This window comes from Leuresthes tenuis, unplaced genomic scaffold (assembly GCF_036924035.1).
Source record: "Leuresthes tenuis unplaced genomic scaffold, fLeuTen1.0.hap1 SCAF_16, whole genome shotgun sequence".
In the NCBI taxonomy this organism is placed as follows: Eukaryota; Metazoa; Chordata; class Actinopteri; order Atheriniformes; family Atherinopsidae; genus Leuresthes; species Leuresthes tenuis.
Window position 1 is genome coordinate 15,268,136 of NW_027325370.1, and position 288,358 is coordinate 15,556,493.

The following is a 288,358-nucleotide window of genomic DNA, read 5'->3' on the forward strand; positions in this document are numbered from 1 at the left end:
AACAATAAAATGAGCTTCATACTGTAAATCATGCTGTCGTGGGTGTACCCTGTTACTCCTCCAGCGGCTGCTGGGATAGTCTAGAAAATGGATGGATGGATAGATTGATGACACTTAGAATAAGGTAAAAAAAAAAGTTTGAATGATCGTACATATTTAGATTCCTCTAAGACAGAATATACAGCCCAGTCACATTTGTTTGCTGTGTTACTGTTGCCTTTTTCTGTTTTTAGTTTATGAGACTTATTCTGAAAGTTTACCCTGGAAGCCTATGCGCATTTCGTCCTGCTGTATAATCTTGCACTGAGCGAGAGGGAAGAGCATTTGCGTCCAAACTTTGCGCACACGGTGTGAAGTTTTGCCTTCAGTTTTAGTTTAACCCACAGGGTGTACAGTTGCCGACGGACTGATCATGCTCAGGCTGGAATGAAGATAAGTGGATAATGGAAAATTATGGATGTGAATCGTAAATTATGCGTCTGCCAATGATTTAAAGACAGGGAGTGCGCTCCTTCGGGCTGTGGTGAATATATTCTTGACTCTACGCAATAAATTTTGTGATATATTTTACTCCAGAGGAACTTGTTCACAACCATTGTGATGGATGTAATCATGCTGACATGGGTGATTATGTGTTTGTTCCTGCGGCCATTGGACACACAGAACCCCGCACCTGAAGGAGGTAAGTGTCAAGAATCCAGTGGAAACAAATTTCTGGTCTTTTATAATTTGAATGATATAGAAACGTGCTATTAGTGAATGTTTAGGCTTTCAGTTGGATAACAATAGTATAATAAGCAGTAATTGTAATTTCCCCCCAGTTAGTTAAGATAAAGTGAGTTTAAAGGCATTAATGCTACATAGTGAGATGCAATTAGTTTGATATTAAAAAGTACTAATATTGCTTCATTAGGGAGAAAGACTATCTGAACTCAGGGTGGATCAGGGTGGGGTTGATTTTAAACCAGTGGAATGGCATGACTCCAGGAAAGAAATAGTCAGTTGAAGAAATCCCACAGCATTAGGCTGTGAGTCTCAAAATGGGGGGGGGGGGGGGGGGGGGGGGGGGGGGCATTCAGGGACCAGCCAGGCATACAGGGGATGGCTTCAGGTGCTTCCCATATAACACAAAAAAAGCTTAAATTCCTAGGTTATTATCAGCTGAGGAAACCTCATGGCTTTACAGTGGTGGTTTCTAAGGGGAGGACAGAGCAGCCTCCAAATCTTCTAGAAAAAAATTGATTAATGAAAGTCATTTTATGAGTGATGAGTGCAGAAATGAAAATATTGATTTATTGTCATCTACATTTTCACTACTGCAATATTTAAAATCCCATAAAGCAGGAAGTTCTTGAAATATGATAATATCTCATGTCGAGTAGACTAACACTGAAACACTCCCCAGTGAGTTTTTAGGCTGTTTTAATGCCTCTTTACTGTTGTTATCAGTGCCCACATATTGGTAGTTTTTTATACGGAACAAATCGTTGGAAATGCAATCAGCTGTTATGGCAGTGCTTTTATGCCCTGTGGTGGAACTCATGACCATGAGAGGCTAAACTTAGTGGTAATGATACTAGAGGGTTTCTTAATGGAGCTGGATCGTTATAACTGTGATCATCGTGAGTCGGATACTTTGCCACTTCCATTATTAGGGACGTAATGAGACAACTTTGCTTACAGTAAATACACTTAATACGAAAATTTGCTTCACCGACACCTCCAAAAAAAATGATCATGATGGACTTATGCTTGACGATTAGAAGTTCAAATCTAATAATGTGGTGAAAAAAGCATTTTACTATCTTACTGGAGGCTTGTTTGTTTGATGGTCTCATGTTTGTTGTGTTAATAAGTGCAAACACTTCAAATTCCTCTTATTTTCTGCAGCTCATATGTTTTGTTTTCATTATTTCTTTAGATCCAGTCTAAGGAAAAAATCCATATCCAACTCCAATCCTGGGTTTAATGTGTTTTTGTCAGTGCTAGACTCCCAATCCTAAGTTTTGCAAGTTGCAAGGCGTGCTCTGCTCCCTTAAGAGGCCATGTGAGCTTTTTCCACTATTACATCGCTCAGACACTAATAGTACATCAGTAAATCTGTGAGATAACAGTATAGGCTTCATCGATCACAGACAGTAAAGAGGCTATCTCCAGACATCTATGTTAGGTTTGTAGATAAATACATACCTGCACAAAGGTAGAGGTGGGGGTTGTGATACTAAACAGCCACCTCATTTCAAAGTCCAAACAACAGAGATGTTGATAATTCTTTAAATGGATGGAGAGAAAGGGAATAAGAATGGACATTGGCTTGTGTGTGTAAATGTTTGATTTATGTGTGTATGGCATGCTGCTTTCTCAGCTTTCTCAGCTTTCAAGAGGCATCCGAAGAAAATGAGAGTTTTGCAGGCTGTCAAGGTCTTTGTGTGTGTGTGTATTTGCGGTATTATGAAGTCAGAGTAATGTAGTGGCAACCCAGAGTAATTTGCAATTAATAAGTTAATTTTGGACAAGTTAATTTTCTCATTTTCCTGAAGTCTTGATCAGAGAAGTGAGTGTGAAGATTTTGTCTCTGATGTTGCTGCTTCTTATGCCCTGTTCCAGCTCTGTAAATGGCCATTCAGCATTCCTCCTTGTCTCTCATATGGAACAACCAGTATCCCCCCCCTCAACTCATTCCTATCCTTTTAACGCCTTTTGATTTTCCTTGTACAACCTCCTTTTTCATTCTTCCAGTACAACCCAACAACTGCTGTTTTCTTTCCCTCTTGTCTTTCACTGCTGCCATTTACTTTTACACTCTGCTCTAGTTATGAAAATGGAAAATTGAGGTGGAAAAAAAAGATCTGCCCTCTGGCTCAGTGTCTGTATGCCTTTTATCCATCATCACCTCTGAAGTTATTTTCTTACCAGTTTCCCCTGCTTGTTGTGATTTCTGCTTATCTGCACTGTAATTGCCTGAATTAGCTTATGAGTTTCAGCTGCTTTCACGCTGACAGTACTCTCCATAAGTTGCAATTTTTTGTGTTCTGTTTTTTTCCAAGAAAGTGAATTGTGAAAGGGAGGGTGGTGTGTGCAACAGAGACCTGAGAAGAGACGTGTGGAAAATGTGGAAAAAATTGTGAATGTGAAAAGAAATTATAGAGGAAGTTGTGTGAAGTTCTCTCACCAGCACCAAAAGCCAACACATACCATATCTGCAGACTTGATATAGTTTACTAATGTCTGTTTTAACCTTTATTTTTCCTCCACAGTGCTGAACTGCTGCGAGGGTGACGTCCTCTTCTTAGTGGATTCTTCAGGGAGTGTGTCCACCTACGAACACTCCCGCATTCTCTCCTTTCTGTCTGAACTCCTCCTCCCCTTTTCACTTGGAGAGGATCAGGTGAGGGTAGGACTCCTGCAGGTGGGCACCAAACCGCGCCTTGAGTTCGGCTTTGACAAACATAAAACTCAAAGTGGCCTCCAGAGGGATTTGAAAAACACTCAACCTATAAGAGGGGACACCAACACAGTAGAGGCGCTGAAAATGGCAAAGGACTGGGTTTTAAGACCCGGAGGTACGGGTGGGGCCCGGGCGGGGCTTCCGAGAGTGCTGGTGTGGTTGACTGATGGGATAAACCCTGGGGATGTGATTAAACCAATGGCTGATCTACGGGATGAGGGCGTGGCAGTGCTGGTGGTCTCCACCGGGCACAGCAACTATCTGGTGTTGAGACAGGTGGTGACCGAACCTGTAGACGACCACTTGCATTTTGTGGACATTGATGACATGAGCATCATCGCAAATGACCTGCGGAATGCCATCATTGGTAAGTAGGAAATGGGCATAGACGGTTTATACATAACTTTACAAAGTTGGCCTATTAGCAAACTCAGTGAGTTAATGTCAACAGAGAGGCTAAAGTTCAGCATTTTGGCTGTTGCTACCTCAGATTTTTTTAACCAACCATGGATCTGACTGAGAACCACGTTGAAACTATGTATAGCTACAAGATAGCCCTGCCATACTGCATGTTTTGCTTTTTTTCATCTAGTGTTTGTCTGAACGTATCAACAGTAGCAAGAAACCGCAAGATCAGCAGAACAAAAGAATAGAATGAGGTAGCAACTCTTACCAGATACACACTTAACGTGTGGCTACGTTTGCTCGTCATCCCGTCTGCTTATGTCCTGATGATTTCATAAGGGGGCTGGGGAAAAAATATATGTATGTACATGTATATATTTTATTTATAACCTTATTCTGCAGCTTTTCTTAACCATCCAGAACTTTCATTTTCTTTTTGTGCATCTTTTATCTCGTTGTTTTGGTTTTACTGCCAAAATGTTGCTTATTTGGCTTTGGTGCACTGTTGTCAGCTCCGTCAGTGTCAAGGGGAACAAGCAATGTGGTTAAAGAAAAAGAAAAAAAGTCCTGCACCTTTCTCCATGAAACCACAAGTCACTTCTCTAAATTAAACTTTATAATATGCTTGATGTCATTGTTGACATAATTCCAGCTCCTACCGTGTTTTACATTGTTTCTGGATTGCTAAAATAAGTCTTACTATATCAAATCAAATATTTGGCTAAACCCAACACAGTGTAAGCATAAAATTATCTTACCAAGGTTCAGGCTCAATACTTTGACAAAAAAATGACTAAATTATTATCAATATATTATTATATTATTATTATCAATAAATATTGTCAATATTTTGAGCAGGTCTGCTCTAATAGCGCAACTCAATTGTGATAATCCCCATTGTATTAGCTTGGTGACAGAAATATGCTTGACAAATATTTGAAGAAATTGGCATGTGTACTGTTCACTTACCTTTGAGAAACACCCTTTATTCAAACAGCTGAACTGATACGAGTGACCTGGCAGTAAGGCACAGATGTATTGCATGTCTCTGTGCTTCTCCCCAATTCCACACATGCTCCTGAAGAGAGTGAGTGGCATCCAAATAAGATGCCAGTACACTAAAAGTGTCTTGAGTGCATGTGTAAGAGTCACTGTAATGAGATATCCTGATCTATAATTGGATTAATGATTCAACATCCCTTTCTGAATCTTCCAACACTATGCCAGATATGACACATGTATATATTTATAAATATAGACCAAGGAGAATGCCCATTTCTTAGAATGGATTAGGTAACTCCCATAATCCTCACAAGAGACACTTAAGCATTTCTTCGGTACATATTACATCTGTAAGGCATGATGCATAGTATAAATAAGGCTTGTGAACAACCAGGACAAAATGAATCAGTCCGTCCATAGTGCCCAAAGATCTTTTCACAGGTATCAATATCCCTATGGTATTAGCTATTTTGTTGCAGGGCCTCAGTGGGTTGGCTATTTCAAGCATTATGAATACATTTAGACAGCCAAGTCTGGCTGACTACATGGGTGGCTGTCTGAAGACAAGACAAATTTAGCCCTCTGTATTGCTGTCTTATATGTCCCAATTACAGCATTTCTTATTATATATATATATATATATATATATATATATATATTCTATATACAGTATATATTACAGTCTTTTTGTAAAATGTTCACTTGTTCCTTTATGAGACAGATATTTTGTGTACACACACTAACGTCAGTTTTCTTCATCCTGTCTCCAACAGAGATTATCAGGGCTGAGCGCATTAACGTCCGAGACATTTCTACAAACTCAGCCACTCTCCAGTGGCGACCCGTACTGTCCGGTTTGCAGGGCTACTATGATATCCGCTTCGGTCAGGTTCCGTCTGAAGGGGCGGGAGGTGGCGGTGGAGGAGGAAGCGGGACCAGTCCGAGCACTGGTGGAAGTTCATACCAGAGACTCACTGAGTCTGCGGACTCTAGCAGTACCAGGCTGACAGACTTGAAGCCTGACACCACCTATACCGCCACACTGACTCCAGAGTCCAACGAACAAAGATTTAACATGCTCTCTGTCACCTTCACAACAAAGCCAGGTTGGGGCTGTTTCCTTCTTATTGATCCTATTAGTGAAACACATCATTGTAAACTTACCAGAAAAAAACATGATTTCATGGCTTGGGAAATAAGTAAATCTTTTTTTTTTTTTATCTTGCCTCTAAATTTTAAGATTTTGCTGCTTTTATTTGTTCTGAATAGTGGGACAAAGATTTGTATTGTATTCTTCGAACTCTTTATGGTGATAATACAATGTGAGTATATGACAATGCTCCAACATTTCCCCCTAAATATCCCAAATTATTTAATATTTATCACAGTAAAACAGAAAAAGCTTTTTTGGAAACTGTTTTCTCTGTTCTTTGTTTTTTTTATAGTTGGGGCAATAAGGAAATTTCAGACCCACAAAATGGAGTGTGACTGTTTTTCTTATTTCCTATTTACTTTTCTTGTTTCTCACACACACAGAGGTGCTGAGCCCATCTATGGTATCAGTCTCTGAGTCTGGGCAAACCAGTGTTCAGGTGAGTTGGGGTCCTCTTCAACCAGATAAGGTCACAAGTTACATCATTGAGTACTCTGCCCTGCCCAGGGGCCATCTCCACACAGTCACAGTGGGCCGGACTCATAACTCCACTCTACTCAGAGACCTCCTGCCAGACACCACATACCTGGTCACAGTTACTGCTCGGTATGCCTCAGGAAAGGAGAAAGCTATGTCTGTCAAAGCGTGCACTCAAGAAGGTGAGTTATATAAAAAAGAAGCAGTCAAGTATGGTGATCGAGATTCTAGTTGCTGTGCACTAATCATAATATAGCACAGCTTTTTCTTTTTTCTGAGTACTAAATGTGAGATAATTAGCTGCAACTTCACCCAGGCCTAAAAACTCCAGGGCATTTCTGAGCTGTCAGTGGACTGGAGCCAATCAAAGAGTCACAGTACAGCCTTTTCATTCAAGCCCTCTTTTCTGTTCTCTTTTCCTTTTGATCTACATCCTAATTAACATTTCTGGTGTTTCTATATTCAGTGACTCCAGCTTTGTCAGACCTCCAGCTGACCACAGTGGGAAGTGATTCAGTGGAGGTCAACTGGAAGGGCAGCGTGGATGGGTTGAGGGGGTACTGGGTCACCTGGGAGGCACAGCAAAGCTCTGACCCTGGCCAGCGCTCCTCCCTCTACTTGCCACCTGAAACTCTGTCAACACGACTCTCACACCTCCCACCTTCTGCTCGAGTGTGTGTGTCCCCCATTTATCGGACGGCACGAGGAGACGGCCTGTGTTGCACGGCACAGTTTCACTCAGGTTAGTGCAGACAGTGTAGACTCACTTTGAACCGTTCATTTGGTCAGTATGTTATGTGAAGAAATAGAAGTTTTGAAACAACTATTATAATCTGTCCAAAATTATGATCAAATTCATTTGCGTTTATTAAAGCAATTTATTAGATAGTCCTTATGTACTTCTTGTTTAATTTTTATCATACAATTATCTTTTTTTTATTGTTTAGGGTTGTTTGTTTTTTTTAACCTGCATCTATGTCAAAATTAATTTCCCAATTAATGTGAATAAACCACAAATCTCATTGTGAACATTTCTTTTTGTAACTTCTAATAGTAATTGCCCTTAAAATGGCAACTTGCAAATGGAACTTAAATCACCTATGAGGTATTGAAGGAAGAAATCCCAGATAGTTGTCTTGAAATCCATCCAAATAAAATCTATCTTCATGTCTCAATACCAGCCCAATTATGTGGAAAAATGTTTTTTTAGTAATTTGAACAAACACTTAATCGAAAAGCTCCGAACTGATATCAGTTGTTTCTCTACCACGTGTTGTTTTAAAACCTTTTATGTTTTGCAGAAAAATAACTTGCCTTTTTTCACTAAGATTCAAAAGTCAGTGTCTCAGCTGTTGCTTTTTTCCCTCCTCTCTTTAGATGCACAACGGTATGGTTATCAATCGTAGCACCCCGAACTGCAGATGCACCTTACCAAACATGGAGGGAGGATAATGAGAATGCTGACTTCCTTCTGTAATTCTTTCGCGTTCCTCCCCCCTCCGTGGACATGATCCAGGAGAGATGTGTGGTTTGGCTCAGTGAGCTCTCATGTGGAAGTCATAGACACTTAAGAATAGTGTGGATCATTATTGCCACATGTTGACTGCTACAAACTGCAGCGCAGAGGATTACCTGCTTTACTATGTTTACCGCTTCGAGAGGTTTCAACCTGTACTTCATGTAAGATACTTTGTTTTAAAGATGCAAGCTTAAGATTACGACATTTCTTAGATCTGTTTTGCTGACTTGAAGCAGGGCATGCTGGGAATGTTAACATTTTATGTGGGTTGTTTTGGGGAAACGCTTTGCACCATATGTGCGCCATGTGCCCAAGGCAACATTTTTGTCAAACCCTGCTAACACACAGAGAAAATATGATATTTACAGTGAATACTTCTAACTTGTTCTAAAGACGTCTGTCTCACTGCATGCTTCGCAAAATACTTTGTATACTTAATTGTGCATACTGAAGTGTGCAAAATAAGTTCTTCAGGATTACTTTGAAGGTTTTAGACTGACCCATAACCATAGATGCTGTATATGATACAGATGTGTGTAATTGAGAGTGACCTTGTACTGATATCCGGACGTGAATCCAGCAGTCATATTTATTTACCAAGAATCATGTAAGTATGGAACGTAATAGCTTTCAGCACTTCCAGACATGCAGTTCACATTATAAGTCTGTTACCGTTTTAAAGCCCATCTTCACTGCCCCCTACTGTAATGATCCGTACTGCCTTGTTGATCCTGTACTACATATTGTGCAAAAGTATTGTTTTGTCTTTCTTGACTACTATTAAAATCTAAGACAAGCTTTCAATAAAGTCCTTGAATACATTTTTTTGTATATATTGTTATTAATTATAGTAGAATGTAGGGGAATAAGTGACTTCAATAAAGCTCAAATACGCTATGTATATGTTTTTAAAAGGGCACTCCTTGGATTTTACACATTAATGTAATGCTGAAGAGTTCCATTCAGCTTGTAAAAACTAGCTGGCAAGCAAAAGCTTTTGAATTAAACCTGGCTGATCTTATTTGCTTAGTGGAGGTATACAATCCATTTTCAAGGTTGAAATCCAAAAAAATTTTATTGTGTGCATCACAGCCATTATTGCGTTGAAGGATGTTTTTTTTCATTAAATACCACACGTTTCTATTCCATCTCATTTTATAAATGCTGGGAGACAGCATTTAGGATCACTCTTGGGTTTTTATCTTGTTTCATAATGGTATGAATAATTCTCCAGGGGCAGTCTTTACAAAGTTGTTGATGTGGTTGGCCAAGTTTTAGATCTACAATACATCTGAAGGATTGATTGAAATATTACCAAAGTCGGTTTTCCCACTTCAGTGTTTTCATTGTCCCACTTCCTGTTTTACCATCAAAACCATTTGAGTGCTATAAACAATCTTTTCTTGTCTCTTAGAGTAGCACAGTTGTTTATCCAGGCCAAAACTATGTTTTTTCTCTGTACGCTGTATGTATTTTAGAGACTATATAGTGATAAAGGGATAAAGGGAGAGCAGAATGATGGAAACTTGACAGTTTTATATGAAGCTAATGTTCAACACCCACATAGAAGCATTTTTTGAGAGGGTGGATTGCCACACATGTAGAGCTAGAATGTTCATTAGACTTTAATTATAGCATATTTTGTACACAGATGAACTTATTAAATGAATGATTTATGAGACAGGCTGCCAGGGGGCTTGAGATGCAGCTTTTCTGTTGCAAGGTTTTCCCCTGCAGTTCAATGAAAGCATCAACGGGTCGTCTGATAATTTTGTTGTTGTTGGTTTGTCAGATCTACTGCAGCTGTTTCATGTTCTTATTTTATATACAAAAAAACCCCAAAACACCTCAACTGAGTGTGTGCTTTTGGATTAAATGTTGTATAACTGTATAACTTAAATATATAAAACTGTGAATCAACAATGTTTAAATATGAATAAACTATAACCAATTTTTAGCAATTCTTATCGCTAAGCTCTATATTTTAAAGTGGCATTTTGTAAAAATATGTGGTATTTGCTATTTGACTCAGCATTTACAGATTTTGAATTCACAGATGCCTCAGACTATGTTTATGTTTATGTTTATGCATTTGGCAGACGCTTTAATCCAAAGCGACTTACACTGGTAGGCGTGTAGAGTAAAGTAGTATAGTAGCAGTAGACAAATCTTGCGCAGGAATAGATACTTTTTTCCTTTTTTATAGAGCAGATGATTTAAGATAATGTAAGCTGGTTCTGATTATGTTTCAACAAAGTGACTCACACTGAGAGAATAGCACTTTGGATCAGCAAAGATAGAAAGATACAATACTGTTGATGTATTTGACTGATATGCCCCACATTTTCGTTCCTGTTTAGACTTTTTTCATGCTAATTTCAATTTTAGAAGCATTTTTGTCATTTTGAATACCTCTGGTTAAACTTTTTTGTCTCATCTTTCCCCCCCTTAGGTCCACCTTCAGATGTACCGACTGTACCAAACGTTAGGGGGCGCCAACCTCCGGATCCTGTTTCCCGTTAGCCCGTCAAGCGACAATATCCAAGCCCTGACATTGCGACGATGGAGGCTGTTATGGTTTAGACTAGTCTTTACAGGAAGCAGAAACTGAGAGTTTGGGAGCTCTGTTATGACAACGTATGCAGTTTGTGCAGGTAAGGAATTAAATAGCTCTACTGGCTGGCTAAGACACGTTAGCGCCTTTGCAAAGTTGGCCTGTTAGCCAGTTCAGCGAGCTAATGTCAACGAAAAGGCTAAATGATCGAACATTAGCTAAGCTAGCTAGTAACGTCAGATCAACTACAACGTAGTCGAAAATAACTCATAAGTGGTCATATAGCATTGTGTTTTTTTTCTTATATTAACAGCAGTCTTTTGTTTTATTTAGCAAGACGGATTTGTAACACTAAAGCAAGCCAGCAGCTAACTTCAGCTAATGTCATCAAAAAGATGAGGAAGATGTTTTGATACTAATGCTAGCTAACGCTAGCAGGCTATTTAAGTCAAGATCCGTTTCCTGGTTGTGACTCCTTTGCTTGTTACCGATCCAAGGCGTGGATAAAACGTTAATCATTGCTTCAGTTCGCTTAAGAAAAAAAAAACAAAAGACAAAACACAGTTGGTATTTTACATATGCTGTGTTGTTTTAACTGGAGAAAGGGGAATGAAACGCAAGAAGCAACATAAACATCTGGGTTGTTTAATGTCAGCTAACCACAGTCGACTCTTTTACTAAACTGTCTTTATTTAGCTTTGCATGCAGGTTGCATATGACAGTTGGTTTACAGTTACAAAATTAATCTTTTCTATTGTATTTTTTCATGCGTTTGGATCTTGCATTCTGTTTGTATCAAGAGTCTAGCCTCGCGAGATTATGAAAATACACTAGTTAAACTGGTGGAAGTTGAACAGTTTTTCTCTGTTAGCGGGGTAACACTAGTTTTGGCACAAGTATAAACTTTCAAGTATTAAATTGAATAAATTGCTACGTTAAGTTGACTGCTGGATTTGTGTTTCTGCAGGTGGAGGTAGGTGGTGCGAGTAGAAAGCATTATACATCAACAGCATGTACTCCGAGTGGCGCTCGCTGCAGTTGGTGGTGCAGAGTGACCAGGGCCACCTCAGTGTTCTGCACACCTATCCCACAAGTGTGGGCACAGAGGTGGCAAATGCTGTGGTTAAACCTCTGGGCACAGCTGTAAGCCCCGTCGCCACAGAGAACATCCTTAAAACAGACAAAGAGGTGAGAACGTGGTCTACACTATTGATTAGATTTTCAATGATTATATAATTTGAAATCGTCACTGCCAAGCAGCAACTTCATCACCAAGATTTAGGAAAGGCTACATTCTACATTCTGGTAGCTTGTTCTTTTCTTCTGTATATATTGTACACTTGAGTGATGTTTCAGCAAGACTGTTAGACATTTCCTGGGCAAATGCCATCACTATGTTGGCGTCCTTGCCTCTTTTGTTGTCGTACTAAATCTTCAGACTACTGTGAGTTTGCTTTTTCTCTGAAACAGGAATTCCAAAAGGACCTTTTTGTAATTTAGATTCATTCATCATGCCATTTGCACCAACCAGCTTCGATTTCTTATGTTTAAATCACGGCACAATGCTACCACAACTAGTATGTGTACAGACATACACTTCACATGGAGTTTTTTTTCTAATGCTAGGTCAATAAAAGTTCCATTAGGCCAAATCCCTTGGGCTGTCCTATATCTTTGACTTTTTGACTATTGCTAGTCTACCATGTAAAAGCTTGAATGCTTGAGGCTAAGTGCCACAGAGATAGCTTGTTCTTTCTCTGCTATAGTAAGTGAGTAAGTGCGAAACAGTAGCAGATGACCCCTTTGCTTATTTTATATCTCAAACTACTTGACAAGCACAACACATGCTATGTATCAAGATATATGCAATATTGCTATCTTTTATGGTGATGTCCTGACGCAATCTGAAGGATCTTGACAAGCTAATTCAAACCAATTTTTGATGGTTTGCTATTAAAAGACAGATAACTTTTTTTGTGAACTTTTTAAAACATTTTTTATCCCAACATCTTTTCTGTTGTGTTTTTGTGTGTATGCAAACTGCGCAAGAATGAGCTGTCAAAATATTTCCCCTTCACAGTGGAAAAAAAGCCAAAATGAAACTAGAACATCAGTCAACACACAGTGAGGAAGCAGCTTCAATTAATGATGTGACAGCCTGTTAGGAAGGGATGTGAGAGGAACTCGCACGCCATACATCCACGCCAATGTCTTTATGAATGTTTTGCAAAATACTGGATAGGATTAAGTTGTTGCAGTTACTGAATATATCAAGATCGGGATCAGGATTATGGGCAAGAAAACATCCCATGACTTTACTGTCATGTTTTATGGTGCTGCAGTGGTGTTTACATATAACACAGAGAGAAGGATAATCTGTTTGGTTTTTTTTTATTCGTCACCTACCTTTTAACTTTCAGTCTGTTTTAGATTGAACAAGAGATGACGAAACATGTGACAGTTCAGCCGTTTGTGTTTTATTGCTGTCATCTTCTTAACCTAAATCTTTGTCTTTCATTTTTATGAGACAGTTTTATAAGAAGTGTGGAAGTCCTCATGATGACTCATTTGAGATAGTTCTTTCTGCCGGAAAAATACAGTGTTATATTGAAAAGTTGTTTATTTTAATGTGGGGTGTGTGTGTGTGGGACCATCCCACATCAGTATGCTGCAAACCCACTGCTCATATCACCTGCTCCCCAGGTGAAGTGGACCATGGAGGTACTGTGTTATGGCCTGACCCTGCCTCTAGAAGGGGACACTGTCAAACTGTGCGTGGATGTATATACAGACTGGATGATGGCCCTGGTGTCGCCAAGAGACTCCATGCCACAGCCTGTGGTGAGGGAGCCCAATATGTACGTTCAGACCATTCTCAAACATCTGTACAACGTCTTTGTACCAAGGTATGTGAAAGAAGTTCTCAAATAAGCCTTAATCTTCCCAGTTTTTTACATTTCTGATTTTTTTTGATGCCCTTTAACGTACTTAAATCTTTGACCGTCAATGCTACTTAGAACGACTGCTGTTTGCGTTTGCAGTTTTCTTTTGCAAAGTAAGTTTTTTGCCAATTAAATGGGCCGACTTTATGCAACCAGCCATATCTGCAGTGCAGGCAGCCTTGTGACTGTGGTGGAGTAATGCTTTTAATAATCTGTGTACATTTACTTTTTAAAGAATTAATTAGTGCAGCGCAGAGCGTATGTAAGATTCATCGATTGAAGCACGCAGAGACGTTACAGACATAAAAGTGATGTATGTTTAGCTAAGTTAATGAGCTTTCTGTCTCATTAGTTATTATTATGCTAATGTGTTTTATCAGATTAAGACCAAATAGTGGCCATTGGCTGTGTCACGCATTAAATAATTGGCCATTAAAAAAGCTTAAATTGGCTTTTTTGAGCTAGCTTAAAGTACATTTTTCAACTGCGTCTGCTGTCTCTTTTGTCTTCTTCTTCTTCTCCTTCTTCTTCTTCTCTTTGTGGCTTTTCTTCTCCTCTAATTTCAACTGTGTGTACCTGTAGGCCTGAACAGCATAGTCTGAACCACATCAGGCTTTGCCAGCAGGTACTGACTGCTGTCCAGAAGTTGGCACGAGAGTCCGTTTCCATGGTGAGAGAAACCTGGGAGGTGCTGCTGCTTTTCCTGCTCCGCATCAATGACACATTGCTTGCACCGCCCACAGTTGGAGGTAAACCCACCCCGAATCATTTACTCAGCTACCAGCGGGCTATCGGTTGTGATGGTTAACAATGATCTCGTTTTGCTTTTTGTTGCAGTGGGTGTAGCAGAAAAATTAGCAGAGAAATTGATGTCTGTGCTGTTCGAAGTGTGGCTGCTGGCGTGTGCCCGCTGCTTTCCCACGCCGCCATATTGGAAGACAGCACGGGAAATGCTGGCTAACTGGAGACATCACCCTCCTGTTGTAGAGCAGTGGAGCAGAGTGGCTTGTGCCCTTACTTCCAGGTAAGAGTAGATTCACTTTCATGTTGTTTTAGATTTAGGGCTAAAAATGATCTCATAGAAGTCATGACAAAAAGATACCTCTTTTTTTTAAATGTCCGTATTATTTACTAGCTGTAATAATCTGTGTATTCTTGTCTCCAACTACAACACAGACTTTTGCGGTTTACCCACGGTCCATCCTTCCCACCTTTTAAAGTTCCTGATGATGATGCCAATTTAATTCCTTTAGAGATGGACAATGACTGCGTGGCACAGACATGGTATCGCTTTCTTCACATGATCAGGTATGTAATACCTCAATGTAAACACATTTATCTCAGCATCTTTGTATGTTTTAAGCAGAAGTTGGAAGTTTTCTATTTGCTCTTGTACCTTACCATTAATTTACATAAAAGTTTGATCAGTTTTATCGTCTTTTATAACCTTCTTGTACATGTTTATTCTTCCATTCACTTATTTCTTTCTTCTTTCATTTTAAGTTGAATCTGCAAGCTTTTTATGTACTTCGTTGCCTTTCTTTTTTTCTCCAGCAACCCAGTGGATCTGAGCAACCCAGTGGTTGTGAGCACCACTCCAAAGTTTCAGGAGCAGTTTCTCAACTCGAGCGGGATCCCTCACGAAGTGGTATTACATCCGTGTTTGAAACAGCTTCCCCAGATCTTCTTCAGGGCAATGAGAGGCGTTAGCTGCCTCGTGGATGCCTTTTTGGGTAAGAAGATGCCGAGTTAAACTGAAAAGCTCAGTTGTGTGACATCGAAGACTTTGGTTTAAGAGTAAATAAACTTTACTGTAAGTGTCGAAATGAAATGAAATGATAAAACAAGGCATTGAGGTTTTGCACCATACAAAAGAAGTGTCCATTTGACAAGAGTAAAAGCAGACTGAGTGGTTGTTTTGATCTGAAGCAAACTTTAAATTTGTTGATTGAAGGTGATATAAGATTAGAAAAAGGAAAACAGATTGTTATTCGTAGAGGAAAGAGTTAACTGCAAAACACTGAATCATATTACCGTTTAACAGCAAATCAGATCGTGACCTTTTTTAGGAAGTCTTTCTTTCCCGCTTTACAGTTGTTGTTCTGGCTCGACCTCTAAATAATGGAGATGGAGGCTCTTAATGAGTATACCTTTTTAAATATTTGAATAGAAACATGTTGGTATTTATTTTTCTCTTTACACTGTAGGTGTCTCTGTTGAAAAGAAAGATGTACGGGAGAGGGTGTTCACTTTTTGTCCAGTGCTGCTCTCTCATGGTACAGACGTCAGCTGATACATCATATGTTGAGATACTTTGGGCATATGGTTTGTTTTATGTGGTGATGATATTAAAGGTCCAGTGTGTAGGATGTAGTGACAGTTGTAAACAAGTGAATATCCCCATCTACGGTACTCCCAAACTACGGTGGTAGTAGCTACTGTAGTACCAAGGAGGGCCTTCTGAAGTGTTTGTGAATAAGACTTGCTCTTTTTAAGGTAAAGAAAACGCAATCTAATTTTCACACAAAATTCTACTTTGATCAAAACCTAGCTTTGAATTTTACATTGCATTTCTGCAATTAGCTTCCTCTAAATGTTACACACTGGAACTTTATGAACTGTGGGTAGTCTTGCATTTGCAAAATGAAATATCCCACATACTTGACTAAACTGCAAGATCATCAACGAGGGGACTCCTGCAGGCATAAAGAGTCAATCAAGATTGATGCACATCAATTATTGTGTGATTCGTACCTAACAATTGCCTTGCATGTCTATGAATGAAAACTGTCTTTGATTAACTCACAGTCTCTGACGCCAAATCATTTTCTTTTGTCTTCGTGTCATTTACTGAGACTAATTAAACCCAACGTCACTTCTTTGAGGGGGGCAAAAAAAAAAAAAAAAAAGCTAAAACTGCCCCGCTTACTTTACCTTCTTGTTAACAGGTATATCACGTCCCAGGGCCGACAGTGCCCCGCCCACCCCAGTAAACAGAATGAGCATGTCCCCGCCCCCCTCCATTGCCAACACTACGCCCCCTCACAGCCGCAAGCAGCGGCACGCAGGGGTCACCAAAACTACAAGCAAGAGTTCAACTGTAAGTCCAAGTGTTACAGAGACATTACATTTAATTGGTGTATGGATGGGAAATAAAAGCAAGTTTGGAAGTCCTTATTAGATGTGGGTCTATAAACTCAACTGAGCTTTTGTGAACTGTTGTTGACTGTTTTTTTTATTAATTTACATAGTAAATAGTACAGTGCACTTGTTAGAAAAAGGGGGTCTCAGCTCTTAATCTTGATTTAACGTGACGAAAAGAAATCATCTTTTCGTCACTTTTGCTCATGATCTGTCAGTTAAACTAATAAATCTCAACCGAAACCCCCCCCCCCACCCCCCCCCCCCCCCCCCACCCTACAGGGCAGTGGCAGTCAACCAACCAAAGCATCCCAGCAGCAACAGCAGCAGCAGCAAACATCGTCCTCCCCGACTCTGCTTTCTAGCCCCAACCAGAGTGGTTGGGAGTCTCGGCCACTGCCAGCCCCAGCGCGGCCAAAGGTCAACAGCATCCTCAACCTGTTTGGCCAGTGGCTTTTCGATGCTGCTCTGGTGCACTGTAAGCTGCACAGTGGCCTCAGCCGAGACCCCAGCATGACCGGTAAGAGTTGGCAGTGATGGTGAATAGATTTTCTGTTAATGCATGGGCAAGTGGGTGTTTTGTTGCCGTTCATTACTATGTGTTTCTCGTGGACTTGTGTGTTTTTAGTGTTGTTCTTTTTTTTTTTTTAAATTAATTTCTTTTTTTTTTTATTTTAGCCGTATGTCGTTGGGAAATCGTTTCCCTTTTTCACCATTTCCTCTGGAACTTTGTTGTGCCTTTCTGTGTGTGGAGGGCTTGGTTAGAAGTGGCCTTGAAATGAGATTTCCATCTGATTTTTAAACCATCTACATCTGCCAACTATCTAAACCTGGATAAATTTGTAAACAGGCTAAAACTGTTTAACATTAACATTTTATTGGTGAACCACCACTTGGGGACTCTGTGACAGCATATACAGAATTTTATATTTGAAAAGGAATTCGGCTCAATACTGGCTCTTCATTTATATTTCTCTTTTTGGTGTAGTGTCCTGCACGTGTCTACCATGTCTGATTGAATGTCAAAGAGTTGTAATGGGTCAAACGTCATGTATTGAGGAGAACAAAAGCACAATTCATGTCTGATATGAATTGAACCCAAAATATTGGATCTGCTTTGATTTTTGTCTCTCTCCACTATTTCTGTTATCTTGCAGCCTCTTTTATCCAAATTCTCCTTTCTTATAAATCTTGTAAGTAGGAACGGCAGCTTTTTTTTCCTCACTTGATTTGCGTTTCTTGACAAATCTTCCTGCTTTTCAGTTGAATTCCTCATGATCATTGCCATTATCACCATCGTTTTATGTCCCCACTCCTCATATATAAAAGTTCTCCAGCGTTCCTTTCAGCGTTTCTCCAAAGGTGATGAAATGGAGTTCACCAACTGACCATTTGTCTCAACCATAATGTTGCCAGTTTGTGACAATGCCACCCCATTTTAAGTTGTTTTCCTTTGAGTCATGCTAATCCTTACTATTGCGTTTCAGACCCCTTCAAGTTCAGCATTAATTTTATTTATCTATTTTTTTTTTTTCCTTTTGTAATTTATTTATGTGTTGTCAGTTTACTTGAGTTGTGATTTTATTAGTTTGGTGCCTCAATGCATGAAGTGAATGATCTGTACCTTGAGTGACAGTGATATAATTGCAACATTGAGGAAGCTGACACAGGGACTTTGCTTTGTGGATTTGCTACAGTGAATGACACATTTTAGCACTAGCACACTACACTTTGGGATGCGATAGGTGGAACTTGTATGTCAAACTCTTTGTGTCAGAGTTTCCTTTACTGAATGCTTTTAAAGGATGTGAGTGTGTGTTTGCAGTCATTGAAGTCTCTCTTGTAATAGTGATTAAATGTCTGCTTTTTGTTGCTTTTATATATTAAATTTTTCCTGTTTTACCTTTAATTGTGCACATTGTAGATATGTCTACATTTGCCCGTTTCTCATACATGCATGCATGCATTTGACCCCAATGCAATTCAGGGTCCTTTCATTCTCTGTCTCTTCCTGCTCCCTTACAGCAATAGCCACTCAGGTTGGTTTGGAGCTGAGAAGAAAGGGTTCCCAAATGTCCACTGACTCCATGGTGCCCAATCCATTATTTGATATTAATGAGTTCCCAGAGAGCTATGAGGCAGGACGAGCTGAGGCCTGTGGGACTCTGTGTCGCATCTTCTGTAGCAAGAAAACTGGAGAGGAGATTCTACCCGTTTACCTGTCCAGGTGATGTTTTTTTTCTTTCTTTAATGATGCAAAGTTCTAATTCAGTTACATGAGAAACTACTCATGTAACTGTAACATCATGTATCATCTATCCTACGTGAAACTGCACGTAGGATAGATGATAATGTACCGTTCCTCATCTCTGCCGGCAGGTTCTACATGGTCCTGATTCAGGGACTCCAGATATCGGATTTCATCTGCAGACCAGTTCTGGCTTCTATCATTCTCAACTCTTCCTCTCTCTTCTGTACTGACTTGAAGGGCATCAATGTTGTCGTGCCCTATTTCATAGCTGCTCTGGAGACTATCGTGCCAGACAGGTTAGACGGATTATGAAAGATTTCCTTCTTCCACTTGCTTAATAAGATTTGCGTCATTGTGTCGTGTGCTGATTTAAGTAGAAAAAACAACTCTGAAATCCATTTTAGTCTAATATCTGCTCCAATTCTTAGGGAGCTGTCCAAATTCAAGATGTACGTAAATCCCACCGACCTGAGGAGAGCTTCCATCAACATTCTTCTTGCCATGCTGCCGCTGCCACATCACTTTGGCAACATCAAATCGGAGGTAACTGCTTTAGTGTCTCGTACTTCTTTTGCGGTTTTGCGGACATTGGGCTGTCCTTTCCCATTTGGCTTAAAATATACCCACACTTATGCCATTTTTCTGCATAATCCATAACGTTAATGTTGCTATATCAAAACTGACATTGATGCATGAGCATTTTCTCCGGAACGACCTTTCAATACATGTTGAAGACGCACATTCATTCTGAAATTTTAAGTCAACACTAAAAACTCACCTTTATTTGCCACATTACAGTATATATGATATGATTAATAATGTTTAGAATAGATTTTTGTTTCTTCATATAGCGCACTGGGACAATGCCACATTGTGTTTCTGCATTTTACATAAAAATGGAAGCCTGTTGGACTGGTGTTGGTCAAATATTAAAGGATGTATATAGTATTTGGAGATGGATAGGTGGTGAGAGCAAGCAATATCAGAGGAATGAACAGGAGAAATGACGGGATGGAGTGTGCCATTTCTGACTTTTCTTCCAGCTGTTGTGATTGTAAAAAAAAAAAAAAAAAGAGTTATTTTCATCTTAAATATTTTTGTGAGTAGATTATCTTATAGTTTTGAGAGGTGTACTTCCAAACTTGACTAATTTTGTGTGCTTTAGGTGCTTTTGGAGGGGAAGTTCAACGAAGAGGATGGGTGGCCCCACGACCAGCCTGTGTCATTCTTATCCTTGAGGCTTCGTCTTGTCAATGTCCTCATAGGAGCACTACAGACTGAGACCGACCCCACCAACACTCAGCTCATCCTGGGTACAGACTGACATCTTCACACACTCTTTATCTGCTTATTTTTGCCTGCCACTAGAAAGCAATTACACACATTGTGCAGTATACTGTTTTATTTATTTCTTTATTATTTTCCTCTTTCAGGTGCAATGCTGAATATTGTTCAAGACTCAGCCTTGTTAGAGTCCATAGGGGCACAAACTGAAACAGTAAGTCTCAGATCACCTGTTTATCTACAAAAAAAATGAAGATTTCTTATTGTTTGAACTGGCCTGGACATCAGGAGTGCTAATCTTCTTGTGGATGCAGGGCAGTATAGATGGGAGCCACATGGCACTGAGGAGTCAGAGTCACAGTCGTACCAACAGTGGCATCAGCTTCACCAGTGGAGGCAGCACAGAGGCCACCAGTCCAGACTCTGAGCGTCCTGCACAGGCTTTGCTCCGAGACTATGGTAAGGCATACAGCTGCTCAACTGATGCTTATATCCCTGCCTTTGCGGAATTAACACAACAATGCAGCTTTGGTCAGATGATGCTTAACAGGATTGTTAACTGCCTGCTTGCGAATTTGCACAAAGCATGAAGCTTAATAAATGAACTTGTTTGTTCTTTATAGCTAACGTGGTTAAAGTGGTTTGCAGAGTTAAGAAGCGCTGGGTAAAATGTCTTTGTAGGTGATTTGTTTGTTTGCTGTGATGCTGTTATTTGGATTCCCCAAACTTTCTCTTCATAAAAAAATTACTTCAGAGACGTAGTCTTTTGAGTGAAGTTTGTGACACTGTGATTAAATAGGCCTTTTGTACCTTTTTTGAGTCTCTTATTGGCAACTATGTCCACACCAGGAAACTAGTTAGGTGAGCTCGGAAGGCTCATGTGAAACCAAACTGTGTAACTATTACATTGTTGATCCTTGTTCAGCATCAGTTTTAGTGCACATTACCTTTTTTTTTTTAAATAGTTTCTTGCCATCTATACAGTTGATCAAACAGAGTAGTTGATAGGTGAATCGTGAGCGCTCACTTCTATCATATCACTCTGTCGTCTATACCTCTTTAAGCCAGGGCCACAATATGCTATTTATAGGAAATTCAACAGCATGATTAGTGTTAAGTAATTCTAAATCTACCTGGGTTTTTTATAAGTAAGTCCAATGGATTGATTTAGGAGCACTTCATCATACAGTATGTATGTGTACTTATGTATGTATATATATATATTTATTTTTTAGTCAGTATTATGTTGTTGACATCGCTCAGTCTTTTTTCTGAGTTCATTTCATATCTTTAATTCTTAAATTTACACATACTCTACTCAGTATTGTGTGCAGTGCTATCTTTAATCTTTCCTAATGCATGTTGTCCGTGTCTAGAATTATTTACTAACTGGGAATCCAGTTCCTTGCACAACTTTGCGGCTTTGTTGCTTTAATCCTGCATTGCTCTGTTCTTTGCGGTGTTTGGTATTTCGGGGTGTTATATGGTTTAGCTCTTCCAGATACTGCGGCAGGCCTGCTGGTGCGCAGCATCCACCTGGTCACACAAAGGCTCAACTCCCAGTGGAGGCAAGACATGAGCATTTCACTCGCTGCCCTGGAGCTGTTAGCCGGGCTTGCCAAGGTAAACATTATAGAAACGAAAGTGTCGCAATCTGCAGTCATAACATACTGGCTTTTGCCACTTTAATCAATGCAGCACAGGGACGCTGTAAATGAACCAAAGAAATTCAATAAACCAGGTTTACTTAAAGTCTAGGCTTATTCCTATTGGACCTTTATCCTGTAAACAGCTTCTTATGACATGTTATCTTATGACACTGTTAACTGTTAGTCCTAATCTAACAATGCACCCACCTAAATCAGACAGTGTTTTATGTAATTTCCTTAAAAAGTCTAGGTTCATTATGAGGACGTTGCCAGCAAGTGAGAGCTGTTATCGAGTCTCATAACACAAGAAAAGGGGACATTTCTTGAGAGATTGCACTTTCTCTTCCTCTTAAAGACTGTCCAGTCTATTTTGAATAACCCACCTCCACTAGAGACAGAATTTTCTGCATAATATATTAGTAAAACAGACATGACATAAAACAATTTAACATAAAAAGTCAAATACGATATATTATGTCCTTTTTTAGTAAATTGGCACCATTTCCAGAGGTGTTATTGAAATATTTACCGGATAAACAGTTGAAATGAACCTGCGTGTCTTTTTGTATGTTTTCTCAGGTAAAGGTGGGAGTGGATTCTGCAGACCGTAAGCGAGCCGTCAGCTCTATATGTGGATACATTGTGTACCAGTGTAGCCGTCCAGCTCCTCTACAGTCCAGGGACCTCCACTCTATGATTGTAGCTGCCTTTCAGTTTCTGTGTGTGTGGCTCACAGAGCACCCTGATATGCTGGACGAGAAGGCAAGTTTGGAGACTCGGATATGTTTTTTTTAATTCAGAAGATTAGTGCTTTGTTTGATTTATAATTTTTTCTTGTTTTGGACTAGGATTGTTTGGTAGAAGTGCTGGAGATAGTGGAACTTGGAATCTCTGGCAGCAAATCCCGTCATGAACATGAAGTTCGTCATAAAGGGGAGAAGGAGCACAATCCAGCCTCAATGAGGGTGAAAGACGCTGCTGAGGCGACTTTGTCCTGGTGAGCCTCTACATGGAATATCACCATTTGGAAAAGCCTTCTTGGCATTAAATCTTAGCTGTTTAAATGCTGTATCCCTGTTTCTTCTGGTCCTCTTAGGACATAAAATGTGTTGCACTCATTGACCCACAGTCTTCTATTCTCACCGTGCTCCTCAGTATCATGCAGGTGTTGGGGGCCTTCCCTTCTCCTAGTGGGCCTGCCTCCACCTGCAGCCTGCTGAATGAAGACACCCTGATTCGCTATGCCAGACTCAGTGCTACAGGAGCCAGTCATTTCCGCTATTTTGTGCTTGACAACTCTGTCATCCTTGCAATGCTGGAGCAACCTCTTGGCAACGAGCAGAGTGAGTGGCCTACTATCTGCCCATGGACCTAATATTGTTTAGTGTATTTGGAATATAAGTTTTATGGTTCACCTTTATGTACTAGTAGAAACCGTATCGCCTACCAAATATGTAATCTTAATCTTGGTAAATGAGGAGCATATCTGTTCTCACAGATCCCAGTCCATCGGTGACAGTTTTGATTCGAGGGACAGCTGGAAGACATGCCTGGACCATGCAGCTCTTCCATCAACCAAGAGGCGCTCGGGCCAATCAGAGGGTGAGTTCAGTCGAGATGGCTGCATAATAGCTCTTATAAATATTGTCATGTGACACGTACAGCTATGACTGTGTAAAACTTCTCTTCCCATATCCTCTCCTCTGATATCACAACCTTGTCTGCTCCTCTCCTCCGTCAACAGATGTTCGTTCCAGAGGGTCGTCCCACACCCAACAATGACGTGGGCATCAAATACAACGTCAAGCAAAGACCCTTCCCCGAGGAAGTGGATAAGATCCCACTTGTTAAAGCTGATGTCAGTATTCCTGACCTGGATGACATTGTCAGTAGAGAGGTGAGAAAATAGCTGTCTGATGAACCAAGTGACTTTATTACTAAATACACTAACTTCATTTTTAACAGTACCAGGAGTACCAGGGCTGTTTGATGTTATGGCTGAAATAGAGCCTTTGTTGATCATATTTGTTATTGTACAAACTCAGGTGTGTTGTATGGGCTGGCAGGATGATTCAAGAGCTACAAGCTCACTGATGAGTAAATACCCCCACGTGAGTTTTTTTTTTTTTTTTTTTTACACAGAGAGATGAAATTTCACTCGGGTTTTTCTTGCCAAAAAAAAAAAAGGGTCCAATCATCTGGTTTGGTGATGATCACTTTGTGTGCTTTCTCAATCCAGTGCATTGCTCTTGTTGTAATTGTTTCTTTTATTTCCTAACTACCACCACTAACGTCAGTTATGAAAACCACCAGAGAAATCATTTTAAAACGGTTAAAGCTAAAAAAAATCAAAACAGGATTTATTCAAGGGCAGTTGCACTGGATTGGATTGGATTGTGCAGGTTTAGGTTTGTAAGTTTTCTACTCGACTTTTGAAGCATTGACGATACCAATGGTAAGTTTTCATGTGAACTTTGAGAGGTGGGATCTGTCTGGGCAGAGGGACTTTTCCCTGTGGGGGTAATGCTGAATTTGATGCAGACCGCTATTCATTAAACACGCCATCCTTGTTTTAAAAATCCTGTTGTCTCCTCTTTTGCAGCTTGAAATACAGCATGACAAGCTTCGTGTTCTGATAACCAAGCAGATAGAGTATGAGAATGCTTTGGAGCGACACAGCGACGAAATCTGGAAGTCCAAGCTTTACCCGGACCCACAGACAGATTGCAAACCCCCTCCGCCCTCGCAGGAGTTCCAGACGGCACGTCTCTTCCTCTCCCACTTTGGTTTTCTGTCTCTGGAGGCACTTAAGGTTGGTTATTAAAAAAAAAAATATATATTTTTTTGTGTATATTGCCTTATTAGAGTATCTCTTTGAGATTTTAAGTGCCTCCTCATGACTTTCAGTCAAGTTTAATGATTAGATTTGGCTCGCGATGCTATTTAATTTCTATGAAATGAAGACAAATGAATAACAGCACAACTTCAGAAAAGGTTTTGTTGCATTCACTGCGATGAAGATGATTTAAGTTGTACACGTATGTATTCATGATCGATAGGAACCTAACAACAGTCGTCTACCTCCTCATCTGATTGGCTTGGACTCGTCCTTGCCAGGATTCTTTGATGACATCAGCTACCTTGACCTGCTTCCCTGTCGTCCCTTTGACACGGTCTTCATTTTCTATGTGAGGGCTGGACAGAAAAGCAGCTCTGAGGTGAGGGAAAACATGCTGACTGCTTAGATCTAATTCAGATATAGGATGAGGAAAATTCGTTGCAATATTCAAGCATCTCACTACTATAATAGTGAGTCTGTGTGTGAGTGTGCTCTGGGCTTTTCTTTATGACCTGCTATCTGATGCACTTCAGCCTCGGTGGGTTGTCAGTGAACATGTCATCAGGGAGATTGACATTTGGTTACAAGACTTGCTTGAATGATGACTTTGTACTTCTTTTACTATATTTGTATAACCCTCCCCCTTTTTTTAAATTTTTTTTTTTTATTTGATCCATCAGATCTTGAGAAATGTTGAATCATCAGCTAGCGTCCAGCCCCACTTTTTGGAGTTCTTGCTGTCCTTGGGCTGGCCTGTGGACGTGGGACGACACCCAGGTTGGACAGGACACCTCGATACAAGCTGGTCCCTGAATTCCTGCTCTGACAACAATGATGTACAACAAGGTAAGCTACTAAGTCAACCATTGCATTAGATGTAGGGATAATTTGGGTGAATCTCCATTAAAGCAACCGTTGCTTATCTGCCTGCCGGAAATTAGTAGTGCTGTAACTACTCCTGAATTTTTTTTCCCCCTTATTCAGAGGAACTCGCTACTCCTGACGACACAGGAGGTTCAGTTTTCAATGGAGAGAAGAAAGTCTTATACTATGCCGATGCTCTGACTGAGATTGCCTTTGTTGTTCCATCTTTGACTGAAAATTCTGGTCTGTAATCACTAGTTTGAACATGAATTCAAGGATATCGGAGGCTCAGTGTGGCATGATGAATTGACAGATTGAAATTTGTTTTGCAGAGGAGTCATCGGTGCACAGTGACTCCACAGTGGAGGCCGACACCAACGCAGACCTCATGCCTGGCATACTCAAACAACCCAACCTTACACTGGAACTGTTCCCTAGCCATTCTGAGAACATGGAGTCTGCCAAAAAGGTGTTTATGTGAACTGTATGCTGGCAGCACTGATTCTGATGTCTGTTTTGCTTGTAGTGTTGACTTAAACTCGTCCTGTTTTAGCAGCTGTGTCCTTTGGTGAAGACAAAGAGGTCATCGACTGGGAAGTCTTACCCCCAACTGGGCCCTGAGACAAAGGTGTTTGTGGTCTGGGTGGAACGCTTTGACGATATCGGTAAGCTCAAAACTCTTTAAAATTAAAGGTTGTGCCACTATCAGTTGCAAGTGGTGGGGAAAGTTATATTGAACCCCTGCATGGATTACTATCAGACAGTAAATTTAGTTTCAAATACCTTATTTGTTTTATAAACCTCCAGAAGAAGAAGTTGCTTAAAGAAGGTGTTTCTCAAGTACACAATTTGGTTAAGTGCAGTGCCTGTATGTTATTGTTTTTGTGTTTCTAGAGAACTTCCCGTTGTCTGATCTCTTGGCGGAAACCAGCACAGGCTTGGAGGCTAGCATGAGCAACAGCACTTCCTGCAGGTATTCACAAGTTAACACTCAAAGCACTTTGTCACCAGCATGAAGAACTTGTGGTTTTGTGTCTTGGGTTTTGGTCAGGTGCAAAGAGGAAGAAAGAAAAGAGAAAAAAAAAAAAAAAACCTGCTAAACTAAATGTGCCACAATGTGCAGCGCAAACAGGAAGTTTACATGCAGGGTGTGCAAAGCCTGCCAGAAAAAGGGAAGTGTGACAGAGTTGACAATTGTTCTGAGAGTGCAAATGATGTGTTGTTTTAGTCTTTAGTCTTTTTAATGTTCTGTCCGAAAATACTTTGGTCAAAAGCACTCAGCTGAGACGACTGCACACAATGCTGTGGGCCTTTTTTTAAGTCTTTTTTTTATCCAATAATACTCAGACAGGAAAAGACATATTGTATCTACCTATGGCGTTGTTTCATATTTAATTTAAAACATCTTGACACTTGCACCCCAGCTTATTGAATTACTGACGATTATCCCTACGTTTGTTATTTGGAAAATGTGTGTGTTCAGAAAATGACACAAAACTAAGCATTGAAGGTTAAAAACGTCACTAATGTCGCTCCTGGTCTAAAAGAGAAAAGCACGCATATGTTGCATTGTGTCTTAATGACTTAACGGTGCCATAAATGCATTTCTACATGTTTTCCTTGTTTTTTTTTATGCGTCATCACAGTAATTACTCAGCTCTGAGTCACGTGGGTTTGAATCGTGGTGTTGCTTCGTCTCTATTATCGTGTCAGTTTACATTTTATGCTTCCTCTGTTTGTCAAGAGCATTAAATGTTATTTTGTGTTTTAATATTTGATAGCATCAACAGAGCGGCTGTTGTTTGTCTATGTGCAGGGTTCAGTATCGTTAAGGTTTAATGGTTCTTCTTCTATTTATATATCTAAATGTGCATCTTTCAGTTATCATGACGTTTACACCTGAAGATAATTACTGTAGCAGAAATGATCGTGGAGGTAGTTTTGAGTTCACAACCCCAACACAGTCATACTGCAATGATTATTGAGTATCTTCACCAAAACCTTTACTTCGATGGAGTCATTATCCTGTAAAATTGACCCCAAAGCCATGGACTTCTTCAGCATTAAGTTGCACGTGGCAAATCACTTACAGGTGTCTTCTCTGCCCTTTTCTAATTCCTGCTGCAGGTCAGGGTTACTAGAAAAGGACATTCCTCTGATCTTCATCCATCCTCTGAAGACGGGACTGTTCAGGATCCGGTTACATGGAGCTGTGGGCAAATTTGGCATGGTGATTCCCCTTGTGGATGGCATGGTGGTCAGCCGCAGAGCCTTAGGTAACAGCTCACATTGAGTCATTTAACTTGTTTATCTTTCTATTTCTCTGGTGCATCAAAGAGAAAAATCTATTCACTAACTTTTGCATGCAAGCAAACTTCTGGGTGGATGATGAAAAAATTCGACCATTTTCTTTCTAACAACGCATAAAAGTACAAGGGTAGATTCAAAGCCAAAATAAGTGAAGTGAAACACTGTGAACATACTTATCTGTTGCTATGCATTCATCTTGAACGAGAGTCATCGGTTTTCTTTTTTTAAACTCATTGCATTTGAATGACGGTCAGCTTATGTCTTTGTGTTCACCTCCCAGGGTTCCTTGTGCGTCAAACTGTCATCAGCTTGTGCCGACGGAAGCGCCTGGAAAGTGACTTGTACAACCCTCCTCATGTGAGGCGGAAACAGAAAATAACCGAGGTCGTCCAGCGTTACCGCAACAAGCAACTGGAGCCTGAGTTTTACACCTCGCTCTTCCGTGAGGTGGGGGAGGGAAAGCCTCACCTCTAACCCCCCCCCTGTCCTGTCCTAACACTGGCTCACAAGCGCACACACACACACACTCTTATTCTCCACCTGTATACCATTTACAACTGTGCTTGCACACTCATACACACACTCACACACACAGAATCTTTATATTTATACTGTACTATTTTGTTATTTATATGAATACATTATATCAACACTGTTTGCCTTTGACTCTGAGATCGAAGTGTCAAAAACCATGCCAAGGTGGGGGAGAAAAAAAAAACCAACTGCATTTCTGTGTTGCAGCTGCTCACTGGAGATCTGAATGGCTGAAGTTCAACAGTGACTGTCTCTACTTGTTTAGGTTCATGCTTTGTGGACAAAAGAGTTCCTGCTTGTCTTTAAATGCAATACATTAGTAACACTGTTGGCCTTTCTGAACTTGTAAAAAGTTTGTTCTTTTAACCGTGTGATTTGACTGAATTTTCACGAGGTTTGGTAATACAGTTGTCTCCAAAATCCAGATCTGCAAATCTGTTTTTTTTTTGTTTTTTTTGCCTCAATCAAACAAATTTACGTTCGGATTTTTGCCAAGGATATGAACACATACGCATCATGATAGTATTTTTTTTTTGCAATAGAACTTGCTTGAAAAAAAATAAATTCACCCATGAATAATGCAATTTGCAACAAATCGTCATCCACATCGAGACACCTGCTCATGCCTGCTGTAGTCTTCCTAGTGCGAACGCATATTCGGCCATCGCAGCAGTCGTCTGAGCACACAGATATCTCAGATAAGTTATAGGACTCCTGTGTGGTTTCACTGAATGCGGGTGTTATTTTTGACACCTGTGCTCTGTGCCAGGCCATCATATCGCACAACCGCCACCACGCTGTGTGTGGGTCTGTTTCTGTGTGTGTGTGTGTGTGTGTGTGTGTGTGTGTGTACATAGCTTTTCCTTTGCTCGTTCAGGCAGTCGTTCAACACTACAAGGATTCTAGGAGTCCTAAAAACTCTGCATGTGGCATTTAAAAACTGGATTTTCTAACTTTAAACAATGTCCCGTTTGTATTCAGAATCTCTCGGAAAACTTTAGAGTGGGTTTACCCAACTCAATGCTCGAGTTTACTGATGGTGAGAGCAGTTACAGAGCTCCCGGAGTTTGCACTTAATGTTTGCTGGGCTAATTTAAGATGACTACAGACAGATTTTAGGTTTGAAGTCTGTGCCACTACCAAACAGAACCGGAACCATAGCACAGTTTAAAGTGTCTTGTTCTTCAAAGCTAAATCTATATGATAAAGTCACAGGCCAGAATATTGTAGCTAACGGCATTATATAACTCATTTTGGCTGATCAAAGCTGTAAGTTTTTTTTTTTTTTTTTAAAAACCTAGATAAAGAATATTTAACTTGTTTGGAGTACAGGAATTTGCAGTTTATGCATCTTTCTTTTTGACTTCCAACATCATTTCACTATTGTTCGTTCACTGTACTTTGGTTTTGATTCAAGCCCTCTCACTGTCTGCCTGTAACAATGTGAATTTATTTATCACAGATATGGAACAGGGCAAACACTTCGTAGTTTCTTTCATATATTGGAAAGTCTTAATGCACTGAGCACATTTTATGTTTGGTTTTTTTTTTTTAATTTTCTTTGGTTACCCTACATTACTTTTTTTGTATTTTTGTGCATTGTGGAAGAAAAACCCTGCTGAAGGAAGAGTTTTATCTTGTGATACATGAATGAAGAAGAGGCGTCGTGGAGTTTTTAACCTATCATGTCTACTTGTGACTCACTTTTTATGACAGTGCTGTATGCACATGCCTTTTTGGAAGGACAGTACATTAAATATGTTTCAAAGAAACTGAATACAATCAGTCACACATTGTATCCTGTTACTCTTCTAATGTTTGATCGTATTTAAGGACTTGCCATGTACAGAAGTGGATGATATGTAAATATATGATAGTGTAAGACATTTACAAGCTGTTTGTTGCATTCCTCATTTGAGACGACAGAAAAAATATGTATGTATGCAATTGTGTGTTGGAGGAACACAATGGGTATTGAATGTAACATTTATCAATTAAAACTATTATTGACATTTTAATTTTTCCTATTTCTAATACTTGACTATTTCCACACAGGATGAAGGGAGGTTCTAATGTCCAGGTCTCATCTCTCCATAAGCAACTTAATTTAGGACTCAGTTGCTGCAATTAGTTTGAGCCATAAATGGTTTCGTATTAAAGTTCTATCATTTTTTTCACAAAGATTTGCACTGTCTACAGTATGAATATAGCCTGTTGTTTAGAAAGCAGTTTGGCTGAATCTCACCGGCGTGAAAAGAACTGCTTTTACAAGAAAACCATGTCCAAATCTGTCTTCAAACTGCATCAGACCATTTCTGATCGCATGATGCTGACAAAGACCAAGCGACAATTTTTTTTAGGGTTTACTGGAAAGATGATCTGGTATCGGAGGCTGTGGAAGGAAGGCGAGATGTTTAAGGTGCGCGACTGAGACAAAAATAACTCCTTGTTAAGAAATATGGGCGCACAACCTTTTTGAGGATTGTCACTCAGCTGTTTTTCATTTTGTTGAAACAAAAAAAAGCTAAGCAAGTAAAATAACTGATTATGGAAGGATCTTGTAATTTGCATTACAAGTCAAAAATATATCCATATTAGCCTCCAGTTAAAAGAGCGCTTTGGCAAACCTTAACTGAGCTCTCAGTTGAAAGATTGTAATTTAACTCCTGAGTCTAGAAAAAGATTTTGGTTTCCGGTCAGCTGTTTTTAAACAATTTGGAGCAAGTACAAAGCAAAATGGGAAAGTTGGAAAAGGAAAACGCACAGGTCAACCGAGGAAGATGTGAAAGAATTAGGAGAGAAAACTCAAAGCAATATTCCTGACGATAGATAACGTGCAGCTAAAGAGATGGAAAAACAAATGGGCAGAAACGGGAGTCGATGTCTGCTACTTCACTGGAAGAAACCGGCTGAAGGACATGGGATTTACAGCCAGAAAAGCCGAGCATAAACCAACACTGACACCTAAACAGAAGAACACAAGGTTGCAGCGGACTGAAGAGAAAGAGTCAAGAACTGCGGATGAGAGGACGACCGTGATATTCAGTGATGAATCATCCGTCTACATTGGACATGGAGATGATGCTGGAACTAGTGTTTGGTTCAGGTTCAATTAAACATAAAGATGAAAAAAAAAAAATCCATCAACATTGATGAGAGGATGTCAGATGAAGGACCAGAGGAGATTGGAGTCATTACATCTACAGTATATGTACATATGTTTCTAATTCTTTCAGTTGAAAAGAGGTTTGGTGATGCTGAGGTCATTTTTAAGGACAATAAAACATCTTGCCACAAAATCCAGAGGATTTAAACTTTTGTTAAGGAAAGACATATCAACTAATTGACTGAAAGACCAGCAAAGAGTTTAGATTCAAATCTGAATGAAAGATTATGGTGGAAAGTGAGATAAATGATCTATGACAAGACTCCGTCCTGCAAAACAGATCCGTCAACTGAAGACAAAAAAGTTGGAAACCCATTTCATAAGAAATATAGTTTTTCAACAGTGAAGTCCATGGCACAAAGCATTCAAGCTGTTATAAAAGCTAGATGATCTGCAGCATGGTAGCATTTTTATTCTTTTGTTCATAATTCCATATTTTTTTAATCATGATGGAGCGATGAAACATTCCCACTGATTAAAGCGATTTTCTTTGAGGTATGTTGTACAAAGCCAAACTACTTAGCTGTAAATTATTCATTTGTTCTAATTCTAATATCTCTCAAGTGTGATGATTCCATAATTTTGCTAAGGGTTGTGGGTATCACTGCCAGTTTAAACTACAAAGTAAGACGGTTTCTTGGCCTAACTTGCACTTTTGTCAGTACCCGACAGAGGGCGCTTTCCTCAAATATTTGCTATGTTTTGAGGGAACCTGATGTGGATGGAAGGGGCCTGAATTAAACACAATTATATATTTTAAACATTTGACAACTCTCGAAATCTGCGGTGCATTATTATTTTTTCACAATAAAAAAAACTCACACAAAAAGACATATTTGTGACAAATTACGTGTAGTTTTGTCTTACCTTGTTAGCATATATGTAATTCGACTAAAAAAGGGAAATTGCTAACGTTTGAAATGCTGTCTAACTACCACCTTGTTTTTTTTGTTTGTTTGTTTAGGAGTAGTCTAAAGGATGTTTGTTCAATTATAAGTTATTTCCTTTATTTCAATCTTCCTAAAAGTAACTCAAATGTATCTTGACGGGGTGCTTTTTGTCAAAACAATTCTCAGTTCAGCATCAAATTCTGTTGCTTTCTTTTTCTATTACATGTCCAAACACTTTTATGCACACAGTAGCTCGTGTCTGTTCGCTGATTTGGCCCCATGGTGAGCTGATTCCATTTATTTAGGACTGTTATGGTCGCACATCTTTCTAGCTGGATTGCAGCTACTCAACAGTGTAAATTTACTTTACATTGTGTGACTCCTGTAAAACACTCCGTTTATAAATGCAAGCGAAGATGTGGGGTGCAGTTGTTTGCTTGTGTTCGGAGCAGAAGTGAGCTGGTTCCTCCTCCTCCTCCTCTGCCATCTCTCCTCTCTGCAGCCTTGCTCGCTCTCAGCTGGTGCAGACCACACCACCGGGGCTCTCCTGCTTGTTCTTTGGTACTTTTGGTGAACTTTGTCTCCAGTGCGAGTGGTGCGTCGCGCATCCCTAGTTGGCAAGGTTTAAGAAAACTCGCGTCCGGAAGATGGACTGAATTGACCGCCCAGCAAAGAGAGTGGATACTCAGGGAAAAATAAGCGTGTTTCTTGAGAGTGCGACCTTTCTGCGGGTAGAGTTACCATCATGGAAGAGGACGACGGGCATCCGGAGAACGGTATCCACGCCGCGAAAGACTCGGACCGACAGCAGCGGCTCAGGCTTTGCGTTTTAAATGAAATACTCAACACCGAAAGGGATTATGTCCGGACTTTGCTTTTCCTGCAGTCGGTAAGTTTGACAACACCGCTCACGTTGGTCGCTGGTGCGCTCTCTCTCCTACACGGACATAACATTTCACCAAATTGCACACAGTTTGGTTTGTGTATCTTAAACGCTGTCTTTTGACATGACATAAACTGATCAGATGAAGTGGCTGCAAGTAAAAATAGAAACAATATTTTTTACTTGATGTTGCGGGTCAGTGGGATATGATGACAAAACCGCGAGCGATATGTTTTGGATTTGGCATGACTTTGCGTCCACGCGGACAGCTTCAGTAGTTTGGATTTTAACTTGAAACCGCGAGTTTTTGACACACATCGCAGCTTCTGTCTGGCTTCTTCACCCAGACTGACTGACACCTCTGCTTTGGGAAGCATAGCCATGCCTTTGTCTAACTTAATGGATCTAAGACTGAGGTTATCAGACATTCAGGTCATTTCAGAAACCTTTAACTTGGTACGTTTGTTGAGTCGTGCATGGGGTGTATCACATGGCCATGAATGCGGGGTTGGGGGGGCGGGGGGGGGGGGGGGGGGGGGGGTAATTCACACCTCCCTTTTGTGTGTTAAAGCCCAGGCTTTTAAATGCTCCAAGGTGACATCAGTTCACACAGTCTTTGCAGATAAATAGATATTCATGAGCATTCAACTGCACCCCGCCTTCCAGACAGAGATAAGAAACCGTCAGTTTGCTATTCATTCTTGTTTGAGCTGCCTGGCGAATGAACGTCCCGGTAATTTTACAGGCGCCTATCAGCCATCAAACTGCCAGCATAAGTGGCCTCCCACCTGCAGGTGCCTATTCAATTTGTCACTTTCTCCTGTCATTTTTTTTTGTTGCGCTTCCCCCTCCCCTCGCCCTGCCTTGTCATCTCTGGTACTTGTTCAGTGCAGGTGGCTCCTGCCTCCAACTGTGACCAAAATCTGTGTGTGGTCATCTCCAACCTCACCCACTGAATATGACAGCATAACACAAGCTCTTTTTTTCTAATACAGCATTGATTGCTGATGGGAAATTCCCTCCTTTGTTGCCCTCTGCACAAAAAGGTCATAGGTCAGCTGCAAAACCTCACCCTCAAGCATAGGGATTTAGGCTATTCTGTTACTGCTTTGGCAGCTTGCTGAGCTGAAGACAAACAGTGAATGTTATCATTCTTACCTGCGATAAGAGGCTGTTTCTTATTAACATTCTGATGATTCTTCGCACTTTCCTGTTTTCAACCTCTGACAAATATTTGTTTAACATAGTGTTGGTTCCCCCTTTCCTCTGTGCTGTCACATGTGAAGGAACTTCCCCAAATTTTGTGGAAAAAAAAAAAGATATACTTCTGAACAGACAGCTCACTGTTGCATAGTGTCACGCGTGAGTGATGCATGACATTCTTGACATTATACCCACATAGTGTAACTTCAGTACGATCCAGTGGATTTAGATTTTACAGTTGTGGAATTAAATCGTCTTTAGCCTTTGGATAGCAAGCCCCATGGCGCTGCTTCCTTTCTCGGTTACACAAGAGTCAGTCAAGGCTTATCTTCTGTTGCAAGACAGACCAGGCAGCAAAGGGACATGCTTTGACCTCCTCCCCCCCCCAAAAAAAATCCTGTTCTGGCATAATGTTGAAGGCCAAAAGATTTATCGGTGAAGTCTGGGTGGTTTTTCTTGTGAACATCAGAAATCTGTCAGTGCTGGTGTCCTAAACTCTGCTCCTCTCTAACATCACATTAACTGGTGTCTTTTGATTTAAGCTTTCCAGTTTGAATAGATGAACAAGTATTATGGTCAAGCTTAAGGGATATTCTGTTATCCCCCAAATAGTTGCATTGAATGCTATTTATGTCAAATGTGTTGTCCATATTCTTCCCAGTCATTATAAGTCAACAGATTTTTTTTGTCTGCTGGATAGAAAGAACATGTCGGTTATTCACCACTCACTGCATGCTGTAAAAACTGACCGGTTGAACAGGTGTCTCTGTATGTTGGAATGCGTATGATAAGCCTTATTTGTAGCCATCTTTATGTTTTGGTAAATACATGACTGTTTCGAGAAGCTGCTCTCTGCTAATGTGATGTTGTCCATGAATAGTCCACCTGGGGAGTGTTTTGGCATTGGGGTTTACACTGGTAAGTAGTACATGGACAGTCAAAGCAAAACTAGAAAGAAAAAAAAAACATCAGTCCCTACCACCAATGCTGCCAATCCTTTGCAAATCCCCCCCCTTATGTTCTCTGTCTAGGGTCCAGCTGAGCCTGCTCCCTTTCCCTCTGTGGGAGCCAGGGCTTTGTCACCATGCAGCTTACTGTGGTGTTGATAAGGGAAGTCTGGCTGTGGGAGCTCACAGCATATGGTTTCAGTAAAGATAAAGTATGGTTCAGGATGGGGGTGAACGAGGTGGGGATGCGTAGTTCCACACAGTGACGGGGGATGAAAAGCGAGTAACTCGCGAAAGCACCGAATCGTCACCATCAGTCAGACAACACCCCCCACTTCTCTGAATGAGTAAAAAGGCCCACTTAAAATGTCTGCTAAATTTCTGCTTTTTCAGTCTCTTTTGGATGCACACTGGGGCAGGAGTAGAAAGAATGTGGGAACCAGACAGAGGTTTATACCCAAGTCATGAAAAGTGAACTGACAGGGACTGCAGTGGAAAAGCTTTCGAGTCTACTGATACCATTTCCCTCTCCTTTATGTTGAATGCCAGTGCAGTCTGTAAAATCTGATCATGTGGAACTAACACAATGAGGTGACCAAGAGATTTTCTGCTGTCAGCTTCCACTGCAACCACTCTGAAGTAATCTGAGCATGGCGTCCTGGTTATGTGTAACTTTCTACCTCCACTTAGACATGTTTTGCAAATGAATGTTTTTCTTGCAGAGCTCCATAACTATGTAGCCACCTGATGGTTTTCTTAGATCTCAATGTATTTTCATTATACCCATGTCACAACTTGAACAGTAGCTTGATGTCGACTGCCCTATTCCTCTCGGTTGCCTCATCACTGGTTTGCTTTCCACCTCCCTTTGTGATTCTCCACAACCTCCTGAACTTATACCCCTGCGCAGCAATACCGCGCAATCAGAACGATAGCAATGATACACAAAAGAGATGGTTATCCGGCTTTGGCATCTCAGCTGTTCTACATGTCTCTCATCCCCTGGCAATTACCAGCGCCAACAAGCTCATCCAGAGAGCTAGAGGAACGCATGTAGGGATGGTGGGAGGACAAGAGGTGAGAAGGGGGTTGGGAGTGTGAAAAGAGGGACGAAAGGATTAATTTTGCTCAGTGTTATTGCAAATCTCTACATCTATTCACTCTTTGGAGTGAAAGTTGTTTCATTTAAACAAGCTGAGATTTTGATGATAACTGCGCTCTTTGTTGTGACACGCTCCCCCGTTTGTGTCTGAATTGATCTCTTCTTAGTTCCATAGATTTGTGGGGATTTTCTCAAAAGGCAGTTTGTTGATTTAATCCTCGGAGCTGGATTTTCCCTGACAGTGTCCACCAGGATGTAGGCTATATATACTGGGAATATGGTCAGCGGTGTCATACCTGGTAGGCTTGAGGGATTTTCCTCCAAAACCATAAAAAAGGGGTTGTTAGCCACCTTGAAATCTTCTGGATTTTTTTTGACCACAGTGACCCATGTGTCAGTGAATCTTATCCCGCAAAGACAACAGTGGAAACGTGTGGCCAATAAATCAGTCAGCTTTTGACCTTCCCTCTTAATTCTAAGACGGGAAAGACAGAAAAGAGTTGATTGACCAGGAAGGTCTCGTCATTGCTGTGGTATAATAGGAAACATCTGGAAATCCTGCCTCCTGTGACCTCTGCTTTGGGCCACACGCAAGTGAGATTACTGTTCTAATACTGATTTATGTGAATAAATTCAATGAAGACATATATGCTAAATCTTCTTTCTCTTGTCTGCCTTTTGATGACTTTTTTTTTTATATATTTACTTGCCGTTAAGTAAGACAATACTAGCTAAGCAAACAGGATGACATGTGTACAGGTGTGCATACAAACACACAACCCGTTATCTGACTGATGCCAAGGAAGACATGCAGGAAGTCAACACTGAGCTTCCTCTACGAGCTTGAGCTTGCGTCTTGTGCCTCTTTCCTTTCTTATTCTTTTTTCTCTTCTACCTCTCCTGCCCTCCCCACTCTGTGGGAAAGACCAGCATCAAATTTCTCTTGACTGGGCAGTATAAATAGCTTAAGATTCTGACTCTCATCTTTGCCACAACGCTGGTGGTTTCAGCTCACTGCAGCCCCAACCGCGCTGAAGTCATGCAAACAGAGACGCATATAGCAAGAGTGAGGTGAGGGACACATCCTGTGAAGTTTTAACAGCAGGTAGAACAGTTTTTGTGGGAGACTGCTGCGGCTTTGTGAGGCGTTTTATTATTATTGGGCTTTAAACTCGGCTCACTCAGACTTGGGATAGGGGACACAGAATCTGATCATGTATCATTTAACTTGCGGCCTAAACTTTTAAATGACTGAAAGACATTTGAATTCACTAAAAGAAGGGAACTGAACAGTTTGGTTGCAAATCCTACCTTCCCATAACTCTGGACAGTTGGTACCTTGCAGTGAAGGCACTGGGCCAGTATAAGTCATTACAGTGCAGTGGGGGTAATTGTCAGTTTCCAACTTAATCTTTGTGCTTTTTATAGTCATGTGTGTTGATAAGCCATTTCTTTAAGGGATAAGACTGCTGTAGGAATTTTAAGAATTCAAGTTAACAAGTCTGAACCACTGTAACACCCAAAGGCATGATGTAAAAAAGAAAAGGAGGGGGGGCTTCACCCTCCCTCATCAAAAGGCGTTTGCAGATTCTTACAGTCATGAATTAGCATCGAAGAAATGGAATCTTACATGAGCAGCTACTGGTGAGAGTGCCTATTTTTCAGTCGCAATGAATCATGCGGTTTGAAGAAGTGACTCTGGGATATCTGAGCTGCGCAAATGTAAGAAAGAAATAAAGCAGATCAGTCCGTATCGAGCATCGGATAATATAAAATCAAGAACCCAGATTCAGATGTACTGTTTGGGGCACTATGCTGAATTTGATTGGAGCACGCAAGAAAATGTGTGTGTGAAAAACTCTGGGAAGTGTTTTTCAGCAGGCTGATATATGATACAGTGGTTGACCTGGCCTGAATTGTAAAAGCAAGGCAACATGAGATCTCAGATGTCCCCTTGGAGATCATGGCCTGGACAAAGTTGGGACAAGTACTTTCGTCTTACAAACAGGCTGCAGTTGCAGCTCAGCGTGGTGAATGGATGGATATATACAGAATGACTTGGCACAGACTCTCTTAAGAGAACTTTGGATTTGGTTTATGAACTGAGGCAGCCGGCTTACAATGTTTGTTTGCTTTCTCAAATACAACCAGATGTGTGTGTTGTCTTTCAAAGCTGAAAGGCCATTTGCCCAACAGAAAGATGCTGGACTACTGAACAACCATAGAGCAGCTTTATGCTCTTATTGTTATGTACCGAGCTACAGAAATAGTTCTATACATGTCTGATGACAAAGCTGAAATGGATTTGAAAATGTGTCTCGTACTTTATATTCTAGCATCTCTGTTTCCTCTGAAAGACTGGGCACAGTGTGTCTTAAGAGGCTTTGGATGCCACCCTGATCTTGGTCAGAGCAGCTACTGCACCAGGCTTGTGCTATATCATAAAAGAAAAATCCTGCACGTCTTGCATGGGATATAAATAGTTGTGCACGATGAGGTATAGATATTTTTCCTTTGTTTTCCTCTCCATACACACTCAAAAATACCTCAAAGATTACTTAAAAAAAAACAAATATTTAATCTTTCATGTGCTAGATCCAGAAATCCCTTGCACTAACAGTCAAGTGGTTAACCTCTTGGGCGTTGTTGCTAAAGAGCCTATATTTTGCCATTGTGTTGGCATTTTTACTTACTAACACGGCATTATTAACTGATTGAGTCATATAAGCTTGAGCTGTTACTGCAAGGATTTTGTTCTCACATGCTGATAAGAAACCCTGTAAGAGATTGTTCTACATTTTGATGTGTCAAACCTCCACAGCTGCAAGACTGTTCACCAGATAGATGGCTCACTGAAAAAACTAGAAGTGAATGGAGCCTTGTTTATATGCTGCTGTTAACACAACTGTTGTGCTTTTGTCATGTGAATGCATCTGATTCACAATAAGTCCCCCGCTCTTTTATCTCTCTGCTGTCCATTTTGCTTGGAGAGAGTTTGATTATTTGTGAGTCAAAGCTATTTTGGAAACATCATGTCTTCAAGTGGAAACTAAAACCACTGCTGGTTGCAATAGAGGCTGCCACAATGCGAGGCTGAGATCGAATTTAGGTCAGTTGCACAAGTGTTTTCAGGGCTATAAAGATTTTTTTTTTCCACACGGCTTTAACCAGGTGTCCATTAAATACTGTTCTCTGTCATACTGGTAAATACTGTTTAGACCAAACCAATGGATGATCTCTATTATCCTCCCACCTGGTTTGCCAAATGACCATCATTGTGAAGTGTTAGGCACTAATTTGTTTCTTTGCCACCATTTCATCTCCTCCGTATCTGTGCAGACTGTTTATGTCTGCCTAGCTGAATGTCAAGTGTGGCATTCTTGGTAAAGTTATATAGATTAAAGCAAAATCTGAAAAGTTTTCTTGGTATTGTTGGTATCTAAAAATGATTGTAGATGTGCTACCTCTGGTCCTGTGTCTCTTTGAGGCTTACAAAACTCTGATGGCTCACTCAGCACACCATATTCACCACACTGTGGTGCAGTCTGTGATCACTACGTCTGTCGTCTCCAAAATACGTGCGTCCAAACGTCCAGATGGCCTCTGCAATCTGGTCCATAATGTTATCTGCAGATCACCACATGTCACCTGTCAACAGGGAAGCCATGTAGAAAAAGGAGTTGCAGGCAAACCTTCGTTGAATGCTCCCCATGAAGACAATATGTCCTTACAGAAGTGATGAATATAAATAGCTTTTAATAGATTTACAGGCTGTAGCAGATTTGCAAGTCGTAATTGCTGGCATTTAAAAATACATATCTTAAAATAAAGGCTTCCGTTTGTTGTTTTATATTTGTAATGAGCACTGCAGAATTTACAAGTGATTCTGTAATTGTGTGGCAGAACTTGCCAAACATCCCGACAACGTGAGAATAAAAAATTATTCCGTAAAATTACGAATTTATCATGTTTTAGTGCCAACTTGGTGACAAAACCAGACAATCCGAGAAACCGTAACTAAACTGTGGCCATAGTAACACCTTTTGGAAGTAGAATTTTGATGGCCAAACAAGACTCTGTATCAAATTCAGATTTTTGTCAGTGATAATTTGTAGTTCCCATATTCCTAATGTCTGCCATCTATTCATTAATGCAGCAGAGCTGATGTGGGCTTGGTAAGTAGGCAGCCTCAGACAGGAAGTCTGGTCCAGTGCTGTCTGTCCATCCTCTGTCGTCTCTTCCCCCTGTCGTGTTTAGTTTCCGCCCATGTGAGCAACTCAAAGAGCCCTGAAGTTTAAAGTCCTTCAAAGCGGAAGTGAGTGTGATGAGAAGAGAAAAAAAAAAGACTGGCCAAGGCTCAAAGAAGACTTTGTGTTTTGGTGATTGGCTCTGCCAAAAAGAGTTTCTCTTGGAAGACAGCAAGAGACTGGCTGGTGGGTGAAAGGGGAGCTGAGGGAGGTTTTGGGGAGAGATGTGAATTACAGCTTTAGAGAGAAAGAAGTCTGCTAAAGTTTGCTGGGGTCCCTTATTGTGGCAATGCCATGGGCCTTTCTCTGGCACTGCTGCACTCAGGCTACACGGAAGGGATTTCTTCATTTATTTCTTCAATTTCATGCCATGTCGACCCCTTAATGGCCCCACTCCCTCTCCAAAAACTACCCTGTCTCCTTTTGTGGCTGGTCACCCCAATCCTCTCTCTTGAAAGTGAGACGCTTAATGGGTCATTGTTCTTAGTATGTTGTTGTTTTCTTTTGGTTGAGGAGGGGTAGAGAGTTTAAGGCTGGTGACCTGAGAACTTGCATAGAAAAGTCCTGGATCTGTGGATCTGGGATTCTGTTTGAGGTTTGTTTCAGTAGGTGTGGGAACCGCAGCAAATTGAAAAGGGGCTCTCAGGGTCTGCTGGAAAAACCTTGACAAGTGTTAGAGCTTGCTCTTGATATACAGGGTCTCTTGTGAGATATCTGAATTGAGTGAGATGGGCCAGCATTGTTGCTGAATGCTGATGTAGCCTTGGGGCAAAAAGAAAAGACTGGCTAGAGTTTGTTCCCATTAACACGGTCTTTGCTGTCATTGTGGAGAGGCTACTAGAATTAGATTAATCTGTTTGTAAAGAAGACCAATAAAGTTTGATATGTATGCTATTAATCTCTGTCCTGTTGGTCAATAAGATCTTTAGAAACAAATATTTGAAATGTAGTGTATACATGTACTTAGGATGTGATCAATTCTGGTGAACCCTAATTATCCATTCAACTTGTTTTATAATTCATGCAGCTGATACAGACTTAGAGAATTGTGACACTTTACCTTTCTGTACACCAGTCACTTTTTCAGTGTAAAGCAGTCCACGACAGAACAGCCACACCTTCAGAAATGTCATTCAAGTTGTGATCTTGTTCTCACAGGCATTCATTTTCCCATTAATCCACGTTCAATACCAGTAACCTTTGTTTAAGGTTAGCTTTGAAACTAAAGGCATCCTCTGCTACCGACCCCGAATGGCCCCTAAAAGATTCCCTACAAGCAGTGTGACACCAGCTCCAACAGCTTCAACCCTCAATGCATCCGAGTGGCACCCATGCTGCAGCTTGACCTAGTTTGACAATTATGCCTTTCCTTACTTCTCTCTAGTTATTTCTCATTGGTTTCTGCCATTGTAATTATAACTGTGCAGAGTTTCTTGCATTATGGAATCATTAGTGATGATTAAGATGAATGCTCAACGCCTAGCTTGTTTGAAGGTCAAATTAATTCACTTCTAAAGTGGACTGTATTTGTATGTAGCCCAGAGTGTAGGATTTGATTTGAAAGGGTGAAATTAATCTTGGGTCATGTAAGTTTGATTGGCTGCCTGTAGAAACTCTGTATAGATGCAGACAAGGCAGACGTGAAGGCAGCAGGCCTCCTTCTCCCTATCCAGTGGAGCGAATACTGAGCTCACACCAGCATATGGTCCATCTGTATCTTCACACCTTACTGTCTGGCTCCTCTTCGCTCTGATAAACCTCAGCATTTAGCAAATCCCCCTGCCCACGTTGACACATTCGCTGTTGGGCATATGAGATGATGCCCGAGGCCCCATTTGAGATGACTAGTTATTGTTCAACATTCATTCCACTGTGTTGGATGAGAATTGGGATATTTGCACTAGTATGGTGACAATTTCATGTGTGAATACAACTGTCACTTTGCATTTTTGTCTGTTCCTTTCAGTCTATTACCTTCCACTTGCCATGTTAGTGCCTTGGGTCACATTTAACAGCATAGTGCCACAACAGTGCAGCTGTTGTGCTGCAAAGTAAAAGTTAAAGCTACATTGTGATTTATCTCTTGACAGAGTTTGGTTCCATGATAGTACACACTGTCAAACTTTACTGCGAACACGGCTGAGTTAGTGGCCAGTCAAACATGTCATATACTTCCTTTTTACAAAAGCCACCCATCCTGTCCAGAAATGACATCTGCTGCTTTTGTGTTGAGAGGCACTGCTTCATTCTGTTGACTGTTTGTTTTCCTTCCCTGCTGAGTTGAACCACTGCCTATCTTCATGAAAAGAAACTAAATTCTTGTCATTGATTTGGGTGTCTAAAAAAAAAAAAGCATTGGCTTTTGTTCCGTGTGATTGCACTGTTTTTACTTCCTGTTTGCAAGCCACGCTAACAGAGGCAGGTGTGCGTGCGCACTTCTGCTGTTGCAGCACTGGACTTTTTGACATGTCCTCAGCTATTCTTGCACACAAATTGTTGCATTTAAGAGAACTTTAAGTGGCATGTTTTCCTGCTTTTTACGTAGTTGGGTGACAGTGACGGCTGCTTGTGCATGCAGTGTGGATAGAATCTGTGAATACACTGTGCAACATGCAGCCAAGACAAAACTGCATGCTATCTGTGCAGTTTCTTTAATAAAGCTCTCCATTGGTGCCTTGGTTGTCCTTGCTTCTTGCATGACACTGTGACCAGTCATGCTAGACTGTCTAAATGCAGATGCATCTTCAAGTAAATTTTACAGCACATACATAAACCACATCAGTGAGTTGCATTGTGTTTGCAATCATTTGCCCTGTAAAATGTCCTGGTGGAAGTGCCACTGTCCTACTTTTATGTGAACTGTTGAGTGATTTTCTAAACTGCACTCTATTTTGGCTGGACATTTCACACCTTGTAAACTAAACTACTGAACAACTTTTCTTGGGTCAAGGAAAATCTCCTATTGATTCAAGTGTGAAAACACCCTTTTTCAACAGTTTAGAAGTAAAGAGGAAGGGTTTTGGGGGTTATGAAAAGGCTAACAAAAAGCTAGCGTGCGACAGGGCCAACAGCCTTGTTTCTGGGAACTTATGTAGAACTGCCTCCTGCGGTTTATGCAAGATAAGTCAATCTACCAATTTAAGACCATGGTCTTGAAGTTTGTATTTTTTATAATGACTAATTAATTTAAACATGTTCTTGACTGTGTGAATCATGAAATCTAGATATAAATGTCATGCCTGTTACACTGTGGCACTATTACCATGACTGTCAGATCCTTATACAATATCAAACCTGGTCATCTTAGTTATGGTTGACATTTTGCTAATACCTGTTATTTGCTGCTGGATTTAATGTCTCTGTAGTTACCTGCTTTGTCGACATGTATGCGTTTGGAGTGTACTGGCTTACTAGAGCCAATAAGGTGACCGCCATGTTTAAAAATGATTAATTAACAGGAACAACTTGAAGGAGAAACTGAAACATGCTGCAGTGTTTGCTCAACTGATGGCCAGTCATATGAGAAAAACAATTTGCATAGTTCAAAATCATATGACTTCACCCATTGACTGTTTCAGGAATAATCTCATGAAACAACTGGAATGTAGAGCATAACATTTATTTTTTATATTTTTATGGTCACGTTAAGCCAGAGGATGAGGATGTTGGATTTTCCTGGGTTTACCATACTAAATAATCAATGTTGTAATTGTGTTTTTGTATTGTAGTTGGCAGCTGTTTTGTGGTCTAACAATGAGCTTCATGGTTTTGTTACTTGTCTTCGATGGGATTGCATCATGAGCAGTTTCCCCTGCCTGCCATCCTTATGTCAAGAGACCATTATGTGCAATATCTTTGTTGTACTTCACGCTGCAGCTGAGCCCTATCTGAGCCTGTCTAACTCATTATTATGTGTTCTTGGGTATCAAAAAATGCATTTGTGTCCCATCTGACCAACTATTATTATCACATTGATTGATGTCATTACTATTTTTAGGTACTGGAGGATAACGAGGCATCTCACAGTTGCATTGTGTGCAACAGAAAATGAAAGGCTATGATATACAGGAGTGTTCCCAAAAATGTTTGAACGCAGATTAAAATGTAAATGAAAACAAAACAGTTATTATCATTTAGACCCAATATTTGATTAAACAGAAAACACCGACAAAATACCGTATTAGATGTTAGAAACTGATGCGAGTAGTATGTTTAAAAAACACAGGGATGGGGCACCATAAGGCTGACAGAGCTTTGAAATGTAATTAACTCTGAAAAGTCTTTGATAGATAAAAAGGTGAATAGTTAATCACTGCGTCAAAGTCTGCACAGGCAAATTGTTTAACAGTTTGATAATAGCTCATAGAATAATTAAAAGTGTCCAGAAAATATTCTCTGCGTTAGGAACTAGGCCCAAAACCAACACGCAGTGGCAAAAGATCTGCTTTAAAACAAACACTACTTTGCAGTTGGAATCTCTATACTGGTGCAGGAACACAGAAAACAAGGAAAACAAGAGATCAAGAGAACAAATCAGCTTGAGAGACTGCTTAAATTACTAAAGTTGGATGAAAAACTCTCCAAAGCTTTATTACTACCTTGAAATAGTGGTGAACCATCACTCTTATGGCAGCAATGTGGTCAGAAGGAAATCTTGAATGATTGTCATAGGAGATCACTTGAAATCAAATCTAAGACAACCAACAGTCGAACTCATGACAATGTTTGATAGTGAGGGTAGGAGCATTTGCACACCTGCCATGTCAAGTATCAGGACTAAGCATCTGTGTAGCTTTAAGAAAACCATTTATCGTTAAGACCAATTTAAAATTAAAAGAAAAAAGAAAAGAAAAAAAGACTAGTTTGTGTGGAAGCATAAAGACTAAATTCTAGAAAAATGGAAAAATGTCATGTGGTCTGCGGAGTCCAGATTTACCCTGTTCTAGAGTGATGGGCACATCAGGGTAAAAAGAGCAGCAGTCGCTGATGGAATGGGGATATTCCAAGATGACACAAAATGGGAGAGAGTGGATATGGGAGCATGAGACATAATTTTCACATGTGGAATGGTCACTGAAGGATCCAGACCTTAACCCGATTGGGGAATCTTTGGACTTTGCTGGCAAAGACTTTGCGCAGTGGTCTGACTCCCCCGCCATCAACACAACATCTTCCAATAAAAACAGCTCTGAATGGAAACGAATGTGGTGGCACTGCATGTGTCACCATGCGCTAAGTGTCCTAAGTTTATTGTCAGCACATGCAGAGGCATGTGTGTGTGGCAGCATCCATGTCTCGTTTTGTTTCATGGTACGGTTAGTTTAGACATCTGTAAAAGCACCATCATTAACCAACTATAGAGACAGGCTTTGAGGCGACATGGGCTGCCATCTGTGCAGTTTTTTCTTTTCCAATGCAGGCCTTGCTTATTTCAGCAAGAGGATGCCAAGCCATGTACTCCAGGTTTTGCAACAGCATGGCTCTGCTGTGAGAGAGGCCACAGCTGGGCTTTACCCAGGTCTTTGATCCATCATTCAAAGAAAGAGTTTGCTTTAGGTAGTGGGCTTTCAAAACACAAGTATCTTTGATATCCTGTGTCTGATTCAGGTGTCGGACAACAAGAAGACAGATGTTTCCATTTGAATTAACGCAGACATAGTTCATTCGAAATGCTCTTCAGCAGTGTCTGATGCTCCTCTAAATGCGATTAAACACACTTGCTCGCTGATGACAATGTGCTGATATAAGACAAGGGGCAAAGAAGGTCATCTGAGATGGACATATGAAAGTAAACAAGGACCTTGGGCTGCATCCATCTGCCTCTCTGCATCTTGATAATGAAGTAATAATTTTAAAAAGTGCACACAGTGGGTAGAGTTACAGTGTTTTTCATGAATTATGACCGTCATGATTATTTTTTTCCTAAACCATGGCTTAGTTGCATCCCTGGAAAGGATGGGTCTTGTGTGTTTCCAAAATAATCTCAGTTCCTCTCTATACACTTGGTGTATGATTTACATTAAAGATGCAGTCATGTCTGCTTCTTTTGTTAGCAGTACAGGGAGAAGTATTGTTTCTGTTTTAGTTGTGCTTCTTGTTCACATTGCCAGTTTTAACTGGCACTGAGTTACATCTACATTCAAAGTATTAACAACCAGTTATATTCCAAGTTTCAGATTTAGGTTGGACGAAACAAATCAGGTTTCATTGTCTGTCACTTCTGCAAAAATGACTGACTTGCCTGGTATCGTGACAGGGAAGCGGGTTTCTCCGCTGGTCATTACTATAAAAGACTTAAGAAATGACTGAATATGAAAATCAGTTCTGACAGCAGTTTGCTCCGTTATGATATGTTACTTTTTCGGCACAGTGAACTGATATCCATCAGATGCCAACATCTTTCCAGTTATGCCCGCAGTACTTGATTTATTCTTTTAGAGCAGTTCACTGTTGTTGATTCTGACCACTCTTAAAGTATTGCAGTCCAGTCTGTATAGATTTAGAGTTTGAGTAAACATGGACAAGCATGGCGTGCATGCCCAGTTTATGCTCTGTACTGTCCTCTTCTCTTGCTGACTCCAGTGAGACCAGTGTATCAGTCATGATGACGAACAGAGAAAGCCTCCAATTTTCTTTCCAAATAAACCTGTGCTTTGTGATGGAACAATGAAGACAGTCATCACAACCCTGGGTGAGACCTGGACTGAAAGGATCTCTTTGTTTGTCTTTCCCACCATCCTCCCTGCTGATGCTGCTGTCAACACATCTGTGTGGCACATTTGCTTGAATCCTGTCTTAATGTTAGCTAAGATATCAATAAGAACTGTCACTGGAGTTACTTTTCTTTAAACATTTCGCTTTTGGCCTTCGTCGTCTTCATCCTCAGCCTCTTTTGCTCTCCTCCACAGCCAACCCACCCCACACTCTATGTTCTTGACTGAAGGCAACTAAGGAAAAGCCTCTTCCTGCCCCTTCCCGTTTCCTCTGCCGGAGAGCAATCTCTCACATGACTTACTCCACTCCAATGTGGATACGATACAAACTGCCATATGGGAGATTTAATTAGTATATGCCATAAGCACAACCAGCTCCCTTTCAAAACCAGTCAGAAACACGATAACTACTGCTTTCGTTTTAATACTGCTCTTAATTAGCAAGGTCGCAGCTTACTGCAAAGAGCCGTTGCTATTTATTTTGGAACTAGTGTAAAAGCTTGTAAAAAAAAAAAAAAAGAAAAAAGAATAAATTGAGACAGCCCTGCCTTAAACTACCCAGTCTTTAGAGGAAATGATAAAGTCGCTTCCTGACTGCCTGGTTAGCTGGGTTCTATCTTTAGAGCAAATGTGTGATTACAAGTGTCAGTCCTTTATTATAGACCAGTGACTTACTGTAAGTAAATCAACATGCTCGTGTTATGTGCGACTCCATAAAGCATGCACTGAGTTTCTTTAAATAACTCGAATTCACCCAGATTACCGGAAAATAAAAAGCATAAAAACTTTGGCAGGTACAATGAACAGTATTGATTACCTTGTCACAGTGCAATGTTCTTTAGGAAACCAGAACTCCTCACATGGTTCAATCTGATTGCAATCCTTTGAGTCTCAATTAGATTCAGGACAATTCTTGATTTAGTATAGATGAGTAATAAATTCAGAAATTCACTGTAAAAGCAGAAGTAAGCTTAAAGTACAAATTAAAGTGCACATATGTTTTTTGAGTTTTAATATTACGAAAGATTATGTGAACTAATACCTCTTTTAAGTATAAGAGCTACTGCACTGTTTAGTAACCTGCTGCTTAGTGTTATTAAATTTTTTTTTTAAAGAATGAACTGCAATGATGCCATTCTGTAGGACTTAACATTTATTTAGCAAGCAATACATATTACATTAATCCTATACAGATATATCTCCTCTGGAACATTGAAGAATACAAAGTGCGCCCAAACATTTGTGTTCAATGAAGACAGAACTGGTTGTAATTTTCATGGCTCTATCTACACTGATTAAACTGTCGACCATGAGAGCTGACTTTAGCAGGGTCTAACTTGCATGCCACAACCACACAGTGTAAATTCACACAGAAGCTGAAATGGCCCATGGGGAAGCTTTACCAAACGAAGGAAAATAAATTCTTCTCTGACACAGATCACAAATTAAACATTGTTGAAGAACAGTCATTGCAGCACCACTCCCTAAATCCCTGTGTGTCCTGCTACACTGAAAAAAAAGTGCAGGAATGGCTTAATGAACAACACAAAGTCACAAAAGCATTGTTATGGCTGCCAAACACAGAAGATCCAAATCCAAGCATCTGTGGAATGTACTGGAAAAAGCATGGTCCACATAGCCCCCCCACCCTCCAATGGAGCCAAACGATCTATTGCCAATGTCTTGGTGCCACAAGACACCACCATTAGATCCCATGTCCATTCCCTGATGGGTCTGAGCTGTTTTGGCACCACAAAGGTATTAAGTATTAAGCGGATGGTTTTAATGTTGTATTTTCCGCCTTAACACTGGTGACATCAAGCCACGCAGGCAGTTTGGAGTACTCTGTTCAACTGCTCTCGTGAAGGCTTTTGGGTAGAATTAGACTTTGGTTTTCTTCAAAGTCAAATATTGTTTGTGCCTGATATTGAACGTTAATGCTTCTCAGTCCTTGACTAAATAAAATAAAAAAAAGGATCCAAAATGTCTTAGTATTTGTCAAGTATATGTCAAGTCAAATTCTCAGGTATTTTCACTTCCTCATTGCTTTGAGCATACATTTCCTGCTCTAAATGGTGAAACTTAACTTTAGGATGTATTTTTGTGCCATGGACCCTAACTTCCATGCCACGTAGGTAAAAGATGCCTTTAGTCTCTTGTTTCTCTTGATCAGAAGGGCCTCTCTTACATGTCACACCCCCTTTCTTAATTTGTCCATACTTCATCTCTTATATCCACTATGCTTTTTGGCAAATATCTAAAAAGATAGCCATGAAAAACACGTCCATGTCTCAACATATGACAGGCGAACAGCAGAAATCCTCAGTAATTTGAAGATTTTCACAATCATTGTACATCCTTCATTGAACCTAGTGCTTATGGCTTTGTAACATTTGCACATGGCAAACTATCGTTTTACAGGCTTGAGGTGCTGAATGCTGGCAGACACAACAGAAGCCTGCAAGATGAAGGAGGTGTTAAGAGTATGAGTATTCATGGGTTTGTTTTGGAACACATTTCTCCTTTCTTTTCAAGACAGTATTGACATCTGGAGATGAGGCAGACAGTCAGACTGAAGCAGGTTAAGCCTGTCAGAACCCGATAGACAGAGGAATGGGGAAGATTCAATAAAAGAAACTGTTTGCAGATTCACTTCCTCACACTTCACCATTCTTTTTTTTTCCCCCAAGTCAGGATTCTGATTGGCAGCTATGAATGCACACAGACAAAACTGCTCGCATAAGCAAAGCTCAACTTGATGTGAGCCTATTATGTCCGTCTTTGGTGAAGTGGTGTGTGTAGACGCAGTGACAATGAAGTGGTGATTTCGGCGGATGTCTTACGGCTGACTGCTTGGATGATTTGGCTTCCTCTTTAAAAAGATCCATACAGTGAGCTTCAAGTGTCACAAGTTAATGTAAAAATCATTTTGTCATTTTGTCATATAGTGAAAAGCTCTGGCACCTAAGGGAGAGTAAACAACCGTGACACGTCTTTTTTGCTTCATGAAAGCCAATTATCCATGACATACATACGCGTGTCTGTTGCTAGAAGGTTTTTGGGTTTATACACATAAATGTGACATAATCTGTATGTATAGTATCAGTTTCCTCAAAACAAAGAACACATCCATGCTACATTTGAAATAATCAGTCGACAGAACCTGGACATCCACTTTCAGACAACTCATGTATGCACAGGAGATGTTCCACAATTTACTAAACCTGTCTCGCAATTTGTATTATGTGTGTGTTTTTTATATATACACACACACACACATTGTATTATGTATACACACATATTCTCATCGATCTAAATGTGTCAATCTCTTGCCTCATCAACAGTGAAACACAAATTCTGTCATTTTTCAATCTGTTTCTGTTTCCTCCGCAGGGATTTTTGCACAGAATCAGACAAACTGCAGATGACCAACAGTGTCTCTCACCTGAACATGTCAAGGTAGGGCTTACCTAAAAGACCAAGCCAGCAAGTTAATGTATCGGAAAACTCTGGAGACGCTCCGATATATAATATGTAATCCATAATGTTCTTTTCCTACAACCCTTTTCATTCTCTTCGTCCTTCCTCTCTATCTCTTCCTTCCTTTGAATCCCCTCCCTTTACATCATTCTTTTTTTATATAGATCCTGTTTTCAAATATTGAGGACATCCTGGAGTTGCACAAAGAGATGTTGTCTGCTGTGGAGGCCAGTTTGCAGCCCGATCCCCAGCCTCATCATGAACTGGGACACGTGTTCCTCCAGTTTGTAAGAGCATTACACGCACAAAAACACATAAAACAACAAGCTGTCACGCGCATTCACAAGCATGCATGTGGCAGCACTCGCATGTGTGAATGCCACTTCCATGCAGAAATACACACCAACTCTTTTCACGGGTAACGGTAACCACAGATGCAGGGAAAGCGTGTAAAGCCTGCTGTGAAAATACTCCTTAATTCTCCCTTTCTCACATGAAACACCCCTCCCATCTCCTGGACGCCCCATTCACCCACACAGCCTCACGAACCACCTCCGTTACTTTTCCTCCTTTTCAGAGCAGACCTGCATCCTGTCATACGAAAGGCTGCCACTTTGCTCCATTTTTCTTCATCAGTCTCTGCTACCATCTCCCCTTTTTTTGCCACTCCATCACTCCATAAAGAGATATCTCTCCATTCTGCAAGTCTAACACACACTACCCCACCCCACTCACCCAGCTCCCCTCAGTTTGAACTCGTATGGCCCCAGGGAACAAACAAAGAAGGGTCTGTGTCCGGGGAGGAAGAGATGGTGTGTCACTCAGCGAGGGGACAATGTTTCTGCTGGTAGCACTCAATCTCAAGCTCCTTCTCTTTCTTTCTGTTTGTCCCGATCTGATAATCTATCTTCAGTTTACTTTCACTAAGGCACAAAAATACATCAGCTTGGTATTCCACTACCAATGTGCCTCACCAACCTACAGGACAGTGTTGTAGGAGCACAGCCATAAGCAAAGTGGAATAGTTTCTTAGAGGTGGGACAACATCTCTTTTTTGCCTCTGATTTACTGTTTTATGAAACACACCAAACCTTGTTGTGATGTTATAACACAGTCGTTAACAATCTTTCTGCTACCTGCTCGTAGTAAGTAATCCCCTCTGCAGAATTGCCTCATCAAAATGTGCCTCCACACATGTACGAGCTGTCATGGTGCAAGGCCAAGTGTCAGGACAGAGAATTGATTAGAGCAGCTCAACGTGTTTTTTCCATCACTCTGTGCTCAGACTGGGAAATAAAGTGGGAAGAGTGACAGGGAGAGTTGCAGGTGCCTGGATCTCCAACTGAACCAGTTTATTATTGTTGATCTTTAAATAATTGTGAAAGAAGAAATTAGTAATAATGCCACTGTAACACTAATATAGTTGTAACCTGTAAAATACCCTTTAAATTGAATTAAATTTACCCTTTAAATCTTTTTCACATTTTGGCACTGACATTATTATTTTTTTTACTCAAGAACAAACTGATTTATTTTTGGTGGCCTCACATTCTTCTCATGAGTAAATTTTGGTGGGAAAAGATCACTCAGCCTTCATAAAAGGCTTGTTTTTGCTTTTTGGCTGTAACTCAAGAATTTAAACCTATAAATGTTACACAAACAACTACTTGTGGTAATAATGTGATAACGTGATGACATTTTGTATCCAAATCCTTTAGTCAAATTAACACAGAGAGACACTCCGTTCAAGTGGATAATTTTATGGATGTGGGTGTAGTGACCTGCTCGACACCACTCTGCCCCTCTCTTCCTCAGGGTCTGCCTCTTTTGAGATCTGTAGTACTCACTAACCCTTGGAGCATGTTATTATGATACGAGAGATCATGCGCCTGAAAGCTCAGACCGCAGACATAATGGAGGGAAAAATACTTGACAGTCAGTTTTATTCTTAAATACTTACATTTGTTGGACTGGTAGAGCATTATTTGGTCATTCAGTATCTAACTCATTATGATGTTTAATGTTAACTACAAAACAGAGAGCATGAGCCGAAGAGTTTCAACTTCCCACTTCAGAGAAAAAGCAAACGCAGAATCATCAGAAGCTGAAGCTAGGCAGAGATAAAGAGCTGGACAGGACTTATACCGGTAGTTTAGTTTTATACGGTATGTTTATCAGTATATTATTGCCAAATCCAGCCTTGGTGAAGGAAAAATGAAAAATTGTTGTCCTTCATCAAAGCCTGATACATCTTGTTTCCTTGTGCTGTAGACCTAAATGTATATACACACACACACACACACACACACACTGCAGTTTATTTTACGTTGTTGAATTTAGGGATGGGAATTGTTAAGAAGTTAGCAATTCCGGTTCCATAATCGATATCGCTTATCGATTCGGTTCCTTATCGGTTCTCTAATCGAATCTCATCCAGTTATATAAAGTACAAATGGCTTTGGTTGCAGTAATTTCAAGTATGCACCAACATTTTGGCAAAAGTGACCCCCCCCCCCCCCCCCAACAATCGGTTCTCGATTCCCATATCTAGTTGAATTGGTCCTTGTATCTTTTTCATTTCTATTTTTTTGTTTGCACTCATTAATATATTTATAGATTTGATGTCTTTGTGTCTCATAAAATGTGCCCGTGTGTTTTTGTTTTCTTTCAATGAGGTATTGCGCTTCCCACACAGCACCTTTGTTCCTGTGTATCCATTACACTTCCCTCACAAACACATGACCTTTGTCTCCTTCAGCGCTGACACTTCTCAGCCAATCAGTTGGCCCCGTCTGGCGCCCTCCAGCCATGGCCCTTGACCTCAACCAGAGGTCAACACCATGACTGGGATTTGATTAACCTTCCGCATTGTTCCGTAAGACTGTCTGCCAGTCAGAGTTAGGGAAGAAAACAGGGAAGATTCATTGCTATTCAAAGTCAGATGTTTCCAAGGTGGTTTTAGAAGCTGAACATGTCAATAGTAATATTTTTTTATTTTCATTTGTTTAATTTAGAGGGAAAATAAAACTGAACTTTTGTATGTCATCTTAATCATGATACGGAACATTGCTCCTTCTGTTGTTGATGTGACAAAATAGGTTTTTCCACTTTTAACCAAATAATATGTCTCTTGGCAAAAAAGCTGAATGGGCCTCTTTCCTTCTAAATGTGCATATACTGATAGTTGAAGGCCTGGTTTTAAAGCTTGAGATGCACTCAAAATTACATTAATCTGCAAAGGTGAAGAAGTGACTCAATATCAAGGAACATCAAAATTAAATGTATTTTAGTATATGAATATACAGCCACTGTGCCAGAGGCAACACTCAAGTAATTATGCATTTTCTGAAATCTCTGAGCCACACCCATTATGCTTTGACTTGATGTGATTCTTGGTTTGTGATACCATCCAAGTCTTAGGAACAACATTCCAATGTTGTAGAATTCAAATAAAGAGTTATGTTTATCAAAGGAACAAGCAAAGTCTTTGAGCTATTCTGGGCACAACTGATGTCTTTCAGAGCAGTCCAGATGTTTAGAATGAATTCTGCAGAAATGAAAGCATCCCTTTTTGGCCATAGTTAGACTTGCAAGCTACCTTAAAGGTGTCCAAATGACTATGTAGCTGTTGTCACCCATGGAAAGGAAATACCTTGGCGCATGGGCTTTATAAGTAAACATAGTTGCAAACAGGCTTGTCGTTTTTTGTGAGCAGAGGGGTCCAGTTGCAGATGGTGATTAAGAGGTGAAATGGTTAGCCACTAAACATATCCAGGAAGATTATAAGTTCAAAGTAATACACAGTGCCTACATTTAGATGTCCAATAACACTCCTGTTAGAGTCAGTTAGCTTTTGTATGTTTTACAATAACATTGAACAGTTTAGTTCAGGTACAAGGAACCTCAAAAGGTTTTGTGGAATACTGTGACATGTTTCCAAGCATCAGTATCCCAGATGGTAGTGTTCTGTTTATTGCTAGTTTTTCCTACTGGTGCATGTCTGTTTTGCTAAATAACTGGGGAAAGCAGACAGGCAGAACACGTGTTATGTTTACCTTAGTGGTGTAATGAATAGCAGCTTATTGGAGAGAATGTTTAAATGTCATCAGTCTGGCTAGAGCATATCTTTAAAAGGACTAGGTTGGTGTTTTTTTTGTTTTTTTTTAATGTTTTACACCCTCCAAATTATGAAGTTTATTTCCAACACCGTCATCATAAAGCTTTCCATGAAGTTTAGGAGTATCTTTTAGTAAAAGAAAACACAGACTTGCTTCACAATGCAAAATTTGCATGGGATGCCATGTACTTTTGGAACATTTTGCACACTGCTGCAGACAAACACTCAGCACTACATCTGTTGTTGTCTTTATTATCATCTTACTAACGCCTGTGTAGAAAGTCTTAATGAATAGTATCAAAATTGCCTGGCTTAGAATAGATAAGCAGAGCACCAGTTTACTGTTCGATCTATATAACCAGATCTTTTCTTGCTTTGCTCTTGCTCTTACACTTTTACATACATGTGGACAAAAAAAGCAAACTGACCCCCCTCGCTGTGTATTGTATTCATCTAACTCGAGTGTACTGGGGTTTCACACCATATGCCAGGCCAGCTGCTGATCCCAGAGGTAGTTGGGTCTGGAATCCCCTGCCAAATCGTGGTTTGGGGTGTATTTCTGTTCCTGCCTGTGTGGTAAACACTGCCCACAAGTACAGAAGATTTTCAGCTCCTTTCTGTCAAGGTAGTGGGATTAAGTGGAGGTGTTAAAAAAAACATGTTAACTTTGTTTGACTTCTATCATCACTACTGGGACTCCCTGTTAAACAGAACGCGCACTAAGCAGGGACACACTGATTGAAGTCAAGGCTGTTTGTGTGTATGCATCGGTATTTTGCACGTCTGTGCTCATCCAGGATGCTGAAACAGCAACCATTTAAAGATGTTTCACTTTATAGAACCCACAAAAGTATTAACTTGAATGAAATTTGTCCATCCAGGGTCAAAACCTTGAGGAAGTAACCTTTCAGTTGAGGTTGAAAGCAGTGGCCAAGCACCTGCAGTTTCAGATTTCACTTTTTGGGCTGTTTCAAATTACAGTTACAGTGTCTAAACTTCAAGAAAAGACTCCACCACGCACATGGTTTCACATCTCAGTAGCTCCCCATCATTAAGAAAACACAATAGGTTTCAGTAAAATGCAGGATGTACAGTCAGCTTCAGCTGTGATAGTGTGTGTACATTATCGTCTACAACATGTTACATTAATATGCATTTCAAGCTTCACAGGCTCAGGTGTATTTCATATTATAATGCGACCTAAATACCTGCTTCACAAAAGCTGTGCTTTTATGTGATGCTGTCACCTGAGGGGGAAAAAAAGAGGAAGTGCTGTATTTTGTTTTTTATTAATTTCCATTATGACGTAGACGACTTTGAAAAAAGAGAAGTGTGACAAAGGATGTTCATGAATGTTAGTGCGTCGTGTCTTAAAAAGTTGAAGCACTATTTCTTCACTATTCATTGCTAACGTTACATTCTTGCATGGTTAGATGCTGGAAGGGCAGCCAAAACCTGTGCTGACTTAAAAGCACTACAACTTGTGAAAACTAGCATACACAGAAGTAAACCAGTCCTCAGAGAGTCTATTTGAGTTAAACTTTTAAAAAGCATCTATGCTTAACAAATGCTCAAGTAACCACATTTAGGGTCAGTTCTTACTGATTAATGTCATTAGGGATGCACCAATACCGATACTGGTATCAGTACCGATACCAGTGTGACAGGAGCTTAATTTTCTTGCAATGTGTTTGTGAAAGTTAAAATGTTAAAACAATATGTTGCACTAAGAGTAGTTTTATATTACTAAAATGCACAAAGTGCAGTTGTATTTTGGTTGAATATGCCTTACGAAAATAAAATGTGTTTAATTGCAAGAACTGTAATGGCCTTGATTAGTACTCATATCGATACTCAGTATCGGTAAGTAATTTTACTTGTACTTGGTTTAAAAAAAATGTGGTGTCAGTGCATCCCTAAATGTCATCATTCATTATTTAGACAATCTGTGACATGTTGAATATTATTTCACATCTGCATTTCTCAAATGTGGTCACAACATTCTCATGTAAATGTAATATTGGTCTTTTACTCTATGAAGTGGATATTTTTAATGATATAATTTGTATTTTTCAAATGAGATATACTACTTATCTATAATGGCTAAAATTATGATTACACAGTAAATCAAGTATAAGACTAAGTGATGATTATAGTAACAATATATGAATTATTAGTTGAAAATAGGCCCATGTTTAAATGCTAATAAGAGAAGTATGATTTACCTAATTCATCTTGAATGCAGTATCACAAATCATTAAACAGTGTGGGGCACTAAAGTATTGTACTAAAACTAATATTTTACAAGTGCTGTGTGTGTTAAAACATTCCACGACCAAACAAGCCTACAGTGGCTAAGTATTAGATTTCTGGAGAACTATAAAAGATCAGATGATTGCTCCAAGCTCATTGAAAGGTGAAGTGGTGACTTGCTTCATGCTTGTTAAAAACAGGTGTGTTCAGCTCGCCCAAGGAAGACCACATGTGCTTGTGACATGGTCATGTCCATGAAGCATCTCTCTTTTCTATATGTGCACGTAATTTGCTCATTATTGTGTGTCACTCTTCAATAGGTTAGATCAGAGATGATAGTTATCTAAGTCACAAATACACAGCATTAGTTCCAATATCTGCACCACTTTTATTGTGATGGTACAAATGAACGAGTTCAGTTTTGAAATGGGGGAACATTTTTCCAAGTCCCTCTTCTGCATTGTCAAAATGCCTGCCATTAAGTGTCTAAGTTGATTTCTTGTAAACATGCAAGTAAAGTATACCATCAAGTCCCTGGTGTAGAGTCCTGACCTGTACTTTTTCACTTTTTATTTCAGAGGGAGAGTTTCTCAGTATACGGAGAATACTGCAGCAACCATGAGAAGGCTTTGCGGCTTCTCATGGAGCTAAACAAGATCCCCAACATCAGGACCTTCCTGCTGGTAAGACTGCATATCTTCTGTCCTATGGCTTAACCTGCACTTGTTTGACTCTTTGAGTCATCAAATCTGCCTTCTGCATTTGAACTATCTTTGTTCCTCTTCCCACTTTGACTTACTTTTCTTTTATTAATTAAGTACAAAACACCTCATTGTTACCATTTTTGTTCATGTCACATTGGTTGGTATCCTCTGCTCTAGCTGTTGCCAGACTAGTGTTTTGTAATCTGCTTTTTTTTTCCTTTACCCTACATTTATTTCCCCCTGTGATTCTCCACTTGCTTTTTTTCTGGCATCTCTCCATGCCCCTCTCCCTTTCTTCATTTGTATCACCTCTGCTTCCATGTTAACACTTGGATAAGGGGTAGAAACCATAACAAGGTCAGGAGGTTCTTCCTGCCTGGACAGGATGCTACCCCCATCAAGGTCACTTTTGTGTATTGTTACACTTGTAATGTTTCCGCTGCCAGCTGTTTCCGTGTTTTGACACCCAAACCTTTGGGTCCTGGACAATGAAATTAACTTAGAATGGCGACAAGGCCCCTTGTGTGGGGTTCCAACCAATGAAATCATCTGCAGATTCTAGGTCAGCCAGCTGTGGAGAGTTGGCAGCCTTTTTGGGACTGGCAGTCAAATCTGAGGCCCCCTGTTTGTCATTGTCTGGTTTGCTTCCATGGCATTTGATCCACAACCTGGAAACAGAGTTGTTGTGTGCTTTAATGTTTTGCTCTTCCAGATCTAGTCATGTAGAGGGTAATAGGTAGGTCCCATGTAAGACTGTTGCTTACAAAAATGATTTTATGCAACATCTGTTCATGTATCAACGCAATCAGAACTGCTCAATATACTCTCAAGACTGGATAAAGACTTGTGTTCTGTGTTGCAACATCAAGACTAACTGAAATTCAGACAGAAACACAAGGTTCTGTATGTTCATCTGGCAAAGACATAAAGTTTTAGAAAAGCAAAGTATACAGAATGAAGGTGATGACCAAAATGAGTCAACAATACAGCTTTTGTGTGAATTTCTATCCTAATTAAATATCATCATAATAGTTGGACCTCATGATAGAAATATGCTGAAATGATGTGTTAGGTGTATTGTAAGACATGAGAGGAGTGAAGTAAAAGCAAAACGAGGTCAGAGTGATGAGCAGCGAGAGTTCTGGCTTCAGGCGGGCAAATTACAAATAAGCAGAAAATGAGAGAGAAATGAAACTGAAGAAAATTGGGGTAGGAAGTGGGGGTGCAGAAGAAAAATGGTAGAGAAGAGAGATTTACACAGTAGGAATCTGTAGCATTCCAAAGTTAAATTTTTGCCTTTTTCAATAAAAATGCTTCACAACTCTCGCTAGCCTCTTCTGCTCTGTTTAGACTTGAAAGAAACTGCCATATGACTGTAATGCTCTTAAGCTATCTCCATTTTTACTTCCCAGTTGAGAACACACCAGCAGTGTATCTGCATGGTTGCTTTTGATCTTTTATCCCATCCCATGAGCTCATAGTATACCAACAGGCTGCGCTCCAACAAAATACAAGGCGCAGGGAAACCATGACAGTAACTGTACTGCCTCTGGCACTTCTGAAGAAACCCCTCCTTTCAGCTGGTTCTGGGCAGCAGTATCTTAAAGACCAAACCTTCTGAGGACTGAGGATACATTTTAGTGGTTTCTCAGTCATCCTTTTATTTAAAAGTCTGGATATTTTTTTGTGAAATTTTGACAGATGTCCAAAGAAATTCTGAACAACATAAAAAGAATTGTGATAAAATGAATACAAACATAACGTTTTCATTAAACACAATTATCAGCACTGTTTTGATAACTGTTTAAGTAAATCACAAAAAAAGACACTTGTGCATCATTAGAATTGTTCACACAGTGTTTAGATGCGCGTATTACTGCATGAAAAGAGGATAATCATTTTTAGTCTTTTTCACAAATGTCCTTCTCAAATTTTGGGCCACATTTTCTAGATGAAAATAATGATGAATTCACTGTGATGAAAAAATCATCAACCAGTCATTTATATTAAAACACGACCAGTTAGATCAAAGGGTTTGATTATTACATTTGGTTAAAACTGTACTTTCTATTTGACATATGAAACCAAAGTTGAGCCCTTTGAGCTTTGATGATGAAATGAAAATCAAAGGTAACAGAAATCCCTGCATAAAGTAAAACATGGTGAAGGTCATTAAAGGATTAAAAGGAAAAATCATCACGTTTGAGTGGATTGTGTTAGCCAGCATTAGGTTTGACAAGAAGTTTTCATGTGACCAAAATATAAACAGTTGAGTGTGCCAATACATGCCACAGGTAAATGACCTACAGTAAATCCCCAAATCTGTTTGCAACTGTACAGAAAATGTGATTTCCTGTGTTGCAGAGTATTCTTGCAATGACATGTGCATTCGTCAAACTAAAGCTTGCAGAATGTTGTTGAAGCAATTTGACCAAATGCATCTGTGGTGGTTTTGAATTACCAAATCATACATAGAGGTCCAGCAACAATGTGATTATTGAACAAACAAGTTGATGGGAGTAGCGATCGTTCTAATTGCTCTATATACAGTCATGTAATGTGAGGATGTTTGAAGAAGAAACAACCTCCCAAATAAATGATCGTGCATTCTAAAATAATAACAAAAAAAGACATGACAATTCATTTCAAGAGTTCCTCTATTGATTCATGCCCATTCAAAGGCAGTGAAACACATGTTTCACAATCACACGGGCCCTTTCTTCATGCAGGTTTATCAACTTGTTTATAAAAGATAGGATTTGCACTGAGACAGGGATTTTTTGCTGCATCTGGACATACAGTATATAGATTGGCTGCCTCCTTCACATATTGGCACAGAATACAAATAACAACAACAATAGGCAATTAAAGTCTGTTTAATTTTGGAAAAATCAGTACAAATAAAAGAAAACATTGGCAAATGACAGATGCTGTTTAATACATAACCCCTCTACTCTGTAACTACATTAAGAGACACTTTGAAAAGCAAGACCTTATTAAGGAACTCATTTTCAATTAGTCTTAACCTCAGTTCCAGCATTGCACAGATTTGCTTACAGTGGTTACAGTTTTTGTGGAATCACTAGCACCTTTTGTTCATTAATCTTTTCTGTCTACCTCTATTTTAAACATTGTTTAAATACACATTCGTAAACAACATATTTCTCGATAAATTTGTTTGTGATCCTGTTTTTTTCCCCTCTTTCTTCTGAAGCACTGTATGCTACTTGGAGGGAAGAAGAGTACAGATATTCCTCTGGAGGGCTACCTTCTCACTCCCATTCAGAGGATTTGCAAGTACCCTCTGCTGCTAAAGGTAACTTACAGTTTAAGCAATGATGCCAACGGTTTTATCGTCAAGTAGCACTAGCTTTATTGGTCATATCCCAGCCTGCTCTGACAGTTTGAAAACTGAAAAAGCATGTTCGAGTGCAGAGCATAATGGGTCTCTGTTGACACAGATGACTCATTTATAGACTTGATCAGACAAGTACCTTTAGACTAGTATAACGGGCGGTAAGTTTGGGTCTCTGGCAGATAAAAGTCACACACACACCACATAACCGCCCTCTAAGACATTTTCTTCTGCATGCTTTTGAAAATTCTTTAGTTCATAAGTTAAACCTCCTTTTTCCCACAATGTAGGAACTACTTAAAAGGACTCCTAAGAAGCATGCAGATTATCCAGCAGTGGAAGAGGCTCTGCAGGCCATGAAAGCTGTCTGCTCCAACATCAACGAGACCAAGAGGCAGATGGAGAAGCTGGAGGCTCTCGAACAGCTGCAGTCCCACATTGAAGGCTGGGAGGTGAGAGCAACAAGGACAGAGTGAAAGTGATGGAGAAGAATGAGGATTGTAAAATTTGGAGATGGAAAGGAAATCCCTGTGCATTTTGTATTAGTATCCTAAATGCAACACATGCATGGCTTCCAGCAAACTGAGAAAAGAATACTGCAAGAAAACTACATCAAAAAGCACCAGATTTGTTTTAGAAAGACCTCAACTACCGCAATCATCAACTGTCTTAACAGCTAAACTCAACTGCAGTTAAATCATTGCTCTGAGGACAGGGGCCACAGATGGGGCTTGGGAGCCAAGAGAAGGGTCCACTGCATTTTTCACGCCTCCCTCACTCACCACAACAGAGGCCTTGTCTTTATGGGCACCAATGGGACAATCCACCCACACAGCGTGCTGTGGGGATGCCAACAGGCTCACTGCCCAATCAAAAGAGAGCTAAGAAGCAGAGCTCCAGTCTCACATGTCCTAGGAGGGTTATATGGTGGGTCCTTAGGAGGTGATAGAGAGGAAAACTGATGGATAGAAGCACAGAGTGGGCCCCAATGGGACGTCCCAGTATCTGTTTTTCAAAGTAGACTCCTGTCTTTCATCAAAAAAAGTCACAATTTGACTAAAGACTGTCCTCCAAGAAAATAAATTGTTGTTTAATTTGGATAAGGTAAAGAACATAATGAGGTTTATCTGGTCTTGCGTAGAACAAGTCTTTTTCATATGCGTTTTTTTGTATATAGTTTATACTTCAGATAAATTATTAGATGCTTTTTATAAATAATTGAAATTGTACTTTAGAATTAAAAACTTAAAATCTGTCTAATTAAAGTCTCTTTAATTTTGAAACAAAACAATGGATTTAGAGACTCCACTGTAGGATTTTGGAGCACAAAACAATCACTTATTGATTAGATTGAATGCTAGAAATAAATACTAGCTGCAACCGAAGCAGCATGTAGCATCACCTTCATAATGGGTCTGTTGATCTTCTGCCTGAATAGCAGAAACATTCCACATACAATTATTTTAAAGTTAAACTGTATCGTACAATAAATTAAAACATCCCAGGTTTTTTCAGGGAAAATCCTCAAATAGACTGTAAATGTTCAGATTTTACTGCTTTCTCTTCAACAACAAGCCTGGAAAGGCACTTTACTTCAACCCTGCAACCCCCAGCAAACCTTCAACCTAACAGCATTAGTCTCGCTCTTCTTTCCTTTCTCCAGCCACTCTCAAAGGCTAATCACCTCCAGCCCTAATGGAGGAGACCGCCAGTAGTGTCGAATCAGTCCCAGACGCATTACTAGCGCTTGGACACACACACTCCTACTACATATTTGTATACTTCACACCCTTCCATACACATTAGACCATAATGTAGAAGGTGCATGCACACATACTGCTAGATGTGCATGCTTGTGTGCAGGTACAAGCATACCACATGCTTATCGCAACCCACAACACGGCTTAGTGTAGTTGTCATGAGGTAGGATCGATTGTCTGACACTCAAGCCCCTCCCTCAGCTCAGCAAGAATGCACTTTAAGAAACAAAATGCTTAGAGAATGCTGTTTCTCTCCATAAAGGGTTGGGAATATGAGCATTGGTCACAGAAATAGTAATCATAATTTAAGGGTGTGGCTCTTCTTCGTGGTGGTAGAGGCAGGGGGTGGGGGTGCCTCTGATTTTGCTCTTTGATGGACCCATGTCAAAAATAAGACGCATCAAAGCCCAAATCTCATATGTGGGGACGTGGTGGGGGATGATAGATACCCTGCAGGCCACAGAGAGGATGTTGTTGAGTCCACACATGGTTGCATTTAGTTCCGGATGATTTGAAGTGGAATGATCCCTTTAACAATGAGTAATGAGTTGTCTTTTACCTTTATTATCTAATTTATTGGCAGACAGTTTTTTTGGCAGCTTAAATGAGCAGTTTTTATTCCTGCCCTTATTCAGGCTTCATTGAATTAGTTCATATTCCCTTGCTGGTTTAGTTTGATATGTAGGAAGTAGTTTCACCCGTCATTCACAACTTGGCGAGGAACATGTGAGCAAATAATTGCTCAAGCATGTATCTGAAATCGGTTTCTGTTCCTCCGTTAAGACTTGGGGAAAAAAAAAAGAAAGAAAATTAAATTATTTTCCAAACATCTGATGTGGATGTGATGAGTGTAATTTTCCTCAAGATAAAAAGTTAGTTCCAGTCTTTACAGGCTTTGGCACATTCAATGGTTGACGAGAGAAGACTTTCACGTTGAGCTGATCATATCCTGTTGAGATGATAAACATTAGTGTAACATAATATATCTCTCTGAATAAGTACACTGAAGCTGACTAAGCTGTCACAACATTCTTTTTTTTGTAATTTCCCCTAAGAACAAAAGTACAAAGTTTTGGACCAGGTTTCTCTGAGGAGATCAGAGTAAAGAGTAGACATGTGCTATGTCATGATTTCTGTGTATATATAGCTGTTTTTTTTTTTATTTGTAGTGATATATGCATGCATTTATAGCTTGTGTGTGCATGTACATATGGGTCAAAGTAACAGCTGTACTGGGGCTATCCGACCACTGCAGTGGTGATTACTTCTTATCAACCTACAAATTATAAATAAACAGAAAACTCTATTTTGCTGTTTTGCTGCTAATTTGCTGTTGTGCTTTACCACCACATGAAAGCTAAGGTGAAGTGTTATTTGGCAATAGTACAGTGTTTGACTGGCGGGAGGCTAAATGCCCTGACAGTCAAGTTAATAATGTGGTTTTGCTCAGCAAGTTTGGGTGGAGACAGCTTTGTTCAGTCTTTCCTATCATTGACGATGGAATGAAAACAAGTAGCTCTCGATGTTAGAGTTGAATTTTTATATTGTTTGAAGAAGGTTGTGAACTCTTCCAAGTCTTTATACAACAGTGTTTTCTATGCAGCTCTACAATTTGAGTTTCCATGCTCTGCTTAGATAAAATAAACTAACTGTTGCACATGATGGTGAACACTTTGAGTGAAGTGCATGAAAATCAAGTCTTCCATTCCCTTCTTTTCTTTTTTCTTCAGGGAACAAACCTGACAGATATCTGCACAGAGTTGCTGCTTCGTGGAAATCTCCTCAAAATCTCAGCTGGCAATATCCAGGAACGTGTCTTCTTCTTGTTTGACAACCTCTTGGTTTACTGTAAAAGAAAGTCCAGGTGAGAAAATGCGCCATGGATTACTACACAGTCGTGGCCAAAAAGTGTGTCAAAGGAGTGAGAACAAGAAAGCATTCAAACCTGTTTTTATTGCCTGACTAATGGTAGCAGACCAGGCATGGAAACATGCTACAAATGTGTACAAATAGCAAATTATTAGCATGCAAGCAAAATAAAAACACATGCCATAAGTGTTCTGCACCCATACCTGCATCTGTATGAATTAGCATATGTTATGGACACAAGCTGTTTTTTCACCTTGTGCCACTGACATCAGCGGATGTTTTCCCTCCTGTGAGTAACCACAGCGTTGTCTCTTTTCCAAGGGTTTCTGGAAAGAAGTCTACCAAGAGGACCAAGTCCATCAACGGGCCTCACTATGTGTTCAGAGGCCGAATCAACACAGAGGTGATGGAGGTGGAAAATGTGGAAGATGGAACAGGTTCGTGTTTGTTCAGTAGTATTAACTTTCTATATACTGTCTATATACCCATTCATTTCAAATCACCTGGGGCATTTGTTTAACTATTTCTCATGAGGTTCTGGTTATTTCTGTTATTTCCTTTGAACGACTTTGTTATTGGATTTGATATAGAAAAATGACATCATGCAGCAGTTACTACCCTGTTTGCATAGAGTGCTCACTTTTTATTTCACCTCGCACTTCATGAAAACGTGCCATTTTGAGACTGTTGCTTGGATATGAATCAGGTACTTGTCGACAGTTTGGGTGGAGTATTATTCTCACATACCTAGTTTCAAACAGGATGTAGCTTGCAACCTTATGTAGCACCTTTCGATGTCAGCTATTCAGTAATGGGTGGATGTGTTGATACAAATCTGAAGTGAACTAGCAACCTTGAACGAGGAGATAAACTTTTTGGGCTCTGCCTTTGGTTGAGATAATGTGTCAAAGATAAATGGCTCATCTGTGGGCTTGTAGTGATTCGCTTGTCTCTCGCTTCATTTTGTTATTGTGGTTTGCTGTCAGGCTTCACACAGTGCTTGGTGCATGTTGTCCACCGGTGTAGAAACACTTTGTCTTCCTCCATCTCACATTTCCTCTTTTTTTTTTTTTTTTCTTTTCTATTTCTCTTCTCTGTGCCGGCAGAATATTTCTGCAAGCTCACATGACTTGTTTCTGCTCGATGGCTGCTGGTTGTCACATTTAGGCTGCTGAAAGGGAAACCGCAAAGAAAAACATGCCTACTTCACAGAATTTAGGGGCACCGCACAAGAAGATAATGTGAATTCTCAGAGCACAGATTATCTGATTACCAACTGTAAAAGTTGTGAGAAAAACATTTAAAACACGACTGGAAGAATAAGAGGAAAAAATATTATCGATAGTTGAAATTATTTTTAAAAGCTGACCATTTTTTATAGGGAACCTGTTTGATTAAGTCACTTTAAACTGAGTAGAAGTGTGTTCTTCTCCCAACTCCACAGATTCACACTCCTGTATTGCTGCATGACCAGATCTCGGAGTGCACTGACAAATATCTAACAGAATCCAATCTTTCAGTCCTAGTGGCTGACAGGAGACTTAACAGACTGTCACTCCATGTGTTTCAACAAAGTTTCCTGCTCTCTTAGAAAATCAGGAGCTGCTCCCTGTGGGACAGAAAGTATCACATCTATTTATATGACCTTTGAGCACGAGACTAATGCACCCCATTACCAGTATCCATTAATTATTCAGTGGCCACTCACCTGCAACTAAAAGGATGATAGCATTAGAAATGGACACAATGACAGATTTTGTTAAGTCAGTGAAAATATGGTCTTTTACTGCTTTTAAAGTGCATTCTGTTTCTTTTTAATTGGATTTTAAATCAATTATTGAGATATAAATTCTCTTTGGGATCAACATTGATATTAATTAATGACAAGCACGATTTGATTACTCTCATTACTTACCAGTGTTTACATTGTGAATGTATGAGCAGCTTCTGTCCTTTCAAAATGAAAAGGAGAGGACAAAAAAAAGGCCTGAAAAAAAGTATATTGCCTACCTAAAAGTTCTTTCAAATGTAAGTTTGAGAGGTAAGAGCTGGTAAAAAGCCTTTTAGTAGTCTTAAATTCAAAGTTAAGACGGATAACGTGCGAATGATGTGTCAAAATGTTACCCATGTTGACTCCTTTTTTTAAATTTCTTAATTTATTTATTTGCTTTTCAGCGGACTATCACAGCAACAACTACACTGTGACTAATGGCTGGAAGATCCACAACACGGCTAAGAACAAGTGGTTTGTCTGCATGGCCAAAAATGCAGAGGACAAGCAGAAGTGGCTGGATGCCATCTTGAGGGAACGAGAGCAGAGGGAGAGTAAGTAATGCTTTTTAAAGGCTATTTTTAAAGGCACCTTTTTTTTCTTCTTCTTTTTTTGTAATCTTGCTAGGAAAGACATTTCAACATCAAAGAGGCCTTATAAGGAAACCTAAGGGGGCATTCAATTATTTATGTCATATGAGTTTATTATATAAATAATTAGAGGTGCTTCTTGCTTCTCTTAACCCAGTGATTTTTCTTCTTACTTTATTTCTCGTCTGTACTGATTTGAAACATAAATCAGACAAAAATATCAAACATAAATATGCGAATGCAGTAGTCTTCAGGAATAGTTCTCCAGGCTTCTTGAAGGATTTTCCAAGGGTCCTCTTGGGATGTTGGCTGCCTTTTGTTCCATTCTCTGTCAAGATGACCCCACACTGCTTCACTAATGTTGAGGTATGGGCTCTGGGGAGGATTCATCACTCCATAAGACCTGTTACCACTGATTTTCAGTCCAGTTTATGTGTCAGTGAGCATACCTCAGCCTTTTTTTCTCTGTTTCCCTTCCTTAAGAATAGCTCCTTGGCAGTCACTCTTTCATGGAGAACATTTCTGATGAGGTTTTTGTGAACAGTAGATGGATAAACATGAGGTACAGATGCATCTCTCAGACTGTGTCAGTTTTCTTATTTCTTAAGGATATTACTTTTGGATACTGTTCATCTGATATTTTTCTCATATTTTTTTAGGGACCCACTGTGCACCATGCTAAGATGTGTAGTTCTTGCAAGTAAAGAAATGAACAAATTTTGTGTCTTTGCAGCATACTTTTTAAAATAGATTATTTGCTAAATTGTTATGTGTAGACAACAGTTTGTGTTCATCTCTTGAGTTAGGTGGCTTTTTTATGCATGGATTATAGGTTGGTGCTAAGTGGCTTTACAAAAATATGAATAAATAGATTTGTAAAAGAACAGCTAACATCCAAAGAAAAGCATTGAAACGCCTCCAGAAAGCCTGGAAAAAAAGTAAATTTTCTCATCTGAAATTCTAAATATTCAGAATGACATTATTTTATTTCCTTTTAAGCTGCCTTCACAGTCTAACAATACCACAATGTTCTTTTAGTGGAATGCAGACACAATTGTTGCTACACCTGTGCTACTCCGATGTTGTGCTTTACTCCTAACTGATCATTTGTCAATCCAAATAGTGCGTCTGTTATGTTCCTGTGTATGTTGGCGTCAATCTAAACGCACAACAACCGCCTTAGTTGGCACTCTGCAGCATCTGTGCGTGCTTGTTGCCTGGATGCAGTGTTGATGTCCTATAGCCATGTCCTACCTTGAACAAGCCCTTTGTTTTATAAAATACAGACTTGCGTGACGTGTTCTTTTTTTGGTCTCCCTGCTTTACCCATGCTGTAGAGGAAGCTGCAACAGTCCATTTTCCATATTCAAAGAAATCTGTGCAGCAGAGCTGTTTGGTTAATCAATGCCTTTTTTGTGTTCTGACTGTTAAATGTCTCATTCACAAACAACAGAAAGGCTAAAAATCCCATTCAACAAATTCATCAAATGCTTGAAATAGAGAAGCCTTCACTTTTCAAAGAATGTGACGCACCATCACATCAGACACATTCAATTCATCTGGATCTATTTTTATTTTTGTAAAAGTGTTTGTGTTTAGCATAGACCAAAGGACAGGGACACTTTTTTTAGGAAGTCAAGAATTTGCATTTTTACGACTGTGTTTTGTTTAATGTGCACAAAATGATTTGTTTTTACTCTCTAAAGGTCTGTTGTTGATAGTAAATTGAATCCTCGGCCCCACCTCCACTGATGTAAATTGATGTCCTTGTTACTTCTTCAACTCGTGACTTCCATGCCTTTTTCTTCAAAATACGTTCCCACCTGTTCAGCACTTGTTATCTGTCTTTATTATGTTCTGTGCATTAGACAGTGTGAAAGTCTTTGACCAGATTTGTGGTGGTACACAAGAGGCTACTTGATAGCATTGATGGTTAAAACTCAAAACTGGATCCCCTAAGCTAACTGAACATGATTTGGGTGAATGCAACAGGTTCAGCTGTGTCTGCGGTTTTGCTGAGGATAATTGTTAACATAAATATTGCGTATCTGAAATAAGATTTGTTCTTTGGATCTTGTGTAAGTTGGTATTTGCAGCGGAGTTTGATGTGTTCCAATCCCACGATGAAAGGTTTTCACAGTACAGATAAGTACGAAGGAGTGTGCTGCAGCTCGTGGTGTTAAGTTTCAACCCCAGCGGAAATCGACCTGAGGCTAACAGATGCCAGATCAGTCACAGTGCCCAGTTTCCTTACTCTCTCCTCCTCTATTACCCTTTCTACAATATGCCTTACTTTCAGCGTGCCTACCTTTTTCCCAACCTCTTTAACCCCGTCTAGACGACAACGACTTGAGGTTTTCTGCAATAAATCCCACCAATAGTTCTTTTCACTTCAAGCCCTGCATGCATTATTACTTTTAAAGACACGCCTTATTTAGTGTGACCTTTTTCCATGTATTGCTGCAATTCTTCGTTCTTGTTTTTGACATGTGGCTTCCCTCAGTGCTCCCAAAGGACTTGAGTTGTTCAGCAACTGCCAGCTGGAGGTGTTGTGTCTTATCCTTGATTTTAATGGAAGTTTAGGAAAACGCATGGGTCAGAAAATGTGTTATGGTTTTATCTTGTGCCAGTAAGCGCAGGAAGATGAGGGGCAGCTAAAGACAAGCTCTGACAGCTGGACCAGAAGCTGTGGGGGCTCTCCAACTGGACAGACTCCGTCTGTTGTTCAATGACACTCATTGTTTAACTCTACTCCAGCTGCTGCCAAATGTAATATGACCCCACCTCCATCACAGCCTGCCAGTGGAGATCCCCAAAGATTCAATGGGAAAATTGGTTTCAAGACTAAGCTTTGTAACTTCTTGCATTGTTTGTTCCAACTCCATCCCTTCCACTTGGTTAAACTCCCACTCCATCACTCAACTTTCTACCCTGGAATGGTTTAAATGCATAATGAGATTATTAGTTTTCAACAGTGTTGCACAATTGTGAAGATCCATAAGATACAAATAACAACATGCTTAGGCCTTTCTTGTTGCCTTTGCAATATGCTAAAAAACTGATTATCCTTGTATTTTGGTCTTTAAGTTTGGCACGACAATCAGTTTTGAGATTGTGTTCAAACTTTTTAAAAATGTTGACATTTCAGAGAAAATAAAAGTTTGATCAAAAAGAGAATTGGCAATTCAGTCAGTTATGAAAATGATTATTAGCAAATATTTGAAATAAGTTGTAGTCTCAAAGGGACTCAAAATGGCTCTAAGTGGCAGAAACTATGGATTCATCAGTCATTAACAGCCAGCCATCAACACGCATTGGTACAACAGCAACCTGATAACAGCGTGGGTGTGACTGGGCCCTAATAGAGTTCTTAGGATCCTTGTCACCTGATAAAGGTGTCACACATATATAACAAGAGCTTTATAAAGCACATTACAACTCGTAAAACGGAGCACTTTAGTTTTGAGTTTAGAAGCTTGATGTGCCGCTTAGTAGAATTAAGAAGATTAGGGAGTCACAGTGCAATGGAGTTGAGTTGCTTGAGTCAGAAAGTCTCATAGTGCAGTTCAGAAGTCCACAATGAGGTTAAGCAACTCAGTGTACTCAATAAAGAAGTTTTGCTGGGGCAACAAGCTTTACAATGGGCCCTTACATGTTCTGCACTACAGTACAGGAATAATAGTGAACAAATCGACACTTAAACTAGATCAAAATCACCCTGCCCTCCTGAACTTCACTTACTCTCTGGAGTCTAGGGGAGATTAACATCTCGGTTTGTTTCAGAAGCTTGGAGCAGACCCGAGCCTCCATACTCTGTTCCTGACTATAAACTATTTGCATAATACCAGAACATAACCAGGCAGTCCAGGCAAAGGCCCATTTGTCTCTGGTAACACAACCATGACATGCATCTGCTTGTTCGCTTTGATACATTTAGATAGCCTTGAAAAGCAAGATGAAATCTCTTCATCTGCTGTATTTTTCTTGGCTGAACTTTTGTTTACACATTCATTTCCCTCCCCACATTATTTATCAACTTTAGTCCACGCAGAGTCTTACTCTATTGATGGTAACACCAGTAAATGTGACAAATCGTCCTGGTTTGTTTCTCTGTTTTTGCTTTTAGGTCTTAAGCTGGGAATGGAACGAGACGCCTATGTGATGATTGCAGAGAAGGGGGAGAAGCTCTACCACATGATGATGACCAAAAGTAGGCACCTGATTAAGGATAGGCGCAGGAAGCTCAGCATTGTGCCCAAGTGCTTCATGGGAAAGTGAGTTTCTTTTGCCTCTTTAGTGTCTGGTTTCCTCAGGATTCAAGAATGTGACTGCAACGTTATGCTGTTCACATGGGGATCTTTACAAGTTGTTACGTAATGTCAGCAGCTTTTCAAAAGAGCTGGTATCCAGTGTCCCCAAAGGCTTGGCAAAATGCCTGAGCTGTTTCATCCCAACATCCTCTGGTCCCATAATGAGGCCCCCCTCACAGCCTCCACTCATGGGTAATAGAAAGGGCCAAGTTGCTCCCTGCATCCTCGTATCATCTGGCACTGAAACACCAAGAATTTCAATTGCAGTGGACATTTAGCTGAGTGTGTTCAACAGGCTGTTCTCTTTTCTTTCCCCTCAATGTTTCAGAGCAGTGAATAGATGATGTGAGACTTGCTTACGTTTCTCTCAGCTGCTCTACACACACACATCCATGTATGTATGTATGTATGTATGTATGTGTGTATGTGTGAAATTCTTTCTGGGCCCGTCTTGGGGAAACAAAAAATAGAGGCAAGATTATGATAGGGACAGATGACTTGTCTTAAAAGAGAGCCAGGGAGCAACCATTAATGTCTACAACACTGCCAATGTGGCTACTCGCAGATCATTAAATACAACCTCATGAACCAAGTTTTCTTACTAGAATTATATGTACCAGTTGATAGCAGTCGTTAACTCCTCTCTCATCAGCCACCTTGCCAGGACTTACATTTAATGAGATGCTCAGTGTTGTTTTTTTTAGAGATGGGTTCCATTTCGATGGCATCGCATCAAGTCCTTGTCTGGGAGTTTTTCTCAATGTCTGACGTATCTTGCAAGATGGTCTTAATCATGAGAGCTTATAGAGTTACCTTACTGTGCATATATGTGTCATCATTCAGTACTCTTTCTTCTTGTCAGAGCATGTGTTCCTACTATTTGCACAGAGAAGTCATGTTTTATCTTCTCTAAATAGTTGCAGGCTTAAAGTCAGTTTCAGAGAAAGAGCTGGTTCAAATTTCTGACTGCATGAATAATTTTTTTTCTTTTTCACCGAGTTCTTTTTAGTCTCTTATGGCCATCTTTGTCTCATCCATGTTGTTTCTGTCTAGTCTGTCAGGCTCACCTATTCACTCTCTTTCAGCACTCTACCAACTCCTACTTTTCTCCCTTTATCACTCATTCATTTCCTGTCGATGAGTGCACCCTGCATTATCTCTGCATTGGTCTCTCTGATAAAATTAACAACAGGAATAGTTTGAGTGCTCATTGCATTAAACAAAGATGCCGACTGCCGGTTTGATAGCACCCGGTTGTCTTGATAGCCTAATTCCATCAAGTGTCTGCTATCCACATTGGAAACTGGCCAGTGTTAACACACTTTATGTTCTCTTACTGGATTACTTTTTGCTGTGCAGGTGCTTGCCTGTTGTCGTGATGGGGTAATTTGATGTTATAGTATATCATATCCTCGTACTTTTTAGAATTATATGGTCCCTACCTATTCAATTTTAGGAGGTATCCTCAGGCTAACTGTCCATTCATAGGTTTTGTTCCATTAGCTTTAGATTTTCAACCCATTTTTGCCATCTGTGGTGAGAAACATTTTCTGTGGCCTCGGTTTCCTGACAAATATTCATTCTGACAAGGTTTTAGTCTTTTTGGAGTAAGAAGATTGGCCACCAAAAAGTCAACGTACAAAGGTTTTATTCCATGATGCAACACACGAAACAAATTAAGTTTGAAATTTAGGACTTCAATGTTGAGTGATGGTGAAATGGCTGCAGAAAAACCTTACAAAACAAGAAAATTGAAAAATATTTTGTTTTCTCTTCTTGTTTAATTGAGCGAGGCATTCTGACTTTGCTGTTTTTAAATGTAGTTGTCTACCAAAGCCCAAGTCGTAAAAACAGGGAGTCACTTGTAAAAAGAGTGTTTTTTTTCTTTCTATTGTTAGCTAAAATGACACAATAAAAAATATTTTTGAAAAAAAAATCCAAAAAGAGTCCCGTTAACATTGCTGATCTTCAGTTAGTCTCTTTGGGATAAGTACTCATAAGCATCTCAGATCATCTGCTGGTATTACTATAAATCTATTATCATTCTCTTCCAATATTCCCTGAGTCCCGCTCCCATTTCCCTTTCACCTTTCATTATTCCAGCTCATCATATTCAGTTTCATTACAGCTGAGTCCGAAATTAATCTCACTGTTGCATAATATCCACACATATACACACACGCACATCCACACAGTTACACACTGCATCCCCTCGCAATTAGATGTGTCCCCTGTCAATGTCAATTAATCGCCTTTAGCTCTGACATTAGCATGAAGGGAGACAATAAGCAGATAGACTCAAAAATGTTGCTTGTTCAAAGGACTGTCCCCTGTCCACACACTCGCAGGTAGAGGCTGCACCTGGCAGGCCACACTGAAGACTGACATTAATGACAAAATATTATTCCTGCGCTCCAGGCAGACAAAGAGCCCCAATGACAGATGGTTCAAGGTGTCTGCAGTTCTACATGATCATACACACACACACACGCCGACACCTTCACACCAAACACTTTGGGGACATGCTACGTGATCAGAAACATTCATTCATATAACCATTCCATGACTCCCATAAAACAAATTCACACACAAGACATGTTTTCTCACTCACGTGTTCCGAAATGACTCGCATGCTGGCGTATTCTGACTTGGAATTAATTAACACATGCACACACACAAATGTGCGCCAACTCTTTTCAATTCACTGTTCATGAATATCAAGTGAAGTGATTTCACTCTGCAGCGTTGCAGGCGAAGAGGGAAAGAATGTAATTTTCTCCTTCAAACATTTGTTCAGCACTCTCTGGGTGTGAAGACAAGAGAGCAACGCTGAGTAGTTTAAACATGCATGGTTCACGTGTGTGTCCAACCAGATATGGGGGAATTTTGTAGAATTTACATCACATGTATCTGTACCTGTGGTCCAAATAAATCATTAGAATACTGTAATACCTTTCATTCTCAAAGAGTAAACAACCTCTGCATAAATAACCTTGCCACTGTGTCAACATGTTCCATTGCAGTATCCCCAGAGGACACCCAGGCCAGCTCAGCTTCAGAAAGGATATATTTCACTGGTAATATCATGTAGGTCAGCTGTAAACTGTAGGCTCTGCTTTCAAGACCTATGTGTAAACAACATTGCCTCCCTGATTGCCAAAATCATTCGGCTCCATACTAGGTTAAATCCAAGTGGCCACAAGATATAATAACTGGGCCTTGTTACCAAATGAGTGACAAATCAGGATGCTGAAACTGAACCATATTTTTAACTCTGAAGTTATTAGCCAACATTTTTCCAAAGTCTCAACTAGACTCAAATGGGCCTAGGTGCTCTGTACAAGCTCCAAAGTTCCATCTTCTAAAAACAGTAAAAAATATGTATATATCAGTCCTGCCGAATCCCAGTAGAGCTTCTCCTATTGACAGATTTTTCTGTTGCTTTTGTCGAACAGCTAAATGTGTCAGTAATTGCGATTGCTACTCGGCTCTTTAGCACTTCCAGATGTCACTTTACTCTAAGAAAATCTTGATTTTTAGAATCGCAGCATCATCTGACAAAATTCAACATTCTTGTAACTTATAGACAAAGTCTGTACATTGAAATCAACCGTACCTGCATGTACGATGATCTACTACACAGGAACGTAGAAATGGTTGAAGTCTCAAAGGTTTTCTAACACCGTCTGAGGCATTGTGGCGTCTGACATACTTCAGTCAATAGCTCCACTCCTATGCTAGTGTACTGGGACCGCTCAACTCTGCTGTGCCTGTCTCTGTGCTAAATGTAACGCAGTTTAAACAGACATGCATTCGCTGTTTTAGTTGCAAGTTGTCGTTTGAACAAAAATTGCATGCTCCTGTTAGCTCTGCTAACTAGCTATTGTGAGTTAGTATCAATACAAACCACATTTCACAACTATAGCCATATTCAGTGAAGCATTACAGGGCTTTCCAGATGCAAACATAGCCTTAGATTAAAAAGTACCATCCTTGTAGAAGTTTAATCAACACGACGAGTAGTGCTGCCACCTTATGTAAACAACAGACTGGACTTCACGCTGTTTTATTTCTTTAGTTGTGAACTTAGGCACATGCAAGTGCGCTTTGCCAATTTGTCAAACAGGGAATTGGTACTCTACACAGTGCTAAAATCTCTGTCTGGTAAGATGTATAAAAGCTTCTCATGTTACAGGTAACAAGCATTTAAGATATGAAAAGCACTGATGTTAATATCTTCAAATTAAGTTCAGAATCGCCGAAAGGTTTCAAAAATTTCTTTACACTTTGCTTCCCTATTGTGTGTTTTATGTGTGGTTTTGTGTATAGCTCGAGTTATGTGCTGAAGAGAACAAACTGTAAAATGAGAAAACATTTTTTTCAGAAAAAGTCTAGATAACAATCATGATCGCATAGTGGCATCCACATTGTGTAATTTTGTGAACCAGTGAAATTGCATGATATAACATCTTAGCAAATGACTTCACAGCAAAGACTGAGACTGCTTTAAAGTCAAGTAATGAACAAATGATCACTTTAAGAAATCTGACCTCATTTATGTATCTTTGTCATGTTCCCTCAGTGAGTTTGTGTCATGGCTGATAGAAAGTGGAGAGATCAGTAAACCTGATGAAGGGGTCAACCTGGGACAAGCCTTACTAGAAAATGGCATCATTCACCATGGTGAGACAAAACAAAATCTTTATTTCTGTTATTTTGCTCCTCCTTACTCTCTATTACCTTCTCTCTATTTTCTAATAGTTTGTTAAACTGTTATTTTGGCTTGAGTTTTTTTTTGTTTTGTTTACTGCTTTTCTCAGATTTTCATTTTCCTCCTCCAGTCCAGCAGGTTTCATGGTAGAACCTGCTATGATGGTAATGATTGGTAGTGAATATTTCTGAAAATGTGTGTCATCATTTCCCCTTCCCTGATTTTGTCTTCAGGGTGACACTCACAGATTCATGAACCTGAATTATGCATTAAGAAAGGAAAACCAACATACACACTAGTCCAAACGTCTATAAATAATTTAGTAAGTCAGTTGTCCAGTATATTGCTGAAAGGGCATTTGCATGTTGTTAGTGCAAACCACAGTCACAATTTTTTCAAACTCCACTCTCAGGGAACTTTGCTGAAACCAAACATTCATGTTCCTTAATACCTGTGGAAAATCCCCAGAGATCCTCCCTCACAGTTGCCCACAACCACGGAGTGATACAGTGATGAGATTGAGGGCTCTGTGGGATGGCAGTAAAGCTTTATGGGCAAACTGGCAGGTTCAGGCCTTGCAGGCAGAATAGTAGGTGTAGGTGTCACCAGTTACTCACAGGAAGAAATCAGAGTGAGATGGGTAATATGGCAGAGTGGCAGGCTGTAAGTGTCTATCTACCAGTGTTAAGTAATCTGTTGATTATGTGTAATCTGTTGATTTATATGTAATAGCATAAATGAGAGCCAGTCATCCCCATCCATCTCATAATGCAAGTTTTCTTATCAGGTTTAGATGTTTGAGGCACTTCAACACACCTCGTCATACTTGAATGTTTGCTCCAAGAATTATTCTGCTATAATTTTGTATACGTTAAAACCCACAGTTCCCTTTACAAAATATGACTTGATGGTGCATTCCTTTGGATTTACAAAGGCATTTCAAGTCTAGACTAAAACCACTGGCTTGTTTGAGTCTATGCCAGCTTGTTGTGGTGGAACCAAACTGCCGCTGTTTGGCAGATTTCACTCCCAGTCTCTCAGACAGTCATGTACTTCATGTGCATCACTTTCCATTTTTGGTGTTGGGTACATCATGAATAAGAACTTGTTTTAGAAATTTTACATTCATTATTGCAAATTGAGACACTTTAAAGGAGCCGGCCACTGTCTGCTTTGTTTAATATTTGAATGCCTTGGCTTACCTGACAGCCATAAATCTACAATGACAGTTTTCCCTCAAACATTTAGCACTTGTCTATTCTGTTTTATCCAATTACCCTTTGCAGATTAAATAAATAAAAGGTTTGCAATTAAATGCATAAAAAGCCTTAAGCTTGATACTGCAAACAATGTGAAACTCAGATGTTGGAGATAAATGAAAGTCAGCCGGAATGACAGCAACTCCAAAAACAGATTTGCCTGTGTACATTCAGAAATATTATTGGCTGAAAAATATGCCATTTTCCACTGAGTATTGAACTTTATTGATGCATGCAGGGCTTGTCAGTAGTGGAAAAATTAAGTCTCTCAGCTTTTGATGTCGAAATACATCAAAGACAAACTACTAATACAATGATACCAATAGGCACTGGCAAGCATTGTTTCCTACAAATGCCATCAAAATTTCCAGATGAAAACAAATAAAATACATGCCATTCTTAAATTAAAGTACATCATTCTTTAAAGATTAATCATTCTCAGAGGAAAAATGCAACCTAGGCTAAGCCAGTAGAGCCCAAGATGGATACAAACTATAGCTCACTTCGGGTGACATCTTTTTCTTGTGGTGATATTTCAGTGTCAGACAAACACCAGTTCAAGAATGAGCAGGTGCTGTACCGTTTCCGCTTTGATGATGGCACATACAAGGCCCGCAGTGAGATGGAGGACATCATGTCGAAGGTAAATAACTCTGCTTCTTGGTTTCCTCATTCATGTGATGTAAGAAATACCAAAACAAAGAGCACTCTCTGAGCTATGAATGTATATTGATGCTACATTAAATTTGAAGGGACAATGACAGCCACACCAGTTTCAACTGCACGATAGTTAAGGATATTTCTAAAAATTGCTCTCATTTCTGCATATGTGCAGTACATAGAAGATAGTTATTGAGTTAATTGAAGTTGTACTTTTTCATATTGAATCATCCACAGGATGCATTTTTATTTTATTCATTCAATATATGACTTTTATAGGATTTATGTACATAAAGTTTTTGCAAACTGTAAGTCTTTAAAAGCATTGATATCTTGTCATTGAAAAAAAAAAGACTCTCCTAGAAGCTAAAATCAAGAAGAACCTAAAGGTTAAGATAATTTAAGGTTGTCATGTCAGTTTCTCAGATTATGGTTTTGAAATGTCTCTCCTAAAATGATAGCCTCAGGGTTGCTTCTTTCATCAAACACGGGTATAACTTTTTGTTCATGGTTGTACTTGTTTATCCAAGGTGTGTGTGATCTGACTCAGCAGCTGTGTTTTCCTTTCTCTAAGGGCGTGAGGCTGTACTGCCGTCTTCACAGCCTCTACATGCCAGTCATCAAGTAAGTACCTGCCCTCCTCTTTTCTCTCCTTCTCCTTTACTCCCTCTCCCTCATATGCTAATATTCCTACCCTCCAGGTGCATGAATGCATATTCATGAAAGGTTCTCATTTGCTCTGTGTCAATCCTTTCTGTAATGACTGAACAAACTTGTAGCAGTTCCATGAATTACCTTCATTAAACCTCTTTCCTAGCCAGATTTGAGCTGCTGTGTGTTCATGCTTTTAACATTCAGTGCAGGTTTAAGATGCCAGGTTTCCACGACTGGAAGTTTATATGAGAGAGCTCTGAAGGGATTAAGGAGACCCATTTGTGAGCATTCATCATCTAATCTTTATAGTGTTGTGAGTTAGTTGAATATAAATTGCTACATTTATTAAGTGAGAGTGCAAATGATGAAGACAAAAACATAGTTTAATCGTATTAACAGTATTTATTGCTCCTTGTGCACTCTCTGTCTTTCATAAACACTCACTTTCATGCTTACATATGCATTACAGTCACTGAAATATAAACACACACTGGATTAAATGCAGGAATCTGTTAATTTTTCTATTGAAGATTTGCTTGTGATATTAATCATAAATCTTCAAAAGCGCTTGGACTAATGTCTACACCATGGTTATCTTTGCCTAGGAGGAATCTACTGAGTGTTGTATTCTTAAAACTAAGTGCTATGAAATGGAACAGAATAATCTTACTTCACTTTTTCCATCTGAGCATCTAAGAGTCTAAATTTATACAGAGGCACAGGAAATGCACATTGGTTCTGTCTGACAGCACAGACACACATATTTTCTCTCGACTGCAGCACCTCCTGTCCTGTTCCTCCGCCATCATCTCTCTATCTTTCCCTCCATCACTCACCCACTGATTGAAGTGCCCGGGTTGCCATCGGTGCAAACAAAGAGCCTTTGGTCAAATCCTATTAACATACAAAGGCAATCCCTCTGCCTCCCAGCCAGTTATTATGTAATACGGCTTTGCTTTTTTAATTCATAACTAAGCTGGCATTGCAAGTAGCAGCATTTAATTATCGTGTTTAAGTGATAGATATGTTACTTTTCATAAACATAAAGAATCATAAACTCTGCTTCTGTTTTGTAGCCTGACAAAGCCCCTGCTGATTTCTGCTGTTGAAATAACATTACTGATCAGCAGTTGACATTTGGAAGTTGCTCACTTTCTATGTTGTATAAATGTATTGTTTGTAGTATTAGTAAATTCATCTGCAGATATTGCACGTCACTTTTGATCTAAATATGACAGTTTGCAATATAAGCCACCCATATTCAGAGAATATAGCAGAATATACCATTCACTTGATAAACTCTTTTACACGCACAAAGTCCCACAGCCAAACAGCCAAACACACATCCTCTGTAATGTTTCCTGTTTCACATACTTATATGTTCAGCAGGTTGGTACATTGCGGTTGCTGGTACAAGTTCACAAAAGCTCTCGGAATCCGAAACAATGGCTGCAAAAGTGCTCATATGGCTGGCTTTAAAAAGCAGAGCGCCTGAACAGAGTGCCATCAAAGAGACATTCTTTCATGATAATGTCAGGATATCTGGCTGCCAGCTGAAACTCAGAAGAAGCTGAGTGATGCAGCAGGACAATTACTTCCAAACAGGAATGTATTAGTGGCTTTAAACCAAGACAATCTGCCTTTTAGAGTGGCCCAGTCAAACCCTCTGCCGTTAGAGATGTTACTAATACAGAACAGGGTGTACAGTAGAACCACAAATAGATTTAGTTTTGCCAATGCAGAGCTAAGGCGGATATATATTTTTCTGCAGCTTCTGTGCACAATGACACAAAAGACATCAAGTCAAGGTTCATGAGCTTTGGAAGCAGAACAATCCATTAAACTGTTGTGCATATCTAAAACAGTTTCTTAAAAAATGCAAAATGTAGTTTTTGCCTTAATGTGTAGGAAGTGCTCTCCGGGTGCCTTTTGTTCTGTCCGTTTGAGTTGCACCTCTTAAATGTTAGGCCACTGACTAAACTATTTGTCTCTTCAACCTGTATTTTACAGTAAAACCTAATTTTGTTTTTGTGAAACATTTCGTTGCTCCTTTAGGGACAGAGACCATCATCTGAAAACTTTTAAATCTGTCGTGCCCGCTAGCAAACTGGTGGACTGGCTAATGTCTCAGGTAAGCAGCTGTTCAAATCAAGTCTTTAAAAAGACCATAACGGTCATTTAATTGATTTTTTTTTTTTTTTTAATTTTTATTCAGTTACCCAATATAGTTTTATACTTTGTGTCACTATTTTGCTTTTGTTTAAGTGCATGTGTGTTTATGTTTTCGTTGTTCTGTTCTGTTCAGCATATCAATTTAGGGTAATGCACATGAGAAAATTGCAAACCATGGAGTTTTCTACATCATGTTGCAAAAATATTTTGAACAGTCCCCATTGGATGATTTTTAGAAGAGCAAAACTGCAATTTTCAGTTTCTCCAAAAATAACAATGAGGACATTCATTTTGCTTCCGATATAGACCTCTGGAGAGGTGTAGATGGTGTTTTCAAGCTAACGGTAAAGGTAATGGCAGTGCAATGTGTCTCCAAGTAATGAACTATATGTAAAATCAAGACGGGCTGTCTTAATATCAGCTCTGCTCTTTGTGATAATGACATAAAAGGAGACCAGTTTAATTGTAAAGTGGGCTTCAATCTTCTATTTGAATTTACCATTAAAGCAAATAGATCTGAAGATGTTGAACTGGGCTTCTTACCGTCATTGTCTTTATTAGGGATATAGTTATTAACGTGTGTTTGTCAAAGATTATCATCCTAACTCCCGTGGTGCAGCGGTGTACCACGCATGAGAAGGTGTAAACAGGCATTGTGGTTGACCGACTGTGTGCGTCATTGATTTGGTTTCCCAGGGAGACTGCTCGACCCGAGAGGATGCTGTGATGCTGGGTGTGGGGCTCTGTAACAATGGCTTCATGCACCACGGTCAGTTCAATTTTCCCTTACACACTCATGGCCAAGCACGCATACGAAGATGTTATGTATTAATTTTTTAACCATGTGATGATGCTCTTGTTAAGCTCAGCTGCACATTTCTGACATGGCAAACATGTAACATCTTCTGTTGATAGTAATGAATTTTATCTCTTCCCTTTGCTACAATTTTGGCTCACATGTCTTTGTTAGTTTTTGTGAAATTGATTTCAATCCTCATCCCATCTTGCCTGTGCTGCTTGATTAAAGCATCTTTCTCCTTACCATCCGCAATTTGATCTGCTGTAAGCTCGTATGAAATCAAGATTGACCTAACCTCTCATACACTGCCATGACTTTAAAAAGAGGCATCTTAAATTTGCATACCCAGCCTGAATTTTCCAACCTCTCTGACCACATTGTAGTGAAACGGATTTTGCTCAAGCCCAGCATGTTGAATATAAACAGCCTTAGCAGTCTTTCCTAACCAAAGTTTGTTTGGCTTTGCTACATGGACGTCTGGGTCAGTACACTGAACCATGACCAATGGTTAAAGCCTATAATTAAAGCAGCCATCTTCATTGGCCTGGTGTATTGAGTGTAAAGTAGCATTAAAAGGAAGTAGAGTTAGAGTACTGGAGAGGTAACACAATGGCAGTGCTTCCTGATTTTCTAATAGGCATTTAGGCAGATCATTATTACTCGTTCACAAAATAAGCTTATTAAAAAACTGATTTTTTATTTATTTTAAACTTATTTATGTTGGTAACCTCTTTTTCTTTTAGATTTTTCTTTCATTAAAATCTGTTGTATTCTAGCCACAATGGAACCCTATTATAGGTTAATCTGGCACACAGATGATCTTTGACAGGCTGCTCATTGACATTTTGAGGAGTCAGGTTGCAGTGTCATGGTATAAATATATACACGATTAAAAGCTTACGCATCTCTCCTCTAAGTGCATCATCTAGTGTTTTTGCTCTCATATAACACACACAACTACTCCTAGACAATTGTATGGTGACATTTCCTCCACCTTTACCCTTTCTCTCTTCCACTCAAACATACAACTAACTCCTGCTACCATCTGTTGGAAAGTGTGAGCTGTTGTCTCTTTTCTCTGCACCTCTTCAAGGTGTTGACCTCTCTCCTCTCAAGCTGACTGCACTTCTTGCCTAAGCCCAAGTCACTTTCTTAATATCTTAGTCAGCACATCTGCTACTCTCCAGCACTTCCTCTTGAACTCTTTGCCTTTTGGCGTGTTTTCTGTCCTTGTCTACTTTTTTGTCTTTCTCTTTTTGACCATGTTTCATTTGCTTGTCACTGTCATGAATGCCTGTGATACCAGATATAACAATACGGTGACCACATTGGCCGTATTATATGGTAGGGATAATCGGTCCCTAACACATATTCAGATGTCTTAAGGACTTAAGTATTTTGTCATTACTTTTGTAAGATCTTTCGCTTTTGCCGAGACACGCGCCAAACTGCTTCATATTTGATATTTAAAGTTAAATTTAAAAAATAGCCAAGAGAATGATCCTTCTCACTTCCGTATTCACCTTTAGATATTAGATAGTCTGCATTCAAAATGATGATTTAACAGTATCTGTAACTGTGTGTTATTCTGTCATAACAGCTTCCGGTCTAGCACTCCCTCCAGTTTAATAGGTGGTGTTAAGGTATTATATGGCCACAGCCTTCATGACTCAGAGGAAATAACTCACATTAAGGCTTCATTTGTGTTGGCGTGACGCCTGTGTGAGTGGGTGTGGCATGTCCGTGTGTAGTATGATTGTGAAGGCTTTTGTTCATCTTTAGGTGACAGATGATCTCAGAATTTCCGAACAGCTGGGTACCTTTGGCACTTGGTATTGCCTGTACAAGCCCCATTTTACAATTGCGGTGCAAAGTCATACACCTACAGACACATTCAAGATAGTTAGAAATTTTGTATCTCACTGTGTGGATAGGTGGCCACAGGTTACAAATTTAAACTGATATACCCATTTCTGTCCAGCACAGTGACATCTCAGCATGATTTTCTTAGTACACCACAAACATCAATATCTAAAGCTTTGGTGAGGCGATAGTTTTAAACCACTAACTGAACAGAATGGCTTTAGTTATACTTCTGAATTTGCACCTGTTGCAGTTGTGTTTGTTCTTTAACTTGATGACTTATCTTCCATCGTGAGTATGAAATTGCTTTGACACAAGGGTAGATCAGCTTCTTTCTTTAATGTAGTTCTCCAAGGAACGTAACAAGATTAGGCAGAAAAAGAATCTTTCATTCAAACGTTAGATATTATTCCTATTTTTTTAGGGAATGGAGTTGTTTGGATAAATTGGCATGTTTACTAAACAAAATCCCAGTTCAAGTGGTTTTAAACAGTAAGGGAGAAATGCCTTGTGTTTTGGTTCAATCTCTGTGGGTGGCGAAGCAGCGAAAATGTGCTGTCTCCTGTCTGAGGTGCCCCATGTGTTGAAGCGATGCTCGGCCCAGCAGTAGGATTTCCAGATTACCTCAGAGACACACAGCAGGGCTCTTTATTTTGTCCTCCTGAGAGTCTTCCTAACCCAGCCATGCAAATGCTTTATCCCAGATGTGATTTGGCCTCAGATGTTCCTACTAGCATCATCAGTTAATGAGCTAATTAACCATGTTTTTGTGAAGATGTCCGCACATTAAGCTTCTTTTGATTCTACCATCTCTTGTGCCTTTTTAGGGAGCATTTACAACACATCAGTTTTTCCAGCATTCGCACAGCACACTTTGTGACTATTAACACACAAGAAATTATGCAGGATGAAAGCTTCTAATGTGTATTTGTTTGATTTGTATGTGACTTCATCCAAATCTTCAGTCACTGGATAAGATTGAGACTGTGACATACTTTTGTTTACCATTGTTACTTTTTGCTGCTGTTGTGTTCTCACATGTGCTCGTATGTCTCTTTCCCCTTTAGTCTTGGAGAAGAGCGAGTTTAAAGATGATTCTCAGTTCTTCCGTTTCTATGCTGACGAGGAAACTGAGGGAACCAGCACCAAGAGCAAGCAGCTCCAGCGAAATGACTTCAGACTCATAGAAAACATCTTGGCCAAGTCCCTCGTGGTGAGCTGACCCTTCAGGAGACAGGCTTAAACAGGCTGTTTACTGCCCAATTTTACTTCATACACAATTGCTGTGTATAAGTAGGTGTACATGTGAAATTAGAAAGCTGACATTCTTTTGAATTGACTGATTCAAAGCGTTTTGCAATACAGTGGATACAATCAACATCAGAAACAATCAAAACAAAAATCACTGAATTGAGGCGATTCACCTAAAAAGCATTGGTAGTTATATTATATATTTTTTTTCATGTTAGCTTTTTATTGATCCCTCAGTTGAACCTTTAGAAGCTCCAATGACATGTCCATAAGTTTTAATAGCCAAGGATTTTTGGAGAAGGCTTGGGCCTAATTTTGGAAAAAACCTGTGTAAAACATTAATTTTTTGTGCTGATATTAATCAAAGTTCAAATAGGAGAATACATTAAGCTGTGGTCTGATTGTGGTCTAATAGTTCACAACTGCTGTCAACTCTGTCCTAGTCACGCTTCATCCATTTAGGTGAAATTAGCGTTTGATAAAAAAATAAGCACATAGTCCATGTGACTCTAGGACAGCTTACAATTTATTTTTGGCATGCCATAGGTGTTTTAGGCTAAATTTCCTAGAATGGAGAGGGGGTATACATTTCCATATGGTTTTGTGCATAAAGTACACAAATTGACTAATCCTGCTCAGAATAGTAGTCTCATACCAAACTAAACATACCTCCAAGATCTTGTTGTTCTTTGCATTAGACAGCATTACAAACATAGACAGCTTACATACACATTAAACATTGTTTTGGTGGAAAACAATAGGTTAGTGTGGGTTGATGTAAAAACAAAGAACTGCTTTCTCCAAATAAATACAAATTTATCTGGATGTGTTAATCTCTTTGATGCATATACATACACGCATTGCTGTACAAAATGCGATCTGTGTACACAGTAATCACAACTCTCCTCAACCACCACTTTCCTCATGAGAATTGGGGCGATTTAGATGACAATAAATGTATTTGAATTTCCTCTGATCGGTGTGCATCCTATATGAGTCTTTTGCTATAAATCTAATCAGATTATAACCAACTGCACTGGTTGGGATGAAGTCCCTGTTGTGGTTTTGCTGATTTGAGATCAAACTGAGAGTGCCTAGAAAGACTAGTTTCAGTAGAGATAAACACAGAAACAGTTTTTGATTATTTGTGCTTTGCATAACCTTTTGAATTCCTAGCATCCTAGTCCTCTCACCCAATGGTAAACCTAACTAAAACAGAAATGTACTTTTCTTAAACACTATTTCTGTACATTAAAGTTCAACTCACAACAGCACAAAAGGTAATCCACCAGACCACAGATGCATGATGCATCTAACATATATGCAGAAAGGTAGTAGTGTGCATGTCTCATCCTACATCTGAGCTAGATACACAATAGTATTTCTTGCAAAAAGTGTTTCAATATTAGATCATACCACATCAGCTGATTTGTGACTTAAATTTTGAGAATTTATTTTCCCATAAAAAGTCAGCAATATCTCTTATTTCTGCAGTTTTTTTATGTATCTTACTTAATATATGCCATCTAACATTAGGTCAGTGTAGATTGTTTGTCTTAAATCAAGTAGACAGTTTTTTTTTTCTAAAGGCTAAAACATAAATGTGAACTGTTAAGTTCATTATCTTCAGGGAAACCAGGAGGCATCACCAACATCCTTTTTCATGTCAGAGTGGGAAGTAGACACGCTATCTGGCCTTCCACAAGAAGTAGAAAAGGCTTTTCCCTTGATTAGCGGAACTAATCCTCCCTCTTGCCTATTATTGAATAGAAGTGCAGGAACTCTTTATTTACCGCAGTCATCTCCTTTGATATAACAGCAGAGATCCTCATCTTATCAGGACTGTGCAGCAGGAAGATGGCCCCAGAAGCTTAACTAATGGAAGCTTCTAATGGGTTTGGTGATGACAACATTTTGCTAAGCCTTGTCTCACAAGGGAATACAATATGGGGACCAGAGAACATCATCAGATCCAAGACACCTGGCACGGGGTTGAAATAAACTGGGAAGCAAATTATGATAGCGTGTGAACAGTTACGAACACCTCAGCCTTTATAGCAAGAGTATACTATACTGTAAAAACAAGTTACATGTTCCAAGCCTTGCAAAACAGCAGCAAGACCGAAAGAGGTTAATATAATGAATATAATTAATATGAATGTCGCTACATTTATGGTGCTACTCGCTCACTCATGATGCTACACCAGTGAGAGATGTTTAGGTCTGACAATCAGTGGGTGTAATTAGGTGTTTTTTCTCTGTTAGATTCACCCTGAGGAGGAAGGCTATGGCTTTGAGATCGAAGAGAAAAACAAGGCCATTGTGGTGAAATCTGTCACCAGGGGCTCACATGCTGAGGTAATGGTCAACACACATACACAAACACAAATACACACAGTACATGTTCTTCCCGCCACAGGGCGTTAGTTCCAGTAGGTAATGGCTGTCTCCTTTTTTGACGGCTGCTGTCAGTCTGCCTCTATTCCCTTTGGAAGAACCTTGCTCTGATTGGCTGCAGAGCCATTGTCATGTTTACTCATATCACCTCCAGACAAAATGCACAAAGGCATACGCTCTTCCAGAGCCATTTGAATACAGATATTGCTCCTTTTTTCTAAACTAAAATACTTGTTTTTTAGTCTGCAGATGGTATCTGTCAAATCTGTGGTTTCCGTGATATCATTGCCAGATTTGTTTTTCATGTTATCAAAAATATGACGCAAAAGGAGGCAACTATTTTCTTGTTTTTTTCTGTTTCTTCATCCTCATCTTAAATGACTCCTCTCCGTTTAGACTGTTGATGTAGCAACCTTAGACGGTATACTGTTTATGTAATCTTTCTAGCACCTTCTTACTTAAAAACAGGATGATGTCCTAGTTGTTTCTATAATTTTACTTTACTAAAGGTCCAGACATGAAAAACCCTTTTTGCACTCCACTATTTAATTTTACCCAAGTTTCTCTCAGATCCATGTGGCTCAAGTTTCCTCATTGTGTCTGTTATTCTACTTATTGCTGCTGTCCTCAGTAACTTTCTGGATTATCTTTCTAGCTCTCCTATGCCAGCTTCCACCCTATTAAATCCTCACTCCTATCTTTCTTTGTCCTATTTTTTTCTTCACTTCTGTCTTCTCTTCTTACTCTGTTGTTTAGTTCTTCATCCCCCACAATAACAGGATTGCTGGTTGTGACACTGCCCATGTGCCAGTGCAGTGAATGAAGCTCAGCTGATTCCCATGGGGCTCTGAAAAGGGCAAAAAGACATACTCACACACTGAGCTCTTTCACTATATGATACTATTATAGAAAGTCACGTGTAGACCAGCACCCATGCTGTGTAGTCAGACAGAAGCTCATGCATACATACATCTTTCCTCATTCAAATTGCTGTGGCTCCACCCAGTCGTTCATGCTTCCATCCTGGGCCCTTATCCAGAGTCTGAGCCAACTCAGCCAAGGCCACTTCACCGGATCTGTGCCCAGAACACTGGACTCACACAGTGGGCAAACAGAGGCAGCATTATTCTCACAACGTGACTGAAGATGTGAAAGATGACTGCATTTACTGACATGCAACAGTCTATGGTGCTATGTATCTGTCATCTGTGAAGGGACTTTAGAAGCTGATTTATGACTGTGTTCAGCTCAAGATGCTTGACACTTCTTTGAGAGCATATTTGTGCAACTGTAACTATATTTCCTCATACACAGTGTGTGGTCGAATATCAGTGTTTGATGAAGGAAAGGTTCCTAACTGTGGGAAGTGGCCCGGAGGCGGCAGTGGCAGCCATGAGAGCCGGCCAAGTTCTCTAAATCGGAAAGAATAAGGAAAGAGCTTTAATGCTTCCTTTCATATCTTCCTTAAGATTGGAAACTCAGGACAATACTTTTTAAAGGAAGATCATTCCATCCCACAACATTTTCTTGTAACTGCGACATGTATATATGTTTGTGCATATATGTGTATGTATATATATTTATATGTATATAAATTTCTACTTGTGTCATTCCTTAACCACAAGACATTTTACAACAAGTTCAAGAAAAAATATAGATAAAGTACATCTGCATTCTCATTTGCACAACTGTGGCAACTGATAGTAACCCTTAAATCAGGAATTACGTGCAAATCCAGCAGGCATCAGTCAGGTGTAAACATCATGCAGCTCAATCATATCTTGTAACCGATCTTGATATGGATTCCTTCCATAAAAACTCCATTTGTATGCTGGAAAACACATGACAAGACTGAGCAGGCTGTGAAAACTTAAGTGCAGCACATGCTGATTTATCTCCTGTTTTGTTTGTTTCTGCTGTGCTCCTCGGAGGCACAGTATACTAAATGGAGACTTAATTCTGGGTAATCCACTCTAGCCTGGCAAAAACTTGAATCATACTCCATCTGAGCCAAATGGAGCACACAGTTGAGGTCTTACTGTGGTGCAAAGCAGGCGATTTGTGAACTAAGTGTGGTTCACATCTGAAACTTACTGTATGAGTAGCACTTTAAAAGGGAGCCAAAGAAAGCTGCAAGCTATAGATAACAGCTTTCTGTCTCCTGTCTGTCCGTCTGTCCTTCCAGATGGCTGGCCTGCAGGTGGGCAGGAAGATCTTCACCATCAACGAGGACCTGCTGTTCCTCAGGCCGTTCTCAGAGGTTGAAACCATGATTAGCCAGGCCTTCTTCATACGACGCTCTTTGCGGCTGCTGGTTGCCACCAAAGCCAAGGAGTGAGGGAGCATGCAAAATCAATCAAGCACGCACGTACAGTATACACACGTGCTGTTCTGACTTGCCTTTTTTCCAACAGGATTGTGAAGATCCCTGACAACCCAGACAGCCTCTCCTTCAGACTGTGTGGATCTGCGCCTCCTCATGTCCACGCTGTAAAGAAAGGTGAGTGACAGGCGTAACTACATTCTAGAGCCATATCAGTCACTATAATGTTTGATGGTTCTCAGATGTATGGCATTAATTTCCCGATTTCTTCTTCTGATATGAACAGATGGGAAGGTGACAAATGAATAAATAGTTTAAGGATCATACTATAAATAAAACTAAACTCTAACACTCACAGTGGGAAAAATGATAGTATGTTATGTAGTATACTTTGAAATACTATGTTATGTAGTATTTCAAAGTAAAACGATGCATTGTATAGTTGTAATCTAAATGTAATAAACAGTTGAGCACTTACTTTTTTTTACAGCTTCCAGTGAAATAAAGTTGATTCAGTTTTCTTGAATTCAGTTACGAGTAATGTGTGTAAGGTTTTGTCCTTGCAATTGTTGCATCAGTGCCAGTAAATTTGTTAAATGGGTTTTCAGTGTCAGAAACACAATTTGTGAATTTAAGGGAAAGATGAGATAACTCTAGCCTCTAACCACCCCCTTTTCGTTCGCCCCTGTCAGGGTTTTATGGCCACCTGTTGGCCAGACAGCCTGTGTTCAGGGTTGAAACCACTTCTAGAACAAACTTTACTTTAACAGCTTCACACGTCCATCTTTAACACTACTACGCTGTGTACATACACTAGTTGTATGTTCAGAGCTAAAACTGTAACAAGAAACTGAAAAGGCACCAAGACACAAGACTTTTTCTTTTAAACTTCTTATTCTTCCTGCTCTGTTCTGACAGCCTTGTCGCCAGATGTTTGTGCTGCTTAGAAATAGAATAATGAGAGATTTATGACAAGCTGAATGAGGGGTGAATCTCAGTTTGTAAACCAGACAGAAGCAGGAGGACAAACACATTGAGGAGAGCAGTCACTGACTGATGCAATGGAATGTGATCCCTTGGTTTAGCTTTTCATTATGATGGCCTATCCACTTTCTCTCCCTCTTAATTCCCCTTTTCCACTCCTTCTCCCTTTCTTTCTTTCCTTGTGTTCTGGCTCTCTGTATTTGAGTTGCAGCTTTTCCATCTAAATTTGTAGTGCAGTGTCATTTTTTCTCTCTCTTAAATTGGTCTTCCGATGTGCTGTTCAAGCGTTGGTATAGTAGCACCAGAGATAGGTAATTGCTGGCACCCTGGATGGAAGTGATGACACTGGTGGTATTTTTAGATTGAAGAGGAAGATGATGGAGGTGTTGATTGGACTTCCAGTCTGTGAAACCCATTCATACCTCCGGTTACGTCACTCCCCCAAGTCATTCACTGTTTTCCTACAGGAAAAAAATTGCAGTTTTTATGCAGATATGGGAGTTCATTCCAAAAGGTTTTAAAATTTTGTAAAACATTAACTGAATTGGTTTGTTACCAGGGTGTTTGAGAATATGCTTTCCAGGACACAGGAAATCATTTTGTAACAAATGTATGCCATGCTGTGATATTTTGTAATCCTTTTTTCACACGCTACAGGTAGGGAGGCGGCATGGACGGGTCTTCAGCCTGGCCAGGTTATCCTGAAAGTCAATGGCAATAATGTCATACACAGTGACTATCAGGAGGTCTTGGAATACTTCAAAGCCCAGCACACCCACAAGGATCATCCCGAAGCAGTAAGGACATGATAAAACTTATATTTTTTCATCATTACTACTCTATAAACTCATATTTGCCATCATGGTACTCAACTCATGGTGTCCAGAGAAGTTTTACAGTCCTTAGACACATCATTATGGTTCTTAGTGATCAAAGGAGTGTTCAATGCTACAAGAAAGCATTATATCATATCAGTAGTATCTTTGAAAGTTAATTTACCAGATCGTTCAACAATGTAGGATTTCTTGCTAAATTTACATTCAACAAGCTAACAGTTCAAACAACCTCAATGACACAGCTTTAACTGAAGAAGGCAAAAATATTTGTTCTTTGCTTCATTAGTAGGTTGTCTAATGGCTTCCTATATAAATTACCAGCTATCACTTTGTTGCTCAAGGCCATATGCGCTGGCTTTTAAAAATGTTTTCAGCTCAAGATGCAATCTTGCCTGAAGCTTAGGAAAAAAAAAACAAAAAAAAAAAACATGGCCACAAGCAAAAAAATAACAGTTCTTTGCCAAGGATGTGAAATTTATATTCTTTAACACAGAAAATTAGACTTATTTGTTCTCAATACCGCATGGCCAGTGTCAAATCTGAAAACTCTTCTTTGGTTGTTTTGACATTCCTGTAGAAGCACTTCGTGTCTCCAGGCAGTATTTCACAAGGCTGTAGACAGACCACGGTGTCCTCCTCACTGTGCAAAACAGTGCTTTGTTTTATTTGGCCTAGCCTACACTTCTGACAAATCCCCATTGCTCCAGCCTACTGAACAGGCCCTGTCGAGCAGCTCTGTTTTGGCCTGATTTCATGTTTCCTGGTCCATTTAACAGCAGGATAGATTACCAGGATGAGGTTGACGTAATTACCTGTATTGTGAAGTTCTAATATCTGCACTCATTCCTCAGATGCAAACTAAGTTTCTATATGCACAGGGCATCTAGAAATACTTAGGATGCTTTTCTCACATATAACAATTTTCTCATAAATTTTTTCCAGTTAATTTTTATAAATCCTATTCATGCTCTTGCCAGTATTTTGACATAATATTTCATACTAAGATTTAAGATTTTTAGACTTTATAGTCATGTAGATACATGTAAATACACAAAATTACTCCTCCACCTTGCTCAAGGGCGCCTGGGCTGTGGCAAGGAAGTGGACTGCCATCCCTCCAGCTGTCAGTTCACCAGTCTTTGAGCGGTGAGAGTGGGAATCGATCTGCCAACCTTCCAGTTATTCGACAACCCACTCTAACCACTGAGACATGGCCGCCCCTAGACTAGCAGGTCATACTAATTATGACTGCTTTAATCTTTTCCCCCACAGTGTCAATGGGTGTATCGTGCTTTTGAGGATGTTGAGGAGCTACAAAAAGAAAGAGGTGTAGGTGTGAAGGAGGAGGGCGCTTTCAGGCCTTATCCGGTGGAGAACGGCTCTGACCACGAGGAGGAGAATGGCACCAATGGAACAGGTGTTGTATCTGTCTTTTGATAAACTTGAATTCAAGAAAAATAACAGTTGTTGTAGTTCTACTTATGGCTTGGTTTTATTTGTGGACAATCAGCCAGTAAAATATATTAGAACAGCTTTAGTGCTGCTTGAAAGTTTTTGTGTAAACTGTTGCTGCTCTGTGTGTGTTTCCAGATTGATTTCAGACTTGATGGTAATAACAAATATGTCGCTGCCAAAACCATTACACCAAAACAGAGGTTGCTATGGTCATTTGGACTCAAAACTGGGTCACAGTAATTGTGTTCATAAGAGGTGGCTTCAGCAGTAGATAGTTTTCCTATTACTGACAGGGTATGCACACTTGAGAGATGTTCACCACACTGTATGCCGTTACATTACTATAGGGATCTATAATGTCATTGTATTTTGGTCCAAAACAGAGAGGATTGTCATTCATGTACTGTTTTTTTATCTTCATACCTTGTTTTTTTTATATCTATCCAGTAACATTTAGTACATAGAGTGATCTTTGAATGTAAAAACTGAATGTATTTAATGTACAAACATTAATGTATAGAGTTGTGTTTCACAGACCACATGCTTGGCAGACTTTCCCTCTCCGATGAGCTGCCTCTGGTCAGCCTGACAGTCGATAATGTTCACCTGGAGCACGGCGTGGTATATGAATACGTGAGCACTGCTGGCATCAAAAGCCACGTCCTGGAGAAGATAGTGGAGCCCAAAGGCTGTTTCAGTCTCACAGCAAAGGTAGTTATGAGGAGATGAGGTTAAGTTTTATATAACTAAAGATTTTAGGTTTGATGGCAAGCTAACTATGATAAGTTTTAAACAGATGACAAAGTTGAAAGTATGATACTACTGAGAAAATGTACTTCAGCAGTAAGTTATGCTGTCATTAATTTATTTTCACCATAAACTTGCAAAACAGTGTTCTTAGATTTCATGCTCATGCATCACGAAAGATCTGAAAGAAGCAGAGAAATTTTGTGGCCCCAGTTCTGGGTTCAGTTATTAGACAAAAAACACATTTCCTTATGTCGCTGCTGCTAGAAATCCCATTTCTTCACGGAGTGGAATGGACCAAATCAGATTTCTAAACTTTTGTTGTAGGTGATCCATCCTTATCAGTATTTCTTGTCTCTACAGATCTTGGAGGCATTTTCTGGCGATGACAGCGTCTTTGTGCGTAACTGCAGCCAGCTCATCTCCCAGAGCGACCGAGTTGTTTCCATGCCACAGTACGAGTTCAGACAGATCTGTGACACCAAGCTGGAGAGTATAAGACGGCGTATCAGCAGCTATCAGCAGGTGCTACGACTTTATGTAAAAATGAGTGTCCACCATTCTTATAAAACCCGGTATTATTCACTCGTGACAAAACAGCTCCCTGAATTATGTCACTTAACTTGAACTCATCTTTCATAGAGCACCAAAAAATATTTTTCTTCTCTTAATTATTTGTCAATACATTCATTTCCTTTTTAAACTATACATCAATGTATCTTAAAAGCCATTTTTATACACATCTAAAGTGATCTTATTTTGAGAATGACAGACTTTACTCAACCTCAAAATGGACATTTAATCCTGTTTTTTTTTAAATTATTATTTCTCTGAGTGTGTTTCCTGCAGTTTTTTTTTTATGGATGTAAAATGTTTCAACAGTTACAAAAACCATGGCCCACACCAAAAGGAGTTCATTCATTCCATCAGAAATAATTACTAAAAATAATTCAAGAGAAAGGAGCTAAAACAGTGTTTCAGATACAGTGACAAGGTGCTACAGCAAAGTACAGTAAATGGGTTTTTATAACACTGAAAGCATGCTAAACTATGCCATTGCCCTATTCTTCATGGTTTCTCCCATTGTTCTACCCAGTTTTCCCAGGAACTGAGGAACAAGGTGTGGCCCTCCGTCAGGCAGGCTGGTGTTCGCCCCCATCCACTGGGCTCTATGGACTTTGTTCCCACCAACTGCCATGTCAACTTGATGCAGGTCTCCTACCCCAAAAGCACTACCTCTGCTGGCAGGACTTTCAGTATACGTTTTGGTCGCAAAAACTCTCTCTTTGGCCTGGACCCAGACCAAGGTAGGATTAATACACACATATCCAATCTCCGATCCAAGAAGATTTAACAATAAGTACAATCTCATCACAGACACATGTTTGTGATGAGATTTTCAATGCTTAAGCAAAGCTTCACTGATATCTGTCCCCTTCATGGTAATGCAGCTTAACCCACTTAACATTCAGCTCAGTGATCATTTTTACAACTTACCTTCCATGTCCACCTCAATCCTGCAGCAATGTGAAGGGAACTGCAGCCTCCCACAGTATCCATAAGGTCTCAACAAGGATTTCCATATTAAATTAGTTGAGTGGTTTACCATTAAGACTCCATTAGCCTCAGACCATAGTCAAGTTATTGACATTTAGAAATGAATGAATATTGTTAGCAAAGATGCTGCTTCAAGGCAGTGTAAGGAGAAGTGTACTATTGACTTAGTACTGCTGCTGAAGAAGTTAAAGAGGAGAGAGTTTGGGGGTAAACTGGATTGAATTAGAATGTCACGAAAGAGTAAATGCTAGAGGAGCACAACAAAGAAAATGAAAATTCTGTGTAGATGGATCCAAAAATAAATCTGTCTCCACTGATCTATGTAGCCCAACTTTGCTATGTCAAGGCTTGTTATTAATTAAAAATCTTTAGCTGGAACTGCTGAGTTATGTTTACTCACAGCAAAGATAGAAATGCAATACAGCTGTCTAGACACCAGACATTTAGCATTGCTGGCCTTGTTCCAGTATGCCTCGTCTTCATCTTTCCTGTATGCACCAGTTGCAATTCAGACATCTGCCCAGCAGTTGTCCCTATGGGATAGTCTGCTTTCGTGCTTTCAACCAGGCCCTCTAACAGCTCAGCCTGACAACAACAACGGAGAGGACCAGTCCTCACTTTTGCAGTCAGACAAACGTCTTTTTTTATTTTCGATGATAAGAAATATATCTCTCCCACCTTCTACACCCAATGTACATTAAAATGGATGTATTAAATGGGGTTGTTGGGACCCTCTGGACCCTCATCACATGAATTGAATCTGTCTGCAGTTTTAGGATGTGTCAGGTTATTGCGGCTTAGTTTGGCATTGAACCCAAGTAAACAGTTTGTATCCTCTTCATGCTCTGCATATCGATTGCCCACGTGCCCATAAAAAATTTGTTTTCCATTAAGAGCAAATAGAGAACAGACAGTTGTCTTACTTCATAGGTTTTGAACATCTGGGTTAAATATAATTTGTCAGAGAATGAGGTCTTTTTCATTCCAGCGCCGTTAACATGTTGTTATTCTCTCTCCTCTCGGTTTCTCTCCTCTCATGTAGCACAACTGAACCCCATGTCCCACACTCAACATTGTATGACCAGCATGGGAGCTCCATCATGGAGTTGCTCTGGTCTGGAAGGGGATGAGGAAAATGGCAGTGGAGAGGTGACTCCGGATGGATATGATGGCATAATGAATGGCAGAAGGAGCGTCCATGGTGAAGGCGGCCTGAGTTTCCTCCTCAAACAGGAAGACACAGAGACGCAGGATGCCTACATTTGCTTGTACAGCCGCTTGGATGTTGCTGTGAGGGAAATGAGGCAGTATGTTGCTCAAATAGATGTGTAAGTATAACAGCTCGTATAGATTCTGTGCCACTTAGTAGCGTTGACCCTCACTTTCATATGAATATAAATATCCTACCTTTGAATTACATTTCTTTTTGCCTGTCATCTAGCAAGTAAAAATAATTGTGTTTTCTCTCATCCATTCAGAAATATTTTCAGCTCTGACCTCCAAGTCCTATCACCAAATATTGTTATTCCACTTCTGTTGAAATATGAATAGACTTGTTTCTGAGCCTGCACAGTGACATTTAGAAATCTCTGCATAAAAAGCTAGGAGCTGTTATCCCACACCCCCACCCGAGGTTGTTTGTCAGCCTCTTTTTGTCCGTCTACCCTTTGCCTTGTTTAAATCTGAAGATTTACAAAAGGAACATTCTTCAGGCCCAAAATATTTATGGGCCAGGCCCAGTACAGGAACAGGGAGTGAAGCCAGGATAACATCAAGAGAAAGAGACACATATTGTTCGTCTTTGCTGAGGACAGTCTGTTACAGTCTGAATGAATGGATGTGTATGTTTGATTTTGGAGCATATTTTTTTTAGATATATGAATATAAAAGTGTCTCGACAGTAAGAATTTAATGATACATACCATATGCAACAAAAAGAAATACAATGAATTATAAAGAAAATGTTTTCTTTCTCTTTTTAGCCTCCTGTCATCTATCACTGAGCCAACAGAGCTTCAAGGGGAGGGTGGGGAGCCTTTAGTCGACGAGTCAAATCAGCAACCTTCTCTGGCCCCCTGCGAGGATGGCTGTGACCAAGACAAAGTGGAGCAAGGTGGTATTAAAAGAGTCTGCTTTAAGGTGAACGAGGAGGACCAGGAAGACTCTGGTCATGACACGATGAGCTACAGGGACTCCTACAGGTAACTTTTTAATACTTGAATGCATGACTCAGCTCATAAAATTAAATTGAAACTGTAGTTTTACTCGGTATGAAATTACTTATCTAAAATATTGTCTTTCTTTCGTCAGTAAACTATGTTCCACAGCACACACTTGTCTTACACCTGGATTTCTCACTTGGGTCTCTATAAAAGTTAAACGACGTTCAAATTCCCCACTTATGCCTATGCCTAAGCTAAAATCTTGCTCATTACCCCCCCTTGGAGACTAAAATTAATTCCAGATGTTGTCATTTTAACTGAGATCGAGGGCTAAAAATTACTTCAAAATATGTTGGTCAGATCTGGTTATGTCATTTGCTTGTTGTGAGTTAATTCAGACCTTTCAGTGTGTATATGTATGTGCACACAGTTCATTGGGTCGAGCTCTACTCAGCCCCACCTTCCACCACCCACTAAGATGTAGTTATTGGTTGTTGGTGCGGTGGCCTGGTGTGTAATACAGCCAAATGTTTGGGGTGCGGCCTCCTCACCCACTCTGTCATTAAGGCCAGGCCACGCCATGTGAAATGCAACGACCTCATCGTAATAAAATGTAAAGGAAAATGTAAGCTGTTTTATGTGTGGTAATGGCACGCACGCACACATAAGGTGTTTACTAAAGGTTTTGAAGACCAGTGGGGGGAAAAAAAAAAAATCTTCAGTTTAAGGTTGCAGTGGAACAAGATACTCATCCACCCTTTAAAATTCTGGACTTCATGAAATGTGCTACTGTTCAAGAGTTGAGTACACATGGGCTCACTGGCCTGATACAGTCAGACAAACACAATGTTAGAAAAAGGACAGGAAAGACTGGCTTCCTGAAAAACACTTGTACAGAAAGGTGGTAAAAGACAGAGAAGTGCAGTGTTGTGAGGGGAGCTAAAGGATTGTTTGGAGAAAGTAGTGTTTGTGCCAATCTCTGGTATGTTGTGTCTATCTGAAATCACAGGTTCTGATGTTTGCATGCATGTGTGTTTGACTGGCCCTGTTAAGGCCATTTGTCTGCTATCTAGATATATCTATCAATTAGAGTGGATACAGATCCAGTTGAGATAGAGTGGAGTTGATTGAGTGTCAAAATGTACCTCAAGTGAGTCATTGCATGTCTTTACATGTGTAACATGCCAAATAGCCCTGAACCTCTCTTCAGTTTTCACTTGTCTTTTTCTTTCCAATGTGAATTCTACATACAGCTCAAAGATAATGAAAGAAGCATCATCAGAGGAAGCCGTTAATGAGTTGTTCACAGGTTAAATGTATTCTCAGCGTGTATGAATGCATTGTCCTTTCTCCTGTATTTAGAGCTGTGAATAAATCACTCCGCATGTGATTTGATGAAAGTGTGAGCATGACCTGTGTGCGTGTCTGTGTATGTGTTTGGTCTAGGCTCCTGCCAAACCCACTACTACAGGCAGGATAATTATCACAGTGGTGTTCACACTTTTGGCAGCAGTTGTGTGAAGCTAAATTTAGAAATCACCTCTCATGTGTGTAAGTGTGTGACAAAAACACACAGAAGGCTTGCATTTCTCTGAATTCCCCCAAAAATACTCCCTGTGCATAGCCACGTGTCCAGATGGGGAACAATACTGAATACATATAGATGAAAGCAAGAGACACAGTTTTGAGAAAGAGATGGAAAACAAGACCTTGTCTGAGTTTTCTTGTGCATACATACATGTAGTGTATGGTGATAGTTTAAGCCAAGTCATATTAACTCTCCCCCCATAGTTTTATAATCTATGTGGTCTCACCACCCTACCAGCACAAATACACATTCACACACATTTGACAGAATAGCGGGGCAGGAGATATTCAGGCCCGACTCCCTCACTTCGTCACCTAGCCAAGTCTGATAACAGTAAAGGACAATGCCACTGTTGACGTTTTGTAGCTCATAGTCACTTGTTGGTCGTTTGTCATGGTAATTCAGCTTCTGAAACACTCTGAGCTCCTCTGAGGGGATTGTAACTGTGCTCACTTAAAGCTGTGTATAATTTGAGTCACATAAATCCTCCACATGCTCCTGTTAAATCATGTTGAATCATGTAGATGTAGGACTAGAAATGCCAGACTAAGTCGTTTTACAAAACTATCCTAGATGGCAAGAACTGTTTTTGCACACAAGAATGAAAAAATGCACCCGTAAGTGACCCTGAGCACAGACATGTTTATCAAAGTTTATTTTTAAGTCGAGGGCTCTATGTCACTGCTTGAGTATAATGCACACGTGTCATGAGTCAAATACTTATGAATCTAATACCGCCGCATTCACGGAATGATCCTTTGTATATACCAACTGCGGCTGGTATGAGCATCATTTAATTACTTTTGGTCTCACACACTGTAAATCAAAAGAAGCATTTACAATCAGAACGATTATTTGGCCACAAAATTACAAGATGGCGCTTTCCAAATCCTCTATGTGGTTTAAGAACTGAATGAACTCTCTGCTTTTTAATGTATATTAACTCAAAGGGTGCAATGGTGTCTGTGTTTATCTGCAGTGAATGCAACAGCAACAGAGATTCAGTTCTGTCCTACACCAGTGTGCGAAGTAACAGTTCTTACCTGGGGAGTGATGAGATGGGATCAGGTAATAGATGGCTTGTTTTTCCTGTCCATCTGTAAAGATGGGATTATTATAATTCCATGTTAAGATTTTAGTAAATGACAAATCATTTTTGTTTTAGATACAAGTGAAATTTCAGATCTAATTTTGGCGTGATAAGAAAAAAATTGGACATTGTCCAAGTATGTGTCCAGTGCTATTTATTGCCTTGTTTTTATCAATATTAGAGAACCCACACTGATTTTGTGTGACTATTTAATTTTCCTTCTTTCTAATTTGATGCTTTGATTGGAATTTACAGTATGTAGAAAGTGTTTAGTAAGTACACATTATCAGATGAAAATAAACACTGCGGCAGAAAGTGTCTGATCTCTCCTCAACTTTTTGTTTGATGGCTTTTGGCTGCTAGGGGATGAGCTACCATGTGACATGAGGATTTCCTCTGACAAACAGGACAAGCTGCATGGCTGCCTGGAGCACCTTTTCAACCAGGTGAGTTCCAGTGTTCGGTTTGGACTTTTTCTGGCGGTTTGTGTTGTAGAATATGCTCTATAAGTCATCCAAGAGAAGTAAAAGTGAAAAATAGGGAAACAAGAAACACACACTGGAGCAGATCATAGCGATAATAATCAGTCAACATCTGGGCTGAGTTACCTCATGCAGCTCTCTGTCCTTTGCTCATGTTTCATCTTTTATCTCGCATCTTTCAATTGACTTCCTTTATGCTCTCTTTTGACCCTTTTGCTCCAACACACATGCACACAGTGGCTCCTAAGGGTACATAAACTCATTCAAAAACATACATCCATCTTTTTATCTCCTCTTACCAGGCCGTGGTGGCGTCTGACTTTCGAAAAAGTGCACCCAGTTCAGCTACTGTAGTTTTCTCCACATGTAAAGAGCAGCCTGTTGTTGTTTGTTGGGAAGGACCTTTTCTAAAGATTATTGCAGTGTTTCATGACTGTTTGTATGGGAATGATAATGCAGAAATATGTGTAGGGAAAAATATGTAGAGCATAGAACAAATTCTGTTTACTGACAAATTTGTATGCATATGCTTTTAATTCTGCACGCAGGTTGACTCAATCAACAGCCTCCTCAAAGGACCTGTCATGACCAAAGCCTGTGAGGAGACTAAGCACTTCTACCCTGACCACAGCCAGCCAGGTACATATTTGTGTCTCTGCATTTGCTGTTTGAGTGGTGGAAGGGTGTCATTAGGCCTCTGTCAGCCAGCAGGGGTACAAACTGACACATTCCCTGGTTTTATGTGAGCAGAGTTTCGCCAAACTGAAGACTGGACTGCCCGCTGCCGTTATATTATCCACAAGAACATCCAGGAGGACCCTTGGAACCTGCCCAACTCAATCAAAACGCTGGTGGAGAGCTTGCAGAGATTTGTGGACGGTGAGGGGAACACTCATGCACTCACTCCTGCCATATGATCGTATACAGTTACAATCATTCATTCCATCTTGTTTTCCTTCTCCCTCAATAGATGGAAAGAACCAGCTTCTTCTGGCTCTGCTCAAGAGCACAGGTCAGTACTTAATGAGAGTGAAGTTCGCATTCAGAGTGAGGCAGCTGGAGATGATCAAAGTAGACACAATCCAGTTGTAATTTTCCATGAAATTACCAGAAAAGACAGACACTCGCTCAGCAGTCTCAAGCAACAGGGAAAGTTTCATAACTGGGGAATTTTAAGAGAGTACAAAGTTTAGAGCTTTTTGCAATTTAGATGATCCATCAAATTGTATTACAGCCAGTTACATCAGGACATCTGCGGATACTTCAATATCTTTTAAAGCATTAGATTATTTGAATATGAAGTAATATAAATAATTCAATTTAAATAACTATCTCTGTAGTCAAATTTGAAAAGTTATAACTGAGTAGTGTTTTCATGATATCCAGTGAGACCAATTCCTTTGTTTGTCCTGGACTGAGGGTTTGTGTCAAAGCACTTTATGGTCTCATTCTTTGAACCATGCTCAGTGACATATGGCACTGTTTGATGGGTAATATCCTCTCAGGGGATTGCTAATGAAATGAAGTTCATGCATCGAGGCAAGGTCAGGACATGTCTTATGAGAGGGGTTACAGTCCTGCCTGCTAATTTGTCCACATTTTCTACTACACGTTCCTTCCCCTGCACCCTTTTTTCACCTCTGCTCTCACTTCCTTCATCTCACCTTTCCTCCCCATAACCTTCCACCTTTGTGACTCCTGAACTCCCTGCATTACTTTGTGCCATTTCTTGCTCTCTGCTATACAACACCAGACACATCTCTGCAGCTACGCCGGGATGTGATCTTCTGCCAGGCGGCGACGGGTGCTCTGTGCACTCTGACTGAGCAGGTGCTGACCGCCTTGCGGTTGCGGTTCAACAATGCAGGCGAATACCAAGAAGACAGCAAGGAGACCAGCCGGAAATGGCTGGAGCAAATATCTGTCATTGGTGCTTTGCTGCACTTCCAGTCCACACTATCGCCACACATAGTAAGGACAGTTTTTGTATTTTAATTTTGTTAATTGACAGAAGTGGTAATAGGTTTATAGTTTGACATTTTTTTTTAGCTAAGAACCTAGTACAAACGTATATGAAAATGTTGTGTCTGTCTAGTTATATTTACTTCCTGAATCGAATGCTTTGGATCAGTCTGGCTTTCTAGCTATGCAGCTGTATTCAAAACTCTTGCTGTGACTTCTGAGCTTTCTTTCTTTCCTCCGGCAGAAAGAGGAACGGACCATGCTGGAGGACACCAAAGCAGCCCTGTTGGATCTGGACAAAGTCACTGTGTTCTTCAGGCAACTGGAGGATGAGTGTCTAGTTGCAAGTAAGAGGCTCGATCAACAAAGACAGGACTTTTCCCTTTCAAACCACACTGCTGCTAATGAGCAGCTGTATGGTTTGACCATTTCTTAACAACGTTCTGTCAGGATGTATGGAAGCCATTGATGTTGAGAATGCCATTTTTCAGTTAAAGATTTTCTTTTCTTTTCAGCGAAGAGTTTCTGAACAGGGAGCTAAATCAACATTATACAAGCTCCATAAATCATCTTAAACATGAGCAGAGCATATACTCTCTTTATGTCCTAATTGCATTTGTATTGCTGACAACATGATCCCCTCTGATAAGCTTTGACAAGCTTAATTTTAAAATAAGTGCTGCTCTGAGACACATGAAATCCTTGCATATGTGTGGTTAAACCACCCTTAGATACACACAAAAACAGAATACACAGAAAAACTTTAAAACAACTGTAATATTTGTACATCCAAATGCAGTGTGTGCTACAACCGAGAGACATTATTTAGCATTTCTACTCCTTCACCAAACAGCTCAAGGTCGGTACATTTATTTCAGAGTAAGCATTGTATGATGGTGAGCTGCAACGCTTTGAAATGAAGATGCACCCAGCTTATTAAAAGTCGATATTGTGTATGGAAAGTTTAAGACATGGGAGCATTTGTGCCTTTTAATAACTTCAGTATCTGCATTCACTGAAGGTGCCCGGGTTACTGGAAATCTTAAAGCCAGCAGACACAAAAGGTGGCTTCATCCTGAATCACTCCTCTTTTCAGCAGCCTCAACGTGGCCAGCAAAGATTGCAGCTCAAAGGAAAAGCATTACACGCACTTCCTATTTTACCAGGCAAACCTGTGTATGAGGCAGAAATGTGCTGTTCTAGATTTATGCTCAGTTGCAAAAAGTATGTTTTATATGAATGTGGAAAACAGCGCACACACTGATACGTATGGCTGTACCATGCTTGCATTCATTAATAATGACTGGTGATATGCTTTGATGCAAGAATTGTTTTCGACCAAGCTTCTTTGCTGAAATTGCATATCAGCTCAGACTACTGCACTGCAGGTAGGTGGTTTGTGGCCGAATCCACTGGAGAGTATTGATTTGCTAATAGCATCTACAGTAGGCTGGGAGCTGTTGGTATAGACATGTAAGCATCATATAGAGTGAGGCACCTGAGATCAGTTTGAAGCATCCTTTCCAATTCTACTGGATAATGCTTTGATGGGTTTTCTAGGAAACAGGGGTGACCCTAAAGGTCTTTCCCTCTTTTCAATTTTCTGAGAACTCATTTGTAGTCATTAAGCCTGTTTATATGAAATTGGAAAACAATAAATAATTGTGTTAGTTCGACTAAAACCGAACTTTTAAAATGTAAACATGTTAGTCCGATCAAAATCATACAAAATTGAGCTACGAACACATCCAGATAATGCGGTTTGGGATCTAATCCCTCTTCATGTATACATTTAGCTCAACTTAAGTGAGTCTGGGCCCTCTGTACATTGCATCTTTTTGTAAAAACAGTAAAGTGGAAGTGTATATTAATATAGCTGAATTCCCAATCAATCTGCTCACTTTCACCGATTTTTAAGTTTCAGTTTAACCGCTAAACCAGTTAGAAATTTGTAATGAAAATCAGCCTCTTAAGATTATGTGTTATTTTGAGGTCACTTACGACATTTCCAGACTGTTGCTCTGCTCTAAAAATATTGTGTTTTCAAAACTGCAGCGACAGAATCACCATTCAGGTAACTTTAAGACAACATCTGTACAGGGATTTTTGCTAAACTGAAATGTACAATGATCTCCCACAGAGAAATTTAAAAGTGGCAGAATTTCTTGATTATTTTCTCAAACAGTCCACATCACCTGACATTCAACACTTTAAAAATACACTGTATAGCTATAGATAGCTATAAATTTACAGCCAAATATCTCTGTGAGATTTAAAATGGAAATCTAGTCTTTTATTGTCCCTTCCTGGTTCAATAAAGCTTAGATTAAGTAAACAAATTTTCTGCCAGTCTTGAGCTGGCCGATTGTGGTTTTAGAAATTCTTTTAAAAAAAACTTTTGTTGGAAACCATGTGATTTATTTGAACTACATTGGAAGGCACAAACTTTAACCTACATTAAAAGTGCAGAGGACATTTCTGAGGTGGTTTACCTTTCATTCTCGATCTCTTGTTAACTTTCCCGCTGTCGGTGTGTTGCAGACACTCCCGTTTGTTACCAGGTGGAGGGCAGCCGACAGGCCCTGAGGGTCACCCTGTACCTGGATAGCTGTCACTTTAGTGAGCTCCCCAGTCGGCTGCAGAATGGAGGCAGCCTCAAGCTCCACACCGTCCTTTTCACCAGGGGTAAGACTGGGCAGGCTGGGACAGAGGAACAGGAGAATTTAAAGGGGAACAAGTATGCTATAAAAGCACAATGTATAAGTAGTAAGTGGGGCTGGTTGTTGTTTTGTTTACTGTAAAATACCACAGTTTCACCACAAAGGCAGTTTTTTTTTTCAGGGCTTTCACGAGTATTAACACTAAACCTTTTTTGATGGGATAAGCCATACATCAGAAATGCATCCAAAATGCAAAATCACTCATACACTACGCAAAGACAAAAATAATCCTTTGAAAAGACTCAATGTGTCGTGCACACTTTCAGCCTCTCACACATGTACATTTGCTGATAGCTTAATGTACTTTTATTAGGTTAAACTGAAGCCTTTTACTAGCCATTTCCATCTTGGCACTTTTCTTTGCGCCTTTTAGTTTTCCATCAGTCCCTCATTTGCTCTGGTATGAAGGAAAGGCATTATGCCAAATAGCCATTAATTTTCCATACATAAGTGCTAGTTGGAAAACAAATCCAATGAGAGAGCTCATGTTAGTCTCATGTACTTCAGTGTGCCTCATTGCATTTGGGTTGTGTCAGAGATTGGATGAACATCGCCCCCTAGTGGACAATAGACCTGTCTTCAGGAAAGGGGAGGTGTGGGGCATCTTGTGATACTGCATATGTTGAAGTTTATGTGTGTGGCCACAGGTATACGAAAACCACACAGTGCGTCCTCTTACAAAAAAAGAGAAGCCCTTTAGAGTGCGGAAATTTTAGGCTCATTCATACCTTTTATATGGTATTATTTTAAAGTCAAGGGTATGAACTTTAGGGTCAGCTGGTGGCGTCATTCTGTGTTACCATTAAAATAACATTTATGTCAGCAAAAGGCACATTCTAAGTGGGGAGGTTTAAGGTTTTGGATCATGATACTATGTCATAATATAAATGTCTTTCCCTGTGCATCAAATTAAATCTCCTGTTTTATTTTCCAGCTCTAGAGCGTCCCGAGGGAGTGTCCCAACAGGACTACATGGACATGGAGGAGTTCCAGCAACGCACCAATGCTGTCTCACTAGAGAAGGTCAAGGCCTACTACCGCAGACTCAGGTATGTTATGCCACACTGCACCAAAGCTCACAGTGGACACACAATATATTTAGCCTTAAAGAGAGAGTTCGCCTGCTGTAATGCAGTAGAGACTGCTCATTTTACTCTACTTTTTTAAAATATGTTAAAGGTTTCCAAATTTATAGGTGAAAATTTAGGAGTCATTTATCTCCTATTTTTTTCTTAAGAATAAGAATCTTTAAGATTTTTTATTTTATCTTATTATTTCTTTTGTAATATTCTGGAGTGATTTATAAATCAGCCTTGACAGTACTTAAACATGTCAAAACATAATGAATATTGTGCATTTTTGGGAATCTTTCTGTTTTAAATGTACATATATGCATATAAGTATTTGTGTCTATTTGGCTTGACTTTGGACTTTCCTGTTTATTTCCCTGTAAAATATTGATCTTTTTGCATTATTTCTATCACAGCCATGATTTCTGATAAAATATGTTCACATTAATTCCCGAAAAATGACTCATCCATGCAGCATCAGTTAAAACGAAGTATGTTCTATAGCGGATGCATGTTCTATAAAGAATAGATGCTGTCTGACTTAGCTCTCAAACAAAATTAGTTACAGGAGGAGAAATGAGAAATTGTAAAATTAAAAGATTGAAATCGAAATGCTTTTGTCCCAACAGGGCTTTCTATTTGGAGAAGTCAAATCTCCCTACAGACTCAAACTCCACAGCGATGAAGATAGACCAGGTAAATATACTCTGATGTATTTCCCATCCTATGCTTTTACTATAATTTGTTCTTTTATCACGCAACTTTTGTTCTTGTAAGATAAGTCAATTTTTTATATAATGTTGTCACTGAATATAAATGCAAGCACAGATACTGGGCCTTGAAGTTAGAGACCTTCAACCAAGCATTTCAAAAGTAAGATGAACCTGTTTGCCATCCCCTCCTCTGGAAACCCCCCTATAGCGACAAGAATTTCCCATTAACTCCAACTAACCTCAACATTATAAACTGCTGCCATGTGAACTTTGGTTCTAGTGTCCCAAACTGACTGTAGCTGAAATAGAGTCCAATAATTAAAATCAAATAGAAACTAGCCTTGATATATTAGATTTTTTTTCAGGTTTCCATTTGTTTCAAGAGAAAGATGTCGAATATTAACCTTTTTTGTTTTATGTTTAATGATTTTCTCCCTATTTCTGCTGCTAATCCATCTTACAAGTCAGTTATGCTACTAGCCTAGTATTGAGTATTCAAAATTTTAGTATACAAATTATCGTTGTCGTATTGTTTTGTATACTTTCTCTCAGCTTAAATTCATATTGCTGTTATTTTTGGGGTGTTCTGATTATTTCAGTATATATTCAACTGCACTTGGCTTGGAAAATAAAAAAAAAGAACCTTTATGTGTAACTTAAAGGTAAACTATAAGTGACTATTTTTTCACTTGGCCGTACGAAACAAATTTCAGCATTCAGTAGTAGTTTAAGTGACTTGCCAAGATGGCCTCTTACGGGATACAGTATTGAATAATCTTGTTGAAAGTCAATTTAATCACTGATCCTCTCCAACCTCTACTTTTTGCCCTTCATAGCTGCTGCGACCCCTCAACACACTGGATGACCTCTGTCGACTAATGCAGTCCTATGTCAACGTGCGCCCGAATGCCCAGGGCCACCCATCAGGTGTTAGCGTGCTGTGTGTGTCCTCTGAGCTGTGTAACCGCCTTGGAGCTTGCCACATCGCCCTGTGTGGCACCGGCATGCAGAGGTCAGTCTAGTCCAGCATTATTCAACGGCTTGTGTCTTTTCACTGGATTGTCGGCTTGAATCAAGATTAACACAGTGTACAATCGATGATTCGCACCAGTAAACCTGAAAAGCTCAACCATGGCTCACTGTCTGAATTCATATCAGCTTCAAAATGTCCTGCAGATGCACATGCGAACAGCCAGTTCAGTGTGCGTTTATTCCAGATAAACAGTGCCAAAACTGCTCCTCTCGGTTCTTTGCAGATGCACCCTAAGTGTGACACTGGAGCAGGCGATGATCTTAGCCAGGAACCACGGCCTCATGCCGCGCTGCATCATGCAGACCATGGACATAATGAGGAAACAGGTAAAAACCAGATGCAGGGGATTTGAAAGTGAGATTCTTGGTTCAGAGTGGGTTTTTAATCTGTTTTAATAAGGTGTTAGAGTAGAAAATCATAGGTCATGTCACTATTCAGCTATAAGAACAGAATATTTAAAAACTGATATTTGATACACGGCTTTTAAATGTCATTTAACAAGCATTCATATGCAAAATCCTCAGCAACATTGTTAGTTAAAGCCATTTTTTATGGAATGATTAATTTCATCCATCCCAAATAAAGTCACCTGTAAGTCACTGTATATAAAATTCACAGTACTGTATAAACCTAACAAATATTTATGGTATTAATATAGATAAATAGCACTTTTTTTGTTTACATTTCACTATATTGTTATTAATTGTCTATTTATGTAAATTGTTTTACTTATCTGTGCTCATAGGAGAAAATGTTGTATATTATTATGTAGTATAAGTGTTACCAACTTGTGCATATATATACGGAGCCGAGAACTGCTGTGGATTATTTCTTTTTTATATGTTATTTCGGGATAACGGCTTATTATTTCGTTATCTTGAGATAACATAGATCGTTTTCTCGTGAAAACAAATGAATTGTTACCTTAGCTGAAGCAGCCGGATAGATAGGAGTTCGTGAGCCGCACATCTGCTAACAGGTAGCCCCTAAACAAACCCAGTCAAGTAAACAAACTAACGTCAAGTGTAACTTATTGGTAGGCTACAACTATTTAGACATATAAAGACATCTTCATACAACATCTTTATACGTCTATGACAGCTACAGCCAATGGCTACGGAAGCCATTCGTGGCAGCTCTTGTATGTTGAAATCAGGACGAACACATTATAAATTAATTAGTTATCGCAAGAAAACGATCGGACCAAACTCTGACACCGGTCATACAGAGACCGAACAAATAAAAAAAAATAATAATAATAAGTCGTTATCATGAGATAACAGTGCATAAAATAAAATAAAAAATCCACAGCCGTTCTCAGCTTCCATACACATATTCAGTAGTTTCTTTCTCATCTAATGTGCAGTTCTTCAAGCAGATTTTAATAGTTGGAACATCATGAGTGTTTACCATTTTATTTACACCATTTATTAAATGGTCTTTGTGGAGCTTATAGCGTCTGTCTTCTCCACCAGGGGGCAAGAGTTGAGCTCTCAGCTAAAAATCTCAAGGTAATGGACCAGATGCCTCCATCAGCTCCAAGGTATGAAACCATTTCCAGTCATCTCTGTTGATGCCTTCAGTGCATCGCACCATTTATAGTCATAAACGAGGCAGAGTCCTCTCATTTGAACTTTTTTCTCTCTCAACAGGCTCTTCAAGCTGTGTTTGCCACCGTCAGATGGAGAACTCTAAGAGCACTTCAGAGAATTCATCACAGGGAGGGATAGTGCAGAAGTGGAAGATATAAAGAGGGATGTTGGAAACAAAGAATCTGAGTCTCATCTTTACCCTTCCAAGAGACGCTGCCAGTAGAAAGACCTTTGACCCACCCCACCCCAAAATTAAACGTGAATCATTCCAGAATGAATACCACCAGAGTCTTCAGTGCATCGTACAGGAACAAAACTGAACACACAACTAATATGAGTAACAACGCATCAACCACAGCAAGACTTATGCAACTGAGGCCTGAAAACTAGTCACGTACTGTAATACTCAAGAAGACTTCCAGATATATTACCGTGTTGACTGTTTTTTTTTATACATAAAACTCACACAAAAGACTTGAGAACTGGTGCAAACTATTCACAGCATAAGTAAACATGAGGAGGCCTCATAAAGACGATGTCCACAGTGGTTATGCTCATAACCAAGCTTGTATTATTAACTGGATTAACCAAACTACCTGTTGCTGACCGTCGTCTTAAATGCAGATGTTTTCCACTTTGCCTTGGACTGCAAACTCCAGTGAGACCTTTCTTTCTCTATGTGGGCTGGTGTTCCCCTGGGCTCAGTGTTTGGACCACAAGTGACGTAGAATACTTGAATACGCTGGTATTCATGTGTGATAGCCAGCTGAATAGATGCAGAAAGTCAAAGAATAGACAGCGAGATGGAAGTAGGGATTGAGGGACAGGTGAAAAGATGGTAAGTGGGGTTGTTTTTAGTTTTATTTTTTTTTCAGCCCATTGCATGTGGTTACTGTGCAATTACTGTAGGTTTAGTGTAAGTACTGTATTACTGCACTATATGAAGGATAGTTATTTATTGTGTCCAGAAGGAGCGTTTATCGCTTACTTATTCTATATCAGGTATTAAAGCATCTAAAAGCATTCCAGCCTACCTATTGAACAGTATTTAAAGGACCAACGGCATGCCATTTTTTTAGATGTACCTGCTTCTGTGTTTTATTTTATTTAAGTGTATTGAATTTGATTACGTCAGGAATTGTTACATTAATCATCAGGGAGTGCAAGGGAGGGAAGAACTGAAGCTAGCTAATCAGAATCAGGACAAGGGTAGCTAAAACAAACTAAACAAGGCTGTTTGTAAACAAGTTGCTAAGTTAACAGGTTATGATATTGAATCACTGTTAAATTATTAATGTATTAATTCAAATGTACTACTTAGATTTCCTCCTGTTAATGGAGACGTCAACTGACTTTTTAAATTGGCTTTTATGTTGTCTTGAAACTGTTGAAGAACTGTGTTGACTGTAGGTATTAAAAGAAGCACAACAATTGGTTCTTTCAGTGTTAGCAAAAAGTATTGTAATCAGTTTTAGGATGATGTAAACAAAGGGATTGTTTGGTGACTGAAACACAGTAATATTAGTTTACTGCAGATTTTATTTTCTTGTACATAAAGACTGTAACAATGCCAGAGGAGCAGATAGAACAGCAGCAGAGTAATGCTATAAATTATATTGGATTATTTTTTATGGAAATAATATAGTATATAAAACATTTTGTATTGTAACTGTGCATTTGAAGAGAAGATGCCTCTCTGTTTTGAGCGTAACCTCACTGACAACTTGATTTTGACGGTTAAAAATGTTCAACATGCATTTCAAGAACCTCTCTTGACATGCTGCACTCATTAGGCAGATCACTTAGGCCTTTTTATTTATTAAATAGCCATTTGGTTCATTGCATTTGTCTACACATCTTGCATCAATAGCATGACCGCTGCAAATTTACATCCATAAGTTGCCACATAAGACAAGTGTTTTTTTAGAAAAAAAATGTCCTCTATCAGCTTGGCTCTCAGTCCAAGTGGTGTAAATATAAAATTAAATTGCATCATTAGTTTACAATAAACTGATCAATCTGTGGTGTCACCAGTTCACATTAGCTAATGATTGCAGCATGTTGGTGTAGCTAGACAAACACATCCCTGAGTCCACACCTATTTGCATTATTCTCATATTTCTCTATTGTACATACTTTGTCTGCAATTTTATGTTGCCTGAAAATAACTGTAAAAAGGATTTTTGTTGAATCTTTCTAAAATTATCATTGTAAATGGAATCTTAACAAGGTAGTGAATAAAATGTTCTCAATATGACAGTTTTTTTCAGTGAAACAGTGTTGTTGTGGTAATCCATCGGAGGACGTGGTGTTCAACATAAAAAAAAAAGGGCTAAGGCTCACAATGAAAGCTGTTTTGCTGATGTCAGGGCTCCCCCCCCCCTACAATTTATCTATCGTAATTTGATTACTTAATGCTTTTATCATATAGGGAAACTGAATTAAAACACTTGATGCTGTCGGACATTTTTTAAAAATCAATTTGCAAATTGGTTTGTATTGTTGCACACTGGGATATAAAGTTGAGATTGCATTTTATTATTTTAGCCATTTACTTGTTTTATGTGTGGCTTAGTTTCAGGTGTTAGCAGGGACTGCATGTATTCTGGCAATGCAAACCCTGAAGTTTGGTAACCACTTATCTTACTGAAGAAAGCTGCACATATAAATATTACATGCATCATCCAATAAAAGCACGCTTTGTATCTTACCTCATGGGCTTGAATTAAGTAGGCAGAATGGAGGGTTATCACGGGATAGATTTTTTAAAAAGTTGATACTCCTTTCCTGAAAGCACAATGATGATCCCCATAAATCAGCAACTTGTGACCAGCAAACCATATACAAAGATGTTGAATTAGTTTTTACATCTAATTTAAATGGCCTCTAATTTGCTGATTACCAACGTGTTCGCATTGTGGAATGTAATGCATGTGCATCCCCTCCTCTTGCTGTACCTGTCAGTTGACCGGAAGGGGCTAAAATCGACAGGATACACTGTGCAGTTTCGTGTGGTTATTGCAATAGATTTTCTAGAGGGACCTACACCGACTGCATTCACCAGCAGCACACACCCCTCAGCACCAGTGATGCATTCCCGCGGCAAGGGCACGGACAACTCCTCCTTAGAGTGGTCTCGACTTTAGAATGGTGCAGAAATCTCTCAACGGCGGGGTTTACCCAACTCAAGCCGGAGAGAAGAAGCACAAAGTCGGGTTTGTTGGCTTGGACCCTGGGGCTCCCGAATCCAGCAGGGATGGGGCGCTTCTCATTGCGGGTTCGGAGAGCACTAAGCGGGGTAGCATCCTCAGCAGACCGAGGTCCAGCATCTCCGCCGGGAGACCCAGACCGTCGAAGAAAAATGCCAGCTATCGGAAACTACAGAGTTTTCTCTATAATGCGCTGGAGAGACCGCGGGGATGGGCGTTTATCTACCACGCTTATGTGTAAGTGCTTTTCGGGCTTCAACTAAGCATGTTGAATCTGTCACCACGGCCCTTATATTTTGGGGTGCACCGCTGTATGCTTTTAGGGGAGCTGCTATGGAGTTTCGCAGGTTGTGTGCTTCGCTTTGCATTGATGAGAATGTTCAAATGGCGCATTACAGGGTTAAGTGCTGCCAAACTGCTGAAGGATGATCATAGGAGGGGTTTCACTTCACCTGCATAACTCTGCTGTAACTCGTTTAATAGCCATTTATATCTTGGGCTTTTAGCCATGTGGTGTATTTCATGTTTCCATGATGTGACACGTGCTCAAATCTACACACTATTTTAATTGATTCGAGTTAACGTATGTTGCGGCAGGTTTCAGCACCGTGATCTGTGGACAGCTACGGGCCGCCTCAGTACTTTCACTAATTAGCCTCACGTTGCAGTCTTGGCTCTGCACTGTCATGTGGACTCAACTATATGTACCGAAGTCAATGTATGCAAGCAAATGTGAGTTTTTTTCCCAGCAACTAGCCAGTCTGTTGGCATCTTGTAGCTGGAACATGATGCTGCCCTTTTGTTACCTTTTCTGTGTGATATCAGTGAGATGTGTGTTGATGATATTTAGTCTTTGGTCAGCTCATAGACATGCCACCCATAATGAAAACAATTTGTCATAGAAAGGGATGACACAATTTTTTAATTTTGAAGGTGCAATGCAGCAATTTAATGATGCATGTCTTTAAATGTGGAAGATTGTAAAAAAGCCTTTTTCAGTGGTCAGTATTTGTTGAGCAGAAGCCCCAATATCCACACACTGATCATATAATTCTTATCAAAGCATCAGCTTACATCCTCATTACCTTATTTTTGCCCAGTGATTGGGTGACTGCACACTCTGTTCTTGCATGTGACATGCAGTAATTTTCTGCAGAGAGATTAATTAAATTAAATTAGATTCATTATTGGCAGTATTATCTGCCTATAAAGGTAAGCAGCATTTATTTTTCAAATAAAAAGTAGGCTAAACTGTGTTTTAAAGTGCCCGTCAGCCATGCCTCACTCCTTTCATTTAGGTGATACTGCGTGTTTGGTAGTGGAACAGCGTTAAGGAATTCACTGTGCACAGCAAATTGACTCCCCTAAGACGACTGGATGGCCAGAAGAAAACCTATGCTTTAATGTGAAACCACATACACACACTTGCATAGGCTTTTGGGGCACTTTTGAAATATTAACTGAATACTACAGCAGCCATTGAAGCAGCCTAACCCTAACCCATTTTTTTTTTCTTTTTCTTTTCGGGAGGTCTACATTGACCAGTGGGGCTCTTCAGAGATAGTGCCATCTTTGGGTTATTTGTTTTGTTTTGTGTTTTATGGTGATGTCTTTAACAACATTTTTATCTTCTAAAGGAAATCCAAATGGGAAAAGGTGAAATATGTTAGTGTAATTGCTAACATTATCCTGTCAAAAAAAACCCAAAATAAACTCACATACATGTGCACAAAACACCATTCATGCTGCAAAAGAGTTTACACAGAGTAACCATGGCTCTACCTTTATTCTATTTGAGTGTTCTATGCATTATTCATAGCACCACACTTCACTTAATCCCCGTTTGCTTCCAGTCTGATGATTTATAAAACTATCATGTGCTGACATCAGTCATGTCTTTCCTCTTCTGCTTCAGTCTGTTTCTTATCTCTTGGAAGAAGCATTTGGCAAACAAAATGGCATTACTGCCTTGAACTAAGGAGGACAGCACTGCAAATTCTCCTAGTGATACAACAACAGTTTTTTTCCTCTGTCTGATGGGGTTTCTCTGAAAATGTCAGGCAGGTGTTTTGTTGCATGGTCTTGTTTGTAATGTGTGTTAAGAATCAATATGTGGAACATGAGTACATACTGTATATTCACTCTGTTCTCTCTGGTTGCCATGGGCCTCTCTTTCTACTTCACTTTGCATAGCTGTTTGAGACCAAGGCTGCCCTTCCCCTTCAGTTCTGTATCTGGTCCAACATCAGTTAAAGGGGAGAGATATTGTGATCCACACTCAAGGACACTCCAGTGGATATTGATATTAAGCTTGTAAAATGCAGGTTGACTGTACTTTCTTGAAACAAATTCTGCTACACAAACATTTGGACTGTTTGGGAGAAGACTTAGAATCTTGTGGGACAGTTAAATATGGCTATTTCTCTGCATCCTGTAATTATCTCCACAAAGAAATGTTAGAGTAGTACTTTAGTGGAGGACTCTCAGACTGTGATATCTTAAAGGGTTTTGTGCTTAACAGATGCTTGATTACTTTGGTGTATAACAGCTAAATGTATCAGTTTTGCACCAAAGTAGAACAAATGTTTTTGAGAAAATGGATGGTCATCAATCAGTGAGAAACAAAGTAAATTTTCTATTAAGTGATTCTGGAAGACAGATTCAGGACATGATCCAGTTTTACACTACTTTGCTGAGGTGGCCAGTTAAAGACAAACTGGGGAGAAATAAGGCAAGGACAGTATAGCATAGAGATGTTGGCTGCCAAGCAGCTGATGTGATTGAGTGCTGTGCTTTAGGTAAAGAGAAGTCTGCTGTGAGGAGAGTAAGTCTGAATCTTGCATTTTTAGACATGAAACATGTCCCGCTGCTCTCCTAATCAAAAGGCCCCAATGAATCTCAATAACATTTAATAATTATTTATGTATTTATTCATTATTGTCATCCAGCAGAAAATTGAACCAAGGGTTCCCATAACATTCACACTTACTCAGTTCAACACAAGAGGATTAGCCACTCCAGCCTTATTTGGTCCGATTTGTCTGGTTGGTTAATAGTTGCTTATGTTATCAAACTTTAGATAATACTTAATCTAATATTAAAAGTTCTGAGCCAGTTTCTGACTCTTCTCTGCTGATGCTGGTCCAATATAAACTCCAATATGTCTCAGCACATGACATGATCCTGTTGATGTTGAACAAAAGCATCATGTAAGATTATTTTTTTTTTTCAGTTTAATGCTCAGTTTAATATTCATAGTTTTTCAACTACATTTCCAAATACAAGGTAGGACACTGCATAAAGTGTAAATAAAATAATGCAAACATTTAGCAAATCAATTGAAAATTGTTAAAAGAAAAAATCATATATTCCACTAAGAAATATGTTATGTAATATATCTGCGGAGCTGCTGAAAAAGCATTGGGAGAACAGCATTAAAAGACTTGAAAAGTTATGCAATACTACAAGAAAACCACACGATTGAATGTCACAACTAATAAGAACCTCAACAGGACAGTAACACGGTTTGATAGAAAACAAGCATACTAAAGAGCTTCTCCGTTGCGTTGGCAGTTACTTTACAGATTGAAGAAACAAGTTCTTCAAGTAAAGTCAACCAAGATTTGACGACTGCATCAAATTCAGTGCACAATTTTATCAAAGGCTTAGAGAATTCACTGAAATCTTTGTATGTAAAGAGACAAGCCTGAAAACCAATACTGAACGTGTATGATCTTATGTGTATGATCTTCAAGTCTTTGGGAGGCAGACAAAAAAAAAGCAACAACACATGATTCTGTGGTAGAAAATTGTAGGAAGGAACAAATTAGAAAGTCCCTTTTCAGTGAAGACAATTCATCACTGATTTTACAAATACCAGAACGCAACAGCATGCAAATAAAACAAAAAACTTGTGAACACAATCCAGAGGTGCTCACACATCTTCTAGGCTGGAACTCACTTAAGATGCACAGCAGCAAAATATTTACCCCTGGTCTGACGAAATCATGGACTCGGTGTCCTCAGAGCTAAAGAAGAGGTCCATCATCTGGCTTGTTATCAACACTTTTTTTTAAACCTATTGTTCCCATACAATTCAAAATTGGACTATATTTAAATAGAAACTTCTCAGTTTCTATTTGATAGGTTGTCTTTGTTTCAGTTTTATTTTAATACAGTGTGTAAATGATAGCACACATTTAACATATCATGCCATCTTTTCTAACCAGGGTTGTATATAACAAAAGCTCTATGACATATCTGTCTCTTTGTTCTGTTTTTCAAAAGTATACCATTGCTACCTGGACAGAAGCAAATTATGTTTGACTATGTCAAAGATTTATAGTCACAGATCACATAGTTTGTTCAATTTGATCAAAGTTAAATGGTTGAATAATTGTTTAAATAGACTTTAGAATGTAAATCAGTTGATGAATGTATCACATTTCACGTTCCTTGTTCAGTATATTGTATCTACAAGCATTCCACAAAATGGCAGTGCTTTAATAGCTGATCATTTATAGCTCAGATTAGGATTTACCTGTTCTGTCATATATTGCAAGTTTAACAGTACTGAATGGTGCATTATTAGTGCATACTTCTCAGCTGTATAGAGATGGATGTGGCATGACTCAACATTTTTTCCACTGGCAAAGATTCCAGTACTATTACTTTCTACTCATGTTTGCTTGTTATGGATATGCTTTCCATGAAATGGAGTACAGGCCTGGACACAGGGATGTTGGCCCTTAGCTAAAAAAATATGATTTTGGCTATAAACTAAAATGATTTGACTTAACTTGTCTTATCTTGTGATTTGAATTCATTATCACAAGTAAAGCATTGTGGAATTTAAACCAGATAAAAATGGTTGAGTCATTTAAATCTGTTTTTAATATGATGAGCTTTGACTGGCTTCAGTAGCACTATATATCACATTGTGTGCTGATATAGTTACTTGGCAAAGCCTTCTTTAGCCTCTGGAAAGATTACCTTAGAGTGCAGGCTTGGCAGGGTTTATTTCTGTTTATGGATTCATTTGCTAAATGTTTCTTATTTTTTATATGATTTATGTAAGAAGTGACCATTTCTCTTTCTATAACAGTAAAGACTTTCCAATGTTGCCCAGGCATTGCTGCTGTGAACACTGTATGTCCTGCAAGGGACCTGTGTGGCTCAAAGGGAACACAATGACAGCAGGTAGCTACTCTAGCAGGGCCACTGGTGTATTGTTTCTTACACAAGAATAGTGCCACAGAGAGTCACTTAAGCATCAAAGTTCTCTTGAAGAGCCCAGAAAGTGAACGACGCAGTGCTGGCATGTGTTCTTTGCAGCCACTGTTTTCTTTGGGAAAAATTCATCCTTTCTTATTTGCTCTTCTTGAGTTGGTGGCAGTCTAAATTTAGCTTGATGAGTACGTCTGGGTAGGCAATGTTGTGCTGAGCGGGGCAAATCGATGTTTCGTTATCTGCAGCTCCAGGGGAAATGCAAGCTTTTCTGCTTCCAACAACAGCCCCTTCAACTTGATTGATCTATGGTCACGTTGCTACTGATGTTGTCTCGACCTTTGTGGCAACAAGTGGATATGTGTGTTGCTGCCCCTGGCTGTTTGTCAAGTCCAAGTAGGAATTTGATTTTCATTCTTAATCCATTTTCTATTAGGGAGTTAGGGGAGTTTAGAGATGACGTCTTTAAATAGAGATCTGTGGCCATCTGTCTTTTTGCTGGAGAAAATAGGCTACAGTATTAGGTAAAAACATCTATCCTTGTAAATGGCAATGAATGAAAATCAGCAGTTTTTTAAAAAAAGGATTTAACTGAAAATAGTAAAAAAAGACACATTTTCTACACTAAACTCTATACTACTTTTTTTGAGTCTGATATTATCAGCACCTTTTAAGAAAGTTGTTTTATCAATATGGAAACATGGGAACCGAGGAAGCCGGTTGTTGTTGTTTTCAAATAAAAAGGTTTGCTCATTCATGATTGAGATACAGTTTTTTTCACTATATCATTTATTTTATAATGCACCAAATGATTTAAATGGATAACAGATCACATCTACAGCCAAATCAGTTTAGTACCCAAAATCTGTTGTAATACAATCAGAATATGATTTGCAGGTCCTCCCTAACTAAATAAGGCTTTCTCTGAAAAACAACATTTATACGCAATCATGTCACTGAGCTATAAACAGTTGATCTTGCTGGCATCAAATTCTGAATGATAAGATTTTAGATAACAAAACTGATTTGTTTAATCAATGGATAGATTGTCTATCTGAAGATTATTTTCAGATAAGTGTAGGGTTTAAATTATTTCTCTAGTTATTTTAGGTTTTGATTTTTACTTTACACAGTGCCCAAACTTTTTTGGAAATGGGTTATAATCAGCACTCTTTCGGCAGTTAACAAAATCATTGTCTTTGACATTTTAAGATATAGACTGACAATTTACCAATAGACATATACATTTATAATATAAACACTGAAAGGCATATGAGTTGAGTTTGAGCAAAATAGCAAGTGATAAGTTATCTTAGTTTAGCATAAAGACATTAAAACGTTAACCTAACTCTACTCAAAGACAAAAACTCCCTACACCAATGGCTCTAAAAGTCACAGATTATCAATATGTATTGTTTATATAATCCAAGCTAACTCTTCTTTCAGGTAATTTTGCTATGTTACGCTGCTCACTGTTTCTTTTTATTTACAGCCATGAGAGTAACATGAATCTTCTCCCTTCCTGCAAGAAGATAAACTTGTGACCAAGCAGAGCTTGTTTTTGGCCATCTTTGTAATGTTTTTACAGGATCTTACAGATGTTTCATTGTGCCTCCTACTTGGTAACGGAGAGGCACAAACAAATCTTCTTGAACGTCACTCTGTGATGGTAAAGTGATGGATAGGGGTTTATCTGAAGGAGCAAATTGTTTGACTGCCCCAGGAGGCAAGTTCTGTCCCCATCCTTTATTAGCAATTGTCCTCATTAGCAGGTGCTGATGAGCTTGGCAGGGTCGAGTTAGGAAAAATCTCCAAGTGGAATTGCAGTCTGCCAGCCTTTGTTTTCAGAATTTAATTTATGTAACTGTAGCGTGTATTGTAGGTATAGGATTATTGTTTTGATTATTATTAGTGTGAACTGATGTTATGAAGTCTCTGCCAGGCAACATCATGGATATCCACATGACAAAACGACGGCCACAATTTCTTTATAGTAGCCTTTTAGATAATGCAGGAATTCATACTCTAAGCAGTAGTTGTACCACTCCACAAAAGCAATGTTAGTCTTCAGATGGTGAGACGGAAAGTCAAGATGACAAGTCAGAGCACTGTAAAAGACAAGATGTAAAGTTTACTGACTGCTTACTGACTGACCCTAATATGCCTCATGGCTTTAGTATAGTGGAAAAGTAAGAAATAACTGACATCTCAAAGGGGTCACAGTATGAAGCTGAATATTCAGCCAACCAAACAATAAAAAAAACATGTTGTTATTCTGGACTTGGGTAGAGCAACCATCCATCTGTGTAAAAATGAATATGCACTTTCTGTACGTTTCCTTATTTGTATTGATTTTGTGATTAGATCTAGAATTTAAGCCCACTCTCTCTCAATTCTTGTCCCAGAAAAAACTTAACAGTTACAAAGTTTTCACACATCATTTTCACCTCTAATTTTAGAGGCAGAGACAATGATGGTGATCATCAAAGCATCAAGTAACAGCTATAAAGAGAAGGACTTTTAATATTAAAGGGAGTTTTTGATAAAATTCTGATAGTATGAATACAAACTTTTATGCTTACATAGATTTAACTATTGTGACAAACCCCAGGCTTAAGGCAGAATCTGATACATACAAACATTCTCAGTGCAAGAACAGCTTTTTTTTTACTGAGCGAGACTGCTGTAGTCATCAATGATGTATGAGACGCCAAAAACAAACATTTACAGTAGATGGTAGGTATAGGATGACAGTAGTCTCACTAAATCTGATGATGTACAGAGTGATGATTCATAGACCTCAAGCTGTGCTTTGTTGTATTTTTTTCTTGCCAGCAATCTACCAGCATCTGATAAAAATTATAAGAAGAATGTAATCAGAACTAAAAACAAAGTCCATTGACTTTACTTTACATTCTGACAGACTGATAGCCAGCAGTAGCTGTCAAGAGTTTGATATAACAAAAAGGAGACTGGATAAGCAGAAAAACACAAACATAAGACACATGAACTGCAAGTTAAGAATTTTTATGTATGTTTGTGTTTTTAGGTACTTGAAAAGGGCTCTTCATGAGGTACATCTTGAAGTAAAAGCTTAGACAACTTGCTTATCAAGGTTGATTTAGAATAGCTCAGAGAAAAAAAATTAGTTTATGTGTCAGATTCACTCTGATTTGCTCAGAGAATGAATAATTTATGGTTTAGAATTACTTGAAGAAAATGTTAAGATGCAGATAATGGTTCCGTTGTAGACTTTAGTTAACTTCAGTATCATAACAGGGAAGAGATAAAAATTCACCATACATGTCTTTAGGCAATGAAAGGAAAATGGAGCACCTGGACAAAACCTATACAGGCACATTATAGAAACCCCACACAGAAAAGCTCAAGATTAAATTTGAATCTGGAACCCCTTTGCTGTGGGGCTTGACACTATGTTGCTGCTTCTTGTTATGACATATCAAGCATAATCCATTAAGCTACATAATTCATAGGCTAGATTTTGAGCTTCTAGAAGGTTGTTTTAAATTAAAGGCTATTGCCAATGATTTTCATACTTGCAATAATTTGACAAAATGTTTTAAAAATGTTCAAGTCTTGGTTGAAACATTATACACTGATAGACCAAGACACAGTCCAGAGTTGACAGTGCTGCACTGCAATAAATTTTATGTGGATTTAGAGTTGTATCTCTCTGTAGTTACTGTTACATTTACATCCCTTTTATGTAACTGAACTATTAATGTAGTTTGTTAACATATAACAGTTAATGACAGTAAAGTAGGCAGTAAAGTATAATTGTTCAATTTGCATAAGAAACTTGTTTCCAACATTTTTTTAATCTCAGTCATAAATCCAAACTGAGTCAATTGTTTACTTTGTTTATTGATTCATTACATCATAGAACGTCATCCTAATTAGTGATGGGATGTGGATATTAGTCAGAAAACACTTTTTGATGACTAATACTGGTTGAGGGGGCTTCTTTTAAAATCCTGCGTTGTGCAAGTATTAGGTTTCATCAGACACTCTCCAATAGCTGTGCTTTGGATTTTTTCCAGAAGACCTTTTCTAAAGGAAGTCCCTAAGGTCAGGTCCTATAGTTCCTCTTCCTCTTCAAATCACATGCAAATCTTCATCCAGCAAGGTGGTAGTGTGATGATCACTGCCAGTCTTCTGGGTGTGTTGAGAACAATTGATTTTCTCTCAAATCTTGTTAGCATCTCAGGATCACACCAGTTTGCTCAAACCTACACGTCATCACTGACACTAATGCTCAAAAACAAAATAAACCCTGATAAGCATTGTTTCCATACAGCAAGCATATTGACTGGTTCAGGGTGTTGGGAGGAGAAATAAAACCTTTTGTCTCTCAAATGAAGACCAAGTGACTAAGACAGCCAGTAAACACACACTCTGTCAAATGTGTTAAGTTAAGCTGATAGCAGTGTCAGCTGGTGCTATTCCCTATTTAACTATTCCCCATTTAACAAATAGATGATACATTCACAAAAGGTTGTGATCTAGACTGGCAGGTAAAAACACAAGAACCACATGTTTAACCTCAAAATTTGGCAATGAGCATTAAAGCCCTTAAGACCTTTTTCAGTGACATCACAGGTGGTATATTTGTATGTTTTTCATCAATAAAGACAGCTGCTAGACTGAATATACTGTGTTAGATTTTCTATATGCATCCTCATCAAGATTTAACAAGTTCAACAGTGACTCACCAGAGAGAAAAGGTAATAATATTTTAACCCTTTGTCATCTTTTCCAGCTTCCTCTTGGTCTTCTCCTGTCTTATCTTGTCAGTCTTTGCCACTATCAGAGAATTCAAAGACAGCTCAGAGAATGCTTTGTACATCTTGGTAGGTATCATTTAATGTGTTTTAACCCTCTACTGCAGGGGTTTTCAAAGTCTGAGAAATTGGGCCCCTGGTCAATCAGAGTTTCTAAAAAGTTGCCCCCTCAGCCCACTTTGTTTACGTGTTTTCAGTTCGTTGATGCCTATAGGATGACGATTATGTTATTTGATCCCTTGAAAACTCAGCAAGTGAGCTAAGATAGCCATATTTTGCTACCTCATGCAAAAAATTACACAAAATACTGTGAAAGTTTCCGGGCAGAGACAATTATTACTTTCTGAATCTGGCAAATTGGGGAAAAAAACGGTACAGTACCCCAAAAAAACAGTTCCCAAAAGGTAATGTACCCCTAAACTATCCCTTTAACCAAGTCACAATGTGTAAGTTATCCTACATGACAACTTATTGGCGACTACTGTATTATCTAATATATCATTTCCCAAATACATTTATCAGAGTTTGCTGTGACAGAATTTCCACCCAGACGCTGGCCTCTCACTTTGAAAATCTCCCCTCTGCTACATATAATTTCATGCCACAGACCTAACACCCCAGTTTTGATTTGTTTTAAAGGAAATTGTGACCATTGTGGTGTTTGGAGTGGAGTACATTGTAAGGATATGGGCTGCTGGCTGTTGCTGTCGATACAGAGGATGGAGAGGGAGGCTAAAATTTGCCAGAAAGCCTTTCTGTGTCATAGGTGAGAAAACAGGGTTACTTCATGTTCTGCTCTCTTTTCTCTTATAACATAACATAACATAGAAACATTGCTGCATTTTTCCACTCCTTCTGTATTGAAATGCTGGAACTATTGAGCGAGAAAACAAAAACCTTTTGAAACTGGCAATTTTAACATTTAGAATGTCAGGAAATACTTCAATTACAAGGTTGATGCCATTAATTCCGTCAGATTTGATCAGGGATATACTGTCTTTGTACTTCTGTAAGTATGTTGTAATCTAATTTAGTGTTTTGACTGTTTTTTCAGACATTATGGTGCTGATTGCTTCAGTATCTGTACTGGCAGCAGGATCTCAGGGGAATGTTTTTGCCACCTCGGCCATCAGAAGTCTGAGGTTCCTGCAGATCCTGCGGATGCTGCGTATGGACCGACGTGGAGGGACATGGAAGCTGCTCGGATCTGTAGTTTATGCCCACAGCAAGGTAATACTGGCACTTATTTAATACTGTCCTTTGTCTTCGGATTTTTTTGATCAGGAGTTTATGTCAGTAGCCACATGAAGACTGAACTACCACAGCTTAAGTTAAAATCACAGCAGTTCTTTGTTTCCAGTGTATTTGGTGGTAAACTATTAGCAGTTCAATGAGCTTTGAAATGTAATCTTTTGCGTGCACTAATAAGCTTTGTAAAGTCTGCTACTGAGTGCCTGTTTGTGTGGGATGTGATGAAGAGAGAGAGCAAGTCTGTGGCACGGGTGGAGTCGAGGGAAATAAAGACTTTCATGAAACCCTTCCTGTTCCATACAAGGCATAGTACTCACATGATCAGTATCATTATAGAGGGGCTGTTTTTTACCAGTCAGCAGAGGTTACGTTCCCACCTTTGAAAGAGATCCTTGATGACATTTTATTACTTTAGATTTCCTGATGCTCACCTTGCTGGTCTCTCCCACAGGAGCTCATCACAGCATGGTATATCGGTTTTCTGTGCCTCATCCTGGCTTCATTCCTGGTGTATTCTGTGGAAAAGGAGTCAAATGAAGAGTTTGATACCTATGCTGATGCTCTTTGGTGGGGATTGGTAAGACTAAACGGGAGGAGAAACAGGGCTCTACAGTATGATCTTTATGGTTTGCATTTTGAAATTTTGAGAATTGTGCTTGGATTAGATTCCCAGTGGTTCTTAATTATTTTACTTTAAACAGACAGGAGATACAGCCTGTATCACAGCACTAAAATATAATTATATTGTTTATTTTGTTTACCAGATCACTCTAACCACCATCGGTTATGGTGATAAGGTTCCCAAAACCTGGAATGGACGCTTGCTGGCAGCCACGTTCAGTATGATAGGTGTAGCATTCTTTGCACTCCCCGCTGTAAGTATATGGGCAAGTTGAGAAAGCTTTGAATCTAGTGTTGATAGTGAAACAGTACTCTTAAAGTGCTGATCAAAATTGTTATTCAGAGTGCATTGATGTGATGTTGCTACTCTCCCTTGGAAACTATACATCCAGCTTTATCATGTGCACTGCCTTGGACTCTTTCATGAAGTTAGAATGTGTTAGCAGTAACACATTCATACAGAAATATATTTAACCACATCCTTAATCCCTTTTATGCAAGCAGTCCTCCTTTATTGATTAAATCTTTGTAATGCTGTATGAAAGAGGTTTCCATTCAACTCTGCATTTTGATAATTAACATAATATTTTGGTTTTGTGGCCCAGAAATGTACTCTTGTGGTTCACCTTCACTGTTTCCAGTCAGTCCGATCAAGCAGCTGTTTTCATCAGCTAAGCAATTAGACAGTGAGCAGTTGGGCATTCAAATCACTGAAAGTATGGTGAAAAAGACTCTTATTCATCATTAATTTTATCCAACAGCTTACCAGAAACACATAACACATAAGCTAATCAGCATTTTCAAATTAATCCAAACATTAATCCATTTCTGATGCATGTATTAATGTTAATACATGCATCAACTTAATTGTTGAAAAAAAGTTCCACCTGAGACATCTGACTCAACAGTAAGCTTTGAGTATGCAGCTAACACTTGTTTACTTTGTCACACACCATCACCCACTAATTTCTAGCTATACCAGCTATAATGCAAATTGTCTTCAGTGCTCTGGGCAAAGCACAGATAGATCTTGAACTGCGGATTGAATTATAGACATTCTACTTTATGTTAAAACTGCATAAACGAAGGGAAATTGAAGAAACTCTGACAGTTTTTTTTTCAATTTAATAATGAACAAGCTATACTTATGATTAATTAAAAACAGTTAAAACAAGCTAATAAACCCTGTGGAGTAAACAAACTGTGGCCGTTTGTTTGCCTTTTTATTCGATAAGATGATTTGATGCCTTCCCGTTATACACAAACCAATAGAACAAAAGTCCCTTAGATGACTGCAAATGGTCCCCTTTGACCAACCACCATATTTCGCTGTATAGGGTTCCCTTTTAGTCATGTAAATGTTATTTGCAAGACATTCAAAATTGGGACGTTAAAGGATAGCCAACCTTCTGTGGGTCTGTCTGTGACTAAGGATCAACATCTCACCAATGTTAAACACATAACTCACAGATTTTGTATATGCAGGGTACATATGAACTCAAACACAACACATATATCCAAAGAACCCCAAAAAGCCTTGCCGTTCCCCTACATGGGTGGTGAAAGAAGATAACGTTATCCAAAGGTGTTGTGAATGTCTTATGGATATCCTGGGAACATCCCTTGTTTGCTGGGAGTGTTTTTCTGGCAGCTACTGATGCCTCTTATTGGTATCACACATTGATATTGGTAGTTATTTCACTTGTTAGCCAATTTGTTTAGCCTCCTCTTTGAACAAACACAGACTTTACTTAATTTATTTTTTGTTTTAGGGTATTCTGGGTTCTGGCTTTGCCCTCAAAGTCCAAGAGCAGCACAGGCAGAAACATTTTGAGAAGAGACGTAACCCTGCAGCTGGCCTCATCCAGGTATTCATCTAAAAATTATATATATATATATATATATATATATGCATATGTATTTGACCTCTTGGTAAAAAGCTAAATTAGTTTTGCATTTCTACATCCAGGCTGCCTGGAGATTTTATGCTACCAACCTTTCCCGTACAGATCTGCTGTGCACTTGGGATTTCTATGAGCAGACTGTGGCCGTTCCAATGTACAGGTAAATAATTATATTGGCTCAATAATACTTTTCATTTATTCAGCATTTTTGGGAAATATAACCATTTCCCATATAATTTTTTGCCATCTTTCTTAAAACTATAAGCAAAGTGGAAAGCTGAATCCAGAAGAGTAGTCCTCTGTTATATTTCAAACTGTTTTGTCAGATCAGATGCAACTGCCTGCTGTGAGTCATCACACCTCGTGACTTTTCTTACTCTGCTTTATCAACACATTTTTATAGATGATGATGCTTGAGCCTTGACACTGAATATAGAATCCCTTTGAAAGGCTGTTCAAAAAGCAAGTTCTGCTATTTTGTTATCCAGCTCTGTGAATCAGCAAACAATCGGTTTTACTCGACCTCCAAAATACATATTTCTGCGTTTCAGCATAGAGGTAGAGACTGCCGGTTGTCTGTTCTCCTTGGTGATTGTCGATATTCCTTTTCAATCCTGTTGTAATTTGAGGTGAAAAGTTGACGAGCAGCATGTGGAATAACTGTCAAACTAGATGCAATGGCTTCAAAGGTCTCAAAGACAAGCTTTAACATTTAAGTTGGTGGAAAGATAACGGAATGATAAAGTGTTCTTTGTCTTTTTCTAGAATTATTCCACCACTGAATCAACTGGATCTGCTAAGGAATCTGAAGGGCAAGTCATTCAGGTATAAACATAATGTGGGTAATATAATAGATCAAATGATGATAATGAAAACAAGATAATGATAACTGCAATAATAATAAGCGATGCTGAAGAAGAAAAGACATATTTGACCATTGATATTAAACAGTACAATCAAATCAGTAAGGTTCAAATGACTTAGATCCAAAAGACAAGGTTTAGAAGGGTTTTCTTGTTGCAAATCAACAAAAAAGTATCACTCAGCAACTAGTTGGTGTCACTAAATTGGTGACATATGGAAAATAATTTGTTGTTAGGTCCAAGGAGTTAATGAGTTTGGCTGCTTTTCTGTGCACCATGCACTTTACTGACTGTTTCACTAATTTGATTTAGTTTAACAAATAGAGATGAATAGAAACAATCTTCACTGTCCTTTACAGTAATTGTCTGATTTTACCCATGACCTGTGAGTAACCAAAACAATGATGAACATTATGGAGCATTCATGAGCAAATAAAAAAAAATGAGGACTAAAATGTTACAGATTTCCACAATATCAAACTATATTCACAAAAGTTAAGGATGAACTAATTATTTGTAATAAGAAAGGGATCATTTATCATGCTGAACACAGATAGAATTTACAACTGACTGCAGTTTCTCTCTGCTCCTGCGAGCTTTAATGCAAATGTAATGTTTTTTTTCATCCAGCTGACATCTTTACTCAGAAGATTCTGGATTAGAGATATGATCATGATGTTTTTAAAGGCTTTGATGCAGATAGCCACTCTGAATACAAAAGTCACTGAAGACCAAATTTTGAGTTGAAAGAGAGAACTTTTATTAGATACATTTGTTCATTATCAAGATGATTTGTGAGTATGCAATGCCACAATGTTGTGTTTAGATCTAGTTTCTGTTGCCCGTATCTGGTATTACTGTATACACATTCATAATATTTTTAAACAGAAGATCATGTCCATGCTTATCCATATCTTGTGACTTAAATGCTAGAAATGGATCAAGCTTATTTTTTTCCAGGGTCAAAGACCTTCAACGTTAGATGCAATGATGCTGATTTATGACTTACAGTGTGCTATGATGCTAACTTGCACTGTGTAACACTTTTCTTCTCACAGGAAGGAGTCTCAGACAGAAACCTCTCCCAGGTCTGTGAGCTGTTAGCTTTTTATCTCTTCTCATCTTCCTTTGGCTTCTCTTCAATTCTGCTCTTAGCTGCTGCTGAGGCACTCTTCTTGGGGGAGTGTGTGTGCGGTACATCTGTATGTGTGCGTGGGTTTGGGTGCTGGGTGTCGAACGTGGACATATCTGTGTGATAAGTGCCTCCTTCAAGAATTGCCATGCTGCATTTGCTCACATGCTCAAAGATCAGCTCACTTTGGCCCAACTCCCAACTGGCAACCTTACGAAACACTCACCAATAAGCTGTTCTTTGATACTAGCTTTCAGCATCACCTTAAGAAAATTCATTTGGAACACTTAAAGAGCCATGCTTGATTTTTACCACACTGTTTTTGACAAAGAAAACATGTGTAATTATTGACAATGTAGTAACACTTTATCAGAACGGACTTCTTTATAAGCCATTAAATATACATGCATTAAATATTAAGCAATTTACATAAAACATACTTAAAATTATTTGGTCATTTTGGTACTTTGAACTGCAAAATTAAAAAAGGCAAAGACATCTAACTATTAATGATTGGACTGAGAAATGGACTGCAAATAAAATTCAGTATCAATCAAAAAGTTTAAATAAAGTGTTACTGGCATCACGGTTTGGCACACACTTCTGTTTTCTGTGACTGTATCCACTGCTATTTTATCTTTTTGTGTCTCCTCTACTGCCCACCACTCCAGTCATGAAAATGCACACAAAGACAGACTTTGTGGGTGCTGCCCGAGAACTATTAGGTATAGTTGCTGCATAGATACTAACAACTGCACTGCAAGTTTGTGTGTTTCTTTCTTTCTTTTTTCTTCTTTTCTTTTTTCTTTTCTTCTTTAAACACAATAAAGTGAGTGGCGTCACAGAGTTAAGACAAATTTTATTGAGTTCTGACTAGCCCCTCATTTAAAGTATCATAAAGCTCTGTCAATGATGGGTATGTGAGAAGTTATATAATAGAAATAAAGACAAAAGCTACTCAACCTACACATTTTTCTTGTTTCTCACTGAAAATGCATATATACACATTCGTTTAGGATCCTGTCACTGTTGATTTATTGTTTGTGTTTAGTAATGTCTTTATGCAGTTGATTTGCTTGCTGCCTTTTTTGCCAAATCAGCCCTTACAAAATTCTGTTCGGCAGGCAAGGTCCATATTGCTGAGTACCTAACAATTCCTGAGTATCTGGCGAGCCTACAGTATGAGGGTGAATGTTTTGCATGATTTGTGTTCACTTTTTTGCATAGAGTGAGACCACAGCTCTTCCTTTTGAGAAGCACAGTGCCACTTTGCTTCCCATGCATGCCTGCTTGTAGCTTCCTGCTGCTTGCCTGAACCACTGAATGCTCGACTATGCTCGTATGTGGACATGGCTCCATCTGCTGTAGGACATTGCCCTTTTTGCGTTTCTACTGAGGTAAGATTAATCATTACATCAGTGCTGAATTCTACAGATTCTCAAGATCACACAAAAACAAGGATACACACATTTAGCTGCAGATAATAATTTACTCAATTTTACAATGCTTGAAAATAATAACACAGTTGCAATGGTTGATTTTCCCTCCCTGCTCTGTGTAGTAGGAAGGCCAGTCTGAAGGACAAGGTGTTTCCCAGTCCTTCCAAAGCTCCTGTGGTTAAGGGGAAAGCCCCTTCGCCAGGGGCTGAGGATGGAGCTGAAGCAAGCCCCAGCAAGGTCACCAAGAGCTGGAGCTTCACTGAGAAGAATCGAGGGCAAAAGCATTCCTTTAGAGTCAGGGGCAGCACCTCACGCCAAAACTCAGAAGGTGAGTAAACCTTGCACAGTACAGAATCCAATTGGATTAGAGTATCAAAAGCAATTGAGCAGAGCTCAGACCTATTTGGAATCAAATCTTTTGATTTTCATCCTGTGGATAAACAGTTACTGTCTGTCTGGTGAATATAAAACCACAGCCCATAAACAATCAGCCTAGCTGAGTAAAGAATCTTGAAGCAGGTGGTTTGTGCTGGTTTATGTCTCTTTGCCAAATGAAGGCGACCAGCAGCTGGAATTTATATTTAGCTCACAGACCAAGGGTGATATCTCACTTTTGGAAAGAATGCAAATGTGATTCCCAAAATGTGCCATTAGCCAAGACATTAAATTCCTTTACAAATTACAAATTAGAATTTGAATTAAATTGACAATTGATTGCTATTTTTCTTTTAGTTTTCTTATAGACTAATTGCAGGCCCACAATAACATCTGAGCGATTAACAAAACTATTTAACAAAAGACCTGTGTGTGTATTCAAAGAGCTTCAGCAAATCTTATCAATCGAATCCCTTTGTTGACATAAGTCACATTTCTTCTCAGTGTCTTAAAGCTGTTTTCAAAATGAATGGGAAACTTACTTGACTATTATTCACTTGTTAACAATGAGTCTTTCCACAGTTATGAATTTAGCTGATACTGAAGGACACAGCAGAGTTGTGCATGGCTCCATGGCAGCTGCCAAACAAATCAGCTTCTGTGTGTTTTTAGAAGTGGGAAGTGTTTTGCTCATAATTCATGCATATATACTAATTTTAATGAAAGCAAAGCAATCATCATTCAGGTGACGTTTCTATGTAGTTTCACCTAAATATGTCCCTAAATATAAGGCTAAAAGGGGCCTTTATGTCAGCAAACCTAAGTCAATATTTCAACACTTGGCTGAGAAGACAGAGGACTATTTACTTGGATGTTATCCAGTCATCATTAACTGCCAGACAGTTCATATGCATCCACATCTCATTTAGGCCACTATATCACAATCGACAAATATATTTCTATCTTTCACCATTTCTTTGAACCAGTTCTCATTAGCTGTTTTTCCTCTTTTACCTCATGACATGTTAAAGTGCTGATTGAAATGCAGGATGAAGACTTTGGACTGAAGAGTTCTCCAGGTTAGACAAGTCATCATGACATGTCTTCAGTTTCAACTGTAATATAGTCTTTGATGTCTAGATGTACAATGTATCATGTGATATAAAGCTTCCTTGTCTTCCGTTGATTACCATAAATGTATGAGAAAAGAGATCAGGCCTTTCAAACATGAACCTAAAACTATTCAGTTGATTCCACACGTTTCCATGTTTGGAACTGATTTGTCTGCCATACTCATCCAGCTAGACTCCATAACAAATCTTTTACCATGTCTCTCCTGTTTCTCTTTTTGCAGCAATTGAAGGTTTAATAAGTAAGAAATTGGGATCTTTTGTTGTTTGGCTTCTTTAAGGGAAATTATAAAAAGACTACCGGTAGTTGGCTTCACCTGGTCTGAGATATCTGCATGCTGAAATCCATTGAGATATGTTCACTTGACATGAGCCCCTCTTTTTGCGTATGAGATTTTTTGTTCCCTCTGGTGGCTGGATTTTCTAATGCATGAGTATATCTGAGAGCAAGCATGGAATGATTTGATTAAATTTGATCTATTAGGTTCTTTGAACACCACACAAATTTATTTTGTTCTATTTTATTATTTTATTATTTTCTTTCTTCCTTTTTTAAATTTAAAAAAATTTTTTTTTTACAGCAACAGTAAGATAAGCTAGTAGTGGGTTCAAGTCAAGTGCCAAGATAATCAAGAACTGACCCAAATACACAATGTCCCAAAACCCTGCTTTATTTTGCATGGAGACCTCACTTTCCCTACCAGATTTTCATCTATATTTTTGCAATTAGGCCTTAACACCTGTATGCAAAATGCTTCAAAATCCACTTCCCAGCCTTCTGGCTAACCTAAACATGCTAGTTACCATACTAATCTGGAATTGGTGGTGGGAAGAGAGTACTTGTCATCAAAGGCTTCAGTAAAGCTTATCACATCAGCACTATCCTTCAATTCTGCACTACACAAGTCTTTTTTTCCCTGTCGTTTCACAAAGTTCGCTCACGGCTCTCACAAACTGCTAACTGGCTTGAAACCAACTTGACATCTGAATTTAGCTCCTGTAAGGATAAAAGCAACAGCTCTGCTTCGCCTCTGCTGTTGACTCTCATCATGTGGAAGCAAATGATACATCATTTAAGTGTCCTTATCTCTTCTCTTCAGAGGCAAGCCTCCCAGGAGAGGAAATTGGCGATGATAAGAGCTGCCACTGTGATTTCCTCACCCAAGAATTACCACCTGGATTGAAGATTACTATAAGGGCTATCTGGTAAAGTTTTGCTTTACTGTTTTTAGTTTTTCTTTTCTTTGTTTGACAGGGACGACAAAATAGGCCTTCACAGTTTGCCTTTGTGATTTTCCTTCACTCTGTGGCCATTTATTTTGCAGGCCTCACTGAGGTATGTCTTCATGTGACTGGTTTTACTTTCTTAGTTGTTGTCATTCCTATCAGCGATATTGTCCTCAGATTTCAGGAAGTACTTTGGCGATTTCACTGTTATTATAACTTAGCGATAATGTCCAAAATTATGCTTAATTAATTGAAAATATGCAAATTTCATCTGCTAATCAAGAACATGAAATCAACTGGAAAATGCAGTAAAAGACAATAGGATGACCTTGATTAGGATTATGATTTTAGACTGTTGCATGTCATAATCCTACCATATACTAATTTAATCCTACTTTGTACTTACTTGTCAACTTGTCATAATTGTCCCAGAGAAGACATTTGACTTGTTATTGTTGGAAAAGATGAAAAGCTTCAGTTTTAGAGTCAGGGTATTCTAAGTGCTGGATCACATGTTTCACTTTCACAGCCAAATGTCTGCTGTGAAATTCTGTTTGCTATGCTATGTGACATACACTATGTAACCACAATGTCCTTCCACTCAGCGTCATGAGGTTCCTGGTGTTAAAGAGGAAGTTCAAAGAGAGCTTGCGACCTTATGATGTCATGGATGTGATTGAACAGTACTCTGCTGGCCACCTGGACATGCTGTCTCGCATTAAGAACCTGCAGTCCAGGCAAGTGCACCATCACTATTTGAGATGGCTTGTGTGAATTAATACAATATTATAAATTGGCCAATATTGAAATAATGGCTTAACAATTATCTTCAGTTCAAAATAGTAGCAGTCATTCACTAACATAGTGGATACACACATGTTTCATGTTTCATTTGTCCAACTACATGTGTTGTATTCAAACCAGTTGTCTATCAGTAGCTTTTATCTAATATCATAGTACAAATCACCCCTTCACAAATTCATTTGATATAACATTGATGTGTTTTCTCTATTAGTTTTCCTTCCCGTAAATTAGCTCTTCACATCTTGATGCCCTGAAGGTCTAACATGTAGAAGAAATATATTCCAAGAGTGAAATACATACACTTTTCATTCATGAAGCAAGTCAGACTCACCGTTTGTCCTGTGTGTACGGAATATATTGAAACGTGTTCTCCATAGCTGATGTGATTTCCCCCGTTGCTTCATTTTGCATTGCACTCATATCGTCTCTGTGTGCCTTGCCAGGATAGATATGATTGTGGGGCCCCCTCCCCCAACAACACCTCGTCATAAGAAGTCTACTGAAGGTCCTAGGTTAGGTTAATAGACTGCACTTTTAGAATGACCATTTTTTCAGCATTATTCTTCTTAAATCATAGTTCAGATATTGGAGCTGTTATAGTCATGTGAAAAAGAAGTACTTTCAATTCAAACGTTTTATGTATCAGGACATAACAGAAAATCAGCTAGTCCTTACCAGGTCTAAAAAGTAGGTAAGTACAACCTCAGATGAACAACACCTCATGAGACAAAATCATTATTCATTTAGACACATCCTTACTGCTCCTATAATAAGCGTGAATAGCAGCAAGGTGTTGCTAATTGAATGCACTTAATTAACTAAACATCAGAAAGTATGAGCACTTTTGTAAAAGCAGGAGTTTTGTCAATTTGCTGATCTGGAGCATTTAAATGTGTGATAACATAATGTCAAGGAGAAAAAACATCAGTAACTATCTTAGAGGAGTAAATGTTATTGCTCTTCAATCTGCGAACCATTTTAAGATCATTTTCCAATAATCTGGACTCCATCTTTCTACAATGAGAAAGATAAGCAACATCTGGAAAATATTCAAGATAGTTGCCAATTTTTATCAAGAGTGGACATCCCAGCAAGTTGATCCCAAAGTCAGACTGGTAAAGTGCATAGAGAGACTGCAAGAAAACTCAAGCGCTACATATCAGACTCTACTGGCCTCAGTTACAATATGCAATGTTAAAGTTGTAGTACAATTAGAAAAAGACTGAACAGGAATGAATAGTTTGGAACGTTTGGCAGGAAAAAGCCTCAGCACAAACATCTCATACTATCAGCCAAGCAAGGTGGTGGAGGGGTGATGATTTGGGCTTGTTTAGCAGCCACAGGACCTGGACGCCTTGTAGTCCTTGAGTTACTCATGAACTCCTCTGTATACTAAAATATCCCTGAGAAGAATTCCTCCACAATGATACAGAGACTGATAACATCATTTGAAAATACTGTTGCTTCGGTGCACTGTTGCTAAAAGTTATGGAACTTGAACTATGAACTTGTTTTCCCCCCAGTGCTTCTGCACTTTGGCTTAGTTTTTGTTAAATAACATTGAAAAAACATGATACATTTATAATGAATAATATTGTTGTTCATCTGAGGCATTTGTTCAATTTTACGACCTTGTGAGGACTATATAGCATTTTAAAAATTTTTAAAATCATGTCCCGACACAAAGAACTGAAAGAGGGTGTGCTTTTTTTCACGACTGTACAAGCGTCCTTATCATAATGACTGATGGACCCCTTTTGAGTTAAGGCCACTTAATCTGTCTCATTAAAAAAACAAACCATAAATGAACAAAAAATTCAAGAAATTAGTTTAATGGATTGAATTTTCAGGTTGTTGTTTATTTAGCTTATATGACAAATGCTGTCAGATGCTGCCAAGAAAAGGTAAAAAAACAAAAACAAAGAAAAAGCAGACATCTTGTGGTTGCTGTGTTAATGAGCCACATCATATGACCTAACTCAACAGGGGTTTAAAGTGCTAGATGCTTGTTCTCATAGTGAAGAAAGAGAGGGAGAGCTCCCCCAGAAGGATGCAATGGAAATGAAGCATGAAGCACAACAAAAGCATGCCAAGTGATGCATTTTGGCCCCATATAAAATATCCTTCGATTTAGACTTTATTCTGCTTAATTTCATGATGCATGCATCCACACCATTCACCAAAAATCAGTACTGTTCAGGAGATGTTTACCTTCTTGTGTGCAAGTGTTAGGCCATTGTTCAAACACATTTATTTGGAGCTTGACAACTTTTCTTATTTTCCTTGGGAGACTAATCCACATTTTGGCATTCTAATGTTGAACTTCTTAAGTTCTCTGGCAGAACATATGATTTTTCATTTTACATCTAAGAATCATCTTTCTCAAATGCTAGAGTTGACCAGATAGTTGGAAAAGGTCAAAAAGCTGAAGGAGAGGTTGCAGATGACCAGAGCATGATGGGACGTCTAGTCAAAGTGGAAAAACAGGTATGAGTGTTTTACCCAAGTTCCTGGTCAAAATCAGTTTGAGTATGTGTGAGTTACGTATTTTTGTTTAAAATATTCCCCCCTATCAAAAGCACTTAAATGTGTAATTTTCCCTCCCTGCAGGTGGTTTGTATGGACAGGAAACTTGATTTCCTGGTCAACGTCTATGTACAGCGTATGGGCATTCCTCATTCTGAAACAGAGGCCTTTTTTAACTCCAAAGAGCCGTATCCAGCCCCGCCTTACCACAGCCCAGAGGAGACAAAGGAGGAGAAGGAAGGGAAAGAAGAGATAAAAGAGGAGAAAAAGGTGAAGACATGGTCAGCAGTAGATATCCCATGCTCAGATGGGTCTCTGGAAAAGAAAGATCCTTTACTCGGTCAGTCTGTGGCAGTATCAGCGAGTACTCCCTCTGGCAGCAACAGCCGCCCCTCTACCTCCTGGAAGCACCAGCTGCAGCATCCTCTCAGCCAGCCTGCCTGGGGAAGCAGCATGGCCAACACCCCTTCACCAGTTGGTGGCTGCGGAGACCACTCACCCACCCTGTTCCGCCTTCCCCCTCCACCTGCTCCAGTTCATGACCGGTCCTCCTCTGGTCAGGGTGCGAGCTGCAGAGAGAGCGGCTCCCAGAGCAGGAGGCGCCAAAGGAGGCAGAGGTGTCAGCAGGATGCCACCGCTGTGGAGAGCGACACGTCACTCTCCATCCCATCTGTTGACCATGAGGAATTGGAGCGCTCCTTCAGCGGCTTCAGCATCTCTCAGGCCAAAGAGGACTTCTTTGGGCCATCTTTCTTCACAGGCTCAGGAGGAGGAACAGGGACTGAAGCTGGAGCTGGACCTTCACTCTGTGCCAGGGTCAGACCTTTCATAGCTGAGGGAGAATCAGACACAGACTCTGATCTGTATGCTCCCTCACCTCTGTCCTTCACTGGAGAGGTCTCATGTGGAGAGAGGGGATGGCCAGGACTGAAGTAGGTCAGGGAGGACTGCTCTGCCTGACCAGGTTGATGATGAGGGATATTGGTGCCATTGTGAGACGTATCATTAGACCTTGTAGCCAACAGACTTACTGTCAATGATTATGTTGTTTTAGACACTTTTGAGTAAAACTAATTGAAACTAATTGAGGATTTTGTTCATTATTGAAAGTTGTAAAAATATAACCTCATTAAAACTAAGAGGTCTTCCTTTATCTCCTTTTATGTTTTTGATTAAATATCTCACAATCAGTGCTTACTTACAGTTGCTTTGTGTACTTCAAGGTCTTGGATGACTAGAAAAATAGCTGTCTAGGCTCTCTGTTAAAATGTAGATTTAAGTTTTTTAGTTGTATGTTTTAATTATGAAAGGGAAATTTTTAGGAGTGTAATACACAGTACTACTGCATTCAACTAACACTTAACATTGGTTTGGATTGTTATTTTGCTCTCTGTTATGAGTGGTGAGTGCATTTCAGCACTTAAACACTGAAACACTAACCCCCTCAAAATATAGTATTTCAGAATATAGTGGGAGTTCATAATGCAATATTGTTCAAATCTTATCACGTGGAGAGCATTATGTCTTGATAACCTTGATACCTTTGAATGACTTGAGGTGTTATGAGGCCAACCCATAGCTATGATAATCAGTAAGAAAAAAAAAAAACATGCTTGCTTTCCTTCATTCTTTATTCATCCTGTTTAGTGAGTACTACAGGAAAACTCCCCTGAGAGTAATTCAAGTACTTCCCCCTCAATGAATCAGTGAACCTATTGCATGGCATGTTAAATGGTTGATTTTAGGACTATGTTAAGCAGGCTATCAACCAAATGGGGACATAGAAGTCAGTTCTAAAATGTTTTTTTTTTTATATTGTAAAAACAGACTCATAAATGAAACATGAAAATGTGCATGCATGACTGGTTTCAAGCTACAGTGTTTTAATGTTTCTCGGAGGCTTTGCTTGAATTCCAATCATGTAAATGCTGCCTGAGCTTGCTAATTTTAATGGCTCTTCTTTTTTGGGCAGAAATGTACGCGATTTATGTACAATGTTAAATGCAAGGACATAATAGGGGCTGAATTTGACACTAGCTTATAGATTTTGTACTGGTATCCCAAAACATGCATTTTCGAAGTTGGATTGAGTAAATCTTGACTGGAACTTGTGGACATGTGACTCTGACATGATGGTGTTTAGCTGCAGTGTGTTGATAGTTCATTTAGAATATCTGATGCTATGTCAGTTGTGCACTAAATGAGGAAACGCAATAAAACGCAAAGCAAGGCAATCGAGAACCATCCGTAACACACATTGCCTTATTTTCACAACAAAATCCATTTTATAAGTCCACAGATCAATCATTTCATGCCCAGCTTTTCATAAAAGTAGTGGAAGGACATTTTTAAGGTTTATGTAAGAAATTCAGTGGCCTGAGAACACAGGTTACATATTTAGCTATTGACGTTACTAATATTTCAAGCATGAAAAGTTCTTATTAAAACCTACCCCCAACATTTTCACATTAGCACTGAAACATTGAAATGATAACCAAGGACATGTTATTTAATGGATGGTTCATACGCAGGCCATAGTTTTCCTAAAATAAGAGACTAAATTGCTGGCATGTTTTGTACAACCAACTGAAAGGACCTGAGAGGTTATACTTGACACAGTAGATCGTAGTTCAACACCATAGTGTAACTGCAGCTTCATCTTCTCCAATAATAAAAGTTTGTACTTCACATAAATCATTGTAGTTGGCTTCTCTGTTTTATTTTTAAGAACTTTTTGGTGATAAATCTCTTGGAAGTTTGCAGAATGGTGTAATAGGGGCCATGTGTCACTAGATGGCGGCCAATAACTTAACTTTGGTGGATCAGAGATAGATAGCTAGATAGTGCTTTCATGTCTGTATTAGCAAAAAGTGATTTATTCATTGCTATCGCCTGACAGATTTTATTTAACAACCCATTTAACAACCATCGGCTCAGCAGGAAAGAGGTATTTCTACAACTCAAGCTCAACCTTGGGTCAGCCAATTAGTTAAGTGTTGGAAAGCCAGGATTTCTGTTGAAAGGGTGATACAAATAAGAATTGATTGGCCCATTAATAAAAGTCAGAGGATGCCACACAGGACCTAAGGCGTATTTGCTCACCTGGGGATATGCAGGCAGTTTGACCACCCAAAGTGTCCATCAAAGGGCAAACAAAGCGCAGACACAAGCATTTGATCTGTACTGCACTAAAATATGTGCATGACCATTCATTTTGATAAATTATTTGGAAAAAGGAAACCTCTGCACAACAAGAGGAGACCCAGATATTGGTCACGAAACATGTTCTCCTTCTTAATGTTTCCTCATGTGATGGTTTTAGTTGCAGCTTTTGATAACATTACTCAGTTAGCAGGAGACTATGTGTGCAGGTAATTTATTCAAAGAATAGAGATTTGTGTTTAAACAGTGTCATTAGATAAAGATCGGACAATGACCCTTTGATGATGGATGTGAAGAACCCACAATCAATGAAATCATTACCGACTTGACTCCTGTGAAAGTCATGACAAAAGAGGAGCCAAAACATATTGGCTGTGTGCATTTTGGTATGACATATTACACCACTAACAAGAAACCTTTAAAAATGTAGCTCTTCTCTGCTTTTGTCACTCAACTGCTTGTCTTTGTCATTTTTTTCATTAGAAAAAAATGTCATCTGTGAACTGATTATTTTTCCGAAGTACAGAAGAATTGCGATGGATACTTTTTGTTTAAATCAGCTCAGATAAAAAATAAAGCTCTAATCTGCTAAAAAAATGTTTTTCTGCATTTACACCTCAGAGGAAGTAATGACTATGTGTCCTTGTCTCCAATTATGTTTGTGTGTTTAGGTCCGGTGGTCTCCATGCAAACACTTTTTTTATGTGCAGCGTTAGGTAACATCAGCAATATGTCATCAGTGTTCACCAAGGGCAGACACAGATGACCTTCCTTTCTCTCTCTGTAACATGCTCACACAAACACGTAAAAAGACACATAATGACATTGGGGGCAGGGATCACTAGTTGTGTAAATAATATTGGCCAACATATATCACAATTTACAGTCATTACACACTGGCTGCATTTCAGACAAAGCCTTTGCAAGATGACAAGAGGCAATCTGTATTGTTTTGCTGCTTCGTAATTGCAATGGATTGTAATTCTATGACCAAACAGGAGAGTATGCTATTATATTGAGTTTTAAATAAGACAGTCACTAAAATGATGCACATGTCATATGGAAAAAAGATTATAAGTGAGATAAGACATTTGTCCCATGTGTGATTAATTATTCTCTTTAAGTGTAGAAATTCAGTGTGTAACTTAAATGGTATATTGTTTGTGTGACGATTGTTGTAGAATGACAAAAACATTAAAGTCTGTGTCAACAATTAAAAAAAAAAAATGGAGGATTCTGCGCTGGAATAATACCAGGGACTAAACCCTCGAGTAAATGCAGCTTATCATTAATCTTCAGCAAATTACTCAACTTAATTGATCTTAATTCCCTTCAAGGCTTTTGCTTGAAACAAGTCTACGTATCTAATAATCAGGATTGAGAAAGGATATGACAGTTTCATTGATGTGCAATCTTACTTGACAAATTAGATTGATATACTAGTGCAGATCGCAACATTGCTGTTTGTGTCTGTGACTGACAAAGAACGATAGAATGATACAAAGAATAGTTGTATGAAAACCACTTTCCCTGATTTTAAAAATCCTTCAGCCTTGCTGGGTTTTAAGAAACACACTAATACAATTTCTTTAAACAAATATTTGCATATGAATCAGAATGTGTTGGTCTTGAACAAGATGTTGGGACTGGAATCTATTTGTAGCTCATTATAAGCTTGATCTGTATTGTTCTATCAGGTTTCATTCTATTTCATCAATCTATACCTGCCTCATTCTATTCAGGGTTGGTAGGAAGGCAGGAGTCCATCCCAGCTGCCGTCTGTGAGAAGCAGACCACCTCACCATCATGCAGCCTTTATTACAATTCAGTGATCCTTAATTGTGTGCATGTATAGTGCACGTATAGAGCAAAAGGAACGGAACACTACAATAGTAATTATTCCATTGGCTGCTAGCATTTTTTAAAAATGAACTGGACTTCAAACAATGACAAGACCAAGGAACAGAAAAAAATTGAGAAAAATATAGACTTGAGACAATATTACTACTAATATATTCTTGTAGTTAAATTTCCTTAACTACAAGTTTCCTTGTAGTTAAATTGTTTTACATTTTTCTAAAACATTATTTGTATTATTAAATCCAAAATATGTCCATACAGGCAGATATAAACGGTGATTAAGTTTTACCTATAGTGGTCATGAGAGCGACTGCATGAGAAGCCATGATCATTTCCTTATAAAAAACCACTGATGTTATTCATTTATGTTCTAAACTCAACCAGGAAGTGTTTTCGTTAGGTTTCGTTGTGTTACTGATTGCACGTAACGCAAAAGTGTCATCTCTTAATCTCAATCGCATATCACATTAAGGTTTAAAGTACTGTACGTGGCCACTTATAGGGGCGTTATAGCAAAATGTGTTGTTATGAATCATATTTAGATGCTGTCTTTTACTGGTGTCCTAGAACAGTTTATCCAGAAGATGTCATGCTGTGCCATAATGACACCCATCTCTCTTTCTCCCCTCCTCAGCCTTTTCAGTTTTCTTCAAGCTGCTTTTTGAATGGCAGTTTATTAAGGATCTCTACCTGCGATACTTTCCTGCCCTTTGCCAGTAAGCTAACCCCGCTCCACCCAATTCACCTGTCTCTTGTTATCTTAATCAGCTCCACAGTGTAAATAGCAGCCTGTTCTCTGCTGGGAAAAACACCTGTAACCTGCATCCACCCTTTAGGATTAGTTGGCACTTGAAACAGTTTTTTTCGACTCCATTCCCTCTGATAGTGTCTGACTTTGTCTTCTCTATCCACTAGTTGCTTTTCAGTGCTCAAAGAATCATCAAAGATGGTTGTTTCTACCTCTTTGTGATGTCATCTCTGCTTTAGTCCCCTTAAAACAAGAAAAATATGCGGCTCTTCAACTGCTGAATTCTCAAAGTGGAATGCAAAGGGTTTTCTTATAGAAAACAAGTGGTCATGAAACCAAAACAGTTATGCAATAAAGCTTATTTTAGCCACTGCAGAGGAGCAATAATACTTTAGGTGTCAGTCTGGGAATATATGTTTATGAATCTTGTTAAGAACAATATTTGATCTATAGATGTGATATATTTCAGACTCTTTTAGTGATATATATTCTATATATACAGCATGTATCAAAGTTGTATAAAGAAATAGAAGTAGGATCTCATCTTTAAGATATTTACCAGCTTTATGTATATGTAATATTGTTCAGAAAGGGCAGCTTGTGCTCGATCAGCCATACTTTAGTAACATACAAAAATGCATGTGGGAGTTTGAATTTGCAGTTTAGTTAGATGTTGTTGAACAAGGGTCCTTGAGTTGGTTGTGATGAATTTATTTTGTAGTGAATGACAAGATCTTTTCAACAAAGATGAATCGTGGGTTCACCGGCAGGAAGCCCTCAAATGTGTCGTCTGTGATTTGTGGTGACGTAGGAGCCTTAAAATGGTGATTAATTTGTCCCTGGCAACCCAAGTTGAAAACCAAGCTAATCTCCTTTCTTTTTCTGTTGCAGAGCTGGGGAAGCAAGGCTTTACTGGAGTTATTGAAATTCTAGAAGGACAAAAAGATAATACATCAATATTTTTTATGTGCGTTCATGGATCACTTCCGAATTTTTACACTTTTTATCAAAAGCTCCTCATTCAGTGTTAGAACTGGCTGGTTCACAAAGGTTTGTTTAAATATGACCCCAGTTAAACTGGGAAAACACTACTTCTTCATTTTGATGGTAACAATCTATGTTCACTATTTGTAACAGATCTGTCGTCATTTGCAGAGTTCTTCAGCAGAAAGGTGCTGCATTCGTCTGACCCAGCATATTTCTGAGTGTTTGTACATTTAAATATTTTCTTGACATCTTCAAAAATCCTGGCAGTTCCATCAGAGCTGTCAGGATTACTAACATAGTTTACTTTTTGATGATGACTTCTAATGGAACCACTAAAAGGCGAATCATAAAATGAGCCAATGTAGTCATTACATTGCAACCTGAAAATTGAAAACAGCTAATTAGAGTTGACACTTTCTCATTTCATACTTTAAGAATGATAATATCTGATGCCAGTCATAATTAATCTGAGATTTCTCGAACCCGCCATGTTGATTAGGGATTGGACAGGGATATGCAAATGAAACGCTCCATCAAATGATCTTTCTCCTTTCTAACATATCTACTTTTTTCAAATTCATTTTTTATAAGCTATTGGCTGATTTATACCAGAAGATGTTTTGAAGGCCACCGACAGGTCAAGTGACTTTATTTGTACCACATGGTAAATTTGTTTTGCAGAATGATTACAGTATACTGTTCGGCACCCAATTACGAAACAACCATAAGTTGACACAGTGTTGACAGAGCATTTAAAAGATTCTAACAACATGTAAAAGTACTCAAGACTCCACCAACCAGTACATAAGAGAGTGCAAAATACCAAATGGAGAGACCTATTGACATAAAATGAGTAAATAAGTGAATAAATCCTCCCTAGTATCAAGGTAAAAGCAAATATAAAATCAAAAACTGTAATACTAAAAAAATAAAGAATTGATTTTTTGAAAAACTGAAAAAAAACTTTTGAGAATCTAAGAATACTCTGGATTCTCAAAACATTATAATATAAGTCTGGGGCCACGCTTACAGGAACAAATGCAACCGCTTCTACGTAAGGATCCTAATCATTTGTCTGAGCAAGAGTTTGACATGAATTCAATTCAACAATGTAGAGTCACTAAGTCCGTGGAGGTCACTTGGCTGATGTACTTGTTTTATATCTCCTCAAGGGAAAAAATTGTTTTCTCTGTCACTCATAGCGTTGAAGTTCTCGAATAAGCAGCCACAGAACAAGTGTGATGTTGCACTCGTTGTATTTCGTTAGTATTCAGTGTGAGTAGCCTTGCTGATCTCACACAGGCTTGGAGGATGACTTAGGCTCTGATAGAGCAGGGTTCATCTTAACCTGCTGTGTGGTTTTGTGTAAGATTGAGTACAGTAACTGATGGCACCTCTAGTCTCACTTCACATGATATCAAGTTTCTTCCTCTCTTCTGGAAGTACTGTGGTGGTGGCATGGCTCATCATCGCTGTCAGCTGGAAACCTTTTGTCTTTTAAATATTGTGCTCCCATATTCTGTCATTTTCACATTATTGTCAGAATTCAACGCTAATATTTAACCGATAAGAAGCATATCCAAAACACAAAAAATGATGGTCTTTCTTATACTAGTGAAAAGTACTGCTAATGTACCCCTTCAGTCCTGCATAAAAATTACTCTGTAGTAGATGTCTTTATCATCTCTGGCTGAGCAAGGCGCTCATGCGAGCATAACATCTGAATGTGCATGCAAACTTTCACTGAGGATACAGCAAGAAAACATTTATCGATTTAACCAATCTGCAGGACAGCTGGCAGCTAACTTTCAATTCTGTTTTGTGGGCTCACATGTGCAGTCCAGTCCAAAACATAGTGCACCACAGTCTGCAGAATATAGTGTAATGCCATCCCTGTCTGTTGCTAAAGCCTAGGCTTGCAGGTTTGCTCCTTGAGAGATAATGTTTGAATGGCTCCGAGCACTGAGGGTAAGCAAACTACTAATGTTAATGGGAAAGGATTTAATTGGCATGTTTCAGTGTACATGCATGAATATGATTTTGAATGTTCAATATTTGCCCAAGATAGCCATGTTATAGCTATATCATATTTTGCATCAATGTTTTCATTATTCTTTGTTACCAAGGTAACATGATCCATGTTAAGAATGACCTCCTTCTTCCTCCATTGACAGGCCAGATTCAAGCATGTCACAAATTCACTGCCTTTATTGTCAACTTATGTGGTATTACACATTCTGATGTGAGACTGGGCTCAAAGAAAAAAAGGGAAAATGAGTGAGTGAAAAATAAAGCAGCATGTTGTGAACATGGCAGTATGACTATGGGGTAAGATGACCTGGAGGCAAATGCAGACTCTTGTTCTTGTCTGCACTGCCGACAGGAAATAATTTGATAAATCATTGATGACTTGATAATTGATCTGGGGATATGCCAGCTCTAAGTAACAGTTTGGCAGAAGTTGAGGTGTGTGTGGCTACCTGGCCAGACTTTGAGATTAAGAAGGGATGGTAGAAAGTGTTATGATTGGCATGTGTTGAGTTAATGTAATTTTACTGTGGTTTAAATGAGCTACAAAACTCTCAGAGTAAAAGAATGTGGGTAATTTGGAAGCATTTGTGGTTTGTGACAGTATTTGAATGAATCCAGTGAAGTCTGACTGTAGATAAAAAAAGCTTTTACTTGGAGGCAGAGGTTTCTAATTTCTCTGTCACATGTAGAAATGGGAAGTTGAAGGTCAGAGAACAAGTCAGCAGTTTTAAAGAAGAAATCTGTGCCATTGAGATAAATGTGAATGGAGAAGGCTCAAAGCGGGAGTAGGTCAGGGAATATGACATGAAGCTTAAAACAGAAAATATGAGAAGACTCTAAAATAGGCAAACTGAAGGTCATTAAACAATTCCATCATATGAGGCGAATAACTGGGTGTACAGAGCTCAGCTGTAGATGATTGTGCATAAAGGTGATGTGAAGGTTGATGCTGAGTTGTGTTTAGACATAACTTGAGTCTTGAGACATCACAGTGGCACACGAAATGGTTAATGCATCTTTGTGAGTGGAAAAATCTGTTTTACCAAATGAAATCGATAATAAAACAGAGATTGAGTGAGAAAATTAAGTAAAGTAACAAAAAGAACTGGAGCACTGGTGAGTTTTGAGATAAGTCTGAGGCTGAACTGCCACACAAAAACAACCACTCCCACAGACCTGTATGGTTCTTATATTGCTACTGAGCTTTCGGCTGACACAGGTATTGTTTGTGGCAAGTAAACATTGACTGCACAGACTTTCCAGTTGTCAAATGTATACACATATAGCATATTGCCATCAATCTGGGCAATTTTTTAGAAACACAATGCTGTGAATAGTGGAAGTATTCTGTTGTCAGTGTTATGAGTTTCTGAGGGGAGAAAACACCACTGTTCAGCGTTATGAAACAAATCAAAAGTCATCATGATGAGTGTGTGAGAAAAGTCCACTTACACTGGGTGCCTAGTGATGTCAGAGGAAAATGAGCTGTGTGTGCGTTTAAGGGGTATTTGTTTAAGGGGTCATATTGGCAAGACCCATTTCAAGGTTCTGCACAGTGAAAATCTCAGGCCAGTAGAGTGACTGACCAAGTCATCATAAATAAACACAGACTGCATTTTAGTTCATGATGACTTATACCTTGAAATGCTGCCATCAAAGAAAAGAGCTAAAATAATGAGCAATAGACTGTCAGTGGTTTTAGCGGAGTGTAAGTAAGAAACCCTTACTTTAACAATAATAAAAACCTAAAACCTGTGGGTCCTAAACCTATAGACCTGGAACAGAGACAATTTCAAGAAATCAATTGTGAAACCATAGTATGGAGCCTTCATTAGGATGGTCATCTATGGCATATAAATTGTCACCTCTATAGGTATCTTATCTGGGATCCTTGGCCCAGATAAAAAAAAAAAAAATACAAGATATATATTAAGAAAAATTTGAAAAAACAACCATTCACCCATACAGTCAATTCAAAATCACTACTTAACCCAACATGCACGTAATTGGACTCCACCAGTAGAGCGCCAGCTGAGATTCAAACCAAGAACCTTCTTGCTGTAGGGTGACAGTGCTAACCAACATATCACCATGTAGCCCAACAGCAAAGCTGAAAAGTAACTGACATTTAAGAAATTCTGGATCAAACAGGAGAGAAACTCCTGTCTCTGCTACACAAAAGGGCAGATTTTTTTGTTGTTAAAACAGATTTATAATCTTTTTGTGACTGTTTTACAAATGCAGACAGACTGCACTCCTCTAAGTATACATTATAAGTCCATGTCCACACAAAGACACACGCCCTTGATTTGTTATGAGCTGGGCACCCATGATATAGTATAAACAGGGTAAATTAGTTCTTTGGCATCATGTTATACCAGATAAAATGGAAATATTCAATGCTTGTTTTTAAAAATTTGGAAGAATAATAGACATGGTGTCCCTCAACCTTTCAAGGTCTGGACTGATTTGAGTGAAGCTGTTCCAAGCTCTTGGCTCACAATCAAAAGGAGAGTAGATATAATGCTTGGCTTATAAAAGGGACGGCATTAAATCTCAGTATTATAGACTAAGGAGGTATAACTTTAAACTTTCAAAAGTCATGGATGACACATGAAATGTGAAATATTAACACATTTTTTTGTCCAGTTCAGGACACTTTTTCTATTAGAAATTCTCTTAGAGGGAATCAGAGTTAAGATAGGATCTGACCTGTGATGATTTTGAGTTATTGAATTTATTTTATAAAGCAAAAATCTTGACGTTTAAGGACGGACTTATGGCAGTTTGTCTTCCCATTCACAAGTCAGATCTTGGGTCAAATAAAGAGTCAGCTCAAGCATCAAATAGAAAACTAGAATGACCCATATTACCAGAACTAAAGCTACTTCAAGATATCTACCGCCAGTGAGTCAAATCATATGTGTAAGTGGTTTCAGGAAAGTGTGATATTCAGCAAATAATACACAACTTTATGCCATTCTCTCTGTACAATGTGGTAATGCTGTGATGTGCGCCTCAAACTGCAGTGGGTGGTGAGGGACAACACAATGGGGAACCTCAGGAAGCCTTTTCAGACTCTGCATCACAATTATCGCTCATCTATCTTTAATATCTCATCCATTTTCTCCATCTCCACCAACAGAGAGGTACTCACCTTTCAATTATCATCACAGCTGGGGAATAAATTGGAGGAATCAGATGCTCTGTCCTTCAAAAATGATGTGGACAAAAAAAAAGTGAAAATAGAAAAAATATATATTATTGTTTACTGCTCTCAGCTGGAATTGGATAGTTACAGGTTGAAATGAGATGTGCTTCAGTGGTGAATATTAATAAGATAGCTTGAATGCAGCATTTTCTGAAACCATCAGTAGTCCAGACCCTGCCTGTCTGCATGTTACACGTATGCATCAACAGTTACTTCATCTCTGATTTCCTATATTACCCAGACTGGTTTATCCAAAGAAAAAATATTAACCTTTTTAATCCAAAATGGAAACTGTGTTAAGCACAGTTAGTTAGGCAAGACAGTGAGCATGCTGTTTTATTAGGTTGTTATGGTGACTATATTCTGGTTGAGCTGAAATCTGGCACCAGAGCTTGCTAAAAAAGAAAGCCATAATGCATCATGTGACTAAATGCTGAGTTAGTGTGGATAAATGCATAAACAAATTTCCATAAAAAATCTCCTCCTTATAGAGAATGTCAGTCGAATAATGCAATGACACAAACACTTCTAAGCTTTTGAGCAAGACATTGGCACCATTTGGGAGTAACGAAAGCATCACACAGCTGGTCCTTTAGTTTGGACACAGTTAAAACAACTTCCATTAAATTAAAAGTGCCACTGGATAAGAGCCTGACAGCATGAGTGCCCAAGACTCATCAAATGAATTAAGAGGAGTGTAAAGACCAAGGGCTTTAGTTGTTCCACACTTTGAATTAAATGCATTGCAAAGTAGTTTTACATGACTAAAAATAGACTGATTGGCTGAAACTAATTGTCACTGGCATTAAACACGGACTGAAATTGTTGCACGCACTTGTCATGCTGCTATTCCTTAGGGCATGTTTGTTACTCGGGGGAGCAAAAACTAGCACTTACCTAGAGAGATTGTGTTGAGGTATTGATGAGATCCCCACCCCCACTGGACCTTAGATGGTAACCTTAGCATCAGGGGAACAGGATTAGTCACTCAAGCTGCACTTAAGTATTCCCCATTTAATTAAAGCTATCAAATGGGGTGCTCTTTAAACAGAGCTATCCATAGACATTAGTCAAAGACCTGTCACAATTGGCAAGTAAAAAGAGAAATTAAAAAGGAGGGACAGCATAGAAAATTCATTTAGGTTAGATTGATCTTTTCTAAAATAGAAAAGAACAATAAAGATGATTTTTACAAGTCAAAATCTGAGACTTATCTTCTGATTAGAGCTAGAGCATGCGACATGTCATCTGAATTGGAACCGCGACTAAATCACAGATGTTATAGTGCTTTTGACAATGTTGCCTAGCAACAGCGGAGACTTAAGAATAACAGACTCCACAAAGTACTTATTCAGTTACCCTTGCTATAAACTCACTAAGTGTGCAGTAAAAGAAACGGACAGAAAAAAATAACAGTACTAAAAACAAGAGTATATGCATTTCTTTCAATTCTATCTGTTTAGGGCAAATTCAAGACCTTCAGGAAACATCATCAAAGCAAATTAATTATTTATGCTTTTCTGTGGAAAAAGAAATTAAGCATCTTCAAGTAGATGGTGTTTAATGTATCATTTTCAGTTATCCAAAATGGTAGTCTGTGATTATATACATTTGAGGAATAACAAATAACTTGACTTAATCATCAGTTGCTTTGACTCATTAGAAGAGTCACTGTTTCAATAATCTATGTATTCACTGTATATAGTATAACTACTTATTTTTTATCCATTTTTCAGAGCAACAGAGGTATCCAGCAAACTGATCTGTGTAAATTTATGGCATGGTTCCAGTGGTGGGTCTTATAAGCAAAAAAAACTTTTCTGCAAAGTTCCACAAAATCATAAAAAGAGGCACAGAAAAATGCTGCACTTCCATTATTTCTTGTTTACAATGCAGCTAAGAGCAGCAGAAACATTAACTCCAAGCTGTATCCTCTTAACTTACCTGTGGTACCACACTTGGGATTTACAACACTGACGTTCCAGTCAGAGGAAGGACTCACTGTTTTTTCAGCTTTTTTTCAGTTGTTTCATATTGATTGTGCTGGCTCAGTGTCAATCCAACGGGATTTATCTTTATAAATAAAAAATCGCCATAAAACACACAAACACAAAAGCCTCCTTGCATAACTAGACAGTGTCTCCAATATGTCGTGACAGAGAAAATGGCAGGACACTATAGGCTTCAGCCAGCTCAGTCCACATGTGTGTCGGAGTGGTTGTTTAACATAGAAAGACTAGAAACATCTGTGTAAAATGTGCTTACAAAGCTCTTTTTTTGTGACACAGGTCCCAGTTGACTAAGTTATTCTAGACTCAGTTTATTTATTTATGATCAAGAACGAACACTGAACTGAAGTTGTTCACTAGAAGACTAAACTTCAGCACTGAGTGGTGCCAATTCGCATCTTACATGAGGTCTGTGCTTCATAATTGTGATGATGGTTGCTCCGTCACAGTTGAAAGACCTGCAGAGGCCTTTCTGGTATATTTGCCAGGGTCCTCCACAACCTTTCTTTAAAAGAAAGTGAAAATTACACCAATTAATACTAAGAAATTAAGACAAGAAGACAAACACTTCTTCTTTTCATCACTTCTCAGTTTAGCATTCAGAGAAACTTCACTTCTTCTTTGCTGCTGTTTTCTGTGCCACGTCTCACAACTTATAATGCAAACAATACATTTGTATGCAAATGATTAATTAATGGAGTGCATACTTCCATTCATATGCAAAGATGGCAGAGAAAATCTGGCTCATGCACATGTGTACTGTTTCACAATGAATAAGATTCATAAAAGAGACCAAATCATACACACAGCTTTATAGATTTGGAAAAAAATTAATTACTGAATAAATAAATCACATTTCTGCTTTTGTGTGTGTACACACAGTCTTAATCCCGAATCTACCCACCGTTTTATGCACTGACTCCTACTGTCATGCATTTCAAAAGAGCCTGCTCAGTATCATCTCTGAGATAGTAATTACTTTCGATTATTCTGCCTCATGTACAGAAACTCTTTCATTGGAGTGCCTTCTTTTTCCCCAAATTCCCCCTGACAACAGTATGAGAATCTGTGTGGAGTGGAGGAACACGGTGAAAGGAAAATCAGGGTTTCATCTTTTTTATATAGTACCTGTCTAATCTTAAGTGTAGGAGAGTTTTGCAAAATTATTCAACTAACTGAAATGTGCCATAACTTTTTGACCAGTGTCAAGCTTGTACATTTTGTTTTTCGGTTGATTTTCCAAGACCAGACAAAGACAGGATTGTCAAAGTGAGTATATCTTGTCCGATGTTCTAGGGATCTATACATTATTGAAAATCGTGTCACGTAAACACACTGGGATACAAGCACACACATGTATCCATTCCCTTGGTCATCCTCACACTGAGGAAATGACAGCAGGTGGATTTTGTGTGACATACTGAGTTGGATTTTGATGAAAGTGAAAGGCAAGAGGTACAAAAGCAACACGTGAACACAGCCTGAGACAAGTACATACATTATGTGCCTGAGTGTCATTTAGATATTGCTGTGGAAGATGTCTTTAAGAAAGAAAAAGGTCCAAGAGATATAAAGGCATTGTTTCTGAACGACTAAACCATTTTTGAGTTGTCCATAGTGAAACTGTTTTGACTTTGATGAACAACTTGCAGCTTTTAGAAACCAAATTTGCAAGGAGTAAAAATTGACTTCTCCTAAAACATGTTCAGCAAATTCAGCTACTTTGTAAGAGTAGAAGATTCTTTGAATGATGACACTGGATCCAAGCTTTGCTGAACTTGTAACACTCCAATAGATCATTAGATAAAGTGGATATGGAAACTGCATAAAAACAAGCACCCATTCTATTGACATCCCAAAAGCTTACTTATGAATGTCCAAGGAGCGCCGCTCCCTGGATTTAGGCTGCCTCTACCTTCACTTGTTAAGGAAAGGCAGAAAATGAGATAGGTTCCATCATGTTTATTGTTACTAAAGCTGGTGGGTAAACATTTGAGTGACATGTTTGGTAATGCAAGCTTTGCTGATATGATAATTTTTCATGTTTCAGTGGACCAGGAGGAGGGGCAGTGATGATGCAGCAATATAATTTCACTGCTGTATGGAATCACTGTTATCCATTACCTTACAAGGGACAATTAATCTGTGTAAGTAGATGAAGCGGTGATTGGTTAATCAACAGTTTAAATGAGTGATATACATAAGATCTGGATTAAGTTTTAAAAAGACCTGAGAAAATCATCTCAAACTAAACATTCACATTATGGTGGAAATGATTGTTGTATTAAATTAGAAAAACATACAAAAAGACACTTTAATAGGACTGTTAAGCAGAGTGATCTTTGTTATACTGCTTCCCTGCATGTATCCAGCCATAGTGAACCTATCAATGTGCACCTGCTTTGGCATATTTTTATCACACTTGTCATTCAGCCAGTCATGGGTTGAGTCTAAACTCGATCATGTCATCTGTAACTCAGCTCAGACCAATTTGTGTCTACTTCAAATATGTAAGTATTGACAGGTTTAAGGAGAGTAAAATGACATAAAACTGTGGTCTATTGGGTGCATCCCTGAACTGCTTGGGGCTCAGTGCCAAAAGAATCCTTCTAACAGTCATTACACTCATTGAACTAAATTACAATGGGTCTAGACGTCCTTGAGGCTATTGAAAGTTTTCCTTTTTTTTTGGTCTGCACAGCATTTAGTTTAATTTGCAGATGGGGACTGCCAACCTAGGAAACTACACTATGGAGTTTCGAATATACAGATATTATAAAAACTTCTTGACAGCCAATAAATTTTAACTTGTAAGGCAATCTATGTATACCTAACTAGGTGATTTGAATGCATGAACCTAGCCAGTGAGTGAAAGTGAACAGTAAAAAATCTATGGCAGGTTATTTCTCAGAGATTGACACATACATTTTAATCTTGTTATTATGGTCCCTGCCACACAGATGAAGCCCCAGTTAGTCATCACAGTCCCGTTTGAGACTAGCTGGCCAATAAATGCACAAAAACATATTTGGCCAACTTTTAAAATTTCCAAGCCAAACTTTTCAAACTCACTCAAGTTCTTAGTTTGCTTGCAATACGTGGCAATGGATATAGTGCAGATTATTTCTGACATGTGCAAATTATTCACATATATGTCATATTCAAACCCCTAAAAATGCAAATTAGACTGGAATATTTAAAATTTATGATTCTTTTTTTCTTATCATATTTTGGAAGTGTTTGAGTTTATCTCTGACATCATAGTTTATAAAGAAATGAACTCTCATGACCCTATCGTGTCCCTTAACATTTTTGGTACCTTTTTGATGATGTCTTTGGGGTCTCATTGGCATGGCAACAAGTTAAAATTTATTGGCTTTCATAATGTTGTGCTTAGAGAAAGATTTATTTTTAAAACAATGATGGTACATCCCATAACTGCAGGGGGAGCCTATAAGAAAAACAAATGTGTCATTTTAATGGAGACTTTTTCACCTTTCAAAAATGTAAATAACCGTTTTGCAATGGTTTTACATGGCAGGATTATATTCATCTAAGTTTTTATTAAAAAAGGGGGCGGGACTAGAGGGAGTTTGTCCCCAAATCAACAGATGTGCACATTAATCATAGGTATGATGGAGAGAAGTTATCATATTTAAACTATTGCAACACACCAGAGGTTAATAGAGCTGTGCCTACAGTCCATGCTTGAAAGCAGCTTCCAACTAAAGATGGCAATGAGGCAAGGTTGCCGACATGAAATATTTCTTGAGCCACTGATGTGATTGATAGATCGCTACTGGAAAAATACAAAAAAGATTAAAAAAAAGAAAATTAAAAAATGCATAGCTCCAGGGAAACATACTGGGACATAAAAGATGGGCCACGGCCTAACAGATATAGAAGTCATCCATGTTGCGTCAAGTTGTCAAGTTGACTGGTGATGGATGACCGAGTGTCTTAGAACATGCTGGAGACATCCAAGGATGCTCTGGATTCTGGTGTCAACATGAAGGAAGCTTACTGCAACTAAGACAAATGACTCTTGATATGCTTTCGATATTCCCTCCTAATTCATTTGACATTTTAAAGACGTCTCATGAAATCCACTCTGTCTTCCCCATGAAGAACATCCATATTCAACAAGTACTTGTTTGCACTCAACAGAAATGTTCAGTGTATATACAGCAAATAAGATGAGATGATGTTAAGATTATGGTTGTTTCAGTGTGAATTTGGATGTGAAAAAAAGAAAGCAAAACTGCCTGTTCCTAAAAATCCCTTTGGTATGATTTCAATTTCATCATATAAATTCTTACAGTCATAAAATTCCCATTTCAATAATAAACCCATAGACTCACTAGTGATGAGACTGGACTCTGTTAAGCCTGTTAGTCTTTACTATGTAGCCTCTAGAAGGTTTCAGTAATTTTTTTCACAATAATCGACTTCACTAATGCATATTGTTTACCAATATGATAAAATGAGAAAAAATAACGATGAAATGGTAGATGAACGTAAAGTTGTGCACCTGAAACAGTTCCCCTGAGGTGCCTCTTCAGTGGATTTTTAAGTGATGCTGCTGACACACCAGGGACTTCACACCATACTCCCCCACATACTACACTATTCTCCAAACACTTCCCCCAGATATATCCCATTCTGCAGCTATCACTGAGACAATGCATGGAGCAAGCATTCACGTTTGCTTATCTACTGTGTAAACGTGACTGCAAGTGGGTTTTTGGTTGTATTGCTGGATAATATGAATTTATATTGTAATACAATATGAGAGAGAACAAGCAGAACAACAAGCAAATATATCTGTACATCAAAAATATATACCAGGTCTTCTTTTAGGAGAGAACATTATTTAAGTACAACCATACACTTCTCTTGAATCAAAGTGATATTAGAGAGGCTTTGTGCAGTACATTAGCACCACTCTATGGGTGTTTTTTTTTTTGAATGAGGTTTGTTCTGGTACTCTCTACAGTTCATGCCTTTCATCTTTATAGAGGCAACATACAAATGCTAAAAATAAGCGGTGTACCTACATAAAACAATGTTTTCCCACATAAAAGTGCTTGGATTAAACCCATTTTGCACCATTATAACTGTTACAGGCTTTCCTAAAAGCATCAATTTTAGGTGAGTGCAGTTTTCATGATTCAGAAACCTCGTGTTGGTGAAAATGTGAAAAATATTGACTGGGTAGTTAACAACGCTTTCTGATCTGTCATGATTATACAAGATCTGAAAATTTAATCCAGACTATTTACACCACAAACTCAAAGTGGTTACTTTATAAGATTGAGGAAAACAGATCTAGCAGCTAATTAAATGGCTTTATCTTTTATACCATTCACGGCAATAACATGCAAAGTTGTGGGAAGAGAGAATCTGTATAAAAACAGAGAGGTCTCAGTTTCACTTCCATATGAACTACCACTGGGCTATATCACTTAAAGAGTAAGAGTCGAATCAACATTGGGGTGTGTGTGTGTTACTCTATCAAGGCAGATGAACATGCACCTTTGGGAACAACAGTAGTGGCACACATAAAGCTGCCTCTTATGTCCCATTTGTAATTATGCTGTGCCCCAAGTGTTCACATAGTCTATGTGATGCAAAAGGGTGTCAGTGAACGCAATATTGCATTTTTGACAGATCCTTATACCCCCCTCAGGTCCACACTGAAATCTGAAAAGTCAAATGTCAGTGTTACTGGATCAGTCTGTCTCAAACTTGAATTGTAGCTTTCTCTCTTTTGTTTTTTACACATGATGACACTCTTTGTGCTGTTCAGCTGAAATCAGTTGCCCAAACTACATGTCCTTGCATAGAAATGTATTAAGTCAGCAGTGGCAACAGAGGAATGTAGGGCTCCTTCATGTAAAGTAATTAAACTTTAATTAAACACTGCTACCTGCAATGTGTTCTAACTGAAAGTACTGTATTAACTAAAATCACAAAAGGCCGTGGAGTTTAGCAAGCCTGATATGGATATTGTATAATCTCAATTAACTATACTTCTAGTCTAGTTTGTCTAGTTTTAAGGACAAAGACAACACAAGTTTGTCAATGATTATCATACTTATATATATTTTTTCATTAGTTCAGTATAAGCTTACAGTGATTACCACATTTATATATACATACGTTTTATTTGCAGTTTAATTGCACGTTAACATACTCTGTAATGTCTGTAACTTGAGTAGATGTGACTTGACCATTGGCTTTAAGCATACAATGATGTCAAATGACTGTTTATTGTAACATTGAATTTTTTTTAATCTGGTTTAACTTGTTCTTGTCTAGAAGACAGGTCTGCATGTCAGTTGCAGTTTTGCTTTTGGCACCGCTAAATCATTGATTGTTTTTCACAGCACCAGTTAACAAGCTCAGTCACAAATCTAACCCTTTTCAAACATGCAAAGAGCTCACATTACAATAATTTATAGGATCAAAAATTTTATTCTTGGTTTGAAGCATGTCAGTGAGTTGACATTACGCAAATGTATTAAATGATACAGGTAGATAAGTAATGAAAATAAAGCCTCAGGCATGTCAGGCAGTAACTTTGTTGTGGACAGTGTGACAATGTAACTTTTGAAGAACAAACCTGTATAACACTCTAATCTACTCAAATCTTTTACCAGTAATTTCTAAAACAATAGTTCCAATGCACTTTTCTTTATTACCAGATATTACCATGTAAGAAGGTGTAAGACTGACAGTACTGTCAAATCTCTATGGATCACGATGTGCTGCCAGCTGTTTTCTTTTCAACACCAAGGACAAGATAGGAAAAGGTCATCATAAAGGTATTTCATTTAATTTTATTTAATCTTAAAGTCCATTCTCTGGTTTAATTTGTTGAATGTGAAGGTCAAGCATATCATATTTTTTAGATAAAACATTTAGGAAAGTAGCTGAACATGTTTCAAACAATTTAGCCATGGTAAAGAGCAAAATGTAATTCTTTAATATATTTTAATATTTTCAGAATATTAAAAGGCACAATATTGTGTACTGGAAACACTCTGGAATATGTGGTAACCTGATATGATTTTTAAATAGTCTGCTATTATCGTGATTACTGTTACTGATTCAGCAACCATAAAGACCCATTATATTGCAGTTCTAATGAGTCAGCAGTATCAGGCTGTTGATCAATTTATTATCAGTCAAGACATCGCATAAAGGCATGATGACTTGTATCACCCCAGTCATAGCATTATTTGATTTAATTTCGTCAACTGATTTTTATGAATGGATGGCACTGAATGGTCATTACACTGTTTAATTTTAAATGGAGTCCATAATGTCTCTTAAGAGTAAAATGAGTCATATTTGTGAGAGCATTTTCAAAGACATCACCTGTACTGTACAGCCTGTAACATTTTATCCAGATGGTGTCTATCTGGTGAACAGATGGCATTCATCTTACAGATGCTGCAGTTGCCCTATCTTCGTTAATATCTGTTCAACCCAATGCAGCTTCAAGTACGTTCATTGCTGGTATTCAAGGATGCCACTATTTTCCATTGTTGACAGCTTTCAGGATGGCTTCAGCATCCAAACTGACTCTATTCATAAAGAAAACATGACGGTAAGAAGACTGTGACAACACTGTTGCTATGTTTCATGTTCATATACCTTCAAGGCAACATGTGAAATCCCTTCAATTTATGCAGACAGTCCAGGAAGAGTGCTGTGGGGTTTTTGTGTCAGTAGCCATGATTGACAGGTGATCTTGGCAACCCTAGTAGGCAACGTGTTTATGCATGCATGCGATGAATCCCTGTGTCTGTGTGGGTTTGTGTAAGTACAAGTGTAAAAAAAAAAAAACTGAGTGAATCACCTTGGCAAAACATGTGGTGTTGAGTGAAAGCTTGATCTTGTGTTCTCAGAACCTGGGGCTCTTTCAGGGATTTCATCCCTTCATAGAGACTGATTCAGCTGGAATCGATTCTGTGATGTGATCAATACAACTGATACTTCAGTCATTTTTGGGAGCCCATCAATAACACTTTTACGTTCACGTATGATTAATTCCCCCAATGATTACTGACAGCTGTGTGACTAAATCTACATCTCACCTCCCACTTGTCTCGCTGTTATGCACATTTATACAGTTGAGCCCAAAATTCTTCATGTCAATGACAAATTTAGATATTTTTTATTTGACCAAAGGCTTTCTTTTGGCTGCAAATGGCATAAACAAGTGTTGACTGGTCCGCAATCCCAGTAGACATGTCTACAAAGCTTGTTAGCATTTGGAAGAACGGCTTGATTGCTGTGATGACAATAAATACTTTGCCAGCATTTCTGAAGAAAATATATAGATAATTATGGACACATCATTATCAGAAAAAAAAATCATTAAAAAGCAGACATTGTTGAAATTTAGTATACTTGACCTCTTACAACCCATTTGCCATCCCTATCCCATTTTTATGTAGTGTCGATAAGAAATAATAAGCTATAAGAAATGTATTGGTCAAATTACTATTCACTTTAAGTTTCCCTTTATATTTCATATTCCCATGAAAAATGTCTTGACCCATCCCTCATTTCTTAAAACAGGCATGTCAGCAAATTATTGATATGTGTACAAACATAAATGGAAATTATGTATGTAAGTCAAAAACAGGATTTTCAATTTTATGAGCTTGAAAGTCAATCTTTGCTATGATCACTTTCACTCTTTAACACAGCATGAACCTTTTCAGACAAGGTCCCGCTTTTGTTTTAAGTCAACTTCAGGAATAGTTATCCAGGCTTCTTGAAGGATAGTCCACAGCTCTTCTGTGGATGTTGGCTGCATTTTGTTTAATTCTGAACCAACACTGCTTCAATGGTCTTGAGGTCTGGGCTCTGATGAGAATTCAGCCCTCATAAGACCTGTTGCCACTGATGGTCAGTCCAGTTCTGGTGTCATTTGGCATACTTCAGCCTTTTCTTCCAGTTTCCCTTCATTAAGAATAGCTTCTTGACAGGTAAAAGTCCCATTTGGTTTTTGACATTCATGAATAACAGTGCATATTTGATGGGTTACCTCACTTGCATAAAAAAAAACCTTGAATGCAAAACATTACTATCTTTATGGAAGTAATTATTTGAGTCTTACTGCATTTTTACAGTTTAGATAAATTCACATTTGAAGATACAGCCAAGAACATTTTTTTTTCAAAATTAAACAAATGAATAAACCTAGCTCTTTCCACTATTTTTCATATGTATGCAAATTATTGCTGTGATACCTATTTGACAAAACCTTGTCCCTATTCACGTGGCATTTCTTACCTTAACCACACAGATACAGTCCAGTAAAGGTCAGTAAGTGTGTCACCATTTGAGGAATAGGTCAAAATGCCTGTTTAGGGATCAGCAAAGGTGTTCAAATATCAGGGCAAGTTGAATTATTAAGGTGGCTGCTGGAGAAAGTGACCGCTGCCACATGGTATCCTCCTTTACCATAGTAAAAGCAAGGAAGCACAGATGGCTCTTTTCATCTGCTGAGATGGCCACAAAGACAGCTTATGTATGTCTACATGTGGGTGCAAGATTAACTAATGTGCCACAAGGCTGTATTGGCCCATTTGTGCACCCTGCCCTTTTACTGAAAGTGAAATTTCCTCTTCCAGAGCCCCTTACTGCTGTGCTGTCCCACTTACAAATTCCTGCTGGACTCCTGTCAGCAATCCAACTGGATAATCGGCAATCAAGTCTCTGATGGCACAAATGTACTTGTGCTTGTGACGGCATACCGCTGAGTGGAATCTTGTCATCTGTCAGGTCACTGTTAGTCATCACCAAATCAAGAAAACGATGTCTTTGATTAGAAAAAATCTAAATTTGCATTGTGGAGGCTTATCTGTGTGGGCTCATAGTTTATTGATGAGAGGCAGATTTGACACAAAATCTAGAACAGCTAAATACATCTCCACCTGGACCTTTACTGTTTCACCCAGTTGTATAAAAAAAAGTCAGGAAAAACTGTCAGAAAGACAAACGTTGGCTTCTTACTTACCCATTTTCAAGTAATAAAAAAAAACTCTAAATCAAGGTTTTTTAAGTTTCTTCAAGTATCCTTGTTTCCTTTATGTCAGCAAAACATGACATGCTACCATTGCTGGGTAAAAGTAAAAGTAAAAAAAAAGTGTCATAAGAGTAAACACATCTCGTGGAAAAGAGATGGCCAGCCTTGGCACTGAACTCTGCTGACGTACAAAAGCTGTAAAAAAGACTGCAGATACTGCAACAGAAATCTGTGTGTGCTTTTGTGTGTTTAAGACATTACATGGAGAAAAACTGACAGCAGGCGAGGGTCAGAGATGGGTTAAGATAATAGAGGAATGGGGATGATATGCCCCTGGGAGTCAGTGCAGAGAGGGGTCTGAAAATTAGAGCTCCTACTTGTGTGACTCACTGGTACTTTTTTCCACACTGGACTTTGACAGGTAGCAGGATGCACACACATTATAACACAGCTCACAAAACTGCAAGGCTCATGTATACTGTGCATGCACATAAGAAAATACTGAATCTGTTTCCCTTTCACACACACTCATACACACAAACACATCCACACACACTGGCAAAAGAGTTAACTGTTTTAATGGAAAAAGTGAAAAAGATAGTCTGGAACAGAGAGGGAAGAAATTAAGTGGGAGGGAGAGAGAATGCAAAAAAACTGAGGTGTGTTTATGAGTGTGTGTGTGTGTGTGTGTGTGTGTGTGTGTGTGAGTAAGAGAGAGAGGGAGATGAGGTGAGGAGGCGGGGAGATGAGAAGCTAGGAAGGAAGTGATGTAGAAAGGGAGGGTGGAGAAGACAGGCATAAACCACACTTGATAACGGGTTCTAGTTGTGCGAGGAGGGACTTTTAAGTGTTGGACCAGGAAAACTACACTTCATGCTGCTGTGACTGAACAGAAAGGTAACTAAAAAGATGGACAGAGGGAGGCAGGAGTAAGACCGGACCCTCGGCTGACACAGACTTACATGACCTCTCAATTTGACTGTTTAACCTGATCTGAACCTCCTGAAAAACTGCGGCAAGAGGACAGAATTTTAAAGATTTGATGACTTTCGAGATGACTGACCACCAGCACTGAAATCCAGAAGAAATTGGAAGGAGTTTACTCACGGTATTGGATACCACTGAAGTCATCATGGATACATACAGATGTTTGAGCTTGCTTTTCATCACACTTTCTCCACAAGGTAAATAGTGTTTCGTCCTTAGTTATAGCTTAGCTGTATTGTCTTTCTCTTTTGTTTTTGTTCTTTTGTCTCATAGAAAAATCAGTGGGTGAGACGTGAGGAAGGGCTATGGTTTGTTATTTTATTCTCAAGAGAGGCTTGTGAATATTTAGCAGTGAAAGAAGAATGTGTTTCAGATTTTACTCATGTCAAATTATTAATATTTCAATTTACTTTTTAATTTAAGATATAGTAGTGCCCATCGGCAACAACAAAGTTGCCACTTGGTTTGCTGATTGCTTGACTGATTTTGCACTGAACAGCATTTTACTCAAAAATGCTTCCTGTTATTTCTTTATTTTTTCTGTTCAAAACGAAGAAAACACTGGAAAATTCTAAATTGCTTTTCTGAAAAATAAATAAAGTTCAACCTTTATCGACATCCCAATCATCTTTTTACAGGTAATCTTCAGTAAAATTTTTCATTAGAAAGGCAAGGATTTCGGTCAAGGCGACCACATGAATCAGTGAAAAATACACACAACCTTTGGGACACAAAAGCTTGTTTTCTGTGTTTTTATTTATTTATCTATTTACTGAATAAGGGCAGAAATGACCTCCATTACTTAAGCTTTGCAGACTAGTAAAAAGCTTTGTCTGCCAAGTTGTAGAGCATCATTTTCTTGGATACAAACTGACATTTGCTTCTTGTGCAGTACTAGAGAATACTGGAGAATGCGCTGATCAAAACACGACAGAAGTGGGTTCAGTAGGTCTGTTACACCTAGATAACAGACCAGGATCAAACTGCTTGGTTTGCGCTTTGCACAACTAGAAACGTGTAAAAAATGTCTCAAGAAATGACAGGCAGTAAAAGCTTCATGATTCTTTTGCCATATCTGAACATTTCTACATGATTCACAATTTCAATGTGTTTTTACCCATTTGGTTAATATTATATTTTTGGTTTAATGGTGACTAAAAAGTTTTAGAAATTGTTTTCCGTTCAAAGGGACTTGTATCACCCTGATCTGTATGAGTGCCATTCATAATTTACTGTAAAGCCCATCACGCATATTGTAAGTACATTTATTGCACACTTCATGTGGCTTACACATTGCCAAAGTAAGGACACACAAGGAGCCCTCTCATCTGAACCTATTAGGTGCAGGGCAGCTCATGGGGGCATCCTTTATTTGATTAAAAAATATCAACACATATCACATATTTCTTTCATCAGAAGACAAACAAACATTTCAAGGTTGTTTGGTATCTAGACATGTCAAACTGACTGGAAGAAACAGGAACGGAAGTTGTTTAAGGGGGATGGGGGTATCCATTTAATATGATATTGATCCCAATCCTTTCAAAATCGTGGATGCCAGTTTTCAGGCAGCTGAAGGACAAACCATCAGCTTTGATTGAGTGGGCAGGAAGATCCAAAAGGTGGGTCAGCAGCAACAACACATGTCTCCCTGTTTTGATAATATAAGTTAATACAGTAGTTAATGCTTATCTGAGAGATGTATAGTACAGTAGCAGATTTCAACAAAAATTTTAAATGAATGGAAAATCACATCCTATGTTATTAGGTGACTTAATTTATGAGGTGGTAAAAATGTCCATAAGCTCTGACACAATTGATATTTTTCACAATAAATCACGGACGGACTGGAAAAAATGACTTACTAAATTATCTAAAAAAGAAAAAGATCGTGGGATCATTCCTGTTTCTTTCATTGCTACCAGGACGTAGTTAGGTCATCCTCAGTGCAGACGAATGTGACTGAGGTGCTTTATCAGAACAGCTTTGGCAGAGAGACACCCAAGCTGAGAGGATGAGAGTGGATGAGGGGGTAGAGGAAGTGATGTGTCGTCTCGACAGCTCCATCAGCATGACTGTTTGGAAACACAACGGATGTCCTCAGATTCAGATTTATCCTTCCTCTTTTTCTTTCTCTCCTCTCCTTCCCCCACCCTCATTTGTCTCATCCCTCAGATACAGTCTCATGTAACCAAACGCCACCTGTATAATAGAGGTCATCCTTTCTTTAAATTGCACTCTGCATTGTTTGATATCACCACACCAGCTATGTCCAGTATAGATGAATCTATTCTAAATTGAAACATTTTATGTTTAATGTGATGGGCTGCATTGGATACATGAATGTGACAGGAAGAAAATTGTAAATGGTTATTGCAATATATCTGGTCACTGTACAAAAGCAACTGATCAGAGAGGCATCAAGCTGCTCATAAATGGCACAAAGTCAAAGGTTTTTTTTTTTTTTTTAAATCAATTTTTGATATCTTCTTTTCCTCCCTCAGCTTGTTCCCAAGTTGGACCTCGAGCCCATGCTGAAGAGAGGCTGCTCCAGAATCTGTTTGCACATTACAATAAGCTCTCCCGGCCAGTAAAAAATACTTCAGACACGGTGTTAGTGCACTTTGGACTGTCTATTGCCCAGCTAATTGATGTGGTGAGTGAAACTGCACATCCTTGTTAAGTTTCAAAAGTCAACACAGAATGTCATTATCCAAGTGCAAATTAAATGTGTTTTTCTTTCTTTTTTTCCCCCAGTATGAAACTGTATGAAAACATACTTAACGCTCTAACATTAACATTCTAGCAACAGCAGCTGGAAACATGAAGCTAAACTGTACTAATAACATCAGATTAAAAGGTCCATAGTTAATGAGTAGATTAGGGTCAGCAAATCAAACTCCATGTGTTGCATATTATAAAGGTGTTGTCAACCGTATTTGGATGAATGTTGCCATTGCAATTGTATACTTTCCGTTGAAAGCAGATTCATAATAATCAACACAAAGCAACACCAAGCAAGTCAGAGAAATTTCAATACAGATGTCTTATCAGGGGAAATTAAACCACAACAGAGGAGATTGCATTATTTTTCCAAATTATATTCAGTTGTCAAGTATGCTAACACAGGCAGTAGCTGTCAACTGAATAGCAAACAAGTCAAGGCAAAATAACATTTTTATTAATACTGGTCCCCATGGTCTCTTTGCGTTTAAGACTTTTGGTTTTAAATATGTACATTCAATATGTTTTTTGAGTAACTGTTTTTGCCTTTTGCTGAGTAATGTAAAAACGTTTTTATAGTATACACACAAAAAATGCTGGAGGAACATAGATTTTGCAGCGTTCGTTGAAATGAGCCTCCACTCAATTAGTTGACAGTGCTTGCTCCACATGCCTGGAGGTGAGTGTCAGCTCTGGTTGACGTTGTCTTCTCCTACAGAAAGTATTCACTGACTGCTTTGTCTTAGAAGTTGTTGGGGAAGAGCTGGAGAAAGCTGCTTACTAGTAAAGTAACACTGAGGTTGTTTTTCTGCATGAAGTACTGGCTGATATATTTTTTTCCTGGTGTATTATACAAGCAATATGAGAAAGTTAAAACTGCCATATCAATTTGGAAGAAAATCAATTTTGTTGTTTCCACTGAAGGATGAGAAGAACCAGATGATGACCACAAACGTTTGGGTCAAGCAAGTAAGAACTGATGAGAGATAAAACCATTGCTAAAAATATAGTCCAATAAAAAAGCTGCTGTAAATAAATATGATTAATATTTTCCTGCAGGAATGGAACGATTACAAACTCCGCTGGAACCCGGAGGAATACGAAAATGTCACCTCCATCCGTATACCATCAGAGATTATCTGGAGGCCTGATATTGTCCTCTACAACAAGTGAGAATCTCTATCAAAACACAACACTTAGCTGAATCTTTTCACTCACACAGCGTGCTTCCTGGGCTCTTAATTGTTGCCATTTTCAAGGCGAAATCATGTGTCGAGTTGAGATTTTGATGACTTAATTTCAACAGATGGCATGACTGCAGGGAATACATCAGAAATCTGTTGTTGTGCCAGACATCTTGCTCTGTGCCAAGTAATTTAGCTGAAATAAATGTAAACAAGGTCAGCCCAAATGGATGAACATACAAAGAAAGTTCAGCATCATAAAAAGTTATACATTAGGCTGGGAAATAAAAGACGAAATGTAATTGGAGGTGTTTCAATGGGCTGCAGATGTGCATGAAGTGAAAAAGCCTCCAGTGTGCCTTCATTTAATTCTAAACGGGGGAAATCAACAAGACGAAAAAACTGCCTCATAAAGATGCATGGAAAAAGATTCTCAAGTACTGTCATACAAGCATAATTGTGCTTTCTTGTAATGAACTATACAAAGCACACTCAACTATAATTAAGATTGGACTGATAAGGCAAAGAATGGCAACTTCTATTGTAGATCAAATTTCTTTAATGGTATTTTAAACTGTACAGTATAACTGGTTTAAATGAAGAAACCTCATGACATGAATATGCTTATATTCAAAGAGAAAACGAAAGATTAAAAAGACTATGCAAGCCTTTGAAAAGACTACACTCAGAGTTCAGATGTAAACTGGAGATGATTGGCTAAGCTGAATCTGCCGAAAGTAATGGGGTGCTCAGGTGTGCGATAGAAGTCTGCAATGATATGAGAGGTTTAGTGAGGACAAAAGAGATTATTCAAACAAACTAAAGTTGGATGATTAAATGAGAAGAGGCAGGGGCAGCTGTTGCTATAACACATTTCAGAGGCAGAGAAAACTGTGTTCCAGTGTTGACACAAAACAATTCTCATCATAATTTAGATGTAGAAAAAGATTGTTTATCCTGCCATTTATTTATCTCATAAACTTCAGCCTGCTACAGAAAGTCCATGAGATCAGGATTTGATATGACAAACATTTAGATGTGAATTCATATTTGAGTCTCACTGGCACAAGAAGATATAAACCAATTCTTCTTTTCAAAATTCTGAAATGACACAATCGTGCCAAATCTGAATGAAAAGGAAAATAAACAAAAACCAAACAGATTAGTATCCAAGGATATTTATTCATTCAAGATAATCAGTGGGGATAAAAGGGTGTATACATTTGTCCATCATATTAGTCTGTAATTTAAAAAAAAACATAATTTTCTTTCCAGTGAAAGTTTGTTATATGGAAAAAAATAAATTATAAAAAAAATGAAATAAGAATCTTTGCAAGTATATGCAGTCTGTTTCTGGAGAATTGCTTAACTTTTTCTATGGCAACTAAACAATCTTTATTTGTTGATTAAATCTAAGAGATGGGATTGAAAGCAGTGGAGAAGACTGTCAAAAGTATTTCTTGTAAAAGTCCCATAGAATTGTACCTTCTTAAGGATGCAAACAAATACATCATCTTTGTAAAATGTGTTTCCATCTTTCTCCCCCTTCTATGTTCTATTCTTCATCTGTAGTGCTGATGGCGACTTTGCTGTAACTCACCTCACGAAAGCACATCTGTTTTATGATGGACAGATAAGGTGGATGCCTCCAGCCATTTATAAGTCTTCATGCAGCATAGACGTCACGTTTTTCCCTTTTGACCAGCAAAGTTGTAAGATGAAGTTTGGCTCTTGGACTTATGATCGCGCCAAGATCGATCTGATTAGCATGGCCAGTGATGTGGACCAGATGGACTACTGGGAGAGTGGCGAGTGGGTCATCATCAATGCTGTGGCCAAGTACAACACAAAAAAGTATGAGTGTTGCACAGAGATCTATGCAGACATCACTTACTACTTCATCATTCGGAGGCTTCCGTTGTTCTACACTATTAACCTTATCATCCCCTGTCTACTTATCTCCTGCTTGACAGTACTGGTGTTTTATTTGCCATCACAATGTGGAGAGAAGATCACCCTGTGTATTTCAGTCTTGCTGTCCCTAACAGTGTTTCTCCTGCTGATCACAGAGATTATTCCGTCTACATCATTGGTCATTCCGCTGATTGGTGAATACCTGCTGTTTACTATGGTGTTTGTCACACTCTCCATCATAATAACGATCTTTGTGTTGAACGTACATCACCGATCACCACAAACACACAGCATGCCTCACTGGGTGAGAAGAGTGTTCTTGGACTTAGTACCTCGAGTTCTGTTCATGAAACGTCCACCGGGCACAGCAAAGCAGAACTGCAAGAAGCTTATTGAGATGATGCACTGTCCAACCACGATATCTACTGCAGGCAACTCACAGGCCTTTTGGACAGGATTAGAAACAGGGTTGTTACAGATGACCCAGGTACATAATACCCTCCCAAAGACTCCTTCTGACAGTCCAAGAATCCTTGTCTGCTCACCATCTCCACCCTCTTCCCCCTTTGAGGACCGCATTGAGAATGATCATCCACTGAAAGCCAACATTTTTGGCCAATCTACATCTGGTCAGTATTCAATTCTCTCAGAGAAACAACCGCTACGTAGACACAACTCGGCAAGCATGTCTTCTTCCCAGTTGTCCTTGCCCCCAACTTTGCCACTGGGCCCACTTCACAGCGTCTCTAGAGAACAGCCTGGCACACTGTCTCAAAATGGTCGTTCACTCAGTGAAGAGCAAATGTGCAACCAACAAAAGGAGCTCCCTCAGAGATCTGGACATCTATGTCGCTCCCACAGCTTCCAGTTCTGTTGTCTGCATGATGATGGAATCATCACAGGGCAGGTGAAAAAAATTGCTCCTACAAAACACTTGCCAGAAAATCTGACAGCAGAGTCCAATAAAGATGCAGGTACCCAACACGATATTGTGATTCCAACAATTTCCCCAGCTATGCAACGAGCCATAGAGGGAGTTCAGTACATTGCTGATCATCTTAAGGCTGAGGATGCAGACTTTTCAGTAAGTTGACTGAGATTATTTGATTCAAGCAACTAGTAAAGCCTTGGTAATTAAATAGTACCTTGTATTTGTTAAATGAAAAGTGTCTTTTTTCAAAAGTTTGATTTATTTTAAATTTTTTACTGTGTAACTGTGTGGAGTTTGTCTTCTAAATTCCATTCAATATGTAATTCTTGCAGTTTATCAAGCAGAGCATCTTTGTGTATGTTTGTGCATCTTAAGTGTAGCAGCAGAGGCACATCAAGTAAAGAAAATACAGTGAGATTGGATTTCTCCTAACCATACTGTCATAGAAAGGAGAATAAAAAAGCAGACAGTGTAGCAGATTGCTTCGATAAAGTTGCATTCAACGAAACCGAACATTGCTCCTCTTTTATGTTGTGCAAAAGAATGTAAAATAAATTGTGTTTAAAATGAGTTGTTCACCTCGTTATGCATATGAAAGGTGTACTCTGTGACCCAATATGAGCATCAATATTGCATCAATATGTTGAGCTCCATTCTTCGTAAGCAGAAGAATGGAACTCTGAAAATGGAACAGATGCACTGCGGCGCTAACCTATTCTAGATTACTTCTAGAGCTGTTTGAGAGAAGAAGTACAGGACATTATCTGGACTTTACTTAAGTTGTCTATATTATTATCCAATAAAGTGTGGATAATGTCAGACTGACCCCACTTGTGGGCAAAGCAGACAGTTATTCAGAGAATTCAAGAGCGAGATAAGTGAGTATGCTTTCTGCTGATGTATGCCGCTGCATTAATTTTCTACATGTCTCTACGGTGATTGCCGCTCTCATGTGGATATTACACATATATTCATATACATGTACTGAATCCACAAATGCAAAAACAGTCAGCATTATTGATAGATCTGTAGCCCTGACTGCAATCTTCAACATGCTGTAGACAAAACAGTACAATTTCTACAGCATACTTGTGCATTACGTCTTCCATGCTATGCTAAAAGTCGGTCCTTCCATGTCTCTAAAAAACACAGATATTCTAATCTCTTTTTCTCTGTTTGTAATTTTGGATTTTTTGACAATGCCCCAGCAAACCAGTGAACAAGCATGCATTTCGAGGTTGGTGGAGTGGTGGAAACAAGGCATAAGACCCTTATTCCAAAGACTGGGATGACCAGTGTTTTCTGACATCTTAATGGTTATTTTCTTTAAGTCCCCAGTGAGACTATTGTCACGTTACTACATGTTAATTAATTTGTTTCATCATGTTTATGTAAAAAAAAATTTTTAAATAAAAGGTTAGATTTGGACAACTTAACTACATGATTATGATGGGCACCAAAACTGCTTACAGCCTTACAAAAACCTTGGAATATCCTCACAAAGCACTGCTATGTGATGAAAGACTCTTATTTGTATTTGTGGCTGAGAAACATGTTGTTTATAGTTGCGGTTTTTCAAAATGGAAAATGACCCTGATATGTATATTCCAGTCCAGTCCACATACAGTCCTGTATATTGAAAAACGCCTGAGATTTTAATTGGTTTCTTCCAAAACGTTTTGCTTCTGACAAACAGTATCATGGGTTTCATTGATTTCATTTTACTAATCTGCAGCCTTCAATTTTTAATTAAGACATCCTCATCCAAAACTCAGATGATATACTATGAATTGCTTATCAGAATTAAGCATATCAAACACTTAAAGACCAGTTACTATTTTCATCCTCAAATACAAGATTATAGTGATGAAAAAATAAAAGAGACTAGGATTTTCTGATGATAAAAGAAAACTTTGATTTAGACTCGACATCTTTATGATGTGAAACTGAAGGTGAACACTTACACAATAAAAGTGTCCTATTAAACATCCCTCTGACAAGTAAGAATTTTATGACACTCTTTGTGTCAAGTCATACAGTCTTTAGTCTTGGCAAAAAGAAACAATACTTACCATCACTGTTATGGAAAGCTGGTCTCATAGTTTTGTGAAAGTACAACAGTGATGTAGTGCTAATTTCTGTGTTTCCAGAAAGCAGTGCAGGATATCAGTAATAAATGGGAGGAAGAAGTCTGAAAATGTAAAATGTGAAGATACTGTAGTATAATGCACTTTCCTGAATTTTTCATTCGAAGGAACAGCAAGGCTTGAGTGACTGAAAATGAAATATAATAAAATATTTAAAAAACTGCAGTGAAATCTATCATGAAAAACTGACAGCTGGTAAAAAGAAAAAGAAGTTGTATGGTGTGAAATCTGAAATCTCTGTGATGTTTATGCTCTCTACTAGGTGAAGGAGGACTGGAAGTACGTGGCCATGGTCATTGACAGAATATTCCTTTGGATGTTTGTACTGGTGTGTATTTTGGGATCCATCGGACTCTTTCTTCCTCCTTGGCTGGCTGGAATGATCTAGAATCTATGCATCAAGGAAAATGATGACTAACAGCAGGACAAACTGTCATATATTGTAAGAAAAGGTTTATCACAAATCATATTTTCTCAGTTTTTCAAAAGGACTACCAGTCTAATTCTTTGTTCTTATCCTATTGGAAGGTTATCCATGGAGATACAAGATTGAATATCTATCGTTGATCCCAGTGGGGATATCAATTTATCATGAGGGCAAAAGGCCAATAGCAGAAAGATCTCACTGTGCCACTCAAATTTGACATTGAGCTATATGACTCAAGCTGTCACTTTGTGAAAGAAAGTGTGAAAAATAGACTCTGACCAATTTAGAAATGCTGATAACAAGAGCAGAACTAAAGACGCTCCTAGCTATTCAGAAGATTATACAAGGTTAGAATTATGTCTCCCACAGTGCAAGTGTTGCAGTATCTTGATAACAGCCCAATTGACAATAAACTGACTAACTAAAAATATACGTAAAGATACTGTATGTAAAAGAATTAATCATGCTCTTTGTTGAGATGGATTTCATTATGGATTGAGTTGGTATGAACTAAGCACGCATAGAACTTTTTGATTTTCAAATCAAAGAAATTTGATGCTGTTCTATTGTTCAAAGAATCCAGCATCATATATGAAATGCAAAGGCTTTCTCGTCAAACAGAGGAAAACTACTTGCAGTTAGATGGATGTTTCAAGCAGTGACAGATAGTGGAGGGGGTGAAAGGTGAGTGAAGTCTGAATCAAACACATCTCGATCCAAGACAGCAGTGAAACAAAAAAATAAATAAAAACAGAGTTATATATGTATTGATTAAAAAAATCTTGCAAACCCATTATCACACAAAGAGAAAATATTTATTCTTGAAGCGTGCATTTTAAGAACATGACTTTTAACATTCATTTTCATCTGACTTTTGTAGCTTTGATTGAGTGAAATGTCATTGTTTTTCTTTTTGCCTTTTGGGTTAAAAAAAAACTTTACAATGCGATCCATACTGACCAAGAACATCATGATTTGAGAAAGAAGTCCTACACCAAAGCACTTTTACCTGAAGAAAAAACAAAGTCCCAAGAGAGAAGAGAAGAAACCTTCTGCTGACTGAGTGGAGATCATATTTTCAGGTTATGTTTACTCTTCTCGTGCTTTAGCTATGTTCTCTGTCCTCTTCCTCATTAAAATGTATAGAAGCTCCACTTCTGTATACTACGACTAAAGAAAGTGCGTACATTCATGAAATTCTAATGCTTTGTCCAAAAAGTCAGAAATCTGCAAAATATAGTATTCACCCCAGGCATGTAGTTCTTCAGTTTCTAATGTTTTGTTGGCTAAAATAAACGGTTTGTTCTGATTACAATTGCTTTGACTTTGACTTTTGCCAATGTTAAATGACACACCTGCAAGTCACACAACACAGGCTCTAAAACATATGACTCAACGGACTGACAGGAGCAAAACAAACATACAAAAAAAGTGCTGTTGGTGCTTTTCAAAGACAAGGATGCTTCCTTGGTAAAATGGGTCTTTCCAAGTTGGGTCCTTAGCCTAGGAGTCCTTGACTAAGACTCCCTCCTTGCACTTGCTAAATAAATGATTGAACTGTCCTCTAACAAATGAATAGACCATGGCAGTAGTCCCACCATTAATTTCACTTGTCTTACACAACAGATAAAAAACTGACATGGAAAGCCAGTTGCTGTTGGTTGGTTTTACTCTTCTTTAATGGCACATTAGACAAACAAAGTGAAAACAAACAAAATATATTAAGGCATGTTGCACTAATGTGGGTCCATCTTCTGCCTGCACCATATTTGACATATATGCAAAGGATTGTGGGTGATTTGAGCATAGGAAGGTGGCTGGAGCCTGTCCGATGCTTTACGGAAGTTTACTAAATCTTGCAGCTCATTTATGCAATCTGGTTTGTTGTTAAAGTTTTTTTTGTTTGTTCACATTTTTCTTTATTAGTGTATGTGTAATTTGCAGCCTTGTTAAAGCCTATCTTTTCTTTCTCTTACATGGACAATTACAGTTAGTTGTCAGTTGTAATAAATTCCTGTAAAATAGAATTTCATGAAATAATTACAAGTACTCTGGATTTTTTGCATAAGCAGTGTGAAGCAGTTTACATGTATGCTATTGTGATCACATGTATTTCAGACTTGTGATAAATCAATGGTGCAAGTTCCAACCAAGAACTGTCATTGTGGCTTTTATAGAGAAGTGCCCATGGTGCTCATTCACACATGCAGTTAATTCACTCAGATGCCATCAAGTTGCAGGATTGGAGCATATGAAAGGAGCCAGTGTTATCTCAACTATGTATATGATGAGGGTATGACAGTCACTCCCTCCTACCTACATAGTTTTGGCAAAGGTGTGAGTATCAGGAACATGAATGATCATTTCAGCTCACTAAATGGGCACCAATGTTGTTACTAAAAAGTTCTCTTAAAGGTAAACAAATGTAGAATGATCTTGACTGATGAAATGTGAGGAACAAAGTCACTGAGCCAAAAGCAAAAAATATTAGACTACTGTTAACCAGTAAGTCATAATCAACTCTTCTTCACTTCAATCCTCTCATATATCTGTGTCCTAATGTCCTACCTGAAGAAAACTTGAGATTAGATTTAAAAGCAAGTAATGTTACACCTGAATGCCCAAAGTAATCACCTCCATATTGACCTCAGCCAACAAACTATCACATTTCCATTAGCTCAGCGGGCGGCCAACCAAATTATCATTATGTTCATTTACAGACAATCAAAATTGGCAATTTTGCACTATATGGAAACACAGCACTTTAAGCAAGGTGAAACTTGCAGTGCTGTGTGCTATTCATGTACTTCAGCTCATTTATTGGAAAAAAAGGGCTGGATAGCAGGCAGAATAGTACAGTAGTACTCTGGTTTCGCTGCAGTCCCAAATTAGTTTACAAATACACAGCTACGGTATAAACAAAGACGAGTTAAAGTTTTTATGTGAGAAAAGATTCATGCCTAAACAGATAATAATTTATATTTGTCCTCCGGTTTTCTATAGAATGTCAAGATTCCATTTAATTGTCAATTGAATTCTGAAATTAATGAGAAGCGGCATCATGAAGCTACAAACTAATTTCCATTAAATGATAAGACATGCCTTTTCACCAAGGATCTCACATGCATAAATTCAGTATTGGATAATTAGGAAGGTAAATTACATATGATGTCAGACAGTGGAGCTTAATAAAGGTCTTCTGTATTGGTTCCTTAAAGAAAGCAAGACAAAATGCCATGCAAGGGCACCAAGTTCTTAATTACAACTAAATGTCAAGCTATCAAAGTTACCTTGATAAAAAAAAAAAAGATATATAGTGCTAATTTCAATTATAGTGTATGAAGGTACGTGGGTTTTGATAATTGATTTAGACATCGAGAGATGTTATAATTAAATAACACGGACTCAAGTCAGTGATTACATGTACAACACAGGATGACCCTAATTAAAATCCTACTAGCTGCTTCATGAGAAACTGTTTTTCCATGTACAAGATTATATACGTATGCATGTACTGTATGTAGATTGTGAAGGCAATTTCAAGTTTCTACACTCAAAAAAAAGTGCATTTTCTTATTTTCTCAGAATGTATTAAACTGTTGATTTGAGCACTTCGGTTTTTCTGTACCACTCACATTGAAAGTCTGGCAGCAAATCATTGGTGTACAGCAACAGCCTCCAGTTATAAATGCCATACTTTGAAATCAATTCTACTCCCTTTCATTTCCTAAGTTATGGGAAAATGATTAATAAACATTATGTAGATTCTGCAAAGTACTTTACAAAGTGTTTCTCATTCACCCACTTACACAAATACTCATAAAGCATCCTTCCACCCATTAATCCATCCGTTTCCTATCCCACAACATTAATTCACTTCAAGGCCACAGGGGGCTGGAGCCATTCCCAGTGAAAGTCTGGGTGCAGCCGTAACTGTATGTACAGTTCCTTCAGAAGATATTTTGTGAAAATATTGTTTTTTTACACAGCCCAGTCTTGAATATATTTGTTCATATATTCAAAATGTACCAGAGTGACAGTTAGAATGCCAGTTTATAGTCACACCATTGTGTAGGAGAGCATCCATGTAACATTACCAAAATGGTGATCAGAGAATATTAAACTTGCATGTAGGTCCTCACAAACTAACTCCATCCCCCACGCCTACTCCTCCTTCTGAGGAACCAAATCAAGGGTGGAAAGTTTGTATGTTGAACTATGTCATTGTGTAGCAACGCGTAGCAGTTAAAAGTAAACGTGTTGCTAACGTTCGGCTGATTGATTGAAAACAACACAAAGATGGCTGAAATTAAACTAAAACTTTAAAACTACAGACTAGAAACAAACACCATCCATAAATGTTATTACATCGTCCATGTCGTTACTATGGTTACTGCTAATCAGCGATCTTCTTTCTTCATCGTTCTTAAGCGGAGCCATCAGTGAACAACAGTGACATCTACTGGATGATGCTTTGTGAATCACAAGTTATCTGTTTGTGGATCTGTGTGGATTTGCGGAAAGAATGTCTCAAAAATACGAACGCGTGATTGGTGATCCACAAATGCTGAGTCACGATTCACAAACAGAATTTTCATTTTTACAAATGGATTTTTGTTTCACAAATGGAAAATTATATATTTAAAAATAGACATATATTTGTAAAAACCAATACACAAGTTACAAATACGAAATTTGTATTTGTGGATAGCAAAACACATGTGCAACTCCAGGCATATGTGTAGATCACCCTTTGTGCATTTGAAGTTATTTTTGAGACAAATTTAAATCCATAATTTTGGAGCCTTTTTAGTAATATGTTTTACAATATGGATGAACATAGCTATAATGTGTTATGCCATGAAATTTGGTTGTCTGCTTTTAACAGATTCAGCGTTTCATCAACCCAATAAGCTATGGTGACAATGAAAGTGCTTTAAGATTCTTTTGTAAAATTATTCATAACAAGAGCCGATATCTTATATTTACAAAGCAACGTCTTCTGGGGGTGCTCAAAACTGTGGCCAGGATAAATCTTAACATGCGTATGTGTGAAATAGAATTGACTGATCATTGTTACGAAAGGCACACAGTATGTCAGGGGAAAAAAACATGAAAGATGAAGGAACTTTGTCGTGGTTGAGACATAGATCAGGACCTATGGGGGTATTAAACCATTTCTAAAACTAACTGTTCCCAGTAGCGCAGTGGTCTAAATAATTACGAAGTGGAAGAAGTCTGAGTCTGGCCAATCTGGCTGACCTCACAAGTGCTTGGTCAGGGAAGTGACAAGAATAGTTTAAGTCTTTTGTGGAGATTAAAGAAAGTGCTGGAAGGACAACCATTTTAGCAGTTTGAATCAAACAGGCAGTTGTGAGTCATGATAGTACATCTATAAGTCGCACTTAGAAAAAGGCACAGCAGTTTACCAAACAGCATGTAAAGTACAAGAGAATGACATAAATGAGTCTCTGATCGGGGCTTAATTCGAAACATTTGTCAAGCAAACACCTCAGACTGCTCAACACCTGGCTAACATGCTCCTGTGGTGTCTGAAGGTGCCTCTCAGTGGCTGGAACCAGGCGATGGATCAAAATGGAGGGGAAAACAGAGAGAGTTGCTGAGAGAACATCTGCTCTGGAGTACAGTAGCCTGAGATACTGATCGCAGCTCATGTTTTGGCATGAAAGTAAACCAAATGATTCAACCACGACAACACTGAAGTGGCTACATGTCAGGTCTCTGCCTTCCATTTCGTGGCTCAGTCAAAGCATATTTTTAAAACTTTAGAAAGAAATGTGGGGAGACCTTAAGAGACCAGGTCAAAGATGCCTCCCATCCTGTCAGAAAGAATTCAATAAACCTCAGCAAAGTACAGAATGTTTTGGATGATTTAGTTTTTCTCTTTTTTAATACATTTGCAAATAATTTCCACTATATCAATATAGATGATTGCATTTAGATACATGGATTTAGATAGAAAGATGGCTCTTTTCTACATTTAATGGTGGCTCTATGGCACAAGAAAGAGTAAAATATGCTGAAAAAAAGTTAAACAGTTAAAAGTGGAACAACTGTCAGTCTGAGGTAGTTAATTGTGATCTCTCACATTTTTTTGCCCATTAAAATGATTTTTTTCACATGTATTTTCAGCTACAAACATGATTTGCTTTAACAAATATATTGGAGAAAGCATATAGGCCGATCTACTGTATGTGGAATTATTACAGTAAGTACAATAATTAAGAGGTCTGCTTTCAATGTTTCTATAGTAACACACCCTGTCCTAAAACCAGTAGAACAGCCAACCGTTTCACAAAAGAACAGTGTCTGCATCCAAGATTCAAAGGCAAGTGGGCAAAAAACATCCTGTGCCTTTCAGGTAAGATTACTCAGAAACTTAGCCATTAAGTCGCTTCTGTAACAAAAAAGCCTGTGGGTGAACATTTTAAAACTTAAACCTGAGAGATGAGTTTTTAGTTAACAGGTTGACTTATTAGTTACAACCTGAGATTAAGTGGAGAGGCTGTTGGAGATTTAAACATATGGTCAAACAAATTGCTGCCATTGTGGGTGCTCAAACTCACATGACTGTATAACTGCAGTTGCAATAATAATCTTGAATCTTGCATCAAGCATGGATATTTTTTGCAAATCATGTACTGTAATGTACTGTGTGTATCCTCCATATGAACTGTTTAAGTAAAAACTTCTGCTGTAATAGCCACAAACAGAACAGAGAAGTATAATTTCAAGCTGGGGGGTCTGCTGGAGATGGGACAGCAGGTTTGGAGCTCGGATAAGGTGTAGGGGCCCGAAGCCCTTGGCAGGCCTAAACTAAACGTTTTCCATTGTCTGTGAATTTTTCCACCACTTTCTTTTTTTTCCCCAAGTGGAAAAAGACGAGTTGTGAGCCAACCATGATGTTCTGAAAAATCTGCTCTGTGAATTCAGATAACAGTGTCTTTGGTCATTTTTGGTTTATTGTCACAGATCATAGTGACTGCTGCAGATATTTCTAATATTATTTTGACAAAGATCTCTATAATATTTGGTAATTACAAGTGTATAAAAAAGTATACACACTTGCAGTAAGCTTGTGCTAGCTTAATAGTGAAATGGTTTTAATGAACAAAATCATTTCTGTATTGTTTTGTTTCTCACTGACAGTCCACAAACCAGAAGGTGGAGAAAAAGAGCTGGGATTCCCTATAAATGCTACCGAGACATGAAAAGTAAAGTCATATAGATTATACACATTTACAAATCATGATCTAACTTAGAAAGACTACATGAATACTTGATAAAGCAGATCCATCATGGTTGTCAGCTGTCAGCCTGAACAGACCCATTTGCTGAGACGAAACAAATACTGATGTCTCTTTTTACATGTTGCTGCACAATTTTTCTCAAAGGTTTACTTTAGAGTGTTTAATTGTCCCAAAATAGGCATATTTGAAGGTTTCTTCATGTACCACAGTCTGGTCTTTAATGATGGAAGATTTACTTTACTTGTTTACTTCCATGAAAGATTTGTCACATCTGGTAAAATACATATGAGCAACTCAGTTATGGTTAAACTGGATAGTCAGAATTTTTCAATGTGGTTTTGTTCTAACTTTACTTTATTTTTCTTTCAGTATACTGCATGATGATGAGAGAATACAGTATGAATGAGCCAGGAGACCTATATAAGGAATATGACTGACTGCTTTCGTTATCCAACCAACCAAATTTGACCTCAGTTTCAAATACTCTGTCAATCTCTTGGCTATATGTACTACACAGCTGTGGGGATTTCACAGTGTTAGTGAGTTGAACAAAAAAAACAATGAATACCAATCTAGCATGGGTGTTATGCTATCTGGGTGTTTAACCAAAAGGTTAAGTAGGTGATTGTAACATTCTTAACTCCCTTGCATGCCCTATAGGCAAATTGCATAGGACTGAGTGAGTGTGTTTCCTTGGAAACGTCTTCATGTTGATGTATCTTTAAAGGGCAGAAGTACATTTTACCTTATCCAATTTTGTTTTATTTATTAATTTATCTATCATTCTATCTTTTTTTGCAATAGTGACAAGTGAGAACGATAAACACAAGACCATTGGGAGAAGAGACAAGAGACAGGGGAGGATCATACAAACAAACAAGCAGACAAAAAACATGAAACAGAGGTTACAGTGACTCAGGAATATGGGTGAGAAGATTGGTTTAAGCGTCTGATTATGTGTTTTTTTTGTGTTTGATTATGCGCAAGAATGTGTGTACATTAAGGAACATGAGCAGCCATGCAATGTTTGTCTGAGTTAGTCAAATATACAGAAGACGCTTAGATAATACTGATGAAGCAGACCTGTTTCAACGATAACATTGAAAATAATCACAACAAACATTATAATCTGTTTGCAATAATATTAATAACAATACCATAATTGATCATATTGATTGTAATAATGCTAATAGCAGCACTGATACTGATTGTACCTCTACTACTAGTACCTCTACTATCAATAATGATAATAATAATATAACTATTATCATTATTGTTATTATTATTATAACAACAACTATTTTCCTGTACTACTGTTACCAACTCAGCATCATCACGGCAAATGTTAAGGATGTTGGTGTTAATATTACTGTGAGAAAGAGTACTAATACGACGGAATTCAGAATTTCATATTGTATTTAAGTTATTGCGTGTGTGTGTGTATTATGCAGTAAAAGCAGCTTGGACATTTTAGCTCTGCTGCATTGACATTGGCAGATTGTACAAGCCCTTCAGCTTCATCTCCAAAGATGAACTGACCATACTTCTGGCAGATTTTTTCAAGAGTATTGACAAATTTGCTACCTGTGGCTATCCATAAGTACCGGTATATGGATTCTGTTCTTGCTTTGTTGTGTACTCACACTCATTTCATCAGACACCAGGGTTATTTGCAGTCAGTTTGCTCTCATCTTTGGTTTTATACTTTTGCTTAACCCTCATGATTTCCATTTCTACCTCCCATTTGACTCCCATCCATTTCACAAGGACAGATTCCTCTTTCTTTAACTGTGAAGATTTGTTATTGTGGTAAGCCTTAATCTCGTCAGTAGGAATGATCATGTTATCAAAAAAGATGACAGGAACAGATTGTGTCTGAGTTCATCAGTGACCTTGCAAGAGTAACAAGCATAATACTTAGTCTGAAGAAGAAAGTGCAGATATTTTGTAATAGCAATGATAGCCTTGAAAAGTCAAAGCAAATCAAATACATGCAAACATTCAAATTTTTTGTAACAAGTGGTCTTGCGGTTTGTGATGAGATGTAAAAGTAATGTGATATCTGTTCAAACTAAAGACAAATGGGGAAAATATTGAGAAAAATGTTAAACTGAGGGCCACGTGTGGGTGCAGTAATGCAAGATTTAAGGTTGAGCAGTGGAGGGAAATATAGGGGCCATAAATGAAATCATTACAAAGTTTCATGATTGTATGTCTTGTGGTTTTGTTCCATTTATGGTACAAAAATATGGAAAAATAAGATTGACTGATTTGAATTAATAAAAAACCAACAACCAAGAACAAGCCGATTGTAAAATATCATCTGTACCGAGGCTAAAGACAAACTGTTGAAGCAAACATTCACAATATCAAAGGAATATGTTATGTAGCAGCAGGTAATATATTAAACAGGGCACCAGCTGACAGATATTACTAACCAGGGGGTTGTTAGACTGACTGACTGATACATTATTAGTTATAAGACTTCTATGAAAATGAAACCTTGCTACATCTCCACAAAAGGCATGTCAGTTGCATGAACACTTTTCAGCAGAATGACCTATCTAATTGATCCAGAGTTCAAGAGAGTTTAAAAAGTTAATGGGTGCTAAAATGTATCATATCTATTTCATTTAACACAATCTTTTAAAGCATAAATCAAATGATCAGTGACATCTCGATAGTGGACACATTATACTATATTTGTCTTGATTAAATGAAATCTTATTTTATGCTTATCAAGCATTTATATTAAATGTTCATGTGACCTAGTATTTTTTTAATTAATTAATTTTTTTCCCCCTGGTCCTGTCTAGCATTATGGCAGCAGAATTGTAAACTGAATATCTTTTATGCCAAACAGATTTGCTTTGCCAAGGGAAGCTTTACGAATTTAAAGCTCCCCTTGATGCCCATCAGCTGCTTATTTATTTATTTATTTTTAGTTACAATATTTCACATGTAATACTGCCAAACCAGACCGGGGGAAAGGGAAAGAGGAAGAGCAAAGAAGAAGAAACAGAACAAAAATAGAAAGAAAAACCAGACAACCAGCTCCTACACCTGTAAAAACAAAACAGACGACAATCCACGGCCTCTGAGGGTAATCCAGCCTTAGTGCCTCCAGGAGCGCCTGAAAGCAGACAAGCAGAGAAAAAACAAACACACAAACAAAAAAAAAAAACGAGCACAAGTAGCCAATCGCATACAACCCAACTGTGGATATAGATGACCTCAAACCACACGATAACACAACAACTGCTTAGTGAGCATGCTCCTGGGCTAATGAATGTGTGTGTGTGTGTGTCCATAAACATGCAATACACATGGCACAGGTCCTACATGATAACCGTGCTTAGTTATGAGTGTATACAGGGCCACAATCCACAGTCCCCCCCCCCCAGCAGACCAGCAGAACAACTCATCCTCCTGGCCCCGTGCAGAAACCAGGCAACAGTGGTGTGGGAAGACCCCTCCCCTCACCCCTCTGGCTCTTCAATATTTTCTAATAGTGAGCGATTAAAATTGAGGGCCTAGTATTTGACATGGTAGTTGTCATGGTAGGAGAGACGGTAAAGAGCGCAAATAAATACATTCCATTTTTCTTATTTGTGCTGAGTCATTTACATGTGCAACCCTGAAGTAATCAGCTTTCAAGAACTCCCGAGTAAAATGTCTGTCAGGGTGGCCTCCCAATCAATTCTCCCATCACACTTACTTAATCACATAATCCAGGCCTTGATAAGTGCCGGTTAGGAGGGAAAACTACCCTAAAGGTCAGTCTGCATCCACAGATGAGACAGACGTCTGCAGGAGTGTGCAGTGCATACAGAAGCCCAACAATGTGGACAGCACACAGTTACTCTGTCTCTGTGGGGAGCAATGCCCTCGGACCTGAGGTGCATTATTGAGGTAAGGCATGAAGCACAAACCATCAAGAGATCCAATAAAATCAACACACACGGTAGCTATTTAGCTATTTTCCCCAACAATCAGCTAATTCCATGTGATCGTTCCAGTCACAAGCAGTCAACATGCTGCCACTCATCAGAATAGGGCAGAACTGGGGAGTCCCTCAGGGTAGAGCTGAAGGTTTAGGAGTTCTTCATGCATGCATACACTTCATCGGTGGCTTAAGCTGTATCTCATTGGAGCCATTACATTTTTAGTATGAGGTTTTTCTACTATCTCTTTCCCTTTAGGGATAATAAAATTGCTGTGACTTGATGAGGGTCAATAGTTTGTCTAGCTGTCTTTCGTGGACTCGGGCTAACTGTACATTTTGGCACAGTTATGCTTACGTCATTCTTTTGGGAAATAGACATTTAAGAGTAGGGGTTTTGAGTTTTTACATCTTGCCCTCTTATGCCCCCTCCTCATTCAGATAAAAAAATGCTAATAAATGGAAGCCTTAGCATTATGAATACCCAGCCTACAGCTGCCTAACATCCCAATTCAAATCTTTTGCTTGAGTCTGAAGGTAGATGCAGTCACCACCCGACCCGCCTACGGACAATGTGTGTCAGACAAGCTGCTCCCAAAATGTATTATTTAATAGAAAGGTTATGGTTGAAGCTTCAAAGATGCATTGTATGAGCCGTATGAGGCGTGGGCGTGACTTCAAAACTCTGCAAAGGTCTTTCCAACTCCTAAGGATGTCATTTTAAAATCAGTATGAAAGTCAGAGAAAACTGCAGTAAGCACTGCAGCAGCCTCTGGCCAGAATGACTGCAATCTCTCTTAGAATAGAATAACAAGGAACGAAGCTCAAATCATGAGTTACAGCATGTCTTTTCACTGGAGTTTAGTTGCATAAAGATGTGTAGTTAAAAACATTCAAATACACAATAGTTTCACTAAACAAGATTTTTTAGTTGTGGTTAAAAAAAAAAAAAACAACCCAAAACAATACAGTGAATTGTACAGTTTGAATCCTTCAACCATCCATGCTGAGCAAAATAATTTGCTGTTTAAAATAAAATTATACACACTGGACACCAATTCTCAGCTCAGCTCCATGATTCCAGTGAGAAATTATGCTAAAAATGTAGAAAAGCAAAAAAAGATTGCAGGGAAATGACAACAGGCAAAAAAAAACTAAAGTTAAGTCTTTGACGACATTGAGCTTAAAACTCTGTCATCTTCTTGTGTGTGTCAGCCTTCCTGTGCTCTCTCTGGATGGACAGCTCCTGTGCTTTCTGCTGGGCCAGCAGGCGGCGAGCGGCAGACAGCTTCTCCTCCAGCTGCTTCACTCTGGATGCCTCCCTTTAAACACGAAAAAACAAAGATTTGCCGGAGAAAGATGACAAGTCAAATCTGTTTTATCTGTCTGCACTGTTCAGAGAGGATTGGTGGTGGAAAAATGAGTGTAAGCTCAAATTTTTACACCTACTTTAATTTGTGAATTCAAATTAATCATCATTTTACTTGAATGGAAAACTAAATTTCTTCCAGTTAACAATAATTAAAGTTGTGTAAGCAATGCGTTGATGCAGTAGTTACACAGTGGTTGCTAATGGGTCTATACTTAAGCTAAAGATTATAGCAGCTGCTAAAAAGCCATAGAAGTGATACAGAGCTGAAACTAAATTGTTTCCAATGATCATTTATGATTAGTTCCATGCCTTAATAGAAGTAAATGCAGAGATAAATGCATAATAATTCAAGAACCTATTCTGAACCCAGTACTGACCTGCCTGTCTGTTTATTGAGTAACTCGCTGAGCTTCTGGATCTCCCTCTCAGTCTGGGACACCCTCTCAGCAGCCTGGAACAGCTTCACATTCAAACTCCTCTTGGTGCTTTTTCCTCCTCTGTAAGCCTCCAATCCAGTTGCTGCCAATGCAGCAGCAGCAGCACCCCCTTCAGCAGGATCAGAGCTCCTGTCTCCTAGCTTGTTGTTTAGAAAGTCAAAGACGGTACGGCGCCCTCCGGTGGGAACTCGGGGCTTTCTGCGTCGCTTTGGACGGCCAGTTTGTGCACCGTCCTTGGTTGCCTTGCTCCGGGTGCGCCTCTGGGTGAACTGTACACACTCGTCCAGAGACTTGCCTTTAGGTAGGACCACTGCCATCACCGGCTCCACTCGACCCTCCTGCATCTTTCCTAAGCCTGAGAAAACAAAAGAGATCGTGTGAACAAGGGGAACACATTGCATTGTAGTTTGAGTCTCTACACACAGGGGTACACTAGACAGAAGGATTTCTACACTGACCGCCAATACTATGAGTTCCTCTTCATTCTTGAACTTATTCCTTGTAAATATTTGTATTTAGATTGTGGTCCAGGGGTACGTCGCCTTGTTGTACATATGTAAATGCTCTGTAGTAGTTACTTACATACTTGCTTAATCATGTAAAGTTAGATCCATAAAAGTTAGGACACTGACACAATTTTCCTTATTTTAGTTTAGATATATTTAAGTTATATGATGAATGTGGGCTATTAGCACAATTATTAGTAAAATGTTCACTGTTAATACTATGTTAAGAATCGTTCGCACAGAACGACAGTCTGAAGACTGAAACATTACCAGAGAATGGGTTTCCTCCGTTGTCTGTCAGCAGTTGTTGTTTGTGGGTCTTTTAGATTCTAGTTATATCTTCATCCACTAAAAGGCAGCTTGTCTGGATGGAAATCAGGTGATTGACTCAGCCACAGCTGAGCATTTTACAGCATCTTCAAAAACTTCTAGTTTGCTTTTGTTGTACGTTTTGAGTCCATCTCTAATTGCTGCACTAGACAGCTCATAAGCAGACAGTAATCACTTGAACACTTCAGAATCTGCTTCTGTCTCTTACTTTATCACATAATCGTGGTGACTGTGGTCATCATATCTTTGTCTCTTTTATAGTTTTGTTTTACTGCTATGCAAGACAGAAAACCCTGAGAATGCTACAAATTACTCATGTGATCTGGAGAGGATGCTGTAACTTCAGAAGCAAAAATGCTCTTAGTGTTGTGCATTCGAACTCACCTTTCCCATATTCATAACCCATTTTTAGCATAAGTTTGGATCCGATGCCTCTGGTATGTGCTTCCCAGCCACCAAAGTTAGTGCTGCTTAACGCTACAGCAGATTCTTCAGCAGAGTCTATAACTGTCGCATCAGAATAAAAACAGAAACAGTCGGTTATTTTTCAAGTCATATAAAACAAACTGAACCATAATCAAACGCACAACATTTTCTCGGCCGGACGAATTGAATAGTTAGTTTGCCACATGGTGTTTTTTGCAATACCTTTTGCATATCCCGTAGCATCTCCATCTTCGGTGTCGTCCGGATCAGAGTCAGAGGAGATCGGGTCGTCTTCTCTCAAAGGTGGAATAATGCAGTCGGCCTCAACCACAACATCTTTCAACAGCAGTGAGTCAAATTTCACGGTGTAGAAACCACTGTCGATATCTATATTAACAGAGACAATAATATCAATTAATAAAAAAAATGGAATCAAATATTGTTCTAGTTGTTATATATGTAGCACAACTGTACTCTGATGACTTGCATAAATCATGACCAGTCAATAACCGCAACTGTTAAAGACAAACCTGTTATTTTGGCTGGGTACCAAATACCGTCTTCATGACGAACCAGGCAGGACGAACCCTCTTCAAGATTACTGAGGTCACACTCCAAGAACTCTCGGAGCTCTGACACATACACCACCTCACCGTGAGAAAATCTTCCATAATGACAAAGAAAGACAGAAATGTCATTTAAGTTAATTACACATTTATTAATCAGAAAATTCAACTGACTGGGCCTCCTTTTTAAATCCCAATCCAATTAGTTCATTCTTATCAGGGTGAAACACAAAGGAAAGCAAAACCTTCCGATGTAACATGAAAAAACTAATTCTGACAACTTTACCAGCTCAATGATAATAAAATAAACAGATGAATATAAAAAAATACTTTAAGTTGGTTACACTTTCTATTTACCAATTTATGCAGATTCATCTTAGTTAAATCATACAACAAATTTATTTTACCTGCAATTATCCGGAAAGCGGCATTTGTCTTCTAGGTAGAACGGACATGGTTTCATAGACTTCTGTGTGGGGTAGATGTAGAGCACCCTTACTTGTGTCTCATCTCCATCTGGTGGCTCTGAGCCCACTACCATGGCATTATGATACTCCAGTGTCCCCCATGTCGTCCTATAAGGTGCTCTTACTTTGGTACCACTAAGTGCATCTTCCTCATCTTCTTCTTCCTCCTCTTCACAATTCACTGCCCCTCCCTCCGTATCTGTATCCTTCTCTCTGTTATCAGAGCTACTACCAGAGCTCTCTCCCAGTTCAGAGTAAAAAGCAGCAAACTCAGCATTCAGACCGCCGTTTGCACTGCTAATATCAGCTGCTGCCTCTGAGGTGTTTATCTGCAGTCCAATATGGTCCTCTAGGCTGGCAAGTAGCTGGCTCTTTTTGACGGACACCAGGCTGGCCTCTGTAAGCTCTATAAGCTGGCAAAGGTCTTCTTTCAGTTTGAGGAGGTCTGGCTGCTGAGTGGGGTCCAGGCCAGCCGACAGGGCCATCTCCACCTGCTGCAGCTGTGCACCATAGGTAGCGATTGCAGCCTCAAGGGTTTCTTCATCCATATTGACAACTTGACAGAGGGTAGGACAGGGATGGCCAGCGTCAACCTCCTAGTAAACCTGAGGAACAAGAAGATGGAAATGTAAAGTGGAGTCAAGTAAACAGATGTAAACATAAGGAGCAGAGGGACTGCTGCAGTGTCATTCGTCTTGTTCATCACATCAGAGGACAGTGTACAATTTCCTTAATCATACATCACTGTTCCTTTATGTATTTCAAGGCAAACTGCCTATTATTTGATAATGAAAGGACACAGCCGGGAACCGACAATGCTAAATGACAACGAGCAAGATATTTTAAAGAGTACAAGTCACGCTGTACAGTTGTTTTGTATACTAACTGTTTGTCATATGAAATATATACACATATATTTGAAGATCCTATTAGTGATATTTGGTAGGCTGTGAATTTTCCCAGAGATATAACCCAGCCAATAGCTCTACCCTGATACTGTAACGTAATAGAAGCTTGTTTTAGCTGTTAGCCACCTTTCACTAACTTTTAGTACTGGCTATTTTAGATCTTTCATTACCTCTGGAATTAGCGGGGCTCTCTGGCCTCCACTGCAGCGACATAAAAAGGGAAAGCCATGAAAATGTGTCGTCTAAAAAGTATATATAAATTAAACTGCTTCACAGCCCAGCCACAACTGACCAGTGTCAAGCTAACAGAAGCGTTTCAAAGATCAACTTCCGTTAAAAATGTTGTTCTTTCACTATAAAGCAAACAAATTATATTCACACTACACGTTTAACTGTAAATTAACTGCAATCTGTCCAAAAGTAGAAAAATGAGCTTGAAAACTAAATTCACACATTGGAACTTAACAGAAAACAAAACGTATTTGCAAAAAATAACTACAACTCACAATTCCTCTGAATAAATATATCACAGTCACAGTTTTTAAATTTTCAAACATGGTTCAATTGACATGATTTTACAGTACATTTCCGTTCTTTTAATATGAAAATACCCGGAAGTCTTTGCTTTTCGTCAAATTTACGCGACTGTGACGCATTGTTATGATGCTTAGTTTACGGACTTCAACGCTAACTTAATCAATTTACACAATGATATTTTTTTTACGTGAAAGTTAAACCACATCAGTTACTTTCCTACGGCAGGTCTTAATACTTAAGATGTGAAGGTAGGCTGTCTGTTTAATTTTCGCTCGTCCTCCAATGCAGCACTAGCAGCATGCTGAATGTTGTCGCTATCGAGTGCCATTGAATAGCAGATATTTTACTCTCACTCCTTAGATATGGGCATTTACTTGATAATACCACGGTTTTTTTTTTTTTTTTGGTTTTTTTTTACATTTTTGCCCAAATACAGTTAGGGTTCTAAAAATGCCCACATCAACCAACATCACCATATGCCATATTGGTAACAGGCTTCCCTCCCTAGCTTTGGCAACATGTGGAATAGAGGGCTCATGTTTTGTTAACTACCCACGTGTAATGTCTCCCAGGCAGTTTCCATCCCAATTTGTATATCTCTTTATACCAGAGTGAGTTAGGGGATCTTTAGTTTCTTACAAGCAGAATGTTAAAAACTGTATGCTTTCAAGTTTCTCCCCCCCAAAAAAATAATGATAATTATAAATTGAAGATGACATGGCAATAATTGTATACCCAAGAACACATTGATTCGGTTACAGTGTAGTGTACTCAGGCTGTTGTGATTGCTGTCTCTTTCTCATATTAACCATTTCTCTGCCCATGTTCCTTCACTGAAGTGGTTCCCGCTGGGATGCCTCCAACCATGTCTCAGATTAGCGATCCAAAGATTGCTTTTGCGTACCTGCGTCCAGCCTGTGTCCTGCTCACCCGCGAGCCCACCGTGACCAATGTAGAGACACTGAGTGGCCAGTTAAAAGAAGTTAATGATACCACATTGCAGCAGCTCCAAGAGTATGTCCTCTTCCCTCTTCGCTTTGTTCTTAAAGTCCCCGGGTCCAAGAAGGACAAGCTGGTGCAGGCTGTGGCTGAGGCCATGACTTACGTTTTGGAGAACACTTGTGTCCAGAGCTGGGAGACCCTCCGTGACCTCTTCTCAGAGCTCTGCCTCTGCCTCTGTTCTCCCACGGACCCTGGAAAACCTGCAGATACGTCAGAGGAGCTGAAATCAGCTGTGCTGAGGTGCCTGGATGCTCTTCTTCATGCTGCTTATGGTGATATAGTCTTCAGACTCTATGAACCGATCATGCTGCCTGGACTGGGCGCTGCCGTATCGCTGCTGTTGGCTTTAGGGGAAAAGGAGAAATCTCGTGTTATACAGGCAGCTGCCTTGAAGTGCCTCCAGACTTTGACTCTTCAGTGTGACTGCACTCAGGAGCATGTGGTCCCATCTTCAGATGAGCAATGTTCTGTCAGCAACACCATGGCTTCGTTCTTACCTGGGATAACTATAACTGTAGCGAGGATCATCACAGGAGATTTAAGACAAGGCCATGCAGTTACAGTCAGGGCCATCAAGGTACCATAACTCTACATTATTTTGAATTTAGTAGATTGTTTTACTTTTGAAGTTTGTCTAAGACATATTAAATTGAAATAAACTGCTTGCATTAACATCTAATAACTCAACAAAAAACAGTGTTACTATATATGTGTTAGACTTTGTATTATGTAAAACATTAAAAATATATCAGCTTGTGTCTACAGTGCAATAAATAAACAGTGCAATAAAGGAGACAAAGAAAAATAGATTTAAGACAATCATCTCTTTTCACTCTCATTGTTATTAATCAGCTGTGGGCCAGATCAGTGGGGCTGGTCATGGAAGATGCCCAGCTGCAGACCAATGAGTCCTACAAGTCTCCCTCACCAGACCTGGGTAGGATCGGACAGCTCGTGGTCCAGCGGACACCGGACTGGGTGAAGAACACGGCTGGGAAGCTGTCCGTGCTGCTGAAGAAGATCATCTCCTGCACCTCGGCTCACCTACACTGGAGGGTAAGGCTGGAGATGGTGGAGCTGGCTGACTACCTGCTGTCCAGGTGTAGTCAGTCACTGAAAGAGTGTGTGGGGCTGCTGCTGGAAGCACTGGTGGGAGCAATCAATGACGAGGAGCCCAGAGTCAGAGAGAGGTTGGTTTTGCTTTACGATTCTTTGAGAGAAAATAGCAAAATCCTAATTACAAGATTCATGAAGTTTATTGCAACTCTTGTCTCGTCTTTAAGGTGCGAGGTTGCTCTCAGGGAGGTATCGCAGAGGAATCAGCGCCGCAGTAGCAGCAATGATGTGACCAGTAAACACAGCAGCGGCGGTCAGACGTTCACCGATGTCTTGTCTGAGAATCTCCACTCTTTAGCCACCTCCCTTCCCAGACTGATGAGGACGTCTGACGACCAGAAAAAGCTGTTTGTCCTCAACGTGTTTCTGGGTTACCTAAAAGTTCTTGGACCACTCGTCTCTGTGGTGCTGAACTCTGCTGCACATCTGGAGAGGATTTCTAAAGCATTGATGCAGGTTTGTAACTGCCAGGTGTTTGCTTTGTGTTGCTTTTAAATCATGAATTTAAATATGAAATCACAGTATACTTTAATATTTTCATATTATGTCTCCTTGTGATTGTACTTCCACTTCTGTCATCAAAATCATTCTAAATCTGTGTTTTGTTGTGTTGTATAGTTCAGTTCAAACACAGGGTAGCCTTTAGTTTCATGTTTGTCCTGTTTGTACTTACAGAAAAACCGGTAGGTTGTGCAAAGCTGATATCAACAAAACTCAGATGTAGGGTTTGTTAATTAGAATGGTTTGCAAGATACTGACCCCAATGCAGCCAAATCAGCAAAACTTTTACACCTGAGAACCATTCAAAATAATTTTTTTCACCAGTTCTAGCGAATAAAGATAAAAAAAAGGTTTTGTTATGCCTGATATCTTTTATGGAGACAGACTAAGAGTGCAAAAAACTGAAATCGGTGTCATATCGTAAAATGCTCACAATGCATGTTCTTTTTGATATAGTTTCCATAACATAACTTACAGTGTTTCCTACTTTAATGAAGAACTTGGATCATGTGTGTAAATTGTATGAAAATTCACTCCAATAATTGTTTTTTTTTTCTTTGTGATATTTCTCTGATGCTTAGTGTATTCAAAGCTAACTTCAGCTGAGTTGAGCTCGATATGCATGTTTTTTTCCTTTATATGAAACAAGTCATCCATACATCCTAGAATGTTTCCAAAGCAACCCACTGTTGGACTGCAGCAACCAGCCTTCACCTACTCTCACACACAAACTAGCTATGGTGGAGCCCCTGTGCAAGGTGCTCGCCTGCCACTGGAAGAAACTTGGGGTGTTGTGCTCATGGACACTTTGGCGTGTGGAGGGGCTGAGGTCCTCAGATGGGAGAAGTTTGGCCTCGGGCCTTTCTGTCAGATAGCAACCTGCTGCACCACCTGAGCTGTGTCTCACCCACGCAGCGTGACAGCACACTGTTGCTGTGTTAGCAGCACAGAGCTGTGAGACTCATGACTTTATGCTGGTTGAGTATCACAAACTTAATGAATATAATTTTTGCATGTACATTCGTGAATGTATGTTTTGCATAAGCTCAGATTTGTGTACGGTGTGTAAAATATATTTGAAAACAGAATGAAAGGATTTTCAAAATCTCACAGACCAATATTCTGTTCACAGTAGAACATGGGAAGCGTACCAAATGTTAAAAGAGACAGTCCTACGTCTTCTTTGTCGTATTATTTGTAGGGATGCACAAGGGATGCAAGTTAGTATTTCATCCCTTCATCACACTATATTTGAACATGCAAAAATTCTTTCATACAGATTTAAACCTTAATTACAACCTTTCACATGAGAAAAATCCTTTGTGTGAAGAGTAACAGTTTCAAAAGTACTTTTAGCCTGTGACTTTTCACCCATGTACACACGGACCCTTATGGAACCTTATCTTAAAGAAGTTACTGTTCATCCTGCAGAATTGTAATATTCTAATACTGAAAACAAATTTTCCTTTTTGCCTGCGTAGGTGCTGGAGCTGGATGTGATGGATGTTCGTATTGTGGAGGAAAGAAGTTACGCTGATACCATAGGGACGAGCTCAGACTCCTACAGTGCTCACATACAGAGGAAGCATTTTCTCTACTTCACAGATGAGAAGATCTTTAGAGTGCTCATGGAGATCTGCCGGACGTTAGGTACTGAGTGTCTATTCAGTTATATATGAACTTCTAGATGCATTTTAAGAGTGATTTATCTTTCTTATGTTTTTTCCATGCATAATGGTAGCTATACTACTCATTTTCAGATACATTTTAAAGCAGTTCTAAACACTTAACTTGGGTTAATGGCTTAGTTACACTTTAACATTTCCTGTTTCTGTGCTTAGGTTACTATGGCCACATCTACCTGCTGACTGATCACCTCCTGGACTTGTACCGCCAATCTTCGGCGTACAGAAAGCAGGCTGCCATGGTGCTAAATGAGATAGTCAGAGGGGCTGCAGGCATTGCTGTAGCAACACAGAGTCAGTGTTTGGACAGTGAAGTTCAGGGTCACTCTGCCTCCAAGGAAGACCTTAAAGCAGCAGTAGTGTCTATCATGGAGGAATACACCAGTCTGAGCAACTGGCACCTGATAACTGTCAGTGAGGAGACAGAAAGAGACCAGGATCAGCAGGTGAGGTTTTACGTTGTCAAAACTTAAGTTCAAAACAATTACGGAGATGGAAGTGCGGCATGGTCAAATCCTTTAAAAGGGGAGATGCTTACCATCTATGCTTAGCTGCTAAAGCTGAAGTTGGCAATGTATTGATGCTGAACTCAAGGCTTATAGTAGTAATATAGTGGCTCACAAACTGCTGGATGATGCCACAGTGGACGCTCGTGATTGGTCAATAACTTCTTAAGACAATGAGGGGAATAATCTGGCATTTAATGACCTGTAAATGCACTGAAAGCTAAAACTGTGCTAACGTTGGAACTGACAAACTCTTTTGCACTTTTGCACTAAGGTTTTTGTGAGCTGGGAAAATTTTCTCAGGGCTTCCACCAAAACTCTGGCAGCTCTCCGTTAGCCTGAAGATAAAGTGCTCATCCAAGGACATCACAGAAAAATAAGAACTTCAAGAGCACAAATTCGCAGACATAAGGGCCCCTGTCTCTAGTCTCATTAGTTACATTCATCACTGGAATGTGAAACTAATATAATGTTTGAAAAATGTTTTGAAATATCCATTCATCCATCCATCTTCTGTACCTGCTTAATCCAACTTAGGCGGGGCTGGAGCCTATCCAAGCTGCCGTTTGGCAAGAGGCAGGGTACACCCTGGACAGGTCCTTTTGAAATATATTTTTATTAAAGGTTTTTATTGGAAAAAATTATCACAAGAGATGTGGAAACATTCATTGGCAGGAATCTTTTTTTTTCCCTGGTCCTGTCCAGCATTGTGGCAGCAGAATTGTAATCTGAATACCGTTTCATGCCAAACACATTTGCTTTGCTAAAGGAGACTTTATGAATGTATTGGCAGGAATCTAACACCAGTTTTCTTTTGCCAAAGCTTTGACAATTTTATTTCTCATTTCATAGACAAAAAGCTTGTGTTTTACATATATGTTTATGTAATTTGTTTAATATTGACTGCTGTATGTCCATCACAGAATATACTATACTACACTTTTAGGGAAAAACAAACTGTGATGATGCTTGATGTTAATGTTTTTTTTCTTTTTTCTTTTTTTTTTTTTAGCTGCTCAGCCCATCCAGACTCCTCTCCATATCCAACAGTGATGCTCGCAACAATACTGCAAACTCTCTCCAATTGATCCCTTCATCATTAGCCTCCCTTCCACCCTCCTCATCCACCTCCGCAATCCACCAGCTCAACAGCAACATCTGGCAGCTGTGTATCCAACTTGAGGGCATCGCCTGCTTTGCTCAGGCTCTGGGGCATGACTTCCGCCTGCTCCTGATGACCTCACTGTACCCCGTGCTGGAGAAAGCCGGTGAGGAGACGCTGCTGGTCAGCCAGGCTGCGCTGAACTCCATGATGGACATCCGTCAGGCCTGTGGCTACTGCTCCTTGAAGGATCTAATCAATGAGAACTCGGATTACCTGCTCAATGACATATCACTCAACCTGCAGCGGCTCAGTCAGCATCCACAGGTAGATCTGACAATATGTTTTTTCCCTAAGAAACCTAATATTTAGGCTTCAGTGCATGTACATAATTTCCTTTATTACAAATTCCATGTCTGTGTGGGACTGCATAGAGACTGCTACCCTGAAAATGTATTTCATCTCTTTTTACTCTTGCTTTCCAGGCTCCGCGTGTTTTGACAGTGATGTTGACGCACTCTGACTGCAGCCTGCTGCCTCTGGTTGGGGACATTGTTCAGGATGTGCTGATGGCTCTGGATCTTAGCTACGACCACTCAGCTGCTCCTTTCTGCTCTGTGCTGCATGCGCTCGTGAAGGCTCTGGGTAAGATTTCAAAAGTGATGTCATCTTATTAATTACATATGCTGTCAGCAAGTGACTGGTATCATACAGCCTGCTTCTCAGGGGTACTGTGGATCAGATATTCTGTTGTGCTGATAAGGATCATGCAGGTTATTGGCTTTCTGCATCTCATGTTATAGCAACCACTGAGATGTTTTAGTTAAATAACACCACGGGGCTCCTTTTGGTTGGGAAAATCTTAAAAAATACTATCAGAAAAAAACTTTCTACTATCTTTCTCTTTGGATTATTTAAAATTATTTATTCATCTTCAACCCATGTTTGCGTGCCATGCTGATCTTTTTTTTCCCCTTTTAGCAAGGTGGTTTCCTCCGACATGCCGCAGTATCATTAGGTCCGCCAGTTCCAAGCAAGCCTCTGCTGAACAGGATGACTTTGACATTCGCCAGTTCTTGCTGGATTACCACAAGCAGAAAGACTTGGCAGAGGGTGTTGGGATAGAGGAGGATGACACAGAGGATCTTGGTAATATGAAGCCTAACCCAGACCAAAACAGAGTGGTATAATTTGTGTATTGTAGTGTGGGTTATGTTAAAATGAATACATTTGTGACATGGATCATTATTAAAGTTGAAAATACGGTAACCTTGTGAACATTACATTTTAACATATGGCAAATAAAGCGTTTTGGGTGGCAGGATTCATCACCACATGCATTCACTGTCATTCTAGAGGCCCCGCCTTGTACAGAGTGTGAGGATGCTGAAGATATCGGTGGCCCTGATGTGAAATCAGAGCTTCCCTTACACCTCAGCATTACTAAAGATGTAATGGAGCGATGCATTCACCTGCTGTCAGACCCAAGCCTCAGGCTCCGACTCAAGGTATTGTGTTTGTGGTGGGATGTGGACTAAAGGGAGATCATTGATTTTTATGATGCTAGTCCCAATAAAGATAGTTTGCCATCTTACAGCAACATTAGTTCTATTTTTAGCACAATCTATCCAACAATTGTTCAGAGGTTTCTCTCAGAAGGACAAATGTCAATCTTTTGAATTAACACTTTATAAATAGAAAATTCTATAGATTTCATTCTCTGTGCATGATTGATATCTGTATTAAATTTGATAATTATTCATCCAACTGACCCATGCCATTGATTTAAAAACTATGCACATGTATATGTGAATAAAAGATGTATTGTTGTTGGGTGTACTGTATGTCTTTGTCCAAAGGTGCTCGACATCCTGGAGCTGTGTGTATTTGTACTGAGTGAGAAGGAAAATGAACTGCTGCCCATGGCTCATCGTTGCTGGCCAGCCCTCCTGCAGAGACTCACAGCTGATGACCCATTAGCTGTCCTCAGAGCCTTCAGGGTGTGTAAAACAAATTTCCCTTTCCACTGAATTAGTAATAGTTATTAAAATTTTCTGATGACCTTTGACTAATGTGTTGCTGAATTATCATAAACACCTGCAGCTTGATATTGTAAATAGGAATAGGAATAGGAACTCTATTGTTCATTACACAATCACTATCAGGCCAGTAACTAAAATAGGTCTGATTACATTTTTTATGATTGCTAGAAATGACATTTTGACTTGTAAAGCAGGTAAAGTTTAATCTGTCAAAGGCTGTGGCTGTAAGTAAGTACTAATGACCAACTTATAACGAAACTGCCACGATGGTTACATTTTGTAACACAAAAGCTACCTATGCCAGATCATTGGAATGTGGTGGCCAAGTTGGATCATGGCCAGGAACCTATTGAATTTAGGTGCCGACTGAATCGGGAAAATACATGGTCTCTGAGCACACTGTGTAAGAGATGAAAATAGTATTTACAGTAGCAAAGGAGAAAAATCATTTGGTTGGTTGCAGTTTGTCTTGCTGGAACTGGCTTTTCAAATGATTTCAGACTTACAAACCACAAAAAGGATAAACATGGATCTCTGATGATTAAAATTGCAGTTGTGTGATCATGTATTTCACAGTTGAGTCACTTGAATGAACTAACTAATTTGACTCCTTTTCTTCAGATTTGTACTGATTAATTTACAAATTTGGTCTTTAAATGGTCATGCATGTTACAGGAACATCATATAGCATTTTGATAATGTTCTGCATTTAAACAAAAATTACACATCAGGTGCTGTGTACGCTGGGTGAAACATGTGGTGACTTTCTGAGGAGGAGGGTTTCTAAAGAGGTCCTTCCCAAGCTGAGCTCCTCTCTGGCACGGCAGGCTCCACTCAGCGCCAAGGCCGGGCCAGTCTACACACACACCCTGGCCTACAAACTGCAGCTGGCTATACTACAGGGACTGGGCTCACTGTGCCAGAGGCTGGATCTGGGTAAGAGAATAAAAACACAATATGCAAACATGCAAAGGTTTCCTCTGTTTGATTTTACCAGGCATGATTTATAGTATGACCGTGACAGGGAAAAGGTGGGCAAAAAGAGAAAATTAGTCATGGCAAGACAGTTAGTGCTTGTATGGTAGTTAATTTGAGGAAGGTTAACATTATAGAATAACATTATACCTTTTTAAGCAAGAATATACTGATGATATGGATTTCTCTTTTCAAGTAATGGTAATGATAGTAATATTACACTGTTATTTAATAAGTAATCAATGCTCAAAGTCAAAGTATTACTTAAGAAAGGCTGAGAGTTTGTGTTCTGTAAAATGCATCCATAATTTTGTTAGCTAAATATTGGAATTACTGGAATTTAGAGCTCATCGCACCCATGAGCATACAGTTTAGCAGGATGAAGGCGTTCAGATAAATCACAACCCTGTGACTTTATTTTCCCTACCTCTAGGTGGCAGTGTTGTACAGCACTGTACATATATATGGGCACAACAACATGAGTCAGTGTATCTCATTTCTCCATTTTTGTTTCATTATTGAAGTCTGGAGGCTGTGATCTAGTTTCGAGTCTTATGAATTTGATTGTGAAACTTATATGTGTCTTTGTAATGTTAACTTACCCTATGTCTATTTTTGTGTGTGTGATGATGACATGCATTGTGGAGGCAGGGATGTTTTTCATCACAGTGAACACTCTTTCAGATTTTTGAATTAGGGTTTAGTTTTATTCGACAACTGTTATACATTCCATTTCCTCTCATACATAAATCATGATGGGAAATCATCACTGAAAATGTTAACGGGCCGTGGCAGCTCTTGCGTTCAGCATATTTAAATGAAGATACAGACCTCAGCCAGCTGAGCCAACAGGATGCTGCTGAACCCTCAGTTGAACACACAATCACCTCATCCAAGCAACTGTTCTCTCTCAAGCTCCATTTCAAAAGCGGCAAAGAAAGAATTGGTGTTAAATGTGCAATCAGCAAATTAAGACACTGCAGAAGGGAAGGCCATTTAATTAATAAGTTAGGACTTCTGTTTTTGTTGTTTGCTGATGTTGTGTTTTTTTATGCCTGACATGTTTTCAATATAACGACTTCGAATATTAATTGAGTTTGGACTGGTGGCTCAGTGCCAGTATAATTCCAGTAGTATAATTATGAGATGGTTCTCTAGTTTTTAATCAGTCATTTAGTTAATTTAGGCTGTAACAGACATATTGGCTTTAGTTGTCCAACTTTCCAACACTGCAACATTTTTAAAGAGAAATTGTTGTACTTTTATGTGTTGGGAGTACATATACCCTCTGTCTTTCTGTTCTGCAGTAAGTACAGCAGTTTCAGGAACAATGTTGTAGAAATACCTCAATCACCTCAAAGAGGAGGTGGTGCTTGCAAATAGTGTTCTCATTCATTAAATGTCTGTCAGAAACCTCTTTTTTTCATGAACGGTGAGTATTTCAGAACTGATTGGCAGGGTTGTGGGGGGTGCAATTGTTAAGCAGATTATAAATTTTAAAAAAACTGGGATTTGAACTTGAGGTAGAGATTTAGTCCCGTCATTAGCACAGTGGGGATGTGAGATTGGTAACAGCGCTAACATCCCAAATGTAGCACGCTCCAAGTGGAACTCATCACTGACAGATGAAACATTAGCAGCCTGTGACACAAGGTAACATGATGTCTGCAGCCTTTGCTCAGCCGACAGTAGATTTACAACAGCAGCGCTTCAGAATTGATTTGGCTTTTCAAATTAGACAAATGAAAATTGGATTTTAAAGAAATGTAAATGTTATGAAAAGCAGCTTATGTGTCCCCCCTTCTTCATCCTCCCAGCATTGTATTATAGTACTTAAAGCATACTTTGGACTGTATTACACTGAGCCCTCGAACCTAAATGTTCTACAGCAAACCCTCACATTCAGTAAAGCATGGAGAACATCTCTTCATTTAGAAGTTAATAAATAGACATGGACTAACTACATGCTACATCGCGGTGTGTTTGAGATGCTGGACTGTAATTGTGTTGCTCTGTGAAGTCAGTGCCGACACTGTTAAGACTTTGTAGTCCGTAGCACACTTGATGTGAACTGGACCGTTTTCGCATGGAAATGACCCAGCTCGGACCCGCGCGGACAGAAAAAGCAGCGGTTAGCTTTAGCATTCTAACCACATTGCACTCTTCAGTCATTTTAGAAGTTTTAACCCTTTGAGCTTCTGAACGACGTGCAAAGCAAAGGTGAGAAAAGCCATCAAGTGCACCAGCAGAGAAGCCATCTGTACCTGTCTCTAACCATTCTACCTACTTAATCCAGTTCAGCAAGAAGATACACCCTGGACAGTTTGCCAGTTCATCACAGGGCCACACAGAGAGAAACAGCCATCCCCCCCCCCACATGCCACTGTCAATCTAGGCTCAGTAATAACCTAACATGTATGTTTTTGGATGGTGGGAGGAAGCTGCAGTATCCAGAGACAGCTCATGCATGCACAGGGAGAACGTGCACACAGAAAAGCCACAGCTGGGATTCGAACCAAAACCCTCTTGCTTTGAGGCCACCACACTGTGCAGCTCTACCTGTGTCCATTAAAAGTGTTTGTGACATATGCCGTTTGATCAGATGAACGCAGGACAAGTGACACATTGCTCTTTGGTATTGTAAGAGTGTTTGAACAACTTAAGACCACTTAAGATTGATCCTATCTTTACAAATAGGACGTGGTCTACAGCACCAACTATCAGCCAAGTGTAATGCAGTCCAGGGATCCCTCCCCAGGGATCCCTCCCCACCAATCACAACTGGATTCATATGAGGATTGAGGCTTAGTAAGGATCCAAATGTGTCAAAATGATTTAGTTGTTTTTCTCTCTGAATCCATCCTTTGTCTACTGACCTTCTATTTCTACTTTTTTTTTTTACCATTTCCTTGGAAACCTGTTATTGACGTCTTATCAGAAAATGTTGGGTCAATCATCATGAAACTGCCTCAGGCGGATCATGTTGAGCTTTAGCTGATATAGTTTGTTTTTTTTTCATATTAAACTATTGTCGATCTTTTTAAAAAGATTTAACAATAACTTTATAATGCACGCAATGTAATGTTAATCAGCACATTTGGGATTTAAGTATATTTCAACTCCAGGGTGGGAGTTTCATTTGTGAAATATTTCGATCTTGTAATTGGCTGCAAGAATTCATACAAAATTTTGTTTGTAAAATCTAGGATTATAAAATCTAGGATTATAGTTCAGCCATGAAATCCTTGGAACCATGCACAAATCAGACTTTTCTGTCACATTAAAGAAAGAATAGTCCATTCTTTTAAGATTTATACAATGTTTTTTCTCCCTGGAACTTCATGCTGTTCTCCTTCCTATCAAGAGGAGAGGGATTTGGTGTCGGAGATGTAGAAAATATGAAAGAGTGGGAGAGAAACAGTCTGCAGTCTCATGTGAATACCGATTTGGCTACAGCTTACCTCTGGGATGCCTGCAGCAAGCCAATTACCAAGCCTTAGTCACAGAGAGAAAGACAACACAGATTGACTGAAGCCACTGATACATTTCAACCCCAACTCTACCTTCATCTCAAATTCCACAAACTCTAACAGCAACTGGCCGTCTTCACACTCTTCCTTCTTTGATTCTCTCCAAACACCTTGATTCCACAAAAGACTACAGACTTTGAGTATAGCACCAGAAAGGGAGGAAGAAAAGGGATAAAAGCGGTTGCTAAATAATCCTATTTAACTCTGAAATGTGCACTGCTGCTTTTATTCTTGACTCACAGCGAGCAGGCCTGTTCAAGCCGAGTGTGGGTTGAATTGGTAAATAGAGTAAGCAGAGAGGGAGACAGACATGTTTTGAAATGAGGTTTGAAAGGCAGCCCAGTTTGCAGCTTAGGGAATTGCTAAATATCTGCTGGGAAGGATGCAGAAAGAGAGAGACGGAGGGCGAGAAATGGAGAGAGGAGATGAAAGTAGAGAGATATCAGCTGGATGGAGGGAGCCGGAGCTGGCAAGACTATGACAGTTACAGGTAGTGAATGGCAGAAAAAGGAGCAGAGGCAGGTGTGTCAAAGCACGTGAAACTAGAAGACTTTAGGATACAAAGATGGAGGGAAGGATGGATGAAAAAAGCAAGTTCTTTTTTCAACACTGAATAAGAGAGAATGTGAGAAATCCAGAGATCTACAAACAGCCTGCCATGAAATTTGCCCTCAGCCACCTCAACAGTTTCTCTCAGCTCATTACAGTTAGAGAAGGTAAACTCCAGGCTTGCACTACTTTTTCCTCTTTCATCTTCTTTTCTTCTTATTTTATCCATCGCTTTTCCAATCTGTCATCTCTACCTATATTCTGAGATGGTTTAAATAAAGAAGTGCAGTCCCACATGTCTTAAAAACTCCAAGGCAATAAGAACTTATTAAGTTGCTTTGTTTTAGAAAGTTTTCTGGGTCATCCTGTTCATCGACCGTGACATTCTACAGATTCTTGCTTTGCTGAAAAAGCTGTATGCATACTGATGGTTGTTTAAATGAAATGCTGTGAAGGTCATGTGTTTGGTTTTTTCAGGTGAAGCAGATCTCGATACCGTATGTGAAGCTTGTCTGCCCTATCTGAGCTGCAGGCAACCCATCAGACTACAAGAAGCCTGTCTAAGGTAAAACTTTATTAAAGGCCCTTGCAGTGGTGGAAAATGAACAGGAAGTACATCATGTAGCTACAGTTTTGAGGTATTTGATTCTAGGCCTGTCACAGTTATTCCATAGTCTTTTTCACTGGATGTGATCATTTTGTATGTAAATCTTTTAGGTTCACCTATAAAAACAGCTTAATGAAACTAACAGAAATTGCACATTTGGCTGTGTCTGCGTTGGTTCCAAATGTTTCCACCCGATCTGTTTGCCAATGCCGCCAAATGCCGATATCAAGTCAATTAAATTCCAGCTTTCAATCGACATTATTTTAATGATCTTTCATTATCCAAACTCCACAGCATTTATGAAGGGAAACGTTTTGGTTTTAAGCCAAATGAGATGAGACTTGAATTAAAAAGAAAAAATGGGTGAAAAAGTTGCTCGTATAATTAATCTAAAACTAATAGTGGCAAACGGAACAGAAAAAAAGTTATTATTGCAATTGTTTGTATGTCAGTTAATTGTCAACTAAAACATTCCTCTACATTTTTATTTGGCTGCAGCAAATTAGAAAATGTTCTTTAGTGTTACAAATCAAGTCCACCATAATGAGCTGTCTTTGAGGTTGTTACTGTTTAAATGCAGCTTACAAGTTCATATCAGTTAAATATAAACTATAATACTTTAATCTGCCTAATGTAGTATATTTTTGTTTTGGTGCTCTTTCAGTGAAAGGATAGTGATTTATAAATCTATACTTATATCTTTAAATCAGTCAGCCTCTTATTTTGAGCTCCAAACGCCAACATTAAAAGTTCTGCCAGAGATACAGATTCTTTATGTTATTGTATGAAGCGAATAAGAGCACCAATCAGGCTTTAGCAACATTTGAGTCAGAATCTGTTGATAGTTTAATTCCTTTGTGTCCGTAAATGCTGATTGAACCTCACAATCCCGATGAAGAGGTTAGCCTCATCTCTCCTTTTCCCCTTAATTATTCATTGCAATGTTTAATTAAGCAAATATGAATACTTTTATTTATTTGACTCAAAAATAGCTTCCGTCAGGGATCTTACTTGTAATTTTAAATAACTTTTTTTTTTTTTAAATATTGATTATTTATGTTTACTTAAGTAAAGGTTTTATAGTATTTCCTTCACAATTGACATTATGTGATTATCAATATGACTGACACACCCTGTAATATTTTGAATCTTGATTTGTTTAATCTTTCAAAGCTGCATCGGATAGAATGTGCTTCCTTTAGAGAAGAGGGAATCTGTATCGCTGGTTTGGCAGCTAACAGCCAGCTGACATGATGAACTAAGAAATAACAGCAAAACGTTGTCCAGATGTCAGTCCCCCAGAATTGTGGACTGATCCTTTATGGATGTTCTGTCGTACTGTGACATGCCTGAAATGCTCTCTTTCACGGTCTCATGTTTGGGGTGCTGGGCTGTAACAGGGTTAATTCACAACTAGATGTGAGTTCAGACCTAACTTATTGCCATGAATATAACAAATCCTAAGCCCCTGATGGCACCTGCTTTGATATTTTATGCACCTTTTTATGTGTTGGTCTTGTATTGAGAACAGTTTTAAATGCAGCCTTTTGCAATGTATGTGACTGTTTGGAATTCATTTTTCTGAATATGCAAGCCATCCTTGTTAAGGACACTCAAAAGAGAAGAAGCCATTTGTCTTTCTTCAGATACAATACATACCTTGAGAATGAACTTTGATCCTGGTTAGTAAAAAAAAGTCAACATTAAATATACTTACAACATTAGAATTTAATATTGTAATGTATTTTACAGTGCAAAAGACTTGAGCCCCTGCTTATATATTGTCAGGAAAACAGGAAATGGGTGCAGTGATTTATTGAAACATGCAAACATAAATGGGAACACAATATATAAGGCAAAACAGAGTAATTCTAATGAGCTTTAAAGTCAATACTTGTTCTGAGCACCTTTATTCTTCAACACAGTCTGAACCCTCTTAGACAAGCTTTGTTTAATTTCTTTAAGGAGTCTTCAGGAATAGTTCTCCAGGCTTCTAGAAGGACATCCCAAAGCTCTTCTTTGGATGTTGGCTGCCTTTTGGTCCGTTCTCTGTCAGGATGATCCCACACTGCTTCAATAATGTTGAGGTCCGGGCTCTGGGGAGGATTCATCCCTCCATAAGACCTGTTGCAACTGATTTTCAGTCCTCTTCTTGTGTCATTTGGCATAGCTCAGCCTTTTCTCCCTGTTTCCCTTTTTTACGAATGGCTTCTTGCCAGCTATCCTTCCACTGAGATCATTTCTGATGAGGCCTTTGCCTGGAGGTTTATTACTCAAGGCCATCTAAAATGATTTCAAAAGTATAGCTGCTTGGAAACAAATTATAAATTAATAGGGGGTGGCTTAAGACTTTTCAGCACATACTGTAAAGACTTTCTTAGTGTAATAAAAACAAATTCATAAAAAAGCAGTATAAGTAAATCGTCCATGGTCAAACTGTAAGTCTGCCATAGCCAGCAAAAATGCTCAATCTGTTACTAAGGATTAAAGAACAATGTTTTTCCAAAAACTAACCTTTTCCCTCTCTTCACAGTGTTTTCCGACACTTAATCCAGGTGGATCCGGACACCTTCTGGTTTACTCTAAATGAGATGCACTGCCCCTCCTCCTACATCCCGCCCCACCCCGATCTTCAGCCTGTACAGCTGAGTGGGATGGGCAGACCAAGAGACGAGTACTCAGACAATGTGCTCAAACTGCTCGGGGAGGAATTCGGCCAATTTGTTTAAACAGTTAACCAACCAGTCAGTTAATCAGCTGGTGATTGATGCGACTGGCTCATTTGTCACATGGACAGCTTATTGAATGACTGACTCCACAATATGTTAAATAACCGGAAGAAAATCTGACAACTGTGCTGAAAAGACCGATCAGGTATTCATGTGATAAAATGCATGGTGAGTAAAAAGGCAAATGTTGGCTTTGTTGTGAGAACAAAGCTGACAGATCTTCTACATGCAGTGAAAGTACTGATGTTTCTCATTTCATCTGCTTGTTTGACAGGCATATAGTGTAAATTGAAGTTTTATATAAATATATATATTTTTTTTTTATGTCACCTCTATTTTTTTTTTAAGGAAATGCCTTAATTTGAATTATGCTGCTTGTTAAATACACAGCTTTGAGTTTCAGAGTTTGTCTGAATGGAGAAAAATCTGGCATATGGTGGTCCAGATTTCTTTTGTGAATTTGAGATAATCAACAAAATATGATGCCCACCAATTAGAAATAACTCTGTGAAGGTTACTAACTGACACCAGCTTGTCATTAACAAGTTTTGAATCTATTCTGTAGTGTTTTATGTGGGCACAAACAAAGGTTTCTTTCTAGAAGGGGGCCAACAAGAATTGTCTGGACATAGACGTCTGCGGCATGCCTGAATTACACCAGAATGAACGATAACTTGATCCTATTAACAAAATGTGAACTAATTTCTCATTGCCACAGAGCTCCTCTGTTATCCGAATCTCCTCAGTGGTCTCAGCAGTGATCCAAACTGACCAATGTGACCACTATAGGGAAATGTTTGCTGTTAATATTGGCTAATAATAGCTCTTAGGCACAAAAAGTAGCAATCAATAGTTTCTTTGCACCTTCTTGATTCATATGTTGTAAAAGAAAGAAACAATTAAAAAGATCCAAACTGCGTGGCACTTTTTCTTGATGACAAGAGAAGCTTTAAACTCAACTCTTACAAGTCTGTAATATAAACGTCTGAGAAGGTGGCACACGCATCCAATGATAAGTTTGGTAAATCGCAAAACCCACCGCAAAAAAACCAGAGGTAAATTGATGTCAAAATTATTTCTGTGTGTGATTCAATTGCTGAAAAATCAATAAAACGTGCATTGGTGTGGGCGCAGACTCCTAAGAGTTAAATATGTGGTGTCTTTAACGGGTTTTTGTCACGGGAATGTCAGTCAGTGTATCAATACTAAGTGATCTGGCAAGAATTTGTAAGATACATATTCTTGCCAATTTACCCAGTGATGATGTAACTATATTATGGTATTCTAAGCCCTTTTCAGACATGAACTCAATAACAGTCATAGCTTTATGAATCTGTTGTGATGGCAATTAGTCATTCAGACGCTGGTTTCTTTTCTGTTAATGTCCCTCATTCTTTATTTAGATATACCTGTGAAAGTGACTCAAAGAGCCATGGTGCATACTCGATATTGGACGGTGCATAAATTGTACATAAAAACAGCCTTCACAGAGTTACAGTTTTTTCTTGTTATATTGCTTTAGCAGTAGGTATTAACGTGCCACTCACACGGTGGTTGTGTAAAACACATTAGTGGTGGAAATAACACTTGACTCGGTTTATTTTATTAACGCGCGTTGAACAGTGTTCTACTCGTGTTTGGTTGCACGACTGTAACAGTGTAGCTGTTGTGAAAAAACAAAAAAAAGTTTTATATTGTCTGAGAAAGTGTCTCTGCACAGTCACTGCTGCTTCTCAGAAGAGAAGCTGCATTATCTCACTAAAGTCCTTTTAAACGTACAGTTTTCACGTGATTTTGATACGTTGTATGTTCAAAGTGTTACACTGATTTCTAGAGTGGCAACAAGTTACATTCCCGATATAATGTGTTTATTTCTGTACTTCATGACAAAGATTTCCTTTGGAAAAAAAAGAAAATAATGCCAGTTGTTTTTCTTTTTCTATTTCATTTTTACTTCAAAGCTCCCCTCTAAAGTTATAAAAGTTAATAATTGTTGTAATTTGATCTTTATCTCCAAAATGTATCTCTTTGATCTCTAAAATATGAGCTGAACATCCATAAAACACTTAAGGATGATTTTCAGTTGTTATTTAAGTCCACCCATGACACCACTAAATATGTAAAAGCCAGTTTAAAGTTAAAAAAACAAGATCGTTGAAGAAAATCATAGAGTAATGCAATAGCTTTCCATTTTATATGTATAAACAGCATCGGTAAATAAATAAATCAATCAATCAATAGTAAGGCTTTCTCCCTAAAAAGATTAAAGACATTTCAAATAATCTTTCTTGGGGAAATACACATACCCTTAAATACTTCAAAAAGTATGTTTTTCAGCTCCAAAACCATATTTAGAAAGATCTTTGCCCATCAGTTTCTTGGCTGTAAGTGAGTAGAAATGTAGTGACTACATGTACTCATCAACTTAAAGGATGTTTACAGGAATTTGTTAATTAAATTGTTAATTAGCGTGAACTGGTATGGTTAGGGGACATGGTAAGAAAATTACTCATTGTGTCAAAACGACAGTGTTAGAACTACTAGGGAAAACTGTTCAGCTTATATGTTTGTGACCCACTTTTTCAGATACATGTCTCCAGTAGAAACCAGTAAACCTGAGGATGAGACACAGGCAGGGTAGAGAAAGTAGCAAGAGATGATCTAAGAAATGATCAGTTTTGGTCTTTTTTGGAATTTTTCACAACTAGAGCAAATGGTAAAACTACAGCCTTTCTTAAGCCTTCTGTGGCAGGTGCAGCTACATGTACAAAGAATGAATGACTCCTACCTTATCAGAGGATGCCCCTGGGCAGAATCTTGTATAACTACTGGCCAAATCAAATACACTGTGACAAGGAAACGGGCTAATATGTCACTGTTATCATTATCACATCCCGTCACTACCGGAGAACCTGGAGCCTCCCCACCTCACCGCCCTATAATGAATGTATGAGGCTTCTGGTATGGGGAAACAAGAACCCCATGTTTTGTATTTAGCTGGCCTGGCTTAATGCTAGCGAGCCCGGCACGGCAACTCTTTATCTCATCCAATGCTGTTGCTATTTATCCTGCTGCCAGTGCTGACAATAGCACCATTAGTCATCAGCAGCAGTGGGAGGGGGGCCTTTGGCAGCACCCATTACGCGCAGTCAGCTGCTTAACATCGTTCTTCCTTAATGCACACAGACAGACACACGCAAGGGCTGTAAAGCTAAACCAAAGCTGACACTGAACTGAGAAAACAGCTGGAACAGATAGAAGTGTGTAAGGGTCGTTCTCACCTTTTTACACCTCTTAAATAATAAGAAGCTTACCCAGCATTTAGTCTTATTTCATATACAATTTATTTCATTTGATAAAGGCATACACTTAGTGTGGGATCAAACATTCTAGAAGAAATGTACATTTTCCCTCTTCTCTTCAACACTGATCTCTTCTTTACAAAACATCCAATCAAAGTTACTGGTTGGAAAAGAAAAGCCAGTCACACTGAACCCCGTGCTGTCCACTAAGTCACCCTCGCAGTCTCCATACAGTGACTGCTCACAGTAACAGGAGTGCTGTTGTTCCTCTGACAGATAGCACAGCAGAGAGGTAAAACTGCTCATGGCCTTGAGACAGAGGGCTATATTATGAAGCAGAAAGGAAAGTCAATTTCAGTGTTTCCCTAACAGCAATTTCCTCTTGCTTCTCAACCTCATTCCTCAAGGCTTTATCTAGCATGTTAACACCATTTACTTTGTCCTAATTGATCCCTCCAGAGTGAAATGTTTCCAAGTGTGCCTCACATCCTTGTGTTCCTCATCAAGCTTCATACAAGCGTCTAAGCAAAGAGTTTTTAAAAAAATGGCAGAATTACAATGACCTCTCAGATATTTCAAGACCAGGTCGCACACATGTGCAGGCTCTTTAAAATCTAGTTACACCATTTGCGGCCTTGCACTTACAGTAGTTTCAGAAAAACTACTTAAGTACTAAGACACATAAGGGAAACCCATTTCTGAGCAGCAAGAAAGAGAATGTGTCATTCATCTGTCTGTACAGCACTTTTGGAGAGCATTAAAGCAAAAGAAAACTGCTAAACTGCTTTGAAAATAAAAGATCAAATTGACAGGACTTTGAAAGTAGAAAAAGATTCAGAATAAACAGTGTTAAATCTTTTTTTAAATGAACCAAACTCATAAATGACTAAATATACTTAACTTACATAGTTTTCTTTGTATATGATTGGTTGAAAAAGTTTTTTTTAAGAAAATGACTAAACATGCACTCACGTTATTTCATATTATACAGTGTTATATACAAAATGTTTTAGAGGCTTGTAGTGGAGGGGATTGAGGCTTGTTTTCAACAGTAGATGAGCATAAAGTGTTAGAATAAGAGAGCCAAGCTGGGAGAGAAATACAGCACTGTTCTTCCCAAAAAGTGTCTTCTGCCAACATAAAATTGAATCTTTTATTTATAGACACGTTTCAGATGCCCACCAAATCCGACTGTTAATTCATGAATTGACACTTTTCATGGCTTTCCAAACCAACATGGAGCAAGTTAATTAATTTCCCACAGCCTGAACAACTGTATGTGGATTGAATCTGCAGCACAATATTTTATGATCTCAAAAGCACTGTGGGGAAAATACAGCAGTTAAGTTCCTTGTTTTGTATTGAAATCCCAAACTCTCCAAACTACTACTGTATTCACTCAGTCAGAAATAAATTAAGATTCAATTTGTCCTTGACGAACACCGCTGCTCTAGGACCTTGATGAATTCCTGTGGAATCGGGAGAAATAACATGGGGAGAAATAACTTACTAACTTGAATTTAGGGTGCATACAGCTTTCACATGATTTTTATATCCACTTATATCCACCTGAAGCTAGTGCTCTATGCACTAAGCCAGGGAGTCACACTTGACAATATTTCCAGGAAAAGAATCAAGAAGAGTTAAATTCAGTGCACTCTCAAACTAAAATTAATTTATCTTACAGAGGGCAGACCCAGTTATAAAATGTTGCATTATCCCTTTTTTTCTGAAGGTGTCTCAAACAACATAGTAAGGCAGTGGAGAAAATATGAGCATGAACTATTGTGTAATTTACAGTATCTAAAGTACAAGAGTGGAACAGAGCACTGGTTAATAGTAAGACTAAAGTCTTTTGTTTTCTTCTTTTTTCTTTTGGAATGGACCTGCCTAGATCTACATATCAGTTCCCCTCCCAAATGTTAAGAAGCCAGGCTTTACAGACAGTGAGCAGTTCAACCAAGACCCATGCACAGCAAGAAAAGCCACGTTCCCTGCACAGTTCACAGCCCTATGCTCTGAATAAACCATACTGTGCATTTCTAGGGATTCTGAAATTTTCTACAGGCTTGCACTGTGGGAAGAGTAGCTTTTTGTGCTGTGAAAAACATGTTATGCAATCCTATGTAATCTAACATTCAGGTATAATAGGCATTTACAGTGCACAGCTTGGCTCGTTGGTGCAGCCATTGTGGCTGTGGTTACTGTCCACGTCCCTCTTCTTTAGCTCTCTGCCTGCCTTGAGCTGCTGACTGCTGCCACCATGGCTGTGGCCGTGGTGGGCAGCTGATGAAGGCCGTTTGCTGTGCTCCTGGTGGTGCCCATTATTTTGACGATGGCTGTGCTCTTTAGTGCTGCTGTGAGACTCCTTGTCAAAGAATCTCACGCCTCTCTTGGTATCATCCAGAGCCTCAAAGTTGTTGTTGTTATCGATGACCTGGCTTTCCGGCACCACCTGTAGGTATGCTCTGACACGGTGGTGGCGTGCACCAGCATCATCGCTGAAGTCAATGACACGGCATTCATAGGTGCCTTCATCAGAGGGCTTGACTCGGGACAGGCGGAGTTTATGAGAGATGTTGCTTCCTACAACCTTCACAACCTGGAAAAGACAAAAGGAGGGGAGCGAGAAATAATGGTGCGATTGGAGAACATACCAGGGCTGTCATGATATCAAATGACCAAATATGACCAAACCAATTCCTAGTAATGATATCGTCATTATGTCTGTTTTAAAAATGAGCACACTTTGCTCTTAAATATACAAGTGTGGGAAAGTGGAGAGAGTAATGTACAAACAGTCACACAAAACTGATGTTGAGAAGGCAACCAGAGGAACTGATGAACTAAAGGTCCACAAGGCCTAACATCTGCCATCAGTGTAATATCAACTGAAACACAATTACTTATATCACCGTGCATTATTAAAGCAATATGAATATGTTTCATATCACATATTGTCATATCACAGTAATCTTTAATATCATTGCATTTTGACATCCCGAGGCTGAACAGAAGCCATAATTACAGGATAACGGTTAGCCAATACTTAAATGTAATGCTGTAGATGCTATCAGTTTGATGAATGACAGCATATTAGCAACTAACGTAAGCTACTCGGTGGTGGCTCATCCAGTAACGCAAGACTGAAATTTCTATATTTCACTTTAATTTGGAGGAGGAGAATATATTATTATATTTAAAAAAAAAAATTTAAAAGATGACAAACCTCCCCTGTGTGGACATCTGTGGAACATTTGTTTTAATTAAATATACGCATCTTTAGTTGGTGCATTTTTTGCCTCCTGTTTTTTGTTCTTATTTCTGTCTACCTTTTTTGTTTCGTTTTAACCCCAATCTGAAATGCCATGGCATCACAGTAAAAATGATTCACCTGTAAAGTCATCCTTTTAGCAGCAAATACACTCACAAAAAAAATGTTGATTAATCTAGCTGAGTGGTGAGGTAAGTAAAAGATGCACTCGTTTCCTCTCATACTCTTGAATAAATCATATACATTTGTGTCATCTAAACCTTGTGGGGCACCAAATATGATCCTCCACAACTCAGATTTTCATTATATATTTGTACATAACAGAATCTTTGAGGTAGTTACTTAGCCAGATATGTGGTACCCCTCATTTATAATATATTTTTTTAACATCTATGATTAATGGTATCAAAAGCTTTTTTTCAAGTCTATGAATACTCCTATTGTGTATTCCTTATTTTCAGTTGTAGCTAATATGACCATACTGATATTCATTTAAACTAAGGAGAGAAATTGATATAGTGCCAATATTCTTTTTTTTTTTTTTTTAAATGGGAACAACCAATTCTCATTTTAGTAGGAAATACACCTATTTGTAGTAACTGATTGCATATACAGGTAAACTATGTGTGTGTATATATATATATATATATATGTATGTATGTATGTATATACACAACTCTGAACAATCCAGTCGAATTTCAAATTGCATGAATGCATGAAATGAGACGGGTACAAAGGTAACATGAGAGCTGCAGCATGAATGTGGTGCTGAAATAATTGACGTATGGAGGCCTGAAAACACTCCACAGCTGCCTGTCCTCATAGCCAATCCCTCCTACTCAAGCAGAGTCTGACAAAGACGCTGCTGAATTAATTCTATTTCTATTTGAGACTTCTTCTCGGAGGTAAAAGCGTTGCAAGTTCACAGAGCAACCCTGTTGAAATGATGAGAGTCTGCGTCACGCACCAGGATATAAATACAACCCCATTTGTCATCCACCTTCCTCCTTATGATACCAGTAGATGTTAGTGTGCATGTGCACCAGCGACAGCCCCTGCATTTGTGCCTGTGTGGCTGCATGTCATAAAAGACTTAATGTTCACTATTTGTGAGTTTGTTTCTGCATATGTAAGAATCCTTCATGTTTTTGTTTGACTGTAAGGATGTGAGCCAGCATCCGTTATATATGGAGAGCTCATAATGATTTTCCAGCTGTACAGCCTGCAGTGTTTGGCTCCACCCACACAAACACACATGCACATACTCAGTCACCCAAACCGCAGCTGGTGCATTCATTAAAGCGAATCAGCAGCAGCTCGTCTGTTGGGAATAAGGAGCTTGGCTTTGTATTTGTGTGTGCATGTTTATGCACACCTATGAACAATGTTAACGTATCTGCACACGTTTAATATTACATGCTTTTTTTTTTACATTGCTAATTTTTGTCATTTTGAAGTCAGTTGTGAAGGCAATGTGCCAAATGTAATTTGTAGGAAACTCTCTAAATTTTGAGTCTCTGTATGGTGTGATGTCTTCCTCATTTTCTTGGGTGAGTAAATTAAATGCTCAAACTGGAGGAAATGCAAAAAGTCCTGCCGACTTCCCAGCGTCTCCGTCACGGTTTGTCACTGGGATATGTTGTTAAAGATAAATTGGAATCATCTTTATTTGGTCAAGTTTATGCTCACAGACAAAGAAGTTGACTCTGGTTCCCTTTGCTCTCTGCATGAAAAAACAACAAAACCAAAACCAAAAAAACTTTTTATAATACAGTGTTTATTAGAATAATAAGATGATTCAAGCCGTGCCCCTTTGAGGAGCATGCTTAACCACCCATGAGCCTCAGCGCTGCCTGCTCTTTGGCTGACACTGATTCTACAAAGCCATCAAGGATGAAGTGAGCATGTTAAACGTGTCATCTGGAGATTTCACAGCACTGAGAGCTACAATGAACTCAACATCTGTGGATCATCCAGAAAAAAAAAGTAGAATCATCAGCAATTTGTGCCTCGTCTCTTCACATAACACCAAGACAAACACAAGGGCGTCCCCCAAGAAAATAGCAGATATAGCGATAACTCACACTGATCTTTGTGGCATCCTTTGGCATCTCCTCCTCAGGAGCCACCTGGAAAAAAAAATTAACAAGCTGTTAGTTTTAATGCACTTAATGACATACTCAGTTTCACTGGGATTCTGAACATTAAGTTAATACAAGCACCAGGACACATATGTGGATATTTTGTGTCCACATATGTTGTATTCTTCAGTCCTGGCAGGCAATGTTTTGATTAAAGATAACAGACAAATACATTCATTTTAGTTGAAATTTACAAAGTTGTAAGTGGGTTTTAGAGACATTAGTTTTCTTAGGACTGCAGTTTGTAATCTGTTTGCATTCATAAGCATCTATTAATAATCTAACAATGAATTGAATAAAGTGGTTGTTAGATAGGACAGATGTGACACAGAGGGCTTAAAATACTAAACTCTGCAGCTCTAGACAGCTTTTTTTGTTTCTTTTAGATTTTTTGTGCCTACATTTACTGCATACGGTAAACTCTGAGTGACCTCCTCCTTCAGTACAAAAAGGGACTTAAACACGGTATCTGGTTCTAAATTACTGTTTATTTTGTTATGTGACCGCGAGTTCCTATGGGAAAAGCTAGTTGATAAAAACCAAACTGAGGAAGTGGTAATAACTGCTTTTCCCAATAACTGCTTTTCCCAATGTCTTAGAATATTCAGCCCAGTCTTATCAGAATTTATGGAATAAATACGTTAAATAAAAGACAGTAGTGTCACACTTCAATGTTGTGAATTACCAAATTGTAATTGGTAATTGGCTGTTGTTTTCAGCATTCACTTGACTTGATGGTAATTGTGAGTCATAAATATAAAAAGGTAGATTTTTATAAATGTCTAACCATTTATATTAATTCTAACCTTAACCCTTAACCTTAACTCCTAATCCTAACCATTCACAAGTGAGAGGGAAGTAGAAAAGTTTAATGTTTATACATGATGTAGTGCAGGACAAGTGTCACAGCGATCTCTTGCCATGAGTTCTGTGGTTCAGCACCTCCCACATCCCCTCCTTTTTTTTTTTTAAATAATCAGTTGTGGCCACATTATTAACTCAACCACAGTTCCATAGATATGTGCTGCTGCCATCAAATAAATGAGGAGCCAAAAGCTTTAATGAAATAGCAAAATGACACTTTCAGCATTAGATATGTTTCTTATATTTCATTACGCACAAAATATTGGTATATGAGATTTTAAAATCATTCCATGTTGCTTTTACATACATCTTACACAGCTTTTTTGGACTTGCAAATCAAAAATAATTGTTACCTACATTGCAATGGTATTATTACAAAAGTAGGATTTATAGTTGAAACTATTAAAAAATTAGTAATAAAGAGTGTATATAACACTTAAGCTGAAGCCCAATAGAGAGCTGTCCAGTACATAAAGAGGCATTTACACAGAGTTCCTATTGTGAACCTACCTCATTATTTGTCCAGGGTTGTCGGTCCATCCAGTCCAGATGGTTCCTGATGTACCACCACTGGATCTCCAGTGAATAGGATGGTGTTCCCGCTCCTCTGAAGGAGCAGGCCATCTCAACATCCTGGCCTCTCTGGGCAGTCATATCATGAGGCATCTCTGTGAACATGGCTGTACAGACACAGAAGAGACATGTTTAACAAATTAGTTCTTGTTGTTGGCTTTCAGTGCAGATGGAAAGAGGAGTCTGCCCTATAGAGCCTCCACCAAAACTGTTAAGACATCTTTATAAATCGATAACATCTTTCTTGTACTTGTTTAACAGTTAGGGTTTCCCCTCCTTAGTGCTATTCTTGTCAGATTGAAAAACAAACAAACATGTAAAGCAACATTTGGATATCAAACAAGATATAAAAATCACAACAAACAAAATGTTTTGGCCTTTATGAGGGTTTTCATTAAGATAAAGAAGTCAATTTGAATATTTGTAAGTTTCATAGATTATTTCAAACAATCTACTTTATGTCAGCCCTGAAATCCTAACAGGGTTATAGGAGGAAAATTAATCAGATTAAATTAATTAATGTAAGACTTTCAAAGAGTGTTATTGATAAGATCAGCATCAATAGAGTATAGTCATGAATGATGATGCAAGGCAACAAAGAAAACTGGCAACCATGCACTGTAATGTTCTTGATGCATTCCCAAACAGTTTCCTTTTTGGTTACATTGCTGTGACCAATAAAACACACTGTTATGGTAATGACAATTGTTACAATGGTAAAAACTTTTACATCCAGTTTAAACGTATCATTAGAGAGTGTTCGAGATCTTTTCAAGACATCCAGGACAGGTTTACTTTGCATGACGCCTGTGAAACACACATCCAGGCTCACTGCCACTTTCCAACAACCTCAGCAGCTCACAAATTAAAACATTCCTCTTCTTTTTTTTTTTTTCATCCGTACCATAAAACTGTGGAAAAATAAGTTTTATTGGCAGTTATAGACTGGATTACTCCATGGGTTGCTTAGTCATTGTTGACCTCAGTGTTGTCATCACTGTAAGGTTCCCTATGCTACTGTAGCTGCTTGTCTGCAGTCTCATATTTCCTACACAGACACGAGTGGCCATCTCTCACGAGGCGATCAATATTCTAATCTGATTCTTGGCAAGAAAGTGAATAAGTATATATTTCAAAATGTCTAACCCTACATTCAAGAAAAGATACTGGCACACTTAGAAGGAGCTTTTGTTTGAACTCCATAACTAACTTTCCTGCATGAGCTGTCTATTAGGAGGCTCCATTAGACTGAATCAGCTTTTATAGCATTATGTGTCTCCAGCACCTGAAAATCAGTCAAATGATAATTGTAAATGCAGCAGATATCTGGCTTCAGAAAAGGATTGTGAGTAAATAGTAAATAAATAGCTGGCAAAGCAAAAAAGGATCAAACATCCATTTAAATCTAAAGGAAGCATTGCTTCATAACTCTACAGAGTTCTTTAACAAGTCTCTTAATTAATCATTTGACTGTGACAAAATGACGAGTTCCATACTTAAGTTTAATAACATAATTTATTAAAATACCAGATCCTCCAACAACACAAGAACACCCAGCATTATTCTTATCCACCATACATGTCTGCAGCTATTCATAGATAATCACAGAAAATAAAATGCCTACAATGCAGTTTGTCATTGATAAATTGTACATATTGATAAAGCATTGTAATAAGAGGAATAAACACAAACTCCATGAAACTAATTAATGTTAATTCTGTCCTTTCTCTGCTTTAGTTACTTTTGTATTTTGACCATATCAGGCTTGAAGTATGCATTAAGCACATCATGTAAGAAAACTCCCAAACGTTTTGCAACTGTAGGAATCATCATGAAAGATTGCTGAGCAATAACCTTAATCCAAGTATACTGAAGCCTACAAAAAGTTTTTGTTTTTTTTCTGAGAGGGAAATTGCATCAGAAGTCACAGAAAATGTCTACATTTGTTGATTATTTGTTCATTTATTCTTTTGATTAGTGACCGATGGGAAAAAAAAAAGCCAATTTCTTCATGGTTTTCTTCAGGTCTATGTACATCTCTATCCACCATTTTAAGTGGATCAAATATTTTTCCAAATATATCAAAATGGAATCTCAAATAATATTAGGTGTACTTAATTCTTTACATGACAGTATGTAATCAACTGTCTCACAAAACAGTCAACACAAATACCACTGACCTCGGGAATCTAAATGAGGCATCCATCTCAATTGAGGTCAGAATTTTACTTCTAAGTGAATATGTCAAGTTTGATATTCAAAAAGCAGAAAACCTTCCAAATATAGTAGCTTAAAGCTAAAAACATCAGAGAAATTCAGGATAATAAAGTAAATAGAAACCATGAAACAGCAATTTTTAGCAATAGCTTCTTTATGATTAACATGTTGCCTTGGCTAAGTTTAATGCCCTACTTAAATCTAGGCTAAAAACCTACTTATTTCTGATGGCGTTTAATACCCAGTAGTATGGTGACACTTTTATCTTATCTTATTAAATTTTGCTGTATTTTATTGCTTTTACTGTTATTTTATTGTTTTTTACTTATTCTTTTCTTTGTTTATTATCTGCTGTAAAGCACTTTGGTACACCGAAATGGATAGTTGTGAAGAGCTGTATAAATAAATTTACATTTACATTTACTTACTGAGCCTTTTTAATTCTATCCAGATGATGTTTGTGCACAAATGGAGAAATGGAATTGCTTAAGAAGGAAGTCAAGAACAAATTAAAGAACAAATGTATAAGTTTTCAACTGGCATAGTCGGATTGGCGTCATCAATAATAGTTAAACATAGCAATGTAACCTTTATACACCAAAATGAGTGTGGATATTTGTTTTTAATCCCCCATAAACCAAAAATATATGCATATTTAAATTTCTCATTTCCAGTTGTAGTTTGGTTAGTTGGAGTGCTCTGATGTCATAGATGGACTACACACTGTTCTACTCATGGGCCTTGTCCTCAGCTTAATGAGAGGTGCAACATCATCAAGAACCAACTAAAGAAGTCCAGTTACCTTCCACTGAAGAACTTCAAATACCCTGACTTGGATAACTAAGAATCTACACCAACATTTGGCTTTTGTCTTAAGTGGGAAAGGGTTTAGCCTTGCTTCAAATGACTCTGCAATGTAGCCATGGGATGTATCACTCCAGCTGTGATTGGCAGTGATATAAACATAACACCTGGGTGGATACACTAATTATCACTGTGCTCTGAGCTGCAAGAATGAGCAAAGCCACAAAGTCGGTTTCAAAAACAAACATTTCCCAACTAAAAAGTTTCACATGGATGCTCTGAAACTGACAGGGGCACCAATTTACCACAATGGACCCAATTTACCTGTCTGCACAGTCAAGTCAAGTAAAGAATAAAGCAATTTTTCTCTGAAAGTTATTCTTGTCAGTAATTGTGGTCCACTGCTGTAAGACAGTTGGATGCCATCTCCTTCACTTGTAATAATCTACCAGACTCTCCTGGGAGAAATAATTTGAATGAATCAGCATAACCCCTCAGTTTTTTGTAATGGGAAAGGAGTCAATCAGCTTGTTGAGTATATCTGCATTTGAAAATATGCAAATTGTTGGTTTTAAAGGGAGTATTCGAGACTATTGTATTAGTATGTGGCTGTTATTTGTTCTTTACTTTCTTTTAGTATGTTTGTGAAGTTTCCATAAATCAATTATTCACATTTTGTATATTTTTTTCTATATGTCATGTATTATATATTGAATACACTCAATTATGTAGTCCAACAGTGACCAAAAGTTTTTTTTACTTTTTTTTTTAGGTATTCAAAATGTTTTCTTTTTCCTTTTAGAGTTTCTAAATTTTATCCATCCATTCATCCTTTTTCCATACTCGCTTAATCCTATTCAGGTTCACCGAGGGGCCAGAGCCAAACACAGCTGCCATCGGGGTACACCCTGGACAGGACACGAGTCTGTCGCAGAGCTCCTTCTGCACCTTCATTCAAAAACGTTCCAACGTCAGTTACTATATTCAAAGAAAACACTTTTTTTTTTATCATCTTTTCACTCTTGTCACTCTCCACTGAAATCCCCACAGCCTCTGATTGCTCCATTAGTTTACAAGAGACACCTCTGAACTTTTAAATGAATTATTAAAATGTGTAATGAAATCAAACGCTTGTCTTATATATATAACCTGTCCTAATATTCTCCATCTATCACATGGAATTTTTCTTGAAATGACTTCATAATTTGTGTTTTCACTGTTTTGAAATCCAGCAATATGTATTCCAAAGGAAAAACAGTACCATGTGATTTTCTATGCTGCTATTTAAAATGACTGGAGTCTGCTGTATCTGTCTCTGAGCTCTTCTGTAAGAATAGTATGTATTTTCAATTATTGAGCTATTCAAAAGACTTCTATAAACTATAAGATCCTTAACCTTTACCATGATCTCCCACCTACAGATCATTCAGTCAATGAGATGTGTCAATCCTGTGCCAACAGAGTGCTGATTTTCATCTTTATAGATAAATGTCACCCAGTGACACTGCTCTATGGATCTCTCATATTACGTGAGCAATACAAGCCTACAGTCATACATCCCTCTTGTACATTGATCAAATCTGCTTGTATTCTTCATTTGTGAAATATGAGACGCACAAGGTATCGATTTGACATTATACATCCAACAACAATGCCCACAGCCTCTCCCTTGTAGATAATATTCAAAGCCGAGACATAAAAACTGCTGTGTAAGAGACGGTGTCTCTGAAGTTGCTCTCAGCAATGATAATCTGTCTTTTCCCACTTAGGTCTGAAACCCACAGTGCACAATACAAGCACATGGCCTGATGATTCCCTCATTTGGATACCGCAGGAAAATTTAATAGTCATCATGAGTCTATTAAAATGTATAAGAGATAAATCTCACACAGCATCTTACAAAATCCACAGAGCACATGCTAATCTGAGCGTAGCCTGGTTTTTTTCAGTAAAAGATGTTTTTTTTTTAAATTCTTAATATTTTCCACACGTTTGATTATTCAAAAACTGCTTTAAAGCTGGGAAAATAGACACAAATTACAGGAGAATCTGACGTTATCATGTTGAATTAAATTATCTATTGCTACTCTGCAAATCTTTATGTTCCATTGATTCTTGTATGACAGTGACTCAAACATGTGGCTCTTAAGTGCTGAATCTCTTAAAAGTAGCCATATCTAATATCCACTGTCATTACTGAGGCTGTAAAAGACCATGATGATTTGGGTTTGTTTGCCCTGAAGAATTATCATTATCCTCGAGATAAACAGTGAAAGGCTCTCGGGCAACTTCTCAAGTCAGTGCACTAAAGCCTGCAGTGCAACAGCCAAGTCAGACCTCGTGTCAACCCATTTACCCTGGCAGGATGGGGAGATAGACAGGGAAATTAATAAGAGAAAAAGAGACTATGTGTTTGCGCAGTGATCGGGAAAATAAATCATCACCAGAGATTGAAATAATGAGTGGGTGTTAATGAGAGTAAGGCTCTGCATATTTGTGAGAGGCTAATATATTGAAAGAATAAAAAAAGGAATTAATATGAGACTGTGTGTGTGAAAATAAGGGTGGGTGAAGCGCGGGGCAATGTGTGAGATAGCTGATAGCTGTGGGCAGAAAAAGCTGCAGGGGCACCACTGATAGTTGATTTCTTTCTTTCAGAAAGTGAATGTGGTAATTATAGCTATGATACGACACGGGCTAAAAATTACTTCTGCATATCTGAGCTTCACTACCCTTTCTAGCTTTTTTTAAACATAAAGTTCAGCTAGAGATCTACTTGGTTGAGAATTTGCAGAATGTCAGCATCTGAGAAATAAAATAAGGTAGTTATCTTAAGTTTTGTTTAAATGATTATACTGGTGATTCTTGATGTTTAAGCTAAATAACCTTGCATTAGGGTAATTAAAATCAAGTTTAGTTCTGCTACATTCACCATAAAAATTAATTAATTTACTCTAAATATATACAATACAAATATAACTCTCTAGAGTCCAACTCTCAAATAGCTGTAAAATAGATGACAGTGGGAAATATAGTAGATGCATGATATGGAGAACATTTTGAGATTATCACTGTTATGAACGGGATTCTGACTTTAAAGGAAAAGCAGCAGGATTTTGTGACATCTGGGAGCAAAGTTGCAGATTGTAATACGGTTGAACCTCCAATCCTCCAAACCGTAAAACTTTAAAAACTTGAAGATTATACAGATAAAACTTTTGTGCTGCTCACTTCACTTCAGCTTCACTGTACAATAAAAAAAATGAATCACTTTGCTTGTGCTCATATATCATTGACAGTTGCCTAACGAGGGATACTGAGAGGCCCGTCATGCTTTTGCTTCCATGCATATTGCCTGAGGGTTTGTATAACCTAGACTTGCTCCTTTCAGGACCATAACGCACTGCCACAGCAGTCTGTTTTTGTTACCCATAAGAGCTCTGGCAACACCAAGCCTCTCTGTGCCTTTCCTGCTCTCAATCTGAATCCATCATGTTCGGGCATCCGGCGACATCAGCCTCTGAATGTCAATGCTGTTCAGCGTACAAGATGGCTGGCGGTGCAGAGGGCCGTCTACTGTACTCTCAAGAGCTTTTTCAGCTCCCTGAAATAGATTTGGTAGCTACAAAGTTATGCTCCTCTCTAAACTATTTTAAAGGTAATTGTGCTGATGTGTGTGAATCTTCCATTACATTCTAAGAAAAAGAAGGACATATGTTGCTACATTGTTCAACTTATTGCAGCTAAATAGAATTATATTTTCCATAAAACACTAATTAAGTTAATATTCCGTAATGGATATCTTTTCATGTACCAATGGTAATGGATTTTCCGGGTGTTGCCCGAGTCTGCCTTATTCTCCTTGCTGCAAAATATGGTTTCTAACATCTCTGAATGCAGATAAACCCCATGGTGTTGTCATGCTGTAGATGGGAATTTGGACAGATCAGACATCTGCATTGTCAAAATGTATAATAGACAAGAATATGAACCACTAAAATCTTTACAAAAAAATCCTTACAAAGTTATAGGGGGTAATTCACTTTTCTCACTTTCCTCTCCACAAGAAAGTCATAAGTCAGACCCAGCAAGAAGAGCGGCTCTTCTAAACTAAAGTTTAAAAACTTTCAACGATATTTGAGGACAGAGGACATAATCAATTCTGCAGCCCACAGACTGAAAGTACTGCTGTTTTAACCCCATGTTACACAGATTATGCAATAATAATTCCACTGCTGAAACTACCCTTCCCATTTCTCTTGCTTACTGCTTAAAAGCTTAACTCGATGCCACCAAAGTTTGTGTAAATAGATGATTATTATCAAGTGTCCATCAACTCTGAGGTCTTATCTGCAGCTGAGGTTGCCACGGTGATGCAAGGTATATCATTCCAACCGAGTCAGAAGGAAACTTTACAAAACTTTGTTAAGACAAACTTGCTGTTGAGGCAAAAACTGTGAATTTTGAAGACATGGATTTATTGAGCACTGTGAGACTTTCCCACACAAACATCAATGTGGTATCTGTTTCAGGTGTAGGAAAATGTTAACATATGGTTGAGTTCAAAACGGAGTCATTTTTGTTTTTCACTGAAAATCCTGCTCTGCTTTTGTATTGGAGTTTAAGGGGCAGTCAGACATTTTCGAGGTTTCTAGCACAAAAATGTTGAAGTCGGTTGGCTTAGAGAGTTACATTGTGTGACCAAACAAATTTGTCCAACATTTTGATTTAGAAAATTACACCTGAAGAGTGAAGCTGTTCAATCAGGGTGTGACTTTCTCCACAGGTGTAATGAAATAATATGACTGTGTGAACAGCAAGTGAGCAAGGATGGCAAAGTGGGCCAGGACTAATTTCTGCTTTGGCCTAGACCAAGGTACCAAACCACAATTATAAACACAACCTTACACACCTTAATGAACACACTTTCTCTTTCTTTTAATGTTCAGACACTTTAAACTTTACAACTGAAAGAGAATATCCTTTCCTGTTTACCATCACTGCATGCTTATGTGTATGCATTCCTCTTCACATTTTCTGCATCCATTTACTTATTCATAATGGAATACAGTTTGGACATGCTCATGTACTGTCTGTGTGTGTGTGTGTGTGTGTGTGTGTGTGGATCTTCACCACCCATGGCTTTGCCAGCCTCACCACTTGAGTTCAGTTTCCTGCTGTTTTGGCCCCAATCCCAGCTGCCGCCAGCTTCCACATAGCACAGGTCAAACAGTGTTTTCCCTCTTGATTAAATGAACAAGGTTGAAAGGAGAATCTGGCTTCCTTAGCTAGAGGGTTCAGTAAGAGCACCAGGACAAGTCTTCCCTTTTTTCTGTTTTGTAATTCAACACAACAAACATACCACCTCTGCACCAGAAATGATTACAACATCATCACTTAGAGATTACTCCCTCACAGCAAAACACTGCGAGCAAAGTTTAGAGCAATAACTTCGCCCTTGTAGAGCAAAGCAGTTTGAGATCAATGTGCTTAGGTGATCTCTTGTTTCACTATACAGGTCTGAGAGCAACAGCAGGTGACTGGAGAGCCGCACCAAAAGAATGTGCACAATAGATTAACAATAACCTATTGAACACAGAATGATCATTATTCCATGACAGTAAATGACACGCTAATTTGCAAGGACAAAACCTTTTTAATACATTGTTATCATTTTGATTTTACCCACATTTCTTTGAGTGTGATATACACCATGCCTTTACCAAATGCAAACAATCTAAAAGGAAACCTTTCTCTGTTGCTATATTAGCTTTGAAACATCAATCTTTCCTCTCCATTATGAGTACCAGGGATAATGCAGTAACATGAATCTTATCCAGCAGATGCCTTATATTACTCTTTAGGACCACATCACTTTTCTGGCTCACAGCCTCTGACTGAAACAAAAAGAAATTCAAAACTTGAGCTGCTGCCATTTCTGTCCGTAGTGAATGCATAAAAAACATGCCAGTGCAATTTATCCTTTCTTCACTAGAAATACTGGAAACAGTGAGAAGCACAGCCTCCTACAAGTCAGTGATAAATTATCAACACTTTGAGCAGGATGGGGTACTTAAGGATGTAAACATTTGCATTATAACTACCGGTAGTTGTGGTCAATTTTACTCCACATTGCACGATTTCAAAACGTGTCACTAAAGACAGCTTATTTACATTTTCACCTGTTGTTTTCCTAATTATTGTATTATCCCAGTTGAGTGTATTAAGATGTCTTTCAGTCACTGTTAAAATCATCTATCTACAGCCTATTCATATATATTGCAACATGTTCATACTGTCTATAACTATATAAAAGAGTAGGACCATGAAACCAAAGAGGACACTGAGACATCAGAGCAAGTGACATTTAAAGAGTTAACATACTGATGACAGTAACTGAAAGTTACGGTGTAAAGAGTTTAGACATGAAGACACTCGTGAGGCAATAGCATACAGTTTCCCACTTCTTTAAAGTGCTGTCAGAAGTTTATTAGACTGTATAATGTGCACAAAGTAAGCTTACAAGATATTGCTAGTAACTGCATATATTCTCATTGTTGTTCTGTATTATCATTCTGTATTATTATTGTATTATTATTCTGTACTATTATTGTTCTGCGTGGAATAATCTAAAGACCAAATAACCCTGTAATCTGAAAGTCCTTTCTCTTAACAGCCTTTCAGTCTATTTTAATTAAGCAAAACATCTTTAAGAAACACACCGTATGCTATAACAGATAGACAAAGTCAGCAGAAAGCGGAAGTTTAGTTGCTAAAAGCAACCCCGATCCTTTGGGTACTTCTGGGTTTGAAAAAGAAAGCTAAAAGAAAACCAGATATTGGAAAAATATGAGAGAAACATGTCAGCAAATTAGTGATAATGTTGCTTTGTGCTTAATGAATGTGTACATGTTCAGCTCGCTTCCTGTTCTTGTTTTACACGTGGATTCATTAAGCTAAACACCGCCACCTGCCTTTCATTAGCCAATTGCTCCCTCAGTATATTTGAGTCCCTTTCCCTCCTTGCTCTGGCCATGAATCATCAACTACAGCTACAATCTTGTTACAGAGTCTTGTGTGGACACTTCACTATACATATAAATATACATACTGTTTATGTGCGTGTGACTTAATTACAACACCTCTAAATTGTCACAAACTAAAATCAGATTCTAATAATTTCTGCTCATATCCCAATAGGTTAATACTCACAGGGAGTTGCAAACATCTGATCTCTCTCCTTGCAGCACAGCATCCATCCTCCTGCTGTACCTGCTGTATATCTCTCTATGACTCTCTTTTCATTTCTATCCAAACTTGCCAGGCAGCTCTTCAGAAATAATTAGCGAGTAACGAGTCTCTCACATGGCCTCATAACAAGCTTCATGGTCTAATAATGAGCTTCTAAACAGTTCAGTGCTAAACAGCTGCCATCAGTTACAAAGAGAACCTGCCGGAAGCATTAAGCTCAAGCAAACTCAAACACAAACCAGCTTGAGCAAGCAGAATTCACAAGATTGTTTTGTCTCTTTGGAACATGAAGTGTTTTTCTCTCCTTTTCTTTTTCTTTTTTTTTTTTGCAGACTCGCTAATGAAGAACCACAAATGAATTCTTTGGAATTTTCTGTGCCTATTACATTTTAATCAGCAGTCCAAACATCAGTATGAAATAAAGTGTTTCGACTGTATAATAAATGCAAAATAGTTTTGAGGTATGGAAACAGAGATTAATTTCAAAACATAATGAAAATGGACTTTCCTGAGAAAGGCCAGTGATTCCTTCATCTACAGTTTGTCACGCATGGCCACCCATGTAGTGAAGGTCGCTTGACCAGTTAAAGTGATAAGTTTGAAAGCGTCATGGAACAAATTTATGTAAGAATATTCTACATTTCAGATTTTATTTGTTACTTTGTGCTCAATTGTGGTGGGAAGTACAACAATTATCATAAATCTTGTTTAATCCAAACTGAGAATAAAATGAAAAGACAGGTACCAACCGTATCTCAGCTTATAGAAGTTATTTAAAAGGACACATTATGGTGAGGTGTGAAATGATTTTTACAAGCTTCGGTGAAAATGCCCTGCGGGATGTGTGTGGTCAGTACAGCAGGAGCTGAGCTAACTAGCCATAAAACAGTGATGGATGATATGAACTTCAAAGAGCTGTGTGTAAATGCCATTGTGTTTATGAGCCGTTCTGGGGTATTAGTGACTTAATAACATACGCAAGACATGAGACTAAAATTGTGGAGCAATATCATCTTTTTTTATTTTTGTTGTCTCCCTAAATATAACATGTAATACATAAATAATTTTCTACTGGTGAGAGTTGCACCCGGAGATGAAAATAATAAGCCCTCGTGCACATTTGGTTGCCTGTGTGGAAAAAGTTGTTTTCTTTACACAGCACTGCATTCACTCGACAGATGCTTGAGCCCAGGGGGATTTACTACAAATGCATTCACCCTACATAGCAACAAGTGCTGGTTGTCAGATGAAATCTAGCCAACTTGAACAAAAAAAAAAAAAAAAAAAAGTAATTGTGTTGCAAGTCACGATCTTTACTTATTATGTCTGTGTGCCATTATGAAAAAATTACATTGTTGGTGATATATAAATAGAAATGAATTTGAGTGGTGAAGCATATCAAAAAGTCACAGATGGGCATATCTAAATGTAACAAAATTTCAAGTTAATGACTATTCAGTCTATCGCAATACTGGTTTAAGTTAATTAAGCAAAGTCACTTGAAACAAGCTACTTACAACACACAACATGGATTCACACGAGTGGCCTGAAAAGATAATGAAAACTTTGAGTGGTTCAGATAAACCCAGATATGATCATTTTTGTGCAATGGCTATTTCATAACCTCTATGCATAAGTAGCTTTAACAAAAGATCTGTGGATCAATCAGTTCCGCAGCTTTTCACCCTCTGGATAACGTGAATGACTGTACACTACTCTCTCTCGTTGACGAGATGTTATGTGCCAGTTCTATCCGAAAGGCTATCCTACTGATAGAAAAGTAAAAGATGAAATATTAGAAATTAGAAAGGCTTCTGAGCATCAGAGTCAACAAAGAATTTTCATTATATCCAAACAGCCACATGGTTAGGCTGATGAATGCCAATCATTATCTGGCTAATTCTTAATAAGCAGCACACAAACTATTGTTATCCTGGCTGTTTGTGCACAGCAACATAGACCGTGCAAATGTCTGCATGTCTATTGTCTCAATTTATATATACTAAGCAGAATTTCTCCTCACATGTCAGCTTCATCCAAAGCTTCAATTTAGCTGTTTCCACCATCACAGTGGACAAGAACACAGCAATTAAAAGACCTCGCAGAGCAATCCATCAATGAATGTGAGGTTAGTGTAGCTCATCCCAAGAGATAGAGGGATCAATAAAGCCATCTCCAAGGTGAATCTATAGCAGCTCCCACTGAGAAATACTGCTATATTTTCATCACAATACCCAGTGCTAAGACAACAGCAGCCAAGCAGCATATTCATAGAATTCATATAGTGAAGCACAACATTGTTCTTTATTTTTATTTTTTTAGTCTGTAGCAGCATATGGCATGACTTTCAAAGAGGGACGCAGAAGAGAAGATGATGAAGTCAGAAGGAAGAGAAGAAGCAAAATGAAAGGACTAGGCCTGCAGAAATCTCAACAGGGACTATCTTTCTTCCTCTGCCACTTTAACGGCTGCCTCCGTCAGCCTATTCTCCAGGGTAAGGCAACAACGGCTGAGAGGAGAGGTAGCGGGCAAGAGACAGGAGATATCAGCACTCTGGATCTAATCTCCCTATCCTCTCTAAAGTACCCTGGAGTATCCTCTCCTGCACAGACACATGGAAAAAGATTGGAATTGACAGCTGCACAAGCTAAATCCAGGCACCACAGGTTTCCAGCTTAAGGTATGCTTTCACAGCTGGGGCTGATGTGGAACAGAAGGAGGAAAAGTTTGTGGATGGAGGGAGGATGGGTTAAAGCAAAGGCTTACTATCCATGTTAGTCCCTATTGCCTTTACATGCATTACAGAAATGTACTCCTACAAGTATAATGCATTACAAAAGCAACAACAAAGTGAAAAACACACCCACAAATGATTACTGACAGAATACAGTGGTTTTAGAAATTACTGCTTTCTCCTGACTCCATAAATACAAGCAAACGCCCACAGTGACAGTTATGTGGGAGGAACATTTACAAAGAATTACAGGCACTTTCCTCTTTCAAGACCTACAGATTTTGTTACTTTATAAACTACTGTATGTATGCATTTATGTTTTATTTCTAGATTTAGTTGCACCGCATCATTTTACCAGTTCATGAATTCCGGCAATTACGGAGACATAATTTATATCCTAATAGTCTCTGGAGAGCTGGTTTACTGAACATGCAAACATGTGTTAATCCTCTACAAGCAAGCATACAAACAAACATATGAGGAGTCAACAGTTTCCAATAATAAATGAAGGACAAGTAAATTCTGGGATTTGAATAAATCAAATTATGCAGTAAATAATAGTTGTATCAGCAATGTTACTTTGACAGTGAAGCTGTGCTTTTCTGCAAAATGTTGCAGACATTTAAAATGCCAACATCAGTTTGCCAGTAATTATAATGTCAGGTTTTTTAGCTCCTCATTGTAGACTATAACGTTTGTTTATTGTGTGAGCAAGCTGGTAATTGTACATTAGCATTAAACACAAAATACAGCTGAGGCTGTATTGTGGCTTTATGTTAAAGATAAACAGCATGGCGTCAGACATGTCTGGGACTAACAATCCCTCAGGTCCTGACATTGTGAGACCAAAGAAAAAATTCATCCTTTCAAAGCTCCTGCATAAAATGTTACGTGAGCCTCTTGAGCTGTTTATCCAGTTCTACACAGCACACAGCAAATACCAGACATTACAGTTAGGTTCTGAGCTGCCAACAAGCCGAAATCTTAATGCCGGTAGAATCAGGAAACGACCAGGAAAGATCAGAGCAGGATCAATCTGGTACTCCCCCATCAGATAGCTATAACACATCCTTCAATCTATATAGGTGGCAAGAGACTCATATGAGGTTTTCTAGCTTGAAACTGACACAGTTCTCCTGTCTTTCAATCAAGTGGCTACAAAGTTCTTGTATGGAGGAAGAAGGGGGGGTGGAAGCCACACCACTTTTAATCATACACTTCAGTATAATGCAAGACGGAGACCAACACATGACAAAAACTTTTTTTTTTTCACTTCTGAGTCCCGTTCTGTCAGTGACGCAATACTGAACTAAAACACTTTTGTCACTTCCTGATGGACTGTAGTCAATAACTTTACTTGGTTGGGGTTAGAATTCAAAACTATTTGGGTAGGATGAGAAAATTATCTTCATTAGGGCTAAAATACATTCTTTTTTACAATGCGACTGTCACCCTCATCGCTGGCTTCTACACTGCACATGCTCTAATGACTACTAGAGGTTGTGTATCCTTCGACATGTGCACCATGGGCATGTTTTTGGTGAAGAGGACATACTAAGTAGCTGAGCTTCAAAGCACTTTTCCCAAAACTACTGGATATGAGAACACCTTCTTTTACAGAAAACGATGTGTACCTCTACTGTAAGCATGATCCATACAGCATTAATATTTACACTTAACCATTATGGCTTGACCTTAATTGTGCTGTCTATATTTTGGGCATATCTGTATCTTTATCAAAAACCTAGAAATATATGTTTGTAATATAATAAGTCTGTAAATTTCAGTGGAAATAGTTGGGAACTGTTTGAATCTCTGTTTTCAGCACATTGTAAAGGGAACATTTATGGAGTACGGAGATGATGTATGATAATATAGGGAAATGGACAGCTTTTTTTGACACAGAGAATGAGATATGCTCTGTTGGGTCTGACTGAAAGCACACTATTGAAAGTTACACAGAGCTGTTTGCAAGGAGCCAAAATGGTCTCCCATTATCTCCGCACAGTTAAAAGCTAGAATGGCAAGAGCTTTTGTGTCCAAAGCTGGAGGCATACAGTCAGCAACAGGGAGAAGGGGGAGGAGGTGGTGGTGGGATGTTAGGTAGACAGGACAGCTGGAAGTGAGCCTCAGTGTCTGGCAGAGAGTGGTGAAATTTCCTTTCACACAACTCACACCTTGTTCTTGCAATCCTCCTCCTCCATCCTTGCTATTCTCTTGCTCTTCCTCCTCATTCTCCTCTTCCCTGCAGGTTACTGTTGTGCAAGCGAAGGTCTCGTGGGGCCAGCTGACAGCACGGATAAATGAGTGAACTATAGACTATAGCACGTATAGACACACCTGCCCACACAGAGAAACACGGCTAACTGACCCTCACTCCATGGAAGTATATATTCCTGCACGCACATATAAGACAAAATAAAGCAAAACATATAGTCTAAGGTGGTTTGATTTGCACACACATCCACCAGCAGATGTATAACCAGTCACAGGAGGTTTACCCACAAGCCTTTCTTTACACTCCTTTTCCTCTCTGCCTCTATTATGGCTGACATTGATGAATGATCGAGATTACAGGACAGACTGCCGCTTAGCTTCATCATAGAATTAATGTAATCAAACACAGAGACAGAGAGAGCATCCTGGGAACTTTATATCCAGGAAGATGGAGGTGGGAGAGGCAACAGTGCAGACAAACATGGACAAGAATATGAGGGCTTGCTTTGTGTGTCACATCTCTGGCTGGAAAAAGTGAAGGACGACAGCCTTCATTTTGTATTTTGGAGGGTTGTTTGTCATGAACCTCAAAGCAGGAAATCAACAGGAACTGGACAAACATCTGCACAAAGATACACTTTTGATTCAGCTTTTAGGGGTCTGATTTATAAGTCTTTCATTATTTTAGATATAGAAATGTATGTCTATCTCAAATCATATATATCCTACCTGTTAGGAGTTGTGCAAAGATGTCAGTAAGGGCAATACATTTTAGAAATACTTCACAAAAATATCCTTGATGTTCTCCTGCCTTTTCCTTCTGCAGAAACCAAGCCCTCATAAGCTTGAATAGTTTGACAACAATAACTTCTTTGCTTCTGTGCTTATTTGAACCAGTTATAACAAGCGGCTTTGATGAATATTAATCAAATTTGATTGCTCTTGCATTGCCCGGGGTTAGGGTTAGGGTTAGATGAAAATGAATTAATTCATCTTCTCAGTGTGAAGTCATGAATTGGCAAGGTTGTTAGTGAGCCTAAAACATCTGATGTAATGCTCATATTTGTGAGGCTTTAGTGTATTGGATTTGGCTGGGTGACTTTTATATTTGTATATTATTTGAGTTAACTTTAGAGGAAAAGAAAATCTAGTGCTCTCAACTGTAATTTCTGCATTTGCACTACAGTATCTACTCACAGAAAAAAAAAATCACCAATTAACGAGTTTTGTCACTGAAAAAAATATATAAAAAAGCATTTAACACACTTAAATCATAATGGATGGATTAGCAGATTTGGTATTAAAATGTTCATGGACTTTCTGTGACCGACTAATAACCAAAAAAACTTTAACTGACATCAGTGAATGACAATTAATATCCTCGGATTTGATAAATCCTTAAAGTAAAATATCTGAAAAAAATAATCCTGAACTCGCACTGATGAATTTTAGTTTTGGGAGGCTCCCTTACACTCTATAAAACAATTTTTCTGCCATTTTAAAATCTGATAAATGAGCAGTGAATAAGGTTTCATTGCTCTGATAGTGGTGGAGCAATATAGAACAGGACTGTAGCATGAGGCTGTCAACTGCCAAGATAAAAGGTCTGAGATACTGCTTTCCAAACTTATCTTAGTCTTGCTAACACAAATTCCAATAGTGCTGCAAAGCAGCTTCACATATTGTCAAGTATTTCATAGTCATTTGAGCTTAGATTTTACAAAAATGAAACAATAAAAGGACAAATTCTCCCTCTTTTCTTTTTTCTCTCAGTACAAATAAAGCCACTAAATTATTAGGTGATATGAGTCAACACTTTTTATACTGTGGAAGAATGTGATTAAGCTTAATGATGCTGGGACTGTGAGGCCAGAAAGAATTAGTGGTGTCTGTCCAAACTGTCCAAACAGAAGTTAAGATTATTTTGGACTGGTACAATCCTGCATTGTGTGCTCATCATAGAGTGACTGGAACTATCTCCTTGCCAAATGCCATCCATCCTTCTGTCCTGCTTTGATTTTTTCTTTGCAACATTATAGTAACCAATAAACAAAAAATGTGGAATATATTCTGCAGTGCTTGTTATCACTACATTTCAAAAGGTAAAACAAATTATGGCTGCAAACAACAATGCAGCCAATTTGCACCTGCATTTAGAAAGGCTGATTTCACAAAATTATTTTTATTCTACATCAATATGGATGTCATGGTTGCCATACAAGAAACATAAAAGTCAGAACCTTAAGTTATTATTAAAGTTTAATTATGTCTTCTTGATTTTTCTGATTTTTTTTTTTATTGAATGAATGGAAAACTGCCCTTTTTAGCAGCCATCTCACATCCAGCCCACCTATTATTTGGCAACTAACTATATCAGTTAGCTACATGACTTGACAAGGAGACATGTTTTCATGCCTAATGTTTTCGCCTCTTTGATGAGATTGTTTAACGCACTGTTGCCTGTAATATATGATCAGCACAATTTCTCAAATGTGCACCCTCAAACTTTTCACAAAACAGCACCCACAACCACTGATTGTTCCACTTTCTTCTTCTTTATCCCTCTCTGAACAGTACTCTTCTAAGTGCCTTCTAAGTGCCTTTAATGGGTTTAATGGCTGAAAGCATCAGAAATAGAATAGAAGTTCCCATATAGTAGTAGTGCACATATAATCAAATTCTTCATTATAAGGTCATACAAACACAACAATTAATTAAGCACAGTGATTGCATTCTAATAAATGCATATTGCCTAAATGGTGTGATAATTTTTCACATAAATATTTGTTATTGTTGCTCACTACAACCTTAACTATTCATTTCAAACTGTGGGATATAGTAGGAACAGTGAGGGCACATTAAAAAAAATGAATGTGAATTAAAAACACTATTTAAAATTGTCACTGAAACAAAGTACGCTTTTAACTGTCCTGCATGTAAATCAAATGGATAAGGTGTTTGCATTTTGTTATTACCAAAATCTTTTATGTCTGCCTCCTTTTACCGCATTTACTTGGAAAGCTGGGAAATTCCTTCTGATTAGAATAACACTTACATATCATTTAGGTTGGAGTGTTGGCTGTTTTTGTTCATCAGAAAGCAGTTTCATCAAAAAAATAAAAGAAAGCTACTAGATCTTTGTGTCTAATAAAACAAGCCTTAGTGAAGTGGGTGGACAGACAATGACTGTAGGCGATAACCAGGAGTGCACCAACACTTGCTGGTGTCTGGGAGGGTTGCAATTTATTGCAGTCCATGTAGATATATATATAAATAAATAAAGGAAATTGTTAAACAATCTTTAAACACATTTGTGTGATTAACTCGTACAGACAGGGAGGTGGGAAGCATAATTTTTAAATAACTGCCGACTCAGTTTGGTGCAGCTTATTACATATAGAAAAAAAAATCATTAGACATTAAACATTAAAGCACCTTAGGACTCCAGACATCCTCAGTATGAGCCGAGAGGGGAAACAAAAACCTGGCCTACTTTTCAAAAGTTACCCAAATTCTTAAAGTAAATCACACTTGATGAGGGGGTGAAAAAAAACACTCTACCCTGCATGCGTCAGCATTGGATTGTCTCGTCTTTTTGGTGGCTACCATATCAGTGACATCTCCGCCACATGTAGAAAGAGGGGAAAGGAAGGAGGAAAAGAGGAGGGTGAGAGAAGTGTGATACACAGCCAAGAAAGACTGGCAAGATAAAAAAGAAAGAAGAACATGACTTTCACACATTCACAAAGCAGATTAAAAAAAGAATAACAGGCATGAAAAGTGTCACATCTAATAGGAACACGACACATCAAGCCCCCTCAGAGATGCTGAGCTGTCGCACAGCAACATCTCACTCTAAAAACAGAATGAGTGGCGTCTTAGCGGTGCTAATCAGAGCCGACGTTGGGAATACAACCCCTCAGTTGTAATCTATTTGCAGCAGCGATGCTAAGCTTCATTTGGAGGAGATTTCATTTGCAGTGTTTGTCTTCCTGAAACCACAATTTGGTTGAACTAATGAGCTTGACGTATTGCACAGCTCAGGACAACAGAGCAACATCTCAGCTTATCAGCTCACTGTTAAAAGCACAATAATATCTAAGCTAAAAAAAGAGTATATAATTTCAAATTAGCTGTTTAAATATAATGAAATAGTAATTATTTTGAAAACTGCAACGCCATCTGCATTAAACTGGAAAGTTTCCAATAAAGTTTGAATGAAAATTGAGAAAGAATGATCCATTTCCTCATGTCCTATGTTTATTCTTTTAAAGTCCCACTCCAGCAGTGATTCATTTCTTTCCTTGTATATTTTGGCTAGGAGCAGCACATATTCAAAGTCTTATGACCTTAAAATAGCTAGGGTATGGACATTCAGTGACTCTATGAATATACCAATCTGACCTTGCCCACCAGATGACCTTCCCTGTTTCCTTTCACTCTGCAAAACTGACTATGCAACACCATGCAGTGGCAAGTTCACATATTAGGGTTATTACACTTTAAATGTGTGAACCAAAGAGCAATTGTCAAAAAGAGGACGCTAAATCATGCAAGGTCGTATGCATGTGGAATCATCAGAATGATAAAGTATTCACTTTAAGAAAAAATCATAGTACTGGATAATGTAAGCTTTTGGCTTGACATAAGGAATAGGCTCAGACCTGCTGGCACTGGATCCAGTGGGTCACCAACAACTTTCATAACTCACAGTTATGTTAAACAGTGGGCGCGGACTCCTTACATTTGCCCAGTGAAAAGTGAGACGCATTGACAGGAATTGCAAGAGCAGGACAGAGAGAAAACACACAAGCATAAAACTTGCTGTTTAACCTACATCCAACTCAATTCAGTTTTATTTATATGGCAAATCACAGCAAATGTCATCTCAAGGCACTTCAAAGATACGGTCCAATTCAAGCCAATTAGAGCCAATTGATTGCTCTTGCATTAGCCAATATAATGACCTATCAACCGACATGGCATCTCATACTTGCAACGTCACTCAGATAAATCATTGAAACAGTGTCAGTCTTAGCAATCAACTTATTCAATTATTATCATTATTTTAATATTCTTATATTCTTGTTGTTGCACCTATCTTGTTACTCCATTCTTGTCGTTGCTATGACGACTACAATGAATTTCCCGGGGTATAATAGTCTTCTGGTTTCCGATTTAGTGGCAATTTTTGGGGAGAAATTTGCTTAGTAGCTGGAAAACCCCACTCAGTAAGTATTCAAGGTTGGTTTCTCCAGTCTTCTACATTACTCATCTTGCTACTCTGAGACTGTAGGTGGTGTCTTGCAGATTCAGAGTGACAATCCTTAGCCATAGCGTTTATAGCTGATTTAGCTGATGAGCTAATTCTTCCATATGAGCTAATTGCTCTGACACCACAAGTATCTAGATTCCAGGAGGGTATTTCCCCTCTGTCTTACCTACATCAGAGTCTACACATCACTCGTAGGATGTCTCCTCTTTAGTCTAACCACAAAAAAACAAAAAAACAAAAAAACAAACATGATTTCTTCTTGCAGTTGATCAAAACAATCTTTATTGTTGGGATAATAAAAAAAAAAATTAGAATTAGAACTAGCGACACGTCCATTAGATGGCTCAGTTCACATATGGTGATGATTTAAACTGATACAACTTGGCCGAATTTCAATGCAGTGTCAGCAACTGTTTCATTTATTTTTAAATTCTTATTTACTTATTGTATCTATTATGTATGTGTTACATAATGATAAAACATACTGCTCATTGTACTCTATATTCCAGCACAAACAATCACAATTACAGATAACCCCTATAAATCGGTGCTAGAGGATAAAAGATGTTTAAAGATTGCTGTAAGAGGTCAACATTATGTATATATAGCAGAGTTGTGGCTCTACAGAAACGACAAAATGTTGCACTGGGGGGGACATATTTGATTTTCTGATATGTGGTGATGTTGATGCCATTGTGAACTCCCGTACCATTTTGAGATCCTGAGAATATTTAAGCAAAAATGCACTGGAAAGAAATCAAAATGGCTACTGTAGCGTGTCTGCTGTGAAAAAAAAAAACATCCCTCCAGTCAAAAGGTGATTTGATATGCAATATTCTCATAACTAATCCCTTGTCGAGGGTTATAGCTTCAGCACTGAGCAGTTTCATGGTTAAAGCATCCCTCTGGTAGCAATTCAGCTGAATTTGCAGCATGCTTTCATCACTGATAGTGTGTCATGTTTAGGGCAATGTACTTCCAATATTGAGCTGCATCCTCTCTGACCAAACTATCCCTCTCTGAGCTCCACTGCCAGATGCAGACTGAAATTCACTCGAGGGACAGTTAAGCAAAGTTCGGAGCAGCCTCAACCACTGCCTTTCTGCTGTGAGATAATATTCTCAATTGGTCTCAGCTATGAAATATCTCATATTGCACAGCTTTCAGGTGCTTTGCTGTTCTTTCTCCCTAACTGTCCTGCAGAAGAAGCCTTGAATGTAAAAGATTTCTCTACCTCAATTTTTATTTTATTTTTTTTACAATATTCCATTCTTACAGTCTTAATTAGCTTTTCTTTCAATTCTGTTAGATTCAGTTGTATTTATATAGTGAATTTTTACAACATTAAGTCATCTCATTTACATTTACATTTAGAGAACCCCAAAACTTCCTGGTTTTAAGCACTTGGCAACAGTGGGAAGAAAAAAAAGGTGACAAATGGTATTTAATTAAAGATTTAAAGAATCAAAGATTGTGGCTTAAATAATTGGCAGTTTAATCATTAAGCTGACCATTGATTTCAAAATTACTTACAATTTATAAACACATTGATGGGCAATGTTTGGTTCACAATCTTGCCCAAGGATACTTTGAGAGGGATTGAATAAGTTGGCGACTGAACCAGTCAGTTATGTCTGAATGGAGCATTGATTTAATGAATGACATCAAATAACTAATAGACATGAACCTCTTCTTTAAAAACACAATAATTATTTTCTTGTAAGTTCACATAAAAAAATATGAATATGAATATGATGGTCTCTGCCAATGGATCCCCTCTAATGTTTCTGTTTTTATGACCTTATCTCATATCTCTGGTTTTAGATAGGTAGAGAAAGCAAGCAACCACCTTGAGGAATTGAATTTTAGTTCATTTTATCTATTAATTTAGGCATTTCAGGGGCTTAATTTAAAATGCTTGTTTGATTAATTAATCATTCCAAGGCACTTATGATAAATTCAGCTTAAACCATTGACAACATTTGCAATATTGGAGCAACACTGTATCTGTCTGGACTACTGTCATCTGAAGCACAACCAACCATTAAAAATTGCACTGCGAAAATACATTTGCTCTCCATCACACTGAGATGAGTTTTATGCTTTTAGTGTGTTTGTGTATGTGCTTCTATGCGCTTCATTCTATACAGCTCACAGGTACCAAACTGTCAAACTCAGCAGGCCTTTGTAAATACCACGGAGGGCCTCGAAGATGGCCAAGAGCCTATTAGTTGGACATGAAAGACAGAATATATGAATCCCTGGCAGCTGGCTAAAAGAGGCAAAGAGAATGATTGGATTCAAGTGTTTGTGTGTGTTTGCAGGCAGGCAAAAATACTTAGTGCAACAGCAGATGTATGCTGGTTAATTTGACTGAAATTTTAGTGACTGCAAAACCAACCTCTGGCTGCAGAGACATTCATAAGCTGCACACAAACACACACACCTTTTCTCTGCACTCACACAGGTCCGCAGTATAGAAGAGAGGCTCTCAAACATGGTGTAATTAGGGCTGGTCACTGCTGAAACATTATAATGGATAACCCTCTCTGAAAATGGCCAGGGGCAGCAAACATTATTGAGCATGCTGTGGCTATGTTCATATGAGTGGAAGCTTCACCAGGGAGGAATACAAAAATTCTCTTGTGGCTTGCTTTGTTTAGTTTTGACTTTTCTGGACTGGGTGAACAGTACTAAACATAATTCAGCCTTGTGCCTTTTTACACTCTGCATGTCATTGAGTATCTTTATACCAGAGATTTGGTATAAAGATAGTAAACTTTAATCTCTGGTCATCATGCAGCTCTTTAAATACTTGAAAAGGCACTTTGCTTACACCATAAAAGCATGTTAATCAACTTTTAGGAACTATTGGTTAAAAAGAGGTGGAAACCACATGTTTACAGTACTAACACACAGAACAGGTGCATAAAACTTGAAGGAATACAAGCCTCTTTACATATTGCTAGTTCTGTCTATGATAACCAAGGTATAGGGATAGCACAGGCAGATTTCTTACACAGGTTTTTAATAAAGAAGAAATAATAATGTATGTATGTATATTATGGCATGCCATTCAGGAAATTAATCTTTGAATATATGGAATGAAACTGAACGAAAATTGAACATATGGAATGAAACTTCAATATATTGAATGAAACTTTGAATATATTGAATTGTTACCACACAACAGCCAAGAGTCAAAACACAGCCCCGACCAATTAAGTATGATAATTAGGCAACAAGACCGCATCAAGGAAGAGCATGAAACAGGTAACACGCAAAACGCAATAATAAAGTCAGCAAAGTTTCCAAAAAACAATAAAAACAATATTAAAACTCACCAGGTTGAGATTTTCAAATTAGTACAATCAGCCGGGTTTTGTAACGAGCACGCGGTCAAAGCGCGCTCACATGAGTGACATACGTCGTGTGAGTGACAGTTGTCATCGCAGCAGCTGCCTGACGTGGAGGCGCTGTTGGACTCGCACTTCTCTTGGTTTTATTTGGTTTTATGGTAGAGCAAACGGTAGGGCTAACACAATTATTGGCAAGCCCTACCCTGGCGCCGCCTATGTCTGAAGTCATCCAGTATAATCGGTATGCTTGAAACTAAAATGAATTCATTCATTAATTGATCTTAATTAACGCGTTAAAGTCCCGGTTAAAGGGCAATTCAGAATCACCAATTAACTTGACATGCATGTTCTTGGACAGTGGGAGTAAGTACCCCGAGAGAACCCACGCATACACAGGGAAAACATGCAAACTCCACACAGAAAGGCCCCAGGCGGGATTAAAATATATATATATATATATGTGCATTCTGGGTATTCTGACACAAAACATTTTTTCAGAGTGTCAGATCAGGAGAAAAATGTGCTTTCTTTGAGACCTGTCTGGGCCTTATTTGTACTTTCTTATGAGTTCTGGCAAGACATGAATCTTAGGATAACAAAATATATACATATTATGTAAATATAACTTAACATATATGTAGATTGTTACATTTGAATATGTAAAACTTTATCTCAGAACATGTTTTGATCAAAGTGCCAGACTTAGTATTCTTTCATTGCTTAATGTGACTAAAGGGTAAACTTAAACACATATTATAAGAGGATGATAAACTTCAAACTCTCAGGCTTTCCTCACGTGTCTTTACTTTCCTGCAAAAACATTTTCGAATAATAAGCACACACATGAACGCACTGATGTACTCCCTCCTTCAGAATAAACATTTGCCTGTATAACACACATCAGTGATGTGATATGATGCTTACAGTTATAGAAATACTTAAACCCAGAAAAGTCTTTAATGAGACTCTCATGGCCAGAACTCTCTATGTGGGATTTGCAGAGTGAAAGTGCTTCTGGGGGGTGAAAAAGAAACACCATACATACCAAAAGCTCGACCAACTTTGAGTTGTATGAATAACGTAACCTTTTAGTGCTGCTCTTGAAACCACCCCTCAGAAAATCATCAAAATGTAAATGCCTCTTCAATATCAGGCACATGAAAGGCGGTGTAAGAAGCAAACACATCAAAGCAATCTTCAAAGTAATTTTCTCCAATATGCTTTAAGTCATGATGCCCGCTGATTGTGTGATAGGTTGATTTGAAAGGACTGACACACATGAGACCACTCCCATATAGGATCGCGGAATTTACTTTCTTTAAAGCTTGATGTCCTGAAGAGACCGTTGCCATGGAAAGTTATGGGCAGGTTAGAGAAGCGGACATGTGTGCAGCTCAATTAAAGAAACCTATCATTTAGAGAAAGATATTATTAAGTCTCACATATACTGCTGGTAAACTTCTACAAGTCAGTGATCACCTACTGCATCACAGTGTGTTACTCTGGCTGCACTGTAGAAAACAGGAAGTCACTCCAGCGCATCATCAAGACAGCAGAGAAACTCACCGGCTCCCAGCTCCACAGTCTGGAGAAGATCTTCAGGACATGCTGCACCCGGAAAACTGCTGCCATAATTATAGACACTTCACACTCAGCTCACAACTTTTTCACCCCTCTCCCATCCGGCAGACGGCAACCCCCCTCAACACGTTAACTGTCGTCCCACAGAGGAACCACGACCTCTCAAAGTCTCAGATTAAATCACCAAGCACTTATTCGTTTTTATGAGCTTCTCCAAATGGGAAATAGATGAAAGCTAAATCTATGTAAATATTTCTGCTGCAGTAACATCAGTAATGTCACAAGCAGCATCTTGTGGCCTCATATTTGGCCTTATAAGTATATTACAGAACATGGATGTTACACATTAGCCAATGATATGTACAATTTACATTGAGGCTTTAGATGATTATTTAATCCAGTCTCACAAGGAAACACAAAATAGTTGCAAAACGGCAAACTTTGTATTTGTGCAGATGAACACAAATTCAGTTTTTTTTTATTTTATTTTTTTATGTCACCTATCACAATTTTAATCCGGACATCTGGTTCATATGTCCAACACATTTTGTGTGTTGAGCCGAAAGGGAACGTACCCCGCAGCCAGGAATTAAGGAAAAGGATATTTTGATTCAGTACACAACCCAGTCTCTTGGCAAAGCGAGAAATGGTAATTTAGTCATGTACATTTAATGTATTGATTTGTGTCCAGGCACAATTTTTTGGTCCTACAGCATGAATTTACAGTGAAAACATATCTGTAAACACAAATTCATAAATGTAGTTTTTGTGACTAGTTGAGGGACTGGGTTAAATTCTAACACCACCATAACTTACAGATAAGGGACACTTGGATTGCTGCATAAAATGGGATAAAACAAGGCAAGGCAGTTCTTTTTTTTGTGTGAACTGTTTTTTTAAAGGAAAACAAAATTGCAGTACTTTATTTTTACAGTTTGTGTAACTGTGCTTTAATGGCCCTGGATTTGATAAGCACTATATATAACTTCATCCTACAGATCAAAATCAGTTCTATTTTCTGAATATGAGTCAAGCATAATCAGCATCAAACTAGCATGTGACTTAGAGGTAAAAAGTCTGAAAAACAAACAAAAAAAAAAATAACACAGATCAGAGAGACTCTCCAAAGAAAAGGCATACTTCACCAAAATTACATGGCAGCCTGCTGAAGGCTGAGGAGCTCTTTCAGGCTGCATATGACTGATCCTGGACCATGGACACATCACACCCCCCCTCTTTGCCTGTCTTCTTTCTCTTCCTCCTCTTTCCTCTCTCAGTGAGACTGCCAACAGATGAATCCTGCCAAGTACCTCCCCAGGAGAAGCGCGCATGTGTGTGTTTGTGTGTGTCTTTCCACTTTGATGGCAATGTTGGCAGTAATGTGTCTAATAGAAGATAAGCAACACTCACTCAAAGAAGTCTTCACAGTCAAGCACTTCCTCCAACATCATCATGCTGAGTGCACTAGAGGGAATACTCTACCCCCATCTCCATCTTTTAAACCATGAACACACACACACACATAATTCTCAGTGTACACCCATGGAAAGAAAAACTCTTGCACACACAGAGAACACAAAGGGTTTGGATCATCTCTCTCAAAGCTGACTTTATCATTTCTCATTCAGAGTATCACACACATGCATGCGCACACACACATTGGACAATGAGTTCTGGAGATGAGTTTCAGTTATAGAAGGACACCTCACAGAAAGTGTAGCTTTGGACTCCCATGTTGAAAGCTGCCTGCTATCATTTCTCCTTCAAAGTATGTCCACCCCCATACTCATACACACAACCCCACCCACACAGCGCTTTGCCAGAAAACGAAGGACGAATGCGACAGACGGCTCTTGAGGAGAAAGACAGAGGGAGAGTCCTTGACTGCCTGCTGACCCCGTAGCTTGTTTGTGACGATTTTGAAGAGTGCGCTCTGATCGAGGAGGAAGGGAGAGAATTCAGATTTTATTAGACACAACACAACCAACAATGACAGGCGAGGGAAGGAAGGAAGAGGTAAGAATGATGGAGCACACAAAAGGTCTGAGTACACATTGTCAGACAATGAGCACAACATGTGAACTGCTGCCATGTTTCTTCACAGGTTATACTGATAAATTGGATCTAGCCTGTCAGGGTTGTCCGCTCTGACCGCAGCAATGGGACGAGTCTAAAACAACTGGAAGGAAGTTAATTGCTTTGCAAATACATTACTATTCTCCTTCCTATAATGTCAAAATAGTCTTTTCTTTAAAACAACAACAACAAGACAAATAGAATGAAATCTCAGGAGGTACTGCTCTTAGTTTTTTTTCATGGAAATAAGAAATGGACAACATTCATTAAGGACGACTCCTGGGGCAAAAACACAGTTTCAATCCAACAATCAAAAAAATGTTAGTATTCATAGCCAATAACAAACTATATTAATTCATTTTCTTGCTTATATTCCCTGCATGATCTAAATAATTCAATGCAAGTCAGTCCACAAACATACACAAACACTGATGCCTGAGTAGTGTTAAGACTTTCTCTGTGTCTTTATTTATTTATTCCTTTTTTTTTAAGGACTGTGTGTGCAGAACTGTATACCTTTGCCAGTGGAGTACCATAAAGAAACCATGGCAGCGTCTCTGTCTGGATTGACGTAGGAGAAAAAGATGAATGAGGTCAAAGAATCTCTAAACACCAGTTTTCTTTAAGACTGTCAAATAAAATCCCACTTGGTTCCACAGAAATACATGAAATGAGAACAACCTCTTTAACAAGGTCATAGGAAATTATCAATAAAAAAATAAATAAAAGTGTCCACACATAAGATTGTAATGAGCTTGTCTTCATTTTAGTTGGCTACCAGGGTGGTTCTACCCCTATGAAAGGGTTGTAGAATTTACATGCACTTAATTTAGATGACTCCAAAAAACTGAAGTCACTATCTATTGAACTGGGCAACCCAGATCATTACTTCCAAGAGACCAGGGGCCAAATTAATAGAACTGTGTGGGGATTCATGGGTAAAAATGTGTACACACATAAGCAGAATTCTGCATATGCATTCTTTCTGCCAGATTTATAAAACTGGTGTACATTTTGTTCTCTTTTTTAATGTAAATCATTGAGAAAACACGCCCATGTGCACCAACCTGATTTTCACTCCCATTTTGTTAGCCACGAATGGAAGCAGACATTCCTCCTAATTTGTCATTTGCACATCAAGGCATTGTTTCCATCACAACGAGATAACGTAAGCAACCGTAAATAAGAAGCAAACCGAGACAGTCGTCGGTGAAGCAGAGAAACAAGAAATCTGTTTTATTTGGTGATCTTAGCTCTGTAATCACAAGCTGCTTCATTAAAAAGCAACAAGAGAACAACACTGAAAACTCAGGCAAAGCAACCATGCAGAGATGAAAAAAAAAAAAAAAAAGAAACAGTCAAATCATAAGCCAGCTGCCAAAACATGGAACGGCACATCATATCAGGGAAACAGCAAACCACAGAAAACTTCTCTTTTATCTGCAGTGGATGAGCGGACAGTCTGTGTGATATACAGTGTTAGTTAGAGATGATCAGTATTAAGCGTAGATGTACAGATGGATCATTGTATGCTTGCTTCTTAAATAGCCCTGTGGAACTCTATGCAGCTCTTGTGCCAGAAAATTCAGAACAAGATCTAAATAATCATTATTTTTAAAATCTCATTAGAAAGGTCTTCCACAGCCATTACGCATGATAAACAGCTGCAGTTGTTTATAGCACCCACAATTCCAGTAAATAAGAGTATGCTTGGGGGGGGGTCTTTATCACTCTGGGCAAGTTCCATCTATGGTGATGTCGTCATTCATGTTTTTTCTCTAAGATCAGATTGATAAAAACATACTGTAGTCGTTAAATTCTACATTTAAACGCTTTTTCACGAGCAGGGGCTTCTCTTTGTTTATTCGTGATACCAGATTATTAACCTTACAAAGGGAACTGCTGCCCAGGGTCCCTGGCATTTATGGGCACTGAGGTCAGTTGTTTTAAGGCAATTTTATCTACTCAAATTTTGTGCTGAGTGGTATCCAGCAGATTTAATAGACTGCAGTGATAAGGACCTTCAGAAAGAACTTAAAAATAGTTTTAGTATGAATGGGATGTAACTTTTTCAAAAACCCTTGAAACCCACATCTCGCATGTTCCATAATACAAAATTTTTGTATTATGGGGCCAACGATAAAGTTTCGCTTCCGAGAGGGTTCATACAGCCAGTGCTGTGTCATGAATCATAAGGGATTCTAAGAGTGCTATAAGAAGTTAATATTTCAGGGCATCCATTATGTTTCTTGTTGCAGCACTTGCAGCACTTGTGAAAACATCATAAATTACAGCTTTGAGTACACTTTCTCCATGAAAGGATAACCAGACATGTAAATGATTGAATCTTAAATCCTGACAAAACCACACTATGTATTGTGTGAAGAAACGATGCAGCTACTTTAATCATTTCTCTCCTTTGTGCAGTTTATCTCAGCCTGCCCTCCAGCACTTGTCTACTCAGTGAGGAGTGTATACTGAGGTTAGGACCTAAATACATTGGCTCTACCTACTGCTGAGCGTCAACAAGCTTTATAACTGTCAGTGTGTCCCTGTCGCCTCACCTATCCTACCTGTCTGTTTTGATGCTTTCCTTCTTCCTCTATTCATGTCTCTGTCTGAGCAGGACAGTTGCTGACATTGAGAGTATGTGCTTGAGACATTTAGACTACAGCATAACTGAGAAGGAACACCAGGGCAATAGGATGTTTTATTGGCTTTGTACAGTACAGTTAAGTAGGGTGTACAATAAATAGAAGCTTATATATGGGGATACAACCAGTGGTCAGTTTCATTATTAAATATGTTATGATTATGTCTCTAATCTGTCAGAAAATAGTGAAGTTCTTGGTATTTTCTGCATAATAAAGTGCTTTAAACAGAATCATAGTCAGTTCATTTTGTGTTGATCAGATTACTTGCCTCTAACAAATTTTCATCATACAGTACTTTAGCTACCAAAAAAAAATATTTAAAAGTGGGGTTGTCCTTTGAATGCACAGTCCTATGTCTTATGTTTAGCCTCATGAAACACAACGTTTCAACACATGATTAAATATTGTTTGAGTCAAAACAAGTCTTGTTCTTCAAGCTAACAGTGGCTTTTTGTGAATTTAGGCAAGGATATAACTCGGGCTCTGAGACTGAGCCCTAAAACTCCTATTCTAGCTTTAGCTGTGAAGATTAAGTGTTGGAAGAGAGGAACAAAAGATTGTCGAAGTAATTGTTTTGCAGATACTGCACCGTTAGTGGAAACTAGCAGTAGCCCCATAATGAGACTGAACAGCCGTTTCGTTACACTTCATTCATTCGGCTCGACAATCAATTATTGCTTTAGTCATTTAGTGATGAATCTGTAATGCAGAAAAAAAAAGAGAGCTCAGTCAATATTGAGGACTGTGTAAGGAGTTGCTAAAAGCAGTTAAAATTCTTCAACAGGAAATGATTAAGCCATAAAAACTAATTTTTGATCATAAAAATGACATAATAGAAAAAATATCTTAAAAGTTACTTTACATCATTCAATACCAGTGGAAATTTGACTGGACTACATCGACTAATGCTAATAATTTGTTGATAAATTCTAATGTCAGGTGAAACTTTTTCCTTATCATCGACTTGGACTGAGAAGTTAGCGCCATGGTTTCAAGTATTTGCTACCTGGTTCTGTTACTTATGATATTCTGGCAGTTTGAATTTATTATTATAAGGTGGAAGTAATATTTACTGCCTCTTTTTCTTATGATATTGCAAACAGACAAAAAAAATAAATAAATCACATGAATTTGTTAGCAATGTTGGAAACTTGATTTTGACCAGAGGCAGTCTTTTAGTAAAAGTATTACAAATGTAGGTCTACGTTTTGGGTAATGTCCCTATTTACTTTCTTGCTGAGAGTTAGAACAAAACATGCAACTCAGTATAAAAGGTTACAATCAGCAACTGATTGACTGAGCTTAGCGTAAAGACTTAAAACCAATATGACTGTTCTGGCATTAATTTGTCACATTGAGTTTGCCAAGCATCCAGCAGAGACTCCAAGAGTCCCGTAGGACATTTAGTCTCATCAACATTTGCTGATCATTCTTCTTGGTAGCTATGCCAGAAGATGACTAGAATGTTTCTTTATCCCGCAAACAATGTTCTCACCTAATGACCGTTACTCCAACTACTGAAAATAGCCATCAGCAAGATCAGTTTCAGGCTAATTCTCCACCCACTCAAAGAGAAGATGTGGGCTATTCTGTAACTCAGATGTGGAACCAGAAAGTTTACCGACAGATTGAATTCCTTCACAGGGTTTTCTCATATGATATATAAACAGTAGTGATGGAGTAGCAATGGCATTGATGTGAAAAAAAGAGTGTCTATTAGCAACCTGTGAAAACATGCAGAGATTGAATACTCCTATAAATGGAGCCATTTGACTGAAACAAAAGCTTTGTCATGTTTGTTCAAGGAGAAAATGATTGTCATTGCACTTTATGAGCTGCTGCCCATTGTGAGTTGGACATGTGTGGGAGTACCTGTTTTACGAAAGAACACAAAGAGGGTGCATGCAGCACACAAACTTAATACACTAGCCTGATCTGTTGGCAGCCTCTGGCTCCGTAAAAGTCTGTTGTTGTGCTCAACACCCACGTTTCTACTGACCTCTAACAGCCTGCTTGAACTTGAAGTGAGTTTAAGACTTTTGAGAGCACATAAGTCACACTGGGTAGGGAAAGTTATTGAGTGTGCAGTATGTATTATGTGTTACTGCAAATACTAATACTAAAACAATAATAATTATTATTATAGATTGGACTCATTAAGCCACATTCTTCTTTTCTTTCACTTGGGTAAATACTGAAAGCCACATATGTATCATGTTACGTTTCAAGCCTGTTGTGACATTTTCCAGATACACTAACAATAATTGATCAACATGAGAGCAAAGTCAGTAACCTACATAGAAAGTTGAAATGGTTTAAATTTCATGTTTCTTGTTTCTTCAGAGAATTTAAGAAATTGCAGTGGACAGTTTTAAGTTTTCTGGAAAAACTTTATAAGGCGGTTTTAAATGAAGCCTTAGGTCTGAATGGATTAACAGATTTCTCAAGTGTAATAATAAATCAGTGCGCCTGACAGAGTTTTTCATGAGCTTTTCATTCATAGTCACAGCTGTGATAATGTATGGAACCCCATTGTCATACCAGCGTGCCACCCGCCAACATACGTGAACTGTAAGTGAGTGGGAGGCGAGCAGCAGATGGGGACATTTGGTGTCTGATTCAGTGGAAGACATGAGTAAACCCCACAAGCTGCTGCTGCCTGTTTGTCAATGATAGGTTGGCCACTGTTAAATATTCAATAGACTAACAGTTGCGAGATGTCATTGTCTTAGTTTTTCTGTTTGCTTGTACTCCCCCTTCTCCCTAATGCATTCATCAAAGGGTAAACCCATCACTAGAAAAGGGCATTTAGGTTGATAAAGAAAGGATGATTAACCATTGCAGACTTTGGCAGCATCTATGCCAGATCAAGATTTATTCTCACACATCCATCCAGCTAATTCCTCTCCAATACTGCCATAGTGTGGTGGAGCAGCCATGCTTAAAGCCTTTGAGGCAACGCTGCAGCCCATAAGGTTCCAGTGAATGGAGAGTAAATTTGAAAAAATGGTTCAAATCCAATCTAATAATGGGAGTCAGAATGGTACTGGTTTCTCTGATGATGGCGGTCAAAACAGGGTAAGGATATAAGACCCACAAGCACACAAATATTTATTTATACTGTCAGGGAGGCCAAACAGTATTTTAAAGGTATTTCAATGTAGACAGATGTAGAATTAACTGTCATGGAAGTTGATCAGTGTAAACTCTGGTATTGTTAGCACTGCCTCCGCTTTCCTTTTTTTCTTGCAAACGTTTTAGCCACCTATTGGCAGTATGGCTCATTTATCCTTCACTGATTAATTAAGGAAATAGATTGGCTGGAATAATCGCCTCGTTTGCTTTTAATTAGGGGGCAATTGAAAAGCATCAATGACTAAAGCAGAGTCTCGGCAGATGCAGATTGCAACATTGTGAAAATCACTCAAAGATTTCCCAAATGTTATTCTTTTTAATTTCTTTTTTACCCTCACACATCTCTATTCGAGCTGGTGCAGATACAGTGAGGGTAGAGGAGGATGAATTATGACACTTAGGGGCCCAGAAACCACCAACAAAAATTAAAAAATATATTACTACAAAGGCTCAGAAAAGCAAACAAGAGCCTCTGCATTTCCCTCAGTTGACCCTTTCCTCATGACGTTTGTTGGATTTGACTCATTGCGATGTCACCCACGCCCTGAATTCATCTTACATCGAAGTCAGCCTAAAAAAAGTGTTCCCTGTGCAAACATGAAGGTTCTACTTGAGTTCAAATGGGATTATCCTCATCCTGCAAATCATTATACAAGCATTCCATCAGAAAATCCCATTAGATTCAACTCTATACTACAGTATAATGCACCATGTTTTACTAATTATTGCACTGCAAGGCCATTTAGTATTTCAATTAGCAATTAGGAATTACATTACATGAATCTGGTAATGCACTTGTATCTCAGAGAGTTTTAAATCTTCTGTTGCCCTCCCCTTTTCTCTCCATCTACCCTCAGGACAAAACAAAAACAAGTGTATCTGCACTCATTTCCATAAACATTCCCCACATGCACTGTTCTAAAACATATCTTCACACAAACACATTATTCATCTTGAAAAAAACAAAACAAATTTAGATTCTTTATGTTTCTGATCCAACAACCTGCCATGAGACATTATTCACTGATCCAGGTGGAATTATTATGGTACATAAGAAGACTTTATAAATAAAAAAGCAGACAATACTAAAAAGAAAGAAAGATACGGTATATATAACACTTTCGACTATGAGATGGACACTGCAAATTCAACAGGGGCCACCAGAATGGGATTCTTTGAGGGAACTACAAACTATTTAACAACATCAGCCGTCTGTGACTATTAGACCACAACCCGCCACAGCAATGGAAAAAAAAAAGAAGTCCAAAAGGTGAAAGGGTGCTGGTGTAAAGCAAGTTCCTGGCTCTTTCTGTTCTTGTATACAATGACCCTTACGGACAGGAAGAGCGATACACACAAACTGAATTTCTAAAAACTCAAATTAGAATAAATGTTGTTTGTTCTTGTTGTTGTTTTTTCGCGTAACATAACTCAAATTTAATGACCAAGCATCTACACGCTTGGTCATGAAAAAACTCTTTTAGATGTAGCTACATTTTTGTTATTGGCTCAGTTAGTGTGTTTTCCTTCTTTTTTTTTTTTGCTTTTTTTCAGGATCACTTAAAAGGTTATGAATCGATATGCATGAACAATTTAGTGGTAAACTTTAAATGTCAATCTGGAGTTTGACTCGTATCCAGGGAATTCTTTATTGTTCAGGGTACATGCATTCAGTCTCACCTGCTCCTCCGATTTCTGTATACAAAATGAGTTATAAGTAAACCCTCTCATCTTCAGTTTGAATTCGTCACTTTCTCTAGATGTAGATATGCAAATACACATGCTTCGATTCGGGCAAATAGCTCTCACTTTAAGAGAAAGGACGGTGTTCTGGTTGATAAAATAAAGGTGTATTTTCTGATGCTAGTTTTTAACCTTGCAGTTTTTCTGTGGGGAGTCTAAAGTGAGTCGCTGGTGCTGTTTTCGGGAGCCTATAGGTATGCAAAGCGTTTGATGATGGAGGTGATTTACTGTTTCATTAAAAGTTGTCCTCTGCACTGTATTAGACAACCCGCCCAAACTGCCAGTCACCTGTCGTGTCACCTGTGGAGACTGGCAGGCTGAGTCAAAGTTATCAGGTTGTGGCATTCACTCTCTGTTAGACTCAATGGCGTAACCAAGTTTAAACACTGCAAGCCATTTAGGGAAGCGGAAAGAAGGGGGATAGATCTGAACCGGAGGAGTGGTTGTTCAATAAAGATTTCCTCAGGACACTGCAAGAGAATATTAACATCCATCCATCAGCTAAAATCAGCTGCTGATTAGGAAGAGAGTTGGATGAGGAGCCCTGGTGAAGAGCTGCATCTCTTATGGAAACAAGATCCTGTCATTTATGAGGATGAGCTCCTCATACATCACAGAACACAGCCTATGAAATATCAACCCTGCACATTTCAAATGGTCTGAATTTATATGGAAAACCTTCTTTGCGTTATTGACAGGTCGATGTAGTGCACAAATGTAAACTCTTTTTTACATGCATGACTGGAGAAAAAAACATGTACAACACAAACAAAGAAAACACATTTTTATCATTATTATGCATTAGTTGGCAAAAAATAAAAACCATGTCTTTCAAGCCTTTGTTTAATTCCTACCCTGCTTGGGAGAAGATAGCTTTACCTATGCCATCCTTTCCACAGCTCGTCTGATGTCCTCTTATAAAAGAAAAAATAGAGTCCCACTTACCGTTCCCAGAGATGTGGTTCTCTATCTCCCGGTGTCCAGCTTGCCTTGTGGCGACACTAAGTTGCATATAGAGTCCCATGTAATGTAAACTCCCCAGCAGCAACCTGAACGCTCCCATTTCTCTTCAGTTTCGTCTTCTTTGCACCCGCTTTCCTTTTCACATCGGGTGGAGCGTGCGTCGAAAAATGTGCTTTTTGCTTTTTTCTTTCTTTGTTTTTAAATCCAGGCGAACTGTTCTACTGAGCAAAGGAGTGGGAGAAATGAAGAAACGAAGAAGTCGACGCAGCCCTCCAGTATGTCAGCAGCCTAACTGACTCACTGTGTGGATCTGCCTCTGTTCAGTCGGCTCTACATACAGCGGAGGGAGACTCTGCCTTCAATGAAAGGTGCCGCGGCTCGCAGAGGGGAATATCAATTTTGAGAGGAGCGATATTAAAAACACAATTATCTCTGGCTTAACCTCAAACTTAACGACGTAGAATATTTCATCAAGGAAATGCGCTTTTGCGAAGTGGCAAGAGATCATTAAACGCTTCAGACACCCCAAATTATGTTATACTTTTGAGCTGTTTTTCTTCAGAGGAACTTGCAGCGGAGGTTTAAAACACTTAACAGTGCAGCTAATGTGATAAATGACTTTTTCTTTATAATCTCAGTAATCGTTTTTGCCTAGAAAGTATTTAGAACCAGTTCAAAGCAGAATAAGTAGTTCAGAACCGCATATAAACAGTGTAGTTCGTATAGTGTCGTTTTTATCCTGCACCTCGATTTGGACCTAAAGGATGATGTGTCGCTGTCCATGGTGCTGAAATGCAGCCTCAATGTTGATCACACATTGAACAGTAGGAGAGATTATTTCCACTGACAAGCCACTCTATGATATGAGTTATTGGGTTTTATGTAAAAATTGCGAGTGCTCCCATAATCCTTTGATGAGCACGTCTTCCACAAGAGCCAGACTGATATCTATTTCACTTTGTAAAGCTAAATGATTCAAGGGAAAACCCCACAAAATGCATTTTCATTCGTTTTGTTGACTTTTTCTTGCATGGACACATCTAAACATGCACTACATAAAGTATATAGTCCATTCTTTTCTATGTAGATTGTTAAAACAGAGATTGCATGAAGTTTTTGTTGTAATTTCACGCATACAAATACAGGATTCATTGCATTTGCATTTGTATTAAGAAACATGAATTGTTTATTGTTAATGATGTGTGTGAGAAAAAGGCATACATGCAACCACATCTGAATCAAACTCACAGCTGTGATATGGCATGTCATCAAGCTTACTCAGGTCCCTTACTCCTTAATATATGTTGAGCAAAGCCTCCGTTTAATCAAAGAGATAGTTGTATTATGTATAGTGTGTCATGTAGTTAAATCTGGGGATACTTGGACACCAACACTGTTTGCCATTTATATTGTTTACTGAAACATATTCAGGCTCCATCCTATAATGACAATACGAGTGTAGACACTCAACTTTACTTTGAGAGGAGACTTAAAATAGACACCTTCTCAGGGGCTAAAATGTAAATGGAAAATTGACTCAATAACTGTTTCATGTCCCATATGAAAAGGTCTGGAGATTCAGAAAGGACAACAGTGTGAATGATCAAGGTCCTTTCCATGATGAAGACAAAACCTTTTAACAACATCCAACAAAGTGAAGGCTTTGAATACAGAGGGTTAACTACAAAAGCAAACCAGCAAGCCATAAACAGATATAAGAACTGTAGCACATGATGTCATCTTTAAAACACAAGAAAACAATCTTATGGCATGAGAATATACTGCTTCAAATGGCACTAGTGGTTACTGGTGTTGTGACAAAGACAGAAGCTGTGAGATGAATTCTGACACGTATGGGTATTTACGGTCTTCTCAGATTCAGCCAAATGCCATAAAGGTGACTGGACAGTGCAAGTACAATCAGTACAAACAGTACAAACAGTACAAATGAAGATGATACTAAACCTACAACGAAACTATATTGTACCGTCTTCAATATCAAGTAATTTAGGATGTGTACTTAGTGCTTGGTTACAGTTGGCTTGTGAAACAGTGTTGAGAGACATCTGAGATGGGAATCCATTTCTAAAAGTACTTAAAGATGTATTTTCCATGAAATCTTCACATCCGTTACCACTAACCATTCAAGTTTTTTTATTTTTGGTCATACCGATTACTGCCACTGACAATCAGCCACAGACATTTTTTTCATCTAACTGCCAAGAACATCAAATCTCTGCTGATGAACAAGTAAAAACTGTAAAAAAAAAAAATTAAAATTAAAAATTAAATGATCATTTAGGATTTTTTTTAAATCAGCTGATACTGATGAGATGCCAACATATCAAGTTATTTGTTTTGCAGACACTAACCTACTCTCACTATCAGGGTGAATAATCACTCATCTAGAGCTATTTGAAATGCTCCTTCTACTGATTTCTACCCTGCACAGAGTGGCACAGGCTTGTTTCACTTCAGTTAAAGGTGTTTATTTTTTTTATTTTCCATTAATTTCAACTGAGTCAGATTCATGGCTGTCATCAAAAGTCACTGTTTGGAATAGCTTAAGTCCAACTGCCTGAGAATATACAGTTATTTACAGAGATTCTTGTACTGTCTTTAGTCCGAGACATTGCTTTCCGAAACAACATGAAATAGAAAAACTGCTTGTTCAATTTTATGCAAAGAATGTAGGAAACATTGCAAACGTGACAAATGGAAAAACAGATGATAATTTATATTTTACTTGTAATACAGTGTAACACCTTTATGATGATCAGAAAATGGTGGTTGGTTTACCTCTGGGGTGTCATTAGTCCAGTTATCAGGGTTTGTACATTGGTGATATTCTGCAAGGTTTCAATGGAACAATCACAGGAAATTAATGTGTTTCTGCAGCAGGGAATGAGAACAGCCAGAAGAAATGTTTACAGCAGCTATGCCCAGTCCCTACTGCTGGACAGCTGTACTACACCAGTCATTAATAGCTTTGTTTATGGCTTGTCCTTTGAGTGATCATTTCCTGTGTATGTCAGCTACTGCATTTGTCAGAATGTGAGGCAAAGGTGATTGTGCGTAATTTGTGTCAGGAGAGCTTAAGAAAAAACTGTTTTCTTTCCATCCCTCTGCAATGAAAGAAATCTTGCAGCTAGGATTCAAGTCCAATCAGGGAGTTTTGTCATTAGACCCACTAGGTCAGGTCTCACTGAGCCTTCCTTTACACTGTCACAGATAGCAGCAGAGGTGTTAAACTGCTAACCAATTCCAGACCTACTTTTCTCTTATCTGTAACATTAGATTAGTTCCTCTGTCTATATAAGCGTGCTCATAATTGAATATGCAAGTTCAAAATTTGCTGATCTTTTCTCTATATCATGCCTCTTATTTTCTTCCTAAATTATTAAATTCAATTAACCAAATTATTTAACTGCAGAAGAATTACAACAATTTAGCTCAATGGTCATTGAAGAATTTCTTACTGTAATTTATATAAAATGACGGATGCTTTCATATCAGCTGTTGCACAATATACCATTCATATAACTCATCTTATTTAAGATTAATTTAATTGTTATGCATAACACAGATTCATTTATTAATCAGCACAAAGACCAACTTAGTCCTAAGTTTTGCCAGTATTTGATCATAGTCAATCTCAGAGAAGGTGACTTTCAAAACCCTGTTGCTCTTAAAAAGAGTTATGAGGGAATGGTGTCACTTGGTGAAAAAAAAAGATTTTACTATCGAGCTTAAATTTGGGGTTGTGGCACATTTAGAACTATGTTGTCCATGTTACACATTTCATCAGTCCCTTGGATTATTATCAATAACAGTACCTTCTCCTCTCAGACCTTACCAAAAGACATGAGCCCAACAGCACAGCAGTGCACAGTGTTTGCACTCAGTCATTTGGAAAATACAATTATTCTCCTTCCCCTCGGCTGTGAAATTGCTGTACAACCGCTGTTAAACATGCTGCAGTCATAATCACTGATAAGAGATGCATGGGGCCGTGCCTCCTCTGCCAATACAGTATGCAAACGACGCCCTGCCGTTTTACCCGTCTCGTTACTGAGCAATATTAGAATTTGTGAAGACACTTAAGAAAGGCAGCAGATGTGGCATCTGTCGGTAAGTAACCTGCGTTCCCTCCCAGCACTGCTGCTTCCTGCCAGGTATCGTGGTCAGGGATCCGGAGAGGGCATTAGACAAGGCCCTAACACAAAAGGATGATTTAATCACACAAAAATGCTGCTCAGGTTAGTGCAACCTGGAGACAAGGAATGAAAAGTTCCCATCACCTCAAAAACCGCTGAAGTTGAAATTTGCTCTTAGAGCTGAACCATTCTATAACAACATTATTTTGATTTGTTTAGGTCCTTGGGTGTGTTTAATGTCAGTTTTGCACATGGAAAATCAATGTCTGCTATAACTGTGCATCGGTTTGGTTGGTGCATGTACAAACCAGTGACAAAGAAGAGAAGAGACCTGAACCACTGTCCCCCACAATGAAAACCTCTGAGGGAGGAGTCACTGCAAATCAGAACAAAGTTCCTCTGGATGATCACCTTTATCCTGTGATGAAAAATCTCTAGTCTGATGGGAGCGGCCTCTCTTCCAGGATGGCCACGCCCACATCGAGAGAACTAGAGGTCGGTTTGACAAATATGAAGGTGAATCATATGCAAAGGGATCTCATACAAGTTGAACACGCAAGGGAGATTTTGAGCCGTCTGATGGTGTTCTCCACCATCACCAAAACGCCCCCAAAAAAAAGAGGTATCTTTTCAAAAATTATGTTGAATGATTCCAGTGGAGTTCTAAAACATGTAGAATCAATGTCAGGGTGCACTGTAGCTGTTCTAATGAAATGAGGAGTCTCAGCACCTTATAAAGACACGTTTTATTTTCATTCTTTAATTTGTCATCCATCTGCATACTTTTTATGTTCTGTGTATCTATTATCATTTAATCAAATCATTTGTCTCTCTTTTGGAGTTTGTAACTTAAAGGCCAAATGCTATCAATTGATTAATAAATAAAAGATGTTCAAATATATTACCCCCCCCAACCCCAAAAAGTTTTTTTCATCTATGTGGGAATTACATTGTGGCTTGTGTTCATTCCGCTGTCTTTACTAAAGCTACATTAAGGAACTAACAGCATTCTGTAAATTACACTTAAATCTCATAATGAAAATATATTATGCATCGAGAAACAACTTATTTACTGTAGCTTTGAGAAGAAAAATAAGATCACATTTTCCAGTTGTAGTAATTAGCTTTTTCCATACAGCGCAGGGTTAGAAAGTCAAGTATTAGATGGAGTGCTCTACCAGTGGCTGCCCATTTGTGACAGCAAGGGATTTGTGTCCTTTGATGATGAAGCTGGCTGTAACCTGATGAAAAAAAAAAAAAAATCTGACATGTATATTTAGTGAGTTGATGTTATCTGCAATTTGTTTGACACTACTGTGTGCAATGAAAACGACATAAAGATTCGTATCAGGCTAAAAATAGCAGTAAAAGAATTTAAAGTAGGTCAAGTGTGTAGACAACATCTTTCATTTCTGCTCTGCAACGACTCGTCTCTTGCACATCGAAAATGCAAAAGTACTTGGAATCCAAAGCGACTCCAAAGCTTAAAGACAGCAAAGATACAGTAGAGTCTGGTGCACAAGACAGGGAGAATAACAGTGGATTTGTTTGTGTATACAGCTGTACCTTAGTACACCTCCACACTGATGTGAGTAACATCACAAAAAAAAACCACAGCAGTGGGCTGGGAGCTCCATGAAGCTGTCGAGATCCATCCGTGGGTGGGTTCAGATGGATGCAGCAGGGTCTGCCTCTCTGTGAGGATTCTCCCGCTGAGAGGGAAGCTGTAGATACGGTGCTTCTGTGCGACTGTAATCAAGTGCGAATTTAATGAGTTTCACGTGAGCAGATGGTTTTCAAGACGCTGTGCCAGTCTCACTCTCTAAAGCATGGCATTAATCAAACAAACCAAACATGAAATCAGGATTGGATTACCAAATGTTTTATTAGAAAATATTTTACACCAAATCCAAAAGCAAACAAACCAGGTTAAGTGGGACAGAAAATCAAGAGAGATACATATCCCTGCAATGTGTCTCCAACCATCCCGCAGTTTCTAACACCACAGCACAGAGAAGAAACAGCACAGTTGGTGTGAGTGCATCTCATTCTGGTGTGTTTCAGTTTCTACTCTCCGGACTGACAGCACACGTTTCCATGCAGTCTTTACCAGATTTTCACAAGTTCTCTTACACATATGCTGTGTTCATTTGACCCATACAGCTTAAATAATTACAGTTTCTAATCATTAGTTTCCCAGATGACTGGAGTTTTTCCTACTTGTATGCCTTTACATTTCTTTAAAGCGTTAAAAAAGCCAAATAAATCATTTTCTTCTTTGCATTTGTGCTTTAAACTATCAGTCTAAAATAAGGTATACTGGGCTTTGATGTTCTCATGTCTAAGAGCATATTGTTTGCATTTGAGGGTGAGTATCTGTGGGAGTGAGACAGCCAGAGAAAAAAAACAAAAAAAAAAAAAAACAGATTAGAAGTTGTCTACAAGGTCCATGATCCTCTTCCGCTCAGCCTCTTTGAATTCCTCGGTCTTTCCATCTCCGATGCTCTCAGCATATTCTGCAAAAGACAAAGAAAAATCGGAGGATTAGCTGGTTTGACAGCACAGGCGTGGCGGTTTGTCTTTTAAGGAGAACATTCCTAGAACTAAAAAAATAATATATATATATATAAATAAATCACAAGAATGGCCGAGTTCCAGCCCTGAGCAGGAGATGAATGTGACCAGGAAAATGAGACATTTCAGATCCAGAAAATTGCATCACAGTTTGACACAGCGAGCAGAAAAAGGCAGAGATGTAATTACTTGATTGCCAGATATAAAGAGTGAAAGGTGAGTGCTACTGTGCTCCTGTATGACTCCTGAGAACATGAACAATGCTCTGAGCACAGAAACACAAACATTAGGAAGATTTAAATATCTAGACACCTAACAAAGAATATAAAGTCTTTATCAATAAAAAAAATAAATAATAATTCTCACTCTCAAATAGCATCTATTCCTTCAACTCTGGATTATGAATATATCTGTCTGGCTCCAAGTACCATCAAGTACCACAGAGAAGATGAAGGCAACAAATAACCTTAATATTTCATTTCACTGAAGGGCTGCCAATAACTTATTATTGATTATATCATTTGACCGATCAGCCTTGTCATGGATCATGAAGTTCTTTTTTTAGTTTTTACCATACATTCTTAACTGGATTGAGACATTTCATTGAGTTGATACAGTAATAGGTTTTTTTATCCTCTTTTCTCTGTGGCTGGATCTATTATGCTGAAAAATGACTTCATCATCGACAAACCTTTGGACTAATGGAGTGAGAAAATTGTGAAAATTTGTATTTTTTTTTTAAACTCAGCGTCCACCTGTGCATTTTAATGTCGAAGTAATGACTGCCATCTTCTCTGGTCCTATACTTGACATCAACCCCATATCAATTATTGTGTGCCTGTTTTCTTCAGGCACTCATCTTTATACGTTTCAAGGGACCTTGTCCAATGCAGATTGATTATTCTTCACCGATTATCACTTTCATCCAACGATCCACAGTCCATGACTGCTTCTCTTTAGCCCACTGTAACCTTGCTTTCTTCAGATTTGGCTTTTCTATATATAAATCCCATTTCTTTCAGCCAATTTCTTATAGCTCAGCCACAAACATGGACTCCAGCTTCAGCCCATTTGTTTTTCAATTCTTTTGTTGAGCATTTTTCTTTTCCATACATACTGCTTTAAGTTTTGCTGATGCTCTGACGTCGACCTTTAACAACCCTCCCATTTAGCTTGTGGTTGCTCCAAATTTTAGACACCGCTGCCTGGGAACAACCAACATCTTCTGCCACACTCCACATTGAATGACCTTGTTGAAGGAGTTTCATGGTCCTTTCCAAGGTTTCCACTCACAAGTCTCTTGTTGGGGCCATATTTTCTGCCAATCAGTCAGCTGCGGCAGCTCATTAAGGTCTACAAGCACCCTCTTAACTGCAGACTCATTTGCATATTTAGACTTGTATTGTGTTAGAAATTACAAGGTGATCGCATCATTTATTTCTCTGTATCAAACCTAGGAATGATGAAAGTATATTTTACAAAGCCAAAGTATCAAACAAAATTATTTTATCTTCTAATCTGTGTTTTGTCAATTTTCCATGAAATAAAAAAAGCTGACTGAACATCCTCCAAGTGTCATGATTGGAGAATTTTTGCCAGGGGTTCTATAATACTAAACACAGCACACAGACAATTCCCAGAATAGTAAGGTAAAGTGGCCTCAGATGATTAAAAAAAAATATCAGACTAAAGTCCATACAATGCCAAATAAGCCTTTCCGTGTTCTAGTGTTGCAGTAGTACCTCAACTCAAGTTTGCTTTGCGTCAGTTTCAAATTTACTCTGGAATATTCATGCAAACACATGCTAAGTTCAGACCATCAAAGGCTCCAAGGTCATTTCTCAGTTTGACATCCTGACGATTACTCAAGCTTCTTCCACTTCATAACTGAATAATAAAAAGGAAGATTCTGTAGTGTCGAGAGAACCTCTTCCAGGAAATCTCATTGCACATGTAGTGATGTTTAGCTATTCTTTGTATTTGAAAAGGACAAAGCTGAAAGAGATTGCTTTTAACAACGGCCACCCGTCGCTGGAGTTCAGTCTTTAGTCTGTCAATCATTTTTTTCCCCAATAGAGAACACTATTAAATGATCTTTTCTGTTGGAAATATGCTTATTATGACAAGATGCTCCAAGACAGATGCTGCACAGAGTCCACCTTTTCCTTAGTAACAGGCCCTGGTATATTGTGTACTTCACTGTTTTCTTCTTTTTGTGTTTCTGCCTCCCACACAAGGCCTTTGAGACCGTTCGACGGTCGATTTGTGAGTCTAATGTGCAGAAAGAGGAAGTTGCAGCTGCCGCAGCCCCGGTGGAATCCTTCCATCCGCTCCGTCTCTCAGCCTGCCTCTGAAGGAGGGATTACACATTAAACCCAGGGATGTCGAGACAGAAAGATTGTGGGAAAAAAATTTAAAAAAAGAGACTGTTTTTTTCGCTGGGAAACACTGCAGAGAGAAGAGAATAAGGGGGGCATTCCTGACTACAGCCAGCGGGGTTTAGAAGCAAGAATCATAGCTGTCAAAGGCACCAAGGAATTTTTTTTATATATTTTCTTTTTGTGGAAGGAAGGAAGGATGTTTTTACGTTATAAGATTATACAAAAATGAATACTGAGGAGGAATTTAAGAGATTAAGTGCAAGAGAACCTGATAAATCATTTACTTTGGTTATCCTGCCCTTATCATTGCAGTTGTAGTCATTTCATAGACTTCTATATACAACGAAATTAACTAAATTTACTTTCAATATACCTGACTGACAGCAAGCTTACATTCTCTGGTCAGTATGTCTTCATATCTCAAAGGGCTCAAAATAAAACATGCAAAGGATTTGATGTTTCATGTAGGGAGGACTTTAAACACAAAAATTGAGACTTCATTTTCTCTTGGATATACAAGGAGATAATCCCATGAAGCTTCAGTAAAGGAGAAGAGGGCTGAAACCAACATACTAAGGAGGACAAAACACAGTGGAGTACAGTGTAGGAGTGATCATATTTGAGCTCACATTTTAGCTGCTGTTATGCTGTAACAAGGTCAAGCATAACTAATAAGAGAGCAGCTTAGAAAAAAAGTCTTTTAGGTGGTCATTAGTTAAGTCGGGAGCAACATTACAGACGAGCAGAGCTGGTTGGAAAGTGGATCACCACAGTACGTGACGAGTTTCTTGAGCTACAACTTTACAGTGCGGGTCAGACTCAGCATTACAGCAGCTCGCTCTGGAGTACAGAGGTCACTCCATCATTGGTATTCCGAGGAGAATTAAGATTATGACCGGCCACAGTGTTGGAGGTAAAGTCCTGGAAGTGTAAACAGTACCATCGAAAGTACGGGGGTGTTAGTTTGGACTATGATGCAGAGACAGCCGTCTTGAATGGCAGCCCAAGGATTTGAATTGATCCCAGAGAAGCGGGATGCCTACTGACCTAAGAAATAGCTGAATTTTAAGGCTCACTAAGAAAGCCGTTAGGGGACACTGAGAGCGATATTCAACAAAACATGGAAATCTTTTACCGCCAGCTTATCGTTGTGAACATGTGTTTGTGAGTTTCCATGTCTATGAACAGCTTTACAGCCAGCCACACTGACAGAAAGGTCAGAGATTCTGTGACTCTTCAACTCTCTGCACAAGGTTTTCTTTAGTATGCCGATGCTCTTTTCCTCCGTCACCACGGCAACACAGCAGAGGACAATACAGTAACTGGGCATTGCCATTACTCAGGCCAGTGACTGGGACTGATCTGCAATGAATACAAGGAGAATCATTTCCAGGAGCGGTTCCTGCATCCGCTGCCAAGGATGGGGACACGCTGTCAGACTTTCAGTGTGATTACAGCTGCAACATCATAAGAGCCTTAAAACACCGTTATACTCGCCTGAAGCTGCTCTGATCCAGCTGCACAAGGGAGAGTTGACACCGATGATGCTCGAGTATGTTTATATAGCAACAATTTTCAAAAGTATTAAGCTGTCATGCACAGAGCTTTATGGGCAAAAATCAAGAACTAGCCAACATAGATATGAATGGTCTAAAAAAATACACAGGAACTGATACCCAGAACCTGGAACTGGAGTGTGGAGGTGTCTGCCATTTCAATAACCTTCCAAAACTAACAGTCCAATAATAACATCCACAACACCAGCTCTGCTGGGTCGAAATGAATCCAGGCTTCTTAGTTTATTACTCAACGACTTCCTTCAGTTTTCACATCATTGTCGCTGAGCCTTTTCTTGTCAAAAGCTGAGCGCAAACAAGGCACTGAGACTGAAGTGTGAAGTGATCTGCAGTCTTTTCTGTAACATTGCATCTCTTCCAACCATACAATGGCAAGCTTTGCAGCCACTCTTTGTGTGTGTGGCCTTTCCAAGGTTTATGGTTACAATAACAGCAAGATTTTTTTTTAAGTTAAACAATACATGCAGACCAACACAAAAGCAGCCGAAAACCTCACAGCAGGGTTTTTCACATCAGTGACAGCTCCTTCCTTTGTGTTGGGTCTTTTTTTTTTTTGCTGCAGAGCCGCTTCTCATTCAGCAAGCCACAGCCATTAAGGTCAAGACAGCAGAGTCAGTGACACACTCTGCATGTGCTTAACCTTTTCCTGCAATTTTAAATTGATCGGGTGTGGCACTTGAAATGGGAAACGGCTCCACGTTTTGGCCTAATACAAAGGGTGAGGTCACATGATGGGTCACACACATTGAAGCACACAAACGCATTAAGATGCTCTGGTGCGAAGATCTTAAACACTGAAACCTAACAGAGTCGATGACAAATAAATAAATCATGAAAGGAGCCCCACACATAAAACTTGCAAGGCATGGATGCAATATGTAAACTGAATAAATGGAAAATTAAAAAAAGACTACACACCTGCATACATTTTCATATCTTTGCATGTTGATACATAGGACATATGTACACAATAGTGACCCAGGTCACATAAGTAAACATAAAAAATGGATATATCATAATGGGAAATGTGACAAAAATGTGCAAAAATGTTAATAAGCAAATACATGCTGTGGACAAGCAAAGTGTATAAAAATGTCTTGATGAAAACAAAAGCAACACCCAGACACAACAAATTCCCCCGTGTTAACACACACACGCACACACAGGAAGGGACTGGAAAATTGCCACACTTGCTGGCACTGCCATGTGTGACAGATAACTCCATCTGCAGCGTTACATGCCACCGAGAGCTAGAGAGTGCGTGTGCGGAGACTTGTCCTCTGGCTTTATCCGACAATGAAACAGGAAGGATAAATGTTGTACAAGGACGAAAATAACACACCTGCTAGGTCTTTGAGAAATCGCAGAGTAAACAAATTTAGCAGGACAGGAAATCTTTAGGGGAGTGAAAGAAAAAAAAAAGAATGAACGACAGCGAGACAGTCTGTACTCCACTCACAGCGTGAATATGATTACATTTCAGTGCAGATTTGCACGTCAGATTGCATATAGTTTTACCATCTTAACAGGGGCTATATGAAGCAACACAAATACTTGTGCCCGGATGCATTAGAATCTTTTGGTTGTTACGGCTTCATCTTTAAACTTCTATCTGCATGCACCTCATTCACTGTCATTTGCTTGCAACCCTCTATGTGGTTGGTCTCCCAATAAGCACAAGCTGCAGACTGCATGGACAGTGAAATTTACTTTGAAGCTGTACGAACACACAAACAAATGTATGCAAGAGAGAAATCTCTCAGTTTTAAAGTTTCAGCAGGTCAGTTTTCTTTAGTGAGGCTGTTTGACTGCAGGCGTGTCAGTTTACAATCAATCAAATCACAACCGAAGATTAGTGATCATACCAACATTCCTCACTGAAATGTCTTTTCATTTGTTGTGTCTTAATCTTATCCCTGCAATGTAGAAGCTTCGTCTTATTCGTCTTTTTTTGTTCATATTTGTTGCAGAGTCTAAGCCAAAGTGAGTTATTCTCCTGTCTCTAACAGGAAATGCCATGTACCACATTTACTAAATGCCTGCTGGCCTGACATAACTGTGGAATCGCTTCACTTGGAGGATGTTCATCCAGCCTTTTTAATTTGGAAAAACATAAAACACATATATGACACAAAACATTTTTTTCTTAATTGCTGAACACTCCAGCTTAAGAAAAAAATACCTTCAGAAATGTTTTTTTTTTTTTCAGTAGAGGAAAGAAAATATGAAATTACCATGTAATCTGCACTTGTAAAACAAATATCTGCACAATGCAAATGAGTCTGCAGTTAAGGGGAGTGTTTTCAGAGTTTAAGTTTATTTTATTGCACCTGGCTGATTGGCAGGAAATGTGGCCCCAACAAGAGAGATGTCAGCAGAAACAATGGAGGGGATTATAAAACTCCTTTAAGGTGGCAATTCAACAGGAGGTGTGGCAAAAGATGTTGGTTGTTCCCCGTCAGCTGTGTCTTAAATTCAGAGCCAGTACAAACAAAATGGGAAGGTTGTAAAAGGGAAACATACAGGTCGATCAAGCAAGACTTCAAAGCAGTGTGCCTCGAAAACAGAACATGCACAACAAAAGAGATGAAAAACAAACGGGCAGAAACAGGAGCTACTGTTTGAGACCAAACTGAAAAGCATATTCAACAGTTATTGATGACATGGGGTTGATGTCAGTTAAACAAGTCGGGAGTCAGGTGAAATCATCAGGATAAATAAACTGAATGATTATCCTCCACGTACGGTGACTCCATCTTTTTTGCCAGGGGTTGTAGTTTCCAGTCAAAGAAAGACTAAGCAGTTGCCTCGCAGTCTGCTCTTATTTCTTTGCTATAGCCACTTGTGCAAACACCAAAATGAACCAGCCATAAGAAAAGCATGCAGCTGGCAACTACAGAATAAAAAAAGAAAAACAACTAATCGGAAAGAATTAATGCCATGTGAGGGACTGAAAACCTTGTGGGGTAAATCCTTTGCATTGGCATGTTGCTAAAGTGTCTCGCTTAAAACCGGCCTAGAGGACAGAGATAAGTTCATATTGTGTTGCTGAGGATTAAGTAGACTGTCGAAGCTTGAAGATTGATTAGAAAGCAGAAAACAAGGACAGAGTGTGGGTAAGTATGCCTTCTCGTCAAACTTTGCCATGCATGCCTTACAGCAGACACACGATTTAAGGAAAAAAAGAGACAACAATGGCCCTGGAAGAAACCAACATAGTCTCACAACATCACTTTTTTCTCTGGTTGTATTTGCAGAGTAGACAACAACACTAAAACAACGTTCCATTTATTTGTTATATATAGACTCTATAACTCTGATCTTCACTGTCAGCACATTCTTCTTTGTTTTTTCATTGTTAAGGCTGAAAACTGTTGTTTATATGGTAAGTGTCAGTGCTGTATGTGTTCAACCCAATGTACATAATTAGGAAGTAGTAATAAAAACTATGAAAAAGTTCTTACAATATGAAAGCACTAAATATTGCCAAGGAGATGGGCCCTAAAGAGGCGGGGGCTAAAGCCCAGCCATTCAGAAAGATGATGAAAAAAGGTAAAAAAAACATTTTTACATTAAAGCACTTATCCAAGTATAGTCTCAAATACTATTATAAACCCCAACATGAGAATAATTTGGATGGAAAAGTGCACACAGGAGAGCACTGCGAGTCATTTGTTCGTTGTACAAACTGGGCCTTTGAGGAGATTTGGTCATTTTAAAATGAGCATTGTTTTAAGATAATCTGGTGCTTGAGTTGAGAATTACTTCAGGAACTTCTTTCTCTAACAGATGACAATATAATAAAAAAAAACAAAGTTACTCACCTCTCATGATGTGGCGCACGACTTTGACAGAACCGCCTCTTAGATTGAGAATTTGATGAACCCTCTGCTGCAGCTGAAATCAGAAAAAAAAGGGGCACTGATATCAGAATGCAGTCTTTTTGTCAAGAAAACAGTGCGTGTGTTTTATTACTGGAGATGTTTCATCTAGTTTTGATTTTTTTGATGATCAAAAAGGTAACATTCTACAGACTGGGAGCTTTATGGGCAAAAATCAAGAACTAGCAAACAGGTCTGAAAGGTCTAAAAAAATAAAAACATCTCTAAAACAAAGTCACTTTTAATCTTTATGGGACAAAGTGCGTTAAATGTAGATAAAGAGCCCAGGATGACTTCAACCGCTTGCACACTGAATTTTCACAACTTTATTCCTAAGAGTTTCTGGAGACCATTGTTTGAAAAGTAAATGGTTGAATTTGTTTGATTTGTCCAGGAAAAAACTGATTAGCAATATTTCTGTCGTCCCGGGTCACAGGATGTCACAAAATAGACTCATCTCAGCGTGCAGCAGAAAGCGTTTGTTCTATTGAGTATTTAGAAGGTTGATCTTCTTCTAGCTTTTCCACAAGTTGATGTTATGTGTTTATATCACATGCACAAACTCTGCCTTGCCAGAGTTGAAAATTGCTCATCTCTGCTATCCACGCCTTGTTTATTGTCGTCTTATTTTTTTCTGTCCAATCCTCTCCTCTCCTTCTCTTTTCTTTCTCCCATTTTTTTCTCCCCCATTGTCTTCAAAGTGTTTGGTCAGAAAGAATTTTAGTAAGTAAGTAAGTAAGCAGGGCCTAGGTGTGGGATGTGAACAAAAAGCAGTAGTATGTGGCACAGGAAGACCTGTAGCTGCAGTTTCAGCTCCAGCAGAATTAGCTGCTTCTGTTACTGGGCCCTACCAGAGCAATAGTTACATCTATCAGATTCAGCTGGACGAATACACAAACTGTGCTCCGTAAATGTTCTTTTCTATCGACTGCCGACTTCCAAATGAGCCAACTCTCCTCCGCAGTTCATAGAATGTAAAGTTGGGTTATGATGAACAAAGGACAATACATTTAATGATAGCGGATTAGCTTCTACACAGCAAAGTATAATAAGCAGAGACAGTATGCCGGTCAACTGGTATTTTAACATATAATAATTTAAAAGGCCGTCATGTTTTGCAAATAAACCCCTAAAAAGAATAAACTGAGCAGGGTGATGATAACCACTGGTTAAAATGAAACAAAGTTTTTGGTGTTGACTTTCAAACAACAAAAAAGCAGCGCTGCCAGAGTCCAGTTAAACCCTGATTAATGTCGAAGTGAGCCACTTGGCTCCAGCAACCATAAAAACCATCTGATCCTGCCTGCTTTTATAGCTCGCCTGATTAAATGTCTTAACGATAACTGATGGGTGAGAAAACTCATTAAGAAAGCCAGAGTCAGTGTGTGCATGCTTGCGTTTGTTTACCTGCGAGATCCCAGAGTTGCTGATCTCCACCATAATGTAGGAGATCAACTGAAGGACAAACAGTCCGGCGTCCAAGCGGCGAAGGTAGAATTCATCTTCCATGCCGTCGTCCAGGATCTCTCCTCGTCGAACCATCTCCTGCACGCACAACTCACAGTTAGAACACACGAGCGGGACCTTATGCAAGATGTAAATGAACGCCAGTTTGCCGTTTGTTGGGGAGGCTACGAACTAAATAAAAATCAGAAGCCAAGTTTAATTTAGGTGTTGTTTACCAGCCTTTTCCACAAATCCATTTTCTTCATTGAGCAGGCACACAAATTCATTGATTTCACAGCTAAGCCGAGGCCAAATATATAAATACGACTCACACACGAACACATACGTTTGCACACTTGCATGGTTATTCATCTTAACAGCCCCGTCAGTATGCCAATAACACAATGCTGCCAATAAGCATGCAGCCCGCATTAATCATCATTAGAGATTAAGCGGTAAACCAGAGGGTGTAGACCACTGGAGTGGCACAGAAACACAGATCATGCATCCAGTGGCTGTCACACAATTCAATAAAACCAGCAATGACCTATATTTACATATCATGAAACACTTTACTAAGCAAACATGCAACTGCGTGTATCAACTTCCTTTTAAAATATCAAACACATTTTACAAGCCAATTCTGACGCTCACTGTAGTTGCAAACTGAATTATGAACACACATACTGCACACACCCATCTTGTGTAACAGATATATTCAATCAAACTAAATGACACCACACACATTTACATTCCCAATGATTTATTCCAACGCCAAATTCAAACCTTCAAAAGATCATGTCCTTAGAAATCAGTAACACTCCAAAATCCAGTTGCAGCTCTGAAGTCCACCATCATCAATATGCCTCAATCAAAAGGGCTGTGCCTGAGAATAACAGTGTGCAACAATTCTGCAACATAACCATGTTTTCTGACATTGCCTCATTTTGTTTTAAATCATTTCATCAAAAGAAATGTAAAAGCAGTCAGACCGGCAGAAAAAAGGCCTATTTCGATTAACAAAGTGTTGTTAAAGCCAGCAAATGTAGGGCATTTCCCCCATTTTTTTTTTCATTTATTTATTTAAAAAAAAAAAAAAAACACTGGCCTAGAATGCTGTTCTATTACATAGAGGACAGTTATCACATTGGAAAATAGTCCCAGGGCTTGGCATTGTTGCCCGATAAGGATCCAAAAAAAAAAAAAAAAAAAAAACTTGAAACAAAGCCATTTGAATATAGAATGTGTTTCCTCTCCACCCTGTTGGGAAAAAAAGCGATTATCTCCGTTTCCAGGACAGCAACTGGGCTTATTATTTTCGGGGGAGGGGGGGGTTTACAGAATTCTCACAAACCAACTTCGACAAAGACACAAAACACAAGATGCAAGCCTAAATGAAAAAATAGACCAGTCAAAAACCATCCACGCAACTCTTGAGGAAGACTGAAAACAAAGCATCCACAACCCCCCTGTGCAGTTTCTCTCATTGTTTTACACAGGAAACAAGCCCGTTTCGTGTCATCCTCGTGACTGCCCATGGACATCACAGCAACACAGGGCTGGAAGCATTTTCTGAGAACATGTTGGACAACTCAATTATCCGCGAGTTTCCATTTCCAGTCATCTGCCTCCACGCTGCAGAGGAATGGAAATTTATCCGAAATGTATGGCCCAGTGTGAATGTGGTCTATGATGTACTTAGTGACAAGATTGATTCTGTTTACTGGACTGCTCGGTTTGAGCAAGGTGAAAAGTAGCATGGCAGGAACGCAGGGGAAATACTGACGGAAACATATTTGTAGAGATTTTATGTGGCGATTTCCTCGGTCTGCAAAGTAAACGTCCCCACATAAACACTAATCCGTGGCCAAATGTACACTGGCCTCAGGGAGTAACTCTGCAGTGAGATATCGAAAAGGGTAAATTAGCTCCATTAAGGACAAAACGTATGGTCTAATTAGATGGAAAATAACCAGCGATCCAAACTGTTACAATGCTGAACGTGACACCTACTTTTTACAGAAACAAGAGGTCGATGTTTATGAGTTTTGCACGCCTATGCGGATCGATTCTGTATTCGGTGTGTGTTGCATGCATTTCAAATTAAAAGAAAAAAGTCACAACCACATGAAGGTTGAAAATAAATATATATATATATATATAAATATGAAAATTGTACACCATAACAAAATTAAACTGATAATAAGTGGGGAAGCTAGCTCAGAAGTCACAATGGTCATGCATAAAACTAAGCTAAATGAGAATAAACAGTTTAAATAATTAACCACACAGAGAGATGATTGGTTAAAAATTCTTAAACTGTATATCGTCTTTTAGCTAACTCAGTATCAAAATAACTGACAGGTGAAGTCAGTAACATTGATCCTGTCAATGCAGTGCATCTATCTACAGGGAATTCTGGCTACACTCTGCCAATTTGTTCGATCAGCTGATCAATCAGAGCTGACTGGGTCTTTTATAAGCCGGGCCTTAAAGAGACAGGCTGCTTGAAAAGCAGCAGTAACGGTGCAGGGCAAGAGATCCACAAGTAATCACAATATAACTCGCAGGAAAGTGAATGAGTGACTCCTGCAAAGAAAAGAAAAGATTAAAACTCAAAATACCTGAAGTTTTTAGAATTTCACCTCAGGCTTTTAAGCATTATTACTTCATGTGTTTCTACTCTGATGTTTGAGCTTTTATGCATCGTCGGCCTAAATCAGAGATCATTTTATTCTGCAGGAGATTGTAAAGGGAACTTTAGAACTTTGTCAACCAGCTTAAAAAAATATGCATATATATATATATAGTTATGTTAAAGACAAAATGCTTAAATAAGTAGCTAAAAGTAATGGATGAAATGGATGGAAGCTACAGCTGACCCAATAAAGGAGTGAGATTAAAAACTTAAATAAAGTGAACTTTAAATCACAAGGAACAGTTTCTGCCTGGTTAAACTCAATCAGTCTTCTTTTAAAAGTAAAATGTTATTTTTTTTTGGTCAAGCTTTTGAAAGGAGTACAAATCTGTTTGTTTTTTTGCGAGGTAGGAGCTCAGTGTAGTTTGTTTTCAAACCGCGTGCCCCGGAGGAAGATGTGCCAGTCAAGATGACCAAGGAGGGACAGGAAAAAAAACTCATGGCCTGCCTCCATAGTGCAAACTTGGCAGTCTAAAACATAAGAGTCATTAGCTTCACTTTTAAAGGAAAAAGAGCCAGCTGTAACTCAAAGTCTATCATTTCTCATAGCTGTCTTGGGATGTGAACACAGCTTGTCAAGGCACATGATAACATGAGAAGTAATGATGTCAGTAACTTTGGATTAAGGAAAGAAAGTGAATTACAGCTAAGAGCAACGTCTAACCGTCCAAAACAAGTCTCTAAAGGATCTAGTAAAGCCTGTTTTCCCTGCTGCTACAACTGACTGAAGGAAGACTGAAAGTAGCAGGACAGACAGCTAAGATGATGACCACTCGGGTAAGCTGAGCGAGCAGGAATCCAACTGCTCGTCAAACAGCTCATCAAAAAGACTGACAGGAGCTGGAGTTACATATTCAGGCCATGTGCTCAGAATATGCATATCAACTTGATGCAGAGATGAAAGGAGCGTTGTGCTCTGGAGCGTTTTTTTACTGAAGCGCAAACAAGCTTCCTGCAAAGATACAGAAACATTTTTCCATTCAAAGAAAAGAAGCAGCAAAAGTTCACCAGAGACATTAAAAATGCTCCGGCTCTAAGTCACCCGTCACTGACTGTGTACATTTACCCGTGCAAGCTGTTGACACCTCCAACAACTCTCTTGTGGCTTCTCTGTTGCCACAACTGGTTTTGTCGAGAAGAAAATGTGAGGGAAAAACATTTTCAAATAAAATCTAAGACAAGTAAACTACGGCACCCTCTGGGGATCCTCACCGTAATGGAAGAGGGGAAAAAGATGTTTAAACACATGATGAATCAAGCCAGACCTTTGAATCTGTTCAGGGACTGGAAGGTTTTGAACAGTGACAAGTGCATTAAATATTCATTATTGTGAGCCGCAAAAGAGGACATTTGGGATATTAAAACCCCGAGCTGACACAACTGCAGTGTTGCAGTACTCATTACAGCGACGGGGTTTTGTCTATCCGCGAGTTTTGACATTGTGGCCAATATCTTTTGTATCTCGGCTCTGTCCCTCTGGCAAACTGGGCAGAAGAAGCAGAGACGGAAAAACGTGTTGAAAGGAGGGATTGGACAAGTAAATTACTGCAACCTCAGGGGAGCCTGGCAGCCTGTCTACAGTTCAGACAAAGTAATAAGCAGTGATTTTCAGTCTCAGTCCCTTTACTGTACCTCAGTCGCACTCTGCTTATGTATCTGTGAGATGGGGTGTGTGTGATTTATGGAGGAGTGTGTGTGCAGTTCCAGTGTTGGCGTGTAAATGTAAAACCATACAAGTGTATTTGTAAATGAGTGTGTGTATCTGATTGTTATTCTTGTGCTTTCTTTTCCACTGGGATGCTTAGATGCAGAATTAAAATTATTTCTTTGTCAGCACTTCGCAAAAACTCAATGTGTGTGTGTGTGTGATGTGTGTGTGTGTGATGTAATACTCTTATGAGGCTTAAGCAAACACAACAAACAGAGATAAGATGGCCTCATTATATAAAAAAAAAAAAATTACAAGCAGAAGCTGATAATAAGGTAAACTTCAAAGAAAAATGTACAACTGTGTGAGACCACGAGGCAACATGGTGATTTCATGCTATGATAGAAAGAGAAAAAGAAAAGCCCTGTGCTTTTGGGAGCATATCAATTAGAAATGGCTCACAAAGTGGAGCCGGGTAAAACGCCAATATTTTTGGGAAGGGAAGAGGTACCAAGAACAACATGTTCAGACTGTGCTAAGCAAAGTCCAAAAGTTGAAATCCTGCAAGGACAGTTATTTCAATTTCATAGCAGCTTCTTATTCCTGATCTTTGACGTGTTCCTTCTGAGTGTCTATGGTTGCCTAAGCATGGTGAACTTGTCTGTACCTCAAGTAATTTATCTTCTAAAATGTCATAGGAGCAACGGAAGCTATTGTTGTCTGGATGACTCACTCAGAAAAGCTCTGGGAGGCAGCACTGCAGTGCTTCTAATCAGAGGTGGAGTAGTGAGACATGTATTACATGTATTAAACCAAGCAGTAAGTCCTCATTTAACACCGCAAGTCTTTTTGTTTTTGTTTTACACACTTCAGATTGAGAATACATGTCACCTTTGCGTTCTTCGGAGAGGAAAACTCATTTTGTTGTCCATCTAGCTTTTGGGAGATACGATAATGACTACAACTGCAGCTCCCTACACCAGTAAAATCTAGGCCCACGGACCTCAGAGGGCAGCAATGAACACATCGCGAATGAGCAGACGGCAAAAAAGAAGATGCTACACAACAAGATACAAGTCTCCACACTCAACTTGCATACTTTGAATCGCCCAACAGTTAAGTGTGTTAGGATTCAGGGCTGTCCCACTATCAAATTATCAAGTGCATTACAGCTCTGATGCAGACTAATTTACTCTTTGCATGACTCAGCACTTTTCAAGGCATCCCAGCAGGACTTGCCCACCGTTCAATGCAAAATGGGTGACGTATAAACATGACTGCAAAAATTCAAATAAACCACAAGGGAGGTTGAATGGATTGAAGGGAGGCATCTGACGGATGCCTGTTGTGGCCATTCACTGTGTGTGATTATTCATTTATAATCCAATGTTTCAAAGCCAAAAGGTAGCGCCACAATAACGTCTCCTGTTCCGATTCAAGCTCTCAAACACGCAAGCACTGCAACCGTCAAAGGTTTGGTCATTAATATTTGGACTGGGGAACGCATACATTTCAATGAGTTTTATCTATATAGCACCAAATCTCTACAACTTTTGTTGTGATAAACACATCCCAACAAAATTGATTTCAAGGCACTTTACAGATTGAAATTAGACGTTCGCTTGGATGACTGACTTTTTTTTTTTTTTTTTTTTTTTTTTTTTTTACATTCCCTTCTTTATTTGATACAAGAAGTGTGGTTTATGTGTTTGGCACCAAACTTCAACAATATCTATTCTATTTTATACTGTGGTACAACAATGTCGCACTGCGTCCTGCACTGAGTGCAATGTTCAAGTCGGGGAAAAAACAAATTGCTTTTGAGCATCATTATGTGTGACACATGAGTTGAATAAACCCTCTCTGCAGTTCTTCATGCAAAGGACTGAACTGAATCTGGACCTGAGAATTCATACATTTCGAACTGAAATGAACCAGTTTAAACATGAATGAGATGACTGCACAGCAAGCAATTTAAGCAAAAATGAATGAATAAGTGGCTTTTTTTGAATGAAATAATAATGAATGATGAGGGGAAACAGGCACGAAAGGAAAATGATGATGGGAAGCTAAACCAGCTGTGACACAAAAAAAATTTCATTGAAGCGCTGTTATCGGAGCAGTATGCAAACAGAAACAGAGACCGATTTTATTCTTGAACACAAAGAACTATATCACATTCAGGTGCAAAACCAATTCAAACTTCACATGGACTTTCTTTGAAACAGTCTGCTGTCAGCAAAACTAATCTAGGCCGTTTCTTTTCAACACACCTTCACTCACACACAGGAAACATCACCTCACTGAGTTCTTAGGTGGTAGGAAAGTGCACCGAGGCATTTTACAGAATCGAGGTCGGCCGAAGCCGTGTTTTGCTGAGCTTCATCAGTCTTCAAGAGTTGTTACCAACACGCTGAGATCAGAGGGAAGGTCTGGGAGAAAAGCAGGTGAAAAAGCTGAAAGCACTGGCAAGAGAGAAGGGAAGAAAATGAGCTTAAAAAAATAAGGAAAGGAGGTGTGATGAAGCAGAAGAAACAGCAGATAAAATGAGAAAACTATTTTAGATGAGTAGATCAAAAGGAAGGGAGCAAATGTAGAAACTTATAGAAAAGTGAGGTGCTTAATAAAAGGGGAGGATGAGAATAAATATGGAGAGTAAAACTGAAAAAAAAGAAAGGGAGAGAAATGAAGAAGGGATTATAAAACTGAGAAATACAGCCAGATGGAAAAGCAATCTTAAAGCAGAGAAAGAGAATGAAAAGGATAGACAGTAGGGAGAGAGGAGACATGCAAAGGTGGGAAGAATATAAGCTACTTATTAAAGGCGCTGGGCTGGGGATGCAGAAAAAAGCCGCAGCAGCTTTTTCTTTGGGATCCTCCTGAGAAATCTGCGGATAATATGTTGCAGAGGAAAAACATTTTGCTTACCGCCCCTTAAAAACAGGCTTAACTAGGGGAAACCAAGAGGCCCGGCAGAGAGAGATAAAACGCTGCTGCTGATGGCAGCTGATTCAGTTGAGGCGCTGGACAGAACTGGGTTGGCGTCTTTATCAGCTTATTTAACATATCGTGGCATTTGGTGGTGGTGGTGGTGGGGGGGGACTTTGACTCACACAAACTTAAAATACCATTTGGGTGTTTCAGTATTCGACGTGCACCAGCAGGAGTGAAACCACAGCCTTTTGCTCAAAACGGTGACCAACAGAATCTATTGGTAATGTGCGAGAGCAGTTATCATTTTATACTAAGCGCAACACAAGTGAGATACAATTACACCACAAACCCTGTCTGTCTACAAGATCTGCTTGTAACCAGTTTTATGAAAACGTTAGCTAGGATAATCCAAAGCCCTATACTGTGGTCAGCTTTGCCATAACTGCTTCTTATACATGTATATCAGATTGGATTCAGATCAGTTAAGATGCTACAACCAATGGAAAAAATACAGAATCACAACTTTTGAAGGAAGTTCTTTCTGCTGTTTAATTCTGTAGAAAACAAAAAAATTTTCAAAAAGACACACATATATATATATATATATATATATATATATATATATATATATATATATATATATATATATATATATATATATATATATATATATATATATTATGGCATGCCGTTCAGGAAATTAATCTTTGAATATATGGAATGAAACTTTGAATATATTGAATGAACCTTGAATATATGGAATGAAACTGAATATATTGAATGAATCTTGAATATATGGAATGAAACTTTGAATATATTGATTGAAACTCTGAATATATTGAATGAAACTTTGAATATATGGAATTAACCTTGAATATATGGAATGAACCTTGAATATATGGAATGAAACTCTGAATATATGGAATGAAACTCTGAATATATGGAATGAAACTCTGAATATATGGAATGAAACTCTGAATATATGGAATGAAACTCTGAATATATGGAATGAAACTCTGAATATATGGAATGAAACTCTGAATATATGGAATGAAACTCTGAATATATGGAATGAAACTCTGAATATATTGAATGAATCTTGAATATATGGAATGAAACTGAATATATTGAATGAAACTCTGAATATATTGAATGAACCTTGAATATATGGAATGAAACTTTGACTATATTGAATGAAACTCTGAATATATTGAATGAAACTTGACTGACGTCAGGCTTTACGGAAGTGCCTGCGGCCATCTTGTCTAAAGTGTGGATACTGTGGCGAAAAGCGAATGACAATGAATCAGTGCGCTCGAATTATCGTAGGATGAATATTAAAGAATGAGGACACCATTAACACACTGGCAAATGCATGTACGGGCCAAACGATATCCTCCCGATAACCCTGCCAGTTCTTCTAAAGAAGAAGTTCGCTCGTGGCAGACTTACGACAACAGGCCAGGCAGCTGTTTATCAGGCCAACCTCAGCATGCCTTCAACCTCTCAGGAGTGCCCCAAAACAGTCCCTGTGTGCAATCTCCACCCATAAACAAGAAAGGGCCCAACACACAAGATGTTGGAATAGCTAGGCTTTCTTAAAAACTACAGGAGGGCCCTGATGTAATATAGACAATACCTCACTGCAGCCATAATGAGCCCTGGTAACACGGCTTCTCCTTAAAAAAAACAAAAGCAGAACTACTAACAGAACAGTCCGTTGTGTGTAGAGGTCTGTATGTAGGTCTGTATAGTTAGCTTGATAAAGTTTTCAGTTGATTTAATCAAGGTGAAACACAGTGAATGGCCGTGCGTAATGACACTGCGCTCACTTCTCCGGCACTGGATTGAGATTAGCAGGAAGGAACCTTGTCATAGACCTTTTTTTTTTTAATTTCCCACCATTAATCGGATTGAGATCCAGACTGTTTCTCATGTCAAGCTAAATAATGACTTCCTCATTGCTAAACCTACTGTTGATTGACAGAATGAGAAAAGTGCGCATTTACCGAAAGGTTTTAAAGTCCACCTGTGCATTTAGAGCAGCGGCCATCTTCCCTACCCCTTTACCAAAAATCAACCCCGTTCCAACCATTGATTCGGGTACTAATCTTTACAATAAGTTCCATCCGTCTCCTTTGTCTCCATCACTTTCATCCAATCAGCTAGATTTCATGACTACTTCTCTTTAGCTCACTTTCTTTTCTTCTAATTGAGCATTAATGGTGGTTTTGCTTTATGTAAATCCCATTCAGCTATTAGATTAAAATGCTTCGTATCATATCTGGGATTTTCTTTATCTTCCACAAAAAAAAGGGGGGGGGGGGTGACATGCCCAGCACTGCAGTGTTTTCAAAAGAAGGTATCCGATATCAGCATGATGTTTAACATTAACTGGGATCACCACCTTGGTTTAGGATGTTGATATGACTCACATTTGCAAAACACAAATTCCTGCATTACGAGGTTTCTTCAAAATACTTGCTTGGTCTGACCAGCTTTCCAAGGCATGACAATTTTCTGTGCTTTATAAAGTATTTATAGTTTCAGCCCTTAACTAACTCAACTTATACTAGTCTGAATCTTCTCTGCTGCAGGCTGCACCGGCCACATTATCTCCTGATATTCGTAATCTTAATATTCATGAAGCTTTTCCTTGCACACACACACACACTGCCCTACACTGTGCTCCTGTGCTCGGAACAGTTAAAGATTGATAAGATGGGACTTTTCTCAAAAGTCATTTTTTTCTAAGGTGTATAACAAATAGAATGGTGTCGCTCTGCCCCAAATATCTGTCAGTGTTTTATCACTTCGCCTCGTGTGTGTCTGGCTCCCTGAAAAGCTCTGAAATGGCCAACGCTAACAATGTGGCCTCAAAGATAGCTGCACACATAGGCAAGGTTTCTTATCACCCGGTTATCACAAAACCACACTTTTACCATCCCGGAGGAAGAGACCAGAGAGCAACAGAGGGAGACGGGGAGAGAGAGAGAGAAGAGGGGGGGAATGTCAAACTGTCTAGCCCTTTTCTTGGCAATCCCACCACGCTGTCTGTCTGAGAAATTAATCTTCTGTCATCTTTAGATGGGAATCTCACACTTATCTGTCTCCACCCACACCTCCCTCCCTCTTGTCAGTCCTCTTTTCACTCAAGCTCCTTCTCTATTACTTCTATTTTATTATTTACCTTTTGACTTTTTTTTTTTTTTTTTTTTGTCTCTTAGCTTTCTACAGATTGAACGCGGTCTCTTTTCAGGCCATTATACCCTGCCAGGTCACTTATCTCCCATCTGTACCCCTCCGTAACACACAGCTCAACGCACTGACATATACCCACACAGACAGCTCAACAGAGCTCTCACACACACCCATCCAATGTCCCATTCCTCTGTAAACTGTCATATTGTTATCAGCAGGGCTGTGATGGTATTTTACCCCCCCCCCCGTGGATTTGGATGTGACACTGTGTAGAACTGAACACCTTATCTACTGAAAGGAGATGACATTTCCTTGACATTCTGCTTTATGACAGGGATTGCAGTAGATGTCTCAACATCTATAATGCACTCTGGAAGTTTCCGTCTTCAAACCACAGCAGGTTGATTTGAGTCAATTAAAGCACGAAATCCAAGACAAACTTATGAAACTTGTTTCCCCAAACAAAAGATAACGTTTGCACACGTTTTGAAATTGACAGCATGTCTCCTGAACCTTTGATTTAATGCTCAAATCAAAAATGGGAAATCACAAAAATGACTCAAGCATGACTTAGATTTCTAATCTACAAATGAAACACACCAGTGTCTCCTTTGAATCTGACACTCCAGCAAGCCTGACGTAAGACGATCAAAAGGCAACAAAGACAGGAATACTGTGGGAACAGACAGAGAATGTGGGGGGAGGGATGGATGGAAGGAAAAAAGGAGACATGCTTACATGTTTCTCCCCTTCGATCCTCTTGTCAGCCTGTTGAACAGCCTCCAGGTACTTAAAATGCAACTCCATTAGTCGATCAACCTGAGGAGAGAATGAAACAGAGGCAGACGGTGGTAAGGTGAGGGATGCAGCAGACAAGAAAGCAAAGTGAAAATAAGAGAGACATGAAGGGAAAGGAGAGAGAACAAAGCAGAGACTGAACAATACCAAACTCTGAGGGCAAATATAGAAATACACTACCTGTAATAAATAAGAAAACACAAAATAATCCGATAGCAGTGATATAACACTCCCAGTGTTTCAGTAAACCATTAATTGCTTGTTGTTCTGTTAGGCATGGACAGGCTGGACCTTAAGGTTCATGACACATGCATGTGGTGGATCTGTGCACACCAATAACATAACAGATTGCTTGTTAGCCACCATGCCTGGCTTCAGCCAGAACAGGTCAGGCTTGAGAGATATACACAGACAAATATATCACAATTTAACGTGTCAATTTATTCACCCTTTTCTCATAATGAGACATTTATTTCTAAATGAAAATGGAGAATAGAACAAAAACAATATGACAAATGTGTGGCAAACAAAGAAGCAACGATTTAAGTTAAAATACAGGAAGAAACAGCCGAAAGATATCACCAAAAAGCCTGATCAATGCGTGCTTGGTTCTATTATAAATAGCTAAAAAGACTGCAAACAAAGACACAGATGTTCTTTGGTGAAAAGTTTGGCAGAGAAAGGTGCGTTCATGTAATACCCCTCTGCCCATGGTAAGAAGCAGAAAGAGTACACGTGTGTTCAAGGAGTTGTTCTGATTACAGGGAAAACAAATTGTTCTGTAACAAAAGAATATTGATGGGAAACAGAAACACTACAAATTAGGTTTCCTGATGAAGCAATCTGCAAGCAATCAATAACAGAGGACATAAAAAAAAGTGAAGGCAGAAGGACAAAAGACAAAAAGAGGGAACAAGGAAAAAAACCGACCTTCTCACAGTCGTTCTCGGTAAACTTGTTGAGGAGCCTGGTTCTCTGCTGGGATTTGAGGTTTCTCAGCATGGAGGCGATGATGGAGCAGACGTGCTCTGTGGAAAAGTTGGAAATAAAGTTGAATCATGTTCACCTATAACGCCGAACCCACATCTTAAACCCCGTGCCAATGACTCGGCTTAATTAATCAAACCAAATTAATTCAGAAGACAAACTGAATATATCCCCTGTGACAGCACTGCAAGGAACACACTCTAAAATGACTCAGCAGGTGGATGATGTTTAAACTATGACCCACTGTACTGAATCTTAGCTGAGACGGAAAGAAAGAAAGAAAGAAAGATTACTGCAAACCTCATTCACACCCACAGTCGCAGCTCTCAGAAACAACAAACTGATTAGCACTTGATAATTTTCCATTACAGCATGAACCCAGCTCAGCGTGCACGTGCTTTGAGGGCGCTTTGAACAACAGGAGGAGAAAACGTAAATGAAATTTCGAAATCAATTTTCATTTCAGGATACGCCGGAACGTGCGCTGACTTTGGCTGAGGCCAAATTACATCTCAAGCAGTGTTAGAGTTTTGCCTGTGGCAGCTCTGGGGCAATTTAGCTGCCGGGGAGGTCTAAAGACATGTTAATTGGCTAAATTAGCAACAGAAACTAGTTAGTTCAAATGAAAGCCCTTGTTAACCCAATTCATGCCACACAAAATGGATCACATTCAAATATCCTCTTAGTCACAGGCTGAAAGAGCAGGTGGATATTATGGTTCAATATTGCTCTATAATACTGGATGAAAAATGCACTCTACACACAGGGGGGGGGGGACAAAATATGACATTGCACATCTTTAGATATACAGAGCGGAGGCAAAAAAAAAGAAAAAAAAATGTAATTGGACTTTATCAACAAGAGGTCAATATTCTCTCTCAACAAGGCTTTGCAGTTGCTAAGCAACAAGAGTTCGGGAATCAATCCCATTTCAGATTTTTAAAAGGGGTCGCGTTTGCTGTCAGCTCCCTTTGTGCAATCCCCTGTGACCCGCAGCGTCTTTACCCACAAGACATGAAGACTGGAAAAACTAAATGCTGCAACACCTGCAGACGTTCGTTCTTTCAGAATACACAAATGCCCACGAATCGAGTAACAATTTGAGCCAAAGAAGGCCAGAACATGTACAGAAAAACATAGAAAAACTACAGTCATGCTGCTTTAGAAACATTGTCCATTTGAAAGAACACTAAGAAAGAAATGAGCAAATTTTGTGAATCAGAAAGTCTAGCACTTAGTGAGACAAGTAAATGTTTTACCTTACATTTATTCTCATTAAGCCATTATGAATGTCCTTAAAGCCCCTGAAAATGTGACTTTACACCTGAAAACAACAGAATAAATGAGCAGCAATACAAAAACCTATACAAATGTTCTTCATGAAGTGTGAATACTCAGATTTATTCACGTTTCATTAACAGTGATGGAAAAACAAGAAAAAATAAGAAAAATCATATTGCAATTCAAATGTTATTAAACTCTGAATCCACAAAATATTTTTAGCCTCACATTTTCCAACTGAGGCTCTTCTACTTCAATCCAATAAGAAGTGCAAAGAGAAACTAAAAAAAATGTTTATTGCAATGACATAACTGATTCTACCCATGCAAGGACACAGCTAATGAAAGTAAGTTTACACCATCACTAAGTCGTGCCAAAAACCTACACTTACACTGTAAGGTCTTCTTAATTCAAAGAATTAATATTCTAATTACAGTAAAAATGTGGTCATTTTTAAAACATTATCAGGTAAATTCAAAGGGAACCATGGTCCTAAAAACACAAATAAATTACAATTTAGGAAAAAATACAACAAATATTGAAAGGACTCCTATAAAAATGTCAGCAAAATGTTGCAAAACTTTAAAGAATATTCTAGATGTTTATGCCTCATATGAAAAACCCTCAGATGATGGCATGTCAGAGCAGCAGGGAAATACATGTATTAACCTTTTCACTGACATACCGTAGTAGGATCATTACTACAAGTAATTAAAACCATGTTCTCTGCTGCACATCGGACAGCTTCGGTCCACGAATCCCTTATTTGATATTAGACAACCTTATTTCCTGTACACAATGACAAGCAGGCTAACTGCCATTTCCAAAAGGACACTACTTTATCAACTTGATCCAACTGGTAATTGATGTCACCACCTGCACGCCCTGCCCAAGCTGCTATTGATCGCTAGCTGTGGAACACTCTCCAAAGAGTTTAAAACTAAACAGACTCCTCTTTTGAGATTTCTGAAGGGGATGGGGGGGTGGGGGGTGGGGGGCAGTTGTAATGTGGGTTTCAGAGAAAGGGAATGGCTAAAAAAACAGCTTCTTCATTTAGACAGGCATGCAATCGATACTTCATTTAGGAGTTTTGCTTCACACTTGAATACTGAACAAAGAAATAGATAATTAAATAATAAATAAATAAAACCAAATCTCTGAAAAACCAATGACGGTCACCCTCTGTGTACACCTCCACATAATTTCATCTTTAAGTTTTCTGCATTTTTTGTGCAGGCCTTCAGCATAACAAACACCACCTGGACACGCTTGTCTGCTTAGACAAGTGACCATTCGCTGTCGACTGATCAAACTCTACATGAATGCACGCATGCATGTCAAAAAAGGTTTTAGTTTAGGCTTCATCCAAACGGATCGATCATTTTCCAGAAATAACTACATCATAAGAAGGCACAACAAGGTGAGGGAAAACAAAGGAACCCAAACTGAGTAAACATGATGAAAAGTGCATTCAGAAGTCATGTGATATCTCTGTGGCACCATTTATTTGCTGAAACCCTTCCTTTTACGTTTAGCTTTTTCTTAATACATATATACATTTTCCATCTCTCTAAAACACTGTTTATTTTGAAGTTTTGTTTAACAATATTTTGCGTCATTCCAACGAAACCTCAAAGCACACAGCTTGATGAAACAGCAACTAAACACTGCTGTTAGACTTAGCACTTCTAAAAGGTAATGCAGCAAACACCTTCTATCACAGCTACACAGCGGTAAATGAAGTGGAATTTTCCCAAAGTGATATAAAGATTTGCATAATACCTTAAATATCGAAATTCTAGCATTCCTCCCTTACACTTTCATCTTTCGGTTTATCTTTACCGCAGGGGATCAAAAGCACAAAGTTAACATGCAAATAAGTCAAAGAGGCCTGGACTCATTTGAAAATTACTAGCTGAAGTGCAGCATTCCTCTGAACGACTGAGGAGCAGATAGGTGGTGCTGATTGGGGCTGGACTGATGGTGCCCTGGGGAGAGCAATCAACCTCTAACAGAGGCAACTCTGTTAGGAGTTACAGTCTGCACAAACTGCCTGAAGAAGACACACCGCATTCTGGCTCTGTAATGCACTAACTGTAAAGTACTGCAATGATTAAAACTTGCATCATTATGCATCTTTCAGAACTCTAGAAGCACACCTTACAAAAACACACAGCGTCAAAAAGAAAAATACAGCTTATTGCAAATGTATTCCACCTTGAATAATGTTACACAGTTGCTCAGAATTAAAGAAGGTTGGAGCGAATACATTTTCCCTCTACTGAGTGACACATTTCTTATCGATATTCTGCATTCCCCCTCATGAAGAGAATATCAAATGTTGCAAAAATAAACATGTCACTGCATATTTCATTAGTGTGTGTGAGTTTAAAGAGATAAAACGTGATCAGTAACCACAGTAGGAAAGGCCATATGTGAGGAAGATGGTAATTAGATACATCTTTACACAAGGATCTAACAGAAAAGCTCACCCTCTGAAATACACTAATAATTGGATTAAACGGGACAACTGCGACAACAAAGATTACAATCAAATTTGCATTATGTAAAATGTCATTGATTTAAATCTGCTCCCAAGGCACTTAGTGCAGGGAGGGGGGTGATTTATTCAGAGATGTATTTGATTCTCTGCTTTTGATTAAAATATGTAATTCAAAATTCATTATTAAAGCCAGATACCCAATTCTCTCTATTATAATCACTATTAGCATATATTTTCCTACATTTACACTTTCAAAAAATGTAATTTTGTATTCATAGGAGGGAATTAAAAGCCTATGTTTTGTTTTTGTATTGAAACTGCACCTTCTGTTCATGTTTCTTTCTTTGCTCCTTCAGAGGAAGCTTTAATAAAGGTATGCGGTTTCCATTAAATGGACCAGTCCTTCTTAATCTCAATGTGAGCATCCAGCAGACCTACAGAGGTACGAATTTTCTCAGGTCCTCTAATTCAGGTCTCTTTTCTGCCAGCATGCCTCAATCGTTAGTTATTTTAGTGTGTGCATTAGAAAATAAGGGTCACACAGGCATTCGCTGCACTGGAAGGTTTTTGTGTGGCATTCAAATTATATCAAGAACAAAGGCCCCTCTCTCTCAACCTCTTCTCGATCAACACAACAAACAAGTGCATGCGAGCACACAACACTTCCCGAGTTGGAGCTGGAGATGGCGCTAGGACTTTTGTGCGTCGCTATGTAAATTAGTTGTTTACTTCTGTTCCCTTTCGCATTCACTCGCATCATTAGCCCCCTAAATATAACAACCGGCTGCCACCAATTTCCATCATACAATCTCATTTCACTGGTAATGACAAAGCACATACACCAATAAACTGAGACCCTAAAACAAGTTGCAGTGTTGTGACAAGAATACTCATGAGCAGAAACATGTCATTTGTTGTTTGGATTCTCTTTTCTTTCTTTCTTTTTCCCCCCCATTTCCTTCCATTCTTTTTCTTCCAACTTACAATGTCTCTGTTAATCATCCTATTCTCTATGCTAATATGGCCTGGCAATCTCTGGTCATTTGGGCTGTTTCCGTTTCAGAAGGGATTTCATTGGAAACAATGTTTGCACTGAGGTTTATGATAGAGAGAGCAATAGAATGAATGTTAAAAAGAGGCAGGACTCAGGACAGAAGGACAGAAAGGTCGCTGCCTCGTAATTACTTTTGTTTGGAGCTTATGATAGTTAATTAATCTACAGTGTTATTGTCTTATTCAGGAGGACCACTTGATTAATGGCATTTTCAATTAGTAGTCTTACAGAGAGGGATGGTTCACTCAATACATCTTCCAGTATGACAGGCATCCCATTACACCTACGGCTGCTCGACAAATCAATGGAGGCATGATGGGAAATAATTTACCGGCTCTATTACTCATCACAAAGAATAACAAAAAATAATTATGAGTAATAATGAAAGCATGAATATTAAACCTGATCACACTTATCTTGAGCCAATAATTAAGCCAGACAGGTCAGCGGTGCACATGTTATGTGTTAAAATAAATGTATTTTATTAACATTATCTCCCTCTCTGACATAAGAGGGCAGCTCCTCTACTTGAATTATTCATTGCAATCAATAGCTCACTCTTTTTTTGACATTAAAAATATGTATTTCAGTGTGCGTTTATGTTTTGTGTGCAGAACTGCCTTGTTTATGGACTAGTTGGCTTATATAAAAGCGTCTAGCTTGCTTGCCAAAGTATTTATTTATTTCAGGATGCAGTTCAACATCTCATTGTGAAGCCTGTCTTTTCGGAGTGTGTCCGCCTTGCCGGGGTCTTCAAGACACAGTGTGGGTGGCAGCTTAGGCTGCTAGACAGGTTTATCTTCCATACTGTTCCTCCCGCCGCTCAAAGGGGTCAAAAGTTAATTCGCTGAGTCTCTGGGTGATACGCGACACAATGGAAGACAATTTGTTCTCCTCTGCACAGATGAGAAACCCCACTGGACGTATAAAACTTAATTAATACAGACATTGAAAGGGAAGGGGTTTCACATTTTGAACGCAGGTAAACAAACAGCTGGCAGCTGGACGAGGCTTCGACCAATTTTACTCCATTTTTTTCCCCTCTTTCTCTTGTCCAGAATAACATGGGTCCATGTCTCTTTTGTTCTGTCCTTCTATCTCGGGCTTTTGTTTGCATTTCCCATCTCTCACTCAGAGAAAGAGAGGTTCGAGAGCACAAACACGAAAATCAATCAAGATTGGATTGATAGTGTAAACTGACAGGCCAAAGAGGCGGCAAACCATGATTCATGGGCAGATTAGGACTGAGTGTGTCCCCAGAAAAACACATTGTTCACCACCACAAGCAGGAAAATAAAGAAAGAACCTAAGTCTTATTAACTTAATCACCTGAATGATTACAGTCAGTGATATATATTCTTCAGGTGTTTCCCTAAAAATCTTTAATATTTAGCACTTCATTCCCATGAATCAGCACCTCAGGCGTTCTCATGTTAATTTAGCTCAACTTTAATAAAGTTTCAGATTGTATTCTTGAGTTGGAAAGTAATTTTTGCTTATACAGTGTGTGTAAAATATTGACTATTTGGAAAATGCAGTCCCATTCTACTGTGGAGATATATCAAATCTAAAACAATAAACCAGTTGCCTTTAATGCTCTTTGCTCCACTGCTAAAATGTGGGACTAAATCACAAAACGATTAAGAATTTGACTCCATTCAAAATGTCCAAATGCTAAACTTTAAACATTTATAGAATTTGGTGTGAAATATTAAGCGATAAACCAGAAGGTCAGCATACAAACAAAAGGGAAGTTAAACTTCCTGAATGTAGCATGGAAACAACTTATCAGTTGCCACCTACCTCCCTTAGAATTTACTCTGTCACCTGTTGCAGTTACATATTGCATAGTTGGCTTTCTATTTAAAATGGCCTGTTGAGGTAATTAAAAGGAAAACAAACACATTACAATCATTTTGTAGACTTCCCCGTTTTTCAGCTTTCAGAACGCTTGAATTAGTTCACAATCAAAGCTTTCCATGACACGCAGAGACAAAAATTTCACTTGAAGGAAGCCATTGATCTCCTTGTTTGGTCTTCATTGGACAGTTTATTCTAAAGTTACACTTGCTTCAATGACAGCTACGTCACACTAATTTCAGAAGTCAAACCCAGGTCTCACGATGGCACTTGCAAAGAAACATGTAACTGCTGCATGGCTGTGCTAAGTGACTAACCTTCATGCTCTTTCTCGGAAGCGCCGGTTTTCTTCATCTTCTTGGGGGTTTTCATGAAAAGCGGATATATGGTTCTCAAGCCAAGGATGTCCACAAATTTGTGGCAGTTATCTGCTCCCTCTGGTCCGATCATCCCGTGATCCAGGACCTTCAGGGCACTGGTTCGTGACATTTTCTTTTCTCTGCATAGAAGAGAAAAAAACATCAATATGTCATGCATAACAAAAAAAAACTGCACTTTTCAGGTGTGTCCTGAAAGTGTAGCTACGGTTAAAATGTCTGCAACACACTATTTGCCTTTAAGTGAACCAGGAGTAAAACCACATTTAATCATTTAAAGTTTTTCTCTCATTTAGGATCAAAATTTAAGAATGGCCCCGCCCCCAAATTAATTCAACTTACTTTTCAATTCACAATTATGCTCACAAGGTTTGCAAATTTCCTAAAAAAACGCTTAGCTTTTTTGCTCTACACCTAAAGAATCCGCTTTAGCAGTTGTTCAAACAGCTGCCTTGGGATAAAATCCTCTGTGGTGCCAGTCTATTGACAGCCAAACTGCTCCATATTCTCTCATTTAGTACGACTGCTTCCAACCAACATTATGACTCTGTTTTTCCTTTTCTTTAAGATAGTTTATTTTATGCAAGATGCTATTTACCACCCAAGTATCTATCCAGCCATTAAGTTGTTAGTTCTGACAAAGCCCAGAGCAGCTCAGATGACCCACTGACAGCTGTATTCACAATACTTGTTGGGACCGATTTGGGACATATTTACTGTGCAAATGTTGAAAAGAAGCAATCATTTTCAAATCATTTGAACCCTATATTTGCTTGAAATAATATTTGCTTGAAATATTATTTCAAGCAAATATGCTTTCATAAAGGTATACTTATTTTCAGTTAGGACAGGGCTATGCATCTTCTTTAAAGAAAACTATAATCAACTGAGAACCAAGGAGAGAAATTCTGAAAGCAACAGGCCCTCTCGTGTTTTGCTTCATACAGGATTTCGGCTGTTCAACAGCAGTTCAGAGTTTCCTTTGTTTGTTTTTTTTTTTTTTGCATTTCGAAATGTGCCAAATGTTTACAGCAGATGACCAGTCTGGGCTGAATGTGGGCTAGTTTAGCACCTGACCTTTTACTATGAAGCTATACTGTTGTACAAAGGGCAGAATCAGATTTGGCATTCTCCTGCTGAAAAAAGTAAGCACCTCCCTGGAAAAGTTACTGCGCGAATGCTCCAACTCCCATTTGTCCATATTTCAGTAAACATAAATGGCGTCTTCACAGACTGACTAATTGCCAGTGTCAGATACACTAATACACCATCATGTAATACACCATCATGTATATCATGGACACAGATTAAAAACTAAATGATCCCTTTCTGCTTTCGCCCTGGGGACACAGCAACCATGATTTTCAAGAAGAATGAAAAACTTTTGAATTATCTACCCAGAGTTTCCCCACTTTGCCTCCATCCATCTTAAATGAGCTCAGAACCAAAAATTACTTTTTTTTTTCCCCCTTTTGCATGGTAGACTTTTTCTATTGCACCTTCCTTAACCGTTTCTAAAGGTTTTCTGGCTTTTCTCGGTTTTCTACACGTTTTCTCTGCAATGTTTCACCCATTATGACCTTCATTTAACAAAAAAAATAAATCCTTTTCCTTTCATTGCATTTCTTAGACGCAAAAGAAAGTTTAAAAAAGGTGAAATAAAAGACATTTTGAATGTTAATTGACTGCACTCATATTTATATTTTCTAAAACGCATTTGTTTGTGTGTCTTGAAAATGCTGATTAGATGCAGATTCTGCAACAGGTTTGAAAAGTTAAAAGTAGACATGTGTTGCATTAGGCTGTATTTGGTTCAAATCACACGCAGGTGGTCTGAAGGACAACACTGCATTGTTAATCCACTGATCCCATACTACGATTTCACATGAACACTTACTGAAACCTACTCAGAGGGATAAACAGTTTAGTTCGCATTTAGTGATCTAACAGTAATAAAAATGCTGTATCTATCAGAATTAACAGAGCCACATGAAATACTTGAGCAAATATCTCACACAGAGCTCGCTTCAAATATACTGAATTTTGGCTCCACTTGACACTCACAAAATTTGGTTGGTTTTTATTAGAAAATACTGTTGGTCCAGAATACTGCACATAAGCTCAATACAAATCTGACAAATCAGAAAACGATATCAAACAATTTTAGGACAATCGTTCCATCAAGAAAATATCCTGCCATACGAATATTTATCTCTTTTCTGTCATCAAAGCTTTGCTGTGATAAGGCTAACCCAATGTTTCTCACCCTGTCTACACCCCCCACGCCACTCGCGCCCCCCTCCTAGGAAATGTAGCTGTCTGTCAGAGTGTCACTTCCTCCATTTCCACCAATGATAGATGACAGTGTTTATCTCAGAGGAGGAACACATATTTCAGGCAGTTGTGTCTGGTCCTGCAGACAGACACATTATATATGATGGACAGCTAGGGAGGGCAGGGGAGAATGATATGCAGTATACTTTCCAAAGCCAAACTAAGGCAATTCAGCTGGTTGACAGCAGATGTAACTCAACCTCCTGGTGACTTGAACTACCCTGCTGACACCCTGAAATGGACTGTGGCTTATATCTTGGGGATACTAGCATGGCAGCAGCAGTAAGTTTACGATTAGAGAAAAATCTAGAGTCCAATTTAAGAGTCGATTAACCTGCATATTAGCCCAAACACTGACCGACATAGTCAGATTTTTGACCAGAAATTAGTAACACATCATTTAAAAGGAAATAGCACTCGGTATTATTCAACGCTAACGCATCTAGTTGTTGGCAGACATTTATCTGAAAAAAAAAAAAAAAAGAGCTTTAGTAGCGCTCAGGTTCAGCTGCAGCGCCAGCTCCCACACACACTTGCCTGTGTCTGAAACTCATCAGGAAGCCAGGAGTGATATCTTTTACGTGCCAGAGGTCTGAACAGGCTGAAATTGACTTTTTAACAGAAGTTTCCTATTCTGTTTGCCATGGCTTTTGTCATTTCGCAACCTTAAAGCTATACTGAAACATGAAAAAAAAATGTTTAAAGT

The 288,358-nt window shown here is 38.8% G+C and overlaps 9 protein-coding genes across 20 annotated transcripts in view; 6 read left to right on the forward strand and 3 right to left on the reverse strand.

Annotated features, from left to right (window-relative positions):
* The first annotated feature begins 318 nt into the window (after positions 1-318).
* vwa1 (von Willebrand factor A domain containing 1) lies at positions 319-8,825 on the forward strand. Its single transcript, XM_072367334.1, has 6 exons — positions 319-682; positions 3,258-3,815; positions 5,629-5,961; positions 6,392-6,667; positions 6,952-7,227; positions 7,863-8,825. Exons 1-6 carry the CDS (start codon positions 601-603, stop codon positions 7,889-7,891), a joined length of 1,554 nt encoding a protein of 517 aa, XP_072223435.1. The 5' UTR covers positions 319-600; the 3' UTR covers positions 7,892-8,825.
* A 1,670-nt stretch (positions 8,826-10,495) lies between these two features.
* On the forward strand, positions 10,496-30,390 carry LOC140272410 (ral GTPase-activating protein subunit beta-like). Of its 5 annotated transcripts, none has more exons than XM_072367844.1 (32): positions 10,496-10,658; positions 11,526-11,746; positions 13,262-13,464; positions 14,083-14,249; positions 14,338-14,524; positions 14,677-14,808; positions 15,055-15,233; positions 15,708-15,776; positions 16,449-16,600; positions 16,924-17,161; positions 18,667-18,868; positions 19,021-19,188; positions 19,321-19,435; positions 20,058-20,205; positions 20,326-20,390; positions 20,491-20,635; positions 21,669-21,799; positions 22,405-22,587; positions 22,674-22,822; positions 22,981-23,168; positions 23,324-23,427; positions 23,570-23,722; positions 23,871-23,936; positions 24,428-24,637; positions 24,885-25,043; positions 25,345-25,510; positions 25,649-25,771; positions 25,861-25,997; positions 26,082-26,193; positions 26,423-26,501; positions 27,656-27,804; positions 28,119-30,390. In XM_072367844.1, the coding sequence occupies exons 2-32, from the start codon at positions 11,570-11,572 to the stop codon at positions 28,310-28,312; spliced, it is 4,650 nt and encodes a 1,549-aa protein (XP_072223945.1). In that variant the 5' UTR covers positions 10,496-10,658; positions 11,526-11,569; the 3' UTR covers positions 28,313-30,390. The 5 variants fall into 5 exon arrangements, with proteins under 5 accessions (XP_072223945.1, XP_072223946.1, XP_072223947.1 ...); XM_072367845.1 differs by having other exon boundaries at positions 21,678-21,799; XM_072367846.1 differs by lacking the exon at positions 23,871-23,936 and having other exon boundaries at positions 10,497-10,658; positions 21,678-21,799; positions 26,085-26,193.
* A 2,536-nt stretch (positions 30,391-32,926) lies between these two features.
* On the forward strand, positions 32,927-112,087 carry prex1 (phosphatidylinositol-3,4,5-trisphosphate-dependent Rac exchange factor 1). 2 transcript variants are annotated; one of them, XM_072366178.1, is made up of 41 exons: positions 32,927-33,317; positions 50,917-50,982; positions 51,168-51,290; positions 57,952-58,056; positions 61,292-61,393; positions 61,723-61,884; positions 64,923-65,056; positions 65,383-65,498; positions 67,237-67,386; positions 71,549-71,696; positions 76,315-76,415; positions 78,242-78,345; positions 78,937-78,986; positions 81,072-81,147; positions 81,885-81,957; positions 84,918-85,063; positions 87,367-87,459; positions 89,684-89,832; positions 89,913-89,998; positions 91,463-91,602; positions 92,914-93,058; positions 93,632-93,807; positions 94,207-94,368; positions 94,940-95,150; positions 96,443-96,728; positions 97,383-97,601; positions 100,130-100,218; positions 100,604-100,686; positions 101,271-101,361; positions 101,473-101,601; positions 101,693-101,734; positions 102,476-102,693; positions 102,929-103,031; positions 105,226-105,369; positions 106,339-106,453; positions 107,104-107,170; positions 107,303-107,347; positions 108,024-108,199; positions 108,444-108,546; positions 109,696-109,763; positions 109,873-112,087. In XM_072366178.1, the coding sequence occupies exons 1-41, from the start codon at positions 33,174-33,176 to the stop codon at positions 109,913-109,915; spliced, it is 4,983 nt and encodes a 1,660-aa protein (XP_072222279.1). In that variant the 5' UTR covers positions 32,927-33,173; the 3' UTR covers positions 109,916-112,087. The 2 variants fall into 2 exon arrangements, with proteins under 2 accessions (XP_072222279.1, XP_072222280.1); XM_072366179.1 differs by lacking the exon at positions 107,303-107,347.
* A 764-nt stretch (positions 112,088-112,851) lies between these two features.
* On the forward strand, positions 112,852-140,549 carry kcnq2a (potassium voltage-gated channel, KQT-like subfamily, member 2a). Of its 6 annotated transcripts, XM_072367575.1 has the most exons (18): positions 112,852-113,258; positions 123,028-123,118; positions 123,689-123,815; positions 124,104-124,279; positions 124,752-124,877; positions 125,065-125,175; positions 126,694-126,789; positions 126,891-126,985; positions 127,591-127,650; positions 128,747-128,776; positions 129,492-129,545; positions 130,382-130,587; positions 131,666-131,713; positions 131,989-132,006; positions 132,865-132,970; positions 133,597-133,728; positions 136,189-136,282; positions 136,406-140,549. In XM_072367575.1, the coding sequence occupies exons 1-18, from the start codon at positions 112,960-112,962 to the stop codon at positions 137,255-137,257; spliced, it is 2,721 nt and encodes a 906-aa protein (XP_072223676.1). In that variant the 5' UTR covers positions 112,852-112,959; the 3' UTR covers positions 137,258-140,549. The 6 variants fall into 6 exon arrangements, 5 of the variants coding, with proteins under 5 accessions (XP_072223676.1, XP_072223677.1, XP_072223673.1 ...); XM_072367576.1 differs by lacking the exons at positions 129,492-129,545; positions 131,989-132,006; XM_072367572.1 differs by lacking the exons at positions 129,492-129,545; positions 131,666-131,713.
* A 20,960-nt stretch (positions 140,550-161,509) lies between these two features.
* On the forward strand, positions 161,510-170,652 carry LOC140271549 (neuronal acetylcholine receptor subunit alpha-4-like). Of its 2 annotated transcripts, none has more exons than XM_072366809.1 (6): positions 161,510-161,561; positions 163,869-164,020; positions 165,013-165,057; positions 165,148-165,257; positions 166,845-168,270; positions 170,527-170,652. In XM_072366809.1, the coding sequence occupies exons 1-6, from the start codon at positions 161,510-161,512 to the stop codon at positions 170,650-170,652; spliced, it is 1,911 nt and encodes a 636-aa protein (XP_072222910.1). The 2 variants fall into 2 exon arrangements, with proteins under 2 accessions (XP_072222910.1, XP_072222911.1); XM_072366810.1 differs by lacking the exon at positions 161,510-161,561 and having other exon boundaries at positions 163,912-164,020; positions 166,845-167,577; positions 168,121-168,270.
* Positions 170,653-183,067: 12,415 nt separating this feature from the next.
* zgpat (zinc finger, CCCH-type with G patch domain) lies at positions 183,068-187,229 on the reverse strand. The gene is made up of 7 exons (XM_072366895.1): positions 187,088-187,229; positions 185,950-186,614; positions 185,507-185,640; positions 185,199-185,363; positions 184,935-185,057; positions 183,655-184,069; positions 183,068-183,227 (listed from the first exon to the last, which is right to left on the reverse strand). The coding sequence occupies exons 2-7, from the start codon at positions 186,555-186,557 to the stop codon at positions 183,089-183,091; spliced, it is 1,584 nt and encodes a 527-aa protein (XP_072222996.1). The 5' UTR covers positions 186,558-186,614; positions 187,088-187,229; the 3' UTR covers positions 183,068-183,088.
* A 335-nt stretch (positions 187,230-187,564) lies between these two features.
* Positions 187,565-205,290, forward strand: tti1 (TELO2 interacting protein 1). Its single transcript, XM_072366894.1, has 14 exons — positions 187,565-187,702; positions 188,294-189,033; positions 189,309-189,646; positions 189,740-190,028; positions 191,555-191,723; positions 191,915-192,204; positions 193,277-193,693; positions 193,852-194,011; positions 194,348-194,515; positions 194,723-194,874; positions 195,226-195,366; positions 196,140-196,344; positions 200,940-201,027; positions 203,603-205,290. The coding sequence occupies exons 2-14, from the start codon at positions 188,308-188,310 to the stop codon at positions 203,796-203,798; spliced, it is 3,339 nt and encodes a 1,112-aa protein (XP_072222995.1). The 5' UTR covers positions 187,565-187,702; positions 188,294-188,307; the 3' UTR covers positions 203,799-205,290.
* Positions 205,291-207,611: 2,321 nt separating this feature from the next.
* Positions 207,612-250,280, reverse strand: vstm2l (V-set and transmembrane domain containing 2 like). The gene is made up of 4 exons (XM_072367830.1): positions 249,944-250,280; positions 213,890-214,059; positions 212,459-212,503; positions 207,612-209,702 (listed from the first exon to the last, which is right to left on the reverse strand). Exons 1-4 carry the CDS (start codon positions 250,059-250,061, stop codon positions 209,256-209,258), a joined length of 780 nt encoding a protein of 259 aa, XP_072223931.1. The 5' UTR covers positions 250,062-250,280; the 3' UTR covers positions 207,612-209,255.
* A 5,704-nt stretch (positions 250,281-255,984) lies between these two features.
* ctnnbl1 (catenin, beta like 1) overlaps positions 255,985-288,358 on the reverse strand; it is a 49,949-nt gene continuing 17,575 nt past the window's right edge. The window contains exons 11-16 of the mRNA XM_072367076.1: positions 285,259-285,440; positions 278,187-278,284; positions 277,197-277,277; positions 265,939-266,076; positions 264,475-264,547; positions 255,985-256,634 (exon numbers count right to left, since the gene is read on the reverse strand). Coding sequence (XP_072223177.1) covers positions 256,546-256,634; positions 264,475-264,547; positions 265,939-266,076; positions 277,197-277,277; positions 278,187-278,284; positions 285,259-285,440 — 661 coding nt within the window. The 3' untranslated portion in view covers positions 255,985-256,545. The remainder of the gene's footprint in view (positions 256,635-264,474; positions 264,548-265,938; positions 266,077-277,196; positions 277,278-278,186; positions 278,285-285,258; positions 285,441-288,358) is intronic.

What these genes read in the sequence shown, in the direction of transcription:
- vwa1 (XM_072367334.1), top strand. Translation starts at nt 601, where the DNA reads ATGGATGTAATCATGCTGACATGGGTGATTATGTGTTTGTTCCTGCGG. An exon ending in CCTGCGGAATGCCATCATTG is followed by an intron (nt 3,816 to 5,628) that starts GTAAGTAGGAAA and finishes TGTCTCCAACAG; the next exon opens with AGATTATCAGGGCTGAGCGC. An exon ending in CACGGCACAGTTTCACTCAG is followed by an intron (nt 7,228 to 7,862) that starts GTTAGTGCAGAC and finishes TCCTCTCTTTAG; the next exon opens with ATGCACAACGGTATGGTTAT.
- LOC140272410 (XM_072367844.1), top strand. Translation starts at nt 11,570, where the DNA reads ATGTACTCCGAGTGGCGCTCGCTGCAGTTGGTGGTGCAGAGTGACCAG. An exon ending in TTGGCAACATCAAATCGGAG is followed by an intron (nt 19,436 to 20,057) that starts GTAACTGCTTTA and finishes TGTGTGCTTTAG; the next exon opens with GTGCTTTTGGAGGGGAAGTT. An exon ending in ACATGGAGTCTGCCAAAAAG is followed by an intron (nt 25,998 to 26,081) that starts GTGTTTATGTGA and finishes GTCCTGTTTTAG; the next exon opens with CAGCTGTGTCCTTTGGTGAA.
- prex1 (XM_072366178.1), top strand. Translation starts at nt 33,174, where the DNA reads ATGGAAGAGGACGACGGGCATCCGGAGAACGGTATCCACGCCGCGAAA. An exon ending in GTTTCAGTCTCACAGCAAAG is followed by an intron (nt 93,808 to 94,206) that starts GTAGTTATGAGG and finishes TTGTCTCTACAG; the next exon opens with ATCTTGGAGGCATTTTCTGG. An exon ending in CTTGCAGAGATTTGTGGACG is followed by an intron (nt 101,602 to 101,692) that starts GTGAGGGGAACA and finishes CTCCCTCAATAG; the next exon opens with ATGGAAAGAACCAGCTTCTT.
- kcnq2a (XM_072367575.1), top strand. Translation starts at nt 112,960, where the DNA reads ATGGTGCAGAAATCTCTCAACGGCGGGGTTTACCCAACTCAAGCCGGA. An exon ending in TAGTTTATGCCCACAGCAAG is followed by an intron (nt 124,280 to 124,751) that starts GTAATACTGGCA and finishes TCTCTCCCACAG; the next exon opens with GAGCTCATCACAGCATGGTA. An exon ending in GTGGCCGTTCCAATGTACAG is followed by an intron (nt 126,986 to 127,590) that starts GTAAATAATTAT and finishes GTCTTTTTCTAG; the next exon opens with AATTATTCCACCACTGAATC.
- LOC140271549 (XM_072366809.1), top strand. Translation starts at nt 161,510, where the DNA reads ATGGATACATACAGATGTTTGAGCTTGCTTTTCATCACACTTTCTCCA. An exon ending in CAAACGTTTGGGTCAAGCAA is followed by an intron (nt 165,058 to 165,147) that starts GTAAGAACTGAT and finishes ATTTTCCTGCAG; the next exon opens with GAATGGAACGATTACAAACT. An exon ending in CTGAGGATGCAGACTTTTCA is followed by an intron (nt 168,271 to 170,526) that starts GTAAGTTGACTG and finishes GCTCTCTACTAG; the next exon opens with GTGAAGGAGGACTGGAAGTA.
- zgpat (XM_072366895.1), bottom strand. Translation starts at nt 186,557, where the DNA reads ATGGATGAAGAAACCCTTGAGGCTGCAATCGCTACCTATGGTGCACAG. An exon ending in GGGTTATGAATATGGGAAAG is followed by an intron (nt 184,070 to 184,934) that starts GTGAGTTCGAAT and finishes TTGTTTTCTCAG; the next exon opens with GCTTAGGAAAGATGCAGGAG. An exon ending in CTCAATAAACAGACAGGCAG is followed by an intron (nt 183,228 to 183,654) that starts GTCAGTACTGGG and finishes TCGTGTTTAAAG; the next exon opens with GGAGGCATCCAGAGTGAAGC.
- tti1 (XM_072366894.1), top strand. Translation starts at nt 188,308, where the DNA reads ATGCCTCCAACCATGTCTCAGATTAGCGATCCAAAGATTGCTTTTGCG. An exon ending in GGATGACACAGAGGATCTTG is followed by an intron (nt 194,516 to 194,722) that starts GTAATATGAAGC and finishes CTGTCATTCTAG; the next exon opens with AGGCCCCGCCTTGTACAGAG. An exon ending in CTACAAGAAGCCTGTCTAAG is followed by an intron (nt 201,028 to 203,602) that starts GTAAAACTTTAT and finishes CTCTCTTCACAG; the next exon opens with TGTTTTCCGACACTTAATCC.
- vstm2l (XM_072367830.1), bottom strand. Translation starts at nt 250,061, where the DNA reads ATGGGAGCGTTCAGGTTGCTGCTGGGGAGTTTACATTACATGGGACTC. An exon ending in AACCCTGGACAAATAATGAG is followed by an intron (nt 212,504 to 213,889) that starts GTAGGTTCACAA and finishes TTTTTTTTCCAG; the next exon opens with GTGGCTCCTGAGGAGGAGAT. An exon ending in AGGATGCCACAAAGATCAGT is followed by an intron (nt 209,703 to 212,458) that starts GTGAGTTATCGC and finishes TGTCTTTTCCAG; the next exon opens with GTTGTGAAGGTTGTAGGAAG.